Source organism: Meles meles, chromosome 9 (genome assembly GCF_922984935.1).
Source record: "Meles meles chromosome 9, mMelMel3.1 paternal haplotype, whole genome shotgun sequence".
NCBI classification, from domain to species: domain Eukaryota; kingdom Metazoa; phylum Chordata; class Mammalia; order Carnivora; family Mustelidae; genus Meles; species Meles meles.
Window position 1 is genome coordinate 41,063,863 of NC_060074.1, and position 272,760 is coordinate 41,336,622.

The following is a 272,760-nucleotide window of genomic DNA, read 5'->3' on the forward strand; positions in this document are numbered from 1 at the left end:
ATGCAGCAATGTGGATAATATCTCCTGGAACGTGGAACAGCAACAAAAGCCAGAAGCAGGAGTTCATATCCTATGATTCTGCTTATTTGAAGTTCAGGAGTAGACCAAACTCCTCCACGGTGACGAAAGACAGAATCGTGCTTTGGAGGTACTGATGGGAGGTGGGGGGCAGGAAGGATCCTGCTGCTGTGCTGGAAATGTTCCATATTGATTTGGGTGACGTTTGCCCTGCTGTACACATGCATAAAATCTCCTCAAGCTGTAAACCTAAGATTTGTGCTTTTCATGGTATAGATGTTATTCCTCAGAAAATTCACCTAAATAAATAAATAAATAAATGTGGACGAAATGAGAGTTTTATGTAAATGTAAGTGCTGAGCAGAAATTAAGTGATGTGTTGCGTAGATGGGAGGCTGACTGATCAGAGCTGAGACCTGAATGGTGATAAGGAGATAGCCACATAATGAGCTGAGGGACTCCTTTCTGGGAGATGGGACAGCAAGTGCAAAGGCCCTGCGACAGGGCCCTGTCTGGTGTGTTGGAGTAACCTAGTCAAGACCAGTGGACTGGAACACTGTGAGCAGGGCCAAGGCAAGCCTTTAAGGTGGCTTTTCTAAGAACAGGGGGAAAGCATGAAGGGTGTGAGGTAAGGGATGCTGGCAGCACTTTCTGAGAGATTAGACAAGAGTAAGGGAGAGAGAAACTTTTGATGACTTTTAATTATGTGGCCAGGACATCTGGAAGGTCGGCAGCTGGGGTTCCACTGACTGAGCAGGACTGCGGAGGCACTGGAGTCAAGGTCAGTTTGGACACATTAAAGTGGACATACTTTTTAGATACTTATGGAGCTGCTGGGGAGGCTGTGGGCGGTGGGGTGAAGTTCTGCCCCAGACAGGGCTGGACATAGAAGCCCGGAGCACAAAGGTGGTGGTTTGAGTCTCAGGCACCCGGGAGAACAGACAGCAAGAAGAAACAGGGCATCTAAAGACATGAGCTTTTCTGGAAAGAGACTAGAGCTGCCGAGGGTTTGGATTGAAACTGCTTTAGAAGTGCTTCTGTTGTTAAGAAGGTCTTGTCGAGTGCTGTCTTCCCACCAGGCATCGGGAGCCCAAAAGTGAGCAGACTGTGCAGTGCTGACCGCCTAGGCTTCAGTCTCTCAAGCCAAAGCCATAGGCACTAAACTGCAGATCCCTGGACACCGCCCCCCCACCCCATGACCCTCGGGAATAGAGTGCTGGAGGTATCTGTCTTTGCCAAGCTCCCTGGGTGAGTGTTTTTGCACACTGAAGTTTGAGGATCTTACTTCCAGTGGCTGAGGAGTATGTGTGTGTGGGTGTGAGAAAGAAATAGAGAGAGAGGGAGAGAGGGAGGACTGGTGGGAGGAAAAGAGGGAAAGAGAGCAATTTCCTCTTTCTTTCCCTCTCGGAGGGTGGGGCTACTTTGGAGTTCGGGAAAGCAGTCCGTTCTGTGAGCTCTGCTGTGTGTGTGTGTGCTTATGTGTGGGGGGCGGGCACGGTGTCCCAGGAGGACAGAGTTTGCATTGATGAAAACCCTTCCCAGCCCTTTGATACCTCTTTCCCGCCGCTGTGAAGTTAAGGAGCTCAGTCCTCGGTGTGCCCCGCTCTCCGGCCGCGCTCCCTCGCAGGCCAGGATGGCATTCTGTCTGGTCCTGCGCATGGCGCTGCTGCTGCTCTCCGGGGTCCTGGCCCCAGCAGTGCTCACAGGTAAGGGTGCTCCCTTGACTCTGCTGCCACCAGCCGCCCAGGGCCAAGAAGCACCACGGGCCAGATTCTCCGTTGCCCACTGGGCAGAAGCCCTTCCCGAGAGACAGGCCGCCTTTTGGGGTGATTCTGCAGAAGGCTTCTGTGAGATCGGCTGCCAGGAGCTGAGTCAATGTCCTGGGAATTGCTAGCCATGGACACGATGGCCCCTGAAGCAGGGGGTGATTTAGGGAACAAGGCCAGGGACTTCAGCAGACTGGGGGACATGGGGATTACCCCAGCATGCTAAAATCTGAAGGCTTCCAGATCTGGGAGAAAGGACAGGGCACCAGGCACAGGACAAGCAGCTGAGGGACTAGAGACCCTGGCTCCTAGGCAGAAAACCCCAGAACCCTGCTGGTTCACTTTTCAACCCTGCAAACCGCTCTTCTGATGGCTTTCTGAAACATCCTTCCAGAGTGAGGACTATTCCCAGCTCGGGGAAATTTTCAGAAAGAATACAGAGCCTGAGACTCCTTAGCAAAACCGTGCTGAGGACACTGGACTTTGGCTCAGTACTGAGATCGAAATGGCAGGGTCTGGGGTGCGGCGAGAAGGAAGGTCCCAGTAGACTCAGGGTGCTGGCTTCCCGGACCTCAGCCCCAATCCTGGGCATGGCTCTAGGGCCCTCTGCTGGGAGGGGCTGGCCCCGGCCAGCTTCAAGGCCTGAGAGAGAAAAAGCACAGACAGGTCCTGGATGGTCTTTCTTCGGAAGAAACCAGTCTCTGTTGACTGTGAGGTGGGCCAAAGGAAAAATACTTCAGGCCGCTGTGTGTATGTGTGTGTATGTGTGCGGTGGGGGGGGGGGGGTGTCCTGGGGCTGGAGAAAGGAGAGGGTGGGGAGAGCCCTGGAGACCTCTGCGGCATGGGCTTTGGGGGAATGTCTGTGCATCTACAGGGGTGGCACCTGGCTGCTGGCCACCTAAGTAAGCATGGCCCTGGGGAGAACTGCTGGGGGTGAGAGGCCTGAGGAGACAGCCACACACTCAGACACACACACCAGGAAGAAATGACGGTGAGTCCCCTGTGGGCACGCACGCCTCTAGATGCTCTAGGAAGAAGCCCGGCTTGGCTTCCGGCTCTGTCTACCAACCGTCCTGGGCCTTTCGGTACCCCGCCTCATCTGAAGCATGGGCGTAACCGCAGGCAGCAGCTCTGCTCCCGTGCGGGGGACGGTAGGCCTGCCCAGTTCAGACACTCGAGCTTTCAGGATGGGCCAAGCACCCTGTAGCACTCAGGAAGTGTTGGGGAATGTGAATCAATGTCCCCAGCATCCCCCTCTGGGTGCAGGGTGGCCTTGGGGCAGAACCACCTCTTCGAATAGGCTGGGAAAATGCCAGCCTCCCTTTATGTGGGAGATGTGCCGGCTGGGCAAGACAGGGGCCCGGTGTGACACCCCGGGAACTGGGAAAGTGACCTGAGTATCGGGTGGCATCTTCCATGGACTAGATCTTAGGACTGCGGTCCTTGCAGATCCCCCACACCCTACCCCACACCCCACTCCACTCCTGCCTGGTGGCCAAACTGGGTAGAGGCGAAGGTGTTGGCGCCGGCCTGCCCAGGTTCTGGGGCCACCAGGGGAGCTCCCGTCCAGTTTCTTGTTCCCTGAGTAGCCCAGCTCTTCCAGCCCAGGATGCTGGCCGGAGGCCCTGGATCAGACTGTGCATACACAGCCCGGGTGGGTGGGCTTTGTCCGCTGCCACAGGAATGTTTGGGGACGTGTTTGGCATCTCTAGGACCTCACCTGGCCTCACCTCCCTCCACGTGTCCTACCAGGAACAGGCGGGCCCACTCCACCCCGCAGTCTTTGGGGTTTGGGCTGGCTGTCGTTCTTCCTGCCAGTCTGGGAGGGAGGATGTTTGGGGGGCTCTCAGCCACCCCACTCTGGGCTGGAAGGTCCGAGCAGGTGTGTATAAGGCCTAGCAGGCCCCTGCCTTTGCTCGGTGGGCAGGGGTCCTGTACAGGCAGGCAGGGAAGGAGTGGCCCCATGGCTGAAATCCAGACCCAGCCTCATGCCCTCCCTGGTGGCTGCCCATACAGCTACTGGAGTGGGGGGAGCAGGCCAGGCTGAGCAGGCAGGAGGCCAGGGAAGGGATGAAAAGGCCCTTCATGGCGGGCACAAAGGCTGTCTGTGAGCACGGGTGCCTGGCCTCGAGGCCCTGCGGTCAGAGCGAGTGTTAAACAAACCTATTTACTGAAAGGCAGGGCGGCTGGAGGCGGTGAGGCTGGGGGAGAGCCCACCATGCCCGGGCCTGTGGCAGCGTCACGAGCCCCCTACTTCTCCAGGTTCCCTTGGTCATAATCGCAGGATGTTGCTGACTCTGGTCCTTGGCGTTTAGGTCTATCACAGGCCCCCCTCAGTCCTACCTGCCTCTCTGTCCTCCCCTAACATCCCCCTCGGGGCTCCCAGCTCAGCTTCCATGGCCGTGGGCTCCGTCCTCCCTGACTTTGCTTGTGCCGGTCCCTCTGCCTGGCTTTCTCTTCCTCATCTTCACGCCTCTTTGGATGGGCCCTCCTGCTGGCAAGCCCCCTGACAACAGCTTCCGCTTAGGGGTCCCCAAGATGGGTTTGGGGGGAAGGCAGATTATTGCCTTTAAACTTTGTTCTCCCCTTTTATTGCAGCAAAGTGAGAAAATACAGAGACATGTAGATGAGGATGGGCCTCTTCCTGGCCCCTGTGCCTCCTTGCCTGGAAGGGCGGCGGCTGCCCCCAGTCTGCAGTTCTGGGCTGCAGAAGCTGCAGGGAGCTGGCAGGCCTTTGGGGCCCCGGCTTCTTGGGTGCCGATGAGCCTCTGGGGTCTCCCATGATGGCCGGTGACAGCAAATGCAGAGCACACAGACCCGGCTGGCCCGAGTCCGGCCACGGAGGCCCTGGGGCCAAGGCAGCAGCGCAGGACGGCAGGATGGCATGGTTAGCTACTTGTGTGAGCTCAGAGAGACATGGTCCAACGCCCATTTCACAGGGTGGGAAGTGCAGTCGGGGAGGGGGGAGTGAAGTCAGTCTGCTGGGGTCCCAGGGTGGGTGACAGCACCACAGAGCCAGGCTGGGGACCCAGCCTTTTTGATCTGGAGGCCTGTGGTTTCAGCCCCTCAAGCTTTAGGGCCTGGGTGAGTGTTGCAGGGGTAGGAGCAGGGATGAGGCGGCCTGAGCCAGTGTGTCTGGCAGGGAAGATCCAGACTTCTGTGGGGAGCAGCCAAATTAGGCTGGCTCTTTGGAGGGGTGGAAGGGGAGAAGACCTGGGTGCGCCCCCAACTGCCCTGCTCAGAGGGAGGCCCCCTCTCCCCCAGAGCTGGTTCCTGGGCTCGGGCAAAGGGCAGAGGTAGAGGCTTACCTGGGCGCTGCTAGCTCCAGGCCGCTGCTTCCCCCATGGCTGCCCAGGTCGCTGGGCCTGGTACTCCGCAGCCCTGCCGTGGGGGCCAATGGTGTGTCCACTTAACTGGGAAGACAGGCAATCTGTCAGACCTCAGGGCCTAGCCATGGACATACTCGGACTCTTTCTTTGGCCCAGCCCCTGGGAGCCTGAGGTGAGTATGCCCGGAGCCTGGCACCTTCCATAGCGGCTACGAGGCTTGCAGACCCCTGCCCTCCCAGGCAGTGACGACGGAGGTCTGGCAGGGTTATTGCCCCCCTCCTCACAGGGTGGTCTTTGCGGTTGGTGGGGTGCCAGGGAGGACCCAGACACCGGCATTTGGGTTCGGCCTCAGGCCCTGCGAGCAGGAAGCTTCCCCCACATCTTGTGTCAGGGGCCTTTTGCCCCTGGGAGAACTCCTTGGCAGGGCTGTTTTCTGAAAAGGGATGCCGGCTTGGGGAACCCTTGAGGACTAGGACAGCGGTTCCTGCCCGCAAGCTGAGCCTCAGAACTGATCCAGCCCAGGCCTGGGAGAGGCTGCAGCGGCAGGGCCTGGGGAGTCCTGTACAGCTGGATTGGGAAGAGATTTTGAGTTTACCTCCAAGTGGCAAGAACAATCCAGGGAACTCCAGCAGACTTAGAATCACCTTCGCCACATTTGCTCTTCTTCTTGTCTCTGCCTACCCACTTGAGCTATCTGAATGCTGACCACTGAAGAGTAAACTGCAGACATCATGCCTTTTGTCCTCTCAATGCTTCTAAGAACAAGGATCTTTACATCACCAGTCAGTTATCTCAATGAGGACATGGACGTTGATATGGTACTGTTATCCAAGCTGCAAATTCCTACTTCCCCACTAAAGCCCGTAGCGCCCCCCCCTCCCCAGCCAGGAGTACATGCTGCATTCAACCTCCTGGGTCTCTAATCTGGAACAGTCCCTCAGCCTTCCTTTGTCTTTCTTGACCTGGATGTTTTTGAAAGCAGTTATTTTAAGACTGACCCTGAATTTGGGTTTCGCTGATGTTTCCTCGTGATTTGCCCCAGGTGGGCACTGTTAGCAGGAGAGACCCAAAAGTCCCTTTGTGTCCTCCCAGCACAGGCCCTCTCTGGAAGCTGGTGAGTTTGCAAGCAGCTTGGTTCGGGCTTCTCTGTGCCAGAGGGAGCTCTCGGCGGGTGAAGCCTGCGGAGGGAAAGGTGCCCCACGGACCTGCAGGCAGGCTGGCTGGGGCTTCAGGAATGACACAACTTCCCTGGTGGTTTCTGGGGGACTGACTGTATCCTGCTACTTCATCATCTGGGGGCTTCCGAGTCCCAGCAGCGCTCCTCCTAGGGCCCCCTCTAAGCCTTGGTTTTCTCAAAGAGAGTTCCTAGCAGCTAGAGTCAACGATATGGTTTTGTGATGCCTGCGGAGCCCTTTCTAGGGACTCTGTGGGGGCTGCTCATCCTCGGATCACAATTCAGATTAGGCACTGGGGAGCTCTGACCCTGCTAAAGCCAATGGCCAGAACTAGGAGGTGGTGGGAGCCTGGTCGTTCTGGTCTTGAACTTTAACTGGGGGGCTGGGGCCTCCTCTCTGGGAAGGATGGATGGGTCTGGGGTTGGGGTAGTGCTGTGGGGCCCCTCGGACCAGGATCTTTGGTAGGGAGGGGAGTGAAACTGGCATGGGCCGATACGGTGGAGGTGGGGATGTGGGGCTGGGGTTTTCACACAAGCCTCTCAGTGTCAGCCTGTCCCATTCCCTGAGGCCCCTGGGTACTCCAAACCTTGCCAACTCCCAACCCATGAGCAGAGAGAGGCCTCTGCACAAAAGCTGCACCGGGACTGATGGGCTGATTGAGCCCCAGCCTGTGTGTGTGTGGGGGGCATTGTTCCTTTCTTGGGGCTTCTCTTATACTGACCACACACCTCTGGCCGTCCCTCTGGCCCTGTCCTGTCTGGAGACAACAATATGCTGGCATCGCAGTTTCTTAGGATACAGAGTCTCCTTGGGGTTTAAGCTTCCAAACATGGGGTGTGTGTGGGCACCAGACCCCATGTCCTGTGGGCTGTGTGGCTCTGCCCAGGTCAGGGCAAAGGAGGGGAAGCAAAGGAGGGGTTTGCCTCTCCTCTCCACCTCCTGCAGCAGCAGACCCCTCATGGGGCTCTGGGTAGGCAGGGACCTGGTTCAAGGGAGAGTTGCCTCACCTTCCTGGCTTCTTCTCCAGCATGAAGGCTGCCCTGCCCTGCCAGGGCCTCTCTCAAGGGTCAGTCATCTCACCCAGGCCTACAGAGCCCAGCAGTTCAGATAGGGTCCGGGGGCTGTGCTGGGAGGGCTGAGTGACCTGCTCAGGCCTTCGGGAAGCTGGGCTGCCAGCTCGGGGCGGGTGCTCACCGCTGTTTACTAGGAGAACCTGTTGGGCCCCTCCCCCTCTCCCTTACTCCCCCCAAACCCCCATCAGTCTGTCTTCACTGGGCTCAGAAGAAGCCTGGCCCCAGCAGAGGTTCTGGAGACCCGGAGAAACGGAATGGTTGGTGCAGCGCTGACCCCAGAGTCCCACGCACAGCGCCACCTCCGCAGTCTGTTCCCCGCGGGGACCTCTTCCCTGTTGGCCCTGCCGCCCCCTCCCCAGCGCCTGTCCTTGGCCTTGCAGCCGAGGGTCCGCAGGAGCCCGCGCCCACCCTGTGGAACGAGCCCGCCGAGCTGCCGTCGGGAGAGGGCCCCGTGGAGAGCACCAGCCCCGCCCGGGAGCCCGCGGCCACCAGGCCCCCGGCCCCCACCGCCGCGCCGGGCCCCGAGGACAGCACGGCGCGGGAGCCACTGGACCCGGGCAGCGGTAGGCGCGGGCTGGGCGTGGGGGGGGCGGGGGCGCGGGGCGGGCGCGGGCGGCGGGGGCTGACCGGCCCTCCGTCCTCCGCAGGCTCGCTGGGGCCCGGCGCCATCGCCGCCATCGTCATCGCCGCCCTGCTGGCCACCTGCGTGGTGCTGGCGCTCGTCGTCGTTGCGCTGAGAAAGTTTTCCGCCTCCTGAAGCGAATAAAGGGGCCGCGCCCCCGCCGCACGGCGCGACTCGGCTGCAACCCCGGTGGCGCCCCCGTGTCTCGAGTGTGTCCGCGCGTGCGTGTAGGGGCGAGCGGGGCGGGCGACAACCCGCAACACGTGCGCGGTGCGGGGACCCCGCTCGGCTGCCCGCGCCCCTGGCTCCCGCCGCCCCGGCCTCGCTCCTGTCCCCGAAGTGCCCAGGGCCCGCCGCCTGCGCTCAGGCGCAGACTGACGCGGGGCCCGGAGCTCTGGACAGGCGGGCTGGGTGGGGATCCCAAGCAGAGCCTGCGTTGTTCGGAGGGTGGGGGCGTCTTCTGACCTGGTCATCAGGCCATCTGCGGCTCTGAGCGCCAGACCTCTCCCTCCGGCGCCCCTGGGAACCCCTCCACCCCTGGGACCCCAGGAGCAACCGACCACAGTCCCAGGCAGCCTCCCTCCAACTCCCTGTTTGGCCCTGGCTCTCCTTTCTTGGTCACATCCTTGGTTTTGCACACTTCCCGGGAAGCCTGGCTTTTGTGATTGAGAGAAGGGATTTAAAATAGTGGCTGAGCTGCCCAGCGCTTGGCAGGAAAGAAGCCTGAACTGGAAGAAAAGAAGACGGGAGGCTTGAAGGAGGGACCATCTGCACACTCCGTGATGGTTTGATCCTTGGGCGGAGGTGTAGGTGTTGGTGGAGGGAAGCTGTTCCTCCTCTACTTTCACTGTTTCTAGCAACGCTTTTGGCCTCCTTTGCTTCCCTGAGCTCCTGACCACTCCTGCTCCAGCTAAGACCAGTTTTCCCCTCCTGGATACTCCAGATGAGCACTCGCCCAAAACACATGGGCGAAGTTTCCATTTGTGAAAGACTGTTCTAAAACTGAGCAGTTCTCATGAAGCTGTTTAAATTACTTCATTCCACATAACCTCTGGTAACAAAAGCCCTAATTAAGGCAGATGATCCAAATCAGCATGCTCTTTACTAGCCTCAAAAACATAAGCTAGACAAGGGCCAAGACCAAAGGTCAACCCCTCCCCTTTGTCCTAGGTTTTCCCTCCCTGCATCCAAGAGCAGCATAGGGCTCAAAACTGGCTCCTCTCCCCCTGCCCCCACTGCTGGGGGGCTTAAGTGTGGGTAATCCCCCTGGGCGCATAGTCCAGAGGCCCCAAGAACATCAGCCCCTCACTGTTAAACCAGAGTGTTGCACATGTATGCATGTTCCAGAAATCCACCCAATTCTCACAGGCTCTCAGTCTCAAGAATGCCAGGAGCCATGTTGTGGCCTATGGGAAGATGCTACAAAGTCCCACTTGACCCAAATCCTGGGCTTTTTTTTTTTTCTTTTAAAGATTTTATTTATTTATTTGACAGAGAGAGATCACAAGTAGGCAGAGAGGCAGGCAGAGAGAGAGGAGGAACAGTCTCCCTGCGGAGCAGAGAGCCCGATGCGGGGCTCGATCCCAGGACCCTGAGATCATGACCTGAGCCGAAGGCAGCGGCTTAATCCACTGAGCCACCCAGGCGCCCCCCAAATCCTGGGCTTCTAAGGGAAGGCCTGTTTTGGCATGGAGGAAGGAGTGTCCTGGCAGAAAGAGTGTGGTCCTGGGCATGTAGGGCTGGGCAGGGTCAGATTCCAGGACCTCCACACTCTAGGACAGAATCAAGGATGGCGGTGGAGCACCTGTGAGGGTTACCTGGGCTGGGCGAGGAGCCGCGACCTTTGGGTAACTTGCTGGCACCAAAGTGGGAGGAAGTGCCCAAGGTGGGAAGTGACTGATCAGGTAGGAAGCCCCAGCCCCGTGCCTGGTGTTAGATCCCCTTTGGGATCACCAGCCACTGGTACCTCAGCTGCCCTGTACTCTTCCAAACCTGCATTCTCACTTCCACTGCAGCAGAAGGGCACCCCCGACTCCCTCAAATAGCATCTTCGGTTTCTGAAATCCTTCCACAAGTCGAGGCCCAAATCTTCCAACCTGAGGTCCTGACCCTGGTTGCTTCTTCCTGTCCTGGAAGCCACCTCAACCTCCTCCTTCAGGACATGCTACTCCATTGGCCTTAAAAGTTCTTCTTCTTTCCCTCCCCAGAACCGAACACCTCATTCCTGTGTGCAGCAGAGCAATAAAGAACAGCGCGTCACCTCCATTATTTTATACATGATGCTTCTTTTAATGCAGCCAGAAATGATATTTGCTTTTCTCGGAACCAAAATCGATACAGGATGCAGTGACCAATTCATTTCTTACAACACCTGGGCTCCTGAAGGGGCCGGAAGACACAAGTTACATCAGCTTGTCAGGGAGCCAGAGGTTGCATGGGCCCTCGGCCAAGCTCTGGTAGGCCTGCCATGAAGTGGGGCCTGGCCGTGCAGCCAGAGGCTGGCAGAGGCTTGGGGAGGGGAGGACAGAGGCATTTGGTCTCTCAATCCTTTGGATCGGAGACCACAGGCTGCTCATCAAGCTCAGGCAAGGGTGGTCCGTCTGCTCCCCTGGTGGCTTCTAATGGCTTCCAGGGTTGAGAAGGACATATGCAGGGGGTCATGACAATCCTTCCAGTCTGCCCTTAGCCAGGGACCCCCCGGTGTTGGGGGCCTCTCCCAGTGCCTGGGGAGCCCCTGGAGCTTGCCGGTCCACATCCACCCCCTCCAGGAGACAAGAGGGAGAGGTAGCAGAATACTGTTTAAAATACGCTTTCTTGTTTATAAATGCAGCAGAGGAAAGACGTGGCACCCTTTCTCCAGTTTGCAAGCGAGGGGGGCCGAGACAGGTGAGCACTCAGCCCGCGGCAGCAAGAGGGGTAAGGGGGCTCCTGCATGAGGCACCTGCCTGCCCCTGGAGCCCCTCCACCATCTGTTGGGCTTTGCCTGCCCGGCGCTGCTCCGGCCTGCCTGCGTCCTCCCGCCAGGCTAGAGACCCAGCCGGGGTCATTGCCGGTTTCGGCTGCCCAGCTTCCTGCGATCCTTATTCTGGCTGCGCTGTGGGTCATCCATCTTGTGGACTCGGAAACATTCCTTGAGGTTCTGGGACCGGATCTTAGGATTCAAGATCTCCTCAGTCATGGAGCTGGGGAACCAGCCTCTTTCCTGGTCATGCAGACGCTCGCCAAAGATCCACCCTGTGCAGGGACGGGTCGGGGAGGGTCAGGCTGTGGGGGTGAGGGCTAAGTCTCCTTCCCGGCCGGGGCTCCCTTCCTTTTGGGCAGCACCGGCGAGGGAGATGTGGGAGCCCTTTCTGAGAGCACCTGCTCTATGGCTGCCGCTGGAGACCCTCGGATTGGGTTTTCTCCCCAGGACCCTGGAAAGCACCGCCCTGACCCCCTCCGGGGGAAGGCGGTCCTGGGATGCCACGGTGTGTCTCAAACGTACTGACTCTGGATCCCATTCCTGAGCCCTCAGCAACTGTCTGCCGCTCAGCATGAAGTCAGGAGACCCTAAGGCCACCACCATCACCCTTGTCAGGCAGCCTGTCTCTGAGCCTCAGTCCTGTGACGTCTGCTTCTGCACACGGGGCTCAGACTACCCCCCATCCCTCGGACTGGTGCAGAGTCTGGGGCACCAGTGGGGCGGGGAGGGGGTGCATGCGTGGGGGGGCGTGCGGGCACCCGGCCTCACCGTCTTCGGTCTTCTCCAGGATGTTCAGAATGTCGGCCAGCTCCAGCGTCAGTTCGTCCGGCTGCTGGGCCACGTACGGGTGCACGCACTGCACCTGGGGGCAGTCTGAAGGCGGGAGGGAGGGAGGCGGCTCGTCCCCGTCACCATGCCTCTCATCCCACTCCGTACCCGGCAGACCCTGGAGCCCACCCCCCACCCAACCGGTTAACAGGGCAGGCGCGCCTAACAGAGCAGTGCAAACTCCCCCAGCAACCGGAGCGGGTCTGTCCGGGCGAGAGGAGGACTTGGCTCCAGAGAAAACACCATGAAAACGGCCAGGGGCTCTCACAGTCTGTGGATAAAGGGAGGAAGAGGCGGGGAGAGGGGCTTATTCTGGACTTTAGAAGGAGCTTCTCAGCCCTGGGATGTGGTGCTGGGAGCAGCTGTGGGAGGGGGCTGGGACTTGGAGAGCAGTCAGGGCTAGAAGTTTCTCTGGGAGGCAGGTGGGGGTCACTAAGTTTTCAGAGAGCTGGCAACTCCAATCACATTGGCGTTTGCCTTCTGGGCCCAGATTCCTCTTGGTTTCCCTGTGGGACCTGTCACCTAAGATCCAATGACTTAACGCATTATCAACCATCCACGTGTCTGTGAAGTCGGTTACACCAATGTCCTCCCTGGGGGTCGGTGCACAGGCCCCTCTGGCCGTGGAAGCCACGCAGCGTCTGGAACGGCGGGCTCGCAGGCACTGGCCCGTCCTGGCAGTGCAGACAGCACCTGCCCGCACCCGCCAGGGCCTCCTCCTCCCTCAGGGCACTTACCCAGCAGCCGGGAAGTGAAGGAAACAAACTTGGTTCTCCGGTTGGGGGCCAGGGAGGTCATCCAGCGCTTCATCTCACTCCTGGGACATGGAGGAGGACATGCCAAAACCACGGAGCAACGCCCCCCGCCACCCGGCACCAGGCCAGGCCCCCCACGAGCCCACAGCAGGATGGCGGGGGGGGTGCCCAGAATCCAGGGGAGAGGCGTGGGGAGCGCTACAGAATCTCCCTGACACGTGTGAAGGTCAGCAGGTGAGGGAGAGTCCCCCCCAGACACCCCAGACCTCCCTGACGCCACAGGCTCTCAGACACGGAATCAACAGGCTGCCGTTGGTCTGGGTGGTAGGAACTGGGCCAAGATGGGGGCTGTGCCCCGTGAGCTCCGTCTGGTGGGGACAAGTGCAGGGCAGCACACGGGGCTCACAGAAGAGTTTCCACCTGACCTTGGCTGTCCCTCCCAGAGCCTTGGGGCTGGAGGGCAGGTGGTCCGACTGGTCGGAGGGGTGAGAAGATAGCCCTGGGACCACCCAGTGACATGGGGTGCTGGTCAGCGAGGCCCCGAGGGTTCTACATTTCATCAGGAAAGAGAGGCCCTTCCAGAACCCGAGACCCAGAGGGGAGACACACACACACACGCCCGACGTACGGCAGCCGGGGGCCACCAAGCACACGCGGAGCCTCAGAGTCTTGCTCCACCTGGAAGGAGACTCGGAGGCCCCTCCGGCGTCCGGGGCAGGGCTGGCGGCGCGGGGCACTCACTGAGAGGTCGCTTTCAGCATGTAGGTGGCCTCGCGGTCATCCGCGTTCTCCAGCAGCCGCAGGATGAACACGTTGGCCAGCGTCTGGCCCTGGTCCTCCAGCTCTTCCACGCGGAGGAGGCCCCGCGGGGCCGAGTCAAACACTTGGTACTTGTCTCTGGGGACCCAGGATGACAGGGTGTGTGTGTTGGTCCCAACGAGGCCCCAAGGTCCCAGGGAACCCTCCATCCCCGGTCCTGCAGGCTCTACTGTTCTGACCACCCCTCACCTCATTCTGGAGGCCCCCCACCTGAACGCCGGTCCCCCTCTCCCCAGACTGCCGCCTCCCACGGCGACCAAGGGGGTAGGACCTGTTGCTGTTGGCCCAAGCTGGAGCTGTCCCTGCCCCACCCACGGCCCCCCGGGGTCAGGGGCCCCGCGGCTCACCCGGGTATCTGCCGGCAGATCACCAGCAGGTCATTGAAGAGGAAGAGGTATATTTCCCGGAAGAGTTTCTTGGTCCGCAGGGTTCGGGATGTCTTGGGGCCCGACATCTGCTGCAGCTCACCCTGCTTCAGCAGCCAGCGGGAGTGGGAGATGATGGGCACCGACTGGGCGGACGGGGGCATGGCATCAGGACGGCTGTGCCCCTCCAGCTGCCCCCAGGCTCCCCCCGCCTCACTGGAGTGCTAACCCGAGGAACAGCACAGGGGTGCTGTACAGGGAGGGTGGGGGATGGAGCAGTCCTGGGCAAATGCAGGAAGGGCAGTGTGTGTGTGTGTGTGTGTGTGTGCATGCGCGCACATGAGGGTGCACGCTCCCGTGTACACAGGCGTGTGTGCTGCTGTGCATTTATCTGCTGTGTATGTGCTTGTGTCTAAGTGTGTCTATGTGCACTTGCGTCTCTATGTGTGTGTCCATGTGGGCACCTGCAGAATCAAAGGGGAGCCCAGTTCACAGGGGAGAAGAGAGAACTGCATGTCAGGGCACAAGCAGGTCAGGTCTGCAGGCCCCCGCGGCACAGCCGGTGGGAGGCTCCCAGGACCCAGTGGTCAGCCCGGCAGGTAGAGACATGGGGGGAGCGCAGAAGGCCGTGTCTCCATCCTCAGCGGATGCTCAGTTCCTACACACAGGAGGAGCTCAGGGACCTCCTGTGGGCACGGTGTGCTCATGTGCCTATGTCACCGGAAACCAGTCCCCAGGGACCCTTTGGGCTCACTGACGCCTGAAGCCCGACACAGAGGCGGGGGAGTTTGGTAACTGCAGTCAGATTTTCAGTGTCGCCCCCACCCCGGCTCCCTAATATAAGAATCCCTGGAATGGTCCCTGTGACATGCTTCATGTCAACTAACTGTTCAAGGTCACACAGCCAAGAAATGAGGACAGGCAGCTCCCAGGCCCTGGCACGGCGTCTCTCAGAAGATAAGCACAGGCCAGTGCGATGGCACGGTCGCCGGGGGCAGGCAGGGGCAGCTGGGGGTGCCAAGGGAGATGTCCACGAAAGGTGCCACCGCACTGAGACGCAAGGGTGGCCTATCACTGAATCCGACTGGGGACAGATGTCCCAGGCCAGCCCAGCTGGGCTGGGGACACATGGCCTGGTGCAGGCTCACCTTGATCTTAAACTCCATCTTCTTCTGAATACTGATCATCTGCTCCGTGCGGCTCATTTTCCTGACACCCTCATTGCACGCTTTCACCACCTGGCATAAGAAGGGGGACACGTGAGGCAGGGGCAGCTGGCTATTTCCGGCCACTGCCCCTGTCCTCTCAGGTGCCGGAACGCACGCAGACACCACCTCCAGCTGAAACCGGCTGGTCCACGCCCCATTATGGCGTTAATTTATGCATAATTTTATATGCACTAAAATGGAGAGCAAAGCCAGCTTGGAATCCACAAGCCCCTTTAGCAAAGATTATAGCTGTATGAGGTTTGCAAGGGCAGCGCCCCACGTCAGCAGCCAGGGGCGGGATAACCGACCATTTTTACCCTCCTTCTACTTACGGGCATTTGTTCAATTTTTTTTTTTTTGTACTGAACATTAGTTACTTTTATAAATTAAAAAAAAACCACCTTTATTTTTATTTTATTTTCTATGGATTTTACTTTTTGAATTTTTTTTTTATTTTTAAAGAGTTCATTTATTTATTCAACAGAGAGAGAGACAGCGAGAGAGGGAACACAGCAGAGGGAGTGGGAGAGGGAGAAGCAGGCCTCCCGCAGAGCAGGGAGCCCAATGTGGGGCTCGATCCCAGGACCCCAGGATCATGACCCGAGCCAAAGGCAGACACCCAACGAATGAGCCACCGTAACCCTGGATTTTATTTTTTAAATAGTCTCTACACCCAAACAGGGGCTCGAACCCACAACCCCAAGATCAAGAATTGCATGCTCTACCGACTGAGCCGGCCAGGCGCCCCTAAAAACCCACCTGTAAGGAAAAGGTAAACTGTGGGAAGCACAAGTATAGTTTACGTTGGGTGAGAAAGAAAGGGATGTGACAACAGAGGAACGTAAGAAACAGAGAGCCTGGACCCCGGCACACGGGCCTCTCGTGGGTGCAGATGGTCACTGGACTCACCCTCCGGGGCCCAGTGGTGGCTGGGATGAACCCCCGCCTGACAGGTGTGTGAGTCCCGGTTGGGGGGGGGGGCAGGCAGAGGGCCCTGAAAGATGCCTCCCCGGCTCCCGGGTCACTCACCCTCCCAGACCAGCCCGCCAGGTGGCTAACTGGTAAGGGACAGGAGGAGGGGCCAGCCAGAGGAGAGGACGCCCGGCAGCCACCCATGCAAGGAGGGATATACGTGCTGAGCACCTCCTCCCAATGCCTCCTCTTATGAGGTCAACTCCCAGGAGGAACCACTTCTCCAAGGGTGAGGAATGCACGTGGTATCTTCCCTCCTGGGCAGGAAAAGCCCAGGGCTTGGCAAGACCCGAGTCCCCCGAGTAGACAGGAGGGGAGTGGCCTGGGGATGGGATGAGGCGTGCGGAGGAAGGGATGGGGCAGGGCTATGTCAGGGCACAAGGAGAGCCAGATCCTTGGAGCGGCACAGGAGGGAAGACACTGGAAGCCAGCAAGGACAGGTGTGGGGCCTGGGAGAGAGACGGCCGGTGGGGGGCAGTAGAGATCACCGCTGCTGCAGCCTGGATGTTCAGCTGGGGCCACACCTGTTTTGGGGACCTCAACGACGTTTCGTTCCCTCCCTCCCTCCCTCCTTCCTTTTTTTTAAAGTTATCTTTATGCCCAATGTGGGGCTTGAACTCATGACCCTGAGCTCAAGTCACTTGCTATCCCCCCACTGAACTAGCCAGGCAACCCTCAAACGACCTTTTTTGATTGCAAAAGCAGAGATTAAAATGAATTTGTGATTTCCAAAGACACAGTGACAGAGGCGGAAGAGGATCACAAGGCGGGGGTCCGGCCAAGGGAAATGTTTCACTGGGGACAAAAGGAGGAGGGAGCCCGGCTCACCATTTCCAGTTCTTTGTGGGCATCCAAGGCCGTGCACTCCCGCTCAGACCTTTCTTCCACTCTCTTCAGAATGTTCTGAGCACAGGAAAATCTGCATTAATTTGATTCCAGGTGGCCTTTCTTCCCTGCCCCACCCCCATGCAGCAGTGGCACAAGGAAGAGCCCAGTGGGGCGCAGGAGACCACGCAGCAGCCCCAGGCCCGAGCATTCTGACCCACGGGGGCCTCTGGCGAGGACCTTGAGTCAGGCTCCTGCCAGGGGTTAACCATGAAGGCCAAGCTGCAGCCCCAGATCCGCATCCCCGCGGACACCACCCCCCCCCCCCCCCCCCCCCCCCGCGGGCTGCTCAACAAGGACACCAAAGTAAAGGCAGTGACCTCCTGCTGGTGGGGTGGGCGGGGTAGTGAGGGGACGGCCATGCTCAGGCCAACCCTGGCCCCACACTGCCCACGATGCTCAGGGCAGGCATGGGGGACTTCCCTGCCCTGCCCCTAGGACCAGTTTGTGGCCGAGGCCCAGTGACCCTGAGACTTCGTTAACTCTGGTCTTACTGAAGAAAAGGCCTTTCTTCCAACTGTTTGATTTTCTTGGCTTAACAAAATGAGGCTCCCGTGGCCTTTGCCTCAGATGCGCTTCTGCGGAAGCTTCCTGAGGGCTCCAGGCCGCCATCGGTCTGCCCGCGCCCCTACGCTCCCTCCACACGTTAAGATAGGTCTTGATCTTACTTCTGTTGGTTTTCATCGTATAAAAATTAAAATTTTTGTATATCCATATATGCTCTTTCCCTATGATTTCTTAAATGTTCCCCCTCTATCTTCTGATTCAGTTTTCCCAAACTAAAAAAAAAAAAAATCTCACCTGTAACCATTTGTTGACCCGTGTCCTGTGACTCGGGTTCGTGTTCCCTGAGTTGTCACATGGCACTCTCTTGGGCCATCCTGGGGGTGGGGGCAGTTGCTTCCTCTGATACCCCCCCCTTGGTCCCAGGCTCCTGGGCCCTGTCCCCTCATGCTCCCCCCAACCCCGGCTGCAACCTCTCCTCCTTATTACTGCCCACCCCGCGATGTCTGACCTCTCAGCTACCCTAACTGTGGCTCACAGGTCACCCTCTCAGCTCATCGCCCTCTGAAGCCACTCCCCCTGCCAGCTGCACCAAACACCCCAGCAGCCCGAGGTAGGCATGGGGCTCCCTTTCAGGGACGGCCCCTCTCCAGGCTTCCCCGGCCCCATCTTCCTCCTATTCCTTCTAGGCTTCCTTCTTCCTCCTATTCATCCTTGAGCACTGTGTCCCAGGGCTGGGTCTTGGGACCCATCTCTCCTTCCTTGATGATGTCTTTCCCTAAAGTCCACCTTGATGCAGAGAGGCCCTGCACTGACTTCTCCCTTTAACTCTGCACTTGGAGATTCCCTGAAATCCTGACGCACCCCCCCGCACCACCCCCACCCCGTCTCCCCCCCTCAAGAAGGGCTGCACAATCACTCCTGTGGGTCCAGCTCTGACTCTTCCTTCCTCTTCCCTGGAGTAGCAAGTGGAAATCAATTCTGATTTCCCTCCAGGATCTCCCCCTCCTCCCCCAACCCTCGCCTCCCCGCCTGTCCTCCAGGCCAGGCTGCCTTTCTCCCATAACTTCCTGACCCCTTCTCATATTTGCATCCCTGCTCTCCTGCCCCTCACTCAGCATAGGCAGTGTTGTGGGCACTCAGTTGGATCAGGCAACTCTCTTGTCCTGTGGAAGCATGAAGCCAGCATCTTGCCTGGTCCCTTAGAGCCTCAACTGGCCTCACAACATCTCTGCCGTTACTCCTGTCAAATCCCCTCAGCTCATCACTGGCCTTCCCTCCTATGAGCCTCACTGCCCCAGGGCCTTTACATAAGCAGTTATCTGTCACTTGAATGGCTCCTCTCTGTCAGCCACGTCTCAGCGTAGATGTCACTTGTCTAAGAGTCTTTCTTGACATTCCCAACTGGCGGTGGCCAGGCAGTGACCCCCCAGTCATGTGCCCTCCGTTTCACTGTCCTCACAGCCATGACCACTTCCTGCTTGTGTGCGCCTGTTGATGACTGCGGCTCACTGGGAAGAGGGGCTGACTCCCCCAGTGCGTGGCACACAGTAGCAGTTTCATTAGGATTTGTGGAGCAAACGGACTTCCTAGAAAGCTAGCAGAGACCTGGAACGACTGAAGGAAACAGTCTGCAGTGGGAGAAGCACACGCAAGCCCGGTCTGCACGTAGGGGTGGGGGCCGGGGAGGGAGGCTGTTACCTGGACCAAGAGCTTGAGGCGTGTGATCCTCTGGAACGGCAGGATAAGGAAGGAGGACAGGGGCAGCCCCCGGCACTTGGGGTCCAGCTCCAGCTGCGCAATCAGCTCCCGAAAGGCTGCCTTCTCCTGGCTGGGGCACACAGACATGAGAGTCGGTCTCTGGCTCGCAGAAGGCGTGTGTCAGAAGTGCATCCACGGCCTTGGAGGAACCAGACGGCCCACGGGCACGGGACACACGCTGATTTCTTTTAACGGAAGATAAACTGCTCATGTACGAGCCAAATGACAACAATGGCTTCACATGCCTGGGCCGTGAAAACTTCTCAGGATGTGTTCCGTGTGGGAAGGTAAGAATTCCTCGTGTGGCGAAGTCCATGACTCAGACGCAGGATTTGGTGATTTACCCAGCAGGGAACTGTGGCAAGGTGAACCCACGTAGTGACAGGAACAGCAGCAGGCCGGGGACAACGGCCGCGGGGATGTCCTGTCTGCAGGTGGCTCGGCAGTGGGGAGCAGGGGGCTGCCCTGACGCGGGCTCCAGGGACCCTGGGTGGCACGTCAACAGGGACCCGGCTTGTAGCCTTCCCCTCGGGCCCAGACACTCTGTGCCTCCAGGGACGCACCGTGTACCTGCAGCCCTGCGAGGCCAGGACCCCGTTCTCCTGTCTGCTTATCACCTCCACGTCTGTCCCCGAACTAGCATCCTCATTCCCTCGAGTCCCAGTTTTCAACCCCCAAACGTCGAACACCAAACCCCGGAATGCTCAAGTTTGAAACCCTCCACAGTTAGCCTTGACCGCAAAGCCCAGGGGAGAGGAATGGCCAGAGGGGACCTCTCAGGGGGACCTCTGGTGCTCCCCAGTGGAGCTAAGAACACATCACGGGTTCAGGTGTCACCAAAGTGTGAGGGAGTCAAAAGAGGCAAATTGACTGGAAAAATCACCTCGTCATCCGAAATCCCAGGGAAGCTGAGAAGTGGGCAGATGAGTGACAAAGTCAAGGGCGTTGCTGGAAGGCCACAAAGGCGCCCCCTGCTGCCCCATCCCTGCCTTTGGCTCTAATTCAAACCATCTTCCCTACCTCCTGGGCCACAAGGGGCCCTTCCCTCCTCAAATCCCCTTTTCTTTTTTTTTTTTTTTTAAAGATTTTATTTATTTATTTGACAGAGAGAGATCACAAGCAGACAGAGAGGCAGGCAGAGAGAGAGAGAGGGAAGCAGGCTCGCCGCTGAGCAGAGAGCCCGATGCGGGATTTGATCCCAGGACCCTGAGATCATGACCTGAGCCAAAGGCAGCGGCTTAACCCACTGAGCCACCCAGGCGCCCTCAAATCCCCTTTTCTAAGCCTCGCAGAGCTCAGCCCAGCCATTCCAGACACGGGTCAGATGGGCGCCACAGCTGATGGTCTTGGGGTCAACACTTCTCCAGTGACCCTGCAGCCCCTGGAACGTGCCAGGCTTGGAAAGCGCCAGGCTTGGAAAGCAGGGGTCCTAGGGCCGTGGCTCGGTGTCCCGGTGGGAGGAGCGACAGCCTGCGGGGGCGGGGGGGGCAGGGAGAAGGGAGGGGAACACACACTCACAGCAGCTGCTTATAGGTCCTCTCCTGGTAGGTCTGGTTGCTGACGTAGGTGATGTACACCGAGAAGTGGTTGGCCGCGTAATGGTACACGATGTCGCACACGTCCGAGATGACAATGTTCTCCTCCATCCGTCGCTCCAGCTCCAGGAGAAACCTGCGGTGGGGGATGGGGCAGTGGGCAGCGGCTCAGGTGAAAGGCGCCTGCACCGGGACGCTCAGGACACATGCCTGCCACCGGGCCTGGCATGGGCAAGGCCACAGACACGGCAGGACGTGAGCCCCACACCAATGGCACCTTTGGTCCCACTAGGTAGTCAGTTGTCCCGTGTTTTTAGGTGCCTAATAGCATCAGGAGTGTTTTCAAAGAGAGAGAAAGAGGCCTTATGTTTAACAGACGTACTGATGTGCCCACAGACGAGGCAACGGCGGGGATTTGCCTCAGCAGGATCCCGTGGGTGGTGAGGAGGGCTGGGGACCCAGGCCAACCCAGTGCCGGGCTGGGGGGCTGGGCTCGTAGCACTGGTGTGTCTGTTTCTGCATGTTTGGAATTCTCCACAACAAAGTGTAAGTAAACACATAAAAAGACGCAGTGAAGCGGCAGAGGCCAACGGGTCTCTCAGCAGCGGTGCGTCCGAGCCCCCGGGGCGGGGGGCTGCCAGGAGGAGGTGGTGTCCAAGCAGGTGAGGAGGGAGTGCCTGGGGGGGTTCCGGGAGTGCGCCTCCGGCCACATGGCAGCTTGACATCTGAACACGCACGGTTGGACCCGAAAGCTGAGTTTTGCTCTTTGAGCTGTGGACTCCATGGCCCAGCGGGAAGTGGTCGGCAGATGTTCTCACCCAGCAATGAAACTGGCACCCTTTCCTTCTTTACCAGAATCAGTGAATGGCTGTTCATTCCCCTCCAGTTAAGCTCCTCCCATCCTTCCCAGGCAAAACAGAAGCGCAGTTCCAAATCAGCGCTAACACCATCTGACTGGAGGGAGGAGGTCCGGGACATGTCAAACCGGGTTTTAGGACACCAGTTCCCACGGACGCCCCTGGACCCGGTCATGGCACCTGCCGCACACCTGCCTGACAGCGGGGGACACGAGGAGCACGTGCGTGGAACGGGAAGGGATCTGGAGGCAGCAGGTCTGCTCAGGGGGGTGCGACCGGCCGTCCTGCTGGGGGGGGGGGGCAGGTGGTTGGGTTTATGTATTTATTTCTATCTCACTACAGATAATTCCAAACACACAAAAGCAGAGAAGCCGGTATAACGGGCACTCGCTGCCAGCTTTGGCCGCGCCCCAGGTGAGGGGAAGTTTTTGGAAGCCAGACCCCATGAGGCCCAGAGCAGGGGGCTCACCGCTCGCTGACGGCCATAACGTCCAGGACGTTGGAGAAGAGGATGTGAGCCTCCGACGGGTGCAGGATCTTCTTCAGACGCTCATTCTCCATGAAGTGAGACACGAGCAGGCTCAGGCTTTTGTAGTAGGAGGCCTCGGACGTGACCAGCTCAAACATGGCCTGTGTCGGGACAAACAGGCAAGAGGAGGGCCTGGGTCACCTCCCGGGCCTCACCTTGCAGGGGGCGTCCCAGTTAGAGATGCAGAGAGAGGCAGGTGTGTGCAGGAAGGGTGCTTCCACGGGCGGCAGAACCCCCCCACCCCACCCCGCACTAAAGGTAGTGAGACGGTGCTCTGGGCTCCCTGTGCTGAACACTGCAGACCACCTAACGCCTGAAACACGGAGTAGGCAAAAACCCAATAGGGCAGTCATCTACCAGCGCCCCAGCTATTGTCTGGGGAGAAGCATAGGGTCTCCTGGTGCAAAACAGGTGGGAAGGTCACTAGGGAGGAACTCCTGCCCTTACACGCCCCCAAGGAGGGAGGGAAGGGTCCAGGCCACAATGTCAACCACCAATACCAGCAGGGGGTGCAACTTACATCTTTAACTTGTCTGAAAATTGAAAAAATGAGCATCTATTATTTCTTTCATAGTCCAATTTTATAATGTAATCGATAAAGCAATGTTCATTTTAAAAAAGAAAAAGACATCCGGAATCTAATAAGGTTTTTGGAGACACCCTTATTCGTAACATGACTGTTACCTGATCGTTGAGACTTTGCCCGTGACAACATGAGGCTCTGAGCTCTCCAGCAAGGAGCTTCTCCTGAGTGAGGGCTCTCGCTCCCGGCTCAGCTTCCCCTCCCAACCAGCTCACAAGCCAACCGAGGACCCTTCCTGAGGGCAGGGTTAAGCCCCACAATGGCTGCCCAGAAGGGATGTGTAGTGGGGTGAACTGTGGACCCCCACAAGCTGTGTCCATGTCCTAAGCTCTGGCCTATGAATGCGAACTGAGTTGGGGACAAGTTCTGTACAGAAGGATGTCAAGGATGTCACCCTGGATCGAAAGTCTAAATCCAATGACAGGAGTCTTTATGAGAGAGGTATGGGACACAGGAGGGACGTCTGACACGAAGGCAAGGGAAGAGGCCGTATGAACACAGGCAGAGCTGGACAGGCTGCCCTGTGAGGCCGCAGGCAGAGTGGGGGTTAAAAGAAGGGACGTGTTGGGGCGCCTGGGTGGCTCAGTGGGTTAAGCCTCTGCCTTTGGCTCAGGTCATGATCTCAGGGTCCTGAGATCGAGCCCCGTATTAGACTCTCTGCTCAGTGGGGAGCCTGCTTCCCCTTCTCTCTCTGCCTGCTTCTCTGCCTACTTGTGATCTCTCTCTATAAAATAAACAAAACTCTAAAAAAAAAAAAAGAAGGGACGTGTTTTTAAGTTGGGGACACACAGTGGCATACACCTGCCCAACAGCAGGGACAAAGTTCATAAGGAAGTCACTCCAGGGGTCACCCCATCACAGAGCCTGGGCCACTGCAAGCAGAGAGCCCCCCAGGCACCCTGGGGTCTGCCCCTGACCCAGGCAGACCGGAGCCGGGCCGCAGCCTCTCTGGAATCATTCCCGAGTCATGGTGGCCTGTATTCAGTGGACGAAGCCACAGAAGGCACATTCCTCCCATCCCACCTCGCTGGCAGCCCCGACGGGATGCAGGGGGCTTCTCGGCCAAGGCCACTGACATGGAACCACATCCTGCTGCTAAGTCTAAGTTTCCTAAGAAAACGTCAGGCTGTCGAAGCTTGCGACTTGTAGGCAAATAGAACTAAAAACACCGGCAGCTGACACGGACGAGTGTTGCAGAGAGGAAACAACACCGTCCCCCACCTGCAGCCCCACAGAGAAAGGCGCGACTCCCAGAGGAACACACGTGAGGCCCGCTGGGGTCCCATCCACAGCCCCTGCGTCTAGTCTGCTGGGCTGGGGCCAGGGCCGGGGTCCTCCAGTGGCTGGGCCTGACTTGCTGGTCACGGACACCAGCTGTGCCCACCGACCACTCTGCCTCCTCCGCCGACAGGCCATTAGTCGCCCGTGAAGTCTGTGTTTCCCTTCATTTTATGTCACGTTATTTGCACATCAATATTGCTATTTTTCCTCATCGATACCGTTTTACTCTCATTCAAGTCGCATGGTGGCAGCGCGGGGTTGACAGGGATCTGGGCCCTGTCTGCTCCCCAGACCCCCTCGCTCGCTCACTCACTCATTCACTTACTCATTCACTTATTCACTCATTCGTTCACTTATTCTCACACTCGTTCACTCATTCATTCACTCAATAATTCACTCATTCACTCACCCCCTTGCTGGCTCTCCCATTTGCTCCCCTGTTTACTGAGCACCTGTCTAGGCCCCAGGCATTCAGGGGTGAGCACGGCCAACTCCCTGACACCATAGCGCTTGTGTCCCAGGGGGTGGGGACAGAGCAGACAGGAGTACAGCTGTCCCAGTCAGGCAGTGAGGAAGGCCACGGAGCAAACGGGGAGAGGTGTGTGTGTGTGTGAGAGACTGCATATACGACTGACGGTAAGAAAGCGTATGTGTATGTATGAGAGCATATACATATGAACGAGCGTGTGTATGAATGAGCATAAGAATGTGCACGTGCGTGTGAACGTGTGCAAGCATGTGCGTGTGTTGCTTCCCGCAGGGCACTCCTTCCTGAGAACACCACTGCTCCGCGGCCGGGATGTTGAGGCCTCCCCTTTCCCACCACCCAGCTGAGACCCTGGGCCTCGGGTTGGAACACTCAGGTAGACCGACCCGGATTTTCCGAATCGCGGCTCGTCTTTCAGTGGTGCTCTTAGTGTTCAGTTGGATTCGTATTTGGTTTGATTTCTGCCAATACTCATGCTCCAGTTTTTTCCAGCCCTGCCACTACCAAGCCCCTCCTAGCTGGGTTCTCTCCAAGGGGCAAGAGCCACTCAGCTCTGGACGCCACGTGGGAGGGGCCAGGGTAGGTGGTTTTGCAGTTGCGGGGATGGTGGTGGGCAGCTGAGCAGTGGAACAGTCAAGGCTTCTGCCTCGGAGTTAGCCAGACCTCGGCCATGAATGAAAATTGCTTTATCCACAGTCCTCCGCTCTACCAACTGAGCTATCGAAGGCTCCGCTGAAAATTGCTTTATCCAGCTAAGCCTGTTTGCAGGCGCACAAAATGGGAACAACAGTCCCTAGCGGACAGTCCACAGCCTGGAGCCCGCCCATTTCAAAGCTCCTGCTGGACGCCCAGGGTCATTACCAAGCCGGCATCAGGGCGCTGCCCTCACAGCACTGAGCTCCACGGGATGGAGCTCCGGCCAGAGGGGTCAGGAGGAGTTTGTACTAGAAGGTGACCCTGGACGTTACAGTGAGCCCACTCCCAGAGGCGCAAACGCTCATGTGGAGAAAGGACACGGGCGCCTGGTGGGACAGTGGGGGCTGGTGGCCAGGCTGTGAAAGAGGGCCACGGAGGGAACAGCAGGCTCCTGTTAGCATTTTTGAGTCTGTCCCCCTGCCCGCTGTGTGGGCCAGAACCATGCAGCCCTGTTTTCCAGAGTCTGAGACAGCTGCTCCTGACTTCGGAACGTGTTCACCTCATTTCCCATGCTGGCCTGTGGAGAAGCCATGTCCAGCTCCCTGCAGGGCCACCCCACTGGGCCTGGAAGGCGCTGGATCCTATCTCTCTCAGTAAATTTAGATTTTTCCCCAAAGAAAGGAAACAACAGAGAGAAATCACTGATTGGTGTCCCGTCTGGGACCATCACCACTCCATGTCCCACGAGCCAGCCCAGTTTAGCTTCAGCCCACGGCATCTCCCCCTCCCTGGGGCCGTCCAGACACATGAATGCGGACCCCGGACCAGCACTGCACCCCTCGAACACAAGATACTCCGGAGACACAGAGAGCCAGGACCCATCGTTCATGCAGTACGGGCCACAGGGGCTGCTTGGGGGGTTGCTGGGATGTGGCAAGTCATCTCCGCACGGGGTGCGGAGTGCCCAGAGTTAGGACCACCTGGCCACGCTGTTCGAGCAATGAATTTGAAGAAACAAATGAGGCTCCAGCAATTAGCAAGGCAGAGAAAAGAGGAGGCGGGAACACCAAGAAAATCTGGAGGCACCCACGATCCGCTTCCGAGCCCAGAAAACACTGCTTGTTAAGAACTCAAGTTTCCTGACCCACAGTTGGGGTGACTGCAGATGGTTCAGCCTGTGTCATCCTCCATTGTCCAGAGGGGTCCTCAGGGTCTTGCCACCTCCTCCGTTCCCCACACCCCACTCCCAGGGGGCTACGGACATCAGCCCTTCGTTCTTCCACCAGCAAACCTCAGGCTGGGTGATTCCCTACCCTGGTCTTCACCTGCGCCGGCTCCTTGTAACTCAGGGTGGCCTAGGGAAGCCCCTCCCAACCCTCCGTGAGGCGTTCTGTCTGGCTCTGGATTGTTTGCGGCTTCCCGGACCTCAGTGCTCGTGAATTACAGCTGTCTGATGCCCTCACCTTCCCTTTATTACGAAGTGGTCCTGGGGCCTGAGTCACCAGGGCGACCTCTGTGGGGGTTGGTGTGGCATTGGCACAGCCAGGAAGCAAAAGCACCCCCTCCCCCACAGTCCCAGGTTACGGGGGAGGGGCGCGCCTCTTCCCAAGTCCCAGGCTCTTCCCAGGACAGGCTGTCCACGTCTGAGCTCCCATTTGAGTGGATGAAAGGAGCAAAATGGATCTTCTTAGGTAGCCTGCGTTTTCCCACCTGTTATGGACTGAACTGTGTCCCCCAAAACTTGTATGCTGAAGTTCTAGTCCCTAGTATGATGTATTTGGAGATGGGGCCGAGGAAGAAGTCATTAAGGTTTACTGTAAGGACTGGTGTCCTTACAGCAGGCTCCCTGCTCCCCACACTCGGGGCAGCCTGCATCTGTTTACAAGAAGAGACAGACCCCAGGGATGCAAGCCGAGGACGGGGGTCCCACCAGACACCAACGCTGCTGGCATCTTGATCTCGGACTTACAGCCCCGGAGCTGTGCGCAATCCATGCCTGCTATCCAGCGACCTGGTCTGGGGCAGTCGGTGAGGGCAGCCTAAGCCGGCCAAGGCACCACCAATTTCCCATCCAGCTCCAGAAATTCTGGCACTCTCCATCCTCCCGGCCGCCCTCGTTTGCCAGCCGAGCCCACCTGAACTGGAGGCTGAGGCCACAAGCCCCCTCCAGATACCGGACACACACCTCTCAAGGGAGTCAGGGAAAGTCAGGCATTATTCCCAATCACTGGAGTGAGGCCCGAGACCACAGTCAAGAGAAAGGAGATGACCTCTGTGTCACCGGGGCCACTGAGACCCGACAGAGGACTCCTCACCGATTTTCTGTCAAACAGCATGTGCTGCTTCCCAAAAGTCACACCAAGGGGAGAAAGTTCATTTTGCAAGAACTCAGGATCTTCCTGTTGCCCCTCCCTTGCCAAAATGAGGCATCTTTCTCTCTAAATCCAGGAAATGCTTGGCCACGCTCCTCTCTTAGTGACTATGCTCCTGCTCAGACAGGCGGGAGCAGCCCTCACCTGATGGACGGAGGTCTCGAGTGTCCTTGTTCTCTCCACCTTGTCTGTGCAGGATTAGCACAGACAAATGGCCCCTGGGCGCTCGTCCAACACCCAACAGGTGACTAACCCCTCACTCAGTCCTTAATACAGCCCTGGAGGTCTCCCAGATTGTCCCCACCAGGCAGAGGTGGGCGCTAAGGTCACACGAAGGTTCTGCTCCCCAGGCTCCCTGCTCCCCACACTCGGGGCAGCCTGCATCTGTTTACAAGGACACACTGTTACAAGGACCATTAGCTGCGTCTTATGTTCATCCTTCTTTCTGTTGGCCTGGACAGCCAATATCCTGTCTCCTTTCCTGGATGGCTTCCTAAAGCAGCTCATACAGAAAACTCAATGCTCCAGAGGTTTCCTGCCCACCTGCTAAGAGCTGGGGACCACCAGACACTGGGGACCCCGAGATGACCAAGACCCACCCCCTACCCCTTGGAGACCCTCTGCTTAGGACACCTCAACCGCAGGGGAGCCCAGCACATTGGCTCACTGGTTCCACAAACATGTCCCAAGAACCACCTCCAGGACGTGACTGGGCTCCATGCTGGGGACACAGAGGGACAGAGGCATGCTGTCACCAAGAATGCAGCTTGGGCATGGCCGATGACAGTTCAGCAGTGAAGTGGGAGCGCAGGGGAGGGGGCTTCGCCTCGTCAGTAGCAAGGGTTCTGGAAGGGGCTGAGTCAGAGAACTAGAAGAGTGAGCTAAGCAAAAGTGGGGAAATACCGATGTTTTTCCACCTGGTTCCCTGACCACAGGCGTTTGTGAAAATGCAGATCCCCAGGCCTCGCCCCAAACCCACACACAACCTGTCTTTGAACAAGATGCCTAGGTCCTCACGAGGCATGGCAGGGACCGAGTACCTGGCCCCCGAAGCTTCCGCAAGTACCTTTCTTTCTTCCTTGTCCCTCAGAGTCCTAAGTGTTAGGGCACCTGCCCGATGCCTGTATTTCCTGTTAGTACGTTTGCTTTTAGCTGGAGGGTGGGAGGGGACAGAGGGAAAGTCGGGCCCTAAGGCCAGGGGCTTGGGGTGTCCTTCCTGGAGCACCAGACTGCCCCAGAGGCTGTGGGGACGCAACCCACAGACAGCTTGGTTCGGACCCCACGGTCCAGGGTGCACACCCCACACCATGCCAGAGGGAGTGATGGGACCTTGTTCTGCCGAAGGCGCGACCTCATGCTCCAGATGCTCGGTCCCTGTGCACAGATGGCCAAGCTTCTCTCTCCTCAGGGGGTGTCACAGAAACCAGGGAAGAGGTGACCAGGCCCTTCCATCAGAGGCCGCACCTGCTCTTGGCTTTGGGGCCTTCAGAGTAGCCCCTCCTCGTGGCAGATTCACGTCCACGCTCCTGGCTGGTCCCCCTCTCCTCGTAATGGCACAAGGCTGGGCTCACTTCTGTGCCTAGCACAATAATCCACATGTCACAGGCATTCAGGCAGCCGGAAGTGACTCGAAAAAGGCTCTTAGTAACGAACAAGTTCCTAAGAGTGCCTCTTTCTTTCACAAATGATGATGAAGTCAGATTCCAGAGCCCATGCCTTGATCAGCTGGTCAAGGTTGCTGCACGTCTGGTCCACGTGGGAAACGCAAGGGGGGGACAAGGCTGAGCGAGTTCGCAGGGCGGGAGCGTCACAGGGCGCGGTGACAATGACCCCACCTTGTTGAAGCAGGCCTAGAGCTCACATATGAAATTCGAGCTTGCCAGCAGCCCCTGGGAGCCCAGTGCCCCCCAAACCACCAGCAGTCCAAACCCAATCCTCTGCAAGGGTCACACACATCACAAACACCCACTGTTACGTTTCCTTCAGATGACCTGGTTTAGTAAGATGATTTATGAAGAAATTTACACTTCTGGACGCCTGGGTGGCTCAGTCGGTTAAGCAACTGCCTTCAGCTCAAGTCATGATCCCAGGGTCCTGGGACTGAGCCCCACATTGGGCTCCCTGTTCTGTGGGAAGCCTGCTTCTCCCTCTGCCTCCCTCTGTCTGTGTTCCCTCTCTCTCAAATAAATAAAATAAACAAAAAAAAAGAAAGAAAGAAAAAATTTACACTAAAGTGGGTTAAAATTTAAAACTATGTTCAGCCTCACTCATGGGTAAGAGAAATGCAAATTAAAACCACAACAAGATATCACTCATGATCTAGCTCATTGCTCAAGACAAAATGATTGGCTAACATACAACGGTGGTGCTGAGCCCACACCCTCCAACTGAAGTGTGAAGACGGTATCTTCACCAGATTTAGAAGAGCAGGTAACTTTTGGGGCGCCTGGGTGGCTCAGTGGGTTAAGCCTCTGCCTTCCGCTCAGGTCATGATCTCAGGGTCCTGGGATCGAGCCCCACATCGGGCTCTCTGCTCAGCAGGGAGCCTGCTTCCTCCTCTCTCTCTCTCTGCCTGCCTCTCTGCCTACTTGTGATCTCTGTCTGTCGAATGAATAAAATAAAATCTTTAAAAAAAAAAAAAAAAAAAAAAAAAAAAAAAAAAAAAAAAAGAAGAGCAGGTAACTTTTAACTCCACAGTTCCACTGGCAATTCCCATGGAACTCCACTGTGTGGGTTTCAGTCTTAAATAACACTGCACACAATGTCCTTGATCCACAACATTTTTTAAAAAAGTTTTTTAAAATTTATTTGAAGGAGAGAGATCACAAACAGGGGGAGAGGCAGAGGGAGGAAGCAGACTCCCTGCTGAGCAGAGAGCCAGATGTGGGGGTAAATCCCAGGACCCTGAGATCATGACCTGAGCCGAAGGCAGAGATTTAACTGACTGAGCCACCCAGGCACCCTGATCCACAATATTTCTAATTGCAAATGCCCATCAATGGGGGGTTGGTTAAATAAATTATGGAACATCAAAGACAAGAGAGATCTATAAAGCTAACAACAACAACAAAAAGAATGGGCGTTCATTTGGGCTGGTGCAGAAAGATTTTCAAAATGTTCCACCAAGTTAAAAAAGAAAGCAGGGGGCAGAACAATCTAATAGCAGGTTCACTGTGTGACATGCAGACGCTGGCCCTGGGGTGACAGGCACAGAGAGACTTTTTCACTGTAAACCCATTTACTCTCTTTTTGCACCTTGTATCAGGTACATAAATCATTTATCCAAAGGATTCCTTTTAAAAATGACAAATGTTGGGGCGCCTGGGTGGCTCAGTGGGTTAAGGCCTCTGCCTTCAGCTCAGATCATGATCTCAGGGTCCTGGGATTGAGCCCGGCATCAGGCTCTCTGCTCAGCGGGGAGCCTGCTTCTCCCTCTCTCTCTCTGCCTGCCTTTCTGCCTACTTGTGATCTCTGTCAAATAAATAAATAATCTTAAAAAAAAATAAAAATGACAAATGCTAACATCTCTTTGTTAGAAGGAGTTACAGGTGTCTGTCATAGGACAGGAGCTGCCTGGCGTTCTGTGTGATGGCTCCTGTCTGTGTTCAATCACAGGCAGAGTCCCTGCCCCTCCGACCAGAGACTCATTTGCAGAATGGTTAAGCTTTATCCTAAAGAGACAAGGACGTGGTTCCACGCAGGCTGGTGAGCTAAATAACAATCATGATTGAATTTCTTGATAAAAGTACATCATATGGGGTGGCCTGGGTGGCTCAGTGGGTTAAAGCCTCTGCCTTCGGCTTAGGTCATGATCCCAGGGTCCTGGGATTGAACCCTGAATTGAACCCCGCATCAGGCTCTCTGCTCAGCAGGGAGCCTGCTTTCTCCTCTCTCTCTGCCTGCCTTTCTGCCTACTTGTGATCTCTGTCAAACAAATAAAATCTTTAAAAAAAAAAAAAAGGAGTACATCATATGGAGGGCACCTGGGTGGCTGAGTCCTTAAGGGTCTGCCTTAGGCTCAGGTCACAATCCCAGGGTCCTGGGATCGGGCTGCATCAGACTCCCTGCTCAGCAGGGAGCATGCTTCTCCTTCTCCCACTCCCTCGCTTGTGTTCCCTCTCTCTGTCTCTCCCTGTCAAATAAATAAATAAATATCTTCAAAAAAATAAAAAAATTTAAGAAGTACATCATACTAAAAACCCATAATTTTCTTCTAAAATGGATAGTTTTCTTAAAAAAAAAAAAAAAGTACTGGGGTTCCTTGGTGGCTCAGTGGGTTAAGCCTCTACCTTGGGCTCAGGTCATGATCTCAGGGTCCTGGGATGGAGCCCCGCATCGGCCTCTCTGCTCAGCAGGGAGCCTGCTCCCTGCCCCCCCAAACCCCAGCTCTGCCTGCCTCTCTGCCTACTTGTAATCTCTATCTGTCAAATAAATAAATCTTTAAAAAAAAAAATTTGAAGTTGTGAAAACGGGTTGAAAAACAAACCAAAAACAAACAAACAAACAAACAAACCTGTCCCGTTCCGGGGGCTGAGCAGGCGCGAGTGTAGGAGATCCTGACAGATCCCCTAGCTGGCCTGCCCCAGATAACCATGGGGTCCCTGGCAGGACGAAGCTGGAGGTCCTGTCTGGGCACATCAGGGCTGTCCTGCTGCGGGTAAGGACCAGCCCACGCAGGCTGCCCCACAAGAGTGTCTGTGTGACCCTGTCTCCTTGGAGATGCTCAAACTAGCCTCCCCGCTCACTTTTCCAGCACACCCAGCTCACCAGGATCAGGGACCAGACAGAGCAAGTCTGTCTGTTCTATCTTGTTTGCCTCGACAGGTTCCAGGCGCTCTCTGGGACACAAGCCACGCCAGCCGCAGGAGTGACCACTCCTGGAGCCTGCTGGGGACGGCCCCTGCAGGTTCTCCATTATCTCTCAGAACCCCGGCATTAGCTGGTGAGAATCAAGTACTGTCTGATGCTTCTTCCAGGGAGATGCCTGACCCCTCCCCCAGTCCTGGTCCCTCCTCTTTGCTTTTCAGTCTCTTTTCAGGATCATTCCATGGTCCACCACTTTGGTGGGGGGAGGCCCTGCCCTCCCCACGCACCCCCCCCCCAGCCTCGTTGAATGCCCTACTCCCTCTACCACCGCTTCCCGCCCAACCTTGTCATTTGAATATACGTCTGGTTATTTCTCAAACTGTTGTGTTCTCAGACAGTAACTCCAACACCAATCCAAATAGGGGGGTAGGAACCAAGAGCTTCGGAGTAAGTTTAAAAACAAAAATGAAACCAAGAAAATCCTACCCGACATCTAAGACAACACGTTCCGATATTAGCTACCTAATTTTTACTTAGAAAAGGAGGGAAACGTACAATTTTATTCTTCAATCCTGATTCTTCAATGACTGAGTAAGACTTGGGCCTACCAAAAGGCCATCATTTGGGGGTATTTTCCTTGTGTGAACAGTAGTTCACTGCAACATGCTGCTTTTGTAGCTAAGGAGAAAGAGATGTTCCAACAACAGATTGAGCTTTGGGGAACAAGTTGCCTGACTTGCTTTGATAAATGAGATCTAATGCAAAAGTCAGATTTTTTGGAACAAAAAAATTTGAAGATCTCACTGTTGTGTCCCTTGCCAAATATTAGCAAAATAGACACTCACATTAAGCTTTTAGAAAAATAAACATGAAAATCAGACCAAGGGCGCCTGGGTGGCTCAGTGGGTTAAACGTCCGACTCCTGGTTTTAGCTCAGGTCATGATCTTAGGGTCCTGGGGTCCAGTCCTGTGACCAGGTCTGCACTCAGCAGAGAGTCTGTTTGAGATGCTCTCCCTCCCATTCTGCTCCTTCCCCCACCCCACCCCACCCAGCTCATGTGGGTGTTGGGGGTGGGGAGTGTGCATATGCGTACTCTCTCTCTCTCATAAATAAATAAAATCTTAAAAAAAAGAGAGACCATAAAGACTTAGAGCAAGAAACATGGAAACCTGTGTGTCCTTATGACTTGTTATTGCATATGACTCTATTTATTATTAGGTAACCCTAGTTATTGAAATTTCTCTATCAGATCCATTGGAAATGACAAAAACGTAATTTATTACATCTATTTCCCATGCCAGTTCTACTATAGATGGAATGTTCTAGCCTGTTTTTTTTTTTTTTTTTGACAGAGATCACAAGTAGGCAGAGAGGAAAGTAGAGAGAGGAGGAAGCAGGCTCCCTGCTGAGCAGAGAGCCCGATGCGGGTCTAGATTCCAGGACCCTGGGATCATGACCTGAGCTGAAGGCAGAGGCTTTAACCACTGAGCCACCCAGGCGCCCCTAGCCTGCCTTTTTTTTTTTTTTTTTTTAAGATTTATCTATTTGACAGATAGAGATTACAAGTAGGCAGAGAGGCAGGCAGAGAGAGAGAGAGGAGGAAGCAGGCTCCGCGCTAAGCAGAGAGCCCGATGCGGGGCTCGATCCCAGGACCCTGGGATCATGACCCGAGCCGAAGGCAGAGGCTTTAACCCGCTGAGCCACCCAGGCGCCCCTAGCCTGCCTTTAAAAAAAAAAAAAGATTTTATTTATTTATTTTATAGAGGGAGTAAGCACAAGCAGGGGGAGGGGCAGAGGAGGAGGGAGAGGGACAAAGTAGACTGTGTAGCCCAGAGCCGCCAGCCATCATAGAGCACAGCCTACTACCAACCCAGAGATCATGACCTGAGCGGAAACCAAGAGTCGGAAGTCCAACCAATCCCGCATCCAGGCGCCCCTCTAGCCTGCCTTTTAAAAACTCAATGTGTTGTACATATTCACCCATTTTATTCTTTGAAAACATGTTTGTTACATGTTTTGCCTTTGTACACTGTCCTACTAAATAATTCCCCTATCATTGCACATTTCAGGTTCTTCCTGCCATTTTCCCCCTGATTTCTGCTGGAATGAACATCCTAATAAATAAGTACTTGTGCACTTTTCTGATTATTTTTCAAAATTTATTTCTAGGAATAGTAACACTAGACAGTGGGCAAACATACCCTCGTAAGGGTTTGGTACAAATTTTGCTATTTTTTTTCCTATCAGCTGTTTGAGAATACTCATTGAAAAATCCCCCAATACCACGTTTTAAATATATTTACATTTAAGTCTCTGCCACCTGAAATGCTTGTACCTCGATGTTGTTTTAATTTGAACCTCTTTGATTAAACCAGTGAGTTTCATTTCCCCCCTCCTTTTAAAAAATTTAATCACTGGCCACTTGGAGTTTTCCTGAGAATTGTTTTGTCCATTTTTCTTTGGGATACTCATCTTTTCTTGTCGATAGAGCTCACTAATTGATCAAGACCTGGGTTTGCTGAAACCTGCTAAAACAACTAAGTTTTGCAAGTTTATCTTAGAATCAGCCATCTCCCCGAAATGCCTAATAAAGATCCAATACTTCTGACCCCCTCCAGATTTTTAAGTAGGCAGCCATCACTGGAAGGTAAGGATGTCTCTGACTGCCCTTCTTTACGGTTATCTCTTATTTCTTTTCTTGTTTTGCTGGACTGGCTAGAACTTCTAGGTCAACATCAGCATTTAGCAAGCTTCCCTGTCTTGCCTTTATTGTCAGCAACAATTCTTCATGAAATGTGATCTTGAGATACAGACCTAAGACACTCCTTTTAAATTTTAGAAAGTATCCTGAGTTTTGTTTAGATGGAAATAAATGTGCTACTTCCCTTTTCAAGGTCTTTGAGAAGGAGAAGCTCAGGGTGTTCTTCTCCTCTGGCCTATTGATATGATACATTTTGGCCCCAAACTTTATACCGTCTTTGCATTCATGCGTAGGTGCTCAAAGCATGTTATTCTTTTTTCTTTTTTAAAAGATTTTATTTATTTATTGGAGAGAGAGAGAGAGAGAGATTGGACGAGTGTGGGGGAGGAGGAGAAAAGGCAGAGGGAGAAGCAGACTCCATGATGGGCAGGGAGCCCAACACAGGGCTTGATCCCACGACACTGGGATCATGACCCGAGCTGAATGCAGCTTAACTGCTTAACCGCCTGAGTCACCTAGGAGCTTCTCAATGTACATTATTCTTCTAATGTACCTCCAGATTTGATTTTGTGTTTTATGTAAATTTTTGCCTGACGTCACAGTGAGACAGACCTTGGTTTTATTTTGGGGGATGTGTGGGAAAGAGTGCTTACTCCATTAGGTTGAACAGAATGAGGACCATCAACCTGTTTCTTTTCCTTCCCCCTCCCCGTTTATAATGTTTTAGTTTTTAAATTAAGATGCAGTAAAACTGACTTTTGGATGCACAGCTCTATGAATTTTAACACAGGTATAGATCATTATAATCACACTGTCACCAGGACGCATGAAGTAGGTCTATCACTCTAAAAAGTCCCCTGTGCTATCCTGTTCCGGGCACACCCTCCCCACTCTCCTCCCTGGTGACCCTGGATCTGGTCTCTGTCACTGTAACTTTGTCTTGTTCAGAACGTCCTACAGATGCGAACACATAGTGTGTAACCTTTCTGCTTTCTTTTGCTCAGCAACATGCCTTTGAAATTGACCTTAGCTGCGTACATCAATAGATCTTCTTTCTAGTACTAAGTCTCAGGCCATTGTACGGACATTCCAGAGTCTGGTTATCTGTCTGTTAGAGGATATTTGGGTTGTTCCCAGTTTGGGGCTATGATGAATACAGCTACTATAAACATTCCTGTCCAGGTTTCTGTATGAATTTTTATTTCTATAGGATAGCGTTTCTCCACCTATTTCTATAGGATAGCGTTTCTCTACTTTTGCTCCCCAGGGTACGGCCAGCTAGGTCTAGAGACATTTTCGGCTGTCACAACTAGGGGTAGGGTTCTACTGGAATCTATTAGCAGGGATGTTGCTAAACCTCTTACAATGCACGGGAGACCCCCTACCCACCCTACAACAAAGAATGATCCTGTCCCAGATGTCATAATGTTCTTGAGACGCTGCGCTAGGTTCTTTAAGAAGGGATGATCCCTGCTCTATTTCTTGACCAACATAGTAGCCACCTGTGGCTCCTGAAACGGAAGTTAGTTTAAATTACATAGAATTAAACGTTCAGTTCCTCAGCTGCACCAACCATATTTCAAACGCTCGACAGTCACATGTGGCTGGTGACTTTGGAGGCCGCAGATACAGAACATGCCCAATGTCGCTCTAGACTACTCCACGGGACAAGGGACTCCTCTGTGCTTTGACCGCTTGGCACAACTCAGTCATCTGGGTACAACATCTCTTTTGTAGATCTTTCTGGTTACCTGGTATATATTTTGGTGTTTAGAACATTTTTAGTTTTGAGTCAATTTTTGGTAGCTTTTATTTTCCTAGGAAGGCATGAATCTCATCAAGACACTTAACGTGGTGTCTTTTGATCTCCACCCTAACTGCTTTCCTTAGGACTTTGTTTGTGTGTGTATTTCCCCCCTGAATGTCTCAGAGCGGACCTCTGAGTTCAGTTAATTTTGTACTTATTCCTTATTTAGTAATTAAAGCACATAAGTCGGTCTGTCCTGCTCTTTATCTTCTTAACTCATTTATCTTTGTGACCCTGGGCTGCAGGTACTAGGATTATCCCAGTTTTACAGATAAGGAAACAAAAGCACAGAGAGGTTAAGTAACTCCCCCAAGGTCACACAGCTATGAAGTAGCAGAACTGGCATTAAAACCTTGCTACGTCACTTCTCCTATACTATTGGACGAAAGAAAACATTTTAAACATATTAAAAGAATGTAATAGCCAGAATTTATAAAAAGCTGCCATCCATCAAGAAGAGAAATATAAACAACCCAATAGAAAAAGGACAGATGATAAGAACAGGCAATTCATAGACAAAGGCTATGGACATTGGGGAGGGGAGGCGAACCATAAGAGACTATGGACTCTGAAAAACAACCTGAGGGTTTTGAAGGGTCAGGGGTGGGAGGTTGGGGGAACAGGTGGTGGGTAATGGGGAGGGCACGTTTTGCATGGAGCACTGGGTGTTGTGCAAAAAGAATGAATACTGTTACGCTGAAAAAATAAATAAAATGGAAAAAAAAAAAAAAAAAAAAAAAAAAAAAAAGAAGTGGAAACAGCCAATATACATATGAAAAGACACCCAATTTACAAGTCAACAAGGACCTGCAGGATAAAACGGGATAGGGTATTTTAGCCAACAGTTGGGCAGATGCGAATAAACGAATAAACGAACAAACGTGAAATCAACCAACTGGGCTGGGAGGCTTTGTTGTCGTATGAAATTTGTCCTGCCTTTTTGAATAGCAACTTGGCAGTGTCCATCACCATGCATTTATTTATTTTTTTTAAAGATTTATTTATTTATCTGAGAGAGAGGGAGAACACAGGCAGGACCTAGAGGGACAAAGGGAGAGAATCTCAAGCTGACTACACACTGAGCTTGGAGCCCTAAGTGGGGCTTGATCTTACGATCCTAATAAGATCATGACCTTAGCCCAACTGACTGCACCCCCCCAGGTGCCCCGTCCACCATTTAAACTGCACTTCCCTCTGGACCAGTCAGTTTCCCATGGGCACACCGAAGCTGTCCCTAATCAGGCTCCCCACATGGCCACTGGCTGAGTCAAGGGCACGGTTTCCCGGCAAAGCTGTGCGGGATCCGCTGAGCACCCTGGGCAGTGGCTACCCTCTAGGCAGCACCCACACACGTTCCTCTCCCCACGTGGGAGCTGCCTGTGTTGTCCTTGCTCTTACTCGAGGCCCTGCACTCAGGGTACACTAGTTCTCATGAAAACCAAGTTGAAGGCTCTACGGGGCTACAAACCAAAATCAAAATCAAAGGGTTGTTGAGCAGAACAAGTGTAAATACAGGGGGAAGCCTCGTAAAGATCTATAAGGATCTTGTATCTTAGAGTCTTCCTAAATGTCTGAACCCCAGAACCAGATTGTGCATTATAGCTATCCTTTCTCAGGAGAGGTAAGCCAGGCTTGGCGAGTCCTCTGGTCAGAAGCCAGGAGCCAAGAAAAGGCCAGCGGCACATGTTTGCACTGCATTTTTAATTTAATTTACTGCACTGCATTTAAATAATGAAAACCTATTAATGAGTAGCTTAATTTTAAAACATTTAAAACTAAAGTGATACCTTTATCAATGTAAAGGATACCTTTAATAACACTAAACAACCCGTTGCCTTCGTTAACTTATCCTGGATTCCCCCCACAATATAATGGGTCTAGATTTCCAATCAGTTGGAGGATTTCTATCTTCTCATGGAGGATTCAAGCAGTTTACACTCATTACAACTGATACATTTGCTACTGACTCTGCCACCTTATTTTATGCGATTTTTCAGGGGCTTTTTTACTGTTTGCTTTTATTACAAAGGCCCTGCTCTCTCTGCTTTTAGCCTTGTGTATGTCACAGAAGGCATATACCTTGTTTTAAGCTTAGGGTTTATCTCTAAGCTTTCCAAAGGATTTAAAACCTTTACGTCTCTAATTATCAAGGTAAAAAAGAAGTATTCCCCCAGAAACCAGTCTTTTTTCCTTGTTCTGGGGACCAAAAAAAAAAAAAAAAAAAGGCCCTGTGATGGTAATACTGTGTGAAGGAAGCCAAATACAGAAGAGTATTATCTAATTCCTATTACAGGAAACTCAAGGTTAGGGGTGGCTGTCCTGTCAGCAGCTGGGGGTTTCCCCAGGCAGGGGGACGGACGACTGCACGGGGACTTCTAAATCCATGCATTCTGGCACCTTCCAAACAGTTGGATTTCTCGGTTCAGCTCCCCCTGCCTCCGTGGAGATGTGCCCCACGTGCATCTTTCCTCTTGGGGGCAAGTGGATTCTTTGTGTCTCCCCCAGGATTTTTTTTTTATTAAGATTTTATTTATTTATTTATTTATTTGACAGAGATCATAAGTAGGCAGAGAGGCAGGCAGAGAGAAAAAGGAGGAAGCAGGCTCCCTGATGAGCAGAGAGCCCGACGTGGGACTCGATTCCAGGACTCTGGGATCATGACCTGAGCCAAAGGCAGAGGCTTTAACCCACTGAGCCACCCAGGTGCCCCTCCTCCAGGGTTTTTGTACAAAACTAGGAGAAGCCACATTGGGAACAGGTGACTACACGATATTCACTCCGATGTTTCATGAGAAACTCCTGATGCAGCCATTTACAAATCCCTGCTCCCGAGTCCCAGGGAAGTCAAGTCACCACGGATCCCTCCTGATCCTCCCAGATAGGATGCGGGCAGCTCTGCACAAATCCAGCCCCCACTCCCCCCAACCCCCCAAGCCTTCCCCAGCAGCCAGCAGGCGCACCCTGGTCAGCAGTAGCCTCAGTCCTGGTCATGAGCAGTGGGCTCCAGTTACTCTGACTTTTAAATACAGGAGAGGAGCAAATGTTCCTACAGATGGCAGTGCAGGAGGGATGGGGGCAGAGGGGTGTTTAAAGGAAGGCAGGACACCTGGGGCTAGAAGTTTGAGGACAGCTCTAAAGGGGTGTGTGAGTATGGGGGACAGGACACAGATGAGGACATGGCATTGAACCAAATCTCTTCATTTCCCCTCTACCTCCGCTTTTGGAATTTCACGGGGAACACGCATGTGCACAGTCACCATTCCTCCCCACCGTTCTCTCCCCTTCCCCTGGATCGGCAGCGCTCCGGCCGCTCTAGACCCAAGCAAACTATGCCCCATGGGAATGCGTACGCAGATTTCTGAGCTCCCCCTTTCCGTTACTGTAACCTTCTCGTGGATCATTCCTCCCACTAGCAATAAACCGTTGGGCAACCCAGCGCTCTTGCCTCAGCCTAGCTGATGGGCAGGGTCTACCGGGCCCATCGAGAGAAGCAGGGAAGTTTGGCACCATTTCTCTAGGTCACCGTGCCCAGGTTTTATGGGCCTCCGGAAGAAAGCGCTGAATGTGAACCTCGGGGGACTGACTTCCTTCACAGGCTCCGCGCGCCAGCGTCAGTCACCGAGGGCCCCAGGCTCACGTGTGCCCGCTGCAAACACTAGCAACTGGGCTGAGCTCCCTTACAAGGTAACAAGCTATTTTTTTGTCGCCTGTAAAATAATGTGAATTTCCCTGAGCGTTCTGGAAGGCTAAACCTTGCCAGGAATTCTGGTGAGCCAGCGGGGGGCACCTCCCCTCAAAGAGGAAGCCTCACCTCTGTTGGTTAGAACACCTGTGCCTTCTGAAGGGAGCTCCCACCCAGGGCGGCCCTTTACCTCCTGCAGTTTGATCTCCTCGGGCTGGAGGATTTCCAGCACCCCGCTGCTCTGGATCTCCGGGAGATCCTGCCAGAGGTTAAATCGTGAGTGGGGGTTACTGAGCAGGCAGATCTGGGGCAGAGCCTTCCTCTCGGGTGGGCTTGCTGGCTCGTCCTCCTCCTCCTCCTCCTCCTCGTCCTCCTCCTCCTCTGGAGTCTCCTCGCTGGCTGGGGAGCCATGAGCGTTGGTGTGTATCTCTGCGTCCAGCTGCCTCCTGGTTTCAATTTCTTGGAGTGTCGATTTATCTCGGTATTCCTGATACAGGAGCCCTGAAATCAGATAGAGTTGTGATGAAGAAAAGGGAAAGATTTCAGGGGAAGATCTTCCCCTGAAATCTTTCCCACTCTCTAGGTCAAGATTCCGTCCTCATCGCCGGTAGGTGCTGCACCTCTTAGAATGGAAAGCCAACCCCTCGCCTGGCCCAGTGAACTGCCACTGTCTTCATTTCTTGGCAATGATCAGCAGATGGAAGTTCTTTCCAACAAACAGAGAAATCCCTGAACGCATCCAGAATCCAGTCACACAAATATACGCTTTCCCCACACATACTTGGCAAACTTGTTAGCAAGAGTCTAGAACCTGATGTGTTAATAACCAGTGTGCACAGTTGACGGAAATGTCCTGATTATGTTTCGACATCCCAGCGGGATGTTTTCCCTAGCCTTAAATGCTTCAATATTAAAATCTGAGTATGTTCATTTGTGAAATGGGAGTAGTTGTAAATTCTCATTTTGAAGGAAAAACCAATAGTTCATCAGCCTTATGATTCAAAAGGGAAACATCCTTTTTTTGCTTTTACAGTTTCAAACTTACTTTCCTGACCAAATGTACTTAAAATAAATGCGTTCTAAGTCTCCAAGGAGACTTGGGGGTACATATGAATCAGCACAAAAGTAGCATCTCCGGAGGGAAAACCCATTTCAGACATCCTGGTTTTGGGGTGGAGGGACTGTCTTTTCACAACAAAGAAGCCTCAGGGGGAAGCAGGGGAGGGGGGGTGGATCCGGGCCCAGGCAGTTGGGGGAGGGGAGCGGGGGGGGGCCAGGTGGGAAGGGGGTCAGGCCCCTAAGGTCTTATCTGACGGCCATGCCACGGAGGTCGCAGTCTATCCCATGGGCAAGACGGAGGCCCCGAGAGATCTCAGACAAGCAGTTCTGGTCTCCGTCTTTGGGTGGGTGTGGACAGGAAGAGAGATCCTGTATTAATTCCCTAAGGGGTGATGATGGAGGGCTGAACTGCATGTGGGGGCAGGGGGGTGTGGAGGGATAGAGCCACGTCCCTGGTTCAGGGAACACGGTTATGGTAGAAGTCGGGTCCCGGGCACTGCCTGGTGCTGGGGGATGGGGGGAGCGGAGAGATCCAGGGTGCTCCCAAGGTGCCCCCAGCTGGAGAGGTCCAGCAGGCAGCTAGCTAAACATACTGGTTTGGACAGCAGTCGGGGTCCCTGGACATGTCTGCCTAAAAAAACAAAGATATTTTCCCAGGAAAATTCTAATTGGGATAAATGTACCCTTTGTAAAGCATGTTCGCAAACAATTTAGTCCAAACGTCAGCAACCCAACCGTTCCTTTCTTACCTCCTTGTTGAATATATCTAAACAGGAGACAAAGGGAGAACAGAAAAACAGACTAGGTTTGATGTCCTGAATGTGGCCAGATCGACTGTATTCATGAACAGGAGCCCCCTAAATCTGCCCTGGGGCACTTATTAGTGGGCTTCCTGTGCTCCATAAGCCAAAGCCTTTATGGTAAGCGCAGCATTTCCTTTAAAAAATTAAGATCCGGGGCGCCTGGGTGGCTCAGTGGGTTAAGCCGCTGCCTTCAGCTCAGGTCATGATCTCAGGGTCCTGGGATCGAGTCCCGCATCGGGCTCTCTGCTCAGCAGGGAGCCTGCTTCCCTCTCTCTCTCTCTCTCTCTGGCTGCCTCTCTATCTACTTGTGATCTCTCTCTGTCAAATAAATAAATTTAAAAAAAAAAAAAAAAAAAAAAAAAAAAAAAAAAAATTAAGATCCTGTGATTTTGCAATGTTCCAGTCCAGCAGAATACAACATGAAGGTAATCTGTTAAGTGCAATAATCCAGACTGAAGATCTATAAAGACAGAGCTTTAATACGTCACAACTGTTGAGCTGATCGTAAACCAACTGTTCTCCTGTGATTCTGACCTGGGTGTTTACAGAGGTTTAAAGAAACCAAGTTTCCCCACATCGACTTGGATTCACTTTACAGTGTGAATAAGCCTCCCCCCTAGCAGGTATGCAAATATTTGTTGAATTGAACCCCTTTTAAAAATGCAGCTTCAGGGCGCCTGGATAGCTCAGTGGGGAGAGCATCCCCCTCTTGATTTCAGGGTCGCATGTTCAAGCCCCACCTTGGGTGTGAAGCCTGCTTTAGGAAAAGATGCTGTTTCTAAAATTCACCAAAATGTCTAATTTGGCATCTTTTTGATGGTTCAAAAATATGTCTTTTTCTTTTTTTTAAGATTTTATTTATTTATTTGACACAGAGAGATCACAAGTAGGCAGAGAGGCAGACAGAGAGAGAGGGTGGAAGCAGGCTCCCTGCTGAGATCCCAGGACCCTGAGATCATGAACTGGGTAGTAGGCAGAGGCCCAATGACTGAGCCACCGGGGCACTCCTCAAAAATATGTCTTATACATGCTATCGTGGGCATATATCATGGGTAAATACTATCTCCAGCATCTCAATGTGATCCATATGGTGACAAGAGACAAAAATATCAGCATTGTGGGTAGCCGGCTTGAAAATATTAATTCTGAAATCACACTGTGGTAGACACTGTTGGCTGCCTCTCCTCTGTCCCCTCACACCCCGGGTTCCCAGCTTGCAGGGGAGGGGTTTTCTCTAGGCACTGACCCATTTGGTGCTCAGGGACGTGGGTGAACAATGACTGATCAAAAGCTACTGTGACACTGTATCATACACCAGAAGCTAACATTACATTGTAAGGTAACCACATGGAATTAAAATAAAAATACACAAAAAATAAACAAAAACTTTCTCCAAAGGGAAAACAGAAAACAAAAAACAAAACAAATGAACAAGAAAGAAACTGTTCTTTAGAGATATCGCCATTGTCTCAGTAGCATAATGGCTTAGCCTTAGGGACTCCCTTGACAAAAGAAAAATCACAGAAATTAGGCTCAAGGCTTAGAAAATAAATGTTCACATCCAATATAAATTTCCCTTAAATTCTGGCCTCCTCTGCCCTATAAGATTTACAGAGAGCACTCAGCCCTAATCTCTAGGTTCAAAATGTACAGGTTGCTCATGTATACGCTGAAAGCCAGGAAATAAATTTAACAAAAGTACTTGGAAAAAAACAACATACCGTGATACTTCCCTCCCTCTTGCCAATGGTGTGTTTAGACATGAGCATGATAAAACCCGGCCAAGGAGAGTAAGGGGACATTTTACATCTTTGAGAAGGGCTTCTCAGGGTGCCTGCGTGGCTCAGTTGGTTAAGCATCTGACTTAGCTCAGGTCTCAATCTCAGGGCTATAAGTTCAAGCCCCACATTGGGCTCCACGCTGGGTGTGGAGAGAGACAGAAGGGCTTCCCAAAAAGATGTCCCTCCTCAGTAGACACTTGAAGAAAAACTTTTCTTTTTTGCATTTACATGTGGCTGCTTGGGGGGATGCGATGCCTGGAGCTGTGGCAGCCATTTCGTGACATGAAGCACAAATGTGGAGAACGGTGAGGGGAAAGGAGCTGGGTCACTGCTTGACTGAATGAACCAATTCCAGAATTTTCTACCTCTAAATGAGAAAAAATACTGCCATTGTTTATAGTCAATTTTTGCTGGATATTCTGTTACTTTTAGCCAAAGATTCCCAATACCAGTAATTTTAGAATTTTCTTAAAACTCTATACTTCTTTCTGAAGTATTTAGAATATGAATTTAAATACCAGTTTTCCTGGCATGACTACAAAGAGTTATCTGACACACTGTATAACCATTTTTCATAGCCTGTTTATTTTTATTGGTCTTGAAATTCAGACTAATAGTGTAGCTCTACCGGAGGAACTACATGTTAGCTGATTAAAGTTCTGTACTCATTGTTTTCTTAATATGTTTTTCTACCTTATATTTTGTACGTTCGGCAAGCACAACTTTATATGAAAATGAACTTGACTGGTAAAGTCTTGGACCTGGTATAGTACCTTCAGGCAGATATATAAGATCGAGTTCCCATCTTTCCTACTTAAATGTTTTGTACCGGACTGGCTGAGATGCCCTGCAGAAGAGGGTAAGTTCCCCAGCTCCTCTGGCCAAAGCCCCCAGAGTCATTCAAAAATCTCACTTTCTAAGGAGAATCACTTTTTTCTTTGAATCCCTCAAATGCAAGCTTGTAAAGGGCGGGGGAGTCATTTATTTTTTAGTGAGCACCTTCTATGTGCCAAGCAGTTATTAGGTCAGAGACAATAAGAGCGTGCATGTGCACGTGAAACCCACAGCCGGGGCTCAGGGTCTGTGGTCTGTAATGACAGTTGTGTACTGTCCCGTCCCCGCCTCCGTGGGAGGGCCTGCACACTCGAATGCGGGGGTATGCAAACAGGCCTGTATGAGTTTTCTGCTTTCTTCTCGGCTTCGTTCTACTGTGGCTGTAGGAATTGGTCCTTTCCGGATAACCTGACAAAGAATTCACTTCCTAGAGCTAAAGCAGGGAGGGCTGTTGTGGGACTCTGGCACTGGCCCCAACTCGGTGACAAGGGAAGGGAGAAGGAGCGGACAGCTCTGGGCTATCATCCGCTTATCACAGCTACCCAGCAACTATTCCGGGTTGAACCCAGGAGCCCGGAAGAGATCTTCACCAATCACACCAGCAGATACTGGAAGGGGGCAGTGGGAGAAAAGACTCAGAAGGTCAGTCTCTACGCTTGGCCGCATGGGGGACATGACGGCTGGCATGAGTGCGGGTCGGAGCCCCGAGTCCCTGACTACCAGCGTCACTCCTGTGCTTGGAGCCTAACAAGACCAGCCGCCTCCAGGAGCCCTGTCTCCACACGCCCAACGCAGAGGGGAGCCTCCCTCTCTGTGAAGGGAGGCAGGGAGCTCTCCACCCACACTCCACAGCCTTCCCAGTTTACGACACAGACGTGAGCCACACAAGATCCCTTTCAACAGGTTGGAAGTCAAGATTTTCAGCATCTGCCAAGGCAGAGGTGGCTTTCCTCCCCACAAAGGACGGTGCGCCAGACAGGTGGGACAGAAAGGTTTTGAGGAGTCTCTGTCTTCAGCTCAGCCCCTCTCCGTTTCTCCAGCAAATAAAGGGCAAATCTGCCACCATCACCACTGCCAGCCAGCCTGACACCAACGAAATTCCTGGAGTCAGCACAGTGCTGTGTGCTCAGCCTGCTCGGCTGTGCAAGGGGCTCAGCTCCCCTCAGGGTTCTGTTCAGATAAACCCTTCCAGGAAAGAACGGGCTGGCCCCGAAGTCTCCCGAAGGCCGGATCCCCTGGGGCAACAGAAGCTCCACTTCCACTCAAGACACTTTCATCCACCCGAACGTCTAGGGTAGAGGACAACAGTGATGTATTCAGGGAAGGGAATTTCCAAACCCAGAGCTGCTCTGACAACACTGAAGAACAAAAATATTTTTTAAGCAGCCGGTACCATTTCCCAAAGAATGGAACCCATGTTACCCATTCGTGGCCACCTCTGGTGACTGTCATGGGAACGAGTTGGATGTCATCATTAGCAATTTTTGATTTTTAAATCCAAGTGCTCAGGTTCTTGGGACACCTTCTCAATCCGCTTTCTGCGTTCACACAGTCCTTTAGCCACAGCTGTGCGGAAGGGGCGCCACACAGGCTGGGCCCCACACCTCAGGCCCTGTTCCCGGAAGAGCAGGTGAAACTAAGCTTGCCTTCCTAACCTAGGGGCCTCTTGAACACTGGCCTCCTCTCTGCTTTACCCTTCCTTCCCCTGCGCCAAGTCCCCCAGGCCTCTTCCTGAGCCTGGGTCTCTGCCCAAGCCATTCTCAGACTTTGCTGTCTCTCCAGGTCTTCCCCAGGCCCCTCCCAGGAGGGCTCAGGCAGAACCCCCTCCTGCAGAGTCCAGCAGCACCTCACCCCTGGCCTTTTTGGCAAAAACGCCAAGGGGACAGAGGACCCTTCCCTAGGAAAGGGCTGGGCAGGTAGACCTCGAAGAGCAGGACAGAAACCCATCTGTTGAAGCCCAGTTATGCAGCACTAGTGAAATGTGACGGTTTTGCCTATAGAACCATTTACAGCCAAATATGTCAAAAACCTTCCTCAGCCACATCAGCTACCTTTGCTCACGGAAATGCAAGGACATCCCAAGAGCAGGGGGCTCCTCAGAGTTCACCAGGAGCCCGCATTTCCCCAGTGAGGGCCTGGGCTGCCAGGAACACCCACCTATTTGTTCGATGAGGTTTCTCCAGGAGTCGGCGGGAATGGGGTGGATCGTCTGCAGGGCCTCGGTGAGCGTGGTGGGGCTGTCGGCGAGCGCCGGGCACTCCTCGGGTGTGGCCCCATTTCCCGGGGTGGAGGACGACTCGCTGCCAGAAAGAAGGCGGGGCACGGCTGGTTATTTTTAAGCAACGACGCACCTTGGCCAGCTCGCTAGTGGCGTCCGCACAAGGGGCCCCGGCCAACTGGACCCTACCGGGGACGGTCCAGGCCGAGCGGCCGCCTCCCCTCCCGGCCAGGCGGGCCCCACAGGCTCCTTCTGTCACCGCACCAGGGCGCAACCGGGTGATTCATTCCCACGCCAGCCCGCCCCAAACCTTCATGTTTTCGGAGCTCGGGAGCAGGCGTCGGAAACTTGGCGCGCTCTGCCCGCTCCCGGCGCCGACCGGCCGCCCCGACGGGTCTGGCGGTCGGGATCCGAGCCGGCGCTGCTCAGCCCGCGCCGTTCGCTGTCACACGACCCCGCGGCCCCCGACGCCCTGCGGGCTCCGATCCTCGCGTCCCAGGGCCACGCGGCGCAGGGAGGGGGGCGCCGAGAAGGACGCGCGCGCCCAGGGCTCCTTGTGAGAGGGCGCGGGAGGAGCCTGGGGGCAGGGAGCCCGGCGTCGTCTGCCAGAGCCGGGGCGCACCCCCGACCCCCGGGCGCCGAGGCTGCACTATCCGCGCCTCGGTGGGAGTGGGGGGGGGGCGGCGGGGCTCGCGGAGACGGGGGCGGGCGCTAGGCCGCGGGGGTCGGCGTCCCCCGCCGTGGAAGGGGAGGGACGCAGAGGCGCGCGGGGGCGGCGCGCGGGGCCGCGACGGCCGCTCGTCCTCACCTGCCCGGCAGGTGTCCCGACGCCGAGTCGCGCGCGTCGCTCTCCGAGGTGGAGCTGTCGTGGTCCACGGCGCAGGCGGCACTGAAAGCTGCGGCCAGCAGCTCCATGGGGGCCGGCGGCCGGGAGGGCGCTGGGGCCGGGTCGCGGGCCGTGCCGGGGGCTCGGGGCCGGGCCGGGGGCGACGAGTGGGCTCCAGAACCGGGTCGCACCGCGCGCCGCTCGAGCCGGAGCTGCCGCCGCCGCCGCCGCTGCCGAGAGCTCCCGCAGGCGGGCGGACCGGCGGGCGCGCGCCTGGAGGCTCCGGGTTGCCACGGCAACAGGGGGAGGCGGGAAGGGTGCGCGCGCGGCGGGGGCGAGGCCGGGCGGCGGCGGGGCGGGGGAGCCCGGACTGGGCGCGACCTGGGCCCCGGGAGCGCCGACTGCAGACCGGACCTCCCTCCCCAGCCGCGGCCGCGCCCGGCCTTTGGAGAGGGGCAGGCAGGATGGGTGGGGGCCGGCGACCTGCGCCTTCACCTCCCGCCCCCTCCTCGTCCTCTGGCGCCCCCCACCCACCAGCTCGCACCGCGAACTTGGAAGGTACGGGCCACGTGACCCCTGCCCCACGCCGCCTCGAACCTCCGCCCCGCCCACGCAGCGCATCCTCTGCTGCCCCCACCGGCACTGGCCGGAGACCCCCGCCTCGGTGGAATACGTCCTCATTAGAGGTGCCGCTGTCTGAGGGCGCCCGAGGTAGAGACTGGCGTCTTAGAGAGACCCTGCACTCCTGCTCCTGACAGAAACTATGGAGAGGGGGCCCGCTGGGGGCCTCTTCCCTGCGGGTCTGGTCGCCCTCGGAGACCCCGAGGGCCTGGTGGCCGGGACTGGGTCTGGAGGAGCGAGAAGAGGAGAGACACAAAGTGCCCCCAAACGTCCACCCGGTTTCCCTGCCTAGTCACATTGACCCTTGCCGTCTGCACCTTCGAGTTAGCTAGTTCAGTCCACTTCTGGATACGCAAAACCAGCAAAAAGGGGTAACTGGAGTCGAGTGGAATGTGAGTGATCTGGTGTGACGGGGAAATCTAGAGGGATTTTCATCCAGCAGGACGACTGGCTTAGTCCTCGGTGTCCTTGTCTGAAGCCAGCCTCCCTGCTGCCCCAGATGGGCTCTCGGGAAGAGCGGCCACCTTCCGTAGGCCTGGGCGGTTGCTGAGGATGCAGGGGGCATGGGGAGTGGAGTGCCGAGCAAAGAGGAAAATCCTCCTTCTAAACAGTACTGGGCACCTTCCATCCACCCGGCATTTAAATTAAATTAAATTCTTCCTTTTGGGATGCAAATAACTCCTGGAGGGAGGGGCTTTAGTTACTGGGTGGTAGGTTGGCTCTTTTGGGTTCCTTAGCCAGCCATCTTGAACACCGAGGTTGTAGTAAAAGGGAGAGTTTGGGGCAGGAGGAAAGAAAGCAGCTGGAGGAGAGAGGCTTGTTGCCTGGAAGGGAACGTTCCTCCCCAGACACTAGCAGGAGAACCCCCGTGGACCCTCCCCCAGTTCTGACTCTGGGAAAAGGGGCTCAGGTTGAATCCCAATCCCTAAAGCATCTGCTTCGCCCTTGGTCCCCTCCAGGGGCCACAATGGACAGGTCTGATGTCTTGCTCCTAAGACCTCAGATTATTTGCATGACAACCACCTGGTCATTTTCCAAACCCAACTCTTTCCTTCCTTGACTCATTCCACAGATCCCAGACAACCCTTTCCTGAACTCCACATTTCATCTGCTCTCTGGCCATAGTTGCTGGGATGTGTCCTACACATTCCACTAGGGCACGCACATTTCCCCTGCTGCCCCCAACAGCCAAGCAGGAAACCAGGCAGAACCCCAGAGCTGGCCTCAACCTCCTTCCTATCATCCCCTACACCTCAGGGCCTCACTGAGCCCCCTGGATCCTTAAAGTCCTTCAAAGAAGTACCCTCCACCCCCACCCCTTGCATTTGGACCTCTCCCCAGTCCATCCTTTTCTCTGCCCCTTTTCTAAATTATGGGTCTGTGTTGGTCCCTTTCCTGCTTAATAACCTGCATGACAGTCCCATCACCACCAGCCCCTGGCACTGTACCAGGCTCTTCACCGGCAGGCCACTCCTTTTCTGTTTCCTCCGGGCTACTGCCTTTGTGGGCTCCTCTGGGGCTTTAGCTTCACCATGTACTTTCCCAGGCTCTGGGCTTTGCTGTTCCCTCTGCTAGATCTCAGCTCTCCTGGTCAAGTCCTCACTCCCGCAGGACAGGTTGTAGGTCAAGGCGCAGTGGGGTGGGGGGTAGCGTCCCCACCAGCCCCTTCCCCTGAATAACCAGCATTATCTGGCACTGTAATTCTCGGTGAACAGGGCCATCCTTACAATAAACCATGGGCCCCTCCAGGGTGGGCTCATCTTTCATCAGGGCCCAAGGACGAGCACTGTGTGGACAGTCTCTAGGACCTACCTCTTTGGATGGTTTCCCCAGCCCTTAAATTTGATGTAACACTAAGTTGGAAGCTGTTACTTTCACACTTTGCTTCACCAAGGGGAGAAGACTTTGTGTGTGTGTGTGTGTGTGTGTGTGTGTGTGTGTGTTTAATCAGAAAATACTCAAGTGAAATTACATATATTAAGATGAGCATAATAAAACCTTCCAATTGAAAAAGAAGCTAAAAATATCCTTCTAATTATAAAATCGGTTTAGAAAGTCACTGATTTCTGAAGGCCTATAACTTACACTAAATCCTGCACATTCTCTCTCCTGTCAGATTTAATGCTTATTGGGCTATTGCTAAAAATCTCCGTTTAACCAACATTTGTTCAAGATCATTCACAAAACAGATAGATCAATATTTCAAATATTTATACCTGATTAGCCCATGGTAGGTGCCCCATTCGATTTGCTAAGACATTAATGGTATATTTTGAAAAATATTCAGTTATTTTATATTATGTGACCTAAACATTCTTTATTACTTCCTTTGGGTCATAATAGGTAAATATTGGAAATATTGGAGGCAAAGGGGATTCTTATTTATGTAGCAATCTCTGCTTTGAGGAGCCCTCATTCAGATTTACAAAGTGGTACTTTATTCTGAAGAAGAATAGGGAGAACCAGAGGAAATTTAGAAACGATCTCATCCAATACTTTTGTTTTACAGAAAAAGCTGCTGAACCGGAGGGTTACAGGGACAAGCCCAAGATCACCCAGCTGGATAATGGCAGAGTTTTAAAGTGTAAGTAGCCTATATTGTGTGGGACAAAGGAACTGCAAAATTCTATTCACTTATGCTAAGTGTTTTTTAGGGTCACGTGGTCCATCACCGGGCTCTCAAATGTTAAGACACATTTGTATTTTTAAATCTAGTAGGAAATCTGGGGCGCCTGGGTGGCTCAGTGGATTAAGCTGCTGCCTTCGGCTCAGGTCATGATCTCAGGGTCCTGGGATTGAGCCCCGCATCGGGCTCTCTGCTCCGCGGGGAGCCTGCTTCCTCCTCTCTCTCTGCCTGCCTCTCTGCCTACTTGTGATCTCTCTCTCTCTGTCAAATAAATAAATAAAAATCTTTAAAAAAAAAATAAAAAAAAATCTAGTAGGAAATCAACTTGGATTTTTTTTTTTGGTAATAAAAGGATAATCCTTACGTATACCTTAGAAACTCTAAGATATCCTTACGTATACATTAGAAACAAGGGCTTGATTGCTTTTAATGAAATTACCTGTATCTTCTAAAACCATAAAGACAGTAGCTTATTTTTGTCCCTCTCCGAAGACTTTAGTTGCTTTGAAAATCAACACTTTTAAACCATGTAGGCAGGTCCAACAAGGGACTACAGCCGCAAGGTTAACTGAACCCCCGAAATTCAGGGAGAGAGTTAGGAAAAGGACAAGATGTACCTCTCTCACTGCAGAGCAGCTCCAAGAAACCAGGAAATCCATACCTGATGGGTAGAAATATTTCTTGGCAAGGAAACTTCCAGCAGTAGGTTATTCTGTTGGGCAACTGGAAGTATTTTACTGGTGAGGTGGAGGTGGAGTTCTTGGCCTTCCTTTTGATCATGAAGATAAATCGCAAATGTGGGGTTGTAAATGTTAAGGAAATAAGTTAAAAGCAATCAGGTTAGCTATCTGGAGTGAAGAATTAACCTTACCCAAAGAGAGGTTTAGGCTTTGCCTTGGGCTCCTGGGAGGTGATCTCAACGCCACTGGAATGGGTTATCTGATAAGAGTGTCTCTGTTTTTCTGGAGACCTGGGACCAGATAAGTAGGGCCAGGTGACAATAGCTCAACCTCCAGGGGGCCTGAAGACTGGTGACCAACCTGGTCTAGATGACTGAGCCCCAAGGAAAACTCTGGACACCAAGACTCCGGCGAGATTTCCTGGCTGTCACACATTGCTGCCAGGGGATGTGAGCTCTAGTCATAGCTCTGCTGGGGGAAGACAACTGGAATTCCAAGTAGAACTTTTCTGGACGTTTCTATCCTTTTCTGCTCATGCATCTCTTCCCTTGGATGATTGAAATCCATAGGCTTTTGTGGACGAAGCTATAACTGTACGTATTTCAGCTCTCAGTGAATTCTGAGTCCTTCCACCAAATTTAGGGGTGGGTTTGGGGACCCTCAAACTCTGCAGCTGGTGTCAGAAGTGAGGGTGGACTTGTAAGCTGTCCCCAAATGTCACCAGGCTCTACTTGGATTGAGAGGCCAATGGCCATGTTTTCTAAACAGCCTTCCTCTCCATGATGCCTACTTCTCTCCCTCGTGGCGGCCAGGTTAGTTTTCCTCAGACACATCTGAGATTTGAGTGGGGGGAGCTAGGAAGATGTCACTTATCTTCACGTCCTCAGCACCCAGCACCTCCAGGAGGCATCAGGGAATGGTTGATGAAGGAGTAACTGTGGGGAGGTTGGTGGGCGCTACATCGGTATGTCCTTGGTTCCAGGCCTTCTTCTAGAGTCATGGAGTGTAATGTTGGCATTCCCTTGGGGTTACATCTTGTCCTTCTTTGGCCAATGAAGATATTTCTCTAACTGACCTCTTTGGGAACTAGAGGGCTTCTGGGGTTGCTGCTTCAAGCTTGGGGGAGGTCATGGGGACCTGTTTCAGTGAGTCAAAAAACAAAAAAACAAAAAAAAAACCCCACTTAGGCTGGATTTACTGTTGGTAAAGTGACGAGTGTGTTTTGTGTTTTGTGTTTGTGCTTCTTTTTCTTTGCTATGGTTGCCATGGTGGACAGTTGTTATAGTGTTGGTGAAATAGGGAAAAGCTCAGAGGGACGAAGAGGTGTGCATGAACGCTGGGCTGGTTTAAGGAGCTAGGCCAACGCAGGCTTACTAGCCGCAGAATGCTATTGCTGGGCTCAGTTACATTTTCAGAATCCAAAATAGGTGGCCAAACTTTGCTCCATGTCCAGGTGTGGGAGATAGCCTAGGTGCTGTTGCCTGGCTCAAGAAATGTTGGAATTTCCAAAACATTCTGATGGTTGATGTGTCCTTATAGTGTCCTTAAAAGGCTGGGACAGATGCTGGCCCTGTCTTCAATGATGAGACACAGACAATCGTATGGCCTTGATAGAAATGTATTTCTCAAAGCTGGCTCCCTAAAATAACTCATGGAGAAGAAGCTGTAATGCTTGTGTCTTTATCTGGAACTGTGGGAAATGAGAGAAGACCCGTGCTGTGAATTTCTTTGGAATATTCCTAACCAAGGAGGCTGGGACGTATAGGGTCCAGGAATTTGGGCTCTGGGTGATGTCATGGACTTTTGACCAATAGGAGCATCCTGAATAAGGGGGGATCTAAGGAAAAATGCTGTTATTTTCAAGGTAAGTGGAGGCTGAAATTTAGAGTAAATAGGGAGCTGCCCCAGTACTCGTAATTTACATTTTAGGCTGTGGCCATGGGGGTCTATACACGCTTTGTTGAAACTCAAAGTGTAAAAGGATGACTAACCCACCTCCTTCCACTTCAGTTTATTCATTTTAAATTACCTTATAAACTATATAGTTGGATCTAATTTAGTCCTATATATAGTGAGTATAGCATACTATACAAATAGGAATTATTATTAATGTTATTAGCACTTAGGAAGCCTACATTTAGCACTAAGATACATTCGCTGCTGTAATGGAGAATTTATAGCCTTAACCATTAACCAAATGTAACAAAATCTTGTAGGTACAAAATGAGAAAGAAAAAGATGTCCATTATTCATAAACAAAGTAGCCTTGAAGGAATGGCACGTAATTAACAAAATTAATAATGAGAAATTGTTCACAGACTGTTTCTTGACAATTGTGCATAACAGGGTTTCAGAGAAGTATTTTCCATAACAAGAAATAAGGAGCAGGCAACTTTTCATTTTCTACTGAAATCAGTCATCTCACCCTTAACATCCAGGAGAGAGAATGTTCTTTGTTGTCTCCAGGAGTAAGCATAAGGATTTAGAGTCTCATGAAAAGGCCAATATGTGTTTGGTGGGGATCGATCACTTTGCAAAAGCTGTTTAAGGGATGAGAACAAGATATCCTATCGGACCAACTACCCAGTTCTCCACTGCCCATCCTCATGCTCACAGATAGCCCTATCCCTCCTGAAATTCAAAGGTTTTGACTACTTTGGATATTTCATTTTTTTTTATAATTTTTTAAAATTTATTTGACAGAGAGAGAGAGCACAAGTTGGCAGAGCAGCAGGCAGAGAGGAGAGGGAGAAGCAGGCTCTTTGCTGAGCAGGGAGCCTGATGTAGGGCTTGATCCCAGGACCCTAGGATCATGACCTGAGTCGAAGGCAGAGGCTTAACCGACTGAGCCACCCAGGCGCCCCTTTTGATATTTCTTTTTTGATATTTCTTTACTTTTCATATTTCTGTTTTGAGGACTCTAATAAGGTAACTGGTGACCACAGTGTACAAATTAGATCCAAACAAGAGGATGCTAGCATAAAGAGAAAGCAGATATTTCCAGAACCTATCTGATTCACAGCGATCAAATCGTTTTAAAAATGAACAGCCAGTGTTCGCTGAGGCTTGGAAACTGTCGTTTGCTTCTGGGGGTGGGAGTGTGAATGGGTACAACCTTTCTGGAGGACAACCCGGCAGCCCAGATCATAAACCCAAATGTTCATACTCTTTGGCGAAGAGATTCTATTTCTAGGAATATATCCTAATAAGCTATAAAAATCTGAGTGGGAAAAATGGCTATGAGAATGTTTATTGTTATTTTAATTTTTTTTAAGATTTTATTTATTTATCTGTCAGAGAGAGCACGAGCAGGGGAGCAGTGGGCAGAGGGAGAAGCAGGCTCCCTGCTGAACAAGGAGCCTGATGCGGGCTGGATCCCAGAACCCTGGGATCACAACCTGAGCCAAAGGACAACACTCAACCAACTGAGCCACCCAGGCATCCCTGTCATGTTACTTTAAATAGTGACACATTTTTAGGGGCGCCTGGGTGGCTCAGTGGGTTAAAGCCTCTGCCTTCGGCTCAGGTCATGATTCCAGGGTCCTGGGATCGAGCCCCGCATCGGGCTCTCTGCTCAGCAGGGGGCCTACTTCCTCCTCTCTCTCTGCCTGCCTCTCTGCCTACTTGTGATTTCTGTCTGTCAAATTAAAAAAAAAAAAAAATCTAAATAGTGACACATTTTTAGGGGCGTCTGGGAGGCTCAGTGGGTTAAGCCTCTGCCTTCGGCTCAGATCATGATCTCTGGGTCCTGGGATCAAGCCCCGCATCGGACTCTCTGCTCAGTGGGGAGCCTGCTTCCCCCCACCTCTCTCTCTCTCTCTCTCTCTCTGCCTCTCTACCTACTTGTGATCTCTGTCTGTCAAATAAATAAATAAAATCTTTAAAAAAATAGTGACACATTTTTAGCAACCTGAATGTCCAATGATAGGAGACTGACTATTTAAATTAGGACCTATCTCTAAAACGGAGTATCATGAAAAACAATTTAGAAAATACTTAACGATCTGGAAAGATGCCTGCAATATATTGAATGGAAAAGCAGATTCCCAAATTGGATGGTAGTGTGATCTTATTTTGTTTTTAAGTAGACTTCTGGACATGGAATTTTAGGCTTCCATAGACGTTTGAAAAAGGACTGGGAGAATGATCGCAAAGTCATTTCACAGCCCTTGTAGTTGGTTGGCTTCTCAGGGAATTTTCCTGTTTTTCTATTCTCGTTCTTGAAATTATTTCTACAATAAATGTGTCACTTATGTAACAAGGGGAAAAAAAGTTACTTTCAAAAACAACATCAGTCCCTTAATGTGCATAAATTTAGAGCATGGGTTTGAAGCTTTCACATAACTGTGGAGAATTCTGATGAACTTGAAAAAGAGGGCGGAGCCGTTGTGTATTCTCTAGATTTCCATGGTGGGGGGTGGGGAGAAACACCTCAATTCATTACATAGATCTTGTAAAAAGCTCTTGATTTCCAAGGAATCATGAATTCAGATTTTACAGTAGATCACCTCCTGCCGTCTCTAAAACTAAAGCACTTACCTGAGAGTCTAATCTACCTGGTTACAAAAATAGTCCCTTACCCAGAAATTTCCCTTCCCTTCTATAATCCCACATGTACGACTTCTAACCAGGATGCTTTTCTGCCTTTTCAGTTGAAGTCATAAAGAAGTCATCAAAGAAATCACTGCTTCTCATCAAAGACAGGTCTCCCTAACGCCCCAGGCCTTTCCCTTCCCCTGCTTTGTGGCTACATCTCACCTGTGCTAGTTCAAATGCCACCTCCTCCATGAAGCCCTCCCCCTCATCCCATCCCATAGCCGGCTGTATCCCCTCACTCTTAGGATCTCCTGTAGCACTTCACCAGAGCTTCTCTTAAAGCTTGATTACTTTCTTAAAGATTCTCTGTCCTATGGGGCCATGCAAGGAGACAAGAGTCCGCCTGATCGATGTCACCTCCCTTGTTGTGTGGGCAGAGACCTTGTATACATCCTGGAGGCCCTGGACATATTTGCTGAATGGAGCTGGGGTTGGGGGAGGCTGGAAAGCACACAGACAGGCTTTGTGGTCATCCCAGTGCATCTGAGTAAGTTACAGTCTTAGAAACCTCTCACGGACCCATGTCCTTTACCCACTAACTGCAGACCTTCCCTTGCTACTCCCTAGAAAGTTAAGTGCACTTTGAGTGGGAGGACCAATAAGACCTAGGGGGCGGGGAGGGGGGGACATCAGTTTAGCAACAAAGAAATGAAATTTCCCTTTTGTTTCTTTCCCTGTTTATTGTTTACCCTTCCCCTGGAGCTGACCAGCTGATGCTTCTTTTCTTAATTTTAAACCCATGTCTCATTTTTTCCATGCAGTGAAGATTGCATACTAAATTACTGCTGCTAAAATGTTGTTCAGCCCTTGGAGTGGTTTTTATTTGTCCCGGCAGCAGGGTCTCTCGCCTATTGCTCTGTTAGGCTCAGGTTAAAAAGACAGTCTTTAGGGTGCCTGGGTGGTTCAGTTGGCTAAGTGACTGCTTTCAGCTCAGGTCATGATCCTGGAGTCCCGGGATCAAGTCCTGCACTAAGCTCCCTGCTCAGTGGGGAGCCTGCTTCTCTCTCTCCCTCTGCTCCTTCTCATGCTCTCTCTCTCTCTCAAATAAATAAAATCCTTAAAAAAAGAAAAGACAGTCTTTAATAGTCTCTCTTTTCTTCTTAACCATGAAGGTCTTTTGTAGGGGTCTCAGAGGAGGGTCATAGGCTCGCCAGAAAGACATTCTTCCATTTGAAATTAGCATTTGTTCTTAAAAAAGAAAGACTCAAACCTGTCATCAGTTGAATGTTTTTTCTTAAAAGTGATGGATTCTTACCAGGAGCGAGGAAAGCCTCCTTGACACGGTGAGTCAGAGAAATGACAGAACAGAGTGGAAAAATTCCTTCCCCTTGAGAACACCTTCAAATACTAGATGTCCCTTCCTTAACCCAAGGCCCTCCTTTTCAGTACTCTACCTCCTGTGACTCTCCATCCATGGTGCACTTGTCTTAAAGACAGGGCACTCTGAGTTTTCTGGATTGAAATCCACTGTTATTATCAAACTGAACATCTTCAGGGGAAACAGGCATTCACATACGTTGCTGATGAGAGAACAAAATTGTCCAGCCTCATGGGGAAGGGAATTTGCCCGGAACTTACAGAAGCACACGTGGGCAGTGGACAGAATGTTTGTCGTCCCTCCAATTCAGAGGCTGAGATCCCAACCCTAAGGGGATGGCCTTTGGAGGTGGGGCCTTTGAGAGGTGATTAGGTCATAAGGATGGGGTCCTCAAAAATGGGATTGGTGTCTTTATAAAAGAAACCCAGAGAGATCGTTTGTTTTGGGTTTGGATTTCCCGGTTTCCAGAACTCTGGAAACAAAATGTTCTTTGGTCTTCTGTCATAGCAGCCTGATGGTGCCGAGACGATTTGCCCTTTACTCTAGCAATCGCATTTCTAAGAATTTACCCCGCACTATGAAGCGAGATAAGCACAGGGTCATTCACTGTGTCTTTTTTTTTTTTGTATAGAAAAATATTGGAAAGAACCTACACACCCAGAAGACTGGGTAAATGCGTTATGAGGAAGGCACACAGTGGAGTATAAGCAGCTGGAGACACGATCGTAGGGAGGCATTCCGGACCAGACAGTGGGTGATTTCCATTACACAGGTACACGCACAATTTTCTTTTTCTCATCTCAAGTGAGAAGTGCAAGAAGGAGAACAGAGAAACTGGTAAAGTTTGTTACTTCCTGAGGTGGGGCAGAGGGTAAGACTTTTCTGGGAGTACCTTTTTATCCAGTTTTGACTTATAAACCTTGTAGATGCTTTACCTATTCAATGAATAAAGAGAAATCTGCAAGTCTGGGGAAAAACCAGACTCTGGAATTGAAAATAAACCGACTTGGATGAACCTAAGTAATTATCAGATGGATAACATACCCACACAGAAAAAAAATTAATTCAAGGAATTTTTGAATTTCATCTTCTGTACCATTACTGAGATCTATCTATTCTGGGACTATAAAAAGCAAAGGAATTCTAAACTTTACTCAGTAGGCGGTGTGGGTTGAATTGTGTCCCCTGAAAAGATGTGCGGAAGTCCCAGCCTCTGGTATGAAGGGGACGTGACTTGTGAAGAGGGTCTTTGCAGATGTAATGAAGTTAAGATGATGTCATACTAGATTAGGGTGGGCCCTAATCCAATAACGGGTGTCTTAGTAATGAGAGAAATTTGGACACAGAGATGCAGAAACACACAGACAGGAGAACACCGTATGAATGCATTGGTGGAGATCAGAATGATGCATATATTAAGATAAGGAAAGTCAAGGGTTGCCAGTAGCCCGCAGACCCTAGGAAAGAGGCTTTCAGACCCTCCCCTACAGCCCTCTGAAGGAGCATGGCCTTGCCATTGCTTTGATTTTGGACTTCTGGTCTCCAGAACGGGGAGAGAGAACAAATGTCTATTGTTTTGAAGTCGCTCCCTTTGTTGTCAGTGATGGCGCAGAGTCATTGTGAAATTCTGTAATTGTGGAAAAGAAAAATATCCTACAGTGTACTGATGTTGTCAGCCAGGGTCCGCACTTTTAGCAAAGGGAGATGCCAACATAGAATGGGGCGATTAAAGAGGAAGGCCGTGTGTTGGATTGGAATGGAAGGCTTCCGTGTGAGCATGCGTGCACACACAGATTTCCTCGCTGTCGGTCCTGTGAAGGCCTCCGAGAGGCATTGACCGGCCAGTAGTAATGAGCACACAGAGTCCCCAGATGTTGGTTTCTAAGTACTGTTCCGCACTAACAGGAACCAGACCTCTTTGGAGAAGTAGCTGACCGCAGTTCTAGGCTATAGAAAAGTACAAAAAAGTATATAAGGTATTTTGCTGTGCCAGAAAGGAAAGAAATGCTCAAAGAGGGAACGGATATATCTAAAGAGACATAGTAGCCAACTTAAAGGGGCTCCTACTGGTCACATTTGTGACAGTCTGAGCATCAAGAGGAATAGGACAGTAATGGATTAAAGCACACTGAACTAAAACAAAACAAAAAACAGACCGAAAACAAACCCATCATGAATCCATACTGATACTCAAAAACCGAGCAAAACGAATCAAAAAAACAAAGGAGGAGTCTTCTTCATAGAAGAATATCACCTAATGTAAGCAGAAGGAACACTAGAACGTTCCCATTTTGCAATTCTAAGGTAATGGTTCATTCAGGAAGGATCATTAACAGAGGTAAAATGCCAGGTTATTAGAAAGAGGATGTTTACATGGTTTCACAGGTAACTTAACAGTTGCCAAAGGAAAAATGGTACTTTTCCTTCAGAACAATCTGGCAGCTCCCAAATTAACTAAACGATCAAACTCAGCGTCAGGAAGAGTGGGCCAGCTGACATTAGTGCCTCCCGATGCGATGCAGTTGGAAACACGCATCACCTGGATGGCATTCTTGCTAAAAATGGTTCAGCTGAATCCAATGAAGCGTCTAGCCCTGACTTCGCCTTGAAAGAACATGCAGGTGGAAAAGGAACAAGTTAAAACACCACAAAAGGAGGCAATCATCCAAATCCGGTGGGGGCCGTGCTGCCGTCAACAAGGCTGGATTCAGCCAAGGTCAGTCAGAAACACAAAGTGGGGAGATGTTTTAGATGACAGGAGTCTGAAGAGAGCAAAGTGACAAGGCAACTTCTTGGAACTTAGTGAAATCTTGATTCACAGATCCCAGCCGTGAAAGCCATTTTGGGGGACCATCAGGAGAAATGAGAACAGAGATTGGATTTTAGACAGATTATGGAGCAATTATGGATTTTCTTAGCTGTGATAATGGCATTCCGATGATGTAGAGGAACAGCCTTATTCTTAGAAGCTGTACTCCGGGCTTTTTAAATGTGAAGTGTTATGATGCCTGCAGTTTGCTTTCATATGGTTTTAGTAGAAATGGAGGGAGAGAGAAAGCACAGGTGTGCAGGATCTTAGGGTTTTTGAGTCTAGGCTGAGGATATATGGAAGTTCGTTGTACTAGTCTTTCATTTACTCTGGATGTTCAAATTTTTTCTTTATAAAAAGTTGGGGGAAAGGAAAAATATTTAGAGAAACAGCACATTTGGGTTAGAGAAACATGGGAATGATCAAGTTTAGATGTAGTCTGATGTGAGGTGTAGAATATTGAGTTTGGGGTGGTACAAGGGCCAAGGGAAAGAAGTGGCATTTGCGGTCACCTTGGCAAACTCGGGAGCTCCGTGGTGTGGGGACCCACTGGAATGTGAACCCCACAAAGGCAGAGTTTTTGGTCCCTTGTGTTCACTGCTAGACCCCCAGTTCCTAGAGCAAAGCTGGATCATGGTAAAGGCCCCCAAAACACCCACCTGCTGGAAATGAAATGTAAATAGCTCAGAGAGAAACATCTTTGTCTGATGTCTGAGGATTTTTTCAGGATAGACTCTTGGTCAAGGATTAAAGCATTTTTAGTGCCTTTCACATATATTGTGAAATTCTAAATGGTTATATTGGTTTACACCCAACTAGTGTCTCCCTCTGCATTCTTTCTAATAGCCAGTATTCGAATTTTAAGCAATTTGACAATCTGATACATGAAAAACAGCATATTGTTCTAGTTTCAATTTCTTTCTTTCCTAGAGAAGTTTTTGGTTTTTTTGTTTTTGTTTTTGTTTTTGTATTGTGATTGTTTTGCATTGTTCTTTTGTGAATAATCTTTTCATGTCTTTTGCTTGTTTGCATTTGAGGATGTATATGTTTTCCTAAGATTTAAATACAGTGTGCCCTGTGGTTTAAATGAACTTTAAAAAAAATGGCCCATTTTGTGGGAAAGCTCAAAGAATCAGTGAAAGCCGATGGAGGCTGAGTGGAGGGCGGTGGAGTCGGCCCTGCAGCCCCCCTCCCCCGCCCCCTGGGAATCCTTGCTCTACTCTCCCACTGAAGATGAGTGGGGGCGGGGGGGGGGGACAGAGAGGAGCCTCACAGGGTCTTCTAGTCCAGCCCCTGCCTTCAGGCCGGCTAGACAGTTGTATCATGATTTTATAAAAAGACACAGAAAAGACAACCAAGGGGGCACCGGGGCACCACCCCCCATAGGACACTGTGGGTGGGGTGGGGCTCAGGGGAGGCTCCTCAGTCCCAAACTGTTGCTGAGACTTCCCCCCCACCTCCCGTCACTGTCCCCCTAACTCTGTCTGAGGCACTTTGATCTGAAACCGTCACCAGCAAAACCAGACTTGCCTTGTCTGTCGGTTCATTCTTTTTCTCACTAACATATGATCGATTTCACCACATGCTTCTGAAAAAAATGCAAGGAAGAATAGCTGACAAATTTGTGTCAACTGCCAACTGTTCAGTAATTTATTTATTCCACAAGTCACTGTTGAGCAGCCACTATCTACAAAGCCCTAAAGACAGTCAGGCCTCAGCACCCACTGGGACACCCAGCATGTGTGTGGCTGGCTGTTACCGACTTTAACGATCGCTGTGTGAAATCCCAAAACATCACACAAGAAAATACTGAGAATGTGACCACCCTTCCAGGACACATGATTTCAACTTTATGGTCTCCAAAGGATTTATTTCATTGTCTTTCACAGAATAGAGGCCTTGTATGATTTTTGAAAAAATTGCTAGGTAGGGGCACCTGGGTGGCTCAGTGGGTTAAAACCTCTGCCTTCAGTTCAGGTCATGATCTCAAGGTCCTGGGATTGAGCCCCACATTGGGCTCTCTGCTCAGTGGGGAGCCTGCTTCCTCCTCTCTCTCTCTGCCTCCTTCCTCCTCTCTCTGCCTGCCTTTCTGCCTACTTGTGATCACTGTCTGTCAAATAAATAAATAAAATCTTTTAAAAAAATCGCTGGGTAAATGATATATTTAAAGCTGTAAACTTATAGTTTCTTTGTTTAAAAGTTAATGAATTATGGGCATGGAATAATGTCTCTTAGAGTCTGATCACTTTAAGGGGAAAGTTCAGTAAGAGGTGACGTCTTTAATTTTCTTTTTTCGAGGAGGCTAGGTTTTAACAAGGGGGATCTCAGGTCAGGTTTCCTGGAGGCAAAGACTGGTGCAGATGATTTCGTTAAGGAAGAGCTCCCCAGGGAGAGTATGCAGGACCAGGGAGGCAAGCCAGGGAGAGGAGAGTGCCTAGCAAGGATGTGCCTTCAGGCAGAGCCCGGGTCCCAGCTGCCCCACAGGGGCTCTGGATCATAAACTGCCCCTCGGTTTGTCTCCACTGTGACAAGGAAGCTGGAGTTTAATATTTTATATTTTGGCAGCAGTCATTGCCTAAGGGGTGTGTGTGTGTGTGTGTGTGTGTGTGTGTGTGCGCGTTGGGGGGGCAGGTAAACCATCAGGCATAGGGAACAGAAAAGTCAGGTGGGCTTAGAGGGACTGGATCCCAAGCATTTTGCCCAGCATCTGATATGTTTATGTAGAATTTACCTCCAATCCCAGTTTATAGAATGTTCCCAGTGAAGTAGTTATCTATTGCTGTGTAACAAACAGCCCCAAGACTTTGCAGCTTCCAACGATGTTTTTTCTCTCATGTGGCTTCTAAGTTTTGGGAAGTCCAGGGCTTGGACTCAGGGTCTCTTAGGAGGCTGCAGTCCAGCTGTTGGCCAGGCCAGGAGGCTCCCCTTCCAAGCTCATTCACATGCAGTTGGCAGGAAGCTTCTGTTTCTTCCCATGGGCTCTTCCCTGGATTGCCTGATGAGTGTCCTCACAACATGGAGTGAGCGATCCCTGAGAGGGAGAGACTGATGCTCACTGCCCTCTGTGACCTTGGCTTTGATTCACAACCATTATGTCCACCTGACAGTTAGAAATGGTCATTCAGTGGGAGGGTGTGAATACTGGGTGCTGGGGTTTGGGGGCTATCTTGGAGGCGGGCTCCTGCATGCTCCTTCAGCTTTTTGCCAGAAAAGTTCCAAGGACAACCATTGCTGCCACTCCATTTCATGTATTTGACACTTGCCAGAGCAGAAACTCCAAAGTGGATGGAGACTCGAGGTCCTTCCCAGGGCCAGCCGTGCAGAATGTCCACACATGCGTCAGCCCATCTACTTCCTGTGACCCTCGTCAGGTGGAGCAGGGTCTGTACAAGGAGTTACCTGGGATTTGTTCTTCTGCCTCGACCCCCCGCCCCCGCCCCCCGCCAATCCAGCCATCTCCTCTCTTTTGCCCGCACACAGGGTCTTAGTTCTCTGACCCCAGTCCGGGGGTGACGGGCCTTCTCTTGGCAGACACGTGACTTTGTAACCTGGGAAGTTCAGACTCCTGGCATGATAATTAAACTTGGCCCAAATCGAGCTTGCTTTTATTCCCGGTGCAGAGTCAAGATCTTAATTTGGAGGTTTTATAGTTGCCTGACAGGCAGTGTCAGGATTGAGGAGACCCACAGCGCCAATTACCCTTGTGGGAGAGAAGAAAGGCAGCAGATGTTGTAACGCTCCTGTTCAGGGTACGCTCGTGTACCCACAGGGTGCCGAAGGCCACATCCCTCACTCTTTGCTCTCTCTGTAGCCTGCAATCCCCCCCCCCCACCCCCCCGCATCCGATTCCCTGTGTGCAGAGGGAATCCCAGCAAATCACTTCTGGACAGAACAAGCCATCTCTCCCATGGATTCTCATGCTGTGTGAAGGACGGCATGCTTCGTGGTATTGCTCTAGTTCATGTAACAGGAAATTTTGAGCACCAGTTTTTTTTTTTTTAAAGCACCAGTTGTTGTTGTTGTTGTTGTTGTTGTTGTTTTTAACAGCATCACTTAAAGTGAGCCTGAGGCATGATTGGAGGTTTTGCTGCCAGAGCAGAAGGGTAGAAGGAAAGCACCCCAGAAGGGCTCTGCCGGAGACAGCGTAGGGCTCAAGCCGAGGATAGGGATCTGGGCTGTGTGTGTGCTCTGTGTGGTGATTAAAGCAGACCTTGAACAATAAAGCTGAGTTGATGTTCTGAAAACCGGAAATAGGAATGTGAAGTCCAAGGACAACACACAGGAATTGTGCTGTGTCAGAGTTGCCGAGGGGCCTCGAGCTCTTCAAACTCCCACAGGCATTTATTTGCCAAGCACCTACTGTGTGACAAGCACTGTTTTCAGTGTTATCTCTACGTTTCCCGTGTGTTTCGCACAATGCTGTGGACGTGGGTCATACGTCTAAATTTTGGAACCGTTTTAAAAATCAGTGGCATTCAGTGTGTTTTCTGGAACGCCGCTTTCTCTATCAGCAGGTATAAGTCCTAGAACTTTGCGAAGATGATCTGTCAGAGCATCTAGTACATTTTAATGGAGCTATTGATTTCTTTCACAGTGATCACTATGTTTTTCTAGTTGTAAATTACATGCAATAGTGTAATTTGCCAGATCACGTTTCAGGAGTTTGTGTTGTTTGTGTTTTCTTACTTTGGCATCTTTTTTTTTTTTTTTAAGATTTTATTTATTTATTTGACAGAGAGAGATCACAAGTAGGCAGAGAGGCAGACAGAGAGAGTGAGAGGGAAGCAGGCTCCCTGCCGAGCAGAGAGCCCGATGCGGGACTCGATCCCACGACCCTGAGATCATGACCTGAGCCGAAGGCAGCAGCTTAAACCACTGAGCCACCCAGGCGCCCCACTTTGGCATCTTTTTATTGGAAAATCTCGGAAACATGATGAGTGATGAATTGCTTTGATCAGTCTATCTTTGAAAAGGGATTAGTGTATTTGCTTTTTGATAATTGATAATTTAAATTTGAGACAGCTGCTCCTATACAACCAACATGCTTAAAATGAATGAAGAAACAAATGAATGACTAAATAAGTCCAGAGGATGGCTGACATAGACCCTTTCATGAAAATTAGGAAATGGGACAAAATTCTCAGTATTCCTGCCCTCTGCTGGGGATGATCTGCCCAGAGCCAGCATCTTCTCTAAAAGAGCAATTCTGAGTTTGCCCCAGGACATATGTGGTCAAGGCCACAGTCTCCTCTATGGAGCATGACTAAGGGGATTGGGGCCTGGAAGCTTTTCCAGGCAAGAATGCATTAGAACCACACAACTAAGGCCCAACAATGGGCTCCTGGACCATGGGTTTTAGGATGTTGGGACTTTCTGGGAAGTTGCCAGGGAAAATGGTTGCTAAATGTCCCCCTAACTCACCAAATAAGGAGTTTTCTGATAGAAATCAGCACTCAGAACAGTGAAGGTGCTCAATAAATATTCATTAAATGAATGTATAAATGAATGGGTTCCTGCACTTTGCATGGGTGAAACATCTACCAAAATGAATGATTTTTGTTTTAGAGCAGCTAACCACAAAAGCAATTCATTCTTCCTATTAATATATGGATAACAGAACAGATCATCTGTGATGGCAACTATGTTCATTTGTGGTCAGGACTGCTGTGTACAGTAGCTCAGGCCGTGCACTGCTCAATTCTAGCCTACCTTTTACAGAGATGGCAGTGGGAATGGTGTTTTCTCGAAGTGGGCCCTGGAATAACATCCACAACTTCAAAAGGGGTACCTCATTCTGTATTCTCTGAGCAGGGAGGCATAAATCCAAGTCATTCATTTATTTATTTTTTAACTGTCTTAGGCCTGGGGATATGGCAGTGAACAAAGGTATCAGCCCAGCTTTCAAGCTAGTCATCATCTAAAAGACTAGACTAGACAAATAAGTTGTGGGGAAATTATAAATTAGGACCTATGATGGGGATATTATATGGTGCTATGAGAGCTCAAGAGAGGAGTTTCTAATACAGCCTAAAGCAGGAAGTGTGAGGGAAGGTGTGGTGGATCAGAAGATGCTGAGACCTGAAGGATGAATAGAACTATCCAGGCAACATTGCAGAGAGTGGAGGGGAGGGGCTGGAGTGTAGCAGGTACAAATCATTAAGATATAATCACAGGTAATATGTGTGTTGGGTAGCAATCATTGTTCTTGGCACTTTATAGGTATTAACTTCACAGGTATTAAACTATAATGAGTTAAGCACTATTATCCCCAATATAAAGATGAGTAAACTGAGGGAAAGCAAGACTAAGTAACTTGCCTTGTAAATGATGGTGCTAGAGTCAAGCCTGGGTGTCTAGATGTAGAACCTGGGGATCTTTATTTTCCCTTAAGATATTTAAATTATTTTCTTTTTTATACTTTGAAAGAATCTCAGAAGTTACAAGCCCAGTGGACTCTTGAACAACATGGGATTGAACCCAAGTAGGTCTGCTTGCCTGTGGATATCTTTTATTACAATATAACAATGTGAATGTATTTTCTCTTTCTTATGATTTTCTTAGTAACATATTCTTTTTTCTAGCCTATTTGGTTGTAAGAATACAGTAGATAGTATGTATACAAAATATGTGATAATCAGCTATGTTATTGATAAGGCATCCAGCCAACGGTAGGCTATTTGTACTTAATTTGGGGGGAGTCAAAAGTTAGATGCGAATTTTTGACTGCATGGGGGTTGGTGTCCCTAACTCCTGTCTTTTTCCAGGGCCAACAGTACAGTACAAAGAACTTTTTTTGTACTTTTGGACCATTGGAGAGTCTGTTGCTGACCTAATGTGTCATTGTCCTTAAATGCTTCTTAGTGTGTGTTTTCCACAACCAAAGACTAGTTCCTCTGTAACCAAAATATAAACACCCAAATCAGGAAGTCAGCTTGGATACATTATTGGCAACTGATGTTCAGATTCCATTCAGATTTTGCCTGTTGTCCCAGTAATGTCCTTTATGGCAAGAAGATCCAATCTAGTGTTAGTCATTGCATTTTGGTGTCTGCCCTCCTTGGGTTCCATCAGTCTGGAAGTCTTGGCTCACTTTTTGTGTACCCTGACACAAAGATTTCAGGCCAGTTATTTTGTAGAATGTTTTCTTGATTTGGATTTCTCTGACATTTTCTGTGATTAGACTCAGGTTTTGCATTTTGGGCAGCTTACCTTGTTCAGTTTGGCAACTTCTGTATCTTACAAAAACAAAATCACATTGTCTGTATTCTTCTATGACCTTCTATGACCTGTCCCAGGTTCAGAGGGAGTTGGTCACGTGGTTGTATGCGCTTGGCCTGTCCTTGATTTTTCTCTTTGATGGTAGAAGGTGACTGAGGTGTGGGGAGGGGAAGGATTGATTTACCCAGCACCGCATGCTGGTATGAGGGTGACTCAGGACTCAAATTCTGCTCTGAGTTTCTCTGATCTTGCCTGTGTGGAGACCCTTTTGGGCCTCTGAAGGTTAGAGAGGTCGGGTCTTGAAACTCAAAGAAACAGCTTCCTGGGTCCTGATCCCCCCCCCTTCTGCATCTTCCCTAGAGTCTGCCGGCAAGGTGAAAAATTTTGCCTGGGTGGCTCAGTGGTTTAAGCCGCTGCCTTCGGCTCAGGTCATGATCTCAGGGTCCTGGGATCGAGTCCTGCATCGGGCTCTCTGCTCGGCAGGGAGCCTGCTTCCCTCTCACTCTCTCTGCCTGCCTCTCTGCCTACTTGTATCTCTCTCTGTCAAATAAAAAAAAAAAAAATCTTTAAAAAAGAATTCAAAAGAATTAGAAGAAAATCCACAACCAATAAGATACAGGATCATGACTAACAAAAGAAACAGAATAATTAACATTTATGCATGAAGGATAGATTGAACCAATAAGATAATTTAAGAACCAAAATTAGGTTACCGAAAAGTTGAGGTTATAATCAGTCAAGCAAACAAAAGGGCATATGAAGGATTATAGTTAAAATGAAATTGGAAATAAAACAATAAGTTAAAGCTAATAAACTCGCAGAGGCTTAGGGATTTAAATAGTAATATAAAAACAAAATGAAGGGGGAAAAAAGGATTTGGCGTTGAAGCAGATCCAGAAGCCTTGAATTTGAATAGTGGTTATAATTATAAAAGTAAAATGTCAAAGGAAAACATTTAAAGGTGATTAAAATAGGGGGAAATTAGAAGGAAGATAAAAGGGCAAAGTAAGGAAGTTTAAAAATTAAAAAAATGATAGCTACAATAAACCAGAATAATCAAAATAAAGCAAAATTAACTCAAGTGGGCAATTTAAGGAGGATGGGGTCTGCAGCTTAAAACACTAAAGATGTAATTATGAGTGGGTAAAACCCATGCTCCAAGCACAGCCCAAAGGCCATAATTATTATTGTTATTATTATTTTTAATGTTAAAGGAATCAGCAAGTCCAAAGGCTGCCCACTTGACCCCTTAAGAACTGAGCTCCTTACTGGATCCTGAGCCTGTCCGTCACCTCTGGGCGGGGCGGAAAGAGAGAGGTGGGGGCCACGCACATATCTAGCCCCGCCCCCACTACTTGCCCCGCAACCCACACCCGCAAGGTCTTATGGGGAGGTGGAGGAACCCGCCCCTTCAACTGCCCAATGGAGGAAAAAAGTTTAGAACAGCTGAGAATAAGATATAGCTGTCAGAAGTCTATGAAATTAGCTGCATAAACTGTGAAACATAAGCCACAGTTATATTTGTTCTGAGACAGCGTAAAAATAGAAACAATTTCAGAGATAAAAAATTCAAACCTCTTCAGTTGCCCCATCCAAGTGGCCTGAGATCTCTTCAAAGGCTCCCCTGTCCTTTGTTTATGCGCCACAGACCGGGTGGGCCACCCCGGGGCCAGTGCCCAGGTTGGGGAAAGCCAGAGAGGAAATTAATTATGAAGCTCTATTGTATTTTTTTAGTGCTGAGGGCACTGGGCCTCCTCTCTTACTGGGGGAGGTGCGAAAGTGGGTTATTTCCAAAAGGCAGCTGGGCAGGCAAACCCCTCTGTGCTGTGCAAGAGCCTTAGTCTGCACGTCCCTGGGCCCCTGCTGCACCAGTCTGCACAGATGTGCCTTCAAGCTCTGGGTAGAAACCTCTGCCCAGGACATCTGCATTCATTCGTTTATCAGTCTCATCAGTCCTCTGCAAATACTGAGTGCTTCTGGTGTGTCGGAGAAGGGCTAGGTACTCAGGAGGGAACAAAACTTGGCATCTCCCGCCAGCGAGGACCCTGCCGTTAATGCCCCCCAGGCCGCCGTGACCAGCGGTGAGCGCTGATGATTCTGCCCCACCTTCTGGAAGACAGGACGTTGGTAGAGGGTGGGGCGGGGCTGAAGGGTCTCTTTACTTCAGCTCTTGCCTTTTTATTTTTAAAAAAAATAAGCTTTCAAAAAATGAACATAATAAAAATTAAACTTTTTATTATGGGAAATTTCAAACACATACTAAAGTAGGCAGAAAGTAGAATGACCTCCCCCAAGTGGGGCTCCCTGCTCAGTGGGGGAATCTGCTTCTCCCTCTCCCTCTGCCCCTGTTCCTGTGCTCTCTCCTGGTCACTCTCTCTCTCAAATAAATAAAATCTTTAAAAAAAATCCAACCCCCCCAATACCATTAACACACCTTTCAAAATTAACAGTAATTTCTTAGCATCACCAAATATCTGATCCATGTTCAAATTTGCCTGATTGTTTTTGAAGCTTTCCTTCCCAGAGTGTTTGTTTGAAATGATTCCAATGAGGTCTGTACATTGCAGCTGGTTAATATCCCTTTCTTGTTTTCTCCTTGCGCTTTGTTGAGAAACTGGGTCATTTGTCCCATTTTCCTGTTTGGATTTTGCTGAATGTATGTGCATTGTGTTATTGTACCTGTTTCTCTTTCCTGTGTTTTTCATAGTTTGGTAGATCTAGAAGCTGGTTACAGTGAGGCTGCCTCTCTTCAGCGCCTGTATTGCCCCAAATGACTGACTAATGGCAATCCTCGAAAATAGTTTCCTTGAATAAAGGCAGCCCCAAACCTGCAGTGACTCAATATTTATGTCTTGCACTTACAGATTTTGTAAGGACTCTGAGACTCTCCTAGTAACAACCCAAACTAGCATTCATGAACATCCGACAAACTGCCCCCAGGGTTATGGTACGTGGGACTTATACATTTCCCTGGAAACAGGTACAGCTTCCGATACGGAAGTCGTTCCTTGCCCTATATCAGCGATCAAAGACTCACAGGGCCATGCCTGAGTCTTTGCGGTCAGTGAAGGGTTTCATGGCAATGACTATTCTGGAGAAGGATCCAGGATTGATAGTCACCATATTTAATGGTCAGGAGGGTCTGGCTGAACCAGCTGGAGCAGAGTTGTTTAACCAGTGAGGCTACCGGTGTCTGCTCCCTGAGTGTCAGCCCTCGGGTAATTCTAATGTTTAATGCATGTCGACCATCCATGGAATAAGGAGCCCTGCAATTCCCCAGCACTGGCAGGAAAAGCAAAGGTCTTTTCAGCTGGACGTTCAGTGGACAAATATTTTACGCATCAGCCTGCTCAGTTCATGCAGAAAAATTGTCTAACGTGAAATTTTATAATGTAGTTTAATTTTATTCAGAAATGTCCATTTATAAAAGCTCATGTTTGAGTTTTATCCTTTCTTTCATATATATACATATTTATCAATTTGGTTTTTTTTTTTTGAAAGATTTTATTTATTATTTGACAGAGAAAGAACAAGCAGGGGAGTGGCAGGCAGAGGGAGAGGGAGAAGCAGGCTCCCTGCTGAGCAAGGAGTCCTCTGCAGGACTCCATCCCAGGACCCTGGGATCATGACCTGAGCCAAAGGTAGACGCTTAACAGACTGAGCCGCCCAGGTGCCCCTCAATTTTGATTTTTATGATAAGGAATAATTTCTGGGACTAGAACCCTGACTTATGACATTGCATCTATAGTAAAGACCCAATGTGCAACACCTTGACTTGAGATGACCCCAAAGGGTCCGATCTGACAACAGACTGGGGTAGGAGGCTCCCTGTGCCTCCGGGCTCTGCCTCCTGTGAGCAGCTTAACAGGATCACTGTCCTTCTCACAGCCGAGTTTACTCTAGGAACACCTTCATCTTGGGCAGCCTGGGGAGTGATCATGGGGTGTGGAGTTGGAGCCCCTGGATTCATGGTCTAGTTGTCTCACTAGCTGTGCAAACTCAAGCAACCTAGTTACCAACTTTTGCCGAGTCTTAGTTTTCTTGTCTGTGAAATAGGGATAACCATAAGAGAATTTAAAGAGATAGCACACGTTAAGGTCCTCAACAGTTATAGTTCACTTTTTTGTACCCCTCTGTATAGCACATCTGTCTGTAGTAATTGTACTTCCCTCTTGTCCGGCAGCACTGTGACACCCCTGTTGCTGGCATATGGAAGAAGATTTTGCAGAACACCCTTGGGTGTGTTGTGGACAATTCTAGAATCTCTGGGGGTGGGCACTGACTACTAAGAAGATTACAAACTCCAAAGCAGCACCACTCAAGCTGCTTGTAAACTGGAGGACTGGTTCCTGGGTCATTCTGAGTTTGGGGAGACCTCAGTCTTTTAATCTACTCCAGTCCCTACAGCTTCTACTTGCATTCTGCTGCTTTTTACCTTACACGTGTCCCCTTTGGCATTTTCTTGTGCAGGAGACCCAGACTCTACCATACTAGATATGTTTTTGAGTGCCTGGCTATCCTTCGCACACATCTCACAGATAACCTGAAACATGGCTCCCACGAATGAAGTGGGAATGGCCCCATGAATCCTACCTTCTATTCTTTTAACCACTTGGCCCAGAGATAAACACCTGGCCAACCAGATTCTTTTCTTTAGAAATTCTTTCTCTGTTAGAGACCCAAAAGGAAGTATCCATTTGCTGTGGAAAACCAACCTGAAGGGTCATTCTATCCATGGCTGCCATTTTGGGTTATGCACAAGCTGAAAGGCAGTGAGAAGAAGCTGCTCTGAGGAGAGAGCAGGAGAATAAAACAGTCCACAGAGAGAAGTAGAGAGGAGTAGAGCCCACAGCCTTCAAGGAAATGAGAAAGTGGCTCTGGTTCCTGGTGATTTTTCCATCCCTGTCAAGCTGGGCTTCATCTCTTTTATTTGAATTCTTTGGGATTTCAGCATCCTTACAATATCCCTCTTTCACTTGAACAAGTTGAAGTAGGCTTCTGATCTTTGCCGTCAAAGTGTTCTTGACCAGGAACTAAAACAAGGATATCTACTCACAGCACTTCTATTCAGCCCTGTAATGGAAGTCTTTGCCAGTGCAATAAGGCAAGAAAAAAACAAGTAGAAGGCATGAAGATTGGGGAAAAAAAGAACTGAAACTATCATTATTCACAGATGGCAGGATTGTGTGCATAGAAAAAAATCAAAGAAATATATAAATAATTCGAACTAATAAGTGAATGTATCAACGTCATAGGATAAGAGGTGGCCATGCAAAAATTAATTGTGTTTAAACATACTACCAACAGACCATTGAAAAGTGAACTTACAAAACACTGGCATTTAAAATAGGATAAAAAGATGAAATACCTAGGCACAAATGTATTAAAATATATGTAAATCCTCTTTACTAAAAACTACAGGTCATTGCTAGGTTAATTTAAGGAATATCTAAATAAAAAGAAGGTTAGGACATGTTCATAGATGGAACAATGTATTTTTTTAAAATGTCCAAGCTTCTTTGTTTTTTTTTTTTTATTTTATTTTATTTATTTATTTGACACAGAGAGAGAGCGCGCACGTACGGGGAGCAGCAGAGAGAGGGGGAGCAGCAGAGAGAGAGGGAGAAGCAGGCTCTCTGCTGAGCAGGGAGCCTGATGTGGGGCTCGATCCCTGGGATCTTGACCTGAGTCAAAGGCAGATGCTTAACCAGCTGAGCCACCCATGTGCCCCTACATTGAGCAATTTAATGTGTTAATATTAAGCTGTCAGTGATATCCAAATTTACCTATAGAGATGATGAAATCTTAACCCAAATCCTAGCAGACATTTTTTTGGAGTCGAAATTGACAAACTAATTCTAAAATTTATATGGAAATGCAAAGGACTTAAAATAGCCAAGACAATCTTTAAAAAGAACAAAGTAGGAGAGCTTGCGTTACCAGATTTTAAGACTTAGCATAGAGCTACAGTATTTAAGTCAGTGTGATATTGGCATAAGGAAAGACACTTAGATCAATGAAACAGAATAAAAGTCCAGAAAAGACCCACATGTCTGCAGTCAGTGGATTATGGGGCGGGGGGGGGGGGGGGGGGGGGAAGCACCAAGGCAATTCACTGGGGGAAGAGAAGATCTTTTAATAAATGATGATAGAAAAAATGATAAGTGATGATAGAGCAACTGTATGTGTATAGACTCTAGACCTAAATGGGAAAGCTAAAAGTATAAAGTTCTTATAAGAAAAACATAGGAGACTATCTTTAGTACTAGTCTTCATCAAAATAAACATTTCTGATCATTAAAAGACAGGAAGGGGCGCCTGGGTGGCTCAGTGGGTTAAAGCCTCTGCCTTCAGCTCAGGTCATGATCTCAGGGTCCTGGGATGGAACCCCGCATCAGGCTCTGTGCTCCGCAGGGAGCCTGCTTCCTCCTCTCTCTCTGCCTGCCTCTCTGCCTACTTGTGATCTCTCTCTGTCAAATAAATAAAATATGAAAAAAAAAAAAAGACAGGAAGATTAAAAAAGAAGCCGCACTGGTAGGAGATATTTGCAATAGATATATTTGATCATGGACTTGTAGTCAAGATATGTAAAGAACTCCTACAAGTTAAAAAAAATGTTAAAAATAGGGAAAAGACTTGAACAGGAACTTCACAAGAGAAGAAACATGAAGGGCCAATAAATGTATGAAAAGGTGCTCAATATCATTAGTCATCAAGGAAGTACAAATGAAAACCACAGTGAGAAAACACAGTATGTTAGAACAGAGGCAGTACAAAGATTGACATTTCCCAACATTGGCCAGGACCTGGAGTGACTGGCACTTTGATATCTTGCTGGTAGGAGTGTGGAATAATACAACTGTTGTGAGAAATTATTTGGCCCTTCCTAATACTGTCAGGCATATACCTAATCATAAGACTCAGCCCTTCCATTCCTGGGTACACACTTGGAGAAAGAACAGGACACACCCACGGAAAGACTGTCTAAGAACGCTCATAGTGACTTTATTTATAATGGTTGAAAACTGGAAACAGTCCAAATATCCAACAGAAAGATAAACAAATTGTGGTACTTTTCCTAGCAATAAAAAGAGCAATCTGATATACATATATCAGAAATATTATGTTCAGAAAACTAAGCCAGATACCAGAGTGCACACTGTGGGGCTGATCCCACTTTACACATAGTTCAAGAACCAGTAACACTAACTAATGGTGACAGAAGCAGAGGATAGTGGTGTCTGAGAGGGTTTATACTGACCGAAAAAAAGGGGTCTCAGGGAGCCTTGTGGGGCAATGGGAATGTTTTGTTTCTTGGTCTGGTTGATAGTGTTAAAAAGAAAACCACAGGCCCAAGATGACCTCACTTAGGGTAAAGCACCAAGTCAATAAACCAGTTCTCAACACCTCACCTAAGTACCATTTCAACAGCCCAGGAAAATAAACTATACCCAGTGAGTCAGGAATTGTTTGGATCAGCACGGATAAGGTGATCTGTCACAGGGGCCCTCTTGGTCTCCTAATGGAAGACGAAGTCTTCCACCAACTAAAACCCTTGTGTCCCCAAATAAGGTGATCTCCTCTGAAATCAACCTTTTTTTTTTTTTTCCCTGTTTATGATATTATGTTGCCTTGGAAAACCTTTTCCCTTTGGGTCTCCCTTCGGAGCTCCCCTCTACCTGCTGGACGGGGTGCTACCTAATTCACGAATGGATGAATAAAACCAGTTAGATCTTTAAAATTATTCAGTTAAAATTTTTGTTATGTAACAATGCTGAGGTAGGTGTATATAGAGATCCAGATTTATTGCTGTGGACTGAATTATGCTCCTCCTGTTGACATGTCAGAGCCTCAACCCCACACGATGGTATTTGCGGCAGGACCTTCGGAAGAGAATGGGTTTAGTTAGATGAGGTTGTGAGAGTCGGGCCCCTGGGAGGAGGAAGACGTGGGTGCTTGCTTTCTCTCTTCATCTGAGGATGACTGAGAAGGAGGCTGTCTGCAAGCCAGACAGGGAGCCCTCCCAGCGCCTGACCGTGCTGGCATCCCGGTCACCAATGTCTAGTTTCCAGAATGAGGAGAAAATAAAGGTGTGCTGCTTGAGCACCCAGACTGTGGTATTTGTTATGGCTGCTGAGCTGACTAATACATTTGTCCTGCCCAAAATGTGTACGTTTTGTTGTCATGTAAAATTTTCTTCAGTGAGTCCTTTTCAAATGACCTTGATGAAAACTGACTATAGGGACAATGACAAGAAAGAGGGAGAGGTTCTTTGGGGCCTGCGTGAGAGGGACACTCTATGTCCTTCTCAGCTGCTCCCAGTCTTTGTACCATGGAGGGTCCTTTCCTTTCCTTTCCTTTCTTTTCCTTTCCTTTCCTTTCTTTCCTGTCTCTGTTCTGTTCCATTTGGATCATGGAGCCTGCTTTTCCACACACAAATCTAGCAGACAATTATTTTCCCTACTTAGAGCAAAAGGGGAATTTCCAACAGGAGAGGAGGGCTACGGGCCCTGGGAGAGTGACGACGGAAACTTAACAAGAGGTGCTAGTACTCAACTGCAGCCCTCTGAATGAGGGACAGAGCCCCCAAAGTTGGGGACACAGGATGGGGGCCAGAGCAGGTATTACATTTCTTTACACATATAGAGGTCTGAGCCTCCGAATGCTGAGGTGCTGATGATATGAAGCGTGAGCAGGGGAAGAGAGAGAATGGATGCGTCACGTGCATGGGACACACTAATGGTACCCCAGATGTGTCACGTCAAACACACCACGATGTACTGTGGCTCCTGCGTTCCCCAGAGAAATTAATATTTTGATTTTTACCTTTAAAAGCAGTAGCTCGAAGCCCTGGGAACCTGATGGGCCATTGGGAGGAGGCTTTTTTTCCTAGAAAACTTGTCCATAACAGGTGTGTTGCGACTTACCCCGCCATGGAAATCCAGTTCAGGAGATGTAATAGAAACCATGATCATAATGGGGATCCTGAGATTGACCTAAAGGAGTTTTCTAGAACCTCTCTCCTTGCTAGGTCACGAGACCAAAGTTAAGCCCAGGGCTGGCTGGCCTGGGGAGGGTGCAGACAGGAAGGGGCTCCAGCCGTCCTCTCCTCTCTCCACCTGCACCTGCCTGTAGCCGACGCCAGCTGCCGGGCCGTGCGTGGATCTCAGGATCTCAGGCAGACCACACACAGCACTTTTCTGGTGACTCTTAGTTACAAGCAGACAGTCTCTTTTGCTAGATTTTTAGAAAAGCACCCCAAACTTGCTGCACAGTACCAGCACCCCTCTTCTCCCAGCACAGGCCTGCCTCAGCTGGGAAGCCTCTACCTACCCCCTGCTCCATATCTCCTGCCCCCAAAGATTTTTGCACCCCAGAGTGGGGTACCTCTGGGGTTCTCTGACCAGAACTCTGTGGCATGTGCAAAGCTCTCAAGACACTTTATGACTCCCCAAGTTTCTCGGCCACTTTCTGCCAAGGTCCACCTGGCCCCCAGCAGGAAGCCATCTTGGGTGGTTCATAGCCAGTTCCCTTCCTTGAGGTCCACACTTGGCTCCAAGAGAACATGTGCCTCTGCCTTGCCTTTGGTGTGGTTGCCCCTCACCCCCGGCTCAGCCCTTACCCCTTCCCTCCCATGAAGCTGTCAGTCAGCTCATATCTAGATGTTTCCAGGAGCAAGCCAGGTTCTGGTCTGTGTGTCCCCCAAATTTCAGAGATTTCCAAGTGGATCTTTTGACCTCCCCCCCCCACTGGGGTGAAGATGGGGGATATGACGTTAATTTCAGATGTCAACTTGGTTGGCCATGATGCCTTGACATGTGGTCAAATATTATTCTGCTGTTTCTGTGAAGATGTTTTTTGAGACTATTTAATTGAAGGACTTTGAATACACTTTATCTGTGGGTGGGCCTCATCCAAACAGTTGAAGGTCTTGCTAGAGCAAAGTCTAAGCTCACCGAGCAGAACAGAATTATGCAACAATTCCTTGAGTGTCCAGCCACAAGCCCATCCAGAGGATTCTACACTCACCAAGCCACCACAGTTGTGAACCGGTTCCTTACAATGAGCTCCCCACACCTGTTCCCTGTCCTGCTGGTTTTGTCTTTCTGGGGAACACCCCTGGGAAGGAGTGAGCAGCTCACAGTTGGCCAGTCTCCATCCCCTTACCCTCTTTTTTATACGGAAACATTTGCATACTGGTGAGGAAATGACCACTGTCCTGAGTCCTTTTCCTTTCCCTGCTCCCAGGGTCCTTCCTCTGCCTCTCTGGGACCCTTAGTAGAATGTTGGGTCCTGCTTGTCAAATATTTGTCCTGTCACTCCTGCTGATCCCTGGACGTGAGGGGTGAGCTAAGGCTGACCTCTCACCCACTGTCTCTTGGAGCTCCCAGTGTAGGTGGGCAGATATTTACAGCGGTGATTTTTGGCTCCTAAGCCAGAATGGAGGCGACAGGAAGCAGCTGACTTTAATATATAATTCCATGTAAGTGAACAAGGGCATTGTTTATTTGTATATATAAATTCATTTTATTATTAAATTATATTATATTACATATTTAAATTATTAAATTCTATATGTAAGTATATCAGATGTATAAAAATTATATATATAAATATATAAAATCAATGGCCGATGGTCAAAGTAGTATCAGGAAGTAACAGGCTGCCTGTCACCTGGGTCTGGGACGAGATGCCTAGCCTGTACTTTCCCCGTACAAATACAGGAATGCTATTTCCCTGCAACCATCCAGGGATTTGAAGAAAGTATGAAGTCTGGGAACTTAAGGAAATAAAGAGAGATGGGTGTCCAGATTTTGCTACAGCGAGACTTCCTCATAGTGTGGCTTACAAACCAGCAAAAAATCGAAACTCCCTTGGGTCAGAGATTGCTCTTGCCTCCCTGTATCCATTCTCCTTTATTTCTTAGTATGGCACCCATTCACCAGGGGGTGGAAACAGACCTGGTTTGAAAGAGACCTACATTTCCTAACTTCTCTGCAAGTATAGGTGGCCACGTGACTCAGTTAATTTGGGCCAATGAGATATAAGCCCCAGTAATTGAGTGGGCTTCAGGAAACTCCTTAAAAGGAGAGCAGAATAGACTGGTATGTGCCCCCACCACCCTCTGCTTTCCTCCTTCCCACTACCTGAACCGTGGCCGTGATGGCCGGAGCTCTGGCAATCACCTTGACAGCTGGGTAGAAGGAGACTGGGTTCCTGGAGGTACGAAGGAGATACTGTCGCAACCCCCAAGCTTCTTTCACTCAAGACCCAAATAGATCTCGGTCTCATTAAGCTGTGTCATTTGGGTTTTTTGTTTACAAGCAGCTAAATTTAGTCCTAGCTGGTACAATACCCAAATGTCCAACAACAGTAGCATGATTAATGAATTATAATTCAATCATACTATATAGATTATTTTATAGCCATTGAACGATTGTGCAGAAAAATATTTGGTAACGTACAGAAGTGTTTGTGTGACATACTATTAAGTCTGAAGACAGGATATATAGTAAGATCCCATTTTATGAAGAGAAAATGGGCATAAACCATACAGGAAAAAAAAACTTTGCAATGGTTACATTAAAACCTTTCTGGTGGTGGTGCAATACAGAGATTTTCCTTTTCTACTTCTTGAAATCTGTAGTATCTACAATTTCCTAGTTTTGTGATGAAAGAGTAGCAATGGGTTATTATTATTATTTTTTTTTTTTAGAAAGGAGATGGTGGAGTTTTTTTTTTTTTCTTTTTAACATGGGCAACAAAAAGTGACTTTTTAAAAAGAACCATGAGACACGCTTGCAGCCCTGTCAAAACTTTGCCACAGTGATCCCTGCCACTTCTGGTGGTGAACCGCCCCTCTTGCCTGTTTGCTTTCTCTTACCTTGTTCTCTTGGCTTCTGGGTGTGGCTGTATTGGGATTTTCCACCGAGACCTTCTGTTCTGGGGGGAATTCAAGGTCAGGGGCTCATTTACAGACTGTCCATTTTCCAGTGAATCTGTGACATTTAAGAAAGGCAGAGAGTTAGAAAATGTGCATCTCCCCCCCTTTCAGGCAGTTCTCTTGGTGACAGGGACAGCAGCAAGTTTCCCCAGGAATGAAGAAGGATGCTTTTCCTGTCATGCCCCCTCAAGGGGAATTTGCCACGGCTTGCACGAATTTGGCTACATGGGATGCCATCTCTACAAAAGTTATGATTACGATGCAAGAAACTTCACTTGCTTAGACACAAACACACACACACACACACACACACACACACACACAGAGTGAGAAAAGAATATTAGAAATGAGATGGCAACTTAGACAAAAAACTGGTCAACGACTTAGAGGCCAATAAAAGCAGAATTACCAGTGTTATTGTTCCTACTGGACTAAAATCATTTGCAATGTATTGAAATTTTAACATCTAACTTGACAATGTCTGAGTCCTAAACACTGTTAAATAATAAGCCAAACTCCCTCCCCTGGGACGTCAATCCACGTTTTAGTGTGACTTTGAAAAGGCAGCCCTTTAGCAGAGAGAAGTCAGAGCATAAATCTCCTTTTGTTTGGGAGCGGGCCAAGGAAGCCACTGATCTGTTTTGTCTGCCCCTTCAGGGACAGAGCTGGGGGAGAGTTTTCTCCTTGGACTCTGGAGCAGGAAGCTTGGGGCTGTCGGGGAGTCACCTCCAGGGAAGTGAAACAGGGAGTCACTTTAAAAATAATACTCTGAGTCTGATAAAAATATTTATAGTCTGGACATCAATGGCATCTTTGAGGATGGCAAGAAGTGAAGTGACCCTTGTTCTAGTCTACACTGGCGTCAGCATTCTTGGCTTGGCTTGGGAAGCCACACACTCTTTCCCCTTTGACTCAGTTTCCCTCTCCAGGCTCATCTCCAACCAGTCCCACACCTGCCTTTGCTCCGGCTCAAAAAGACCCCCGACTCCTGACCCCTGGGCAGCTGTATCTCCTTTTCATTCTGCTTGCAATGCTCTAACCCTGAGAGATTCGATAGGGCCCTTCTAGCCACGTGCGGCTTAGTCCGCCCTTGAAATGCGGCTGGTGTGACTCAGGAAGTGAATTCTTCACTTCTTTTTAACTTACATTAATCTAAATTTAAATGTAAAAACCAATACTCAGTTTAGTTACCGGAAGACTTTTAAGGCTATATGGAACAGTCTGGGCATGCAAATCTGCTTTTCTGACTGCACATTTTATGAATCCTAAATCCAGATCAAATATTTCCAACAAAAATATTCCACAGCTTTCAAAGACATCCTGCAAAAAAAAAATTGCAAAATGTCTCATGACTAACTTTTTATATCAATTATTGACTGTATGATGGTATGATCATATTTTGGAGGCATTGTGCTCAATAACACATGTTGTTAGAATGAATTTTACCCATTTATTTTTACCTTTGTTAACGTGGCCGCTGGGAAATTTGAAACAACATAAGTGGCTTGTATTATATTTCTGTTAGAAAGAGCCTCCCTAACCCCCTTCTCCATCTGCCCAGGCTTTGAACTAGAAGGATTTGAACTCCAGGCCACTCACTAGCTGTGTGATTTAGGTAAGTGACTCAATCTCTCGTTGTTTCAGTTGTTGTTTTTGTTTTTAATCTGTAAAATGGGTATAGTAAGAATACCCATAACACTGAATACCTCTAAGTGCTCAGCCAAGTTAGCTCTTGTTCTCTCTCTGGCCATGTCCCCCTAAAAATGCCGCTAGAGCATCATCTCCTTTGGGGAATCTTTCCCAACCACACCTGAAGGGTCTTGTTCTTCACCTTTATCTTCCTTGTAAACTTCGAGGCATTGCTGGCCGTCGATGACATCATTACAATATTGCTGGGTCCCTCAAGGGCAGAGACTCCAACTTTCTCTGTGTCGGATTGTGTTTCTCACTTTTCATTTCATAAGATTTTCGAACATACTCAAAAGTTGAGAGGGTCCTATGATGGACATTCCTCCAGCTTCCACGAGTATAGCATTTCCATCATGTTTCTCTTGCTCTTAATTCGGTCCTTGATGCATAATTTTGGTAGTGTTTGTAGATAGCAAATACCCACAGATTGCCACCCCTCCCATCAAGCAGGGGGAGTCTTGACCTCTGGGTGCCCTGCTGCGATGGGAACAAGTCCGAGCCAGCCTACTGGAGGTTGAGCAGAGACTAACCCACCTTGGCCAACCAGCTCACTTGCCCCCAGTGAGCCCAGCGAGACTTCCTTGACCTTCCAAGCCCACATGAGCCACCAGCAGACTACAGAGGTGAGACAAAGCAGTCCAGACAAAACAACCACCCAATGAACCCCCAGAATCACGAGAAATAATAAATATTGTAGTTTTATCTTTATGTATTGAGGGCGATTTCCTATGTGGCAAAAGGCTCCCCAATACAGAGTTCGGTGAATGTCTTGAATGAATTCATGGGTTCATGCCACATCCAGCAAATGGAAGATTATAGACCATCTGGTGGCAGGTGCCATACCCCAGGGGCTAAGAAACTAGCACCTAGTCCATACCCCTAGCGTGCTGCCCACTCAGGCATGTGGGCAAGTCACAGAGAAAGGAATTTGCAGCTCTGACAGCCCTCTACCAATTGTAAAAGTTTCTGAATCATATTCTGCTCAGGAATATACTTTAAGCAGATAAGATGTGCTAGGGACTCACTGAAAAGATTAAGGGACCCAGCTCCAAAGCTCTTTTTGCCAAAGTATTCATCTCAGATATTTCCAGTGCAGCAGAAACTCTGCCCATCCCAGCAACCATGAGAGAGAACAAAGACAGGACCTCAGCGCTCAGGAAACTCATGTTCCCAGATATCCCCAAATGTGGACAGCTCCAAGCCTCCCTGCTAGAAGGCATGGACGTCTGGGGGTGTTTTGTTGAGTCTTGGAAAAAGATGTTTCTTTTGAATAGAAGCCAGTCCTATTGTACAGTTTGGGTCAACACTTTCTCCTGAAGTGCCCACGTCATATTGCAGGAATTGAATCCTTTAGACAACAGCTTCAAAGTGTTTCTTTTACTAGACCTGTCCTTGATAGTCTTCAAGGCCTTTTACTCTTCTTTTATTTAGTTGGGGCCCTTCAGTCCTGATGACTCCACCTAGCTAGCAGGGGACAGCGGTGCCAGCTGTCCCTGGTACTCACCTGCCTGGTGGGGGGTATTTTGTTCAGGAGCGTCTCTGGCTTGGCCTTTGCTTTTGCGTTTCACAGTGCGATTGAAGATGGAGTTTCTCTGAATTGGGATGCAGTGGCCAGGTTCTCTGTCTTGCGTCCCTCGGTTGGTGTGGCATGTTTTCTCATCTTCTGAGAGTAACTCGGGTCTCCCCTTGTCCCATGCATCATCAGTCTGGGAACCGCTCACCAATTGCTTCCAGGGCTTTCTCAGACCTTCAGATTCCCTGGTCTCCATGGAAATCGGTCCAGTTGTTTCTCAGCAGAGCGACTGGAGATGGGTAACCTCTCCAGCTTCACCAGCCTGAGTGATTTGGAATAGAAAGAGAACAATTTTCTGTTAGGGACATCAGGCTAACTGTGCCATTCAGAGTCTGGTCTTCCACTCCATTGAGATCTGATGACATTTGGAAGAGTCTGCACATCTGGGCGACTGCATCTTTCTCAATGTAAATTACAGTTTAACCACTGCAATTTGGATACATTCATGTATCATTTTATAATTGAAGTTTGTTTATTCTATTCATAGGACGCACTTTTGGGGAAAATGCTTAAAGTGGCTTGTATAACTAGCTTTCAAGTAAACATCTTCTGAGTCATTCAAGAGAAGGAGTAGCAAAAACAGTGAGTAGAATGCCGGGAAACCAAAGTAAAGAAAGGGAAGATATACAGACATACCCAAAAGTAAAGTCTTGGGGAGACTCAAAGGGGCTAGCAGCGAGGGACGGTCATACAACAGTAAATTCAGAAGTGGGAAGACTTGAATCCTCTCATCACCTACTGGTGGCTAGGTTGAGTTGGTAGTTTTGTGGCCTCTCTGATAGGGTGATGTTTTACGGGAGCTGTGGGAATGAGCCCTCCCCCACCCCACCACCTGGGGTAACAGAATGGTTGCCTCCCTCTGGGGTGACCATAGTGGATAGCATCAGAACCCTCTTCACAGGAAAAGGGGTGTAATCGAATTATACCAGGACTGTCCAGGCAAACCCCATTTCCTTCCCAACAAGAGCCTTCCAGTGTAGGGGCTCTTGGAGTGGTGAAGGACAAGATGGACCCGTGAGTGGAGTGTAAGCTGGGCGGGATGGCGTGCTAGACTGGAGAGCCATGCTAGGCTCTCCGTGGCTTCCCATCCATCTGAGGGTTGAGGACCTGGGCTCCCATGGACTCTATGTAAGGGGTACATACATTGTATGCAGAGGCTGTATCTATGTGAATATATCTTTCTTGATTACAGGTGCAGAACTTCCATTATGTTTTCAAAGAGTTTAGAGACTTAGGGAAGATTTTCTTTTCTGGTTCTGTTTTCTTCTGTTAAAAAAATGTGAAGAATGGTGCTGGATTTGAGGCACCCCTCCCCCTTTCCCACTGCACCTTCTGCTTACAGCAGGTGCCCTAGCGACCCCAGGTGCTGCCCTCAGGTTCTCATGGGTGAGTTCCCAACCCCCTCTTCTTCTCCTCACCCCCGTCCAAAAACATTTCAGGGCAGTTAGGCAGGTGACCTTAGAACATTCAGGAAGGGTGGCTTCCCTTGCTCCAGGCAGAGTTATCTTTGTTTATCTAAGGCAGGAATTCGGACTTTCTGGTCAAGGAGATTTGAGGACTGAGGACTGCTCTGGTTCCTGGAACTAGCTACCTAATGACACAGAAGCAGAAAGTTTATCCTGGGGTGTTGCCTCCGTTCCTACCTGCCTGCAGGTCTGGTGGTAGCCCATTGATGACCCTGCCTATAAATAATCAGCTAAGCAGAAACAAGTGTTAAAGTATTAGAGGTCAGGGAGCACTAAGACAAGGGCCTGCCTGGGGCAGCTGGGCCCAGCTTGTGAGGAACTGAGGAGCTCCTTCAGCACCATGGCCAGCTCTGGGACCCCCGCAAGTCCTGGTAGTCCCAGCGTCCATGTCCTGGTCCATAATGCTGGGGTGTGCCCTGTGGGATCTACTGGAGAGGCCCTGTCCTCCTGGCTAATGCTTTGCTTCAGAGAGTAAAGCTGTGATTTCAGGAGGCCAGGGAAGACCACATAGAGGCCAAGAGGTCACATTTGGGGGGAATCCCTCACAGGACTACCTGGCAGGGCAAAGTTTATTATAAACGTGGCAAGAAAAGCACAGCTTACAGGCAGGAGGGGTCGTTTCCATTCACACCAAATTGAACCCCAGTCAGCAAGGGGATGAGAACCAGAGAGAGAATGAGAGGTTTCTATCCCAGCCAGATGGAGGGGGGACCCTCTGCCCTGCACTCTGATTGGGAACAGGGAGGGAAGACCCAGGAGGGCCAAGGTCACGGTCATCATAAATCTTCCCTCTGGGGCCTGGGGCATGGAGTGGGTAGATTAAGACCATAGGCAAGGATAGATTTCAGCTTTGGGGTTCAGAGCTGGCCAAAGGCAGAGCAGCTGCTCTGGGAGGCAGTGAGTTCCCTGTCACTGACAGTGTCCAGACAGAGTCTCGATTATAAGAACCAGTGACTCTGGCCTACCTACCAACATTCCCTTCTCTCCTGTTTCACTTGCCTTTGTGCCTCCTAAGGGTATATCTTTGATCTGGGGGCAGAGGGCAGGTGGGCAGAGGTCCCGTGGGTGCAGGGTGGGGCAGGGAATGCAGGAGTTAATTGTGTGTTGGGATCAGTCTGCGGAGGTCTGTGAACTGGGTCCGAGAGTCCCAGCTGCATCCTTGATGACGGTGAGTGAGGAGGTGGCAGGATCCCAGAAGCTCTGGGAGGGCCACTGGGCTGGGGGCCCCAAGGCCAGAGGGCAGGTATCACCCAGGTGTGGCAGGTAGGGGCTGGGGCAGGGAAGATGTGCAAGTGGAATGACAGGATCAGCGACACTCGGTGGTTTGGGGTGGAGCAGGGAGGGGCTGTCCCCATCACAGGCCACAGGCCATGGTGACAGTCAGGCCATTGCCTGTCATTGCCTGTCAGGTAGTCTGCTCTGGGTTGGAACAGGCTGATTTGAGGACGTACACTTGAAGCACCTCCCAGGAGGAGTGTGTGCAGCTGGACGTCTTTGACTGAAGCTGACTCTTAGGAACAGGGCATCTCCCTGCTCTGACCAAGGGCATCTTGAAGGCCTCTGTGTTGTGGCCCTGAACACAGACTGGGTTTTGGCATTGAAGGTGATTATTATTATCATCACCATGGATTATTTTAGGTTGTTTTTTAAAAAATTAAGGTAATTTACATATAGTGCAATTTGCTCTTGTTGCCATGTGGTTCTGAGTTTTGGCAAACACAGTTTGACGTAACCACCACCCTAATCAACACACGGGCCACTCTAGCACCCCAGAAGTTCCCTGTGCCCCGCTGTCATCAGCCCCTCCCGCACCATCTGCTGACCACCACTCTGTGCACATTCCTTGTTTGCCTTTTCTGAGCCGTCCTACAGATGGGACGACACAACATCTGGTTCCCTTTGGTTGGTGGGATCCATGACGCTCAGCTGGGCTGGGTGAGTGCTGATCGCCAGCGTTGACGGTGCATTGTTGTGAGATCACGGAAGCCTGCGTGACGTATGGTGAAGGGCGCTCGGCTGGGAGGCAGGGGACTTGGGTTTGAATACCCACTTTCTGCTACCTGTAATCACCTACTCACGCTGGGCGAGTATGGGCCTCAGTGTCTCATGCAGAAACCATGGCGGTAGGTGGGTGTTCATGGGGTGCTTAATTAGCTCTCAAAATCTGAGATCTAGGGCAGTGGGAAGAGACCCTCAGAGGGAACCTCGTGGCCTGATGAGAGCCCTGAGGTTGCTCTCAAACCATCTCTATCATTTTCTTTACACGAAGTTTCTCTGAAACCTCGAGAAAATGCATTCCAACTTTAAGACAGCACGCACACACACAAAATTTGTGAAACACTCTGAACAACAACTCTAATTCCACCTCAATTATTGCCTATTTCAGGCAACTGTGCTCTACATCTGAAATATTTTATAATCACTTGAATTCTTCTATTCAAGTGATTAACTGTTGGAGAGCCCGGCAGCCCGCCTCCCATCTCCTCATGTTTTTCTTAAACTCTTCAGTAGCGTGAAGCCCACGTGACTCCATTCCATGCGGCTCTGGGGCAGAAAGGCACGGGGCACGTGTGCGGTTGGAAACTGCGTTTGCACGCCTTCCGTCCACTCACTCAGGGAGCACCGCCAGGGTGCTCTCCACGCCTGGCCCCTGTGGGTGCGGCGAATGCATTCTCTGCCACATCTGCCCCCAGTTCTCCCTCCAGACGCTTCGGAAGGGCAGGACTGGGTCTCTGTTTGGCACTCTCTCTGGTGCTGGGCACACGAAGGCCACTGGCTGTTTGGAACAATGGACGAATGGATGAATGGTTCCCTGAGGTCCGTGTGATAATCACCACTATTTTCTAGACAAAGAAGCTGCAAGTCAGAGAGCCCTGGCAGCTTGCCTGGGATCCCACAGCTGGTCAGTGGTTTGGTGAGGCTCACAGCCTACCTGTTGTATTTGTTTGTTGGGGAAAACCTGAAATCCCTGTGATGTGGTTGAAAGATGCCGTTGTAAAGACTGGTCAAAGGCTGGCAAGGATGAATCAGAGGCAGGAGTGGGGGGGCGGGGATTTAGGCTGTTCTCTGTGCTAGCTGTGTGGCTTCAGGCCTATGATCCAAGGGTGACTATTAAAGCTCCTGGCTTTTGGCTGAGACCCAGGGGACCTCCCTGCATGAGTCAGCAGCCTGGGAGATCAGGGCACATGGGAGAAGGTGGTGGGGAGGGGAGGAGGAAGCTGGCTGCAAGCCCAGCTGTGGCGACTCAAGCCAGCTGCTGGGGGAGGGGGGCTGATGGTGGGGTGGACATGGGGAGGTGTATCCCCTAGACCAGGGCCTTTCAGATGTGCGTGCGAGGAGTCACCTGGGGCTCTTATGAAGACACAGATTCTGACTTGAGACATCCAGGGTGAGGCCGGGGATGCCAACCCTGTGAGTCTGTGGACCAGCCTCGAGCAAGAGCCTTACGGAGCAGGATCACAGCACCTTTAGCAGTTGCGGGAACAGGAGCCTCCAGGGATCTCAGCCCCAGGCTGCCCCTTGCTTTGGCTAGGGTGGGTCATGTCTGCTGCTGGTCTGAGACAGTCGTGATGGAGAGGAGAGCTGGGGCAGGCAGCAGGAGGGGGTGTCAGGAGACAGGCAAGGGGGTGCTGAAGCAAGTGCTGGAGGGAAGAATCTTCCAGGGCATGTAGTGAATCTATGTGAGCCATCTGGGCACCTGCTCTGAAAGAGACTCCTGGGGGCACCGGGGACAGCCTGTAAGACCAGGCTTGGCCTTCACACGGCTAATAGGGGCCACAGGAGGAAGCCAGTACTGCAGAGCAGAGAGGCAAACGATGGACAGGGAGGACAGTGGAGGGTATGTGCAGGGAAGGGTTGGGGTGAGCAGCAGATCATGGGGAGCCCTGGGTGGGGAAGTTTCACTCCCTGGTCAGTCAGAACCTCCCAGAGGGAAGTTCAAGGTCACTGCCCAGAGCTGGGGGCAGAGCGTGGGTTATCCAGCGGAAGGTCCTAGTGACTCTAGACGGGAACCCTTGGGGAGGATTTGCCGCAGGACTGCACTGAAGTCTCCACCTTGTCTTCGGGGAGGAGCCCGGCACACTGGTGGCTGCGGGGCGTGTCAGCTGTCCAGACAGAGGGCAGGAAGATGTGGCCTCAAGGGAACAGTGAAGGGGCCTTAGCTGTGACCTGACGACAGGAAGGGCTTGGACTCTGTCACAGGGCGCAGGTGGCCCTCTGTGAAAAGGTGGGGCCCTGAGGAGGGAGGCAGGCCTGGCCTATCCCAAGTCACCCGTATCATTTCAGCTGTCATTCCCGGTCCTGGAACCGGTCCCTTAGACTCCCAGGTACCTAACGGTGTTTGCCTTGATCGATAATGCTCCCCAAGCCCTACCCCCATCCCTGCAAAGTGGGAAACCTAGAGAGGAAGGTTTTAGGTAGTAGAGAGAAAACGAGGACGTTTATGGTTTGGCAGGAAAGCCCCAGCAAGGGAAGAACCTTGTAAAGCTGCCCTAGAAGATGCTGCATGGTCGGCATGGTCTGAGGCCCCATGCTCCCCGGAGAAAATGTAGAAAAAGCAGATGAACACAAGGAAGACAGCTGTGGCCCTGCTCTGAACATTTTCATGTTCTCAGTGGGAACAAAGGACAAAGGAGAGGAAAGGAATGGAACAGCTGAATGGGAGAGAAGGATCCTAGCATGTTTTAAAGTGGAAATTCAGAAATTGGGGAGTACGAAGGGCGGGATCAGAAAGGTGACAGAAGGAGAATTCAGGGCAAGGCGCCGGTGCCAGCTGGCTCGGCACATGGTGAAGCCCTGGTGCCTCGTGGCCACAAGGGGCAGCACTAGCTCTATGATGTGGCTGGCTCAGAGTGGGAGTTCCCTGGGGAGGGGAGGGGACTGTGGTCCTTATGGAACCCAGACCATGGCTGAATAGGAAATATAACTGTATAAAAGTAACTGAGGGGGAAGGCATAGAAGCAACTGAGGGGGGAGGGAGATAAAGGGAGAGGGGTAGAAGTAACTGAGGGGGGAATAGAAGTGACTGAGGAGGGAGGGGATAGAAGTGACTGAGGGGGAAGGGGGTAGAAGCAACTGAGGGGGAAGGGGTAGAAGTAACTGAGGGAGGAGGGGGATAGAAATAACTGAAGGGAGAGGGGATAGAAGTAACTGAGGAGGAAACCAAAACAGTCTGGTACTGGCACAAAAACAGACACATAGATCAATGAAACAGAATAGAGAGTCCAGAAACAAACCCATGCTTTTATGGTAATTAATCCTCCACAAAGGAGGCAAGAATACACATGGGGAAAAGACAGTCTCTTCAACAAATGGTGCTGGGAAAACTGGACAGCTATGTGCAAAAGAATGAAACTGGACCACTTCCTTTCACCATACACAAAAATAAACTCAAAATGGATTAAGGATCTAACTATGAGACCTGAAACCCTAAAACTCCTAGAAGAAAACATAGGCAGCAATTTCTTTGATATTGGCCATAAGAACATTTTTCTAGATTTGTCTCTTGAGGCAAGGGAAATAAAAGAAAAAATAAACAATTGGGACTACACCAAAATAAAAAGCTTTTGCATAGCACAGTAAAATATCAACAAAAGGTCAAGACAATCTACTGAATGAGAGAAGATATTTGCAAATGATATACCTGGAAAAGGGTTAGTATCCAAAATACATAAAGAACTTATACACAGCTCAACACCAAAAAAAGCAAATAATCTGATTAGCAGGGGCAGAAGACAAACAGACATTTCTCTAAAGAAGACATCTGAATGGCCAACAGACACATGAAAAGATGCTCAACATGGCTTATCATCAGGGAAATGCAAATCAAAACCACAGTGTGATATCCCCTCACACCTGTCCAAAGAGCGAGAAACAAGCGTTGGCGACGACGTGGAGGAAAAGGCACCCTCGTGCCCCGCTGGCAGGAATGAGCACTGGGGCAGCCCCTGTGGAGAACACAATGGAGGGTCCTTAAAAAATGGAAACTAGAACTACCCTCTGGTCCAGTAATTCCGTGACTGGGTATTTACCCAAAGAAAATGAGAACACTGCTTTGTAAAGAGATAAGCACTTCTGTTTAGTGCCGTGTGATGTACGTCGGGGTTCTCTCTGAGAGGAAGGCCAGTGAGCAAGGCCCTGAGGCTGACAGGAGGGCAGAACTTCCAAACTGGACTTGTTGGCTTGCTTTTGGCTTAAGAGGGAGAAAAGTAAAGATGAACCTCGGTTATCCGCTAGGGCTGTTGAACTGATACAGTGGGAAAGGAAGCAGGACTGTGAGGGAGAAGTGGGGCCTGAGGTCAGAGACCGGGGGCGCATTTGGCCGGAGGCTGGATTTGAACACAGTCTGATGCAGCAGGGTCTGAAACTACCAGAACCTGGAAGGTTAACTCCTCGTTCCAGTAACGGCTCCCTGAGCATCAACCGACACTAAGTTTCTAATCCGATTGACATCTCTTCAGAGGCCAGAACATGGCGAGACAGGGAACGTTCTCTAGGGTGCACAGCTGCTGAGTGCCAGCCGGGCTCTGAGTCCTCTGGTGCCACCCTTAGAGGTACAGCCTGGTGGCCTGGGACACTCACGTGGAAGACAGGGAGGGGTTTAGACTCAGTGACAGAATTCATGTGCAAGACGGAGTCGACCGTGGTAGATCGAGTGTGAACAGCACCCCTTTCCTGAGGAGGCAACAGAAATGAGTGAAATTCATTGTCAACCTGGGAACTAGACAGTGATATAGCCGGCTTCCGCTTGTTCCCTTTTCACAGGAAAGTAAAATGCCAGAAAGTGTGGGATATAACTATCTCTCCATCTATCTACGCACCTGTGATCTGTCTGTCTGTCTGTCTATCTACATAATCCACAACATGAAGAAATCCCATAAAAGGAGAAGAAAGCCAGAGGCCAGCAGGACAAACTGGACATTCCTGTTGGCCAAAAACCAGTTCATGACAAGCACCAGGCAGGACCACGAGTGGAGCCCAGATGGCAGAGACCACAGCACGACTGAGCTCCGGCAGTGGGGGTGACAGAGGACAGGGAAGGTCGTCTGCAAGGACCCTAGATGAAGGAGGCTGCAGGTGATGGCAGGCACGAGGAAGGGCGGAAAAACCTCAGATATGGCAAATTTAAAAGCAATAAATAAAGCTTGGACTTTAGATTGCGGGAGAAGTTGTGAGTGATGGAATTTTTAAAGCAGCTCTTCAAGGAACCAGAGGGCTCCAAGAACAAGAGTAAGTGTTCAGTCATTTGGAGGGGCTCCCCATTTCTGCAGGCGGCAGGTGTTCGGTATGAGCAGGCAGCAAGGAATCAGGACGTGAGAGTCAGGGAGAGTAGGTGGGGAGGATTGAGAAGGCACCCGGTTCACCCAGCCTGGCCCCACTTGCTGGAGGGGAGGGGAGGGGAGCTTGCTGGGGTCACAGAATTTACATAGCTGGGGGGTCAGTCGGCAACCCCAAGGGATTACTGAGGGAGGTGTACCCCCTCCCTGCACCCCACCTGTATAAGAGGAAGTGGGGAGGGGCTTCGCTTTTAGGGGTGCCATGTTATGGGCAAAAAGGGCAGTGGTTCCCAGGGAGCCTTGGAGAAGCCCTGGGTTCCTGCAAGGATGGGAGGCTCCAAGCCAGGAGTCACAGTGCTGTGGAACCCGGAGGCCCACTCCCAAGTCTCCCAGAGAGAGTTCTGAGAGCAGAGGCTTACGGAGCCTCCTTTTTGTTGCTCCCTTCCCCTGTGCTTCCCGAGGCTCAGGGATACAAACATGGTGCCAGCTCTGGCTTCAGGTGGGAGGATTTCCGGAAGCAGGGGCCTGCTGGGGGACCTCGTGCTGTGGGGTTTGAAGGGCCTGTGGCCTGGTGGGCCCTAGAGGATGAGGCACACGTACCTTATCTTTGCTCTCTGTGGCCTTCAGAGCAGCCCTTGCCAAGAAGACCCTAGAATTCCCTGAGGTTCCCTGGGGCTCAGAGGTTTACAAGTGTTAGGGTTAGGGGGCTGCCCACGTGGCCATATAGTCAAGCTACGGGCTGCCCAAGCTGGAGAAAGGGTTGGGAGCCTGTACTTACCTCTAGGAGCAGAGGGAGCTGTGGTGCCCTCTCTGGGAGGGGTCGTCTGGGGCGGGGGTTAGAGTGAAAGGAGAAGAGGTACAGATGAACGCTAGCCCGGGACAACCTTAAACACCCATCAAAGAAGGCAGCCAAGCAAGGCAGGCTGAGCCAGAGGGATGCCTCCTACCATGGACACAGAGCCAGCCATGGAAGGACAGCTCAGCTTGCCGACCCCTGCTCCCTCCCCCACCCAGAGGAAGGGGAGAAGGGGGAGGCTTCTCCAGGCCAAGCTCCCCCCTCCCTGCCCAAATATTCTGTCCTGCACTAGAGGAAGAGAGGAAATTTGATTAGTGTGAGGTTGGACTTGGGAAGATTCAAACCTGACAAATGGGCAAAGGCTAAGAACATTTCACAGAAAATGACATACAGATCACTCTCAAACACCTGCGAAAGGTGTTCAACCTCATGTCTCAGGAGAGGACAGGAAATCCAAACCACACTGGGATCCTTTTTTTTTTTTTTTTTAACTTATTACGTTGGTAAAAATATCAGAAGTTTGGTAAGCGATCAGTGAAGTGGAGAGGCGAGCCCCCGTCATTGCTGGCAGTGTCTATCGAAGTAAAACGCAAATATGCTCTAGCTCAGCTGTCCCACCTGCAGGAATTTGGCCCGCAGATGTGCTTGCAGGTGTAAGGACCAGTCTGTGTGTCTGAGAACAAGAGGCTGAAGACACCACAGTGTCTCTCCATCAGGAACGGGTCATACCAACTAGAAACTCCCAAACATTTGGGGCCCCTGGGTGGCTCAGTCTGTTGGGCATCCAGCTGTTGCTTGCAGCTCAGGTCATGATCTCAGGATCATGAGCTCGAGCCCTTCTTTGGGCTGGGCACGGAGCATGGAGCCCGCTTGGGAGTCTCTCTCTCCCTCTCTCTCCCTCTGCCACCTCCCCACTAGCACGCATGGGTGTGTGTTCTCTCCCTCTTAAAAAAATGTCCTAAACATTTCCATCAGTGGAATAAGATCAGTGGCAAAAGCAAGAAAAAGTTCTAAATTCTGATCAAGAAAAGATCTTGGGGTAGCTCAAGAAAACAAAAAGAAGGTCAGAAGAGTATGCATTGAGTTTTCATCAGGGTAAAAGGAGGGAACAGATTCAAATTTATTTGGACGTGCCTAAAAACTTCTGGAAGAAATTATGAGAAATGAGCATCAATAATCAGTTAGAGGAGGGGCCCAGGGCAGGTGGAGAATGGGAGTGGGAGGGAAGGAGACTCTAGTGTACCTACCTTTCCATATTTATTCTTTTAAAGCTATGTCAATGTATTCACCTATTAAATAGATAAATCTTTAGAGAAAAAAAAGGGTAGATCTTAAATGTCGAAGAAAATCACTCTTAAAAATGAAGAAGGCAGAGAAGTTATGGGATTTGTCCAAGTGACTTCCAAGAGCCCTGCTATACGGTAGGGTAGTGAGTTTGGAGAGAGGTTACCCTGATGCAGAAGAAAAGGCTGTTTATGTTTATACCTTCAAAGCAATCCAGATTTTCCACCCAGTAAATTAAGTACAAAAGAAGAATGAATTGTTAAGTGAGATGTTTTAATTCTCTAATTAAAATGCTTGTAGTGATTTAGAAGCAATCTCATAATCAGTAAGGAATCTTAATACAATATAGCACATCAGTAAGTTTGTGACAAAATTAAATACCAATCTCCAGGAAAGACCTTTAAAAGTGCGATGAGAAGAAAAACTTATCATGATAAAGAGTGCTGTGCATATCAAAAATAGAGTGATGCTGGAAAATCAGGCAGAATCCTGTTCTCATCATTTTAACATGTTTTGTGGGTGTTGGCCAATATGAGACTTAAACGGTATCAGAAAGGAAAACTAAATAATCATAATTTGCAGGTGAACTGATTTGTGTGCCCAAAATCCCAAAAGAACCAATTGGAACTGTTGGAATTACAGAGAATTCAGCATAGGACCAGAACAAGATAGATTCACCACATGTCAACAATAACAAGAAAGTAGAGAGATTTCAATCATGGGAGTAACAAAACCAGAAAACAAAGGATAAATGTGAACAACTTATGTGAAAGAAAAACTTGAGCAATGAAAGGAACTCACATCTTTAGCGAACCATGGGTTTTTCTTGGATTGGAAAATTAAAAATATGTTAATTCCCACCAAGTTAATATATAGTTTTAGTGACACCCCAATTAAAAAATCCTATCAAAAAATTCATCTGAATGTTTTGGTAAAATGATTATGAGGTTCATCTGTAGGATAGATAGGGAAGATTATCTCAAACTTTTTGAGTAATATATGTAAAGACGAGTCTACTTTTCCTAAATATCATGAAATACAATAATATAAGGAATGTGGTACTACTCCAAGGCAGTCAATCTGTGAGATAGAATGGCCAGCCCAGAAATAGATTCTTATCTATAAAAATGTTATGTTCTGGAAGAGGCATCACAAACATAAAAAAATGGAGGGATAACAAAACCAGACAAAAACATCACAAGAAAACTGTTATGCTAATATCTCTTATTAATATAGATGAAAAAGACCTTAACAAAATACTAGGAAACTGATCTTCATTTTTATTTTTTTATTTTTAAAATTTATTTATTTGACAGAGAGAGAGATCACAAGTAGGTGGAGAGGCATTCAGAGAGAGAGGAGGAAGCAGGCTCCCTGCTGAGCAGAGAGCTTGATGCAGGCCTCGATCCCAGGACCCTGGGATCATGACCTGAGCCAAAGGCAGAGGCTTTAACCCACTGAGACACCCAGGCTCAGTGTATAAATCTATAAACAGAATTATACACCATGGCCAGGTAGATTTTTCTCAGGAATGCAAGGTTGGTTTAACATTCAAAAGTCAATTCATGTGGGGTGCCTGGGTGGCTCAGTCAGTTAAGTGTCCAACTCTTAATTTCAGCTCAGGTCATGATCTCAGGATCATGGGATTGAGCTCCAAGTCAGGCTCTGGGCTGCAAGGAGTCTGCTTGGAATTCTCTCTCTCCCTCTCCCTATGCCCCTCCCCACCCATCACTTCCTTGCATGCATGTGTTCTCTCTCTCTAAAAAAAAATTAATATAATGCACTATACCAATGAAATAAAGGAGAAAATTATGTGATCACCTCAATAGCATTTGACATTAACATTTGGCAAAATTCAACACTCCTTCATGATAAAAGTATTCAACAAGCCAGGTGTAGAAGAAAACTTCTCAAACTAAATAAAAGACAACTTTGAAAACTCCACAGCTAATATCATACTTAATTATGAGAGACTGGATATTTTCCTATAAAATCAGGAAGAAGGATGCCTACTCTCACTAGTACTATTCAACATTGTAATGGAGGTTCTAGCCAGGGCAATTAATAAAGAAAAAGAAATAAAAGATTGGAAAGGAAGGAGTTAAACTCTATTTGCAGATGACATGATCTCATATTTAGAAAATCCTAGGGAATCCCCTAAAAAAACTGTTGGAAATAAACGAGTTCAGTAAGGCTTCAGGATATAAGATCAATATACAAAAATCAATTGTATTTCTACATGGTAGGAATGAGCGTAGGAGAAGTGAAATTAAGAAAAGAATTCCATTTATAATGTCAAAAAATAGGAATATAATTTTAACCAAAAAAAGCACAAAACTTATATTCTGAAAACTATAAAATAGTATTGAAAGAAATTTAAGAAGACCTAAGTAAATAGAGAGATGTTCCATTTTCATGGGTCAGAAGAGTTAATATTGTTAAGATGGTGTTACTTCTCAAATTGATCTACATACTGAACACCATCCAAATCAAGATCCCAGCTGGCATCTTTGCAGAAATTAATAAACAGATCATAAAATTCATATGGAAATTCTAGGGACCCATGCCAAAACAACCCAAAAAAGAATAAAGTTAGACTCACATCTCCTGAATTCAAAACTCACTATAAAGCCACAGTAATCAAGACTGACACAAGGTCAGACATATAGGCCAAAGGGATAGAACTGAGAATCCGTAAATCAACCCATACATCTATGGTCAATTGATTTTTGACAATAGGTCCCAAGGGTGCCAAGGCTATTAAGATAAGAATAGTCTTTTCAACAAATGGTACTGGGGCAACTGAATATTCACATGTGAAAGAATGCATTTGGATCCCTACCTCACACCATACACAAAAATTAACACAGATCAAAGACCTAACTCTAAGAGCTAAAACTATAAAACTCATAGCAGAAAACATAGGTGTAAATGTTTTTGACATCAGACTAGAAGATGGTTTTTTAGATGACACCAAAATACGGCAAAGGATCTGAGTAGACATTTCTCTGAAGAAGTTATACAAATGGCACATGAAGATGTGCTCAACACCACTACTAATTAAAACAGCAGTGAGATTTGGTCTGATATCCACTAGGATGGTGGTAAGAATAAAGACAGATAATAACAAGTATTGGTAAAGACAGAGAAATTGGAACCCTCCTACATTGCTGATGGGAATGTAAAATGGTTCAGGTGTTTTAAAAAAGATTTTATTTATTTATTTGAGAGGGAGTGAGAGCAAGAGAGATCACAGAGGGAGAGGGAGAAGCAGTGAGTGGAGAGCCCAATGTGGCCTTGATCCCAGGACCCCGAGATCATGACCTGAGCCAAAGGCAGACCTTAACTGACTGAGCCACCCAGGCACCCGGTTGCAGGCATTTTGGAAAACAGTGTGGCAGTTCCTGAAAAGGCTAACCATGGAATTACCATATGACCTAGCAATTCCATTCCTGAGTGTATTCCCAAGAGAAATGCAAACATATGTCCTCACAAAAAGTTGTACACAAATGTTCACAGCAACATTACTCATAACTGGCAAAAGGTGGAAACAATCCAAATGTCTACCAACTGATGAATGGATAAATAAAACATGGTATATCCATACAATGGAATGTTGTTCAGCCCGAGAAAGAAATTAAATACTGACACATGCTCTAACATGAATGAACTATGAGATCATTTTGCTAAGTGAAAAAAGCCAGTCACGAAAGACCACATACTGTCTGATTTCATGCATAAGAACTATCCAGAACAGGCAAGTGCATAGAGGTGGGAAAAAGATCAGTGATTTCCTAAGGCTGGAAGGATTGAAGAATGGGGTGAGGAACCGCTAATGGGGACAGGATTTCTTTGGGGGAAAATGATGCAAATGTTCTAAAATTGGTTGGGGTGATGGTTGCACAACTCTGTGAGTATATTGAGAAGCATTGAATTGCATACTCTAAAAAAGGTGAATTGTGTGGAAGGCACAATTATATCTCAATAAAATTGTTATTAAAAAAGGAGGGGACATCAATAAAAGTTTGGAACGCTGGTAAGCAGCTTGGGAAAAATATTTGCTTTCAGAGCCTCAGAATAAATTCCCTCAATAAACAACAAAAGAATTAAAGCATTAAATATTTTCTTCAAACTATAGAACACTAAAAAAAACCACAAACCTTATGTATGGTTTTATTACTTTTTCCTGCCCTTAAAAAATGTGTTTTGGAAAATGTTGTATTTTGATGAAGTAGGCATATATACCCCACTTTAATATTTGCATAATATTCTCTAATACATAATTTATATTTCCTTTATTTTATTATTATTTAATTTGTTTTCATCATTTTCTTTTAACGTTTAAGTTAGGCTCTTTTTTCATTAGAGAAAGAGACATTCAGGTTACTTGAAGAAAAAGATACACAAGGCCGAAACTGGGCCAAGGCGTTGTGAGGATCTGCCCCTCCACCTCTTTCAGGGGTCAGAAAACAGAATATTTTGAAAAGGAATTCCATGGTTTAAAAGGTGTCCCCGCCTTTTTTGTTCTTTCTAGTGTCCTCTTTTTAAATTACCATGACAAAGACTTTCACTATGGATGTGGTCAAATTATGCCTGAGCTTCCTAGTAGCCAATGTGAAAAGGGGACACGTGTCAGTGACTCAATTCTACTGCAGTCAGGGATAAAAACTGACCAAGTGCTCAGGAGAATTTGCACTAGGACTAGGACTAGCTAAGTGCTTTCTCTTGAGGGCTTTTATGGAAGAAGGAGCTTTGGTGTGGTGATTTTTAAACTTTCAAGAGCTGGTTAAATATATGAATTCCCGGGTCCCATGCCCAGATTTTGGACTGAGTAAGGATGAAGTGGATCCCAAGAACATGCATGGTAGAGAGAGCTCCACGTGACGCATGGTCTCCAGTCTATCCAATCCAGCAGGGTGGCCTTTCTCCCGGACCCACAAAGCTTGTGCGTGTGCCCACATCCAAACACGCACGTGTGAACAGATTTCTTAAGCCTCATCCTCTGTGCCTCCTTCAATGTAGGCTGATGGCATCACACAAAAACACAACCAAACACCAGTCATTCTGCAGGGTGACGCAGTGCAGGCAGAAGCCTGATCTGGGGAGGTCCTAGAGGAGTTTTAGAAGGAGACATGCCTGTCCATTTTCTTCTCAGTGGAGAGTTTGGTGAAGTTTTGGTGGGATCATCTGGAGATGGGGCTCCATAGTTGTGGCTGGTCTGTGTTGGCTGTTAGCTACTATCCACTCGGAGTAAACTGGGGGTTGGGGAGAGTCGATGTACTTAAGGAAATGAGCCACTGTCTCCCTCCCGGCAGGCCAAGATGTTCCTCGTTGGGAACGTTGTTATGAATCTTCTCTAGCCCAGAGGAAGCTAGGCAAGTGGAGCCACAGGCTCCATTCTGTGGTGTCAAGGCCTTGAAACCTCTGGCCTGGAAAATTCCTTGGCAGGTGAGGTGCAATTCTTCCTTCGACTCCCTGCCCATCCCCAACACTGGAGTCAGACATCCACAGAATGTCTTCTCCTTGCACAACATGACTTCCTGGTATCCCCTCCAAGATCAACCCTTTGTGAAAGACCCACCAAGGTAATTAGAAGAGGTGGCTTGTTCTCTGGAAACATTCTCTCTAAACCCGAGACAAGGTGGGAGCAGTAGCATTTGCCAAAAATGGCAGCATCCGTTGGGATATGTTCTTTCTGGTTTTAATTAGCCTGCCTGTCCTGACATCTGTTGAATTCATAAAATATTTTTGGCCAAGGATCCAAGAATACCCGACTTTATACTCTCCAGAGCCAAGGGACAGACGTTCCGGCCATCCCCAAGTGATTCCAACCAAGTGTTAGGCTAGACACTGAGGAGGAAGGTGGCATTTCTATTTTGCCCTTGAATGGAGTTAAAACAAAATTTTTAATATAAGTATAGTAGAATGCAGATAGCGCCCATGTCTTCAGTGTACAGATTGCCAGATGTTTACACCTTGTGTGACCAGTGCCCGGATGCAGAAGGAGAAGGTCACCGCGGCTCTGGAGAGTCTCTCTGCCCCTTCCCGTGCCCTGCCCCTGAGGGTCACCTCTGACCTCACAGCATGGGTGACTCTTGGCCTATTTGGTGGCTTTGTGGAATAGTTCAGGATGTTCTCTTCTGTGTCTGACTTCTTCCCGTGACATCAGCTGGTGAGAGCTATCTACACTGTTCCACGTTGTTCTACGTGGTCGCTGGAGCGTTTGTTCTCATGTCTGTGAAGCATTGGTTCTCACCTGGGAGTGGGCCTCGGGGAGTTAAAGCACAGATTGCTGGGTCCCACCCTCAAAGTGCCTGTGGCAGGAGGGTGGGGGACAGTGCAAGAATTTGTATTTCTAGCAGGTTCTTAGCTGCTGCTGCTGCTCCTGGTGGTCTGGAGAGCAAGCCTTGAGAACCACCTCTTTGGCCCATTCCCTTTCCTCTGGAAAAGGAGTCTGGGCTTGTCATTATTGCGGCTTCCAGAAATCCGCTGAGGGGCAACACTGACCCACTGGCCAGGTGGGGGAAATGGGGCAGTGTGGAGGCCTGAGCTGGTTTCCAGGACCAGGGTGGAACCCAGGCCAGTGTCCTGAGCTGTTGCCGGCCTCCATGGTTAGTCAGTGGCCAGGGTCGGAGAGGAGTTATCTTCTTTGCTGTTCTGCTCCTGACAGGGGCTGCTGCGATTTTGGCCTTGTGGCCTGGCCAGGGCTTTCTGGCTCCCTCAGGAGTGGGCAGGAGATGGTGGGGATTTCCAGAACACACACTGGTCAGACACTGGCGTCCAGCACGCAGCTGCACATGGCACCAGGGGGCTCACTTTTCTCCGCCTTCTTTCCAATGTCTGACAACCTTCCAGCTTCAGACTCATGCAGGAGAGGCCCCCCAGCACCCCACATCTGTGTTGTCCCCCAGCCCCCGACCCACTGGTCTTTCAGCCTGGATCTTGCACTGGGCCTTCCCGCTCCCTCTCTCGGGGCCTCATCTGCTTCCAGGGTCTAACAGGTTGCCCCTCTTGGCCATGCCCTCCTCAGAGAAACTCGGTCACTTGCTCGGTCACTGAGATCATAAAGCTGGTAAGCAGCTGAGGCAGAATTCGAACCCAGGTCTTATAGGCCTCAGGGCCCTGCCCTGCTGCTGAGAGAAGAGAAAAGTCTTCAGTGGACACAGGGGAAGGCCAAGCACCTCCTTACAAAGCAGTGAGCAGAGATCAGACAGAGCACATAGCAGGGGACAAAACCAGTAGCAAGGCCAGACCAGCCCTGTTTTCTCTGGGGGCTGATCCTGTTCAGCAAGCCCCCCCCCCCCCCTTCATGGGTTCCCTGGGGCAGTTAGAGGAAAGGGGGTCAACCAGGGGCAGGAGTCCTCCCTCAAGTGGCTGTGGCCCTCAGTTACCCTGGTGAGAACGATGGCCAGGCCCAGGCATGTTAGTGAGAGGGGGTGGGTGGCCTCCTAGCAGCTCACTTCCCGGGCAGCCCAACAAATGCTGGGTGGCCTTCTCCCTTTCCTGAAGTCCAAGTCAGGCTGAAGCCATGGGACCTGGGAGCAGAGGGGACGACAGGGTGTGCTCTCCCAGCTTGCCCTGTCAGAGCTCTTGGGATAGGTCTCCGTGGGCCCTGGATACAGCCTGGGTCCTCAGCCTCCCATCTGCAGAGAGGAGGGCCATACCCAGCTGACGCAGGGTTGAACTGGTCGGTCCTGGCCTCGGTGGACCTTTTATTCACTCGTGGAGGGCGGCTCTGTCTGACTCTCAGCGGGGCCCAGGGTCCAGAGACAGACATGCCCCTTTGCTTGGAGTCCCAGCAGAGCAAGCAGGGTCCATTTCTGACATCTCCCATCATTCCAGCCATGAGAGCTTCTCTTTCCCTCTGAATCGTCTCTCGTTTGTGCAGTGCAAAGGCAAGAATTGAATGAGATCAGGTTGCCTGGCATCACTTGAGCACGTCAGGAGAGATCGTCCCTACTCATTTACTGTCTGCAAGTCAGTAAACGATCCACTTATTTAAATTGTTTCTACCTTTGATTTTTTATTTTAAAATTTTTTATTTATGGGGGGAGAGAGAGCGTAAGTGGGGAAGGAGCAGAGGGACAGGGACAAGCAGGCTCCCCACTGAGCAAAGGTCCTGTTCTACAACCCTGAGATCATGATCTGAGCCCAAATCAAGAGTCAAAGACTTAACTAACCCATCCAGGTGCCCCTGTTTTTACTCTTTAATGGAAAAAGAATCCAAGGTTGTAAAGTGTGTATAATGCTCAATATGAAAAAGTAGGTATAAGGTTTGAAACAGACCTGTACCCCTGGGGCTAATAATACATTATATGTTAATACAAAAATAATAATAAGGTTTGAAACAAAGGAATCAAGGGTTATCAGAGAGCCTTGGCTCCATCCTAGTGAGCGAAATCTATGCCTTGTCCTCGGGGACTGGCTGGTGGCAGTTCCTGAGCGCCCTGTCCCCTCTGGGCACATTGGTGACAGCCGTCACTCTAAGCTGGATGGGGGAGGAGAGGGCTCAACCTACTTTCTCCAAGTGAAGCCCAAGGTTCTGAGGTTCTGTCATTCAGAGAACTAATGAAAGCTGCCCTCTTTCAGGTTTTGCAAACGCAAGCACTAGCAGGCTGGGAGCGGTAGGAGGGAGTGAGCTGGGGACAAGGGCCACTCCTTCTGGGTGAGTGGCCTCAGCTGGCCACCGCCCTTGGCAAGCTCCCGCCTGCCTGTGGGCCAAGGTCTGCTGGACCCAGCCAGAAGGAGGCCGGCCAGGGCAGCCCGGGTCCCAGTCCCAGAGCAGAACAGACACTACCCAAAAGCCGGCACGTCGTTTCCAGAGCCAAATAGGGATATTTATACACAGGAAGTTGCACACTCAACACTGGGTCTTTGTGGAGTTCTAGCTGTGGGGCCATTTGCTGTCGGAGTTGCTGTGAACTCATCTATCAAGCCCACATTCTAGAGCGTTTATAAAAAGGCCTGCTAAAAATGACAAGACCAGTGCTGGCGTCTTAGTCAGCTCGGGCTGCCTTCACAAAATACCACAGAGCGGGTGGCTTCAGCCACCGAGATTTATTTTCCCACAGTTCTGGAGGCTGGAGGTGTGAGATCAGGGGGCAGCATGGTGGTGTTCTGGTGAGGGCCCTCTTCCTGGCCCGCAGACAGCCACCTTCCACGTGTGTCCTCGCACGGCCTTTCCTGGGGTGTGCACAGGAGAGCCAGCAGGAGGGGGGGAGGAGGGAGGGCGAGAGAGGATTTCCTCTTCTCACAAGGTCACTAATCCCCTCATGAGGACCCCAACCTCTTGACCTCATCTGCCCTTACTCCCCTCCCAGAGGCCCCATCTCCAAATGCCTTTACATTGGGGGTTTGACCTTTTACATATGAATTTAGGGGGGAACATGAATATTGCATTCATAACAACCGGTGAAGGAATGAAAGGATTCTTGCACTGCTGGTTGGGAATGTTCCAATCCCAGCCCGATTTCTCAAAATGGCTCTGGGGAACCAGTCCTTTTTTTTTTTTTTTTAAGATTTTATTTATTTATTTGACAGAGAGAGATCTCAAGTAGGCAGAGAGGCAGGCAGAGAGAGAGAGGAAGGGAAGCAGGCTCCCCGCTGAGCAGAGAGCCCAATGCAGGACTCGATCCCAGGACCCTGAGATCATGACCTGAGCCAAAGGCAGAGGCTTAACCCACTGAGCCACCCAGTGCCCGGAACCAGTCCTTTTGCCAGAAAGCAGCCATCCTTCCCTCCAGTTCCGGAGCCCCTTGCTAGGGACTTTGCTCCATCCTCAGCCCTGGAAGAGGAGGACCAGGAAGGCCCCCGACCCCAGCCCTGTGGCCACAGCTGGCTGGAAGAGAGTGGACCTTTGACCCAGGAGGAGTCAAGCTGGAGGCTGGGATGAGCCAGCCGGATTTACTCTCCCAGGGATGACTGAGGTGAGGACCAGGCCAGTTAGCAGGGGGATCTGGACTGGATGGCTGTGGGGGGAGGAGAAGTGTGGCTTTCCCTTCTCTCATTTCTGGTTCTCAGTCCTCTTCAGGATGTGTGTTAGTTTTGCCCTTCAGTTCCTTGTATTTTTCCAATAACATTTCTTAAAACCTTTTTCTTATTCTAGCTTGAAGGGGTTCTTGGGCATCACTTCTCAGTGGTCCAGTGCTGGCATCCCTTATTTGTGGTGTCTCTAGGCTGTCACCTCTCTGGGTTAGGACATGAGGCTGACCTGGTCAGTTCTGTCCTTGTGTTCTGGGTGGCTTCTGTCCACCCACACACTGAGCACAGATGCATCTGTTCTGTGCTAGGGCCCCGGGTCCCCCCAGAGCGGACAGGAGGGAATTCCCTGATGTGGCTCCTCATCCCAAACATGACTCCTCTGGCTTCTCTTATCCTTCTAGAAACTTCTCAAACCTGTGCAGTGTTAGAAGTATTCCAAGTGCCTCTGCATGCCTCCTGGTAAGATCCTGTGATCTTCCCAGGGGCCTGTGGGTGGAAGGGAGGTGACTCAGGCCCTGAGGAGGTTTACCAAGGAGGTTAGGTAACCTGGGGTTTATTGAGGCATGCAGTCAAGCTCAAGTGCCCTGCAGAGAGGGGACTAGAACAGCCAAGGAGAACAGAATGCTGGAGGACTATGGAAGATCATAGAGCTGTTAGCTAATGGGCAGAAAGACTAGGATTTCTGTGCTGCTTTTGGTGAGTGAGTTATTCAAAAGGAAGATTTTCTTTATTTTAAAAAAGATTTTATTTATTTGAGAGAGAGAATGCTTGCAAGCAGGGGGAGGGGCATAGGGAGAGGGAGAGAGAACCTCAAGCAGACTCCACACTGAGCACAGAGCTGGACACGGGGCTCAACACCATGACCCTGAGATCATGACCTGAGCTGAAATCAAGGGTCAGACACTTAACCAACTGAACCACCCAGGTGCCACAAGAGGGAGATTTTTTTCTTAAAAAGACAGCAATAATAGCAGAGAAGTTTAGGGGTATTGGTTTCTTTCAGATATCTCCCACCTAAAGTATCCAGATTGGGATGAATCTGGATAGTGCCCTGTTCTCCTTCCAGCGGCATGGGATTTGGACAGTCTGTGAACTGATTTTTTTTTAAATATTTTATTTATTTATTTGACACAGAGAAATCACCAGTAGGCAGAGAGGCAGGCAGAGGGAGAGAGAGAAAGCAGGAGAGTGAAAGCAGGCTCCCTGCTGAGCAGAGAGCCCAATTCCGGGCTCAATCCCAGGACGCTGAGATCATGACCTGATCTGAAGGCAGAGGCTTAACCCACTGAGCCACCAAGGTGCCCCTGTGAACTGATTTTTGGAAGCACATCAAACATCAAAAAAATTAATAGTTACATAGTTTATGGACTTCAGAAAAATTCCAATTAGCCCAGCAAACCTGCGATTTCGTAGGTATTAATGCTTAGGGTGAAAATAAGTGGAAATTTCATGTAATGCCAATTAGTAGCACCAGTGTACATGGAAATGTCAAAATTGTACATGATTGTACACCATCAGTGATCGACATTCCAGAAACGCTGAGTTGAAATTACCTGGGTGAACCAGATAATTCATTTCTCTTCTGCACTCAGGCTTTCTTCCCTCTCTATGTGCCAGGGGTTCCCAGACCGTGCCTCACTTAGAGCAGCAGCCATAGCTGGGGGCTTTTAAGAACTGCGGAATCTTGGGCTCCCCCCCAGAGCCACTCAGCCAGCAGCCCTGGGCAGCTTGGGGTGTGACCAGCCCTCCAAGTCTGACAAATCCAGCTCAGCCTTCTGAGACTGAACCCCGGGGAGGCTGAAAGTCTCCTGGAACCGTGTGCAGGGGGGTGGGCACATTTCTGGGGGGACGGCGCCATCCACAGCTTGTATCAGCCCCTAAGAGGGTGAAGGTCACTGCTCTCGGAGGCTCTTGCCACCCCGCTTCTTTGCCACTTGTCGCTGCGTTCGTGAATCCGTGGGCTTTAACCATAAATAACCCAAACCTTGCTGGGTCGTTGGCAGGGCATATCTAGTACATACGAAATGGCTGGTGGGTATCTGGGACCTTCCTGTACCGATGAGACCCTCGAAGACCCCCAAATCACAGCAGCACTGGGCGCTGTCTCCCCAGAGCCTGGATCTCTGCGTCTTTCTTTCTTTCTTTCTTTCTTTCTTTCTTTCTTTCTTTCTTTCTTTCTTTCTTTCTTTCTTTTTTTTTAAAAGATTTTATTTATTTGACAGAGAGAAATCACAAGAGAGGCAGGCAGAGAGAGAGGAAGGGAAGCAGGCTCTCCGCTGAGCAGAGAGCCCGATGCGGGACTCGATCCCAGGACCCTGAGATCATGACCTGAGCCGAAGGCAGCGGCTTAACCCACTGAGCCACCCAGGCACCCCAGCGTATTTCTTACCTTTCCTGAGTCTGGGCTCTCTGCCCAGCTTGGCTTCTCCTTTCATTTCTCCTGACAGCTGTGGCTTCTGGCTTAGAGTGACCCTTGGGTTTGTCCCGGTGTCCCACCTGGTGCCACCCCCCTGCTCCCTGGAGGGCTGGGCCCACTCAGTCCACAGTGAAGTCCACGGAGACTTCTGTTCATCCACTGACCCCTTCCTCTATCCAGCAAATACCAAGCACCCGCATGCCCTTGGCCCTGGGATGATTGACAAGTGGGTCTGATGGTCACAGCACCTGCCTATGTGACAAGCTGAGATGTCCTTGGGCAGCAGCTGGCCAGCCCCCACTCCAAGCCCCACCTGGTGGGGTTCTCTGATCCTGCAGAGCCTGGTGCTCACCACAGATGCTCAAATCACAAGGTCAGGCCAGGGGCTACTTTCTAACTTGGCCACTGCTTTGTGCCCACCCCGCCAATGCAATCACCAGGGTCCTTTTAAGAGGGAGTCAGGAGGGTCAGAGAGATCCGCAGGTGCTACCGTTGTTGGCTTTGAAGATGGAAGAGGAGACCAAAAGGCAAGGAATGTGGGTGGCCCCTGGAAGCTGGAATAGGCAAGGAAACATTCTCCCCCAGGGACTCCAGAAGAAAAGTGGCCCCAGCTAACACCTTAGCACAGTGAGACCCATTTTGGACTCTTGTCTTCCAGAACTGGGTGACGAGGCATCTGCGCAGTTTGAAGTCACTAAGCACGTGCTCGTTGGTTAGAGCAGCCACAAGAAGCTAATACACTCCCCTTACAGACGGAGCCCTGCGTCTGGCTCACCCTTCATTGATTTCCTCAGGTTCTTCCCATGCCAGCAGGGATCAGACTCGGTTTTAAAAACTGGGGCACTGTGGTTTTTCCAGGAAAAAAATGCCTTCACTTATCAAGAAATATTCACTGGAGGGACATAATCATTCCATCCTCTTGGGCGGGTGTGCAGTGTCCCCGGGCCTGGATGGCACCGTGCAGGGAAGGGAGTTTCCCCAAAATTGGCCGGGCTCAGAGCGCTTGGAGCCGGTTGGATGAATTGTTCTGCAGACGCCCGTTCTCTGTGCATTTGAGGCTTCTATGTACATGTTCATGCTTAGTGCTCAACTTTCGATGCGAGCTGCTAAATTTTCTATTGCTTAAAGTCAGCATTTATGGGGTGCCTGGGTGGCTCAGTGGGTTAAGCCTCTGCCTTCGGCTCAGGTCATGATCTCAGGGTCCTGGGATTGAGTCCCGCATCAGGCTCTCTGCTCAGCAGGGAGCCTGCTTCCCCCTCTCTCTCTGCCTGCTGCTCTGCTTACTTGTGATTTCTCTCTGTGTGTCAAATAAATAAATAAAATCTTAAAAAAAAAAATCTTTTTAAAAAAAGCCAGCATTTATACTGGAAAGGAACATCTTTTTTTTTTTTTTTTTTTTTTTTCCTCTCTAGCCCTGTTGAGATAATAATGGTGAAAGCCAAGCCCTTTTATATTCATCATCTCACGGAACACTCAGGGCAATCCTAATGATCATTACTGTCCTCGTTTGTATGATGGAGGACATAGGGGTTCAGAGAGATTAACTGACTCAGCTCAGGCCACACAGCAGCACGCAATGGAGGCAGCCTAGGCCTGGCAGAAGGGATGATCTCTAGACTTGTCCTTACCACCTTGAATTTAGGACATTTCTGACTGAAAGCCAACAGCCTCTCCTGAGAAAACAGCCTTAGAAGATCACAGAGAATTCAGAGAGAGAGAAAGAGTAGACAGTGACTGAGCCTGGGGCCTGCAGTTAGAAGATGCGTGCCCATCTTCCCAGGCTCCTTTATTTTGACAACTTCTGTGATATTTCTCCAGTGAAGACACAAATCAGCTGTAATAATATTTTCCCAACCATGACCTAGGTGGGTCTGTCTATCTTAGATTGAGCATCAAGATGGCTTCCTTGTGACCCCAAGCTAGAATCTCTTCATGTCTCACCCTTGACTTGGAACCCAAGTTTGCAAACTGCAAGTGACTTTGATCTTGACTCTGAATGGGTTCCAAAGAGGCCAGAACCCCGTGGAAAGCACGTTCCTGGGAGCGGCTCTGATATCTCAGGCACCAAGAAAAATTGTCTGTGTGCCAGATGCTTTTTCACTCCAGAAACAGAAAACCTTACAATTGTTTTAAAGTTCAAAGCTGACTTCCTAAAAAGGAACTTAGAGAAAAGAAGGCTTTCCTCCAGCATTCAAGAATCCACCAAGGAATGTTTTTTCACTCAGATGAGAGCAAAAAAGATATATGTATCTTTATAAATAGATATACTCATTTCCATGAGTGGACTTAGGTCTATAGAGCATCATGGAAAATAAAGCTCATTATGTCAGGGTTTTATAAAGTTAAAGAAGTTGGAAGTTTTTTGTCCCATTAGTGGGATTTCATGGGAATCTGTTTGGGTTCGTGGATGCCGAGTGAATCAGCTGTGAGTGAGAAATTGGGTTTTCCTAACCTTCCTATTTGGACAGTGATATGGGGGGGTGGGGGGAACCGGGGGCCTTGGAAAAGGGGCAGAAGTTTCTCCGTCTCATCACATCTTACCACTGCTGGCCCAGGGCAGGCGTGCAGCAAACACTGACTGGCTAGACAAGGTGCAAAGGAGTCGGCACGCCAGGAACTCAGCACTGTGATGGACTGAAACCCTGACACAAGAAGGTCGGATGAACTTGTACTTGGGATTGAGCAGTACTTCCCAAGTCAATGCCAGGGAAAAACCCTTGCCGCTTCCAGACAAGACCTGGTGGTCAAGGTCCTCAGGCCAGCTTTCCTTCCTCCCTTCTCCCTGCTGGTCCTGCCCCAGAGGCTCCCAAGCGTCTCTGAGCCTTGGAAGGCATCATCCAAGCTGCTTATTCTCTGGAGAGCCTGTTCTAGAGGGTTGGTCTCTGGAGGAAACATACTCATTAAATAATAATGAGTCAGCAGCCCATTTTTAAACTCATCAAAGATCTGGATAATAAATGGGTGGAGCTTCTAGCCATGGGAGCCGCTGGTGCTGGGGCATGAACCTCCAGCCCAAAGTGAAGGTAACCGGGGCAAAGCCAGCTAGTGCTGGAGTGCAGGAGTGTGGGATGAGTTCCCCAAGAGGCGGGTTGGCCATACAGACCCCTACTGGGATCTCCAGGAGGCTTTGGGGTCTAGGCATCACGGGCTGCAGGCCACCTCCCTCTCCCTTCCTCCTGCTCCAGCAAACCCATCCCATCAGCAGACTTTATACGCCTCATGCTTTGCCTGGTCCATGCCTCTGCCTCTTCTGTGCCCTGAGGGGCTCCTACCTGACCTGAGAATGCGCTCTCTGCCAAAGCGTGCTCTTCGAAGGACTTGGATCATTCAAATAGGGTAAGCGTGAAAATACTACCTTATTTTCAAGTTAGAGAGCCTTACTTTATAATACATTAAAGCCATACCCATTAGTTCTTCTCCTCTTGTAAACAATTAAGTGATGTAAAACCGCTTAATGATGCTCAGCTCAAAGGCCACTTCCTCCACGCAGGCCTCCTTGATACCCCCTTTGATGATCCCCGCCCCCCCCTTCATTCGAACACATGATTTTTTCCCCCATCCCAGAGGCAAGGCCAGTGGAGGTAGAAAGATTGTGAGATGGCCTGACTTAGGTTCCCAGACACCAAGGTTCTTATTTTGCTACCTGAGCTCTTCTCCCAAAGAAGCCCCCTAAGGAATGTTCCAGGTGCACACCCCCTCTTTAGTGCTCAGTCTTTTGCCCTGACCCAGTGGGGTCTTCCAGGGACACTCAAGCAAGGACTGCTGCCAGCCAGGAAAAGGGGTGCAGACTGCCAGTCTTCCTGTGGGTATTTCCTCTGCATCCAAAAGACCACAGCTGCAAACATGGGGGAAGGTGAACCCATGGGGAGGAGAAAAATAATTCCTCCTGAGGCCCAGGCTGCTCTGCCTCCGAAGCTCCCTGAGACGCCCTGGGGGAGCTCTGGAAAGCAGTGCGTGGGAGGCTCAGAGATAGAACCCTGTGGCTCAGCCCGCCAAAATGCCTCTTGGTCCACAGTCGGTAACCATCCTTGGACCAAGGAGGGGATTCTGTGCCCCCTCCCCCCACACCATGGAGGTGGAGAAAGGGCCCTGAAGTAGGCAATATTTGGAGTTGAGCTGGTAGGCTTGCAGTGGGCTGTTAGAACTCGCCTCCTCTGAGCCTCTGGGCTGGTCTGTCCACTGGTGGAAGGCCCCTGGGCTGCACCCCTGAGGCCAGAGGCGCCTCCCTTAGGAAAGGAGGAGTTCTTTAAGCAATTTAACAGTTCTTAAGCAGTTCTTTAAGGAGTTCTTTAAGGAAAGGAGGAGTTCTCCCTCCATCTCTGGCTCCTGCCTCCCACTGCCTTGCTGTCACTGTCCTCTCCTGTGGGGGTCTCTCTTAGGGAGGGATTGGCAAGACCCGACACTTTGGACTCCAGGAAGCTGTGGGGTTGAGAGTGGGGTTGGGGAGATTAACAGTTGTCTGATTTCCCAGAAGCTTAAGACAGCCACGGAGATGCTGGTTCCTACTGGCACCAGGCTGTGTGAGGCCAAGGGCACCGGAAAAGGTGCGGGAGTGAACACGGAAGAGAAACTCTGAGTAGGAGAGAGGACAGAGGTGTGACGGGCTTGGGACACTCCCACCAATGGTCTTACTGCCTTAACCTGAGCATTTTTCCAAAAGGCAAAACCGGGTGGGTCCTCGACAGAACATGACAGAATGGTCACAAACCCAGGAGTCCCAAGTCCTACTTCTGCTTTGCCGGTGACTGTGCGAACACTCCAAGTTTTAAATTAAGATAGAAAAGAAGAGCCTGCCCACCACATCCAAGAGTAGCACGTCCCCCATGTGTGAGTCACACCAGGCTTTGGCTTGATGCCAGGCAGGTGTACTCATCTGGAAGGTTCTGAGGGGGCAGGCCTTTTGTGCTTTTGAGATGGGACGCTGAGCCTCAGGGGCTGCAGGAGGGGGCAGCTCTGCGGTGGCCTGTTCCTCTAGGGCTGAGACATCCGGGCCTCTGGTGTGCTTCCTGACGCGGAGATTGGGACCGTGACACATAGTGATCACGGTTTGTTTGGCATGTCACAGTTTACACACACAGTTTTCATTACGGCTTGAGCCATGGGCAGGTGACCTATGTGGTCACCCAGGACGCCACACGCAGAAGGGCCCCTTGCTTGGTTTAACGCTCTGCTGTTCCATTCTTAATACTTTTGAAATTCTACATTCTTAAAATTCTTAACCAATTTCAAACAAAGGGCCTCACATGTTTAGTTTGCACGGGGCCCTGCCAATGACATAGCCAGTCCTGGGTGCTATCTCACTGGTCCCCATCGTTATGACAGGAGAAGGGCCTGGACGGGATCATTACGCCACTTCAGAGATGGGGAAACTGAGTCCTGGCAGGGAATGGTGAAGCCACAACTGGACTCAGGTCTCCACAGTGAAATTCTCTCCTGGGACTCTTTCTCAATGTGTGGATTGCATGGTGGCCTCCTTCCCCGCCACACACCTGCCTGGAGTCTTTCCAATCCGGCTGCAACCCCCGTTTCATCTCTTATTTCATTTCGTTTCATGAAGAATACCAAAACTGCTCACCTGCCAGTGAGGTGCTCCTGGGAGTTGGGCTGCCCCGGACGATGGCTCTTCTCCTGTCCTTTGTCCCGTCCAGGGCCCCCCGAGCAGGTCGCTGTGTCCCCAGCAAGATCTGCGCACCCTCCACTCCGTCCCAGGGAGCCTTCAGCCAGCGCTTTGTCCTCTCCCAGAAAAGGCTCCCGGGGAAGCTTTCCTGACCTTCAGACCCGTCTCAGCCCAGAGCTGGCCGCATGCCCATGACAATCACTTCCTGCCTGGGTGTTTACCTTCCTGGGCCCCGTGGGCCAGCCCGGGAGGAAGCTGCACACACCTGACCCAGAGGCCACGCAGGAGTGAAGGAGCCACCCACGGTCAAGGCCAGAAACAACTGTTACCAAGTCCTGGGACAAGGTAGCCCCAGTGTTCCCTCGGCACATCTGACCTCTCGCCCCTCGGCACCAGCCAGGCTGCTGCACAGCACCTGATTCTGAGACTTAGGAACGGGCTTGAGCTCCTCTAGGGCTCCATTCACTCCTCACACCTTGCCATCATGCCTCAACTTGGTCACTTGCAGGTGTGGGACCCCAGCTGCTTTGTGAGGGAGTCTGCTCTGTTACTATGATCATCATTATTGTTAAAAGCCACCTTCTATTTGGTGGCAGGTACTGGGCTAAGTACTTTATCTAAGCACTGTATGTAATCCTGTGTAATCTCTATGAGCAGAGGATTATACCCATTTTAAGAATACAGGAACAGAGGCTCAGAGAAGTTGACTCTCTTGCCCAAGGTCACACAGCTAGTGTATTGGGGATCCAGGATTCAAATTAGGCCAATGGGTATCAGAACCTGGGTTCTTAACCACTACCACTATTTGCCAAGTTTAATTACAAGAATGTTCCCATTTTTATAAACTCAAACCAGCCATTGTATTGGCTCTCTCTCTTGCTGGCCACAAATTAAGACCAGACGTGGTAAATTGAAAGAGCATGCATTTACCATCTCACAGTTTTTGTGGGTCAGGAATCGGGGCATGGCTTCGATGGGTTCTCTGTTCAGGGTCTCACATGGGCTGTAATCCAGGGTCTCTTTCCATACTTATGAGGTTGTTGACATCATTCAGTTCCTTGTGGGCTGTTGGACTGAGGGCCTTACCCCCTGTCTGACTGTTGGCCACCACATGGGCCTCTCTACTGTGACACCTTGTCACCAGGAAGATGGAAGTCATCGTCTTTTGTAGTCAATTCACAAAAGTAACAGCCCATCATTTTTGTTCCTTCAACTTGCTAGGAGAAAGTCATCAGGTATGGCCTATACTCAAAGCTAGGGGATTACATAAAGGCATGGATGCCAGGAGGTAGGGATTGCTGAGGGCCATCTCTGAAGAACTATATACCACCGCCACCTGATTGCCACAAAACAGTCGTTTCAGTTTGGCCTCTGAAAGCCAGGTGGAAGTAGTCTTTTATTCATCTGTCATCCATCCATCCAACCAACCATCCATCCATCCATCCATCTGTCCATCCATCCAACCAACCATCCATCCATCCATCCATCTGTCCATCCATCCATCCATCCATCCATCCATCCATCCAACCAGCCATCCTTCCTGTCATCCATCGAAACATCCCTTCATTCATTTAACAAACATTTGAGCAGGACATTATAAGCCAGACCCCATATCAGGCTCAGAAGATACCAAAATAAATACAGTTATTCCCACTTGCCCTCCTTGTCCCCCATCACCAAAGGCTCCCCATTGAGCTTCCATAGATACAGGTGTTGCAGGGAGGGTCTGCCGAATGAGCGGCTCTTCAGGAGCACCTTCCCTTCAACTAGTCCTCATACGTTATGCTTTTGCAACTCCTTTTCCTCCTGCTCACTCTCCTTTCTTTGTTGCACTTGTGTAAAACCCATATTTTAAGCAAGCCCTGAGTGCAAAATGTCATGGTAGCTGGGGCATGCATGTGTGTGTGTGTGTGCATGAATGCGTGTGTGTAGGGTTATAGCTGATTTTCTTGGCATGCATTCCCCCTTCCTCTTTAGCAATTTTCTTGTCTTGCCTTAGTTCCCAAGGAAAGTGAACTAGAAGCTTTTTGGAGACACCTCTTCAGCCACATACACCCAGTGCCCAGCTCAGAGCTGTGCCTGTGGTAAAGGAGACTGCTGGTGGAGTGCCTGGTGGAGTGGGAGCAGGGGCAGAGCAGAACAGGTTCCATGCTCCTGGATGGGCAGGGCCAGAGGAAAACAAGGGAAATGTGGGCCCCAGGCTTACCTGCCTATAGACCCCCTCTCCTGACCCCAGGACCGAGTGAGTGAGCTCTGAAAAGAGTTGACGAGGTCTATGGGATTTACACCTTGAGGTGGCCAGTGGCTATCTTGGGAGAGGAATGGTCAAATCTTCCATATGGGAGACCATTTATTTCATAGCTTTGGTAAGCACCTCGTAGGTATAGATACTGTGCTAGGCCCCAGGGGTGCCATTGGGGGCATCTCAAAGGTGAATCTAATTTCTTTTTTTCTCCTCCACGCTGTCCCACTGCTTTGGAATAGCCTTCCAGCAGCTCTTACTCTGACTAGTGCAACGGCCTCTGAACAGGTCTCCTGGCTCAATTGCTTCCAGTACTTCCCACTCCATCCCACTCAGTACGCCATGTGAGTCTGCTAACAGCCTTGATCTTGTCACTTTCTTGCTCAAAAACATTTTATATAACCTCTCTGAACAGTTTCATGAGTATTGGTCTAGAAATGTTCTCTCTGTACCTAACCTCTCTCTCTCTCTTTCTCACACACACATGGCTGCACACACACCCATACACACATTCACACCCCTGTATTTCCTCAGATGGGGTCACAGCATGTATTCACTGTTCTATGTTGTTTTGATGGTTTTCCAATTCTGCACACGTTGGAGTCCTGCACTCTTTAATGACCATCTACTGCTCTGCTGTGAGAACATTCTGGGATGATACTGACGGCCATGGACTGGATGTTTGTATCCCTTAAAATTCGTATGTTGAAAACTAACCCCTAAAATGATGGTATTAGGAGGAGGGGAACTGTGGAAGATGATTAGGTCATGAGCATTCTGCCTGTGAGGGACCTATAGAGTCTTATGTAAAGAGACTTGCCCTTCCACTATGGCCGTCAACGAACCAGGTAGAGAGCTCTCCCCAGTGAATCTGCCAGTGCCATGATCTTGAAGTTCCCAGCCTCCCCAACTGTGAGAAAAATATTTCTGTTGTTTATAAGCCTGCCAGCCTATGATATTTTGTTATAGGAGTGCAAATGGATTAAGACACAGAGAAATCGGGGTGCCTGGGTGGCTTAGTGGGGTAAGCCTCTGCCTTCGGCTCAGGTCATGATCTCAGAGTCCTGGGATTGAGCCCCACATCGGGCTCTCTGCTCAGCAGGGAGTCTGCTTCCCTTCCTCTCTCTCTGCCTGCCTCTCTGCCAACTTGTGATCTCTGTCTGTCAGATAAATAAATAAAATCTTTAAAAAAAAAGAAAAAAAAAAGACACAAAGAAATCCCTTTCAAGACCTGGGATGTCCTTGACCAGAAGCTTTTGTGATGTTTTCTGATGATCATTTTTGATAGTTCACTAATGGACTTAATAATAATACAAGCAATTTAAAGTGACAATTATAAATGTGCATTGGAATTGAATATTAAAGTGTAGTAAGTTTAACTCCTTACAAGAGAATTTCTTTTGAGATTATCTGATAACTTCCTATGTTAAGCTTGTTATTGGGAGTGGGGAGAGGAGAAGAATTTCAATGTTTTAAATTTAAGAAAAATTATAGTGGTTATTTTAAAAATACATTTGATTTTTTTTTTTAAGTTGGCTCCATGCACAGCATGGATCTCGATGTGGGGGTTGAACTCATGACCCTGAGATCAAGACCTGAGGTGAGATAAAGAGTTGGACACTTAACCAAGTGAGCCACCCTGGTGCCCCCCCCCAAAACATTTGAAATATATAAAGGTCTGATCAAGAAGAAGAACTGAGTGGAAGCATAAATAATTACCGTGATATTTATGGTATCTATCTGTCTATATCTATGGCCTACCTCTGGGCCAGGATTAGTTCTAAGCACTTTACACGAATTAGCTTGTTTAATTATTACTATGGTCTTATGATGAGAGAACAAGATATAGAGAGGTTCAGTAGCTTGCCCAAGGTACTTGAAATTTCCTGAACACACAGAAATGCTGAAAAAATATGTTACATATATCACCTAATATATACATATTTGATCTTAAAAGAAGACAGGAAAATCTCTAGGGTGCCATAATTCTATATCTACCCTGGTTAGCTAGTTTATTAGGGATTATACACACATGGCCAGAGGATAAGTTTGTTTTAAGTTCACAGCAATGGGGCAACAAGAATAAAAACTTTGGACCTGAACACAGCAGGAAGTTTGGAGAGGAATTAAAAGGCTCAGAAGTAAAACAAGTGTCCCAGGCAATGGGTAGAAGCAGAATCACCAGTAAGAAAATTAGAGAACAAGCTGGGTTTGTAGATGGCTCCAAAATTTGCTGCTCATGAAGCACAGAAACTCTAAGATAGAAATTGAAGGAAAAAGTTGAGAAACTGTGGACTTCTAAGATTGAGGTAGAAACAACTATGGGGAGGTGTCCACCATCTGGGGCACTACTCAGGGCAACTCCACCACCAGACCCTAAAGGTTATTCCAATAAGGATGAGCTCACACACAAAAATTATAAAACATTTGGGGAAGACAAATATGAAGGATATACATGAATGTAAATGATTAAAACGTTAGTATTACAAATCAAAACACTTGAGGAAGTCCAACATGAAGAAAAGCATCCCACAAAAATGGGAGAGTTGACATATGAGAAGATAGAAACAATAGGATAATATGGAAAGGCATTTAAAAAATAATCTGTTTCCAGTGCTTACAGAGGCAAAGTAGTAAAATATAGGAAACTAAGTTTTTTTTTTTTTTAAGATTTTATTTATTTGACAGACAGAGAGATCACAGGTAGGCAGAGAGGCAGCCAGAGAGAGAGGAAGGGAAGTAGTCTCCCTGCTGAGCAGAGAGCCTGATGTGAGGCTCGATCCAGGACCCTGGGATCATGACCTGAGCTGAAGGCAGAGCCTTTAACCCACTGAGCCACCCAGGCACCCCAGGAAGCTAAGTTTTAAAATTAACACTTTTTTTTTTTAGAGCAGTTTTAGATTCATAACAAAACTGAGAGGAAGGTACAGAAGTTTATCATTTACTCCCTGCCCCAACCCATGCACAGCCTCCCCCACTATCAACATCTCCCACCAGAGTGTGATGCCTGTTACCAAAAAAAACCCTACATCAATAGATCATTATCATCCAAAGTCCATAATTTACATGGGAGGGTCACTCCTTGTGGGTTTGGGTAAAGATATAATGATATATCCATTATTATGGTATATTACAGAGTATTTTCACTGTATTAAAAATCACTTGTGTTTCCCCTTCTCGCTCACCCCACCTCTATAACCCCGGCAACTGCTGATCTTTGTACTGTTCTCCATTGTTCTGCCTTTTCCAGAATGTCATAGAATTGGAATCATAGAGTATGGAACCTTTTCAGGTTGGTTCCTTTCGCTTAGTAATATGCACCATGTCTTTTCATGGCTTGATAGCTCATTTGTTTTTAGGGCCGAGGAAAATAATTTTTTAAAAATGTAGTTTTGAAGAAGAACTAAATAGAAACTGTGGAAATAAAAAAATGTTGCATTAAAAAAAGCTTAGCTACAGGGGTGCCTGGCTGGCTGTCAGTAGAGTGTGCAATTCTTGGTCTTCAGGTCGTGAGTTTGAGCCCCATGTTGGGTGTAGAGATTACTTAAAAATAAAATCTTTCAAAAAGAATGCTTAACTAGACACAATTTTAAATTTGGTCATTTGGACAATATGTCTGCCTTCTCTGGCCTCTGTAGCTCATGTGCTTATCTTCTCCCCAACCTAACACCATGGAAATAATCAGCTCTTGGAGTTCTGGGAACTCATCTATGATCTCTCTCCATCTCCTCCCCAAGTTAGTATGGATATTCAATGAGTACTTCTGAAGAGTTAACCAATGGATCCCTTGGAGTCAAATATAAGTTAAATTTGCATGCTGACTCAAGACCATTTCTATAAGCTTTTTAGGCCCTATTGAAACCATATTTCCCTGTATTTCAGTGGTCTGGCCAGGATGGAGTTAATAGGTACTCTTAAGCCACATTTTAAAGCCTTTCATTGTATTACTTACCATTATTTTAAAAATAATACCTTTTAAACTAATAATATTCATGTGCACCTAGAAGAATACAAAGAAGTCAGTAAATATCACTTGTAATCACACTAGTTAAAATTAATTAAAATTGGGGAATCTGAGTGGTACAGTCTGTGGTTAAGCTTCTGACTCTTGGTTTCAGATCAGGTGGTGATCTCAGGGACATGAGGCTGAGCCCAACGCTGGGCTCTGCAATCAGTGTGGAGTCTGCTTAAGATTCTCTCTCCCTAAAAAAAAAAAAAAAAAAAAAGATTCTCTCTCCCTGGGGCACCTGGGTGGCTTAGTTGGCTGAGCCTCTGCCTCTTGGTTTCCACTCAGGTCCTAATCTCAGGGTGGTGGGATAGAGCCCCTGAGTCAGGCTTCTCGCTCAGCACTGAGTCTGCTTGGGACTCTCTCTCTCTGCCCTCCCTCCCCCGAATAAGTAAATAAACATTAAAATTTTTTTCTGTCTCCTGAGGCACTTGGGTGACTCAGTTGGTTAAGTGTTGGACTCTTGGTTTCAGCTCAGGTCAGTTGCAGGGTTGTGAGATTGAGTCCTGCACAGGTCTCTGCACTGAGCATGGAATCTGCCTGGGATTTTCTTTCTCCCTCTCCCTCTGCCCAACCCCCACCTTGCATGCTCTCTCTCTAAAAAAGAATAATAAAATTAAATTAATTTAAATTAATTAATTTTGTTCCATACACTGTGCTAAGTTTTGGGGGTGTAGCAATGCATATTTTGATATAATTTTTATTTTTTAATTTTTAATTTTAATTTTAATTTTTTTATTTTAAAAAAAGATTTTATTTATTTATTTGACAGAGAGAGAGAGAACACAAAAAGGGGGAGGGGCAGGCAGAGGGAGAGGGAGAGGCAGGCTCCACAAGGAGCAGGGAGCCTGATGGGGGGCCCGACCCCAGGACCTCAGGATCATGACCTGAGCCGAATGCAGTTGTTTAACCAACTGAACCAACCACGTGCTCCTAATTTTTGTTCATTTTTATATAGGTTTTTTTTTTTTTTATTTGAGAGAGAGAGACAGTGAAAGAGAGTATGAGAGAGGAGAAGCAGACTCCCCGTGGAGCTGGGAGCCGGATGCGGGACTCAGTCCTGGTACTCCAGGATCATGACCTAAGCTGAAGGCAGCCGCTCAACAACTGAACCACCCAGGTCCCCGATTTTTATATAGATTTTTGAGTGTATAATATACACATTTACAAAAATAGGATCCTACCTTGTGTGCCATCATGTATCCTGCTTTCTAAACTTCAAACCATCCCAGCATTTTTTTGCATATTATCTAATCTTTGAAACATGATTTTCATTAATTGGTGCTCAATATCCCATTTTATGGATGGGTCACAATTTCTTTAACCAGCCACTACAGCTACACTTAACCCACTTTATTTTTAAAAAGGATTTATTTATTTGAGAGAGAGAGAGCGAGTGTGCGCAAGAGCTGAGGGATGGGGACAGAGGGAGAGGGAGAGTCTTAAGCAAACTTCACACGGAGTTTGGAGCCTGATGCGGGACTCAGTCTCATGACCCTGAGATCCCCACCCCCCCCCCCCCCCCAGGAGCCAACAACGAGATTTGGACACCTAACCAACTGCACCACCCTGGGGGCCCTATAGGACCCTCTTTTGGTAACCTTTTCTGTGACCCAGTGAGTGAGCTAGAAGACCGGTAGAGTTTAGTCAAGGTTATCAACTTCAAGGTAATTCCCAAACCTCCCACCAGGGGGTGTGGGTCAGAGCTGGGGGGCGGGGTTAACTCGGCCTTTCGTGTGGGCTGGCCTTCCAATGGGACTTTCAGAGAAAAGTCTGTCAAGGGCTGACTGTGACTGTCTCTCTGAGAACAGTGAGAGGGCTCTAGACCAGAGCAGGACAGGGAACCTAGAACCAACCATCCAGGGGACACTCCACTGGGAGGCAGCCAGAGAGACCCTGGGGACAGAGGTGCCAAGGCACATCTATACCTGCCTCTTAGCTACCAGATCTGATCAGTCTGGAGCTGAAGGTCCTTTGAAAGGACTTTGTCCAGCGGAGGGAAAGGGAACAAATGAGGAAGGCCTCCATCACTCCGTGGTCTTGGATGATGACCGGAAGGGCACTTTCAGCTGAATCGGACTGCCTTTTGATCTTTTCAGCTCATTCAGCTTTACCCACACTGTCTGGTGGTGGGCTGCGGTGATGTGGGGGGGTCCCCAATTTACCATGGTTCAACTTGGGATTTTTCAGCATGAAGAGGGTGTGAGAGCAATACACATTCAGTAAGAACGATCTGCAGACTTGGGAATTTGGATCTTGTCCCAGGCTAGCACTGCTCAGTCTGTCCTCTCTTGGGATCAGCAGCAGCTCCCAGGGTCAACACCTGATACACAGGCAACCCTTCCGTGTCCCAACGGCCATTCTGTCATTCACTTTCAGCACAGTATTCGGTTCATTCCATGAGATAATCAACCATTTATTATAAAATAGGCTTTGTGTTAGATGATTAGCCCAACCTGAAGGCTAATGCCAGTGTTAGGAATACATACAAGGTGGGCTAGGCCCAGCCACAATGATCAGTAGGTTAGAGGTATTAAATGCCTTTTCAACTTATGATATTTTCACCTTATGATGTGTTTGTCAGGATACAACCCCACCAAAAGTCAAGGAAGCTCTGTATTTTCTGGCTGTGTGCCAGCCAGTATCTTTTCCTCCTGGGAATGAACTCTGGTCTAATGGAGACTTAGGTCTGGTTCTGGTAGATGCAGAAGAAAAGGGCTCTTTTTCAGGTACGAACATCTAGTGAGTCCCTGCCACGTGCCAGAGGCTGAGTTGAGAGATTTCGATGGGATTATCTTGTGTGATCTTCACGGCATGGCCTCTGCCTGAAAAGGCAGCCTTACCCATTCAGTCAATTGTTGAGCATTGATGGAGCACCAGTGAGGCACCAGAAACCGCTCTTGATACTGGTTGTAGGAGCAGATGAGACGGAGGGTCTCTGCTCTCTTGCAGCTTGGAGTCTACTATGACATTTTTTCAGAGAAGGAAACTGGGGTCTAAGAGATCAAGAGAGTGGCCCTCCTTTCCCAGCTGGTCCCAGCAGAACCAGGAAAGGAGCTGAGTCTGGCATGGCTCTCGCCCTTGCCCTCCCTCCCTCCCTCCATTTCCGGATTGTCCCAGGCCCCCAGAATCCTGTTCCCTGCCCTGCACATCTTTTGCTCGCTGCATCCATTTGAGAAGCAGGCTTGACTCAGGCTGCCCATGGCTCATTCTGATTCACTATGACTGTACAGAGAGCTGGACAGACTTCCTCCCAGTTAATGAGTACCAGCATCCTAACCGAGCCAAGGCTGGGCTTGTACGCTGGCCTCGCCCTGGAGCACGTTGGCAGATGAGTGGGTGGTGGAATTCAGGGCCTCCTTGAGAGTTATTTAGGTGCTGGAGTGATGGAGGAGGACCCTGAGACCCAAGGCTAGCCCAGAGGAATGCAGGAGCCCCACTGTTCTTCCAGAAGCTGGGTTCCTGTAACTGTCCCTCAGAACAATGTATTACTTAAAATATAATCCATGGGAAATTTTACTAGTTACCAAGCACATTTAGATATAACCTCAAGAAAAACACAGACTGGTAACAGGCCTCTGGGGGAGAGGACGATATACGGCCTTGAAGCTGAGCAGCTGGGGATGCCCGGCTAGCTCAGGGCAGAACCCCGCCTGCTTCATTTTTCCATAATCTCCACCCCCCCAAGAGCACCTGTGGCTAATTAGATAAGTCCTTTGAATGTGCTTTCTCAACTATAAACTTCATACTGCTTGACCAGACGTATTTTGCCTTCCTTCTTGTTTATCTACACGCGCATGATTCATGCTCAGCCTTCTTCAGCTCTTCTGTTGATTACTGTCTAATATCTAATTAAAGCGGGACTGAGGAGTTGTTCGGGGCAGCAGCCTCTTGCAGCTGACTTGTTTGTGCCTCATTCTTCTCCCGTGCGCCGTCAGGAAGTGGCAGGTTCCCACTGCCTCTGCCACGCACCCTGACTCCCTACCCTCTGCCCTGGGTGCCAGGATCCCACGGGGAAGACTCTCCGTGACGAACTTCTTCTCCTGGAATTGACCAGCTTGTCCCTTTGTTAATAGGAACAAGAGCTCTTCTGTACAAGGTAATTGTGAAGTGATGGGGCGATATTGGGAATGTCTTAGACCTCGGGGTTCTAAAAAGGGTGACAGGGCACCCAGTCTTTTCTTGGGGTGCCTAGAGTACCTGCCGGATGGGGAGAAATGTGGAGAAGGTTCCGGTCGGTCAGCTCAGGGAAAATGCTCATTCTGCTCTCACATTCTTGCTGGTCTGAACTTCCCAGAGGCAGGTCTGTGGTCCTGTACTGGTAGGGGGATCAAGATAGCTCCTCTCACCCTGGGGTAGCAATCCCCACAAAGCGCTGGCCACAAACTGAGTGATTGAGCCCATTGGAAATAGGGTTTTCCTGGGAAAAGAAGCTGGCTAAGCTTCAGACTTGCATGCTTGCTTGGCTGCTCTTTGGAGAGGTGGCATTTCAACATAGTACCCCACAGGCCAGTGTTCCACCTAAAACTAACCCCAAGAGCAAGGAATAGTTCTCTCAGAAAAGCTGCCAAGCTTGCCTCTTCCCCTCCTTTCTGATCTGAGTCTCAGCTGTGGGTCCTGCAACAGGAGAGCCCAGTGGTGAGGGGTGGGGTTTCTGGAATCTGGCAACTCCGGGCTCACACCAACCCACTTCCACCATTCACTCAAGGTGGTCACCTCCTGCCTCCCTGACCTACTTCTCAGTTTCCATACATCTGAGATGGCAGCACACCAGCAAGCCTCATGCACTGGGGCGGGAGAAGTGAGCTTCCTCGTGGAAAACACTTCGCTCTGGGCCTGGGCCCTACAAGACTAGCTGCTGGTCACCTGAGGGGGACTGTCTGAAACTGTGGCTATTCAGCCATTTTTGACCTACATAAGGGTGACCTCTCATGGTTCAACCTGACAGCATCACCCCAGAGACAGCCTGGATGCTGGCGCCCAAGGTGGGCTTGCACTGAGGCCCCTGCCTACCCCTCCCCCAAGGGGTCACCCCGCACTGGAGACAGGTGCCTGCATGGTCACCCCCTACAGCTCCCTGCTTGCTTGGTGGGAAGAGGGAAACCAGGGCTGTGGGTTCCTGCCTAAAGATACATAAAGAGGGGACCTGGGACTAGAATCCGATTTTTGGACTCCTAATTCAGTTTTCTTCCTCCTGTGTTGGTCCCAAGCCACTGCCATGGTGGGAGGCGGGCCTGGGTGCAGACAGAGCAGTCACCTGCACGAGGTGCTCAAGGGCTACCAGAAATGTAACAAGGTGCGGGAAGATGGCATTTCCCAGAACTCGTCCCAGAGGCAGTACTGCAGGGAGATAGAAGGTGCCTTGAATCCCAGCTCTGATACATAAGGGTTCGTGAACTCAGTTTCCTCATCGGTACCATGGGCAAAAACAGTGTCTGTTTCGTGGGGGTGTCGTGGATATTAAATGAATGTGTATTTGTAATTTTTATTATAAACATCAAAATGTATGAATGCAATTTACAAAAACCCTTTAGAGATATAGTGGAAGAGGTCTGGACTTTCATAAAAGCCATGTAAGTGTTGGTTGTGATGATCACGAAGACAGTCAGGGACAGTGTTGTCACCTGGTGGCCCAGTCTGGGCTGGTTCTAAGTTGCTGAGATTAGAGAGGAGCCCTCGAGCGCACATAGGGGTTCCTCTTCCTCCACACCTGCCCTCCTGGGCCCGTGTTCGCTCTGCATACACGTGTGACAAATACTTAGACAAGCAGTCCATGTGGAACTGGGTTAGCACGTCTCCACGGCCTCCCCCTGCGTGCCGGCCTCTCTTCCCGGGCCCCAGCTCTCGGCCCCAGCTCTCAGCCCCACGGGTTTTCAGAGGGCAGGGCATTTGCGAGGTCAAATAAGGCCGTCCCTGTCAAGCGCTCAACAGGTCCGGGTCCTAGTGAGCACTGTTTGGTATGCGACCATAAACTTAACTAGAACACAAACTCCCCAAGTTCAGGGATCTTTCATTTATTTACAAGGCATCCCAACTATCTAGAACAAGGCAGGGCACAAGGGAGGAACGTAATAAACATTTGCTGTATGAATGACCATGTTTGCCCGCACCCAGAGGAGAGCAGCGTCTCAGGAGAGAATCTGGAGACCAGCCACAGACGCTCTGGAAATCAGTTCAGAAAGAATCCTTTAAACTGGGCATTCCCAGCTCCTCCTTAATTTGCCCTCCACATTCAATTAATTTTGCTGTTTCCCCATTTCATTTTTTTTTTAAGATTTTATTTATTTATTTGACAAACAGAGATCACAATTAGGCAGAGAGGCAGGCAGATAGAGAGGAGGAAGCAGGCTCCCTGGGGAGCAGAGAGCCCAATGCGGGGCTTGATACCAGGTGCCAGGCTCGATCTCAGGACGCTGGGATCATGACCTGAGCCGAAGGCATAGGCTTAAACCACTGAGCCACCCAGGCTCCCCTGTTTTCCCATTGCTTGCTTGCTTGCTTTTTTTCTTTTTTTAAGATTTTATTTATTTATTTGACACGGAGAGAGAGAGAGACCACAAGTAGGCAAAGAGGCAGGCAGAGAGGGGGGGGAAGCAGGCTCCCCGCTGAGAAGAGAGCCGGACCACGACCATGGGGGGCTCGATCCCAGGACCCTCCCAGGACCCTCCCAGGACCCTCCCAGGACCCTGGGATCATGACAGAGGCAGAGGCTTTAACTCACTGAGCCACCCAGGCGCCCCCTCTTTTCCCCATTTCTAAGAGCCTGGGTCCTTTTCCAATTATTCTGTCTTTGCTCCCCTCCTGGCCCCCCACTACTTCCCTGGAGCCAGAAGAGGGACTTCCTAAAAAAATAAATCAGGTTAGATCACTCCATTGCCTAAACAAATGTGAAACCTTCCCATTGCCTCCAGGCTAACATCCTCCTCCAAGGGTCAATGAGCACAGGCTGCCAGTGTTAGTCATCTGGAAATGCAAGTCAAAACCCCACTGAGATAGCACTTGACACCTGGTAGGAAGGCTGTTATCAAAAAGACAACAGGGGCGGCTGGGTGGCTCAGTGGTTTAAGCCGCTGCCTTCAGCTCAGGTCATGATCTCAGGGTCCTGGGATCGAGTCCCACATCGGGCTCTCTGCTCAGCAGGGAGCCTGCTTCCCTCTCACTCTCTCTGCCTACTTGTGATCTCTCTCTGTCAAATAAATAAATAAAAATTTAAAAAAAAATTAAAAAAAAAAAAGACACAACAGTCAGTGCTGTCGCCAAGAGATTGGAACCTTTCTACTACGGGGCTGGCAAGAATGTAACATGTTGCCACTGATGGAGAAAACAAGTCTGGCAGCAGCTCAAAAAGTTTAACTTGGAAGTACCATGTGACCCAGCAACTCCGCTCCTGGATAAATACCCAAGAGCTTAAATAAACCCCCGATCCGTTTTCTAGGAACACTTAAAGGGCCTCTTCCCCCATTTCATTTTTAGTTTTAGTCATACTTGATTCTTTCTCATCTCCATTTCATAACAAAATTTCAACCTCGCTGCCCTATGTCCGCTAACCTCTGCGTTCTTGGAGTCCAGCTAGTGGGTCCAGATCTTGCCACGAAGACTTAGTTCCTCCACTCACATTGAGGCAATGACACATTTTTACCCTGTGCAGCCCTTCTTAGGTGTATTTTGTCAGACTGGCCTAACAATAATACTCATTATGGATTGCATAGAATACTGATAGATTGTACAATGTCTCCAAAATGTTAAATTAAGTTTTAAATAGGTAATACATATCCGTGGTAGGAAGAGATGCAAGAAGGAGGAAGGGGATACAGAGGAGAGGTGCGCTTCTTACTGCTCACTCTACTTCCCACTTCCTCTCCCTGAAAGCGTGCTGCAGGCGGGGATCCCCAGGAACCGGGGTTGGGAACCAGGACAGGAGATTGATGGTGGTGTCCCCTGGGCTCAGCTCCATGGAAGGGAGCAGAGGCTGGTAGGAGTGGGCAGAGGGGGTCTCCGGGAAGCCTCAGCTGAGCCCACAGGAGCTCTGGAGCTGGGCCAGCCCTGGAGAGTGTCCCAGGTAGGACAAGAGAGCCAGGTCTTGGTGCTTTTCAGATGGCAGTCCTGTCCCTCCTCGTGTGCAGCTAGCACTCCCTACAGTGGGAACCAGGTGGCCCAGCACAGAGACCACTGTCATCCACAGTTCCCAAGTCTTCTCCAGTTATCCCCACCCTTGTTGGTCAAATATTTATTTTTTATTTTTCTTTCCTTTTTTTGTTTTTAAAGATTTTATTTATTTATTTGAGAGAGAGGCAGTGAGAGAGAGCATGAGAGGCGAGAAGGTCAGAGGGAGAAGCAGACTCCCCGTGGAGCCGGGAGCCCGAAGCAGGACTTGATCCCGGGACTCTGGGGTCGTGACCTGAGCTGAAGGCAGTTGCTTAACCAGCTGAGCCACCCAGGTGCCCTTATTTTTATTTTCTTACACATCCGGAAGACCCAGTCCGCATGAGCTGCCAGGAGTCCCTCTCTTCCATCCCCAATGTCCCCTCACTGCCCCAGGGGTGGAGCCCACAGGGTGGGTACAGCTGGGCCTTAGCTCCAGGCAGCCTTGAGAATCAAGGGTTCCCCCCCCCCCGCCAACCTTTTGTTCTTTTTTCTAAGGCAATTTTCTAGGGCTCTGCAGTTATTTAAAACAAACAAACAAACAAAACAACCCTCTTGTGTCATTTTCTGGCAGCTGGACAACTGCAGAGCACTGCTTGGCAAGCACTCCTTTCCTACCCAAGTTTAAGCATTTGATTGATGACTTGGGTTGGGAAAAAGCAGTTGAAGGTTATCGCAAATCTGTTGTAAGAAGTTTTGTTAATTTATAATAAGAATACAGCACAAAATACTCTTTTCCAAATACCTTTTCTCTGATGTCTCATGGACAGATTTCTGCCAGAATCCCTGGGAGGTGTGCACACAATTGGTAGACAGGCTCTTGGAATATAATCACAGGGGGTGAACACCATGTGGTGAGAAGACAGGCCACCCCAACACTGGGTGGCTTGCCCATGGTGTGAGCAGCACCTGCCTGGGAGGATGGCTGTGGCCCCATCGCAGGATGTGACTGCAAGAGACTCATGTTCTTATCCTGTGCCCACCCCCAAGCCCCATGGCATCCTTCCCTGTCCTGCAGAAAGAGACAATGTTCCAGTCCGGAACCCATGCCTACAGAATTCCCGCTCTGCTCTACCTGCCTCAGCACAAGACACTGCTGGCCTTTGTGGAAAAGCGGATGAGCAAGAAGGATGAGCACGCGGAGCTGATTGTCTTGCGAAGAGGAAGCTATGATGCATCCACCCACCATGTCCAGGTAAGGTAGGGTGAGGCTACAAGTGCTCCTGGGAGTAGTACAGGGACCCTTCCATCCTTAGATGGCCGAGGCCTGGAGAACAGAGGAATGAGATACACTGAATCCCAAGAAGGACCAAGAGACCTATCAGGGATCATGCAGAGAAAGTGTCCCCAGGTGATCACCTAGATTTCACATGGGATCACTGTGAACAAGTCCAGTTGTCATGGCGACATTTTCTTTATTGCATGAAGGGACAAGTCAACCAGGAAACTAATGTTTGGAAAACTTCCTATATCCCTGAAGACCTAAGGGAGGGGAGTTTAGTATTACCTAACTGGGGATGGGGGGATCATATCCTTTTAGTAAAATTAACCTGGGGAGCAGGGTGAAGGTCAGAGTGATTGTGTCTTGAGTTTCCAGCATGCAGACCAAGTAGTTAATTTTGATGAAGACATCAAAGGCTGGCTTATCACATTTGAAGGGCTTAATGTTATTATTATCATTACCTTGTGGTCATTATTATACAGTAGCTATCCAGAGCATGGGGTTTGAAGCAGATGGACTTGGGGTCAAGTCCTTGTTCCAGCACTTACCAGGGTAGAGTGTTGGGCAATTTATCGACCCCATCTAAGCCTCTCATTCTCCAGGCGTGAGATGAAGTTAGTAACACCTGTCCCCCAGGAGTTAGGGGTTAGCATTAGATGAGACAACAGACATCATGCGCTCAGCACAGTTATCTACCCCTAGGATCATCCATCGGTAGAGAGCTGTTAATGGATGGGGATAGACTACAGAGCCTCAGTGTATATGACTCAGACTCAGGGAATGTGTGAGTCCCTTCCCTGGCTGCATTAATAGACTCTGCTGTGTAGAAGCGAGAGGTGATTGTCTTCTTCTGTCCTGCACTGGTGAACAGTTGTAATTACTCCAGGGCTTTATTTGTCAAGAATGCGAAGCTGGACTGGGCTGGTAGGTCGAGGGATGAAGCTGAGAATGGCTCATGTCTGAATCATCTTTGCACACTGGGGTCTAGCCCATGGCAGGTGCCTTGTAATGTGTATTGCTCTTCAAATGAAGAGGGCACTGCCATAGAGGGAATGAGGGGGGCTCTGGCTCCTGCTGCTCAGTGGAGGCGTTGTGCAGATGAATGAGTGCTGTCCAGAGAGCTCTTTTCAGTGACCTTTGACTTTTACCCTCTGAGATACACCACCTTCCCCTACACTGCAGTTCCTGGCCATGGCACTGGCATTGGCCATTTCAAAGTAGTTCTCCTCCTTTCTGTCCCCTCACATTCAGTGGCACGCTCAGGAGGTGGTGGCTCAAGCCCAGCTGGAGGGCCACCGGTCCATGAACCCGAGTCCCTTGTATGATGAGAAGACAGGAACCCTCTTCCTCTTCTTCATTGCCATCCCCGGGCAGGTGTCCGAGCACCACCAGCTCCACACCGGGGTCAACATGACACGGCTGTGCCAGGTCACCAGCATGGACCACGGGCAGTCCTGGAGCCCTGCCAGAGACCTCACTGACCCCGCCATCGGTGCAGCCCACAAGGAATGGGCCACTTTTGCAGTGGGTCCAGGGCACTGTCTGCAGTTGCAGAATGACACCCAGAGTCTGGTGGTGCCCGCCTATGCTTACCGGATCCTTCACTCCCTCCAGAGGCCTTCCCCATTTGCCTTCTGCTTCATCAGCCACGACCATGGGCACACATGGATGAGAGGGAACTTTGTGGCCCAGGACACCCTGGAGTGCCAAGTGGCTGAAGTTGGGGGCGCAAAGCAGAGGATGGTGTATCTGAATGCCAGGAGCCCACTTGGAGCCAGGGTCCAGGCCGAGAGCACCAATGAGGGGCTCGACTTCAAGGAGGCCCAACCCGTGAAGAAGCTTGTGGAGCCTCCCCATGGCTGCCATGGGAGCATCGTCAGTTTTCCCAACCCCCACGCAGGCTCAGGAGCCTCAGACAAATGGCTGCTCTACACTCACCCGACCAACCCGCAGCAGAGAGCTGACCTGGGTGTGTACCTCCACAAGGGACTCCCAGGCCCCGACACCTGGTCAGAGCCCGCTCTCCTGGCAAAGGGCAGCTGTGCTTACTCAGACCTCCAGAGCATGGGTAGTGGCCCCGATGGGTCACCCCAGTTTGGGTGTCTGTATGAATCAGCTAATTACGAAGAGGTCGTCTTCCTCATGTTCACCTTGAAACAAACCTTCCCGGGGGAATTTTTGTCTCAGTGAGCCAGTTGGGGTGCAGTCCAGGAAGTGGTCCAGATGGAGAGGCCCATGGTGGCCCCTCTGGGCTCTGGAGACCAGCTCTCTGTTCTCTTCATGGAGAGTGTGCAGACGCTGCCTGCTGGCCCTTTTCCTCCTTTGATGTTTCAGTCCTTCGAAGGGATTCAGTTCTCATCCCGGAAGCTGAAGGAGCCTGGCTTCCCACAGTCCCTCGACGGGGAAGGTGAGGACAGCAGTCACCCTGCAGGGCTCGGACTGCCTGCTGCCAGCCCCAGCTCTGTGCGGATCTTGATAAATGATGGAGTCCAGCCCATTTCTAGATGCTCATCAGGTTCCTGGGGAAAGGCTGAGACAAATATATAAATTAGCAGAGGTGTGTGTGTGTGTGCACGCGCGCACGTGCATGCACACATGCACATGTTTTCTCAAGGATGCGTCAGAGGAGATAGCATGGGGCACAGCTTTGCGGGGAGGTAAGGCAGGTTGAGGAAAACAGCTAATCTAAGTCGTTGCGTTAGTTTCCCAGAGCTGCCGTAATAAATCAATACCAACTTGGTGGCTTAAAACAACAGAAATTTATTCTCCAACAGTTCTGGAGGCTGGAAGTCCAAAATCAAGGTGTCAGCAGGGCTGTACTCCCTCCAAAGGTCCTAGGGGAGACCCCTTCCTTGCCTTTCCAGCGTCTGGTGATCCCAGGCATTCCTCAGCTCATGGTTAGCTACTTCCCTTTAATGCCTCTGTCTTTGGGTGGCTGTCTCCCCTTCTCCTGTGTTTTCTCTTCTGTCTCTTACAAGATACCTGTCGTTGGATTTCTGGCACACCCAGATAACCCAGGATAATCCTGCACTCAATGATATTTGCAAAGCCTCCTTTCTCAATCATGTCACATTCACTGATTCTGAGGGTTAGGATGTAGATTTATCCTTCAGAGCCACCAATCAATCCACTAAAGGCATCAGAAATGATTCTGGTACAGGTGATGTGGCCAAAGGTAGGAATGAAATTCAGATTTCAGAAGAATGAAGGGGATAGGAGGGGCTGGGCTGTTGGAGTGTGTCTGTGGCACAGAGCTGCTCTGGGGCATCCAGTCTTTGTGATGACAGGGATGCCACCACGTGGAGGTGAAGAAAGAGTGATGAGCATCCTGTGCCTGTGTAGTCCTTGCCATATAGAAAGAGCAGGGAGAAGGCCACTCCCCAGTTGTTATGAGGGTGATAACCTGAGGGGGGAGTCCTGGGCAGAGGGGGCTGACATATCTCTGATCTCTGGGGTCTTCAGGGCTCTTTGTCATATGTCCCTGTGGAAGAATGGACTTACCCCCTACCCCCATCAAGCCCCTCTTACCAATTAGATCAATTTAATAGTTGGGTGGCAGTGATCAGTGACAGTAGTCATGGGTTCTTGCAGTTGAGCTATATCTCCAGGTGGCCAAGCAGTGATTAAATGGAATTGTCACAGTGTGGGGAGCTGGAGATGTGACTTCTGTTCTGGGTGTGTTTCCTGGCACTGGCCTCCTATCTGGGTGCTACCTCTCTGTGTGGGGGGGTTATTAAATCCAGCAGGAAGGATAAGGAAATAGGGCCTGGTTATTGCTGGGGTGGAAAGTAAGCCCCTGCTGGGGTGGAAAGACAGTCACCTGCTGTCTTCTAAACCCTGCAGATTAGCTATGCAGAGGGTCAGAGGCCTAGCCAAGAGATTGAGGACAAGGGCATGTCAGCCAGCGGGAGCACAACATCAAGAGGTTTAGAGGTATGGAGGCCTGATAGTGTATGATCCAAATGAGAACACTTTTGAGAGTGAAAGGAGGATGTTATTAATAATTACACCAAGACGATGGACATCAGCCAGGACTGCCCCAGGCAAACTGAGAGCTTTAAGAAAGACCCATTGAAGATTGTATCAGGAACTGGTCTCTGCTAACTACCTTGGGAGAGTCAATCAATTAAGGGTCTTGATGTGAGTTGGGAAAAGGATAGGACATCAGAACACTGCCAAGCTCCAAACATTATTCTCATAGACTCTGTCCGTTCACAGAGGTCAGTGGGTCTCAGTTCCAGTGGGTCTCAATTCTAACTGCTCATTAGAATTCCCTGGGGAACTTTTACACCATGATGATGCCTGGGCTCCACCCCTGACCAACTGATTCAGAATCTCTGGTGGTGGCACCCAGAGATGAGTATTGTTTTTTCAAAAACTCCTCAAGTTATTCTAGTGAGCATAAGGATCAAGAACTGCTGGCACAGATGGTCTCTAAAGTTCCTTCTACTTCTAATGTATACAAACATACAAGTCGTCTGATTTGAATGAAAAAAATAACAGTTGATTTGGTTAAAGCTGAACTGATCTACTCATTGAAAAATGCCACTGAGAGTGAAAAGAAAAGCCATAGATGGTAGGAAGATATTTACAATACTTACATCTGACAAAGGACTTGCTTCCAGAATATATAAAGAACGCCTACAAACCAATTAAAAAAAGGCTTTCTAATTAAAATGGGCAAAAGGCCTAAACAGGCACTTCATGAAAGAGGGTGCCATAAAGCCTGCTAAACACATGGTCGTCAGAGAAAAACAAATTAAAACTATGAGATACCCACCAGAATGATCACAATGAAAAAGACTGGCAGCAGCAAGTATTGGCAAGAATGGGAAGCAACCAGAACGCTCATGCAGGTCTGGAGGAAGTGTGACTGCTATGACCACTTTGGAAAGCTGTTTGATAGTATCTATTAAATGAACATGTAAATACTCTATGACCCCGCTCTTCCACTCCACAGTGCGCACCTGAGAGAAATGAATGTGTTTGATTACCAAAGACACCTATAAGAATGTTCCTGGTAGGAAGACAACTATCATATGATCTGCCTGATATGAGGAAGTGGAGATGCAACGTAGGGGCTTGGGGGGTAGGAAAAGAATAAATGAAACAAGATGGGATCGGGAGGGAGATAAAGCATAAGAGGCTTAATCTCACAAAACAAACTGAGGGTTGCTGGGGGTAGGGGGGTAGGGGGAGGGAGGTGTGGTTATGGACATTGGGGAGGGTATGTGCTATGGTGAGTGCTGTGAAGTGTGTAAACCTGGCGATTCACAGACCTGTACCCCTGGGGCTAATAATACATTGTATGTTCATGAAAAAATAAAAAATTTAAAAAAAAAAAAAGGATGTTCCTGGTAACTTCATTCCTAAGAGTCCCAGAGAGGAAACTACCCAAATGTCAGTCAAAAATGGAATGGGTATCTGAACTGGGCAATATTCACACAATGTAATATTTCAGAATAGTAAAAGAATGAACCACTACTGCACACAATAACATGAATGGTTTTCCAGACATTGTATATTGAATGAAAGAAACCAGAGTCAAAAGACTACCTTCTTGATGACTCTGTTTACATGAGTTCCAAAAACAGGCAAAACAAATCTATGGTAAGTCAGGAAAGGGGCTATTTCTGGTGGAGGAGAGCTGTTCACGGAGAGCTAGAAGGAATCTTCTGGGTGCTGGAAACCTTCTGTTGTTTGATCTGGTGCTAGTAGGAAGCTGAACCCATACATGAAAATTCAATAGGTTGTGCATATAAGATTTGTGTACCTTACCATACCATAGGCTATACCATGATGAAAAATAAGAGTTGAACTAGATTTGCTAGTTAAATGTCCAAATCAGTATATTATATTGGGTTGGGTTGTAAAACTCTGGAACTAAATTTTTATAATAAACTTTTTGGGGGGGATCATTTTGGATTTACAGAAAAGTTACAAAGATAGTATGGAGTGTTCCCATATACCCTATGCCCAGCTTCCCCTAATGTTAACACCGTATATAACTCTGGTGCATTTGTCAAAACCGGGAGGTTAATACTGGCGCACTACTGTTAACTAGACTCTACAGATTTCACCAGTGTTTCTACTAATGTCCTTTTCCTGTTCTAGGATCCAATCCAGGATATATTTAGTACATTTAGTGAAACTAAATTTTTACTATAATTTGTGTCCATGGAGACACACGCATACTCACAGACTGACACACAGTTCCAGGAGCCCCTCCGCTCACCTCGTGAGGTCTGGGAGGGGAGAGGGCATGGGCACGTCCCAGGTGGTTGCCTTGGAAGGACCAGAGCCTGGCCCTGCAGAGAGGGCAGGCAGGGTGGTCTGCTAAACCCAGGAGTGCTGATAGAGAAGATCCGCCCCTCTCAGGAGAGACCCTCTCCCCGCACAGTGAGATTAACATGGTGGCCACATAGAGTAACTGGAACTTGTCCATTCTTAAAAGTAAACCCGCACGTCACGAGATATAATACGTTAGCCTGTAGAGATGGTGGTGAACTTGAAGTCTGTTAAGTCCAACCTCCTCATATGAAAGGGAGATGAAAGCAGGTCCCATGAGTTCCAAGATTTCCTCAAGGCCACAAGGTCAGTGGCAGGGCAAGGAGAGCAACTTGGTTTCTGAGCCTTCACCACTGCCCCCACATCTGTTCTCGGTTGTCTCCTCTGTCCCCATCTGACCACCCGAGAAGTACAAAGAGGTCTGTCCGATGAGGTTCTGGGACATGGAGTTCTGCTTGGCCAGTCTCTAGAGTTTGTGCCCTTCGTCCTAGGTGCCAGGTCTCCCTGCCTGGCATGGCCTCCCCAGGGAGGGTGGGAAGAAGGCAGCTCTGGTCTGCGGACTTGGCAGCTGGCACCTTCTAAGAAGGCAGAGACTCATGCAGAGCCAAGAGGAGTCAGGACAGCTCAGCAGTCCACACCCTTTCTCTGCGTTGTGAGATTTCTGCGCTGGGACCACACTGCCGCCCGCACAAATCCCCATCCCGTGAAGAAGAAAGGAAGAAATTCAGTACTTAAATGTGGTGCTTTAATCACACTGCCCAAAAGGTGAGAAAGCTGACTGTACTTTTGGCAAGGTGTCTCTTTTTCAAGTTCCATTTTTGTACTGTTTTTAGGGGAGGGTTTCAGCGGAATAGATGCCAAACATTTGGAAGTATGAAGAGGCAAGGAAAAAACCACCCGTAATCCCACTAACCAGAGGCACATTTTCTTCTGGTCTTTTATCTGTGAAATTTGCTGAGATCATACTGCAGAATCAAGGCAGGATGGGGCTTCTTCTCCCCACTTGACATTATAGCTCAAGTATTGACTCTACGTTATATTCTTTTTTTTAAATCAGCAATCTGTATTTTTTAAAAATATTTTATTTATTTGACAGAGAGAGATCACAAGTAGGCAGAGAGGCAGGCAGAGAGAGAGGAGGAAGCAGGCTCCCTGCGGAGCAGAGAGCCCCATGTGGGGCTCGATCCCAGGACCCTGGGATCATGACCTGAGCCGAAGGCAGAGGCTTTAACCCACTGAGCCACCCACGCGCCCCTCCACGTTATATTCTTGCAAAAGATAATATGTCAAAGAAACATACCGTGAATTATGTAATCATTTCTGAGTATTAGAAAATGAAGTTACTTTTGCTTTTTTTCTGTTACACAAACACTGAGATGAACATCTTTGTGAGTAAATCTTGGCCCTCCTCTGTGACTACTCTGTAAACTGAATCCCCTGAAAGGAATTACTGATCGAAGATGAACATTTGAAATCTCTTGGAAGGTGTTGTTTGCAAATATAAAGTACAACCCTCCGTTGTGAATCAAAATGTCTTGAAATGGCTTTCTTCTTTTATAATGTTTAAACACCTGAGCTCCTAGAACAATTGATGAAGTCATGCGTTTGTTCCTTAATTCATAAGCCATGATTCCTGCTTTCTCACTATATGGTTTATAATCTAGGTTAAAGACCGGGGGTAGACACACATACGAAAATTCTAGAATCACAGAGGTCAGAAGGGCCCTCCATGAATATTCTCTGGTCTAACGTTGTTCATCTGATGAGGGTAGAGCAGGAGCCTGGGGAGGTCAGGTGACTTGCCCACAGGCCCCTGTTTGCCTGCTCACCTCCCACCCACTGCCCTGGATCAGAAGCTCAAGGATCCCTGCAAAAGCAGGTAGAATCCACACCACTGTCAGTCCCTTTCCTTTTTCTTCAGGCCCAAAGGGTAACTGGTTGAGCACACAGGCCCTCCTTTCTGTCCAAGGAGGCCCTGGGTCAGTGAGTGCTCAGTCTTGTTACCGACTCGTGTTATTTCCCCCGTGAGTGGCACTCTTCTTTCTAGATCTTTTTCTCCTTCCTTCCTTTTTTCTTCCTTCTCTTTCTTTCTTTCTTTCTTTCTTTTTTCCTTCCTTCCCTCCTTCCTTCCTTTCTTTCTCCTAAGATTTCATTTATTTATTTGACAGAGAGAGACAGCAAGAGAGGGAACACAAGCAGAGGGAGTGGGAGATAGAGAAGCAGGCTTCCCACTGAGCAGAGAGCCAGATGTGGGGCTTGATCCCAGGACCCTGGGATCAGGACCTGAGCTGAAGGCAGATACTTAATGACTGAGCCACCCAGGCACCCCCTTTCTAGATCTTTCAGTGAGAGTGTGGTTTTGGAACACTGGGCCTCTTGGTTTCCAATGAGAACCAAACTTCCAACGTGCTAACTACTTACAGTTTTTCTTCTTTAACCCAATCAGGGTTATTGTATGCTTGTTATGAGTTAGGCACCGAGCTGAAGGCATAAAACAAAAATAAATGTCTCCTGGGGCCTGGCTGTGCCCCAGGCATTATTCTACGCCCTTTGCGGGTGTTCATGGATAATCCTCTCCACAATCCTAGGAGGCAAGTTACTACTATCATCCTCATTGTGCAGAGGAAGAAACTGAGGCAGCGGTAGATGAAGCCACTCGAGGAATCTCTTACAAGCTGGTGAGAGGTCAAGCTAGGAGGTCAGGTTCCTGAGTCTGCCCTTTTCCCACCTGGCCGAAGGAGAATGAGGGCTGGGGAGGAGTTTAGCCAAGAACAAGTGTCATAACACAGGGTGAGAAGTCCCCACCCAGAGTACAAGCCCGGGAGGGGGGGTGTGCTGTGTTCCCTGCTACATCCCTGGGGTCTAGGACAGTGTCTATGTACATGGTAGGCTCTCGGTCAATATTTGTTGAAGGGATGAATGAATGAATGAATGAACACATCAAGGTACTGATTTGGTCATTCTGGAGCCCAGAGTGAGGGAGACAGGGAGGAGATGATCGGCAAGGCAGGTGAGGCACGAGTCTGGAATGGCTTGAATGCTGGGGACCTTGCCTTTCATCCTATGATAGAGTGAAGACATCAGGGGATCTGACCTGGAGGAGAGGCAGACTCAGATTTGCATCTCAGAATGAGAGCGTGGTAGAAATTTGGAGGACAGACAGAGTGAAGTGTGTGTGTGTGTGTGTGTGTGTGTGTGTGTGTGTGTGTGTCTGTTGCTAGGGGTAGGGGGAGCATGAAGGAGGACAGGTTGGTGACAGTCTTCTTGAACAGGGGGCAAATGAGGCAAGGGTGAATGAAGCCAGGGCCAGAGAGGCTGCATGGAGCAGAATGGATTCTGGAGGGTTCTGCAGCTGGGTGACTCATCAAAAGTGCGTGGTGAGAGGGCGTGGGAATGAAGCTGTCACCTGGATGCTGGCGTGGGAGACTGGGTGGTTTGGTTGGTTGGGGGACAGTTGTCCCAATAGGTGACCACATGGAAGACAGGCTTTCAGTGTGAAACCGGAAAATTCCGGTGAGGTCGGGCTTAAGTATCCATAGGATAACTATGTAGGCAGCAGGAATATGGAGGGGACTCAGGAAGGAGGTCGGGCTAGGAAGGCAGATTTGGAAGCCACAGTGGGGACAGTGCCTCAGGAGAGCACGGGATAGAAAAAAGAGAAGGCCAGGAACAAAAGTGGGGGTAGCAGCCATGTATCGGAGGGGGGGATGAGACAGGGTGGGAGGGAGGAAAGCTGAGAACTTGGGGGAGCAGTCAGAATTCCAGAAAGGTGGCATGCCACAGCAAGAATGTTGGGAGAAGGGAGTCTTGAGGGAAGTTTGAGTGGGAAGTGGTGACGTTGTCACAGTGAGGACATTTTGTTCAAAAGACCATCCATTGAGGCAAAGAGACAGGGCAATGCCCAGCCAAGAAGGAGGTGGGTGGGGGCCCGGTTCTCAGGTTTGGCTGCCTGCTGGACCAGCTAGGGGGTGTCCAGACCCTCTGGAAAGATTTCCTTTAAAAAAAAAAAAAAAGATTATTTATTTGGAGAGAGCACAAGCAGGGGAGGGGCAGAGAGAGAATCTCAAACAGTTTGCACGCAAGTGGAGTGGATGTGGGGCTCAGTCTCAGGACCCTGAACTCATGACCCGAACTGCAATCAAGAGTTGAAGTCTTAACTGATTGAGCCACCCAGACGTCCAGAGAGATTTCCTTTTAGTTGGCCTGATGTGGGGCCTTTCACAGGCACAGCCAAGGCTGGGAAACCTTGGCAGGAAGCGTAGGTGTTGATTTTATTTTTAAGATGGAAAAATCTTAAGCTTCCTTGTGGAGTGAGGGGGAGGAGAGGAAGAAAATCCAGGTGGGTCGGGGTGGTTTCAGGAGCCGTACCAGCCAGTTGATTCGGGAACCCAGAAGAGCAGAGGGGTTAGAGGCCGACATAGATGCATTTGAGCATGACCTAGGAGGCCCGACTACTGTTAGTGGGCAGAAAAGGGAGGGGTTTATCTTTTGATGGCTTCTGGCTTCTGGGTGAGCTGCTATGAGGAGCTTGGGGAGGTGAAGAAGGCCCACGGGGCCAGTGCAGCCGGCGCGGTGAGATGGAGGGCGCGTCTACAAGAGCCTGGCCGCCGTGCGGGTTGGGAGCAGTAGGCCTGCCCAGCCTCAGCGGCCTGGTGGGGGTTTCTCTGGGGAAGGTCAGCACCTCCTCCCCAAAGGAGGAGCCTGGCTGGAGGTTTACAGGGGGCGGGGGTAGGAGTCAAGGGTGGAGAGAGCCTGTGATGGGGGCTGTGAGTGTGACGGTGGGGAGGGGAAGGAGGGGCTGCTTCGGACTGAAGGAAAGGAGGGAGGTGGTGGTCCGAGGGACAGAGCAAGATCCAGAGGTCAAGATTTGGGGTATGCACATTCCGAGAGGGGCCACTCCAGTGGGCAGATGTGGGAGTAGATGCCCCTCCAGATGTGGAGAAAGGAACGCTCCTGCCAAGGGACGAAGAAAGGCAGCAGGCTCATCTGGTGACCAGATTAGAGTCTTTGCAAGTACATGATCTGGGGCTTTGTCCTAGGGGCAGCCAAGAGCCATTTGAAGATTTTCGGTAAGGAAGTGGCAAAGCCAAAAACCAAACCAAGGCTTTAAGAAGATGAACCTGGCCGTTCTTTGCAGTCTAGATCGCAAACCAGAGCTTGAAATGGCAGATTTGGGAGATCAACCAGGTCACCGCTGCAAGAAGAAAGAGGACCTCCTGGTGGGAAGGGATTTGCAGGGTGACAGCTTTAACAAGCAGCAGAGGTCCCCGCACGGCATCCAAGTGGTCATACACCCTCCTTGATTTTACAACAGGAAACACGGAGGGTCAGTTAAGAACCATCCTCTGTTCCACCAGCAACTGGGTCGAATTCTGAAACTCTTGTGGGCAGGGGACCAGCACCCATGCCTGGAACCCAGCTACTCCTTCATCTGTGCCACTCCCAACAATGGGGGCCCAAAACGCTTCCAGAGAGAAGCAGGGGAGCAATCCAGAGAACGGGGCAGAGACTCTGGCCTGAGAATGTCAGAGACCAGCGCAGAATTCTGGTCTCATCTAACTCAAAGTGTGTCGCATGCTCAGCGGTTCTGGGGTCAAGCGGAGATGAGCCGCCGTCTCAGATCTGCCTCTAACTTGAAGATGAGTTCTTTCTTGAACATCTCTCATTCTCGATCTCTCTGCCAGTAAGATGGAGATAGTAATAAGATGCCCTTATGGGGCCTTGTGAGGATTGAATGAGGGGATTCATGCCACTGGGTTAGCCAGTGTCTCACACAGACCAGCTAAGAGGTGGATGTGAGCTTCTGCTATGACTCAGCAACATTTAGCACGGACTGCTATGGACGGCACTGCTTCCCCTCCAGGGTCACCTGTTGAAGCCCTAACTCCCAGTGACTGTATTTGGAGATAGTTGTTTTTTTTTTTAATATTTTATTTATTTGACAGAGAGAAATCACAACTAGGCAGAGAGGTAGGCAGAAAGCCCCATATGGGGCTTGATCCCAGGACCCTGGGACCATGACCTGAGCCGAAGGCAGAGGCTTTAACCCACTGAGCCACCCAGGTACCCCTGGAGATAGGTTTTTTAGGAGGTAATTAAGGTTAAGTGAGTTCCTAAGGATGGGGTTCTAATCCTCTAGGCTTGATGGCCTTATAAGAAGAGGAAGAGGGAGAAAAAGCTCTCCCCCACCATCTGCCTTCTGCACTGCCTACAGGTAAGAAGAAGAACCACAAAGGAGGCAGCAAAAAGGCAGCCATCGGCGAGCCAGGGAGAAGGTCCTCGGTAGAACTGGACACTCTGACCCCCTGATCTTGGGCTTCCGACCTGCAAAGCTGTGAGAAAATGTCTATTGTCGAAGCCCCTAAGTCTGTGCTATTTTGTTGTGTCAGCTGAGCGACCCAGGGGGCCAGAAGCTGCATCCCAGACGGTGCAGGGAGGTGATACTCGAATGAGTGGATAGAAGAGGGGCTGGTTGTGATGGGAAAACACTCTGAGCAAAGAGCAGGCAAAACTGTGCCTCCCAAGGGGGGGCCAACGCCAAGAGGAGGGATGACACTGGGCAGGAGGGTCAGAAAAAGACCGTGCTTCCAGCAGCGTGGAGGCTGGCTCAGTCCCGCAGAGAGGGGAGGCCACGAGGGAGGGCAATGTCGGGGTGGGGGACATTTCAGAGGTGACCTTCACGCAGCCTGGGGAGTCCATTGGCCAGCAGGGATGCAGTCAGCAAAACTCACAGCTTCCTGGCACCCAGGGACGGCCACACAGGAGGAAGTCCACAAGAGGACAGCAGGCAGAAGATCCTGATGGGGTTGCAGCTGGAACCAACAGCGTGTTTGTTCTGGAGTGTTCGTTAAGAGAACTAGGGGCTGTGGAAGCAAAGAGGAAGAGGAACAGAGCAGAGGCTGGGAAGGAATTGACGTGTAATTGCCGCAGAGAGCTGGTGGCTGTTGGCAGAAAATGCACTTAGGAAATGAAAGCAGTAACAGGCCCAGCCAAGGGAGGGTTGGGAAGTGTGCGGGGTCAGCGCAGAGGCTGGAGATGGCCCAGCGGCGGCAGCAGCCGAGTGGCCCCAGCAGGCTGACCGGGGCTGGCCCATGTCTTGGCACAGAGCCCCAGAGTTGCTGGCTCCAGAGTCTGGCAGGTCTGTCTCTGGGGGCAGAGAACCAGAAAGGGGTGTTTGCCACGGCCACGCGGTTACCTGAATGAGATCACTGGGGTACTTCGCTTTACACACAAGGTGTGGCTTGGTGCCACAAAGATGCAAAGCCACAGGGGCCTCCAAGGCGGTGGGCCAGCCCTTCACACGGTCATGTTCATTGCAGGAAACACACCCAGGCAGCTTTCTGGGAAAGGGAGCATACGAGTTTCTAAAAATTCCAATTGTATTGTAAATGCAAAGGGATAGTTCATTTTTAAATGAACCCTGTGATGAAAATCAAGAAGCCTTTTGAAACACAAGTCACCAAGGACTGTTGTTAAAAAGCGATTTCCTAAGTAGGACCCATGTCACTTTCTTAAAATGGGACATCAGAATTGCCCCTCTGGGCTGGAGGAAATATAAGACCCAATTCCCAGGCACCGTAGGTATGCCAATTGGTGCGACCTCTTTAGAAGACAGTATGGCATCATGAACCCAAACAAAAAATGTGCACAGTCTTTGGACCCTAGTCGCTCTTCTAGGGACCTGTCTGGCAGATACTCTGACTCTGCTTTGTAGGAGCAAACATGGGAAACAATCTCAGGGTCCACTAGTAGGAGATTGGTACAATGCATGATACTTTAATGGGATGTAATAGTATTCTGGCTTTTAAAAGAATGCGGTAGATACAAAGCTCCATGAGATGTTCAGAAATACTGTGAAGCAAAAATTGTAAGCTGCACAACAGGGTTTTTTTTAAAAAAAAAGAGGCCTTGCAAAATTATGCTTGCACAAGCATAGATAGTGTTGCAAGAATATGAAGTTGCTGGCCATGGGGCATTGGGGCTGGGGGTCTGGGCTGGTAGGAACACTTACTTTCCCGTGAATTTTTACTATGGGCGTGTATTATTTTTTTTTTCACTTAAAAAGAAAGGATTAAAGAAAAAAAAAAAGTCCGACTCTTCCTTATGAATCCGGAGGGCTGTATGTTGGAGGAGGTTATCTCCTGGGAGGCCACGAGCTCGCCGCATAAAGCAAAGCCTTCCCGAAGGATTTCACCCACGCCTTCTGGAACCCAAGTTGTCTTTTTATTTATTTAATTCTTATTACGGAAAAGTAGTATGTGGTCGCAAAGGAAATCTGGGAAAGTGGAAGGAGGAAAAAGATTGCTCATGGATATGCTACCTAACTCACTAGCGTTCATATGCGGTGATTTCCCAAGATAACATTTTTTGGTTTTGGTTTTGTTTTTGGTTTTTTCTGTAGTTGAATTCATACTGTAGCCTCAAATTGGTTTCCTGGTGTTTTTATTTTGAATATGTTCCTGTGTCCTTAACAATCTTGACGAAAGACACAAGTTATTTTTGTGGATGTGATTTTCTCCCTTACCCAATTTTTCCCCAAATCAAGCCCCATTCTCCCAGTGGCAGTTCAGGTCTATTTGATTTCCTGGCAAGGGGAGAGCTGCAGCTGCCAGGCCTTTGGTATCTGAAGGAAATCCTTGAGCACAATTATGGACTCGGTCAGCCCAGGTGGGGGGGGCGGGGGTAGGGGAAGCTTTGGGAAATCGCTCCCATCCCTGATGGCCTTGTTACGATGGGAACAGGAGAGGCTGGGCTCTTGGAAATTGACAGCCGCTGCGCAGGGTCACCCAGAAACTCAGGGCCGGAGGCAAGAGTTGGAGGCTCCCCCTGGTGGTGGGGAGTCACAGGCTCTGAATCTGACCCATTTTAGGTTATTTTTAGTTGTAGGTGAAGAGCACTTTTATAGAATCCTGTCCTCTTTGAGACCAGGGTTGTTAAACCAATGGCCAGGGTCACTGACAGTGGCTGCTGGCTGGAGTCCCACCCAGGCTCTGTCGTCCAGGCATCAGTCAGGAGGGCCACCATGGCCCTCCTCATCCTTCTCCTCCGAGAGCCCCCACGTTACACCAGACACTTAGGAACCTCACAGACACTCTTCAGCAGAGATATTACTACCCCCTTCCCAGAGACACAAACGAGGTTTGGATGCTGGATCTTGGGTCCCAACTGGGGCTCGGATGGGGTCTCACTCCCCTGTGTGTGACTCAGGGTCTGAACTCCAGCTCTGAAACCAGGGATTGCAGGGGAAAGAGTGTGTGGGTGCTGCGAACAGGGACCCTGCCTTCCCACCCTTCACAGCGCTCCAGGCTCCAGGAGGCTTACGCCCAGGGTGAGAAACCTGGCGCAGCACTCAGGACTGCAGAGCCGAATTCGTGTCTGCAGGGGTCTGGAGAGAGGATCTAGAAAGGCAACCTGAAGCTACCGCGGCAGAAGGGAAGCAGGGACTCACTGTGAGAAGGCAGGCAGGTGCAACCAGGCATCCTGACAGCCCGTGAAAATTATGGGGATGAGGCTGGGAGAGAGAGGACTGAAGCAGGAGGGACAGGACCCTTCCTTCCCGGTGGAGGGTCAGGGGTACGATGATCCTCGCTATGTCTGGAGGTGTTCCAGATCTCAGGAGATCTCCACTGGCTGGGCTACTTACACTTTGGTCAAGGAGTGAGCCCTTTCCCCCATCTCAGTAACATTATTGAGGTCCTTGACCTTTGATTTGGGAGGGGTCAATGAGGCCAGGGTAAATTGTCAGGACAGAGGAGATGGGGGAGCAACCCACCTGCCCTGGGCCCCCTGACATTGGGAGCAGTGCTGCTTGATGACAGGAAGCTCAAGGCTCCTGGTCCTAGCCCGGTCCTCTGTGAGTGGGCACTCCCTCCCCTTCTTCAGCCCAAGATGCCTTTTTATCAGGGTTGGGGGTGGGATGGGGGACATTTACTTCTGATGACACCAGCTAGTGAGCAGATTTCAAACATTTCCTTCTGTGTTAGTAAGGGTTCTCCAGAGCTACAGTGCTGACAGGATGTGTGTACGTGAGTGTGTACATAAATGAGACAGATTTATTTTGTAAGGAATTGTCTCGTATGATTATGGAAACTGACAAGTCCAAAATCTGCAGGGTGGACAGGCAGGCTGGAGGCCCAGGGAGGAGTTGAGGCTGCAGTTCAAGCTGAAGGCAGTCTGCTGACAGAATTCCCTCCTCTTGGGACACTTCGGTCTTTTCTAGTAAGTCCTTCAAATGATTATATGAGGCCCACTGGCAATATGGAGAGTAATCTGCTTTACTCAGAGTTTACTGATTTAAATTTTTTTTTAAGATTTTTATTTATTTATTTGAGAGAGAGAGCACAAGCAGGGGGAGCAGGAGAGGGAGAAGCAAGCTTCTCTCTGAGCAAGGAGCCCAATGCAGGGCTCTATCCCAGGACCCTGACAGCATGGCCTGAGCCGAAAGCAGATGCTTAACTGACTAAGCCACCCAGGCACCCCCAGAGTTACTGATTTAAATACTAATCTCAGGGGGGTGGGGGGATGGGTAAGCCTGGTGATGGGTATTAAGGAGGGCTTGTATTGCAATGAACACTGGGTGTTACACACAAACAATGAATCATGGAGCACTATATCAAAAACGAATGAAGTACTGTATGGTGACTAGTGCAACATAAAAAAATATAAAAAATAAAAATAAGTAAATACTCATCTCATCTAAAAATATCTTCACAGAGACAACTAGAATAATGTTTGGCCAAATATCTATGTACTGTGGCCTCACCAAGTTGCACCTAAAATTGACTATCACAACTCCCTTTGCCTTTGGTGACTCTGTGCGCAAACACTTGCTCTCCCTCATTCTCCAGCAGGAGTCAGTGGGTGGCACCTCTCTACTGACCCAGGCTGGTGGGCTGTGGGGAACCCTGGGGTCCAGCAAAGGGCTTCCATGAACACAAGACAATAAAAAATCGGATGTGGACAGGAAGCAAGAGCCCAGGCAGCACAGAGACTCTTCCAGTGCCCTGACTGGATACAAAACGTATACAAAATCACCACTTCTCTAGCCACTATTCTCAATCTTCATTGATAAATCACTATACCCCACATGGGTCCATGATTTTATAACACAAATTTTTAGTACATGGTGTATATAGACATGGTCCCTGCAAAAAATATTTACACAGGCCCCACCACCCACCATAAGGGCAGTCCTGATCCAAATGTTGCCGTTTTCCAAGCCCCCCCCCAACCGGGGGGCTCAGTCAGTTAAGCATTCCCACTCTTGATTTCCGCTTGCATCTTGATCTCAGGGTTGTGACATGATGGAGCCCCTTGGAGGGCTCTGTGCTCAGTGTGGAGTCTGCTTAGGACTCTCTCTCCCTTTCCTTCTGCCCCATGTGTTCTCTCTCTTAAAGAAATAAAATCTTTTTAAAAATTTATTGCAGTTTTTTGAACATGGGGAGCAGAAGGATGGGGGACCAGGAAGCTGACCATGTCAGATGGCTCAGGCAACTGGGTTGGGTGGAAGTAGAGATGGGATGGGCCCTAAAAATTAGGGAAACATGTGTGTTGTGTGTATATGTCATGTGTGTCCAAGGGAAATCACAGTGGTGTCGAAGGACAAGGGCAGTCCCAGTGGTCACCCAGTTCTGCTGAGAGGCAGGACTTGGTGGGGCTAGAGGGCTGAGAGAGGGAAATCCGGAAGCTGGAGAGTATGGCAAGAACATAGTTATAAATGGAAGAGTCAGTCTTCAATTTGTGATGGATGAATTGTCGAAGTCCTGAGGGGCCAGGATTGCAGATGGGTCCTCCTGATGGGCCCTAGAGAGACCAGGGGGCTTCAAGACTGAGACCAATGAGGAGGCTGGCGGAGGTTAGCAGGGAGGCAAGACGGGTGCTAAGTGGGTGATGAGAGGATCCATCTGCTGGCTTCTGGAAGGCCGGAGAGTGGAGGCTAGCTCTTGTCCCCATCATTTCCCCAAGACTAGCTCAGGGCCTGCCCAGAGGACCCTCGCTTCCTACACTTCCTATGTTGTGAGGGTTTGGGAGTTGAGTCACTGGTCCAGTGGAAGGAGCGGGGGAGGGGCAGTGGTTAGGGGAGAGGAAGCTCAGAGTGACTTGGGGAGGTGGGAGAGAGGACCGGGGAGGTCACTGGGCTGGAGTTTCCAGAAGGAACTTCACCTGGAGCCCAGGGGCCACACTCTGGGCCTCAGAATCAAGGTGTGCTTGTTCAGAATCACCTGCTATGCGGGAGTATGTCTGTGCAAGGGGAGGTGCTGGGGGCGCTGCAGCGCAGGTGAGCTCCCTTAGAAGCTACTTTCCTCAAGGTAGAAAAGAGGAAACCGGCTGACAGAGAGAAGTCTGGCAGCTCCTGCAGCTCAGATGCGGATGTAGAGCTATGGGTTTCGGATGGAGGCTCCCTGAGCTCGGGCCTGTGGAGGGAGGTCTCCTGTCAGACCTTGGTGGGGGGAGGGGGGCTGTCGGGGCAAGGTCTGGGTGTGGGATTGAGGGGCAGCACACCTTGTGCAATAGGTCACAGTGACCCTTCACCCTGGTGGGCTTGACCCAAGAACTGAGTGCACCCCAGTTACTGGGTGTCCGCTTTGGAGCCCCCAGAACGTGCTGGTCTAGGGTGGCGACCCCTGGGAGTGAGCTCTCCTTTGAGCCACCAGCACGTGCAGTCACGCCCAGACTGGGAGGAGCCACAGCCTTGCTGGCCACGCCCACTCCGCTGAGGTAAAGGACCCTAGAAGACCCGTTGCTTATCCTTGACCAGCCCGTAGGGAAGTGTGGTTTCCCCGGCATGTTGGAAAGACCCAGAGGTGAAAGCCCAGCCTGTGTTCGCCCTGTGCAAGTCCACGTTTCGGGCCCTCTACACCCTTCTTGTGTCACTAAGCAGGGCGGCCCTGGAGAACAGGGCTCCTTCACACTCACAGCCCCCTAGGGACGAGGGTTAAGGTTGTCACAGAGCTGTCACCTGGGCCCTTGGAGCCCTTCGGTGGTGTCATCGAAGGTCCTCCCAGCACCCAGGGCTGCGCGGTGCCCTGAGTCTCTCACGTGGGGCTGGGGCTCCACCGTGCTCCCACCCCTCAGTTGTGCCGGGTTCCAGGTGCGCAGGCCGGGATCGGAGAAGCAGCTCTGGGGCAGTGCAGGCCCGAAGGCGGAGGGATCTAGCCCGGGCGTGGCCCATCCACGTGAACAGCAGGCCAGGCCGCTGGTGGCCACTGCTTTGGCCGGTCCACACCTGGTAGGCCAGGCTTCTTCAGAAGCCAGCCGTGGGCCTCCCCACCCCAGAGCAGCTGCCCCCCCAGCCAGGCCTCGGTGGGGAGGGGCGGCAGGCGGGTGGGCGGGCTGGGAAGGAGCAGCGCGGCCTCCCCGGCTGGTCTCCGCAAGGAGGAAGTTCTCGGCGGCCGCTGGCTTCCTTTCCCCCGCCGAGCTCCTGAAACAGGAAGTCAGTCAGGGAGCTGGTGGCAGCAGCGGGGCAGCCGAGAGGGGACAGACAGACGGCGGCTCCGGCTCTCAGTGCAGGGGCCTCGGTGACCCTCAGTGGCGCGTCGGTCCTGCGGTGGCCGCCGGCCCGGCCCCGGGAGGCCCGTGCCCGCCATGGTCCCCTGCTGGAACCACGGTAACATCACCCGCTCCAAGGCCGAGGAGCTGCTGTCCAGGACGGGCAAGGACGGGAGCTTCCTCGTGCGCGCCAGCGAGTCCATCTCCCGGGCCTACGCGCTGTGTGTGCTGTAAGTGCGCGGCGCCCGCCCTGGCCGGGGAGGGGATGCCGGCTGGGGCCTCGCGCCCACGCGGGGGCAAGTTGTCTTCATGGCATGGGATGCGTGTACCTGCCTTGCCTGTTGCCCAGATTTGTTGGTAGGTCCAGCCGAGGCCCACTGTGGGCCCTGCTGGGCCTTGGAGCTCAGGTTTTTTGCCCCAGGAACTCCCTAGGACCACCGGGGATGTGGTCACCCTTGCCCGCTGTCCGGGGGTGGTGGTGCCAGGGGCCTGACGGGGGTCTCCAGGTTCTGGGAGGCAGGCCAAAGCTCAGGGATCCGAAGCGGGTGCCAGTGTTCGAAAGCGGCTTGGTCAGCTCAGGTGTTGGTCTAAGATGCCCAGCCTGGAAACCCTCGTGGAAGAACAGATGTGGCAAGAGAGGACCTTTCTGGAGCCTAGGCTTTGGGTCCCTGGAGGAGGTTGTTGTCGAGGAGTCAGAATATGGGGTGAGTTCACTCCAGAAAGAGCTCTCAGTTCGCCCAAAACTTGCGTTCGGGGCCCTGAGAGCAGAGGAAGTCACCATCACTGACAGAGAGAGCCTCTTCTCTCCACCCCCCAGCCCTGGGCTGTGTCCTCAGCCCTGGGCTGTGTCCCCAGCCAATTCTGGCCTCTCGGCCACCATCAACTCCCCCCCCCCCCCACACCCCCACTTCTCCCCATTTCCAGCTCTGGGATATTGCTGAAACCTCCAGTTGTCTTAACAACGGAGGAAACAGCCACTTGCTGAAGGTTCCTTTTTAAAACACCCTCGTTTGACCCATGTCTGGAAAAGGCCCTTACGCTTGCAGGCCTGTCATCTCACCACCCCTGTGAGGCACTGTTGGGGATAGGTTGTCCCCCTGCTCCTCTCAGGTAGCATCCATGGACTTGCAGAAAGTTCCCCCAGAACAGGCAGGATGGGAAGTAAGTCACTGATCGCAGACCTGTTTTGAGCATTGAGTGTAAGCATTTGTCTTGGTGTTACCCCATTTCATCCTCGTGGCAACCTGAACTGCAGGCCTCCTGTCAGTCCCCTTTACAGATGAGGAAACTGAGGCTCCGATGGGTTCAGAGACTGATGACAGTCAAAGCCAGGGCCATCTGGCCCCAGAGGCTGCACCCAGGTAACTGGACCCTTGCTGCCCTGCTCCTAATGCTGTCAGGCCGAGTGTGAGCATAGGGTTCCAGGGGACAGCAAGAGAAGCCAGGGTGCTGACAAGGATGCAGCTAGTTTCAAGCGCTGACTGCACCAGAGGCCCACCTCCCAAGGCCAACTTCCCCTACCACCCCCCACTTTTGCACTCAGGGGAAGGGACTCAGGACTTCCCTGCAGGCACTGCCTCTGTGGGCACCTGCCAGCGGGGTCTTGGAAAGGATGGGAACACTCCACACTGACTCCACTGGGCCCCCATGGCTCTCTTGCCCTGTGGACCTTCGTGGAAGGCTCATGCTATTGGGTGTTGGCTGTGGGCTGAGCCTCCCACTGAGAGCTTCCAGGACCCTACCAGAGGCCCTTTGGGCAGGGTGCTCTGGCAGGGTGCTCGGGCTTTGCACAGGTTATAGACACAGTCTCTGACTCCGAGCTGGCAGCCAGAGCTAGGGCTGAGCCTAGAGACCCCTGGGAACCTCTTGTCCCATGGCCCCAGTCTGCAAGTGAGTGGAAGGAGCTCTGAAAAGCGAGGCCTTTGGCTCCATTGCCCTGCTGGCTGGTGGCAGGCTGGGGTCCGGGCCTAGTTTTCTGTATTCTTTCCTTCCTCTCTCCTCCCCTCTACCCATCTGCACCAGATTACTCTCAGAGCTGCAGCAAAGATACAGGGTCTGTTTCTTAGGGACAGTGCCCGTGGTACCCACAGATGTCTGCTCTTCTCATCAGGCTCCCGTCCTCAAAGCCCTTTTAGGTCCAGACCCCAGCGCTTGGATTCCTCCTAGTGCTGGGAACCCTGACGGGGTGAAAAGCAGCTGGGCTTTCCTATGTTTCCCAAGTGCTGTCTGTCTGGAAGTCAGCTAGGAGTGCAGGGACCTTGGGGGGCCAGGCCTGCAGAAGGAAGCCACCAGGAGCTTGCCCTCCCTCTCTAGAAACATCCAGGGGAAAAGGCCTCCTGGCCAGGCATGCCAAGACCTCCTTTTGCCTGTGCCCAGGGGCCGGAGCCTCTCCCCAGTGCCCGCCAGTGAGTGAGGGGACAGCAGGGAAGCTAAGCTGCTGTGTCGGGAGCACCAGGAACTGCGTACACCTTCTCCCCAGTGGCCTTGGTGCCCAGGAAAGAGAACAGGATTTGACTATTTAAATGAAATGAGGGAGGGGGGAGGGAGACGCCAAAAGACAAGGCTGCAATTCAGGGCCTCCCACGTGACAAGACGAACCATCACCCCAGGCCTCGCAAACCCACATTTCCTCCCCAGAGGTCAGCCCAACCACCTGCCCCTGGGCAGGAAAGCTCAGCCCTTTCCCCTGCAGCTCAGAGAGCCCGGCTGGAGGGAGATCCCAGAGGCCCTTCTTGGGCACAGAGAGCTGGAGGGGGAAGACCCCCGGGCAGCTGGCCCTGTGGTTTGAGGCTAGCTCTGCTGTCTTGCGACAAGGGGCTGGAAAACATGAGGGACAGCGGGCTTGTCCAGGTGGGGCCCGTGTCGACCTCCCCTGACCCGACTCAGAGCCACCACGGGGCACCTGGAGGGGGTGTCCGACCCATCTGGGATGGGGACATGAAGAGGGTATCAAGCTCACGCCCTCCTCTCCTGCCAGGATTGCCCATCCGCATAGTGCCAGTGTACCTTCAGGTGCTTATGCTGCAGAAAAGAGATATACCTTTGGGGATGCAGCGGTGGTGGTGGGGGGGCGTCCCTCCATGGAAGGGGCCTGGGCCAGCAGGGTCAGCTTCTTCTTGCTCAGAACGATGGCCCAGCCTCATTGGGAACACAACAAGCCCAGTTGGGTGGCTTTCCCACCACAGTGCTCTAGAGAGGGTTGGTTTTCCTCCTGGGGGAGGAGCAGGCGTGCATAGACTTTGGGTCAGGAACCAGCGTCCCGTCCAGGCAGCCGGGACAGGGAAGTGGTCTTGGTTTCCTTAGGACACAACCCCCTGCCCCCCTGAGGTGCCCAGGCACAGCCACAGTTGCCTTCCCAGGGACAGTGTCCCTGGCAGCCTTGACTGAGGCCTCATCAGCACAGCCCCAAGGATGAAGAAGCACTAGAAGGACAATGAGCCACCAAAAGTTCCCTCAGAGAAGGCATTCTTCTTGTTGGGACACCAGAATGTGATAGGGCCACTGAGGTAGAGTAAGCCTTAAGCCTTATTCCCCTAACAGAAGGGGTTTGCTAACCTCTTCTGTCTAAAAATAACCCAAAAGACTCCTGAAAGCTTACTGCATGCCTGGCTCCCTATTCTAGGTTCTTTACGTGGATTAACTCACTGTCCCTGATGGCCTTTGGAGGAAGGACTCCCATCACCCCCACTTTACAGATGAGGAAGCTGAGACCCAGAGAGGTTAGGTGGCCTGCCATGTTTATAGGACTGATAGGGCAGGGTCAGGACTTGAACTCAGGCTGTACTCAGGAGGGAGAAAAGGAGGGGAGCCAGCCAGCCTGGGTGTGTATGGGGTCAGGGAGGCCTGGAAAGGGGAGGCACAGAGAAGGGTTGTGGGAAGGCAGTGATGTCCAGGAGAGGCGTAAAGCCATATCGTGTGGTGAGAATGCATGACCCCCCTTCCTCCACTCTCCTTCCAAAGTTTGAGTCAGGTTTGTACTGCTCATTGATTATTTTTGTGCAATGCAAAGAACTATTGGTTTTCATACCTAGTGTTGACAGAAAGTGAGGACAAATGCTGGCCTGGACAGTCGCCAGCAGCCAGAGCTAAAGGATCATGAGCTCTTGAAATCCCCTCTACATAAGAGCTTGTCCAAGGGCAACTCTTTTCAGTCTTCTCTCCAGCGGGTGGGAGGGATGTGCCTGTGAAGGCCTGTGTGTTGAATGGGTCACTGGCATCTTCTATGCAAAGTGACTCAGAAGAACCTAGTACAGTCGAGTGTCTCCAGGCTTTCTGGGCCCATACCCAGCATTCTGGAACAACCCTTCCAGAACCAAAACAGGCTCTAGCTTTCACGTGTTTTGCAAGCTGGTCTACCTGACAGGTTACAGTCACGTGAGCACAGACCCTGGTGCTTCTTCGTTGAGCAGTCCCCGCTCCTGAAGTATGAGCCCAAGCATGGTGGAGAAATGGCACTGGTGCCCCTGACCAGGCCTTCCTCCTTGCCCCAGCGGTGGAGTGAGGGGAGGCCCGCCCTTCTTGCCCGAATCCCTGCCCTGGGACACCATCCTTAGGGGGAGGCCCTCTGTGGTTGGCCATATCTGGTGTGAGTTCTGTTAATGAGACACTAACCTCCCTGTCCCCACCCCGCATTGTTGCTGGTGACGTGCCCAGTCCTTGGGTTATAAACAGAATCATATATAATATGTGGCCCCCTCTGTCCGGCTGTTTTCACCCAGCACGATGCATTTAATTACACCTGTGAGGCAGCCTGAGTGTTCCTTTTTATGGCTAAATAATTGTTGTGTGGATAGACCACACTGTACGTGTCCATTCATCAGTTGATGGACGTGTGGGTTGTTTCCATTTTGGGGGCTGTTGTGAACAATGATGCTGTGAACATTCGTGTGCAAGTTTTTGCGTGAATATGTGTTTTCGGTGGTCTCAGGCGGAATTGCTGGGTCCTATGGTAATTCTAGCTTTTTGTGGGATAATCACCCTGCTTTCATGGAAGCAGCTCCGTTTTCTGTCCCCGTCAGCTGTGTGTGAGGGTTCTGATTCTCCCACATCTTTACCCAGCTTTGTCGTTGTCTTTTTGGTAATAACCATCCCAGGGTGAGTATGAAGTGGCCTCTTGTTGTGACTTTTGAGTTGTGTTTCCGTAATGACCAATGATGTTGAGTTTCTTTTCCTGTTGTTTGGCTATTTCTCCATCTTATTTGGAGAAATATGTATTCAGGTCCTCTGCCCATTTAAAAAGATCGGGTTATCTGTCTATCTGTTGTTGTCGTTGGATTATTGGGAGGGAAAAACGGGAGAATGTGCGCAACGCATGTGACCCAAGGCCAGGCACGCGATAAGCATCCACTGGCTATTATTTTGTACAAGTGATAGAGTGACCACCACATGTCAGATGCAGGGGAGAATGGGCCGTCTGTGAAGAAAATTCCACAGCAGAAGGAAAGAGGAGAGCTCGGGCCTGAGTGTCACTTCAGGAACTTCCTGGAGGCCTGTAAGAGCCTCCGGGAGACAGTGAGCTGTCATGTGGGGCCTCCTCAGAGGAAGTGCTCTAAGAGATAAGGCAGGAAGAACACTTGAATGGTGCATGAGTGTCCAGTGGCCGCTGGGGCAGGGTTGAGAGCCCAGAAGCCTGAGGGAGAGAGGGGTAAGGGGCACGGATGCCAGGAAGAAGCACCAGGTAGACTGAAGAGAAAGTCAGGAAGGAATGGTGGCCATCTTAAGAGTGATTAACTAGTTTCCATTTAGGAGGGAGATCCTGAGGGGACAGAAGTCCCAAGGCTCTGAAGAGGGAGCCCAGCTTGTGGACAAGGTGGAGATCAGTGCTGGTAGCCGCAGCAGGCCTTGTCCCGGGGGAAGTGGGGAGAACAAGCCCGCAGTTCTGGGGACCAGATCTTTCCTTTCTCCCATGCTCACGTCACACCCCCTTTGTCCATTAATTAGAAAAACATCATATTGGGGCGCCTGGGTGACTCAGTTGTTAAGATCTGCCTTCAGCTCAGGTCATAATCCCAGGGTCCTGGGATCAAGCCCCACATCTGCTCAGCGGGAGGCCCGCTTCTCCCTCTCCACTCCCCCTGCTTGTGTTCCCTCTCTCCCTGTGTCACTCTCTGTCAAATAAACAAAAATCTTTAAAAAAAAATAAAATAAAAATTTAACAACAACAACAACAATAACATTATTTTAACAAGTACCAGCACCCAAACAATTTGGGTTCAGCCACTTTTTAAAAATAACCCCAGGCAGGGCTGGCTCCGAAAGGGTCCACTGGTCCAGCCTCCTCACTTGCCAGCCAGGAACCTGGCCTCCGGAGAGGAGACAGCTTGTGAGGCCGTTGCTGGCGTCAGGGGCCACATAGAACTAGATCGGCTGATAAGCACTGCCGTGTCCCTTTCAAGTAATTTTAAAAAATACAGCAGTAAGTATAATGTATGAAGAGTACAAAGTGTAAAGAAGGAAAATAATCCCCCAATTGCCGAGAGACCAATATAAATACTGTTAATTTGTGGGTGTATATTCTCACCCTCTCTGCATTCCTCTTTCTCCAGAGAGAGATAAATCTCTGTACTATATATTTAGCTATAACCGTGTCATTTTGGTTTGTGTTTTTTAGCAACGCTAACATTTCCTGGTTAGTTAAAATTCTTTTCCCTAAATATCATATTTAACGGGTGCCAAAATTCTATTACACGATGTGCTGCAATTTCTGAAGCAAGTCTTGTATTGTCAGACATTTAAGTTACCAGCAGCGTTTTGTTGTTATTAAACATGATGGTGATGAAGGTCTCGGTGCAGACATGACATTTCTGGTTATAGATTCCCAGCGGTGGAATTACTGGATCAAAGGGCTGAAAACTTTTTAGTCCCTTGATACAGAAGGACAAATCACTTTCCAAAAATTTTGTTCCATTTTACGTTCTGGCTGGCTGTATGAGGGGTGCTCACCTCATTCCAGTCTCCTGGACTGAATATTTGCACTTAAAAATATCTGCACTTAAAAAAAAAAATTATTAAGTTGCAAGGCGAAAGGTGTTTAATTTCTATTCCTTTTTCTTTGCATTTCTTGATGGCAGTCCCAGTACACTTGTTCGGTAGGACTGTTGACCTTCATAATTCGTCTTTGGTGAATGAGCTGTGCATTCTGTTTGCCATTTTTCTTATGAAGCTGTGGTTTTTCTGGTATCTGTTTGCATGAAGACCTTAGATCACTTTTTTTTTTTTTTAAGATTTCATTTATTTATTTGACAGAGAGAGAGACAACCAGAGAGGGAACACAAGCAGGGGGAGTGGGAGAGGGAGAAGCAGGCTGAACAGGGAGCTGGACGTGTGGGGCTCCATCCCAGGACCCAGATCATGACCTGAGCCGAAGGCAGAAGCTTAACAATAGAGCCACCCAGCTGCCCCTTAGATCACTTTTGTTGCAAATATTTGCACTGTGGTTTGCCTTTAAACTTTATGATTTTTTTGACATTCAGAGATTGTAAATTTTAATGAAGTCTATCAGTCTTTTTCCTTTGTGATTTTTTTCTCCTTTGCTTTTCAATGTGAAGAGTCTGTGCACGGATATTTTGTTTTGTTTGCTTGGTTTTTTGGTCCCCATTGGGAGGTGGGAGGGTTAGGACAGGGTCTGTGGAACTTGATAGACTCGGGCTAAGGACGACTGTGCCTGTCCAGCCTCCAGCAATTCTATGGGGCCTTGGTTTCCTCATCTGAAAAGCAGGGCTGAGAATGGCTACGTAGTAGTGGCAGCGGGTAGATTGAAGAAATGTGTTTATCACATGCAAGGTATTTGGCAAAAACAGATGGAGGAATGATAGGCTTTTTTTGGATTTTATTTCCTTTTTTTTTTTTTAACATTGAACACTTTAATCTCTCTGGAATTAAATCAGTGATTCAATGAATGGTGTAAGACAAAGGTGTATGTGTATTTTTTCAGTAACCAATCATCTTTCACAGAAACGTTGACTGAATGATTTATGCCTTTTCTGAGTCCTGTTTCCTTGTATATTAAGTCTTATATATCTCTCTCTTGCCTGTTTACCCTTTCCCACGTATGTCTGGTTTTCTTATGCCAAATGCATCACCGCAATTTTATAAGTTATTTTATTTTGGGATTTTCTTATCTGTTGTTTTTGAGTATTTTTCTAGGTGAACCAGCTAGGAATTTTGTCAAGTTGGAAAAAATACAGTTGGTACTTCAACTCCAATGGCAGGAAATCCATAATATGACTTGTGGAAAGGAACATTCTAGTATTAGTCCTTTATTTATTTATTTATTAGAGAGAGAGAGAGAGAGCACAAGCAGGGGGAGCAGCAGAGGGAGAAGCAGGCTCCCTGCTGAGTAAGGAGCCCGATTCGGGACTCGATCCCGGGATCCTGGGATCATGAGTTCAGCCAAAGGCAGACGCTTAACCAACTGAGCCACCCAGATATCCCAGGAACGTTTTAGTATTAGTCTTTTTTTTTTTTTTTAAGATTTTATTTATTTATTTGACAGAGAGAAATCACAAGAGAGGCAGGCAGAGAGAGAGGAAGGGAAGCAGGCTCTCCGCTGAGCAGAGAGCCCGATGTGGGACTCGAGCCCAGGACCCTGAGATCATGACCTGAGCTGAAAGCAGCGGCTTAACCCACTGAGCCACCCAGGTGCCCTAGTATTAGTCTTAATGATAAATATACCTCCCCTTCTTTAAAATCTTGTAGTTTTCTTTCTATAGATCCTTTCTATTCCTTGTTAGGATTACCTCTGATTACTTTATAATTTTGTTATAAAGGGCAAATGAAACCTTTCTCCTCCAGTTACCCTTTTGTGGTAACTGATAACATACAGGGAATTTATAGGTTTTTATAAATTTAACTTTTGTTCTGTCATTTTACTTACTCCTCATTATTTCACTGTTTTTCATTTCCTTCTCTTGGATTTTCTTGAGAGACCATCATGTTATATATAAATTGTGATCATTTTGTGGTCTACTTTCGAGATACTTATAACTCTGATTAAGGTTTCATAGTTTATTACATTGGCCAGTATTTCTAAAACACTGTAGTGGAAGATATTGGGAAGAGAATAGATGTACCTCAGGAGGTTCTGGGGGAGTCAAACATGACACTGTCTGGGAAGGAGTTGATATAATATCCACATGAAGTTAGTGCTTAATAAAAGTGAGTTTTCGCTCTTTGTTCTGTCAAACAAGGACCCATCTTTTCCTAGTTTTATAAAGTTTTGATGACTAAGTATTTAATTTGATCAAATGCCTTTTTAATATCTGTTGAGATGATTATGTTGTTTCCCTTATTTCATTTACTGGCATAATAGCTTAAATTTATAAACTCCCTAACATTAACCTCTTTTGCAGAATTAAAGTGAACTGTTCTGTTCTTGACTATATTAATTTTTTTGGTATTCTGAATTGTATTTAGAATTTTTGTATATATGCTCATAAGTGAGATTGATTTATATGATTTTGGTCAAGTTAAGGTTTAAGAGCCATGGAAATGATAAAATATGGAGACATTTATATGGCATCATTATTATCTGATTTTTTTTTGAAATATTAAAAAATGTTTGGCAGAGGTGCTTTTCCTCAGAGCCACTTACAGAGACCATTTTTATTTATTTAAATTTTTTTAACTTAATTTTTAAGCAATCTCTACACCCAACATGGGGCTCTAACTCACAACCCCAAGATCAAGAGTTGCATGGTCCACCGACTAAGCCAGCCAGACATCCCCAGAGATAATTTTCAAATATTTGCTTCAGTTTCTTCTTTGGTGTTGATTGATTCTTGTTTTCTATCTCTTGTTTCACTTTCAGTAAGTTATCTTTATTTTTCAGAAAACAGTCCGTTTGTTGAACTTTTTGTATTTTCTAATACACAGATGTGCATAGTTTTCTGTAATTTTCAGATTTCTCTTTTATTACTGTTCTTTCTTCTTTTTCTCTTTTTGATTTTGTTTCCTCTTTGTGTTGGCTGGGCTCCTCGCAGGGAAGAGATGGCTTAATCCAAAGGGTTGACAGGCATAGGGAAGGCAGCACAGCCTGGAGCTAGCAACCTTGGGAACTCATTCTCATACCTAAAGAGCCAGGGGACAGGCTGTCACCAAGCCTTCTGCTGGAGGCAGGGTGGGGTCAGGGAACCAAATGCCTCCCCCAGGTGTTCCTCTCACTCTACCTGCGCCAGACCTGCATGACAGCCCACACGGGTCCATCTCCCAGGGCAGGTGGAGAAGGATGGACCCAGTCTAGATGGCGGGTAGGAAAAAGGTGAAGCATTTTTTTCTTTCCTTTATTCAATTTGCCCCAGGGTTGGCCACTTAATTTTCTGCTTTTCAAGTCATACGCTCTTAGATTTAGTACCTGTTTTGCTTTTTATTTTTATTTTAAAAAATTATCTGTGGGGCATCTGGGTGGCTCAGTGGGTTAAGCCTCTGCCTTCAGCTCAGGTCATGATCCCAGAGTCCTGGGATCGAGCCCCGCATCAGGCTCTCTGCTCAGCGGGGAGCCTGCTTCCCCCTCTCTCTCTCTCTGCCTGCTTCTCTGCCTGCTTGTTATCTCTGTCTGTCGAATAAATAAATAAAATCTTTTAAAAAAATTATCTGTGCTTTCAGAAACCCCTGCTTATGTTATGTTTGAGGACAGAGCTCTGTCTTCTGTATTTCTCATGTTCCCTCCCTGTCTTTTCTTTCACTACTGACTTTCTCGAGTTTTTCTTCTTTGTTAGCATTCTCCAGGACATGAGCTGCTGTTTATTGCCTCTGTTGTGGTGTTTTGTGCTGACTCGTGAACTCCTGGGTTTTCCCATCTGATCGCTTTTCCTTGTCTCACGCTGCTCAGACTTTACCATCGATCTTCCTGAGCAGGAGATGCAATGGTGGATTGAGTTCTCAAGTCAGATTTTGCCAAAATATCTTCTATTCTTTGTGCAGTGATTCTATGAAACATGGAAGGAACCTGGAAGGAAAATGATGCCCTTCTTTCAAATGGTGCCATGTTTTCACAGGTCTGGCGATTTTTCTTTTCTGACAAAGAACTGTTGGGAAAAGTTGGAACAGATTCTTTTGGAGAGCAGAGTAGGTTTCTGCCCAAACCCTCTTCCCAGACATAAAAGGACCAGCAGGGATGGGGGGTGGGAGCCCCAACCTGAGAGCCAGCTGATGGGAGTAAGTGATGAGGGGTGGCGTGGCTCACGGGTAGGTGGGCTTCCTCCCAGGGGTCTCATACAAGGAACAATGTGCTGGACTCCCAGCTGCTGGGGCAGGGTGCTCAACAGACCCCCAGCAGCACTCTGGCTGCCTCCCCTCCAACTTTGACTTGGCCACCTGGCCTCCTCTCTTCTGAACTAATGGCCTCTTGTAATTCATCCATTTTCTGACTCTCTTTGGCTGGATTCTTTGAGGTTTTGGTGGTGAGTAGTGAACACCCTTGGTTCCTAGGACTGACATACATTTTCCCTTGTCTTTTTATCAGTCCAAGTAACTTTTTGAATGCAAGGTTTCCACCCCTTGTTCTACCACCCCATCTTGTCCAGAAGTCTACAACATTTAAGCTAGAAAAAAATTGTACAAACAACACTAGAAATTAGAACTGATATATAATAAGAATTACAAACAGGCTTAAAAACAATTATAGAGCACACTAAGGCAATTGACAGAGTGAGACAGAGACGCTAATGAGGTTCTTGAATTTTATTTTTTAAATTTTTAAAAAAGATTTTATTTATTTATTTGACAGAGAAAGATCACAAGTAGGCAGAGAGGCAGACAGAGAGAGTGGGGGTGGGGGGAAGCAGGCTCCCTGCTGAGCAGAAAGCCCGATGTGGGGTTCAATCCCAGGACCCTGGGATCATGACCTGAGCTGAAGGCCGAGGTTTAACCCACTGAGCCACCCAGGCACCCCAGGTTCTTGAATTTTAGAGTTTAATTTCTCTGTCCCCTCCTACCCCCACCCCCCATGGGGCTCACCATGGTAGAAGATGTTTCTGGGCCTGCTTGTCAGCGTTCACTTGGCCCGGAGTAGTCATGTAGAAATAGTCATAGGTATCCAAGAGAATAAAAATGCCACAGTGTTTCTTTCTGCTTCCATTGGCTTGCCCTCTGGTGCTCAAGTAGACCTTCCCAAACCATATTAGGATTGCTCTAGAAATGTGCTGCTCAGAGGAAGCATCTTCCCACTTAGGACAGGGTGGGCACCTGTTGTCAGGGACAGCAGCTGTTCAGTCATGTGGGAAATTTGCTCTCAGCCCCACTTCACCTGAGAATGGAACAACGTCCCACGTACCTGGGTCTCCCAGGGGGGCTCTTCCTGACACAATTGCCCTGAAAGGCAACCCAGTCCCTGGAAGGAGTAGCAACCGAGGACCTAAGGGGTTAGCCCCCTAAATTGTTACTAAATCCCCACAAAGAGCTGGGAAGGGCTGGATGAGACCGTCCTCGTGCGCCGTCTGGATTACGTTGCAGGGCAGCTGCTGTCAAAGAGGACCTCGTCATGGACCCTTCACTAAGCACGCCACGTGTAAGATTGTGCGCCTGTGTGTATACATGTGGTCATGCATCTGTGTGTACGCACCGTATGTGCATGTATACATGCGTGTTCTCTGTCTGTATGTGCGTGTATTTGTACATGTTTATGCGTCTGGGACCAGAGCGAAGTGCCACTGCTGAGAAGTGGTGGGGAAGGGCTGGGGAGCCCCCCACCTGCCTGCAGAGCCCCCTTTCTCCCTCATGCAGTCTGGAACAGCCCATCTCCCGTGGGCGGGGCCGGGCAGGTGTGGTGACGTTGTACCTTTTCCCTCCCAGACTGTGAACTGACCCAGCTGCAGGGACCGCGTGTCCAGCCCCATGTGTGGTTGCTGCTGAGATGTCACTGTCTAAGGGGGAGTGTCCTCTCTTCCTATTGTACTCGCTTTTGAGTTCTGATCTGTCTGAGTCACATGGAACTGGAACCCCTTCGCATTTCAGTGTTCCTAGAACTTCTCTGAAAAAGCCAGAAGGGCTTGTCTGCCACACTTGATTACCTAAAGGGCCTTCCTGTCGTGTGCAGCTGTCTCTGCCCCTCTCCTGGTGACCCTCTTCTTTTTGTTGAAAGGCTAATGTTTGGGGCCTGCTCCCCTTCTTTGCCCTCAGCCAACAAAGACTGCTCTGGGCCTGGTCTCATTTGCATATCTACCAGCGGAAGTGTCATGAGAACTAGCAGTGAAAGATAAGGGCCTGGCAGGGTGGGGCTACCCCAGGGCTCTGCAAAGGGGATTGAGGCTGGTGGGGAAGGAGGAGATGGGGGTCCTCGGGTAGTTCACCATTTCTGGGACATCTCCCGGAGGTGAGGTGACAGTGCCTAGAGAATCATCCTTGCGGACTCTGAAATAAGCCAGTAGTGGCTTCCGCTCGGGCTCTGGACACAGGACAGGGTACACAGTGATGAGCATTCAGAGACGAGACAAAGACAGAAAAAGAAACTTCCCTGTGAGAAATGAAGAGCAGGGTGGAAGTGAAATTACCCAAAATATTCTCCAAAACTTTCTTGAAATATCCATTGATTCAAAAGCCAAAAAAAGATTGTAAAACTTGACCACATAAAATCATTAAATCTCTACACAGCCTAAAAAAAAAAAAAAAAATCCATAAACACCGTCGACAATAAATAACTCCAAAATATATTGCGGCATGTATCGAAGTCTCACAGATAAATAAGAAAAAGATGATTTAAAAAAAAAAAAAAGAGTTGGGGTGCCTGGGTGGCTCAGTGGGTTAAGCCTCTGCCTTCGGCTCTGGTCATGATCCCAGGGTCCTGGGATCAAGCCCCACATCAGGCTCTCTGCTCAGTGGGGAGCCTGCTTCCCCCTCTCTCTCTGCCTGCCTCTCTGCCTACTTGTGATCTCTGTGTGTGTGTGTGTGTGTCAAATAAATAAATAAACAAAATCTTAAAAAAAAAAAAAAGAGTAAGCCAAACACATGAAAAGAAATTCTCAGAAAAAGAAAGACGAATAGTGAAACATGGGAACACAGTCAACCTTTCTCATAAAGAAAGGCAGATTAAAGTGAGTACTCATTTTTCTTTAACCTCTCAGATTTGCAAAGATTAACATGTCTGATAGCAGCCTGTTGGCAGGGCGTGGGGAAACAGACATATCCGGTTAGTGGGAGAGAAAAGTGACACAGACAGACTCGCGGGGCGGCGATCGTCAGTCCCGTCAGTCTCTCTCAAAACACAAAGCCCAAGTCTTTCGTGCGGCTCTTCTCCTGGTGGCGATCTCCCCACAGCCACTAGTAAATGTCAGCATGTGCAGGGTCCGGCCGTGTTCCAGGCACTATTCTAAATGCTCCTCCCACGTTAACTCACTCAGTGGCCGCAGCGACAGATGGCCAGGGTTGTTAGGGTCCCCATCGCACTGATGGGGAGGCTGAATCCGTGACTTCAGCCATCCCCCGAGATGTAGGCGCTAATAGGCTTACTGAAAGACCATTTAGGAGAGTAAAAAGCTAAAAGTAATTACCCAGCCATCATCATGGGCCGGCCAAATAAATGATCGTACAACCACATGGTGGGATGTGAGTTGGAGAGACCTGTAAAATGTTTTTGGTGGGAAAAGCAAATGTCAGAACAACATATATACGGTGATATTATGTATACTTAAAAAGATATGTATATATATAAGTTTGAGTGTACATTTAAGAGTTCTGGGATGATTTACAAAAAGGAGTAGTAAATCGAAGAAGCAGGGCTCAACAGAAGGGGGAGGAGACATTTCTTTTTCTTTTCTCTCTCTTTTTAAAAAAGATTTATTTATTTATTTGACAGAGAGAGATCACAAGTAGGCAGAGAAGCAGGCAGGGGGGAGGGGGAAGCAGGCCCCCTGCTGAGCAGAGAGCCTGATGTGGGGTTCGAACCCAGGACCCTGACATCATGACCTGAGCCGAAGGCAGAGGCTTAACCCACTGAGCCACCCAGGCGCCCCAGACTTTTCATCTTTATCTTTCTTTATGGTTTTACATTGTTTAAACTAGCGTATGATTTTGTTTTTTTTAATTTTTAAGAAGATTTTATTTGCGAGAGAGAGAGGGAAAGAGAGAGTGCAAACGTGAGCTGGGGGGAGAGGCAGAAGGAGGAGAGAAGCAGATTCACCCCTGAGCAGGGAGCCCAATGTGGGGCTGGATCTCAGGACCCTGGGATCATGACTTGAGATGAAGACAGATGCTTCAACGACTGAGCCACCCAGGTGCCCCTAAACTAATGTATAATTTTAAATACTAGTTAAAGAGGAACGCCTGGGTAGCTTAGTTGGTTAAGCAGCTGACTCTTGATCTCAGTTCAGCTCTTGATCTCAGGGTCATGAGTTCAAGCCCCACATTGAAAAATAATAATAATAAAATTAAATAAAATCTAGTTAAAGAACACATACACATGTTGAGTCAAGCGCCAGACACCCTGGAGGGGCTAAATACTCTTGAAGTTATGTCTTGAGGGTCGATTCCTTTAAATCAGACCACACAGCTGTCAAGTGCCCATGTAAATCATGCCCAGAAGACCCCACATGGCTTTTCCTGGAGCTCCTTGAGTGGTGGGCAGGGGGCAGAGGGAAGGGTCCTCAGACTGGGACTGCTTGATGTCACAGCTTATCTCCACCTCGGAATGGTCAGCTCCAAAGTTCAGAGTCATGCCCAGCTTCTTCGAGCCATGTCAGGGATTCCTGTCTTTTCAGTTCCCAGAGAAATGAATTTCCTCGCATGGGTTCTAACTAAGCCTTTGGTCTATTTCAGATACCGGAATTGTGTTTACACGTACAGGATTCTGCCTAATGAAGATGATAAATTCACTGTCCAGGTAAGCACTTTGTCAACCTGGACATCTAGCCCTAAGTAGAGCTGGTATTGGCAGAGAAAGGGACAGAGACGAAGAGGACAGTAAAGAAAGGATGTGCCCCAAACACATGGACATGAGGGCAAGAGGCTAAGCCTCTTTCTCCCCAGAAGTCTGTGGGGGGGGGCTTGGTGGGTAAGCGGAGACCCCACTCCATTGGGGAAGGGCGCCTGGAGACAATGGAAAGGGACTGTAGCTTGTTGCTTATTTTCTTCAGTGAGCTCAACTGAGTAAGGGGCGGTGGTCCAGGAGGGAGAGGAGAGGAGCTTCTAGGAGAACAGACCAGTTTTGTCTGAGGGCCTAGATGATCGCCCAACGGGTCAACACAAAACCGTGCTTTCCATTTGTAGACACCTGTTCTGCCAAAGGCTGACTGATGCTCATGGCACCTGCTGGCACGGTGTAGAGGCCAAGTGTGTAAAACTTGCCATTAAATGTTAACAAAGAATCAGCTGCAGCAAGTCTTTCCAAGTCTTGAGTCTGAAAAGCCCACCCCCACCCCCCATAGTTTGCATGACAAACAGAGGCTCTGTGTGACCACAGTGCATGAAGACCAAGTGGTGTGGAGGCCCAGGGAGCTATTTTTATCTGACTGCATTAAGGGTGTGGGGGGGAGGGTGTCAGAACAAAGGAGATGTCTTCAGGGTGGGGGCAGAGGAGTCATGCTCCTTTCTCCAGACCGTGGTCAGAGGTACCAAAAAAAGGCACGCACCCACGTGCCCAGCAAAGAGCAGGGATGGACCAGGGTTCAGATGGCCTGTCATGGATAACAGCCATAGGGCCTGTGGGGTTTAGCTGAAAAGAAAGTCCAAGTGGAGGAGAGGTGGGGCATGGTCACAGATTCCAAAATGTGAAGGGAACTACGCATTTTGGCCAGAGCTAGGATGCCGTTGAGGGCAGGACAACAGAAAGGCGTTGGGGACACTTGTCACTGGAAATGCATCAAGGAGGAGAAGGCTTGTGGAGTAGAACACCTCTGGGAAGACGACAGGGGCCAAAGGAATTGCTTCAGTGAGCCACTAAGTCAGAGAATGAGACCTTAAGGGGGTGCTTAAACCAACCCCGGGGCTCTCAAAGCTGCCTGCTCAGGCAGCTGGGGCTCTTTGAGGTAGGGGCTTCTGGGAGATGCCAGTTTGGGCTCATTTGGTGTCGCCCCACCCGATAGAGGTCAGGCTGAGTCACTCTGGGCTGCTTCATCCTTCCCTGTGGGTGTCTGCACCAGGATCTGAAGAATATCCATTTGGATGTTTCTAACACGTCTGGGGCATCCACATGTCTCAGCCCTGTCACCAGGAATGAATGGCGGCACCCCAAGCATCAGACTGTCCTTTAGGTCCTTGGCAGCTGCTTGTCGTGGGCATGGTGGTCTCTCCGGAGGGGAGTCCTGTGTGGGGCAGTCCTGTGGGGGAGCCCCCACAGCCTCTGCGGTGTTTTGTGAGTCTAGGACACTGTGAGCTTTCCTGGCCGGGTTAGCACCCTTGACAGGCGGTTTGCTGAAAGGAGTCTCAACTCTCTTAAGTTAAAAGTTGGTCAACGCTTTTGATCTTTTTTCCCCTTGTGGTTTCTTCTATTCCTTCAAAGTGAAGACGACTTCAAGTATGACTAGGCCTTGAGCTGGAAAAGACATAACTCTGTGGCTTCTTGTGCACATGGCTGTACTCACGGCCTGCAAACAGGCACTGACTGAGTCTGGCATGTCCCCCTTTCACCTTCACGTTCTTGTCACCGTGTCTATGCGTTCCTGGGAGTTGCTCCCTATTCTGCGGTGGTTTCAGATTCTGGGGCCTCATCAGGCTTTCAGGGTATCAAAGAACGAAGACTTGCTTTGGCTGACCCCTGTAAGGAGTGGGCAGCCTGTGAGGGAGAAGGCCTGGCCTGGGACCAGAGTCCCCCCAAGTGCGCCCCACCATGCCTCAGCCCCTCTTTGCCCGTCCGTTCTTCTCCCCCAGACAGGTGTCCTCAGTTACCAGTCCCCAGAGGGGATCTGGGTGGCTCAGCCACCAACAGCTTTCTCTGCACGGGCCACTCAGGGGCCACGGGCTGGCGTGTCAGCCAGGTGCCCGAGCAGCTGCCCGCCCCCACAGTCAGAGCAGGAGGACAAAGCTGGTGACCTGAGGCCATGCTCAACCAGGGCGATGGGCAGGCAGTCTTCGTAGAAGAGCTGGGAACCTGCTGGATCAGTGGGCTCTGGACCCCAGCCCTGGGCCTGTGACCTCTTGGGTGACCCACAGCAGGGAACCAGGGTGCAGGGATCTGTGGGGCCCGGGCAGTCTGTGGAAGCTTCCTCTCCGAAGGATATACCTCCCGTAAAAATGCGCCACCTTCCTGAGATCACAGAATAGAAGGCTCCCGAGGAGCACGCTGAGGCTCATGTGCAAGGAGGTGAAGTCAGAGATCCAACCGGCTCTCAGTCCTGACCCACTCTTGCTTATTTTTAACCCTGGTTCCTCTTTTCATGTCAAGGCAAAACCTCATACTCTTTTCTGAGCCGAGCCACAGTTTCTAAATAACTCATTCCTTACACCTGAGCCGCCTTACTGCCACCAGTGTGGGGCCCCTAAAATAAGAATCTGGCTTGAAAAACTTGTCCAAAGAAAGCACTGGAGGCTTGACTCGCTTTCTTACTTGAGTTCCCTCTGCTCTTCTTGCTGGGGCTTCTGTCTTTTTGGACAAAACCAAAGGACCCCCCCACCTCTGATCGTCGCAGAAGGACCTCAGGCAGTGGGTCTGTGTGTCGTGGCGCACGACCGCCCCATTTGGGTCCGGAAGAGGAGCGATCCTGACCGTCCAGGGCCTTGCTCTCTCTCCACCTTTCTCAGACTTCACGGAAATCAGAGAGGGGGAGGGAAGGCTGTAGCTCCATTCCCCTCCCCTGCTGTGAGTATGGAGGTAGCTGAGGCCTGCAGAAGGCGGAGCTCACCCCCAGGTCTCCACTCCAGAAAGTGTGTCCAGACCTGGCTGGGTGTTGGACCCCTGGGAAGGGTGGCCCCTACCCTAGGAGGGTACAGAAGCAGGGAGGTGTTACCTCTCAGGGAGAGAGGCCTCCTTTCCTTACCACGGCTGTCAACGGCCTCTGACCAAAAGTGACCTCTGGCCTTTGCGGTCCATCACTGAGGTACCTGGAACAAAGGCAGGAAGCCTACGACGTATAAAACACTCACCCGGGTAAGTGACTAGCAGGGGGGACCCACCACCGCCTCCACCACTGCTGTCTTTCTTCACTGGGAGGAAACAGATGTCAAATAAAACAACCACATCTGCTGACCCACATAAGTCAGTCCTACCTCCTGCTCAGGTGAGGGAGGGAAGGACAAATGGAGGACAAAGAGATGGAGGGAGCTGGAGGAAGACAATGGAGAGACAGGAAAGAAGGAAAGAGAAATGAATGAGAAGAGAAAGAGGAAGGAGAGAAGAGGGAGGGTAGAGGTGGGTGATGGTGGGGGCAGTATTCTTTCTTTTTTTTTTTTTTTTAATTTTATTTATTTATTTGACAGACAGAGATCACAAGTAGGCAGAGAGGCAGGCAGAGAGGGAGAGGGGGAAGCAGGCTTCCTGCCGAGCAGAGAGCCCAATGTGGGGCTCAATCCCAGGACTCTGAGATCGTGACCTGAGCCGAAGGCAAGGCACAACCCACCGAGCCACCCAGGCGCCGGGGGAAGTATTCTAAAAGGTTCTAGGCAGTGCTTAGGGGTGGCGAGAAGGGGCAGGTGCTGTGGTCATTAGTCTCTCTCAGCTCTGCCCCTTGAGCTGTGGATTTCTCTGCCTCAGTTACCTCAGGAGCCTGCAGAATTATCATGGGGCTGGTGGGTCAACAGCTTTTCTGGCCCCTCGATCCTGAGAACCTTCTGGTCCTCGGGGGTGGGCAGCCAGGGGCAGACAGGTCCACTCCACTCCTCTGGCCTGAGTTTCCCAGGCTCAGAGTTGCGTTTCTTGTAAACTCCTTTTCTGACTTAGAAAGGGAAGTGACCCTCCTCCGGAGTCCGTTAGGCTTCTGGGCCTTTCAAAATGGCCCTCCTCCCTGGAGGAGTAAGGACCAGTGCGAAGGGTAAGAGCCCCGGTGGGCCAGCCCCGGTGGGCAAGAAGAGGCAGGAGGCTCGCGAGCAGCAGCCTTCAGACACATCACAGAAGGAAGGGACTGCCCCCAAACCCGTGTCAATAGGGCCCTTCGGCTTTATTCCTACAACCCCTCAACCCTTGCTCTCTTTCTGACATCCTTCCTACCAAGAAGAACAAAGCCAAAAATAAAAGCTGCCCCTGGTCCCCATCACGTCAGGGCTCGCCGTGAACTTCCTGTCTTTTTCTCATGGTTGAGACTGCGTCCAGGATACTGAGTGTTTAAGACAGGAACACGCACAAGCTTTCCAGCACGTTGAGGTGGAGAGAGAGTTCGAAACCACCTCACAGACTCTTTTGGTCTTTTTTCCCCATTTAGAGGAAAGGCCCAGAGGCTCTAGCCGCCTGGGCGAGAGGCTCATGACTCAGTTCCTGGTCCCTGACAGTGGCCGTCGCTGTGTCACCAGGGCAAGTGTGGCTTTTGGAGACAGAAAAAAAAACAACTTTCTAAAAGCCGTTGTCATAAGGGTCCTGGAGGGTAAAGGGCTGAGCCATTGTTATTAAGTTCAGGAAGAGGGTGGCAGCTGTTATTGTTCTGAGTGGTCACCCAGTGAAGTAAAGATTCCGACGGAGCCGCCCGGGCGAAGGATGTGGCTCTCACACACACTTCCTGGCATTGCGCAACGGGACAGAGCCGCGAAGGTGCAGGCGACGGGAGACACGCAGGGCCACCCGCCCTGCACGACCGGCTCAGCCATGGCCATGTGGAGGGTGCTGGGCTGGGCAGGGACCACGGGGACCCAGCAGTCCCTTCATGCCTGATGGCCATGGTCTAGAAGCCTGCATATTTTTAAAATTAATTTTATTTTTTTATTTGTATCTGCTGTTGAACATGGGCAGCTCCAAACATCCCCAGTTGCCTTTGCCTTCAAAAGGGAATTTGGTGGAGATAAAAATTGTTGAGGACCAAGTTTTTTGTTGTTGTTGTTTCCCCCAAATTCTCCAGAGGCATCTCTCTGCTGCCTTCAGAACCGCGCTATCACAATCAGCCCCAAATACAAAATCCAAGGCCAGCCTGGTGCTGGTTCTCATATACGGAACCAGGTTTTTTTTTTTCTTTTCCTGCTTTGAAGCTGGTGGGAGTTTTTTTCCTACCCTTGTCATTTTCCTTTTGTCGGTAGTTCCTGAAAACGTGTTCGGCCCGTTCCGTCTCCAAATGTGGGTCTTTCTTTGACTCAGACTGCTCTTCTGTTTGGTCCTGGAGTACATTTTTAATCCAACTTTTATTTGTCGTTATTTTATTTATTTGACAATGGAACCTCCAGATGACTGTCTCTGCTTTCTCCACCAGCCCCCTCCGTACCCGGTCCCCGCGCATCCTGTCTCTGCCACTCCTTGAGTCAAGCCTGCCGGTCTGCCTAACCCCTTGCCCCCACCCCCCCTGCCACCAATGGACCCCTTTCCTCTCAGCTACCAAAGCAGAGCTCACATGGGGCCCACACCAGCTGTGGGGGGTGGGCTCGGGCACGAGACTAGGATGTAATTATAACCAAGGAGATGTGAAGGGAAGCTCCGTGTGGGGCTTCTGGGAAACGTTTGTCTTAGAAAGAGATACAAGGATGAAATGGTCCCTTTTCTACCTTCGGAAGCTGTCATAGTGTGGGACAGCTGGGGCTACCGCTCCCGTCTCACCAGCCAAAGGGGAGGCAGCTGGGGAGGGAGGCCATTGTGAGGAGGGCCGAGCAGACAGGTGCCACGAACCCGCGTCCCCAAGGATGCCTCTGAATGAACTGGACAGAATCAGCCCTGGTGATCGCCACCCTGCTTCTTGTCTTCCTGTTTGTGAGAGCATTCGTTTTTGTTCAAGTAACTGAATCGGGGTTTTCTGTCACTTGCAGCTAAAAGTGTCCCAACATGCAGAGGTTTGGGCTGTCCTAGGGGAATTTCAAAGCAGAAAATGAAAACTTTAAATTGAACGTCAAGTTTCACTGCCTCCATCGCCCCCAAGCCATGATCAGACCCCTGTGGTCTCTGACTCTTCCTTCTCCGAAACTGCGGCCTGCGCCGTGTTGCTGGACCCACTCGCTCCCCTCCCTTCCTCGCCCCTCAGCGTTCCTCGTGCTGCATCTCTGTGCCAGACATCCTGGAGTTCAGTGTCCCTTTGTCCCGCTGTAACCACAGAAAGTCCAAACACCAGTCATTCCTGCCTGGGAAGGCACCTCCATTACTTGCTTCCTATCGATGGTTTAACCTCTTTGCTCGGTATTGCCTTTCAAGGTGAAGTTCTGGGTCTAGCTTTCACATACGCAAAAGGCCACTTAAAGTCACCCAACAGAAGGGATTCTTTCCTCTAAGAAAATATGCCTCCCCCGAGAGGCCTTCCCTGAAGACTCCATAAAAATGTCTCCCCGCCCCCATCCCATATCCTGCTGTTTCTTCCCTGTGACGCTTGTAACTGCCTGCTTTCCTTTATTTATTTATTGTCTGTCCTAGAATGGTCCCTGGCATGGGGGGGCCACTTGGTAACTATTTCTCAAACGGCTGGTGTCTGCTGCCACTCGTAAGCATGTAGAAAGAGCTGCACGTTTCTGCGACAAGCGGTGACTTGTTTATCTCTTGCCACACTTAGCAGCCCTCCCCTGGGTGTCCATGGGACGTGCCTGATCGGTTTGTTGACTCCTCACCCTTGCTGTTCATGCCTTGGCCAGTTTCCTCCACATTCCAGGCAGGGTCCCCTGCTGCCTGGTCTCTGCTTTGCTCTCACCCCCTCCCATGTGGATTTGAATTTCACCGCTGAGTTTTTCATTCTGCTCCAAGCCTGCCTGACCTGGCTGGTCTCCCTCTTTCACTGGCCCTGTTGTCTGTTGGTCTTTTCCGTTCTCTTCTCGCGGGTTTTCACTCCTGGCTCTTACAGGCCTTGCCTTCTTTATGCTTGCAAGGACCTGAGGTGCTTCTCTCGGTGTTTTCCTACTTCCTGCAGCAGCGGCTTCCTCCAGGTCCTATTCTGACGACCCTCCGTTTCCTCTTCTGAAATATTGGGGTAAAGGCAGTCCTTCTCTCGTAGGTGTGTTTCCAGGATGGAAGGAGATGGTTTCTGTGGAGCACATGGCTCAGTGTTGGACATGCATGTGGCTTAGTAAATGACCGTTTTTGCAATGACATGGAACAGGGAAGAGAAGTGCGGAGGTCAATTGGCTCAGCAACACCCAGGCAGAAGCCGAGGCCTGCCAAGGGTTGGGGGTGCCAGGTGCAGGGGAGGCCGAAAGTCCACACACTTGGAGGCACAAAACAGACTCAGGAGTCCTGGGATTGCAACAAGATAGTCTAGGGGGCTGGGAAAGGAGAATGAGCGGCCAGGCATCCTGAATAGCCAGATTACGGCCCAGGAGCAGAGAGGAGAAGGAGATGCCGAGTCAGGGCTTCTCTGTCCTCTCTGGATGGGGAACTGATTCGAGAACTGTGATGGTCCTGTGTCTGCTCATCGGGCTTATGTCAACGCAGCTTTGGAGAAGTGGGAAGACAGAGGGAGGGGGTCAGGGCAGGGTCTAGTGCCTGGGGTCCCATGAGGCAGCTGGAAGAGAGAGCCTTGGGGATACGGGATGGATCCAAGGGAAGGTCCCTTACTCCCCTTGGGCCCTACCTTCTCGTCCTTTCTCACCATTGCCCCTATTTCTTGAGCCCTTCCTGGAGCCAGCCACTTGATCTATGTCCTTTAACTGAATCCTAGAAAGGAGTATCATTACTATTATTCCCATCCGAAATACAAGGAAACTAAGGGGCTAACATTGTTTGCTGGGTTCATACAACTAGTCAGCGATGGGATAGGGACGTTATTTGATCTGCCATGCTTTGGCTTAAGGGCCAGGCCACCCTACCTCTCCTTGGCTTGGCTCTTAGTCACCAAGGTGCCCTGCAACCTGGACATCTGCCTGGAAGGCCAGATTGAGCCTGCTGCTGCCGCCATGTTTGGCTACTGACTTTGGCTTTCCTGGCCACCTAAGGTTGACTCTCGCAATGTAAACGGCTGTGAGTGGTATGGCGTTTGAATCTATAACCTTCTTGAATGAAGCTCAGGATGACCCTACTCTCAAGCCAAGTCCAGTCAGCACTAGAGCCCTATCTCCTGACCATAGTCTCTAATGACTTGTCGTTCTAGAAGGACTTAGCTCAGAGATTCCCCACTTGTTCATCTGCTTGTTCATTCAGTGTGTTTTGGTTAGGGCAATAGTTAGTCAACCTTGTACTGTGTCCTTGCCCTTACAGGATAGATGTTCGGTTTAGAGACTGATGGCAAGCAATTGTCAAGATTGTCTCCTGGGCCCCGGTTTGTATCTCTAGAAGTAGAGGTGTTTCAGGTATTTCCATAGCAAAAGGAGCTCCCCTCAAGTGGGAGGAAATGAATGACCCAACCAATCCCTCCCAAAAAATCATCACCCCCTCTTCTGTGCTCCCCTAGCACTTCCCCTCTTCCCCCTACCATGCCCTTCCCATGTGGGTGACCCTTAGCTCTGTGTCTGTCTCCCCCTACCTCTCCACCCCCATGAGCTGTGGGTGCCTTGGGAACACGAATGAAGACTTGTTTGCTTCTGTCTCTCCTCTAGAGCATGACATAGGACAGAGAATTCATAACCATTCATTGAACAATTGGACTTGGCTTGAGATAGAAAAATCCTAATTTCTTCGTTAGTCATTTTTTTAAGTTTTATTTTTAAAAGATTTTATTTATTTACTTGGCAGAAGGAGATAGAGAGCACAAGTAGGCAGAGAGGCAGGCAGAGGGAGAGGGAGAAGAAACAGGCTCTCTGCTGAGCAGCGAGCCCAATGTGGGGCTCGATCCCAGGACCCAGGGATTATGACCTGAGCCGAAGGAAGCTGCTTTACAGACTGAGCCACCCAGGTGCCCCACCGCTAGTCATTTTTACAAAGAGATTCACCATTAGAGAGTAGGAAGTTCTCAGAGCCCCTTCGTTACAGCTGCTCTTGATGGTCCAAGTCAAGAGTCCCTAGGGGGCAGATGGCCATCGGAGCGCCTGCCCGTCTCTCTACCATATTTATTCTCTTTCGTGACTTGGAGGGGGAATGTTCTGAAGTTTTGAAATGAAAAACTGTGTTTTCCACAATCCAATATCTCTGGTAAATACATACTCTCTTTTTTTTTTTTTTGCTCTTGTTAAAGATTTTATTTATTTATTTGACACAGAGAGAGAGATCACAAGTAGGCAGAGAGGCAGGCAGAGAGAGAGGGGGAAGCAGGCTACCTGCTGAGCAGAGAGCCTGATGTGGGGCTTGATCTCAGGACCCTGAGACCATGACCTGAGTCAAAGGCAGAGGCTTAACCCACTGAGCCACCCAGGCACCCCTAAATATACACTCTTAAGATCCTGGAAAGAGGCCATAGTACCTCATACTGGGACAAGGACAGGACACAAGGACATAGTCCCAGGCTTTAAAGAGGGAAACCGGACGGACATTTACAACAAGTAGATTTCAAGGTTACTCAGAAGTCTGCAAGAAAAACTGTCGACTGCTCTGGAAACCAGACAGAATGGCTCTCCCTTTGTGGGAAGGCATCAAGGAGATAGTCACTTCTACCAACACCAAACTCCTCCCTGCCCCGGGATATTTGCACTTGCCCTGCCCTCTGCCTGGGACTCTAACCCCTAGATTACCACATAGCTAACTGCCCCAAAGTTACTCCAGGTCTCCATATCTAAAGCCTTCCGCTGCCCTGACAGTCATTCTGCTATGACCCTGTTTTATTTATTATTTTTATTCATTCTTCATAGTTCTTACCACTGTCAGCAATATATTAGTTTTCTTTTGCTGCTGTAACAAATTACTGCAAATGTAGTGATTTAAAAATCACACAGATATGAGGCGACTGGCTAACTCAGTTGGTTGAGCATGTGACTCTTGATCTCAGCGTCGAACGTTTGAGCCCCACATTGGGGGTAGAGATGAGTTTAAAATAAAATCTTTTTAAAAGCCCACAAATGTATTATCTTACAGTTTGAGGAGTCGGCGATCTGAAACGAGTCTCACTGGGCTAACATCAAGGTGGTTGGCAGGACTGTGGTCCTTTCTGGAGACTTGGAGGGAAATCTGTCTTTGCCTTTTGGCTCATAGCCCGTTTTTCCATCTTGAGAGCCAGGAATGGTTTTCTCCCCTTTCCACATCTCTGGTTCTGACTCTCTTCTTTCCCTTATGAGGACCCTCGGGATTTGATTAGGCCCACCTGAATAATTCAGAACACTATCCCTATTTCAAGGTCAGTACATCGGTGATCTTAATTTCTTCTACATCTTAACCACCCCCACCCCATGCCGTAAACATATCTCTGGGATTCAGGGATCAGGCTGTAGACTTCTTGGAGGGGGTTCTGCCCACGACAGTGACTATCTGTTATTTATTAACTTGCTCATTTGTCATCTGTGTCCACTGTGAGGATGTGAAACCCAGGGGAGCTAAGACCTCGCCCTTCTTGCTCACGGCTGCATCTGCGGCTCTTAGACAAGCACGTGGCCCATGGGAGCTTCTCAATAAACATTTGCTAAATGTTTGAACGAAGGGGTAAATTTGTAATATGAGTGAGGGAGGAAAGGCCTCCATTTCTTTATCTCTGCAAGGAGGGGAGTGCAATGGGGACCTTCAGAGGCCTCTGTGCTCTAAAATTTTACGATGCCTTCCATGACAATGACGTTGACCAAGGTTTAGGAGAGGGGAGCAGCCATTTCGGACTCTGCAGCAAGAGCAGCAGGAACTCGGTCTGAGGCTAAGGGAAGGTGGCAGGGGAGTGTGGGGGCGAGCATCAGAGTCAACCAGGGAGCTGCCCCAGGCTGCTCCCCTCCCCGAGGCAGCTCCTCTCCAGGCTGAGGATGTGGAACTTGTCTGCCAGCTGTCATTTCTGTCTCCCAACAAGTACCTCGAGAGTTTCACAAGGAGAAATGAAGCAACTAGAAAGAAGATCATCTCAGGACTGTGTAATTAAGGATAAAAATATCCCTCCCAAGCTCCCAGCAAAGGGAAGGTAGAGAATGCCCCTGATCTGGGGACCAGCGAAGCCATGAAGGGTTTTGATAATGATTGGTACAGGATAAGGTATGGATAAGCTTGCACAATTAGGGACAGCGTCTATCTCCAAAGAGCACCAAAAAACACACAGTTACATTCTTCCTGGGGAGGAGTTCCAAGTGTGCTTTGTTAAATACAGAACCTTTGCTTGGGGCGAGAGAAAAAGGGGAAACGGACATAGAGAAGGAGAAGATGGGCTTCCTTCTTTGCATGTAGCAGAAGGAAATGATGATTCTGGAGGCAACTGCTGAATCCTGGAGGTGGAGGAGGACTTAGGGACTCCCAGCAGCAACCCACTGCCCCCCATCTCCCCTCCCTTCCGTCTTGAGCCAGATGGAGCCAGGATTCAGAGCGCATGCCCGTCTCACCACCCTGCCCCCGTGTCCCCTTGCCCACTCCCTCCCTCTGCATCCCTCAGCCCAATCCCATGCTTCCCACCTAAAGGATGTATTCCTGCTGGGAGGCGTGAACACACTCGCACCCCAATGGTGCAAATGGTCACGAAGGAAGGAGCAGAAAGATAAATCACAGGGCCTGAGAGAGATGAGAAAATAAGCGGCCTCTCCATCTGAGAGCAGCAAGCGTGAGGCCCGACAGCTCACACAGCCCAGCCGTGCCTACTCCCTCCCTCACTCATCTGGCTAACTCTTCTTTTCTTTCTTTTCTTTTCCTCTCTCTCTCTCTCTCTCTTTTTTTTTTTTTTTTTTTTTTTTTTTGCCTTAAGAGGGTTTCTTGCAGGTCAGTATTTATTATCTCTGCTTTTTCTCTTAACAAAATAGTAAGTGGGGGTGAGGAAGTTCAAACCGAAAATACTCAGCAGAGATAAAATCCCTAGCCACCAATCACAGCCTTGCTTCTGGGGAAACTGTCCATGTAAATAGGTTTCTCTAAAATTTAACTTTAGAACCCGTACCGTATGCCAGTTCAAAAATAGTCTTAAAGACTTTGTGGGAAGTCCTTGGAGCGCTCACGAAAGCATTCTTTTGAAAGTCGACTCTGATATCCGGGGGAGAGGTTTGCAAAAATTTGACAGCGGGCGGCATCAAGTCCAGTCAGCTTAGGACAAATGGCACGATTTTCAGCGCGCTGTGGTTCCCTTTAAAAGTGAAAGTGGTCGGAAGGTACAGACATCCACTTAGAAAATCAGTAAGTCCTGGGCGTGTAATGTACAACACGCTAGCTGTAATTTATGATTGGGTGTTGTATATTTGAAAGTTGCTCAAAGAGTGGGTAGATGGCAAAAAGCTCTGATTGCAAGAAAAAATACTTTGTAACTGCGTGTTGATGAAGTTAACGACAGGTTGTGGTGCTCGTTTTGCAATATATACCTAACTCAAGTCATTATGTTGTACCCGGGAAGCTAATATGATGTTATGTCAGTTATAGCTCAATTATTTTCATGTGAAAAATGAATTTTATTGGAAATGTTGCCTGGGAACAGAGAGGAATGATAATATTAATAATAACATCGTGGCTCGGAGTCCTCGCACCATCCGGATCTCTCTACTGCTACCCATCCTGAGAGGGCTTCAGACTGCACCCTCTTTGGCCAAAGAATGGTCCCATGGGTGCTTCTTCTGCCTCTCCCCTGTTTGCCCTGTGCTGCTCCCTGGGCTCTCTAGAAACAGGTGGTGTGCTGGTGCCCTCGCTGGTAGAGCCCAAGAGATTCTCTAGCCCTGGGGATGAGGTGGCCACTGGCCACACGTGGACAAGTACTTGGGTTGAAGCTAGTCTAAGTGTTTTTAATTGTTTTAACCATGGCTGAGGTGTCACTTCCGTAATAATTATTTTCCTCTTAAATATTTCACTTCTTGCCTTTATTTTAAAATTATTGTAATGGGAAATGGGATCATCTCCGAAAATCTGGGGCTCAGAAATGCGATAGCTGCGGGTCTCCCACAGGAGCCCCCACAGAGACTGGAGAAAGGAAGCCTGAGACCTGACTGAGGAAGGGCTAGGTGCTGGGCTGGGGAATTCGGAGACTGTTCTGCAGGCATCGGGGAGCCATGGCGGGTTGTGTGTAACACAAAATGAACCATTACCACTATCTCTGTGGAGTTTCCAGACATTGTGATCATCCCAATATAAAACCCCAGACACATAGAATAATAATTTTGAAGTTAGTTGTTGGTTTTTTGTTTGTTTGTTTGTTTTTTTAAATTACCTTTAGTTTCTTATGCCCCTTTCCCTGGGCATCAAGCATCAAGACCCATGTAGAAAGTTGTTCCTGTTCTCTCCCCACTTCCCTTTCTTTCTTATTTTCCTGTCTTTTTCTTTTCTGTTCTTCTTCTGTTTTTTTTTTTTTGTTGTTGTTGTTTTGTTTTTTTTACAAATATTTTATGTCTTTATTTGAGAGAGAAAAAGAGAGAAACAGAGAACACCAGCAGGGAGGAAAAGGAAAAGCAGGCTCCCCACGGAGCAGGACCCGGGGATCATGACCTGAGCCTAAGGTGTCTGCCTTAGCACAAAAAACCAACACTGCAATCAGGGGGCTCATGCAGGCCTCTGTGACACATGCTGCAAGTTCTCTTCAAGACGGTATTAGTAGGGTGAAGGAACACATGTTCTCATCCTACATACAGCCTCTTCATCCAGAAACCCCTTCCAAGTGGCCCTCCCACCCGATATCACTTGCGGCCCACCAACCATGTCCCCACATCCTCTCAATACTAGACATTGTCAGGGTCTCGGATTTTCACCACGCAGTGGGCAAACATGCAATCTCAGCATTTGATTTTACATTGCCTTCATGATAAACATTTTTTCCTATGTTCACTGGCCTTTTGTATTTCTTTTCCTGTGACTTGCCTATTTACAGTCTTTGCTAGTTTTTTCCCCTTTAAAAAAAATCTTTCTGGCTTAAAAAAAAAAGCTCTTTATGTGTTTTGCATGTTAATTTGGGGGGATTAGTTAGTTATGATGTAAATATTTTCTCCTGACCTGTCATGTTTTAAAGCTTTGTGTATGGTTCGTTTGTCATGTGGAATTTTAACAGTGTTTATGTAGTCAAATATTTTCATTTTTGGATTCTGGGTTTTAGGAATTATTCTCAATATTATTTATCCAGGAAAGATGTTATTTTTTTCCCTAACACTTTCATGGTAAGCTTTTATCTCTTTATGTTTTACATTTGTTATAAAATAGGAACTATACGCCCGTCCTCCCAATGGAAAGCCACACCGTATGTTAAAACATCCTTCACAACGACCACCTTATCACACACTAAATTCACACTAAATCCTTACTACCTGGCTTTGTCGTGTGTGTTCCATCTGATGGACTAAGTTCCTATTGCTCACTCTTCTCTTCATTCCTTGGGGGTTTTCATGCATTTTCTTTCCCAGGCGCATTTTGTAATCAGCTTGCAAAGTTCTTTTAAAAAATCTGTTGGAGCTTGTATGTAATTACACTGAATATATGGATTCATTAGAAAATGAATTAGAAAATGCCCTATCAGGTCCTTCCATTTGGGAGCATAGCATCCCTTTTGTTTGCTCAGATTTGCTTTATATATATATATTTTTCAAGATTTTATTTATATATTTGTTAGAGCATATGCACAAGCGGGGGAGTGGCAGGTAAGGCTGAGCAGGGAGCCGGAAGTGGGACTCGATCCCAAGACCCCAAGATCATGACCTGAGCTGAAGACAGATGCTTAACTGCCTGAGCCACCCAGGCATCTCTTAGATTTCCTTTGATGTCTGTTTTATGCTGTCTTTTATATTTTCTCAGTATGGTTCTTATATCTTACATTCTTACATGTGATGGAGGTTATTAACCTTGGCAGGAAGAATCTGTCTTTTCCAGGGCATTTTCTGATTGGGCTCTGTTGATGTCTGGGGAAGTCGTGGTGCTTAGGGACTGTTCTCATCTCTGTTTCTGAATTATCTCGTGAGTTTTCACTGTTTCTTTAATGTATTCTTTGGCCTTTCGAGAGGCCACATGATTGGAGTACACTGTCTTGTCTGCAAGTAACATAGATGCGTCTCTTCTTTTCGAGAGGACCGATTGAGGGGGATGGGAGCCATTTCGGGTGTCCCCTGCTGGCGGGGACCCACAGGGATGTCCATGGTGGGGCCATGGTGCTTGCTGCTGTCTTGCTTCTGATTTCTGAGCATGCAAATCAAAGACAAGGAATACAGTGGGAATGCCGGGAGAAGGGTATCCACCAAACAGGACCAAAACTGGAGTGGCAGAGTAGATGGGCAGTTGGGTAAAACCAGGTGGCCAGTGCCCAGTGGACCTTCCACCTGACTCACCCACTGCCCCACCTCACCGACCTCTGCTTCCACCCACTTGCGTCCAGCACCCAGCATAACTGAGCCAGACTCCTGCTAGCTTAGTGGTAGCCACACATGGGTGAGATCACCTCCTGGGTCCTAATTTGAATCACTGGTGTGATTGGGAGAGGGAGAGCCCAGCAGCACCAGAGGCCACACCCAGGTTGACCATCGGTGGCCTACTCCCCTCCTCGCCCATATTCCTCCGTGCAGATCTCGACCAAAAAAAAATCATGGATGAATATAAGAAAATGCTTTATTGAAACTATATATATTATAGCAAAGATCACAAACTGGTACACACCCCCACCCCGTGTTGGATTTTGTGTTCTTTTTGGCTGACATAAGTTTTTAAAAAAGATGAACCAGCTAAGAGCATTTTTAGAAACTCCTAGACTTTATAAAGCGTTTTGAATTTCTTAGTGTCCCTTGAAAAATTTAAAGACCTGATCAGCTTAGACCTGCATCACCCCAGGGTAAGTGTCCCCCCTTCGGAAGATGTGGTATTTCCCTTTGATGGGACGAAGCCCCACCTCTTCCTCCGGCCTCAGTCCCAGCCTGTTCCACTTGCTCACACCACCCAGCTGGCCTCCGCGGACAGCAGAGCTGTGATCGATCACTATCAGATGCAAGTGATCTAATTCATTAGGCTAGCAACCATATTAGGCCTTCTGTGTACATAAAATAAGAAAACCAGGTTCACCTGACTTGGTCTTTTCCGGGTGAACTCTGCTAGTTCCCAGGATCGCCACTTGCTTTGGTACCTCTTACAAACCATGCTATGAGTCATCTGATCTAGGAGCTTGCCTGGAATGGACACAAAGCTCACTAAAGTGTCAATGACAGAAGAAGCCACCTGACCCACTGTGAAAATCACAGCCTGCCTGGCCTGCCTGCAGGCATCTGGCTGTCCCCTCTGCTCTGCCCTCCCATGGTCAAGTCCCCACACAGAGTGTGCTTCCTCCCCTGGGGAAGGCTCGGATTCTGTTGAAACAGGTACGGCTGCATTCCCCTTTTTTGTCTGAGGCTTCGGACCATGGTGTAGGGGTGCTTCCGTTAGTTCCTTAGAGCAGCAGGAGCCTGCAAATGGTGACTTTCAGTTCCTCTACAGAGCAGGGTGTTTACCCCGGACTGCCCATCCCCTACTGTCTACTGCACTAAGCCTCTCACCCCCAGAAAGGGGGCACCACAGGGCTCATTCTTCGCTGCATCTCACTGTGCAGTGGGAAAGGCAAGCGTGTACATGAGGCCTCTCAGAATGAAAGGGAGGATTTTGCCAAAGTTATAAGTGTTGCTGCACCCCATGCAGTGGCAAACATTGATGCTGAGTTCTCCAGAGGAGAAAGCAACGCCCTAGTTTGCAGTGTTTGCCAATTCCTGTGGTGTAAATACCTCTCACCAGGACTCCCACCACAGTGGCCACATTTAATAACCAGCTCCTGGGGTTCCGGAAGAACTGGGTTTTGAGCCAGGATGAGTTAGCACAGCTGTCATGAGCCAGCAGCAGCACGCCCCTGGCCTGTGTATTACCAATACGCACCTGTTACTGCTCTGTGAGGTCTGAGTGCCTCGGTGCCAGTGGACGTCCTTATTAGAGACTCCTATGGTTTGAAAGAGGTCAGCCAGATTACTAAGCACTTCTGCTTTACGTAGAGCCCTTTTAATCCCCAAAACCTTATTTATCAGTTTTACCCATTCCTTTTTTTCAAATTACATTTGGGGAAGAATTTTTTTTTTTTCCCTACCTGACTCTTCTACTTAATTTTCTACTCCTCTGAGCTTCAGTTTACCCACCTGGAAAATAGGAGCTGATAATATATTAGCGTATTCAACACAACAGGTTTTCCGTGATGATAAGGGCTCTTACTGACAGAGCCATGCCCTGGGCTTGGCTCATTTCAATGCCTGGCCGAGGAGATCTTAGAATCTTCATTTATGGCCAAGGAAATTGGCTTAGATTGGAAAGTTAAATATCATATCCCAGGCCATACAACTATTTGGTGGTGGAGCTAAGATTTGAATTTGTAGCTGATGCAGGGTGTTTTTAAAAATGAGTTGCAAGCACTAAAAAATCAGATTTCATCCAAGAGTCTGGATTTTTACCTTCCCTTGAATATTCTGAAGTTCTGGCAACTTTAAGCCTGTGTTACCCCATGGGGACAGAATTGGATATAAGTGAAGCTGATCCCTTCAAAAGGACATTTTTCCAATGTGCCACAGCCCCCACCTCTCCCTAGTGGCTCCCATCCTGTCTGCTTCACTTGCATCAGGCTCCAGATTTTGTGCTTTTTACTTACAGGCCCCTTTGCTTTCTAACTAACAGTTACTTCCCCGCGACGCAGGGGATTTGGGTAATAATTCAGGTCAAATCAGAAAGGCCACAACGCAGGGAAGAACCCATCTTTTGCTATCAGGCTCCATGATCAAAACCACAGTACATTCTCACTATACAGTAGTGTCTTACCCACTGCTTTGGTCCCTTCTTGCTCTTTATGCACTCACATACCCTTCCTTGAATAGGACAACCCCTGGGTGGGTGTCTTTTTATTTGAATGCGTTCTTACCAAATGTACATCGTTGTTCTTGTGCAATTTTAATTCGCCGAAATAATGTCATAGCTCTCTATGTACTTTCTACTTTCTTTCTTTCTTTTTTTTATTTATACATATTTAATTAAGATGAAATAGGCATAAACCATAAAGAAAAAAATCAGGATAAAGTGTCACTTCCATTTTGTAGGGAGGGGTCAGGAAATGGAACAGATTCCCTGGGAAACATCCTAAGACCATCCCAAAGTAGTGAGGATACAGAATGTTAAAGACAAAATTAGGTATTATTCCACTTAATCTACAAATGAATAAAGGGAGTCAGAACTTTATCCTATTTGGTATAAGAATTTTTACACTTAATATATAGTGAATCATTTCTCAGAAAGTAATACCAGTAAGTTTTAGAAGAAAGAAATTTCCATTACACAATTGACTAGAAAATCTCAAATGCAACTAAGCAGCTATGCTATAGCTCATTATGTACCATTACATTGTTCTGGGCTAGTGTACATTTCAGTTTAACACAGAACTGCATTTTGGGTTTTAGAAAGGCAGCAATAGTTATATTTTGGCTTTTATTCTAGATGCTTAACACAGTTAAGGCGACAGTTGAAGCGTATTAAGTAAAGGTAGTTACAATTAAATGATGATCAACACAATCTCAAGCAACCTACATACACTGTATAATGCTTACATGGAATGAAACCAGTGTACTTAATTGGTATTTTACACGCACACACACACAGAGAACTAAAAAAACATCCAAAGCAGTCATTCTACATGTACTATGGTTACACATTAAAAATGCAATTATACCACAGAACTAAAGTAATATGAACAGCACTACTTGATATGTAAAGTAAAGGTGATTGATTCTAACACAGAGCTAAGCCTGTATCAGTCATTCTAATCATAATGGCTTGTAAAAGCATCAGGTTTCCAGTAGAGAAACTACTCTATGAAAATCAGTTAAAATCTGTCCACAGTTTCACATCAGTAAAACCAAGATAAGGCTACGATCTTGAAGTGTGAACAAGATATCCAATCAAAACAGTAAGATTCCCAGCCATAATGTAAGATAGAAAGGTCTTCATGCAGCATATGCTCTCTGGCTCCTAGAAAGCTTCATGTGCATAATATAAAGTTAAGTTGCGGGGCGCCTGGGTGGCTCAGTGGGTTAAAGCCTCTGCCTTCGGCTCAGGTCATGATCCCAGGGTCCTGGGATCGAGCCCCACATCGGGCTTTCTGCTCCGCAGGGAGCCTGCTTCCTCCTCTCTCTCTGCCTGCCTCTCTGCCTAGTTGGATTTCTCTCTGTCGAATAAATAAAATATTAAAAAAAAAAAAAGTTGGGGCGCCTGGGTGGCTCAGTGGATTAAGCCGCTGCCTTCGGCTCAGGTCATGATCTCAGGGTCCTGGGATCGAGTCCCACATCGGGCTCTCTGCTCAGCGGGGAGCCTGCTTCCCTCTCTCTCTGCCTGCCTCTTTGCCTACTTGTGATCTCTCTCTGTCAAATAAATAAATAAAATCTTTAAAAAAAAAAAAAAGTTAAGTTGCTCAAAAAGTAAACTGGAGTTCAGTGAAGTTTCCATTGTGCCATGACTTTTAAACTTCAGGAATGGTGTGATCCATCAGGCTTTTCATAATGCTTGGTGCCATCCGTTTAATAATATGTTCAAAGATAAAAGCAGGCATGATTGTAATAGTAACTACAGTCTCAGATGTTGACAGTATGTCTGCAATTTGAGAATCCTTCAGCCCAATGACATTCTGCCCATTGACTTCACAGATGTTATGTTCTGTGAGAAGACCATTTCTGGCTGCAGAACTATCTTTCACTATGGATGTTATCTTTCCATTTTTAAAGATAAAGCCAACATGTCCAGTACTATCCTTATGCATGGTAACTGTCCGTTCAAAGGGCCTGTCACGAACAGTCATAGTAATCTTCTCTCCAAAAGCCTGTTTGAGTACCTTGTGCGCTTTATCAGAGCTCCAGCCTGCACAGTTTTCCCCATTGATCTGGAGTACTTGGTCCCCAAATCTCAGACCAACCAATGAGGCTGGAGAATTTGCCTGGACCAGCTGAACAAATATGCCATTATCTATTGATTTAAGCCTGAGCCCAATTTTTCCATCTTGATCCTTACACAAAATGACTTCACGAATCCCTTGCTTAATTTCTGCTCTACGAATTCCAACATCATTACCAGTTACAGGAGCCACCATATAGTTCATACTGGAAGGTCTTGCACCTGAACTGGTGCTCCAGGGACCACGGCCATATTTGCACGGATTTCTTCTTCATTTAAACTCAGGCCCATGTACTGGGAGAGCTCCGGATACAATTTAGGATAGAGAATTCCATCTTGAGAGATGGGAGCAGAAGCTTCAGACAAAATTGCTGGGTTGCCAGGGTTTGCGGAAAAGGCAGTTTGAGCCTGAATAACTTTGTCTACCTTCAGGTCTTCAAGAGATGGGTACAGAGACATTTTTGCAGGATTTTTCTAGGCCACAATGACCCGCTCACTGCCGTTGCCGCCCCGCCGCCTCCGGTAACTGGCACAGACTTCCGAGACCCGAAGAGAGAAGCACTCTACTTTCTTTTTAAGGATCTTTTAAAGATCCTTCTGTGTTGCATCTTACACATGAAGTCTTTGCTTCTGGTTGCTGTGTGACACCCCATGTGTACCTTGATTGCGCTTTGCCTCTCCACTCTCCCAGTGATGGGCACACCCAGATCTCCACCACCTCGAAGCCGTGATGGCCATGCGAATAGGTGGCCCCGTGTGAGCCTGAGGGCATATGTGCGGATGTGAAAATTCTGGCTCATAGACACACATATACACTTCGCCTGAATTGTGTCTGATGTTCTCCAGAATGGCAACATGGTCTCCTTGATTCTTTATATAACACAGATGTTGAAGGAGGAGTAGAGGGAGAGAGGGCTTGTAGATATATAATATCCACTAGTAAATAAGGTCTTTTGGATGGAGTTCAAAACAGACTTGCCTCCTACCAAAGGTCCCAGAACACACAGGCAGAAAAATCGGAGGACAGTCCCCTTTCAGAGTCCAAGAGCCTAAAACCTCATGTAAGGGACCCGAGACATGGCTCAGGTCCTGTGGTGCCACTTATAGGGCAAGGCATTTGGCCCTTTTGAGCCTCAGTTTCTTCCTCTGTAAAATTGGAAGACCAACAGAAGCTCAAGGAAAGTTGTTTGGGTGCTCGAAACATATTTGTCCCTTCCTGCCTTCATTCTCAGCGCTCAGATAATATGCGATGCATTTTGTCACCAGAATGCTGAGTTTCTGAGTATGCTCAGTCTTGTTCGGGCATTTTGTCTAGCTGGCTCAGGGACGCACAGGACCAGAGGCCCAGCTTCCTGAGTGGGTTTTGGACTTCTCTGTGCAGAAAGTGGAGCAGCTTTTGCACGGAGAGTGTGCTGAGCCCGAGAGAAGAGAGGAGGGAGGAAGCAGAGACAGGTGTGGTGGTCCTCATGGGTGGCGGTGTTTGTGGGAGGAAGAGGAAGCTAAGGGCTTCCAGTCTGATCAGCTCCTCCATTAAGTGGGGGAGGGGGGAGAGAGGTCCAAATTCTTTGCTGTTGCTAAGGGACTTGGGTAGAGGGCTTGAGGGAGAATTCTTGGATCAGCTGTTGAGGGAAGGCTCAAGATGAATGAGGATCGGTTTAGGGCAGTTGAGCATCACAGGTCAAGATCTTCCAGAAGCAGAGCTTGACCTTGAGTACCAGCAACTTGCTCAAGAAAAACTCGCAGGAGAAACCTGTACGGGGCTGGGAGATGCAGGCCAGAGATGGGCCAGCCAAGCAGAGGTGCCGGCCAGGCGAATTCTTAGACCCAGCCTGATCCTCTGAGGAGCTCTGGAGCATGAGTTACACCTCACGGTTTGTCCCACATGGAGGCAAAGAGTTGGGCTTTTGCACACACACTCCAGGCACACATTGGCACCTCTGGTGGGCACGGGAATGTAGAGCTCTCCCCGTCTCTCCTGAATCTCTGTAGAGGGAGGCAGCTCCAGGGCTTGAGGAGAATCAGGTGAGGTTGCAGGGTCAAGCCTTCAGCAGTAAAGCTCATGGCAAATTGCAGGACCCAAGAGGGGCGAGCAGAACACCACATTGTCCATTAAGCCCTGAGCTTTAGAACCGGCACTTTTGCCCCCGTTGCATTGGCCAAAGCAAGTTGTGTGGCCAAACCCAACGTCAATGGGCAAAGAAGTAAATTCTTCACACGCTAGTGCAGCATGTCGTGAGGTGCGTGGCTATGAACCCGAGAGCAGGGAGCAGTCCTCCTCCCCACCGCCCCAAGTCTGAAACCCAGGCTTCTATTTATGTGAGCTCTCGGAGAAAGCGGGAAAGCTTTCCCTGACAACCTCACTGAGATGTCGGGTATGGTGTCGTTTGTCTAGCTGTCAGCTGTGACTGCCAACAAGGGACCCATCCTGTCCCAGGGCCTTCACTGCGGGCTTGCGGTCCCCAGATGGGGATGCCACGATCCGAACACCCAGACAATGAGCCGGCGGATGGAGCACTCTCACTGCCCGCGCCCTGGCTTCTGCGGTGGTGGCACCAGGAGAGACCTCAGAGGTTGCATCTAGAGCTGTCATTTCAGTACCAGCTTGAGGTGTCAGTTTCTCTGCCCTCTAGCCTGCAGCTGCTTTGATGTGAGAGGTTCAAAGCACTCTCTAAGCCGTTCAAGTCTGTGAGGAGGGCTCGGGGCGTGCTCCCACTGCACAGATAGCTGAGAGTGAAAGGCAGAGATTTGCGACCTCACGATCTCAGATCCCAGTGGGGATCCTAGCTCACAAGCGATAAAGCGTGGGGGTGAGGGCGTAGGGGGTTGGGATGTTGATCTGGCATCTGAGTTTTCCCCAGCTGGAGACAGCAGGATGCAGGAGGAGCCAGGGAACTGGATGGGTAGAAGGGTACAAGCCCAGGGAAGGGGCATGGGTTGAGAAACGGAGAGGTTGGCTCCAAGCATCAGGGATTTAGAAGTAAGTGCAGACTGGCGGTGAACAGAATCCATGCCAAGTCGTTCTGGGAAGTCTGCCCAAAACAAGGCAAGAGAAAAGCCAAAGAACCCAGCTTCAAGAAAGGGGGACTGGTTAGAACAAGGTAGATGGGAGATCCCAGCGGGCCAGCTGGGAGTAAGACAGAGCGCCGCCCCGCGCCCCCCAAAACCTGTTCCAGGCCAACCTGACCCAGTGGGCAGCCTGGTGTTTGCCGGGGAGCTGGGGGTGAGGCATGGCACGAGCACGCGAGCTGGGAGCACTGACGTCCCGCTGGCTACAGCTGGTGGGTGTGGGGCTGGGGCAGGCTTGGCAATCCCCACTTTTCTTCCTTGGAGCTTCATGCCACCTCTCGTAGACGCCACATTATTGCCTTCTGCACATGTGAGACCCCGAACGAGCCTAGTGTTGGCTTTCATGCTTCCTGCACCCTCAAACATGTGATTTGGGGGACCCTGTGGAGGGGGGGCAGGCCAGTGGAGACAGGACTGTGGCCACAGATAACTGATGCCAGCCTCCCCACCCCCATCCCCGCCCACGGCAGCTCGGAGGGCAGGCCTGCTGCCACTGGGATTCGAGCTCCTCCCGCGCGCCGGGTTTCACACCACCCATCCCACCCACCGAGCCTCTGGAGGCTGAAGCCTGCCCGAGATTCGGAGAATCGCTAACCACCTGGTTCCACCCTAAGCTGGCAGCTCCCTGTGTCTGGTGTCCTCCTTCCTGTCTAGCTAGAAAGTCCGTGGGTCCCCACCCACCACCTCCTATCCTTGAGCTTTCCCGTGGGTGCTGCTCTTCCGACCGTGTCGCTCGCCACCTGAGACTGTTTTCTCAGCTGTAAAATGGAGCAGTAGCACCCACCTGTGATGTTCGATCTACTGTACATGGGACAACAGACCCAACATACCTGGCCCAGTTCAGTGTCTTCCATTTGGGGGGTGGGGCATCACCTAGGAAGAGCCAGAGAGGTTCCAGAAGCCCCCTCCTCAGAGGGACCCCACGCCTGCCCCTGGCACAGGGTGCCCCGTGGGGAGCTGTGTCCTCACCACCTCGAGCCAATCTTCCCCGCCCCTGCCTCCTCCATCCACTTGTGCCGCGTGACCCTCTGTGGTTTTCTATTCTTGGTCCGTTAGTATCATTACAGTTATCTGAGCATCAAAGATGCTTCCAAGATGTAGTCTTTGTACAGAAACCAACAGAAGCATAGAGACCAGGAACTTTTTTTTTTTAAGTTTATTTATTTATTTGTCAGAGAGAGAGCAAGAGAGCACAAGCAGAGGGAACAGCAGGCAGAGGGAGAAGCCGGCTCCCCGCTGAGCAAGGAGCCTGATGCAGAACTTGGTCCCAGGACCCTGGATCAAGAGCTGAGCTGAAGGCAGTGGCTTAACTGACTGAGCCACCCAGGCGTCTCTAGAGCAGGAACATTTCTATACTACTTTGATAAAAAACCCTGACACTCTTAGGCAAGATGCCTTGGAAGCCCCTCTCCTTGGAGTGTGTACGCTTGTGTGTCTGTGTGTGTGTTAATTCAATGGGCTACGTTGTATAAACTAATGTTTGAAACTTTTTAATTATTGGGGATAGCTCAAAGAAGTGTTTCCGTGTAGCCACCGTGTAGATGAGGGTAAGTTAAACTGAGGTTGCATAGTTCCTATCTTTGCCTTTAAAATGACTGTTTTGTGGGGGGACATTTTGAGATGCATAGACACCCCGCTTCTCCACGTTGCTCCCGCTGGTGTCTGCATCTTTAGCAGCTGTCCATACTTGCCTGAGTCCCTCGTTACTGTGACGCTGGGCGGCCGGCGATGACGTCCATCATCCCTTTGATGGTTGTCAATAGGCGTTCTCCTGTGAGCGTTCCCTTCTCATGTGTTCACATCAGGATGGACTCATCAGCTGCTCATTTACTCTGTGAATTATAATTATTGTTATTATTCATCTTGGTGCTCAAATGGTGCTCACATAATCGTCATCATTTTCTGAGCATTTCCTTTCTTCCCGGGCCAATGGATGTTCTAGGCAGACCAGATCCCTTTCTTGCCAGGTCTCAGAATCAGCCTTCTCTCCCAGGAACCTGGGTCTTTTCAGCTAAGTGACATTTAGCAACCGAGACCTGAGCTCTGACTGTGCTTGTGGCAGCCCGGGCATCTGTTTTGGCTCCCAGGTTCCTGTCAGTGGACAGAGCAAGGACACGTGTGGGGAACAGACATGCACGCTCACACATGCATCCATATTTACCTGGGTACAGGTGAATGTACCTCGAGTGCCCCTGATCTGTTCCCTTCCAATAGGACACTATGGACAGTTCATTCTAGCCTGACTGCATTCCCAGGACGAAGCCTGGCTCCCATTTCTCCTTATTTCTCTGCATTTGCACGTTTTCCTGGATCTAGCCAGTCTCCCTCTCTGCTGCCCCTGGGCCCCTGGGTTAGGCCTCCTTCTAAGTTCCCGCCTGCATCTTCTGCCTGCTGATCACCTCCTTGGCCCCTGCCCCCGGAGCCCCATGACCTTCAGAGGATGAGCAGGGAAAGGAAGCGAGCCAATAAACAGGTTTTGAAGAGAAGGGTGGGGGGAGAACAAGGGCAGACTGATCGGCTTTTATGCAGACACATCCTGGGGTCCCTCCTAGGCCATATATTTGAAGAAGGATTTCTAGATCTCAAGCTAGCCTCCAAAGAACTTTCCAAACCTGCCTGTCCCCTACTGTTCTCTCATTAACCAAGTGGCTAAAACCAAAGATCTGGGATGTCCTCCTTGGCCTCTCCCCGACTGTTCAGTCCAGCTCTGGCCCCTCTCCCTCCACAGCACCTCCCCAGTGCAGAGTCGGGTTGCCAGCAACCCCCACTTCTGTCCTGACCTGCACAACAGCCAAAGTGATATTTCCAAAAATACATGTCTGATTAAGTCACACACACACACACACACACACACACACACGCGCGCGCGCGCGCCGCACACACATACGCACTTTGAAATGCTTTCAGTGGCTCCAAGTCACCCTTAGAGCAAAATCCCAACTCTGCAAGTCCCCAGAAGCCCAAGAGACCCATGAGCTGGCCTCTCCCCTTCTCCTTTCTTCGTCCAAGTCAAGGTCTACAATTCTTAGAAAGAGGTTTTGAGGGAGAAGGTGGAAAGGATTGAGAACCACCTGAGGGCAGAAGGGGAGCCGAGGAAAGCATTTCAAGGGCTGGCAGGGAGAGGGGAGGGCCGAGGCAGGGCCGGAAGGAGGTGAGTCCCCACGGCAGTGTGCAGAGGACAGGACAGGACAGCGGGCATCAGTGCTGGACCTCAGGAGCTCCCAAGCCTCTGGGGCTGGGAGGTGAGGTTCTAGAACACAGAGCCTGGGCCTGGACATCACCCCTGACCCTGTTCCATCAACACGGTGCCTCGGTGGTTATATGGGAGTCCCGGGTCTGGGGGGCTCAGAGGCCTGGGCTGAATCCCTCTCTGCCCCCACCCCTACTTCTAAGCTCTCAGATACCCCTCCACCCTCCCCAGGAAAGTGGAAACAGTGACACCGGCCACCCTAAGGCCCTCCTGGCCATTTCTTCATTGTAGCCAAATGCCGTGTTCACCCTGCTTCAAACCTTCTAGTGACTTCCTCATCGAACTTACTTGAAATGCTTTGCCGCAGTGGTATAATGAGCATGGTTTAGTTTTTGTTTTTGTTTTCCACTGTTTAATACTTTTTCATCATTTGTAAAATGTCCACCATGATTGTATATACTTGTTCATTTCAAACACAGGCTGGCAGAGGCTTGAGGACAGGGTTGCCTTACAGCAGTGGCTTCCTGCCTAAACCTCCTCAGCTCCTGCTCAGCTCTCCCTCGCCACCCCCCCACCCCCGCTGACCTCCTGTGCCTCAACCTCTTTCGGTTCCCCATTTAGATCCCAGACAGTGCTGAAGTTAGAGCAGCCCCCTGGGAAAGTTGAGTCTGTCCAGTGCTCTAGCCTCCCTGCCCTGCTTGCCCTTCCTCTGCAGGGTGTCTGAGAGTCACAGCTATTTCTGGAAACACCCCATCTCTCAGAGTAAACAGCCCTGAGCCTCTAACAGACCAGACGCTCAGCTGCCCTTTGTTGTGAAGACCTTGGTGGTGGCATCTTCCGGAGCCCTGAGGCTGGGACTGGGGACAGCCGTCTTCCCTTGCTCTGACCTTCCACAGGAGTTCTGTACCTGGGTGAACGCAGGTGCCACACCATAGAGTGAAGGGGCCCTTCCTTCAATTCTTCTGATGTGAGGCCTGTCGTATGCAAGGTCCACGTCTCCCAGAACGGTGGTGGGGCAAGTCACTGCCCTTGAAGGGGCTTCAAGGACGTATGAGGCAAAGCCAAGCAGGATCCCTTTCCTTCTGGGACTTGGAAACTTGTGGGAAGGCAGGCACCTCTGGGAGTGTTGGGGAAAGGCTTTGTGGAAATGCTAGTGCTGGAAAGCGCCTGAGCCTTTCCATACACCTGGAGACCTTGATGGAGACAGGAAAAGAGAAACGTCTCTTGTTTCACAATCTGAACTAAGCCCTACCATGTTTTTTTCTCTGTGACTTTTGGTGACGAACCTAATTTCATGTCGATTCCACAAATCCCAAAAGGCCAGTTGTTCTGGGCCCATGTATCTAAGTCGACAGGCAGACTTAACAGAGGAAATGCTGCTCCTTGCTTTTTTAAAATCGAGCTGTCTGTGATGTGCTCTAGGTCTCCGCTAAAGGGAGAAGGAGCTCATTCCTGATGGTCGGAGAGTAGCCGCAGAGCAGAAATCCAGCTGTCCACAGGCACTACCGTGGGGAGGGTCTCTAAGTGCACGGGGCTCAAGTTCACGGTGCAAGTGTAACGTGGGGCTGCAGGGTTTCTCTGTTTCAAAATGACTTGATAAATCTCTTCAGGAAGGTAGTGGCCACAGAATGAGGAACAAAGTCTGGAGGCCCCAACTGTTAAGGATGGAGGGCAGCCCCCCTTCCCCGGAAGCGTGTCCAGTTCCCCCTCCCAGCAGCCACAGAAGGCCCCAGCTCCTGCCAGACAGCCCTCCTGGGGTTCCAGGGTCTGCCCCTCCGCTGTGCTGCTCCCAGACTGGTAACTCTCTCCCGCTGCTGGCTCTGGAACACTGCTCCCCTCTTACTGGTATCCCCACACCCTGTCCATGATGTGATCCCCAGATCCCCTGGTGTAACATGGCATCTGTTTCCTGCCAGGACCTGACTGATATGTACAATAATCTTCTCGTCAACACTTTGTATTTGGAAGTTGTTGAAAAGGCACCATGAGGGCTGGGGTCCAGGGTCATGGGGAGGGTGGTCCCCGACTGCCAGCACCCATCCACACCATTTCTTTGCATCACCCATCCCAGACCTACATAGGGTCCTCTCTGACCATCTCTCCCAGCTCCCATCCTGACTCCTCACGAGTCCATCCAGCCACTCTTGCTGAGACCCTCCAATTGTCAGGCTCTGCAGCCCCATTCGGGGGTAAAGCACTAAGCAGAGCTGGCCCCTGACCACAGGGTACATAGTAATGTGGACATGGGCTTGACCAGACACCTACCCCAAAGGCCCTCGGGGTTCCTGCTGGCCACGGTCAAGGCCCCATTTCCTTGGAAGCCCCGACACCCAAACCCTATTCCTGGCATTGACTTGGCCGGGTTTGTGAGGTCTCCGCCAAGTGTGGCTGCCCTTTGAGCAGCTCTGCACCCTTGCTGGCCCCCCACCCTGCCCCTTTGGCCACCCCACCTTAACAGAGAGCCTTTCTTGGTCTAGCTTAGGAATGAGAACACCACCGCTGGGCTTCTCCTTTCTCTCCTTGGCCGGGTGGGACCTCTCCCTGCCCGTCCAAACACTGCTTACCCCATCACCCTCTCACTCCTTTACCCCCTCACCCCCTCACTCCACCCCAAGCCTGGGCCACCTCAAGAACTTATATAACGCTGAGCACCCTGACCTTTTTCTCTTCCTGTTTCTATTCTAGAATGTGCTTTGAACATAAGCTCTTAAAGGCATCTCTGCAAACCCCTTCAAATCTTAGTTCCAGGACCAAATTCTGATGAGAAGAGCTCCTAAAGTTAGGGTCAAAGAGACCCTAAGTTTTTCTAATTGGCACCCTGCCTTCCCCCTTTCCTCTGCATCTGTACATGCTGCCTGTTGACCCCCATGTGTACAGTGAGTCCTCACTCCAGGTGGGACCTACATACGTAGACCCTGCCTTCTGGAGAGTGGCCCATCATTTCATGGGTGCGTCCCTCTTGTGAGCGGTGGGAAAGGTGCAGGAAGACACTCCTCCCCAGGCAGTGCCTTTTCGCTGGCCATGGCACTGGCTTGCCCTCCTGTCCCCCCAAGACAGGCTGCCCCACCGTTCTTGAGGTTTGGACTCAACCTTCACCATCTACCTTCCTGGGACCCGGGGACCCTAGAAGCAGCCTTGGTTGTCCAGGCCCTGACTCCCTGGCCTCTGTGAACAGTCCAAGCACAAACAGGGTCCAGCAGCTTTGTCTCGCCAACGGCGACCAGCACCTGCTGCCGGCTCCCAGGTCCCCCCCCACCCAACTCCTAGCTTGCTGGATCTGTAGGGATTAGATTCATGGTCAAGGGTCCTGTTCCTCGGCAAGCTTAAGACACCGCGTATTTCATCAAGTCCAAGATGCTGCTTTTTTCACACTTAAAATCTCCGAAATAAAAGGTGTCCACACCGAATGACACATCCTAGTTCTGTTTTAGCTTTTCAGGTCTACATGTAATAACGTGGGTCTTAGTTTCAGTGTATCTTAAATTCCCACGTCTGATGGGCTGCCTCAAACACACATTCCCGGCTGGGAACCCTCTTTCAGACCCACACATGAGCTGTTTCACTTTGACTTTCTTTGATGGTTTCATATCCTTTTCCCATATGCCTAATGGCTTGTCATCCATGAGCTGTAAATTCGCTGACAAGGTGATACTTACCACGGCTGCTTTAATGGAATTGAATTCATCGATCATGGTGACATGGGTCATGTCAAATTATTTTTGTTATTCTCCTCACTTTTGGGTTTGAACCTATTCTGGTTACTTTTTAAAAGGCCTGGCTGCTGCTGCTCGAATATTTCTGGTTCAATAATACTTGAAAGAGATTGCTTAACCTGGGACTTTGTGACAACAGGGAATTTATTGGAAAGAATTTTTTTTTAAAGTTGTTAAACTCTATACATTTACCTAACGGCTTAAACCACAGAGTCAAACACACATATGTAGCCTCATGTAGAGATTTACATGTGTGCTGTGCGTATGCACACACAAACACACTTGGAGAGACAAAGAGGCCAAGTGGAGAGCCCTGTGTCAAGGTGAAAGTCAGGTGGATTCTCTAAAGGCAAATGCATCCTCGCTACAACTTGGGGTTAAGCACCAAGAACAGGAGCTCAGGGGCAGGTCTGAGTCCTGGTCCTTTCGCACATGTCTGGGTCTATCCCAGCCTGGGTCATCCTGCCTCTTTTGCAGTCCCAGTCCCACTTACCTGGAGCCCTGAAGACCCCCAGACCAAGGCACTATCCCAGCCTCTCACATCAGTCCTAACCACGCTGGAGCAACAGGTGTCTGACTTGAAGGTGGGCAAGTCAGGACGGTGCAGCCACACTAAGCCCAGACCCTGTGTGTTCACCGACCTGGTGGACTGTCCAACCCCCATCCTCTTTGCCTGTTGGCCTTCTTTCCCACATGTGATCGCCCTAGCCCCTCCAGCTCCAATGATGGTACCTTCTCAACTCGTTTTAAAATTACATGACCACCAGGGCGCCTAGCTGGCTTAGTCGGTAGAGCATGAGATTGTTGATCTTGGCGTTGTGAGTTCGAGTCCCAAGTGGGGTGTAAATATCCCTTTAAAAAAACCAAGAAAAATAAAACTGTACAACTGTCATTGATGAGATGGCTGTGATGATAATGCAGGTGAATCACGCATTTAGTGGAAGGACCAGGACCGCTGGCCTCGGAGACCAGGGAAGCCCTACCCAGAAGGGGGGGTCCTTTTGTCCCATCCCTGTACCCACCAACAACCTGATCCTTTTCTCCTATCCAGCTGCCCCAGGCTCACTGCTCCTCCCTGGAGCCCAGCTACAACTTTCCCCTCCACCCAGGGCTGCCACCCCACTCAGCCTCTTCTGTGAGGCAGAATACCTGCCACACTGTCCACTTTGTCCTCTGTGCCAGAGGGATACCTGCAAGGGGATCCAAGATGCTCCTTGGTTTCTGCGAAGGCCAGTAGGGAGACGATGGTACCATTCCTTGAGACAGGGAACACAAGGAGAAGCCGACGAGGTACTAGACAGGGAGGATGGACAGGGCTCTGGGGCATATTGGGTTAGGAGCTGGAGGGTACATCATCCGTGAGGGGAGTCGTGCCTTACAGTTCTCCTGTCCTGCCCTGCAGCTTGATACCCCCTTGGTGTGGGCGGGGCCTCAGTGGGTGGAGCCTCAGTGAGGTGGGGCTGGCTACTAGGACCCACCTTGAATTTCTTGCTGGAGGGGAGCCTGGGTGGCTTAGTCAGTTAGGCGTCTGAAGTGTCTGCCTTTAGCTCAGTTCAGGGCCCTGGGATGGAGTCCCACATCACACTGGGCTCCCTGCTCAGCAGGGAATCTGCTTTTCGCTCTCCCTCTTCCCCTCCCCACTGCTTGTGTGCTCTTTCTCTCTCAAGTAAATAAATAAAATCTTAAAAAAAAAAAAAGAGGGGGTGCCTGGGTGGCTCAGTGGGTTAAAGCCTCTGCCTTCTGCTCTTCTCAGGGTCCTGGCATCAAGCCCGGCATCAGACTCTGCTCAGCAGGGAGTCCGCTTTTCCCTCTCCCTCTACTGCTCCCCTGCCTGTGCTTGCATGCACTCTCTTGCTCTATCTCAAAGAAACAATAAAAATCCTTTAAATAAGTAAAAATAAAATAAGAATTTTTTTAAAAAGCAAGGGAAAGAATCTTTAAAACTGTTTGTGCCTTTTGCAGCCTGGCCTTGGGCTGCGGGCTAGAGGATGGGAGGGTGTGGGTGTGGTGGACAGACACTGCGTAGGAGCCCAGGGCTTTTTCTGGATCGAGGTCACTCCCTCAGCCTTGTTGGTCTCTGCTGCAGATGGCCTCTGTGGTTAGGTGATGTCCCAGCCAGTCGAAATGTACTTCAGTCTGGGGTTCTGTCCTCAGGCATCTGAAGGGGTCCCCATGAGGTTCTTCACCAAGCTGGACCAGCTCATCGAGTTCTACAAGAAAGAAAACATGGGGCTGGTGACCCACCTGCAGTACCCCGTGCCCCTGGAGGAGGAGGAAGCTGGTGATGAGCCAGAGGAGGAGACGGGTAGGAAGAGATGGAAGGGAAGGGGGGGGAGGGGCGTCCTGCGGTGTTTCAGCACAAGTGCTTGTAGATTAAGTGAGTCTGATTATCAGATCTGCTTATCAGAGGGAGAGAGGGTGACATGGTGACCAAGAAAGCCAGCTCTGGGGTCAGACAGACCTGGGTCAAGCTTCCTGTTCCCCAGCTTCTTAGCTGTGTGACCTTAGGTAAATTGCTTCACCCTTCTGAATGACAGACTTCTCTTAAAGAGACACTAAACACAGTACCTACCTCTCAAGATTTCGTCCCAGGAGGCGCCGAATGTAGAGCCCAGAGCCTCGCACACAAGAAGCGCTCAATACATGCGGCTATGTCCTCACCAAAGTCATCAGCTGCGTTTCGCTGTAAAGAGAATGAAGGAGGAAATGCTTGTACCTAACTGGAAGGGGAAGAGAGGCCCCTAGAAAGTATGTGAGAGTCAAGCCTCTCCTCAAAACAGTGGGGGCCAGAGAGCAACTAAACAAGAGGCCAGCAGAAGAGAGCACAGTAGCCGGACCCCCCTGGATGGCGGCCTTCTCCCCTCAGAAGTTCCCTTCCTAACAGAAACCCTGAGATATGTAACTGAGCCCCTCACCTGGTCAGGACTCCTCCTAAATCCCAGGGCCTGGAAACAGTTAGGTCCCCCCCCCCCAGGGTCGCCCCCAGACACACTGAGGTCCTCGTGGGCTGGTGCTTGCCCTTCCCTTCCTTGTGGGCCTCTCCAGCCCCGTGTACCTTCCTCCTGCCTTCCCAGCGACCCCTTCTGAGCAGATGCGAAGCCCAGCGGCTGCTTGGGCAGAGGGCGAACGCTGAGGGCCCGACTTCTGTGTGGAGGGCATGAGGGCCAGGCAGAGAGTTTCAAAAGGACCACAGCTCTGTGGAGGCTGAGAGGGACCTAGGCAGCCCCTGCCTCTTCTCTTCCCTGTTCCAAAATAGCCAGAGCTGATGTGTGGACGTGGGGGCCTGGGTCGCCGCTCACTGGCTCTGTGCTGTGGCCACCTGTCCCCCAGCTGTCCCCAGGTGCCCAAGCCTTTGTCTTGGTGCCGAGAAGCCGTCCTGCAGAGATGCCCTCCTCTCCCTCACCCCTGCTGGCCTGGCTATGCTGCCTTCCTGGAAGGCATCTGGAGAAAGCCCCCGAACATTCCCTAAGGGCCGGGAAGAGAAGCCCAGTCTTGTGACTACTTGCTCCACTTCCCCAAAGGAGGCACCGCTGTCGGCTTTAACTCGACCAGTGTGACTGTCACCCCAACCCTTCCCCTTGGTCCAAGGGGTCTGATTTGGCTCATGTCTTCTCAAGGCACTGCCGGCCCCCACAGGGCTCAAAACACACTCCATCGCAAGAACCTCAGGCCGGGGTGGGGGACGTGAAGAGCTTGTCCTCTAAAGAGGACGTCCCCAGGTGGCCCTGTGGCGGGGGCCCTGGCGTGGCCATTTGGGGTGGCAAGAGGCTGGGGCAGGAGGCCGTGGACCCAAGAGGCTTAGCACCCTTGCCCACTGGTCATGTGTGCAGGACAGAAGTCTGAAGGCAAGCGGGCAGGAGTCCCTTCTCCAGGGCCGAATTCAAGTTGTTTGTTTTCTATTTCAGTTCTCTACATGAAGGGGGGCCCCTCACTTTCCTTTATTTGTCTCCTAGGGTCTGGCAGGGAGAGGAGGAACAGCAGAGGCTGGAGGGAAAGCAGAGGAAAGGGAGGCCAGGGTGGCAGAGAGGGGAGCAGCATGGCTGCAGCCTGCCTGCTCCCCCGTCTCAGGAACTAGGCCTCTGCCTCCTCCAGGGCCCCTGCGCCAGCCCTGAAAGCTGGACATCCTTCTGGGGCCACTGGCTCCACCTGTCCAAGGCCAACAGCCCAGTTGGCCCGTGTTTTCCAAGCACCTCCATTGGACAAACAAAACCCCAGGGCCAAAGACCACTAAGACGAGGTTCCTGCCATCAGCCGGCTTCCCATCTGGTCAAGGAGAGCAGGCGTGAGGGACAGCGCAGGCACAGACGGGGTCTGTGACTGGGCACAGTGGCCTGGATGGACCTCGCAGGTCAGGGAGGGGTCCCTCCACCAGGGAGCCCTTGGTAGGTGGGGGATTCTGAGAGAAACTTGTGCTTGGACCAAATAGCATCATTGCTCTTCCCTTGCGTAGAAGGTGTCCTGTCTCCACCCGAGCTGCCACCAAGGAACATCCCTTTATCTGCCGGGCCGTGTGAGGCCAAGGATGTCCCTCTCTCCAGCGAGAATGTGAGAGCCACCGAGGTCAGCAAGCCAAGCCTTTCGGAAACACTGTTCCAGCGGCTGCAGAGCATGGACACCAGTGGGTGAGTTCCCACCTGGCGGCCTCTCCAAGGCCGACCTTCGGTGCCACGACCCCCCGGGCAGCTACCTCTGTGCTCGCTCCTGAGGTTCCACCTCCTTGCTAGGACAACTTGTTCTGGAGCGCCTGCTCACCCACCCCCGGACTCCCAACGTTACCTCTGAGGAGGCCCAGGTCACCCCTCTGCTGCCTGGGCACAGGGTGCTTGGCTCAGGTGCTCTGCCTGGCAGGAGCTGGTTCTGGAATGACCTAGAATTACTGGCTGCAGGGATGTGGCCCTGCTCCCAGGCTTAGGGGCTCTGCTGGGATCCCCTTCCTGGGGCTTGCTGAGAACACCATGTATCATCCTTCCTCATTACGGATAGCTCTACTGCCATGGGGTCTACTGAGGCAGATGGCCCGAGGCCAGGAGGGGCCTACACTGTAGCCTGGACCTGCCACTCAGCCCTGTCCTGCTCTGGGATCTCTGCTGGGGAGGGGCCACCTTCCTTGTCACCAGAAATAGGCCAGAGCGGTATTTCCGTGTGTGGTATAGACTATGGTCTACACCACACGGCGCTCCTTTTTTCGTGGGAGACTCAGTCATCCTGCTACTTTAGGTTTTCCTCGCTCTGATCCCAAACTCTCCGGATCTCCTTCCGTAGGTAGGCCCACCCTGGCTCCTGCTGGTCCATGCCCGGGGGGTCTGGCAGCTTCTTGCTGTGTACTTCTGTTTCTCTCCAAGCAGGTCTGAGAGGGGTACATGGGACTGTCACCCAGAAGGGGTGTTAGTTGTCTTGCAAACCACAGGCCCTGAAAACGAGATGGGGCAGGGGGATGGCTGCAACCGGAAGGGAGCTCCATGAGCAGGGCTGTGTCCCCATGCCCTGCACGTCGCCTGGCAGAGTAGGCCCCCTCCAGATGTGTGTTGCATGACTTAATAAGTTAGTATGCAGTAACTTCCGTGCATTAAAAATTTAAAAAGTTTTGGGGCGCCTGGGTGGCTCAGTGGATTAAGCTGTTGCCTTCGGCTCAGGTCATGATCTCAGGGTCCTGGAATCGAGCCCCGTGTTGGGCTCTCTGCTCCGCAGGGAGCCTGCTTCCTCCTCCCTCTCTGCCTACCTCTCTGCCTACTTGTGATCTCTCTCTCTGTCAAATAAATAAAATAAAAATCTTAAAAAAAAATTTAAAAAGTTTTTTTTGTTGTTTCTTTGTGAGAAAAAGCACCACCCGCCCCCCCCGCCAGCCCAAGAATATCCTAACGGGTTAGGGGCATGGTTAATGCAACATCTCCAGCTTAGGGCTTCTCTCCTACCATCCAGTTTGGCGAAATACAAAGGAAATGCCTGAAAGTGCACACAAGCCAGCTGGTTGCTAAGATACCTGGTGTTTTTATAATTCTGCTTTGAATATCCTTTGATTCTTCTCTAGGCCCACCAGGTCCTTTTCTATGCGCATTCCTTGCAATACTTGGGTTATTTATCAAATAGCTAAGTAGCCAATATTTTGAAGACATGGGTGTGTTGCCATGATTACCCTATAGACATATGTAAATAACAAACCCTTATTCAACTCTTCCCATTGTTGAGTTCCCTTGAGTTTCCACCTCTCTCCAGGGGTAGGTGCTCTAGAGTGTGAGCAAAGGAAACAAGCAAGAACGCTCAGTTGGTGCCCCAGTCTGCCCCATTCTTCTGCCTCCCTGCCATCCCTCCTTTCTAGGGATGGGAGTTCTCTGGGGCCTCCAGGCCCAGTGGGCAGGACGAGGTAGGCAGCCAAGCCTCGGTGCAGCCTCATGAGAGGGACAGGGGCAGGTGGGGGCTTGTGTGCTCTCCCTGTTCAGGCTCCTCAGCTCATAAACAGCAGTGGAAACTTCCTAAAACCTCTGGCCAGAGCTTGGCATAAGTAAATGGAGCACGGTGACAGGGATAAGGGTAGCAGCGATGCAGTGCTTGTCCTCCATGCTCCTCTGGGTCCTGGCAAACCCAGATTCTGCTTTGTGTTTGGAGAGAGAGAGTGAGCAAGCAAGAGAGGGAGAGAAAGAGAGAGAGAGAGAGAATTTGCGCGCACTTGCACAAGTGGGGGACTCCCCACTGAGCAGGAAGCTTGGGGGGGGGCAGGGCGGGGTGGGGGGGAGGGATTGTCCATCCCAGGACCCTGGGATCATGATCTGAGCTGAAGGCAAATGCTTAACTGACTGAGCTACCCAGGGGCCCCTAGATGATTCTTCTTAATTGTAAGATAACCTTCCTGTCTTTTGTGCAAGTTGATTACATCTAATCAGTTAGATCGTAGTTAATAGTTATTGCAAGACTGCTGGAGGAAATCAAGCTTCTCTGATGAACAGAGGTCACATCTTGATGTCACCGCTCTCCTACAATGAACGTCTTAACAAAGACAGCTTCCTGCAGCAAGCACTCGTGGTCTCAGAGTTAAGAGTCAATAGTCATTAGAACTGTTAAAATACGTAGGTTAATACCATGGGAGCAACTTTGTCGTTTTCAGAAACAGACTTGGGCAGAAACTGGATTTTTAGAATGTCAAGATCCAGAATGAATGTAGATTAACGTTCAGTGTTAGGAAGGTGATGGGCATGTAAATCGTTTTCAGTCTAAAGAAGTCAAAATGGCCAATGGCCCTTCCAGTCTGGAGAGCAGGAGCTTTTCATTCTTTCAGAGATCCTCTGGGGGGGAAACCTGTGTCCTCCAGCTCCAACTTGATTAAATGTCAAGGCTAGAGCAAAGATTTTTAAAGCTTGTAATAGTTTTTTCACCCAGGTAGATCCACAACCTTCTGACTCAGTTTGCTTCTCTGTAAAATGGGAAGGATCATAACAACTGTGTCCTAATGTTGGTTTGGGAACCAAAGGGGAAATGGGCATGAGGTGCTTAGCAGAGTAAGTGTAGGGTTATGCCCAGGAAATAGTTGCTGTGACTCTGATTGCAGTCACTACAGGAAAAAAGACTCACTCACAGTTACCTGGAACAAAAAAATGGTGCTGGGCAAGAGAACATAGAGGGACCATTAGATCTCTGAGACAGCCCTGGTGCCCTCCAGCTTGGGCTCTGCCTCCCCAGGGGCCACAGTGTGCACTGAGCTTGCCCTGCCTGCGTGTGCCTTGCCCACCCAGGAACTGAAGGGGCTGGGCCAGAGCCCCGAGAGCAAGGGCCAGGCACCTGGGCCCACTACCATATTCTGAGCCCATCACTCACCACACAGACTTCCTCATGGACCCCAGGACAGCTCAGAACGTTCTCAGCACAGAGCTCCAGGTGGCCTTCAGCCATGACTTTGGAGTTGGTATGTGACCTAGAGCCATTTGCCATCTCTCCACTAAGCATTCCTTAGCCCCCAGATGCTGTCTTTAGAAGTAAATGAGGTAGGGAAACAAGTCTGCTGACCGTTTCTCAAGGTGCTTTGTCTCCTTCATAAAGAATAAGCGTTTCTAGCCGGTATCCCTTCCTTCCAAGTATGGGCTTGGGAAAAAGCCTTTATGGGTGGGTGAAGAGGCATCCTCCCTCCCCCATCCTTTATTTAATCTTGCTCGGACCACTTCTGTAGCCTTCGGTGAGACCAGGGGCACCATCCGGGAGCGTGCCCATGTTCTCTTGAAGGACAGTGTCTCAGCCGGAGACACTGACAATGAAAATTTCTTCTTTCACGGTTGGTGTTTGTGGCCAAAGGCACAGAAGAGGCATGTGTCTCTTTCTTTTATTTTCAGACTTCCAGAGGAGCATCTTAAAGCCATCCAAGATTATTTAAGCACTCAGCTCGCCCTGGATTCTGACTTTGTGAAGACGGGCTCCAGCAGCCTCCCTCATCTGAAGAAACTGACCACGCTCCTGTGCAAGGAGCTCTATGGGTAATGGCTCTGTGGGTCAGGCGGCTCCCAGGGTGTGGGGGGTTGGGAGCCAGTCCCCAGCGAGAGAAGCAGCTCATTAGAGTGACCCCTGCTCTCTGCCTGGCTCTCCAGATGCCTCTGATGTCCTCAGAATAATTGGGCAGTGGGCAGGGCTTAGAAATCTTTGTGGTTGTTGCAAGGTTTTGTTATCATGGTATTCGAGCTATGGCTTTCTTTCTTTTTTTTTTTTTTAAACTAAAGTTAATTTGAGGCCAGTTGCTGTGGGAGGGGGTGAGTAGGAGGACACGGCTGGCCCTTTTATGCTTGCTCAAGATCCAGCAGTAAGTCTGCCTTCTTGCTGCAGCTGGCACATTGGACAAGTCCATGAGGGCTCCAAGAGGAAATAAATTGAAGGCAGCCGACTTTCTGCCCGGGAGGCTGATGCCAGTGATGGCAGTTTGGTAGAGCGAGCTAATGCACCAAAACTTTCATTTTCCGACACTGAATTCACTGCATGACCAGTTGGTAGAAAGTCCGATGTCTTTTAGATTTTTAGAATTTTTCGTTTTACCTTATGGAAAGCTAAGATTAACTTCAAGTTTATTTACATTTTAATTGTGAAAAGGGCAAAAATAAGGCTGCAGTGCTATCTGAAGAACTGACAAAAGGCTATTGTAAGTGCTTGAAAAATGGGTGCCTGGGTGGCTCAGTTGGTTAAGTGTCTGCCTTCGGCTTAGGTCAGGATCTTAGGATTGAGCCCAGCATCAAGCTGCCTGCTCAGTGGGAGTCTGCCTCTCCCTCTCTCAGTTCCCCTGTTTGTGTTTCCTTTCTCACTGTTTCTCTCTTTCTCTTTCTCGCTGTGTCTCTCTCTTTCTCAAATAAATAAAATCTTTAAAAATATAAATAAATAAATAAATAAATAAAGGGTATTTTTAAAAAAATGCTTGAAAATAGAAAACCCCATTCAAAAGGCATCTGAGAGAAATCCTAAGGAGCCAAAAGAATCCCATCATAAATGAAGGGTCAACATTTTGGTTGGAAAAATAGCATTTTCTGTGGGTGAGACTCTCTCAGACTATATAAAGTTTGGGTATTTTATTATAAATGTACAGCAGCCTCAGAACTCTCTTGTCAGTTTCTCTGTGGCCGTATCCATCTTGGCTTAGTTAATATGCAAAAACAAATCTTTCATCATCAGTAATCCAATTGAACTTTCCTCCTTCAAAAGCACAATCCATACGTTTGGTAAATGTAACAAATAATTTCCTTGGTAAATGGAACACTCATTGAATTGGCCAGTCAGGTCTCATTTCAATAAATTGGCTTTCAGCTCACACCGTCTCAGCCAATTGGACCTGGAGCCATCATTTTTAGAGATTTCCTTGGAGAGCTATTTTCCCATTTGATGCTGTTGTTATAAATCATGCATCACGAGGGAAAACACACACACACGGCACTTTCTTTTTAAGAGACACAGTTTCATGAAGACATAACAAGCTGTTTGTGTTCTGATGGACATCCTGTTTTTGCTGCTTCCTTATTTGGGAGGAAATATCCCTCTTGTTCTCTCCACTGGCCTCCCCCACTCACGGGGTACTTCTGTAGCCCCCCACCTGTGCTACTGGATCGAGACACCTTATTTTATGGACACAGCAGCCTCCCCAGTGGCCTACTTCTCTGTGCCCCTGGGAAAAGCTTCCTTTGGCTTGCTGCTCTCCCACATCTCTATTTATGGGAGAGTTAACTTCTAGCTAGAATTAGGGACACTGTAATGTCCCCTGCACACCTGTCTGTCCTCACCCTTATAGGCAAAAGCATAGCCAGGCTTGGAGACTCGGTTAGGGGGCTGGAATTTTAGAAAATCTGACATAGAAGCAATTCTGTCTCCCAATCCCTAACCATGAACTTGTCATTTTCAAACTACTTTGTTTGGAACAGGGGTTCAGTTCATTCACTCATTCCTTCAGTTATTTACTGAACAAATAGGTATAGAGGGCGTCCTCTGAACTCTGTGCTGGGTACGAGGATATAGTCGTGAACACAATGCACAAGATTTCTGTTCTTTTAGACCTTGTCAGAGCAGATGTCTTAGTGAAGGGCACAACAGTAGATTGCCTGTAAATAAAGATAATTTTAATAAGCATTATGACAAAATAAAACAGGCTCAAGTGACAGACATATTGGGTGGGAGGGTCCCAGTGTCCTCTGTGGGTTAAGGAGGCCTCTCTGAGGTGGTATTGGAGCTGGAACCCTGGGGATAAGGGGGAGCTAGCCATCTAGCACTGTAGCAGACAGATGTCAAGAAGTAAGGTCCTGAAGCAGGAATGAGGCCAGCCGGCAAAGAAGAGAAAGTCTATGTGGCTGGAGCATAATGAGGGAAGGAAAGTGTTAGGAGCAGAGGCTGGGGAGAGGCAGGCATAGGGTGGGCCAGACCCAGGGTGAATTTTAGTTCAGTCTGAGTTTTAGATAAATCACAAAAAGTTTTTTTTTTTAGGATAAGTATATCCCATGTGCAGCTGGGATATACTTACACTAGTAGATGATCCATCTTTATCTGAAATTCCAATTCAGCTGGGTGTCCCATGTTTTATCTGGCAATGTGAGGCAGGAGCCACCACATGTATACCTCACAAGACTCTAGAGATTTTAGACAATTGTGCCATGATCCAAGCTGGCGGTGGAGCATGGATTTCAGGAGGCTGACCCAATTCAGGGAGAGCAGTTCCGAACTTGGGAGTTGTGACATGTAGGCAGCTTGTGAGCAGGGAAGGCAGGGATCTGTGTCTGTTCTGCTTCCTGCTGAGTCCCGGGGTTGAGGACAATGCCTGGCACAGGAGAGTGGCTGATAGATCTTAGTTAAATGTGATGACCCAAGGGCGTGTGGGCGTGCAGGCGCTGAGAGTGGTGTGACCTGGCATATGTGTGGATGGTAGAGTGGCCATACTTGCTGCCTGTGTGGATACAGGGTCCGGGGAAGAGGAATGAAGGGTGACCCCTGGGTTTTGGTGAAAGCAACTGAGTGGGTGATGATGCCAGTTACTAAGAAACAAGAGGGCGAGGAGGAGGGCGTGGAGCTGGGGGAGATCTTCCTCTGAGCTCTGAAGCAACCCAGCAGCTGAACCGCCAACCGCGAAGTTATGCTAGAACTTTTGAGCCCCCAAGACCTCAGGCCTGGGTCTCCATTTGGGACTCATCAGCCTGCAGTTGGCACTTCAAGCCGAGAGACAAGTGGGGTGAGGTCACCACAGGGGGAAAGCGAAAGGAGATGGGGCCCAGGCTGGACGTTTCGACATGGGGTGCAGGAGGAGGAGCTGGAAGAGGTGACTGGGCCCATCCACTCAGACCACCTGGCCCAACAAGAACGTCCCCAGTTGGGAAGGTCACAGAGAACCGAGGACTGAGAAACAGTAAAGAACCTGCCCTGTCAGATGTCACGCCAATTGTGTGTGTCTGAACGCCCGCAGCACAAAGGCTTAACCAAGATTTGGGACCTGAGTTACATTTTCTAGAACCGGACAGAGAATTTTCCAGAGAAAAAAGAAGAGAGAACAAAGTCCCCAGAGTCTGGAAGCATTTGGTAACCCTTGAAATGGAGAAATGAGAAGAACCCCAGGTGGAATTCTAAAGTAAAATGTCCAAGTGTGGAAGACAGTACTTTATCTATTAATGAGAGTGGGGTTAAGATTATTTTTTTCCTGACAGCGCTCTTGCATGCAACAGGGATGGGGGGGCCGAGGGAGAGAAAGAATCCCAAACAGGCTTCCCACCCAGCACAGAGGCAATGCGGGGCCCTATTTCATGGCCCCTGAGATCATGACCTGAGCTGAAGCCAAAAGTCAGATGCTTAACTGACTGAGCCACCCAGGCGCCCTTTGGTTAAGATTTTAATAGGTGAATAAACTCAAAACAAAAATACTTCACTGGTATTATAACTGCTTCATTGGAGGCCATAAAAACCAACCCATAGCTTTCAAATCAAATCTGAAAATTAAATCACAAAACAGAGCACAATGTCAGAGAGGTATCTATAGAAGACACCGGAGAGCTAACTAAGCACAGGTGAAGAATGCGTATCAGTAAAAAAAAAAAAAAAAAAAAGGATAGTTTTTGGAAAGAGGGCATAGAGATTCAGCTAAGATCTGGCAGGAGGGCTCTCAAGAAAGCAGGGGAAAAAATGATGCATAATTGTTGGGAAATATAGAAAAGAAAACAGTTCCCCGGACTTGTAAAGGACCTAAATCCAGGTACTGAGAAGTCTTATAAAGATCCAATTAGCAGAATAACCAAATAGCACCATCTAAATCTCTTCCGATAAAGTTTCCAAAACACAAGAGAAGAGGACTTCAGAAAGTAAATAATTACAAACAGCACCATTTCTTTTAAAATTACAATACTTAATGTTATCCCCACGGCCTGATGATATAAATTCCAAAGGAGGTATCTCCAAGGAGAAGACAACAGACCTGGGATTAACTGAACCTGGGTGTCACTCACGAGCACATCAAGTCTTTGCAGATTTAAAAAAAAAATTGTGGAAGTGTTCTAATCACAGGGGTTTACTTGAATGAGGATCCGAGAATTTTTTTCCCCTGAAATCTTAGAGTGCTGGTGATTTTCAAAAGAAGAAACCAGCAGGTTCCCCAGCAGCTGGATATGAATACACTCAAATTGAAAGTGTTCATTTCTGTGTGCCCAGAACATGATGTGATGAAAATAGATACAAATAAGAACACTAGCCACAACCACCCGACCACCTGGATGCTTTTAGATCGCCTCCTAAATAGCAGCTGAATTAAAAAGGAACTGACACAAGGAGAGCCTACGTGGGTAGATTGGGAGGGCAGGGAGGGGGCACAGAGTAATCAAACCTCTGTCAGAACTCTGTAATGCAGCCAAAGCATGATTTGGAGGAAAAGCCATAGCCGGAGATGCTCCAAGATGGAAAAGGGAGGACAATAATGAGTCAAACACACAACCTAAATCCAGACTGTGAGTCTCTTGAAGGTATCGTGGGTTGTGTCCTCATTGCCTTGATAGTTCCCACATCCAGCACAGTATCCGAAACATTTTGTTTATTCCATATTCATGCACCAAGATCGTGCACTGGATTCATGCCACCCCATGCTATTCCAGGGGCTGGAGATACAACAGTGAACAGAACAGAGTCTTTAAGAAATTTCTGTTGAGCAAATAAAAAATAACAACAACTGGCAAGGAAAAGAGCCGGGGAGGGAGGGTTGGGATGGTAAAAATAAAACCAGAAATAGGAAAAAAAGTCAATTACAATTTTAGTTTACTTATTTATTTTTAAGATTTTATTTATTTATTTGACAGACACAGGCTGGAGCAGTGGGAGAAGGGGAAAAGTCTTCCTGCTGAGCAGGGAGCCCTGTTCGGGGCTGGATCTCAGGACCGCAGGATCATGACCTGATCCAAAGACAGACACTTAACCCACTTAACCAGCCCATGGTTCCATAAGTATCTGACTCTTTTTTTTTTTTAAGAATTTTTATTTATTTATTTGACAGACAGAGATCACAAGTAGGCAGAGAGGCAGGCAGAGAGAGAGGAGGAAGCAGGCTCCCCGCCCAGCAGAGAGCTGAATGCGGGGCTCGATACCAGGACCCTGAGATCATGACCTGAGCCAAAGGCAGAGGCTTTAACCCACTGAGCCACCCAGGCATCCTCCATAAGTGTCTGACTCTTCATCTTAGCTCAGGGCTTGATCTCAGGGTCGTGAGTTGAAGCCTCGTGTTGGGCTCCACCCTGGGAATGGAGCATTCTTAAAAAAGAAAGAAAAATAGTGGCTGTATCTAAGAACTCACTTCAAAGAAGAGTCAATATAAAGAAAACACCATAATTTAGTAGATTAAAAGATGAAAGAATTGGGGAGCCTGTGTGGCTCAGTGGGTTAAAGCCTCTACTTTCGTCTCAGGTCTTGATCTCAGGGTCCTGAGATCAAGTCCCGCATCGAGCTCTCTACTCAGCGGGGAGCCTGCTTCCTCCTCTCTCTCTCTCTCTGCCTACTTGTGATCTCTGTCTGTCAAATAAATAAATAAATAAAATCTTAAAAAAAAAAAAGATGAAAGATGGGGCGCCTGGGTGGCTCAGTGGTTTAAAGCCTCTGCCTTCAGCTCAGGTTATGATCCCAGGGTCCTGGGATCGAGCCCCACATCGGGCTCTCTGCTTGCAGGGAGCCCGCTTCCCCCCCTCTCTTTCTGCCTGCCACTCTGCCTACTTGTGATCTCTGTCAAATAAATAAATAAAATCTTTAAAAAAAAAAAAGATGAAAGAATCATTTGCATAGGCATCCTAACAGATATGTGATTTAAAAAGAAAATGAAGCCATTTTTGGTTTTTTTAGAGAAGGGAGGAAGGGGAAGAGGGAGAGGGAGAATCTCCAGCAGACTCCCCACTGAGTGTAGAGCCTGACCCGGGCTCTATCCCACCACCCTGAGATCATGACTTGAGTCAAGATCAAGATCAAGAGTCAGACGCTTAACTGACCGAGTCACCCATGGGCCTCCCAAAAAAAGTCTTTTCTAATTAAAAAAAAAAAAAAAGATAAAAGGGTACCTTCTTACTAATGTCATAGATGTCAATGTAAAACCAGTATCACCTGGTAGGGAAACAATACAATCATTCATTAAACATTTGAACAAAAGAAAAAGAGATGCCCTTTATCACCTAATTTCATGCTGTGTGGGAATTTTTTGCCAAAGAAAGATGAGAAAAGGAAGCAAAGAATAGAGAAGGCAAAAGTTAAGAAAACCACATCTAGTCAGAGCAGTCCTTCTGAGTCTGGAGTTCTGGGTTGGGGCACGCTGGATGTTCTGGCTGGATACTGAATGGGAAGCTTGGGGAAATGAGCCAACTTGCTGAGAGTAGGGCAGAGACAGGATGCTCACTCTGGGAAGGCTGGGACAGTGGGTCTGAGCCCCTAATGAGCTGTGTCTGGGGTGTGACCTGCCCCAGGACCACAGCTTTCTCATTCTTGGTCCCCTGGCTTCCTTTGAGCCGATGACCATGATACTGGACAAGTTTTCCAGGGACGCTGCTCATGGTTTTCATGTTCCCAGACAAATCCTTTCTGTATGACAAGGCCAGTTCTTCTGAAGCCTTCCAGCTGAAGTCACAATGTGTCACTTGTCATTCTGACCCTAACCAACACCCCTAGACACATCCGGGAGCCAGTCAGTTTTCTCAAACGTTTACAAAGCTTAAAAATACAAGGAGAGCCAGCGTCACTGTTAGAAAGCCCTAAGGATTCAGCTTCTGTATGTCTGTTTGTGTTTTTAGGATAACATTTTGAAAAAGGAGAACAGTGAGGGAGAACTATTTGATGTTAAAGTATATTCTGAATTAGTGCCTTGGAATTTTTTGGTTTTTTGTTTTTAACCCAGAATTCTTTCCTGACAATGACAGTTTAAAGGGAGTGTCACTGTGCAATAATGCTGGAGCTCTGTCAGAGGGGGTGGGGAGACCCAGAACCCAGTCTGCCCCACACTTCCCCTGCCCTGCAAGTCAGCTCCCTGCCCCCCATCCTTGGTCCCCAAAGGAAAGCCACGTGTGACCTCCTTCAAAGTCGGAAGGCTATAACACCATCCCCCCACCCCCCAAGCTGTGAGACATCCTAAATCTGAAATCAGTGACATTGCTTGGGGCATGCTGGGAGCTCTGGATTTTTCATTAAATGAATGGTATGGAGCCTAATAACAAATTCTTCCATATTCAAGAAGAGCTTATGCAATGGACTAGCCCAAGGGAATGATGGAAAAAAGAGTGAGCACTGTTGAGTGGGATTGAATAGCAATACAGAGAAAGATGAATTAATTCCACTACATATATATATGTATATATATATACATATATATATATACACATATATATATAAATTCTAGATGAGAAATTAAGAATGAATGTATAATATCAACAAGAAAAACCCATATATAACTCTAAAAGCACAAGTGAGAAACCAACTTAAAATGAGCAATAATTGTTGATGATACACTCTTAACAAAGGTAAGCAAAGAATTACCAAGGAAAAGATGAAAAATTGAACAGTAAATAGGTACCAGGTATTTTACAATGAGATCCAGCCTGCCTAGGATGACCATAACAGAATGGGGAAAAAAAATCCTTACAACATCTAGATTAAATATAAAGTGGTGTGCCGAGTTTATACCAATGTCTAAAAATTCTAATAAAATTTCCAGCAGGACAGTGACAAAGGACACAAGCAGTTTATACAAAGAGAAATATAGTAGGAACAACCATGTAGAAAAATGTTTAAAGACAATAAATTAAAGACATTCTGTCAATGTATCAATACGGAAATACACTTTTACACCCACTAAAAGAGAGAGGAGAAGATCATAGAAAGAAGACAGACATTACCTCGAATGAGCAGGCTCAAACAGTACCTGAGGCCCGTGATTGGGCACCATCACTCATCATAAAATTGTAATTGAAAATAAGAAAAGCTGTAGGGACAATCTGTTCAGAGCAGTCTTTATTTGTAATCACCAAGATCTCAAAATAACCCAGATATCTAGCAATTCATTTTGGCACATTTTCTCAATAGAATATTTGGAAACCGACAGAATGTTAAACAGGTAAAGACATGAAGTTTTGGGTGAAATCCTAAGTGAGAAATAGAACTCAAAATTGTCTGCTGCCGAGCATAAACCAATGTGAAAACAATAGAGAAAGACTGAAGGGAACAAAGAATGGGTAGCTCTGGTGTAGGAGTCGTGGATGAATTAGACATTGAAAAATCTCTCCAGGTGTCCACCTCAGTAGCGAGCAGGGGATTTGAACCAGAATGCTCAGACCACCCTCACAGGAAGCCCCTGGGGCACGCATTTAAAATGTAGATTCCAGACCAAATCTGGTTGGGGCCCAGAAATTTGCATTTTTAACACTCCGGTGTGTTTGCGATTCACCGAAGGTCGGGAAGCGTGGCTTACTCAGTGATTTCAAAGTAGTTTTGTGACTCTAGATTCCAATTACCTGCAGGCTCCGAGTCTGGCTAACCAGAGGTAAATCAGGTCTACGCATCACGACTCCAGTTCGGTCTCGGGTGGGGGACGGGAAGAAGTGGGGGGCTGGGGTGGGGGGCTGGGGCAGGGGTGGGCCAGCACTGGCAGGCCTGGGATCTTTGCCTGGGCTTGTCCTTCTGGGGAGGATCTCTGCCTTTGCCAGATCGGGTGTGACCGTGCCTCCAGCTAAAGCCTGCGATGCCTCAACTGGGTCCTGACTAATCCTTGACCTTCACCTTTTCCCCTGCTCCCAGTGAAGTCCTCCGGACCCTCCCCTCCTTGGAGTCTCTGCAAAGGTTGTTTGACCAGCAGCTCTCCCCTGGCCTCCGTCCACGGCCTCAGGTAAAGGCTTTGGGGTTGGAAAGACGAGACTGATAAACCCGGGGTGGGGGTGACGGGTGGGGGATTAAGTAGCAGGGGTCCCGAGGGCTCAGAAGGGAGACCCCCCCCCACCCCTGCTGTGCACTCCTGCCCGGAGTTGACTAAACCACCAGAACATGGGAGGGGGCTGGGAGTCTTAAAACTCTGTTCCTCCAGTAAGGCATTTCCCCGCTACTTGATTTTGATTTAAGGGAAAAAAATTTTCAAATTACGCACCCATCAGCAGAAACTAGTAGGTGCTAAATATGGAAGCCGGGAAGGGCCTTTTTAAAAAAATCACTGCTCATGGGAAACTATTGGGAAAGAAGAACGTGAGGTGCCTAAATGCTTGATCCCACCTCTTGCCCCAAAAAGAGCAGGGCGAAAGTGCTCCCTGCCCCTCCCCCAACAGGCTCACAGTCTGGCAGGGGCCAAGGCCAAGTCATCCACTGAGCAAAGCTGTGTGTATCCAAAGGTTGTCACCAGGAGAGGTTAAAAAAAAGCAAAAGCAGTGTCTCCAGAGAAAGTACATGCAAAATATATAAGGGACAAAGGATTAAGATGTTAACAACAACAAAACCTCCTCCAAATAATGAAGGAAAAACCCAAGTTTTAAAATGGGGAGAGGTTGTAAAGAAAGGCTGTGCTACTGAAAAGGGATAGGAATGACCTATATATATATATATATATATATATATATATACATGAAAAGAAGTTCAACCTATGACTCGGGTTCTGGGGTCAGGGACTCACATAGGGTCACTGCTCTGCTCTGTGGCGGGGAGTGGATTAAAAAAGGGGGGTTTTCTGAAAGGCCTTTTGTCCCCCTGCAGTGGCAATGTTAAACACACACATCCTTCAAGAAGCAGTTCTATATGTAGGCAGCAGCTGTCTACCGGGCAGAGATGTTTATTGTGGCTCTATCTCTAAAAACACAAAAAACCTTGGAAACCACCCAAATGTGGAGTTGGGTAAAGTATGCCATAGAATTCTGTTCTAAGGTGGGCACACTGATGTGGACACATTCCCCAAGGCATACGGGGGGGCAGGAAAAAGCAAATGGCAGAACAGTCGGTAAATGATACATGTGTGGAAATCGGACCAGAAAAATTGGAACCCAAAGGGCTCCTCTGGTCACCACGTGGAGGGATAGGATGAGGGAGAAGAGGCTAGGCCGAGAGGGACTTCAGGCTTGACCAGATTGTTTGCTAGAGGTTTTTTAACTGAGAAAAGGTCTATGTGCTATTTGTACAACTTAAAAATTCATCCAGAAATTGGAAAGGTAATTTTGCTTTCCTTGAAGTGAACGATGAGCTGTTAATTTCTGGGAAAGTAAAAGCAAATCTAGGCAAATCAGGGGCCCTGCCAGACACTAACATTTAAATAGTTTGAACAGAAGACCACACACCCACGTCTTTGAAACAGATCAGAAGAGGGTGAGGCCCCCAGAGAGTTAAGCCAACCCGCCAGCTGGTGTTTACTTTCAGTGACAAGACCAAGCAGGGACGAGATGGAGAGTGGCATCAGACATGGATGGAGAGAAAGGGTTCTCGTTCCCACTCTCCCTTATGAGACCCTGACTCATAAAGAAAATGCAGAGAGGTTGTTCTTGATGCCTTCAGAAATTCACAGATAGAGGAGGAAGTGGGAAGGCTGCTTGAGGTCGAGGAAGGAACACTGTCCCGAGATGAGAAACAGCTGAGTGCAGTAATGACCCTACCCCCCAATGGTGCTTGTTTTCCGCATCTGTAGAATGGGCAGAGCGTGTCTGCCACCGAAGGGTTCTGTAAAAGAGTGAGTGAAATCGCTTGTATGAGACAATTGACTGGGGACCCCAGGCCACCGCATGGAATTTGAGAACTGATGGGAGGGGCAAATGCAACGTTATCAACCATGACTGCGGACCTCAAGGGCTAGGAGACATGGCTCTGCCCCGTGTGAGAAAGAGTCGTTAACCTTGGAACCCACATCCTCCCTTTCAAAGGGCAACTAAAAACCGAAGTAAAATGACTGGACCGGTTATGGGAACTCACAGATACCATACATTCAGGCCAGTTCGCTCATTTCTTGGCTAAGCTGTGAATTATGTCCTCAGCCTTGACCTGAGTGACACTTGGGGCCAGATTATTCTTGGCTGTGGGGGACTATCCGGTGCATGATAGCATGTTAACACCTCCTTGTCTCTACTGGCTAGATGCCACTAGCGTCCCCTCAGCTGTGACAATCTGAAATGTCTCCAGACATTGTCAAATGCCCTTTGGTGGGCAAAACTGCTATCAGCTGAGAACCACGGGGCTACATCTACATTCAGGTCTCAGGTCTACAGTAGCTGTGTGACCTTGGACATGTTGATGCACCACTCTGACTCAGTTTCCCCTCTGAAAAGCAAGGGTTAGAAGAATCCGTTCCCCCGAGGATTAGATGAATGGATGCATTTAAAACGTGCTTGGCGTCATGGAAGAATACATCCTGTTCTGTATGTTCTTCCCACCGGGAGACAGACCAGCAGGCAAAGCTTCACCATCATGCTAATAACTTTGTTTCAAGAACAGGCTCCCTGTTTGTCAATAACTTCATTTACACTTGGTTAATAATAAGACACAGACTCAGAGGAGAGGGCAAGATACCAGCCTCGAACTGTAGGGTGACTACCCCAGGTGGCAAGTGGGTCACTAATTCCATGTGTCTGAGAGGGAAAAGAAGAGGTTGAATCTGTGATCTCTTCAATTCTTTCTGAGAAAAACCACCCAAAGCAAAGGGATCCTGAATTGCCCCACCCACCCCCCAACCCGTGTCTCTCCCTCCGTTCCATATCTCCTTCCTTTCCATACCTCAAGGCTTTTCACTCATGGATGATAAGCGATGATAATAAGCACAGGCTGATTGTGAGCTTGGTTGAGCAGCGGGGCAAAACCAAAATAATCGGAGAAAGTGTTGGCAATTCTGATACGTTTGAAGTGTTGAAGAAGCTAGGACAGTTGCGAGGGGTGATGGGTGGTGGCTGGGGAGGTTGTAGCCGGTGGGGCTGGTACTTGTAGTACTTTGAAGTGGTGGGGGAAGGCGTGGAAATTTGAGATCAGAAGCAAGTGTAGCCTGGCTGACTTACTAAGCAAGGGCTGGGGCAAAGGGACTTCATGGGGTTGGCGAGAACCCTCTTTCTGTTCCACACACGTGTCTGATTTTATCCTCCAACTTCTGAAAGGCAGGGATGGTGTCCTTAATTCCACATGTGTGACCACTCACCTGGCACAGAGTAGATGCTTTGTAAATATTGGTTCTGGGAGTAAATGCTTGAGACTGTGGACCGGGTCTCCAGACGGTCACGGATTCAAGTCCTGCTCTGCCGTTCACCAGCTATGTGTCCTCAGACGAGTAACTTTGGCTCTCTGGGACTCCTGTATGGGTTGAACTTGACTGAGCACCTTCTTGGCCAGGCGCTGTTCCGAGCACCCAGGTCACAGCACTGAACACCATCCTCACAGTCCCACTTCTCACAGGGCTCATGTTCTAGCAGGGAAGACACAATGAACAAATATGTGACCAAGGTGACTGATAAGAAACAAAGCAGGATGGTTTGATAGAGATGCCCTCATGGCTACTTTTGCTAGTGTGGTTTCCCCTGGTGACTTCCGCGTCTCTGGGAATTCCTCAGGGAGTGTAAGGTCAAGGCCACAGGCAGGTCAGAGGTGAGGATGGGAGTGGCTGGGGATGATGGGTTATCATAGAGTCTTAGAGGGCAGAGCAAGGAGTCTGGATAATTTTCTCCCAGTGGTAGGTTCCGGCAGTGAGACGGCTGTATTTTAGAAGTAGAGGAGAAGCAGCACTGGAATTGAGGTAAGGGGGAGCAAAGGCCATGATCAAGGCCAATCCTAGAATTTTGTTTAAGCACCTGAGTGGATGAGGTATGAAGCAGTTGGAGAAGCAGGTTTAAGAGCAGAGATGAAATGAAGACTTGCTTTTTCGCCATTATAATCTTGAGGTGATTATAGATAGCTCTGATTTCCTTATCTGCAAAGGGGAATTATCATAGTACGCCATAGAGAGGGCAAAATGAGCTGGAGTGTGGAAAGTGCCCAGGTAGTGCCTGTCCGTGGCTGACACTCTGTGACTGCTGTCCTTACTTGTCCTTTTCCCCAGGTGCCTGGTGAGGCCAATCCAGTCAACATGGTGGCCAAGCTCAGCCAACTGACAAGTCTACTGTCCTCCATTGAAGATAAGGTACTGGGGGACCCTGCAGCTTCTCTTGGCTTCTTTTTGGCCTTCTCTTTGCTTAGACAATGCCCAAGTGTGCAGGCTGTAGGCTCCCTTTGACCCTGTCCTCCAAGGAATCTGCCTTCCCTGCCCCTCCCCGCCTGAAGGGCCCTGTGTGTTTACATCCACAGGTCAAGGCCTTGCTGCACGAAGGAGCCGAGTCTCCCCACCGGCGCTCCCTCATCCCTCCGGTCACTTTTGAGGTAAGTGGCTGTGCCCTTGTGTTCCACAGTTGGAGGCTGGGGACTATTCTTGTCCCTGTGGAAGGACAGATTTTGGCTCAGCTGCCCACTAGCAAGGAGCCCAACACTGAGGGTGGTGGCTGGCAGAGCCGCCTGTGGAGAATGGGCACCCAGACAGGTCTGTGGAACCTTTAGGAGAGGCTCCCCAGAGAAGGGCTTCTCAGCCCAGGATGCTGCACACTGTATCCTTCTCCAAGTGGGCCCAGTGAGTGACATCAGGTGGCACCCCCTCACCCCCCCGCACTGAAACTGGCTGCAAAGTAGTGCCTCAAGGGAGAAGTAGGAAAAATATATAATTCCCATGAATTCCCCAAGAGACTGAGTTAGAACCTCCTAGCTCAGGCCCAGAAATTTGTTTTTCTTAATAATCCACAGAGATCCTGGGGTAGGTAGGCAGCCCAGCCCTGGTCCCACATTCAGAAACACGGGACAAGATGTCCCCCACCCAAAGGCCTTTCTGGCCTTGATAATTCCATATTTATGTCTCCGGCTCCTGAATGCGCCTGCTAGACAATTGTCTCTTTCCTAATTATTATCAGTAAACATTCAATTGTTAGCTGTAACAATGCCCAGGAGCTGAAATGTTACTAACATCCTTGCTGGGAAGTCGATGGCACATCAGATGAGTGAATGTTGTCACATGGAGGCGAGACTGACTTATTCTCCAGTAGTTCACCTGCTCCCTGCACCAAACCTGTTGGCAGAACAGGCGATGGGCGTACTAGGCATAGCCGGGGTCTTTCGCACAGTTTCGTGGTTCTCGGGGGGCTGCCCGTAGAAACGTGGACTTGGGCTCTGGGGCGAGGGACGCTCGGAGGTTGAAGTCCGATGGCACCACCTGGGATGCCAGGGCTGGACTGGCCAGGGGCCGCCCGGCCACATAGGCAGGGGACTCCCAGGCCGGCCCCCGGAGCCCGCCCAGAGCGAGGATGACCATGTCTCCCCTCCCCACTCTTCCTTGCAGGTCAAGTCGGAGTCCCTGGGGATCCCTCAGAAACTGCAGCTTAAAGTCGATGTTGAGTCTGGGAAGCTGATAATGAAGAAGGGCAAGGACGGTTCCGAGGACAAGTTCTACCCCCACAACAAGAGTAAGACCCCTGCCACCATGGCGCTCTTGTCTTGCTGTACTGCTTCTCGTGGACTGGCTCATCTCAGAACAGCCGGAGGAGGAGTCCTGCCAGCTACATCCACCCCTGCGCTAGGCTCTCACCGCCTCCCCTCACCCTGTCTATGGAACCCCGAGCCAGTTCTGAGGCCCACCTCACGCACCCCTCCTTCTTGAGGCCTTCCCGTAGGTTTCTCCTCCTTCCACCAGACCCTGGGGAAGTGAGCTTAAAGGCTTGGCCCTGGGGGGCTGTTCTCTGTGACTATACACCTCCCCACTAGGAGCCCCCCTACAGTCACTGGATTCACATGCCCCAGCCTCAGTCTGTCAGGAACACTGGATCTGGGCTGTCTGTTGAGATGGCAGTTACTGGCTTGACAGCCGAGGCCTACAAATGGCTGGACCTCCAGAGGGGCGGGAAGGGAGACCAGATACTCAGTGCCAGCTTTGGGCCTCACAAGACAGGGATAAGCGTGCAGGTAGCCCTCATAGCTGGGTTGCCCGGTTCAGACGTAGGCTCTGCCACTGGCTTGCAGGATCATGTTGGCCCAGTTACTTAAGCTCTCCGGGCCTCATTTTCCTCATCTGTGAAATGGGAATCATCATCATAATGGATTTCTCCTAGGCTTGTCGTGAGAAGTAGATGAGCTAGTGCATATGAGAGCACCCCCTCTGTGTCCTGCGCCAGCACTGACCCCTGGCAGAGTGCCAGGCAGAGAGCAGCGGCTGGAGGTCTACCACCACAGGGGCCTGGCCCATCTTGCAGCCTCTTGCTGCCAAGTCCCATCTGTGCGGTGGCCCCAGAGTCTGAGGGATGCTCTCAGGGCAGCAGGTGGAGAGGGAGTCTGGGGACTAGCCCCATGCAGGAGGTGGGGTGCAGGGAGAGGAAGAGTGTAGATAGCACAGGGAGGCAGTTAAGAGTCTAGTCTCATATCCCAGCTTGGCCGCTTATGACCCTGGTCTAGAGCCCAGATGTCTCTGATGCTCAGTGTACTCTTGTCAAAAGGGTGTTGACGACTCTTGTCATGGCAGCCCTGAGTCTTAAATAGATAAACTTCACAGTAGGTGGTAGGTGCTCAATTAAACACCATCATTGCTGTAATGATCCTTCCAAGCTAAGGCAGCACAGAACAGTGAGGAGAGACCAGGAAATGAAGTCCGTAGACCCTGGAGAGTGACCAGCTGTCCTGTTGATGCATAGTTGAGGTCAGTGTTGAGACGGCTGCCTCATCCACTGCCACATCGTGCCAAGAGATGGTGTGTTGAGAGTGATCCACTTAGAGCCATGCTTTCCTCTCACCCGTCACACACAGAATGAGTTATAGCCGAAAGGGGTGGAAGAGGAAACCAAAGCCGAGGATGAGGAGAGAGAGTGCTCAAGGTTTCTGAACTGCAAGAAATCCTTCCCGGGTACTGGGAAGCACTGTGAACCCTTGCCAGTTTAATTCAATGGACGTTTTCTCTTTGGAGTATTTTCCACAGACCAACCCTAAGTTAGAGCCCTCCAGAGATGTAGTGTTGTAGAAGGAAGAGTCAACCTATGAGCATGTATTAGACTGTGTGTCAGATGGGAGGTTGGCCCAGAAGGAGGATTGATTAGCTCTGTTGTGGGGTGTGTAGGGAGGCTTTATACCACAGATGGCTCTGTCTAGGGCTTTGAAGGATGAATAGGAGTTCACCAAGCATAAAATAGGGGAGGGCCCTGGGACTGAGAATGGCCTGTGCTGGAGCAGAGTTGTTAGGGAAATCCCATGTCCCTTGTGGCTCTAAAGGGAGGAGCAGCGGAGCATGGGGTCCCAGATGTGGACAGGGCCCTGAATGCCAAAGTAAAAGTTGGAGATGTTCTATGGAATGGACAACAATGATGATGGGTTGACTGCCTGGAGGGTGAATTCTGGACGGTGTGAAAGTTGCCATCAGATCAGGGACGGGTGAAAGAGCCAAGCTGGAGAAGAGGTGCCCTGAGAGATCCCAGCTTGAGTCGAGATACACTGACACTGTACAGTGAGGGTTCACGAGCCCCTAAAAAGAGAAGTGTGGATGCCCAGATCCTGCCAACCCAGACTCTGCAGGCGACACCCACCTGCTTCCTGTCCTCCCTCCAGGCTGTGGAGCCCAGCTCACCCTCTGCCATGGCCTCGGTCACATCAGGAGACAATTACTTGTCCCCAAGTCCCCTCCCTCACGAGGTCTGGGTTTTGATCTCACATGCTCTGCAATCTGTAGACCTAGCACGGGACCTAGTATTCAGCAGGTGCATACTCAAGGACTGCCGATGGACTAAGGCGCTTGCAATGTTGCTCATAAATCCCCAGCTCTCCCCACCAAAAACATGGGGCCTCCACAGAGGCCAGGAAGTGGATCTTTTTTGTTATCTGCTAAATCAGTCCCCAGAGTCTAGAACAGCACTTGGGTACAGTATGTGACTGGTCAGTACATACCGAGTGAATCCATGAATGAATGAATGAACAAATGAATTCAAGGCCAATGCAGAAACATAGTCCAAGTGGCCGTATGTTTGGGTGCCCTCTTTTTTTTTTTTTAAGATTTTATTTATTTATTTGAGAGAATGCGAGAGAGAGAGAACGTGAGAAGGAAGAGGGTCAGAGGGAGAAGCAGACTCCCCACGGAGCAGGACTTGATCGCAGGACTCCAGGATCATGACCTGAGCCAAAGGCAGTCGCCTAACCAACTGAGCAGGGTGCCCTCTTTATAGCCATTCTTGGAGGCAGTGTGCTTCTGCAGCAAGGGGCTCTGGGTAAACTGGATTCCCACACTGCCTTCACAGCTTGATCATGGTGTGACCTTAAATTAGTGACTTAACTATTCAGAGCCCCTGTGTCCACATCCATCAGATGGATTTCTATAGGGTCCTCATGAGCACTGGTGACATAGGCATGCCGTTAGCCCGTCCTGGCACAATCAGTTTCCAATCATGGTTACTGTAAGTGCTGATCATCTGGAGGAAATCTTTGATAGCAGGTGTTGGGAGTTCCTTTCCCTGCTCCTGTCCCCATGTTCTTGAATAGCTTGGCATTGAGGTCTTCTATGCGGAAGAAAAGCCAGTGGCTGTATGAGGAAATCATAACATATTCACTCACTGAGCGGTTACGACGTGCCAGGCCCTGGGGATGCAAAGACCAACGAGCCAGGAGGGGTCCTGGCTCTCGGGGAGGTTCCGTGCAAGTAAGAGTCAAGGAGAAAATAACCAAGTACACAGATAACGTGAGCCAGGAAAGTGTCAGGGAGTGAGGAGCTCTAGGCTGGGAATGTAGAGAGGATGTTAGGACAGTGATGGAGGACTGCCATTGGAGCCGGCATCTGCCTATTGGGAAGATGCTAGCCACGCAAAACCACAGAAAAACCCTTGGGCAGAGGTTCTGAGATTGGGGCAGGCTTCTCATGGGAGTGAGCCTCGAGTGGCTGGAGCATAGATGTAGAGATTGGGCACCTGCCCTGGGCTTGGTGAGCCCTGAGGATGTTCTAAGTGCAGTGAACCACTGTTAGGAGATTTTAAACAAGGCAGTGGTATGATCCCACTTTAAAATGAACTCTGGCCACTGTGCTGAGAAAAAATTATGGCAGGGAGTGGGGAGACAGATCAATTAGGAGGCCTTTGCAGTCACCAGGCAAGAGGTGGTAGTGGCTTGAGGTGGGGAAAGATGGGTATTGGGAACGTTTTGAAGGTTTGACGGCTCATACCCGCTCATGGGTGAGATGGAGAGTCACAAGGAAAAGAGCCACAGAGCTTCTAGTTTTATTTAGCTGGGTGTGGGGGCCAGGGGGCCCTACCCAGCCCTGAAAGAATACTAATCCTGATCAAGCACGATATCACATCTTGGAAGCAGCCTCACAATCCTACAAATGCGGGTCAAGGGAAAAACAGAAGTTCAGAAGGAAGGAGACATGGCCTCATAGTAGCAGACTGGGGAGAGTCTCAGGGCATCCGGGTGGGCAGCAGTAGGAATCACACCATGGGTTATTTACTGCTGCTGACAAGGCTGATGGGATTACTGAGCACAGAGGACATCCGCAATTTCCCTTGGGTAAGATTTCCAGTCAAGATGGCGGTTGAACATACACGCTTATCAGTTCCCCTCCTAAAACCAAAACTCACAGGAACCAAGAGAGTGAGAGGGCAGCAAAATTCTAAGTGCTGAAAAGCAGATGGATAATGATAACCAACTTAAAGGAACCCAAAAGGCTCAATGTTAAGCATTGTAGTAGGAAAAATTGAGACACCTGACTCATACTGCAGAACCCACAAGGGGTACAGGAATTGATACTGTCAGGGGCCCCTAGAAGTGGCGAAGGTGAGATTATAAACATCAGGATTGGACGAAAATCTGTTTTAAAAGAGACCCACCAGATCTTTCTCACTCCTCTCAACCTGCCCTCTACTTCCCCTCACTCATTAGACTCAAGGATGTTAGTTTTCTGGAGAAGGTAAAGGGCTGGGGGGACACCAGGCCTGGTAAGGACAGAGGAACCCACTGGAAACAGGACTAAATAATGGTTACTTCTGAAGGTTCATACCATAACCTTCATCACTGCCCAGCCAGGATGCTGCCAGCCAGGCCTACACCCTGCAGGCGAGAGGTTGGAAAAGTCTTCTCTGGAGCACGTGACCAGCCCGGGGGTTTCCCTGTGAGTCAGCCCATGAGACCACCCATCACAGAAGCGTCGCTTGACAGATCCCCACTGTCACTGTTGGAACACATAGCCAAGAATCACCAGACATTGAAGGGAAGCCTGGGAGGGGTAGTGAGGCTCAAGACAAAAAAAGAAACAGACAAAAAAAAATGGAAGGAGCAAATTATGCAGGTTAAAAGAAATTGGACCATGAAACAAGAACAGAATGCTATTTTAAAAGGAGCATTCAGAGAACAAAATAAAAATGAAGAAGGAGGAAGGAAGAAAGGCAAGAAGAAGAAGGTAGGGAAGGGGAAATTAAAACATTGCTGCAGAAATTTTTTAAAAACAAAAACAGAAGGGAAGGGTGACAAGATAAAGTTGAGGAAAGGTTCCAGATGGTACAACAAAAGGATAAAGAGAGGGAGAATAGGAGAGAAGAGATTATTTAAAATTAGACCAGTCTAAGACATCCAATACCAAAATAAGGCAGTAAGAGAAAATGGAAACAATGAGAGAAACTCAGAACCAAACACCAGTTTCCAAGTTGAAACTGGCCCACAAAGTGCCCAGCAAAACAGAAGAAAATTGTTCCACTGTGAGGCACACACAACACTGGAAAGTCTTAACAACACTGGAGTCAAAGAAAAGATCCTAAGATCTTCAAAAGATAGATTACAGACTGTGTCAGGGCTCCCCAAGACTATCTCAGCGATTCACCAAGAACTCCCAGGACTCGGCATAAAGTCGTGCAGCTATGATGTATTACAGTGAAAGGATGTGAAGCAAAATCAGCAAAAAGAAAGGCCCATGGGGAAATCAAGCACAGGCTTCCAGGAGACCTCTCCCAGTGCAGTCACACGGGGCATGCCTAATTGCTCCCTCAATGAGTTGTGAGAGCACATGCGAAATGTTGTCGACCAGGGAAGCTCATTAGAGAGTCAGCACCCAGCGTTCTTCACGGGGACTGGTCACATTGGCACCCTCTGCATGGCACATACTGAAATTCCAGACTTCCAGGAGGAAAGCAGGTGTTCAACATAAACCACACTGTTTATATAGACAGTTTTAGGGATAATCAGCTGCTCTTATCAGTTCAGGAGACGCTGGGGACCCTCCCCAAATCCAAATTCCCAGATGCTAACCAACAACCACCTGATAAGCATCTTTTCCAAGGATGACAGTCAGGCTTTCCAGGTTAACTCTTATGCAGACAGGTAGATTAAAATGGCATTGAGTTTCTTAGTGGCAGTGCCAAAAAGTAGAGATGGGGCAAGTTTTCCTAAGGAAGGATCCTGAGGAAAATTATTTCAAACTGTCAGTGAGGTGTGTGGATAGGGTTTTCAGGCCTGCAAGGCCTCCAGAATCTGTTATCCATTTCCCTTTCTTGGAAAACTACTAGAGATGTTGCTTTACCAAAATGTGGGCATTAAACAAGAAAGAAGAAGACATGATATCTGAGAAATTGGATCCAGTACGAGAGGTGAATTCCTGAATGATGAAGAGGGAAGTCCTTAAGGTAATGGCTGTGCATGAGACTTAAGGGTCACCAGTCCAGAGAAGAGAGGACCCAGAGGCTCTGGGAGAGGCTTCCTCAGGATGGTAAAACTGATGAAAGTGCTAGATTACACAGAAAAAAGAGTTATAAGCTAAGATAGGACCAATGTAAAAGCATGGCAATTACTAACTCCAGGAAAAAACGAAAGTTGTGTAGGAAAGGAGAAGCAATTGAGGCTTATCTGTCAGTGGCATTTCCATAATCATAGCACACTGAATAATTACCTGACCAAAATGATGATATTATTACTGGAAGATGATGGGGAGACTGAAATTATATATTGGTAGGAGGAGCGGGTGATGAGAGGGGAGACGAGTTAAACATAATTGCCTATAGGTAGAAGGACATTGGAGAGAGGTGGAACTGGGGTGATACTATTGTTTGTAAAAAAAAATCTTGTAGACTAGCTTGAGCCCTGAGTGTTGATAGAAGTAAACAATTTTGATTTAGATATGAACTAAAAGCAAAGCAAAAGAAGGAAGGAAGAAAAAGGAAGGAATGGAGGTAGGGGGGAGGAGGAGAGAAAGAAAGCGAGGGAGAGAGACAGGAAAATGAAATTCTTGCTGCTCTGGCCAGGCTACCTCTTGCTTTTTCCAGGCACCACCCTTCCCAAGCATGAGCCCTTCTCTGGAAATACAGCCAGGAGCAAAGGGATCTAGGATACCAGGCACAAATTGGGTCCTCTCCTGGGGGTGGGAAGTCAGGATTGTTGATGATCAAGTGCCAGAATATAGCATAGACTACATATTGGGTGATAAGTCAATGAATGAGTAAATGAACTTTCATTGCTCTTAAGTCCTACAGCTCATCAAGTCTCAGAAGTTCCTGAACAAGTTGGTGATTTTGGTGGAAACAGAGAAGGAGAAGACCCTGCGGAAAGAATATGTTTTTGCTGACTCCAAAGTAAGTGAGGAAAACTACTTAAATGGGCCAGGAGAGGAGTGAGGGACACATGTCTTTGGAGGCTTGCTTGTGCCTAGAAATTTGTACCATTGTCTTGTTCAATTCTCGCCATCCATTTCCCACCTGGGAAAACCAGTCTCAGGGAAGTTGAGGGACACGTTCTGGGTCAGTGGGGATTTGAACAGCTGCGGTTCCATCCTCCACCGCCTCTGCCACATTGTCTGCCCCCGAGAAGGTCCATCCTTTATATTGTGTCTTATCCAGCCCTGATCCCCACCGGAAGACTTTTTAGCCTCTCTGGACTGGGCACAAGCCCTCTGGGGCACCTCAAATTTAAATCTGAATACCAGCCAGCACTCCTTCCATGGGTACCTTTTGCCCCACTCTGCAGGAGTGAGATGCCTCACCAGGAGTGGCTCTTGGAGCAGGAGGTGGTGTGGACCAATGGAAATACTCAGGGTCTTTGGACATTGCACTGGGTCTCAGTATAGCCAGAGGCCGTGTTCTCTGTGATCTGATCACTCCCCTCTGACATGCCAACCAGGGCCCGAGACCCTCCATCTTGGCCTTACTCTTTATCCTTTAATAAATGGCTCACACCAGGAAGGGCACAAGGGGCTCTCATCACATCAGGTGTTGGCTGACCAGGCATTAGCTCCATGGTAAGCTCCAAGGTAACAAGGGCTCCCAGCTTAGACTTACAGGGACAGCTCCCAAGTGCCAGAACCTTCCTTCGTTCACCTGTACCATGGATGATGTGGCAGGGGTGGGGGAATGGAGGCTGTTGGGAGGCCAGCAGGAGGCCAGGCGGTGCCCAGAACTGGCCGGGGGTGGGGGTGAGCAGGACTCGGAGGAATGACAGAGAAGGGGCTGGGAGAAACAAAGATGCTGGGGCCAGACAGGTGGTGGGGGAGGTGGAGAAAAGGAACCTCTGGCCAGACATCATTCTGGGTACATGGACATAGATCGAAACACCAACTCTGCCCATTGCTACCAGCTCAGAAAGATTGAGACACGGCAGTAAACTGAGGCACTGCATTTTGAGCCATCCAGGTGTCGGTGTTGACAGTCATTGTAACATCTTTGTGAGCAGGTTTCTTCAGAGGGGATTGATTAACTGAGGTTTTCAATTTTTAGGTTGAAGTGTATGAAATTGCCATCTCTGTAGGCGCAAAACTTTGTTAATTTCATATGGTACACCTAAAATGTGTGGGTGCTTGTTCAGTCAGCCTGCCCTTGACTGTCATCTCAGAGAGGGCTGCTCTGCTTCAGCCCCCCATCCCCCCACCCCGTATGCCTGGGTAGCCAGGACAACCCAGTGAAGACCATTCAGGAGACTGACAGCCTTCATGTATTCTCTTCCCTTTTTTTTAATTTTAAGATTTTATTTTTTATTTATTTGACAGAGAGAGAGTACACAAGTAGACAGAGAGGAAGGCAGAGGGAGGGGGGGAAGCAGGCTCCCTGCTGAACAGAGAGCCTGATGTGGGGCTCGATCCCAGGACCCTGAGATCATGACCTGAGCCGAAGGCAGAGGCTTAACCCCCTGAGCCACCCAGGCGCCCCCCTGTATTCTCTTCTCTTTGGTTTCTTTGATCTAAATTTTCTTTAGTTAAATAAGTAATCTAGTCTCATTGGTGAAAAAGTAATAAATACAAATAAGCAAAAAGGTTTTTTTTTTAGGATTTTATTTAGTTGAGAGAGAGCGAGGGAGCATGAGTGGAGGAGAGGGGTAGAGGGAGAGGAGGAAGCAGACTCCATGCTGAGCAGGGCGCCCAACATGGGGCTCAATCCCAGGACCCCAAGATCATGACCTGAGCCAAAGTCAGACACTTAACCAATTGAGCCACCCAGGTGCGCCCCTTGTTTGTATTTTTAATAAAAAAGCAATAATGCTATTTACACTGTTTGTGAGCTGGCTTTCTACTCCTAACAATATAGTTTGGGCATCTGTCCTTGTTGAGAAGGTATTTCTGAATCAAAACTTGTGAACCCTGCAATATTCTGGCATGTGGATGATCTGTGCTACGATTATTAACTTGCTTCCTAGGACTGGACATTAAGGTTGTTTCTAGTTTTTTCGGTATTGAAGTGCATGCGACAGTCCCCATGAAAATGGTTGGGCCTTTGTGTGGTTTCTGGTGGTTCTTAGCCTCAGATCCTCAGAGGAGTGTCAAGGTCAAAGAGAAGCCACTTCCTTAAGACTTCGGACCCTCTTTCCAGATTGCGCTCCTGCAAGTTCGTACTGATTTGCGCTGCTCTCAGTTTTCTTGAAGCTGACCAAGCCCTTTGAAAGTGTAATGTGCAGGGAGGCAGAGGCCTTTCTGAGTCTGTCTGCCCTTCAATCCCTAGAAGAGAGAAGGCTTCTGCCAGCTTCTCCAGCAGATGAAGAATAAACATTCGGAGCAGCCGGAGCCAGACATGATCACCATCTTCATTGGCACCTGGAACATGGGTAGGTCCATATGTGCCCCACCCCCCACTCCCTCCCACCACTGCCTCTTGGGTTCTGCTTTGCTGCCTCTGACATCTGCAAATGGGTGGGTGGGGGCGTCTGTCTTCCTCCCAATACCCCCCTCCCAGCGTATCTACACAGCCTCCTTTCTAGGGAATTCTATACTTTTGCTGAGACAATGATTAAGAAAAGTGAGCTCTGGGATTCTCATACTGCAGTAGCAGCTGGGCTGGGTTACTTTGCCTGTCTAAACTGGAAAGCTCTAGGTACAGTCTGGATTTTTAGGTGAAGAGGCTCTTGGGTACCTTCCAGCCTTAGGCAGGTCTCCAAGGGGCCTCAGGCCTGGAAGAAAGAACTCACTCCCTGGGTTCAGTTGCCAGATGTACTGAGAGAGAAAGAGAGAGATGATGCCCAATTACATTTGAATTTCATGTAAACAGCAAAGTTTTTTGAGGATTGGTATCTAGCTAGAAATGATAATGCTAAATATATATACTACATGTATTTATATACTGATCTGTATTATGCTAATAAATGTACTGAATATAAGTTGTAGCAAATAGTGTAACAATTCAGCTAGAAATAAGTGCTAAATATACACCAAATATATATTGGACCAACATATACTGAATACTTATATACTAATATATATTTACATACCAGTATATCACACTAAATATAAATTATACTAAATAATTATTTCATGGAAGTATTCAACTAGAAAAAATAAGTAGATACAGGATGTCTAGTTCATTTGAATTTTAGTTCAATGGCTACTGCACAGGACATACCTTTTCTAATAGTTGTGTGTTGTTTATCCAAAACTTGACTTTAACTGGGTGTCCCTCTGACCCCACATTGTCCAGAGCAGAGTCAGGCCCCCCTACCCTCTCACAGAGCAGATAGCCAGCCAGCAGCAAGGCAGAGGGTGAGCAGCAGCCCTTCGGGGGGGCAAGGAGTGGTCTGGAAGTGAGAACGTAATTTGCTACTTGGGGAGAGTGAATCAGAGCACCTGAGCCCGATTCTGCAAGCCACCAATCTCCCCAGGCACTCATGCCCAGGTGTTCCTGGGGTCCCCTGTCCTGTTCTGTCCTCTCCTGTTTCTTGCTGGCCACCTGATTTCATCAGCTGTCACTCTCTGGGGTTCGTGCGCAGGGGTACACTGCCCTTGTTTTTCCCTCTGTGAGCATGGGGGTCTTAGAGTTGGCTGGACCTAGTGAAGTCCATCCTGGAGGGGGCGGCCTTCACACAGAAGACAGCGCGGAAGGAGCTGTCTGGGTGTCTGGGAGGGTCTCCCCAAGCAGAAACCACCAGCCCCTAGGGCGTTCGCTCCCACTATGAACCATAGTGGGGAGCAGAGCAGCCGCCGTCAGGTTACTTGGGTTCATGGCCAAGGTGGTTTTCTCTCTGGGGGAGAGGTTTACTCAACCTTGAAGGGGTGTTCTGAGGAGAAGTAAATCCTTCACTATATCTTCATTAAGTTGCTTTGACTCATTTTTCGAAATGAGAATGGAGGAGGTGTCCACACTCTTCCTGTCTCTTCGGCTCTCAGTTTGCGGCTGAGATCTCTGTTTTGCAAGGAAACCCCGTTGTTTCCCAAACCTGTCGGCCTGCTGGGCCGTCCTTGCCAACGGGCTGTAAACTCCTGGAGGAGGGTCTCAGTTACTCAGTCAGCCTCAAAGGCTAGGACGGTGTTTGACGTCTCATAGTCTCACGCAGCTAGTTCAAGTCACCGCATGGAATCTTCGGGTACTTCAAGTCTGAAACTTCACGTTCTCTTTAAAGAGAAACTTAACTGTGCTCTGACCCTTCCTGACATCCTGGGAATCATAGTACCTAATTATCCATCTCTGGCATTTCGTGGGGTGGCCTGAATGATTTTCCGTGACGGGGTGGCCCTCCTGCCCCACACACTTTACCCCCACTTGTGTTTTGAATTCTCCTGATGTACCTTTGACTCACTTGGTGTTGGGTTTTGCTGTTGAAGGTAACGCCCCCCCTCCCAAGAAGATCACGTCCTGGTTTCTCTCCAAGGGGCAGGGAAAGACACGGGATGACTCCGCGGATTACATCCCCCATGACATCTATGTGATCGGCACCCAGGAGGATCCCCTGGGAGAGAAGGAGTGGCTGGAGATACTCAAACACTCCCTGCAGGAAATCACCAGCATGACTTTTAAAACAGTGAGCAGCTGGCCAGGGCACTGGGTGGGACCCCAGGGCAGTGGGCTCTGTGAGGCCGGCCAGGAGCATCTCAGGGCAAGGGTGGGCTCAGCCTGTGAGCTCTCACCTTCCAGAGAGGCCTGCGGCACTCTGTGGTCACTCCCCAGCACCACTACTACTACCTTCCAGGGCTGGAGGGGAGTGCCTGCGGCTTCTGAAATTAATGGGGGTCTGTGGGCGTTGCTGAAAATCACTGGGCCCCTCCCTCGTCCTTGCCCCTGCTTGTAGATCACCCTTACTTCATTGAAATGTGGCCTATCCTGGCTCTCATCTTTAAGATACTTTGTTTCATCTGCGGGGTATCCTTAGAAGCTCCCCTGAAGTTTAGGGATTACAAATGGGGTCCCCATCTTGGGGGTCAGCGTTGGGGGGGGAATCTCTTGCCCTGTGGTCAAGCACTGTGCCCTGGCCAAGGGTGACTGTGTTGTCAACCCCTCCAGATTGCCATCCACACCCTCTGGAATATCCGAATTGTGGTGCTGGCCAAGCCCGAGCATGAGAACCGTATCAGTCACATCTGCACTGACAACGTGAAGACGGGCATCGCCAACACGCTGGGTGAGCAGCGAGGGGGCTACACTCCTGTGGACTGCGACGTCCCTGGGTTTCACTTCCTGGGCTCCCCTCAGTCCTGGGTGACCCAGATGGTGGGCTCCCCCAGCCTCAACCCACCCAGGGTCCACACCAGCACTGCTGGCCCGCAGGCCCCCACCGGGAGAATCAAGGACCTAGGACACGAGTTGACAGACACTCTGTAAAGGGCTACAGAGTAAATATTTTAGGCTTGTGGGCCATGTGCCATGACACAAAAGGAACTTCAGAGAGCATGAACAGGAATGCGAGTGGCTGTGTTCCAGAAAGCTTTGCTTACAGACACAGGTGGGGGCTCCATCTGGCCCGTGGGAACCCTGGTGTAGATCCAGAGCGACTCAGGTTGGATGCGGAAATCCTGGCATTAGCAGGGAGCTGGGGGACCCATCATGGCACCTCCGAGAATTGAACTCAGAGCAGAGGATGGCAGGAGTGCCTTGAGTGTGAGCATGTGTGGGTGTGGGTGGAAATGCTTTTGTGTCTTTATGTGTCACTCTGTGAGTGTGTGTGTGTGAGTCTACATATGCAAATCCAAGTACGTGTGTCTGTGTACATGCAGGTCTCTGTGTAAGCCTGTCTGGGTGTAAGTGCACGTGTGGCTTTGCGTCTGAGTGTACATGCGAGTCTGTGTGAGTCCGTGTTCAGATCTGTCTGAGCCCATGTGTGGGTCTGTATGTGAGTGTGTGTACAGGTCTGTCTGAGGGCATGTGTGAGTGTGAGTGCGTGTGCAGATCTCTGAGCGTATATGTGAGTCTGAGTGCATGTGCAGATGTCTGTGAGCATATATGTGAGTGGGTCCATGTGCAGGTCTGAGCGTATATGTGAGTCTGAGTGCGTGTGCAGGTCTCTGAGCATATATGTGAGTGTGAGTATGTGTGCAGGTCTGAGCGTATATGTGAGTCTGAGTGTGTGTGCAGGTCTCTGAGCATATATGTGAGTGTGAGTATGTGTGCAGGTCTGAGCGTATATGTGAGTCTGAGTGCGTGTGCAGGTGTCTGTGAGCACATATGTGAGTGTGTGAGTCCATGTGCAGGTCTGTGAGCACATGTGTGAGTCTGTGAGCGCGTGTGCGAGGCTGTGAGTGTGTGTGGGCAGGTGCACCACGCAGGCCATGGGCGGGGTTGACGGCGAGGCCAGTGGTTTCTGGTGGTTGGAGTCAGGGACAGGACAGAGTCCCCAAGACAACAGGAAACAGAAGAATTGCTACAGTCAAATGTGAAGAACTCTCTCAGCTTTTCTGCTGACAAACCGCAAACTGCCCGCGTCCACACCCACTTGCCCTCTTCCTTCCTGTCTCGGGAGCTGCCCTGCCAAAGCCCACACCCTTCTGCTGCCCAGGAACCTCTGTCTGTCCTTGCTGCAGCCTGCCTGGGCTGCCCGCCTGCTTGCCACCAGCCCCTTTCCAACAGCATGGAAGGTACTCAGGCCTCCCGGTACAAGACAAAACCACCCCACAGCCAGACCTCACCTCCGGCTGCTCCCCCAGCTCTTATTCATCGTGACATTGTGACCGAGCTGACCGTGTGTCCCCCGCCGCCCCTGCATGGTGCTAGGCACTGGACAAGTGACTATGCAGACAGCAGCCCGCTCACATCCCATGTACCTGCTCCTCCCTTCGCCCCATCCTGGGGCTGCCCTCTTCCTCTCTTCTCCCTCCAAATGGCTCCCAGCCATGGTTAACATGGGACAGAGCCCAGTGAACGCTGGTTGGCTTATGCTGGTGGACATCATCCCTAGAAAAGCCAAGACCTTGAGAACATACATGTGTACCACTGAGAGCTAAATGCTCTGTGAGATTATCCCATTTACTAGAAATGCCCCATGGGGGTGGGAGGGCAAGGACCATTGTTGGCCCCACTCACAGACAAGATGCTGGAGGCATCAGCGATGTTCCTTAACTTGTCCCAGGCCCAGTGGCAAAGTGGTGGGCAGGGATTTATACTGAAGTCATATTGTAGGGTGTGGAGAAAGCCAAAAGGTGAGGCCCCTTCCCCCCGCCCCAGGACAGGGGAGCAGGACCACCCATCATGGGTAGGGGCCCCAGTCCCAAGGAGGGAGCTTGGATGACCGAGGAGGGAAAATGGATGATTTTTGAGGTCCTTTCCTAACATTTAATCAAACATCATTTATTCAAGATTACAGTTTCAGTAGGTGTTCAGTATAAAAATTATTAACTATTTTACATTCTGTTTTTCTTACTGAGGCATAACTCTGGTGCATTTGTATGCTTAGAGCCCTCCTCTGTTTGGACCGGCCACATTTCAAGTGCCCAGTGCATATGCTCAAGCTGTTGACCAGAGCAGGCTCTCAGACTTCTGTGTGTGTCAGAATGTCCTCGAGCAGGGGCTGCCAAATTTTGTCTCTAGAAGGCCAGCCAGGAAATAGTTCAGGCTCTATAGGTCATGCAGCCTCTCTTGCAACCACTTAACTCTGTGGGCGTAACTGATCCAATAAAATGTTATTTATGGGCTCTTATTTGAATTTCATACCGTTGTAATGTGTCACAAAACCTTCTTTTGATTTTTCCCCCCAACTATTTAAAAATGTAAAAATCATCTTCACCTGGCATCGGGCCAGCGTTTGCCTACCCCTGACCTGGAGGGCTTGTTTCACCCACATTCCTGGGCCCCACCTCCATAATTTCTGATTCGGCAGGTCCAGGGTAGGGCCTGAGAACTTGCCCTCCCAACCGTTCCCAGGTGCTGCTGTGGCTGTTTGGGGAACACACTTGGAGAGCCACTAGTCTAGAATAGGTTGAAACTCAGAATCTGAGAGGTGGTCTCAGTGGGGGGTTTTGGTCCCACCAGGAGCCTGGTTAGCTGGAGGGACTTTAGCCCACCCAGCCCTGGGCTCCCTTGTCTAAGTCTTCCCCACGCTTCTGGCTGCTTTCAGTGGTCTTGCCTGCTTGGCCTGTGGGGTAACTGATGAGACCTCAAGAGGGGGACAACAGGATGACTTAGACCAGCAGCCTCCATCCTTCCCCCGTGGAGGACTCCCAAGGATGCAGGCCATTTACCCCATTCTCTTCTGGTCCTGGAGGAATGTCCCCCACCCCCTGAGTCCCTGCCACTGCTGAGTCTCGCTCCAGATGAAGCTGTTGCGCTTCTCTCGATCTCCTCTTAAGGAATAACCGTGCTCCACCTTGATTTCGCGCCCCTGGCCAGGGTTGCCTATTGTGCTCACTTCTTGCTTCTCCTTTCCCTTTAGGGAACAAGGGAGCCGTGGGGGTGTCGTTTATGTTCAACGGAACCTCCTTGGGATTTGTCAACAGCCACTTGACTTCCGGAAGCGAGAAGAAACTCAGGTAATGGAGCCCCCTGCCCGAGAGCACGTAACAGGTTCATCTGCCCAGAGATACCTCACCTCCCCAAATGCCACAGCCATGTGCAGCCCCGGCTTTACCCGCACCGATGGCACAAGAGCCACCGCTCATGTGGGTGAATCCTGTTGGGAGGACAGGACACACGCTTTCTTATGTCATCGATCTGCTGGATGGTTTCTAAAGGGAAAGACCTCTTCCAGGCACCCTTACAGATGAAAGCCCCTTGGGCCTGGTCACGAAGACCTCTTTCTAGAATAATCGTGATGCCAGTTCCCTGCTGAGTGGAAGCTCTGGGGGCCCCTGTCCCGTGCCCTCATTTCCACCTGAAAGTCCCTTTGCACCACCTGCACATGGAAGGAGTCTGCTGCAGCCAGGGGCCCAGAGTCACATCTCCACCATCCCCTCTCCCCGCCGCCGGCTCCCTTCGCCGTCCCACCACGGTGGCGAAGTAGGGAACAAGCCACCCCATGCTAGGCGGCTACTTCTTCATTGAAATAGGCGAAACCAGAACTACATGAGCATTCTCCGGTTTCTGGCTCTGGGGGACAAGAAGCTGAGCCCATTCAACATCACTCACCGCTTCACCCACCTCTTCTGGCTCGGGGACCTGAACTACCGCGTGGAGCTGCCCACCTGGGTAAGGGGCTGCCCGCCCAGGACAAGGGCTGCACGGGACAGAGGCTCCCTCAAGTTAGCTCGGGACATGGGGACATGGGGCCCAAACCAAGCCAGACTGAGGCCACTATGCCTCCTCTGGGACCTGATGCTGCTCTGTTGTAGAACCCCTGCCTTTAGAGTTAACCTCTGCTCACACTTGGTCCCCATGTACTCGAGGAGACCAGCCCAATTTTCTGTCTTGATGGCAGGTCCCTGGGCAGCTAAGGAAGACGTTGCTTTTTTCAGGTGCCCAGGCATGGTCCGCCGAGCAGCAGTCCGAAGGCCCATGTGACAGACTCGGCCTTGCTCTCTCGGGGAGAGCAGAGGGTTCCCAGGAAGGGAGGGTGGACAGGCCTGGGAGGAGAGCCGTGCAGTCTATGCAGAGACCTTGGTCATAGATTGTACATCCCCAACCGCGGTATAGAACCTTCACTCTGCATCCTGTGTGGGGAGAAAGGAGGACGGCAGAAACCGAGGGGCGAGAACCCTGGGACACAGACAGCCTAAGGAATGGCCTGGGGTTGGCTGCCGATCACAGACAGTTGGGCTGGAACCCAGACCTTCTCATTTCCCTTCCCTCCTGTTTCCCTGAGCAGCCTGCCGCTCACTCCTGCTGCCTCAGCTGCTATGCAGAGACCAAGGAAGAAGAGCTTAGGGCCATTGGTGCCCCTCCTGCCTCCCCACCACTCCCTCCCTCGCTAGAGGCTCCCTGCAGTGTATGTGAGAGAGCTGGACAGGGACCCCACAAATCCCAACCTTTCACGGTCTGTGGGGCTGTGGGGGCTGTTCCCTCAGCAGGAGGTCTGCTAAGGGCGTTTACCAGAGCAGAGGGCAGACCGCGGGGTCCAGGGCACCAGTGTCCCCTGCCGATGCCCACAGATTGAGGGGGCTGGGATTTCAGATCCTTCCCTGGCCTCACAGCAAGCTGCCTCAGTTCCCACAGAGAGCAATAGAAATAGCTACCTGCTCGTGGGGTGTTCATAAGAATAGTACTAGAGGTCAGAGCAAAAGTAAAAGGTTCCTCTGCAAATCTAGACCAGCCAAAACTTGTACTATCAGGTACAAGTTTGATGTTTGATGACTTTTGCAGGGTTTTCCTTATAAAACAGTTGAGTGCTAAGACGCCCCAGCCGGGCAGCCCCGGGACCAGGGTCTGGTGCAGCCTCTGGGGCTCTGGGTCCCAGGCAATGGGCCTCTTGAATGTCGGCGGGGGTGGGGGGGTCTCACTGGGGGTCTGGCCGTGTCCTTGCTCCAGGAGGCGGAAGCCATCGTCCAGAAGATCAAGCAGCAGCAGTACACAGACCTCCTGTCACACGACCAGCTACTCATGGAGAGGAAGGAGCAGAAGGTCTTCCTGCATTTTGGTAAGAACTGTGTGTCCCTCTGCTCCTGGGCCCCTTCCAGCCATTGCTGTCTCCTTTTTTTCCCTGAATATCCTCAGTGGGGAGGGGAAGGACTATGCCTGAAGAAGACAGAAATGTCACCTATGTGAGACTTGGGGAGTCAAAGCAGAAACCAGGGTTTTGTTTGGTTTTCAGAGGAGGAAGAAATCACGTTCGCCCCCACCTACCGTTTTGAAAGACTGACTCGGGACAAGTACGCCTACACTAAGCAGAAGGCCACAGGGGTGAGTTCTCACAGGCATCACCTTGGGCCTCCGTCTCCAGCCCCCTGCACATCACCCCTCTTGCGTCCATTCCCATGATGGTGAACGGGATGTGAAGGGCATCTTCATCCACTAGGCCACAGGAAAAAAAGAAGGGGAATTAGAGCTCACGTGTTGATTTGCATCACTGAGCAAAAAACCTCTTCTAAGGAGAGGGTAGGCAACCACACTTACCCACTACAAGACTCTAGACTCTGATACAGGATTTCCCTTCTGTCCAGAGAGTCTAAGAGTCTGAGAGAATTTAAAGTATTTCTTTAACTGGGTTCTGAAGCTTTTTTTTTTTTTTTTTAAAGTTCTGTGATGAAATCTATTTGCTAATCTGCCAAGTAAATCATCATTAAACAAGCTCTCTGACTGCAGGACTTATCAGAGCCTTTACAGGTTTATGAGCATTATGGTTCTCCACAAGGAAATTTCTGTGCCAAACTCAGTTAGTCATGGAGCACTAATTATTACCTTATGAAGTTCCTCAGGTTCCAAGGAACAGTGTTTGGAGGGAAGCTGCAATAAAGCTTTCATTCATTCTTGTTCAACAGGTACTTACTGATGACCTGTGATGAGCTAGATATTCTCCTAGGTGGTAGGAGATCAAAGATGAGCCCCAAGGAGTTTATAGAAGGAAAGATGAGACAAACACACAGCTAACTAATCAGAGATGGAATATGAGGTCTCCAGATGCACTGAGGAGCCTAATGAGGATATGACTATCAGGGCAAGGAAAGATGAGGAGAGTCTTCTCAAAGAGGGCCCACTTGTGGTGCTGTGAGGGACACCTTGGCTGTCAATAAGAGAACAGGATGAGGGCTGAGGGGGGCTGATCCATTTCCAGTTGGAAGAATTGCTGGAACAGATACGGAGGTAGGAAATTCTAGGGGACTCTCAGGAAGCCCTGAGGCTTAGAGGTGTGGAATGGTGAGCTTCTGGGGCTGCTGGAGGCCTAAGGAAATGGAAAACAGTTCTGAACATTGCCTGAGGTCTCAGGGCAAGTGGAGAAGTGCAGGAGGGAGGGTCAGGCCACACGAGGGGGTGATGTCAGAACAAGGCAGGGACTAACAGAGAAAACCAGACAGAGGAGGAGAGAAGATACAGGTCTGCTGTAGAGGAAGGAGACTGAGAGACCTTCAGGGCAAGACACCTGCTTGGGGGGCGTCCACAGGCTGCTGTGTGGCTACGGTCCTCTGGCACCATCTGGGCAGGTCCATGGAGATATGTGGGGACACTGAGAGCATGTCCAGGTTGACTTGAGTATCAGGGGACATAGAGGCTGAGCTGAGGGGAGGGAGGCCCTAGATGCCAGGTAAGGTTTTGACCTGTTGGCTAGAAAACAGGGAAGCCACTGAAAGTTCTACTGGGGGCTGGTAGCACAGCAGTGATAGGCAGAGAAGGCGGATCTGCGTATGTGGAGAGGGTGAGGAGGGTGCCAGGGACCTCTGAGGAGGCCATGTGCTGGGTCCTGCTGAGAAACTGGAGCCTGAGTCAGAACTAGGAACAAACAAAGCAGAAGCAAAGGAAAGCAGGATGTGTTGATAGATCTGATTGCCGTAGACAAAAGCGTAAATCGGAACGTAGAGTTTGTCTTCAGACTTAGTGTATAATATTGGTGGAAGACCTCAGAGGAAACATCCAGAAGGCAATTGAAAATATTAGGTGATGCTAGAGAAAGACACCAGGGCTGGGTCATAGATTTGAGGGTCGTGTGTGCCGAGAACACGGACATCTCCCGGCGTAGGTGACGTTGGCAGGAAGTGAGTGGAAGAGGCAAAGGGAAGGGCTGTGTGCAGATTTGGGAGCCATTCCCGTACAGAGGTGAGAGGAGGAGGCAGGCCATGAATGCTATCGTGGGTGGGTGGGCAGACCAACCAGGCAGCTGGGCATCCCAGAAGCCGGGGGTGAGAGACCGTCAGGATTAGCAGTCGCCCATGTGGAATGTGAGTCTAGGAGAACATGTTCCCTGTCCGTGAGCCCTGCACGAGGAGCTGGATATGTGGTCCAGAAGGTTGGGTGGACTTTAAAAGAGCAGTTTGCGGGGCGCCTGGGTGGCTGAGTGGGTTAAAGCCTCTGCCTTCGGCTCAGGTCATGATCCCAGGGTCCTGGGATCGAGCCCCACGTCCGGCTCTCTGCTCCACAGGGAGCCTGCTTCCTCCTCTCTCTCTGCCTGCCTCTCTGCCTAGTTGTGATTTCTCTCTGTCAAATAAATAAAATATTTAAAAATAAATAAATAAATAAATAAATAAGCAGTTTGCATAGTCTTGGGTGAAATCCAGCCTGGGGGTGGATGAGAGTGGCTCTTTATCAAGCGTGTGCAGGTGAGCCAGGAGAAGCTTCCCAGAAATACGGATGTCCAGGCCTCATCTCCCAAGGCTGATGCAAGAGACCCAGGGGTGGGCTGTGGTTTCCGTATCTGCAAAGCTCCGCCCGTAATTTCCTGGGGCAGCCAGTGCTGAGAACTGCAGTGTTAAGAGAAACAGGCTGGCAACAGTGTGTGCTTACCCTGGAACCCAGGAATTCCACTTTGGGGGAGACCCAGAGGCATTAGTACTTGTGTTCACCAAAAGGGAGATATGAGTATGTTTATTGCTGCTTCGTGCACAACGTCCAAAAACTGGGAAGAGCCCTACTAACTTCCACAGTAGACTAGGTAAATGCGGTGTGTACGTCCAGTGGAATACAACCACACCCAGATGGCAAGTGAATTTCAGGGAACAACGTGGGTGAAAGAAGCCAGACCTCAAACAATGTATACCAAGCGAGTCCATTTGTAAGTTCAAGGTTAGACAGAATGCGTCAGGAGAGGCATTAGGCATGATCGTGTTCACCTCTGCAAGGTGGTAGTATGGACACAGGCACATGAGGGAACCTTTGAGGTTAGGGAGATTTTTCTCTCTCTCTGTTGGGGTTAAATGAGTATGTACAAATATCAAAACTCGAGCTATATACTTAAAATGAGTACTCTTTATATAAGTTGCACCTCAAGTTTAAAAAACGAAATGGGGGGGCACCTGGGTGACTCAGTGGGTTAAAGCCTCTGCCTTCGGCTCAGGTCATGATCTCAGGGTCCTAGGATCGAGCCCCGTGTCGGGCTCTCTGCTCAGCAGGGAGCCTGCTTCCCTTCCTCTCTGCCTGCCTCTCTGCCTACTTGTGATCTCTGTCTGTCAAATAAATAAATAAAATCTTTAAAAAAATAAATAAAATAAAATCTTAAAAAAAAAAACCAAAAACGAAATGGGTGGTCCCAAAGTAGAGGCAATGAAAGTAGAACATTCTGGAAAGAAAATTGGGAAAAAGAGAAAAGTAACTGCAAGAGATCGGAGGGGTAGGCTCTGTTAGAATGAATACCTTTATATTTATAGGCAGAAGAGAAAGAGCTAGAACTTAAAGGGATAAAGGATATTGTCAGTTTGCCTTGTCTATCAATCCCTCAATGAGCATCTTGCTCTCCATTGTAGCCTGGAGAGGGCTTGTCTTTTTTTTTTTTTTAAGATTTTATTTATTTATTTGACAGAGATCACAAGTAGGCAGAGAAGCGGTGGGAAAGCAGGCGAGCAGAGAGCCCGATGCAGGGCTCCATCCCAGGACCCTGAGATCATGACCTGGGCTGAAGGCAGAGGCTTTAACCCACTGAGCCACCCAGGTGCCCCTGGAGAGGTCTTGTCTTAATACATACTGTTTGAGTGGTTGGATGGGTATAGGTGGATATGCAGATGGGTGGATGAATGGTGGTTGGATGGATGGATGGTGGATGGGCAAGTAGGTGGATGTATGGATGGATGGATGGACGGTGGATTGGCAGGTAGGTGGGTGGATGATGGATGGGCAGGTAGGTGGATGGATGATAGATGGATGGATGGGTGGTGGATGGGCAGGTAGGTGGATGGATGATGGATGGATGGATGGATGGTGGATCGGCAGGTAGGTGCGTGGGTGGGCAGACTGACCCAGGTGAAGCCCACAACTTGCACTTTCAACCCAATCTCTCAGGACTGAGGACTTAAGGTAAATGAAATGGGTTGAAGGCCACCTATGGGGCAAATCTCTCATGACCCAACAGCACATGAATTCAAGGATTACAGAGTTTACAAGTCAACCTCTTCTTACACTGATTTCTAGATACAGAGAATTAACAGGCATTTACAAAGCTCGTGACTTTGATTTCCAGATGAAGTACAACCTGCCTTCCTGGTGTGACCGTGTCCTCTGGAAATCTTACCCGCTGGTGCACGTGGTGTGTCAGTCCTACGGTGAGGAGCAGTTTGGGAGGTCTGGGTGCCCGGAACTAACAGGCTCCAGTCTGTCTGTCTGTAAAATGGGAGAAGTCCCAGTGACCCCAATCAGGTGATTTGGAGGTGACCATTGTCCCACCAGGTTGAACTGATGTCCATTCCTTTTCTCGTGTGCATGCCTCCTGCTGCTCAGAAGGGACCGGAGTGAGAGCCCTGGGAAGGCATGCATGTGCACTCTCCTAGCACCTGAGCTCTATCTCCCAGGAGTGACTTCCCAAGACAAATGTCACACCTTTAGATAGGCGGAAAGGTATCCCAAACCCTTAGCCACAGCCTTCAGGACCTACAAAGGCCCATATCCCTCCCACCGTTAACCATCCCATTTCTCAGTGATGCTTTTCTTTCCCACATCCTGCAACTCCATGAGTCCTGCCAGTTCTCATCTCTGGAAGATTCCACCAGATGCCTTATGGAACAGGAATTCTGCAGAGATTCAGGGGGAAATGGCTGGCTTGTACCATTACTGCCTTTCGAACCTAAACTTGGCATTCACAAAAGCTCCCCAGTGGAGGTTTTTAGGAAAACAGAGGGAGATTGCTCTGGAAGTGGCATTGAGGAGCAGGGAGGACACACATTTCCACTCTGGACACACCTAGGAGGGAGGGACCCGAAAATCAGTCCTTCCTTGAGAGGCTACAATATCTTCCAGGAAGGACTGGGTATAGAACATGAAGGCAAAGTTGAAAATGTAGGGAATTTTGCCAGTGATATTTCCCTGAATGCTAGAGGATGCAGTGGATGGGTTTAATGAGTTGGGGGTGAGCAAGAAATTGGGAAAGAAGGGAATGAATGTCCAAAGCTCAGGAAGCGGGGTAAACCATGAGCTTGGGTCTTAACGGTGATTGGCATAAATAGGATGTATCAGTTACCTATGGCTACGTAACAAATAATCTTGAAACTTGACATCTTGCAGTTCTCTGGGTCGACCTTGGGTCTGTTCATTTCCGTTCTGCTTGGTGTTGGCTGGGCACACTCAGGCCAGGAGCCCCCACCCCCGCCCCCGAGATGATGGGCTGGCCGGCTAGTTGGCTGGCTGTCAGCAAGGTGATGGTAGTAACTTGGCCATGTTGTTCATCATCCAGCAGTCTAGTCCAGGCTTCTTCCGGGTCCCAGGGATCCCACATCTGCAGGTCCCAGATGTGGAAGCACTTCTTGAGTCTCTGCTTGCCTCACATTTGCTAATGTCCTATTGACCAAAGGAAGTCACATAGCTAGGCCCAGACTCACTATGGGAGGGGTCATACAAGCTGTGGTTACAGAGGTTACATCAAGGTCCCTATCGCCCTCCTAGTTTTTAGGGCACAGGCACTGTAGTGCTAATGCTTTATGTTTGACATAAAATATAGTAAAGAACATTTTTCAAACCCTGCCTGTCCACCTGTTAACTTCTCTCTGGAACTCCCCCTTCCATTGCCACATCGTGCTCAGTAGACTCCCGCCACTCCAATCCTCTCCTGTTTCAGGCACCACTGGACCCTCCCTGACTTCTTCCTGCCCACATCCAAACGTGACGTGGGCTGGTGCCTCTCCTACCTTTTGCCCTCCTGTCTCAGAGAAGGGATGTCCTCCCCCTCTTCTCCCGGCTAACCTTGTTCTACCCTCTGGAGTGAGGGCCCTCTTCTCCAGCCCCAGCTCCTCCCCCACTTTTCTCCTTCTCCTTCATTCTGACTCGATGTTTCAGTTGTCTCTCTGATGGTCATGAGCCAGTGAGCATTTTTCCCCATGTTTCTTAGCCATCTGTATTCCTTTTAGAATTTTCTGCCTATCTCCTTTGGTTGGTTGAGGCTAGGATGTTGTTTATCTTTTTCTTGATGATCAATAGGAGGTTTATAGAAAATGATCTTATTTGTCTTACTGCCTTCTTGGTCTCCTCTGCTGTTTCTCTTTGGCCCTTATTGGTTAGTGTGGCCTGGCCATCCATCCCGTGTGCCTCCCTTTGGGAGCCCAGACATCCTTGTGGCTTCTGCTTCCATCTAACATCATGACTCCAAACACAAAGAGAAATCTCCAGCCCTGACATCTTCACATGGCTCCATCATAAGCTCTATTATAGGAACTCAGTATCTCTAGAACGTTCTTTCCCATACACCCTCCAAACATGCCCTGCTGCCTTCTCTCCAAGCCCCATGTTCCTTAAAAGAGGTATCTACACTTCATGTCTACCCTTTCTTGCCTTCTACTCTCTCCCAGTCCTAGGAGGCATTGTGGTGACCTAAATCTCTATCCTGCTTTGGGCCATGAGCTTATCAGTGCAACAAAGTGCCAAGACCAGAAAAGTCTCCACGGTTCACACCCCATGATCTATTTAAAAACTCGTGTCTCTAGGAAAAACTAGCTCAGGCACATTTTTGCTGTGGAAGAGAAAGTGCCACACATTTCCACTGAGACTTTTTAAGCAGGGTTGTGGAAGGTCAGGGGAACGTGCAAAACCGTGAAACTTCTGGAAGCTTCCATCAATAGAGGTTGATTTCTGCCATGAGTTTGCCATCCGTGGTTTGACCAGAAGGGTTTCTCCTTCCCTGCTTAGAAATGCCTTCCCTCCCCTGCAGGTAGCACCAGTGACATCATGACCAGTGACCACAGCCCTGTTTTTGCCACATTTGAGGCAGGAGTCACCTCCCAGTTTGTCTCCAAGAATGGTAAGTGGCAGGCAGCATCTGTCCCTTGGTTCTCCATGAAGACAGGAGGCCTTGGGCTCCCGCCTTCTTGTTGCAGCAGGCCATTGTCTCCGGTAGATGGAGACTCATCATTCCAGGCACGTCCACACTCCATCCAGGGGCCCTCCTTGCCTCTAAGCTCTATCACGATTTCAGAGCAGAGCGTGTTCTTGGGCTCTTCAGCAAATATGTCAGCATTTAAGCCTCAGTTTTAATTCAGTCTTCAAAATTGAGTAAATGAGTATTTGTCCAGGGTGTGGCATGTCTGCCAACAAAGACAGTTCTGGGTGGGACATGGATGAACCTTGATCGGTAATGCATTTATTGGTAATACGTTTCACATTTGTCTCTTCTGTGTAAGGCGAGCAGGGCTGGTTTTCCACTTAGTCTTGTGATGTACTTTCTTATTTAAATATGTTTACCTAAGTTCAAGAAGTCTATTTAAAGAAAATATTAAGTCAGTATTAGTGTGGGTGCATGGTATGTGGAGACAGTAAACATTGTAAGGATGGGATGGGATGACTGAATCTGGGAAATGCTGGAATAAATAATACTTAGATTTGTAGGTATGTTTTCAAATAACCTAGCTCAGCCCTGCTCACCAGGCCCTGTTTGTCCCAGCAAGGGCCTGGTGTTCTCTGTGGCATGCCCAGCCTGGGTCTAGGTGACTGGGGAGCCATGTTGTCACCGCCTCTGATCACCCCCCACTTCTGTGCTCAGCAGACAGTCCAGGCTAATTGAGGAAGGTTGAGGGGTGGGGGAGGGGGGTGGACAATGGAGGCAGGAAAAGCCTGTATTGCTGTTTCTTTCATGCCCTGGGGTTAGAGGGGAGACTAGAATACTGTCTTCTAGCACACTCTTCCCCATGCTATTGGGCCTAATGTCTGCTCTGGCAGTGTGACCTCTCCTCTCCACATAACCCCTAGTCCACCACCTGTGCTAGCTCTGGGCACTGTCTTTCTAGAACCTTCCATCTCTCCCTGGGCTCCCATCCATCTCCCCTTTCTCTGAGCTCCTGCGGCATGAATGGGGTGGCTCATGTCATCAACCCTCAGTGAGGACCTTCAGCACATCAGGCTTGCCCTCCCTCCACTGGGACTCACCGCCAGACGGTGCTCACAAACACCCATTACCTGGATCGAGCATCCTAAGTGGAACCCGGCCTAGGTGCTGTGGGGTTTAAGGAAATGGAGGAAAGCTGAATGAAGTAAGCCAGACAGAAAACATACCATAGGTGTATGGTATATCACTTATGTGGGAAATCTTGGGGAAAAAACCGCCAATTTCATAGAAACAAGAGAGAATGGCGGTTGCCAAGGGCTGAGGGGGGCCGGAAATGGGGACATGTAGGTCCAAGGGTACAGACTTTCAGTTCTAAGATGAATCAGTTCTGGAGAGCTAATAGTCCACATGATGACCCTGGGTAATAATAATAGTAACACAATATCATACACTTGAGATTTGCTGGGAGCAGATCTTAAGCATTCCACCACACCAAAAAAAAAAAAAAAAAAAGGCAAAAAAAAACCCAGTTAATTATGTGGGTGACGGATGTGTTAATTATCTTGATCTTGGTAAGCATTTCACAGTGTACATGTGTGTCTAATCATCACATTGTACACTTTAAATATGTACAATTACATTTGCCAGCTCCTCCTCAAGAACGCTGGGAAAAAGGAGAAGAAAGGAAAGAAGGAAAGGCTGGGTGGGAGAGAGGACGGGAACGTCTGTCTTGGCTGTCGCGTGGCTCGGGGTTTACCTGGAAGGCAGGACTTGCTCAAGGCTAGCCTGAGCACGCTTGCCGATGCATCCTGTCAGCGAATGCCACGACGGGCCAGACGCAAGGGTGGGAACGGGGGTAAAGGAGCAGTGGAGGGAAGTCGGCCTGAGGAAGGAAGAGTTGGTATCCCTTACTACCTGAACTTAGAAACGAGACAGATTTGGGTATCGAGGCATTGAGACTTTATACAAGCTCTCTCAGGCAGAACAGATGGGGACACTGAGGCACAGAGGCTAAGGGCATTGCCAGGGCCCCCGCTGTTCAGCGGCAAAGCTGAGAGTCGGGTTCCTGGCTCCCTGAACACTTTGCTCTCTCCACCCAGCTCTCCGCGGCCTGGATGTTCCCATCATCAGGGATGCTCAGGGTGGGTAGTAGGATTCAGGGGAAACCTCGCCTTAACCCAGACCTCGCCCCTGGAGCCTGGTGTTGGGGCCTGATTGGAAATGCTCTATGTCTGGGCACATTGTGGAGCCAAATCCCTTTGTCACCCACTCCAGGCCCCGGCACTGTCGACAGCCAAGGGCAGATTGAGTTTCTCAGGTGCTTCGCCACACTGAAGACCAAGTCCCAGACCAAATTCTACCTGGAGTTCCACTCGAGCTGCTTAGAGAGTAAGTGGGCCTTGAGCTGCCTTTGGCCAGGCAGACAGGACTCTTGTAAGTGCCTTTTCATCGACGGTGCATTGCACCACATCTCTCTTTCTGGGAAGGATTTACAGATGGGCTTGTGGGGGGCCTGGGAGGGGAGTGCTCAGGGGTTCAGTTACCAGGGGGCAACCCCCTTGGCCTGTGATGCTGCCCTTGCAGCCTCAGAGACAGGGACAGCCACTGTCATGTGGACCTGTCTAGGTGACCGAGCCACTGGATCCTCTCCTTGCCCCTCAGGGCAGAGTGTAACCCACTTGGGGATCCCCCCACAACTGGGGCTCTGAACCAACCAGAGGATCCTGGGCGAAGGTCCAGAGCTCGAGGAGGCCAGTGGGGGGCCTGTTCTTCCCCTGGGGTCCTCTGCTCTTTCCTGCGGGACGGGGCAGCTTTCTCAGCTTGTCTGGGGTGTCCCCAAATGAGCTCGAGATGGGCAGCCTCCTCCCAGCCAGCAGTAGTTAGCACAAACTGTGTTTAGCAAACACGCTTTCTGGGTGACATTTGTAGGCATATTGTCTAAAGCTGTTCCGTGGCGAGATCTGTGTGGTTTCCAGCTCCCTTTGCTGAGATGGTCTGGAGGTGGGGGTGCAGGGCCAAATCAACGCCAACCAAGGAGGCATCTTGTGATGGGATGACGACTGCTTCCAGAAATCCAGATGTACTGCCCCCCCCTCCCCTCCCCTGGCTCCTCCCACCCAGCCTGGGCTCAGTCTTGGCGACAGACCCACCTTTTCCATGAAGTTTCTAGGGTCCCGGTCACCAAGCAGGGGCAAGGCACTTCCAAAAATGATGGATTTTCATGCGGGTGTTTTTAATAAACTATCAAGACATTTGCATACATTTCTATGGAAACAGCATATTAGGAAGCTCAAATTAGCATTTCAAAAGGCTGCTATCTTGAGTGGCGTGGGACGAGCTGTCATGTTTCCTAATCTCTTTGCCTGTGATGTGATGATTTCTTTGTTGCCTGGTTTGTTGCAAAAAAAAGAGCTGAAAAGGAGGGGAATCTCTTAGATTTTCCTAAAAATAATTCAACCATATTGGCAAATGACCATCCCCTGCACCAAAACAGAGTCCCCCGCAAGCCTGACTCCCAAACAGGAGTGGCCCCTACAGATAGAAGAGGGAGAACTATCTCCACTGGTCTGGATGGGGCAACCCCAGGAGGCTTTTCTGTCTGGCTCTTGTTCTGTTTTCTGAAAACCAGCCTTATTGTCCTCTGACAGGTTTCGTCAAGAGTCAGGAAGGAGAAAATGAAGAAGGAAGTGAAGGGGAGTTGGTGGTGAAGTTTGGCGAGACCCTTCCAAAGGTAAATCAAGAACAGGACGTAGCCAGGCAGAGCTTGGCCCCAGGGGCCCCAATATTCCTAAATGGATTTCGGTTCCCATAATGGATCACGGAAGAGATCTAGAGATGGGCTTGTCCGAACATGTGACTTTTCAAAGAAGGAAACTAAAGCAGATCCCAGAGAGGCTGGTTCACCATCACACAGCTGCAGTGACAGACACAGGCCCTGGGCTCTGTGACCCTGACCCCTCCCCACTCTTGCAGTGTCCTTTTACCTGCTCAGCCCCAGCTTGGAGGATCAAGTGAAGGGGCAGAGCGGGGAGTCCACTGGCTCCTATCCAAACACTGGACTCAGAAAGAACTTGACATGTCCATGACCCCATGAGGGTAGGGGGTGGAATCGAAAACACATAGACAGACCTTAGTGGGAGCACATTGATCTTTCTTGCCGAAAAGAAAAAATGGTTTCCCCCCTGGGATCCCAAACAGCTTTTGAGATGTTGAATTGATGGTGGGCCTTCCCGAGTGTTCTTGCTCAGTGCGCAGTGGAGTAGGACCTTGTTTCTCGGTCACACAGCGAGGGAAGGGTACGCAGATGAAAGGACACAGCCAGGCAGATCTGTCACGTATCCAGAGGCTCTCCTGGAAGGTTCCCTCAGAGGGGAACTGCAAGGGATGCTTTAAAAATGGCCTTAAACAGGTAAAAGGACCCATCCTCTCCTAAGGCTGGAGTGGGACATGGGCAGTTTAGGGGGCTGGGCTACCCACAGTGGCACTGTTGATTGGAACCCAGGCTTGGGCCGCACATGAGAAGGCAGATACCCACATCGCAGAGTCTCCTAATATGGGAGCACTTCTAATTCGGGTCTTCCACAAGGCCAGGACCTAGGTCAGAAGTTCCCATACTTGAGCTGTTTTTAGGTTACCTGCAACCTGGCAACTTTGGGCTCCAAAGTGACCTCCCGCCTCACCCACCCACCTACCCACCCACTCAACCCTTCTGTTCCTCCTCTCTCGGCAGCCCCACGCAGCAACCAAATGGCTTATTTGCTCCTTGGGTCAACTTGGGAAAGACGGCAGTCCCCCTGTCCACATCGCGCATGTATCCCACTCTGGTTCAGGGGACTCTGAGGAACCTCTGACCCACAGCCTCACTGCTGCCTACACCTGCTACTCCTCTTGCCTCTGTCCCTCCTCTCCACCCCAGTGCTTTCTCCGAGGGGGTCTCCATCCCACCCGCCTTCTTGCTGAGGCATCCCAAAGCCTGATGGATCTTTCTAGAATGCCCGTCTGATCCCGGCATCCCCCTCTTTATCTGGTCTACTCCCAGCTGTTAACCTGAAACAAGCCCAGGCTCCTCAGCATCCAGGCCCCCTCCTCACTCTCGCTTCATGTGCTGTGAGGTCCTCACCCCCTCCTGCTCCCTGATCCTCCACACGTCCCTCTCCTGATGGCGCCCTCTCTGTGCCTTCTCTAGTCCCACCAAGGCTCCCTTCCCTCTACCCTCACCCCCACTATGGTGACTGCGTCCCTCACAGACCTTCTCTGGTCAGATATCCGCCAGCCTGCTCCTGTTGCTGCCTGACAGGGCGGCCTTTCCTGCCTCTGCAGCTTCCAGCCCGGGTCTAACTTTGAGCCAGTCATTAGTACAAGTCAGTGAACAGAGCGTTTGCTGTGGCTCAGGAGCCCGAGAGTGCCTGCAAGCGCCCACAGTGATTTCCAGTCATTTGTTCTGGAAATTTTCGGAATGGAGATAGAGTCCGTCCTGTCCGGCAACAGGGCCCCCAGAGGCTGGCACAAGGGGTCTCTCGGCATCTGGATGGGAAGGAAGGGCCAGCCTGGAGCAGTGTATGACCTCTTCATCAGACTCCTCAGCGTCCCTGTCAGTGAGAGGACCAGGGCGCGCACATGAAGCTCCTCCCTGTGCTTGCACGGGTGCGGCCCTACACTGCTGAGGTTCGGGTTCTCCCCTGGGCAAAACCTGACACAAATGTGCCCTGAGCCAGACCGGCAGGGCAACTGGGAGCCAGCTGTCCCTCGCTGCCACAGGAGGAGGGGGACAAGGTTGGAACCCGGGATCTGTGCCTGCCGTTTGCTGAGCCACCCTCCAGCAGCCTGCAGAACACCCCGGGGGCTCCCCTGCAGTCCAGATGGAGGGCAGGCCTTGTGTACCGCCTACAGTGCCACCTGGGGTGGGGAGTGCATTTGAACCCACTTGCTGGTCCCATTACCTCTTTCTTGTCAGCCTGGCCCCCGCCCCCATGATGCTGGGGTATGCAAGGGGGGGGAAGGAGGAGAGGAAAGTAGTGGGGTGGGGCACACTTGGGGTCCAGCTCTCTCCTGGGGTGCAGTATGATCGGAGGGAGACAGGGAAGAAGTGAACCCTGCATCCTGGGAGGGTGGATGTGTGGTTCCTTCCTACTATCTTGGACATGGAAAGCAGAAATTCAAATTTGATTCAAATAAGCACACCAGCAGTCCTGTTTGCTCAGGCGCGCCCCTCGTCTGGGCTGGCAGCCTCTCCCTTCCCGTCCCCCAGCGAGCAGCTCTAACCCTGCGGCCTTCCCTGTGCAGCTGAAACCCATCATCTCTGACCCCGAGTACCTGCTGGACCAGCATATCCTGATTAGCATTAAGTCTTCCGACAGCGACGAATCCTACGGTAAGGGTCCCCAGACGGGCGCTGTCGGCGCCACACCTGCTCTCAGCTGGTGGCCTGTGAGGTAGGGAGGCGGTGGCATCTCCATCGCGGGAAGCCCACCGTCCTACTCTCATGCCTCTCCTCTCCCGCTGCCAGAGGGACAGATACTGGTCAGTCACCCTTCCTGCCCCTCGGGCTTCTGGGAGGAAGAGCCAGCAGCCACGACACCTCTTGTTTATTGGGTCATTCCTGTGTCAGATTCTCAGCCAGGTGCTTTACTGAGGATTATTTGATCCTGACAAGGTCTTGTAAAGCAGATACTAGTCTCCCAATCAGTAGGTGGGTAAGCTGAGGCTCAGAGAGGTTAAGGGACTTGCTCAAGGCCACAGGGAGTAATTGGCTGAGCCCTAGTTTGAACCTAGGTCTGTCTGCCATTGCTTAGGGCCCCTACTGGGCAGACACCAGCCATCCTACTAGAGAGACATCATCTTCTGTGACATTGTCTTCAGCCGGTCCCTGGCTCCAGCCCAGTGTCTGGTTCACCCTGGAACGTGGTACATTCAGTGTGACTAGAACACAAGGGTGAGAGGAGCAGGTGGCCAGAGAGTGGCTGGAGGTAGGTGCCAGGTGGAGCAGCTCCTTGCATAAGACAGGCAAGAATGTGAATCTGGGTCCGGGGAGGGTGTTCATTTTCGGTGGAAGAATTTGAAGGAGCTTAATGCTGATTCAGGGAAGGCAGGACATGGGAAGAGGCTGTAGACACAAAGGTGCCCGTGTGTGTTGGCTGCCCACTGTTCAGGCTCTGCCAAAAGCCCTGGGATATAAGTACGGTTGCTATACTCATTGCACAGGTGAGGAAATGAAGTGACTTGGTCAAGGTCATATGGCCACTGAGGTGGCCTTGGACTGGAACCCAGGCAACCCAGCTCCAGAATCCTGCCCTCCACCCTCCTGGTCAGCACTGGGAACAGGGTCTCTGAGCCTGGGCGGGGGGAGGCCAGAACCTAGGGATTGCACTGGCCTTAGCTGGGGAGGGTCTGTCCGTTGTGCCCGGGCAGAGAAGGGATCTGTTCAGAGTCAAGGTCTTTAAACCTCTGGTGGCAGGCCACAGGCACACAGGAAGGATGGTTCCGTTTTCTTGTTCAAAAACTCTCTTCTTCCTCTGTTTTTTTTGTCCTGGTGTTCATATAAACAGCATATCCTAATAATAACAGAAAAAAAATCAACCCACAGTCTCATCCCCTACTTAGAGCCACCATTTTTATTTTGGTCTAATACTTCCTCATACAAAGGCATACATAGATTTCTATATTTATAACCATCTTAGGGATTCCGTTTTCTATTCTGCTTCCCTCACCCAGTGAGAGACAGGTTGGGTGAGACACATTTTCCAGGATCTTCCTCCCACACAGCCTCCATGATGGCGGCATTTAATGGCTCCCTAATATTTCATGGGCTTCCTTCCGGCTGTTTCTGTTCGTGTTATCAGTAAAGCTGAGATGGATCTTTGTGAGTGTTTGTTATCCTCCTTCAGCTATAGCTTTGGTTCTTTTGGAGCGTTTCTTGAGGATAAGTTCCCATGTGTGCTGGGTCCAAGGGTATAAAGAGGCTGGTGATTCTTGACACTCAATATCCAACTGATTGCCTTAAAGGCTGTGTCCTGCCATGGTGACCTTGCTATGTCCAAGTGACCAGGGGTCCCCAGATCCTTGCTGGCACTGGGCATCTTCCTTCCACTTTTTGCTAATTTCCCATCCGTGAGAGAGTCCCTTAGTGCTGCCTTCATTTGCATTTTGGATGGCTGGGAAGACTGAATTCATTTCCATGTATTTAAATCAACCTAGAGTTGTTTTTATGTGAAATACCTACTTGGGTTACGTGCCCAGTTATCTGCTGGGATTTGATTTAGAGACGTTCCTCATGGGCTTCAGGTAAAACACCCTCTTTGTGAAGCTGTCAGTCTCTCCCATTTTCCTTTTTTCCTCTGTGCAGAAGTTTTAAGCTTTTGTATCTTCTTATCTGTCAGTCTGTTTTGCCATTTCTTACACTGCTTCAAACCCTGGGAAGTTATCATTCCCCTCCCGCAATCAGATTAGTAGTTAAGTCTGCTTTTCTGCTGGATTTTCTATGATTATTTATTTATTTATTTATTTTTTACATCAACTAATCCACATGTAGTTCATTTCACTGTAAGGTTTGAAATGTTTTACCAAGTTGCTCCAAGAGGTTAATTTGATAATCCCTGCCTTGGCCATTGTTTCAAAGGGGTGAGGGAGTTAAATTTACAGGCTGAATACAGGTTCTCCTGTGAAAAGGCAGGCTCTTGACGTGACCCTTGTGCCCACCTCCCCAGGTGAGGGCTGCATCGCTCTACGGTTAGAGGCCACGGAAACTCAGCTCCCCATCTACACACCCCTCACCCACCATGGAGAGATGACGGGCCACTTCCGGGGGGAGATTAAGCTGCAGACCTCCCAAGGCAAGATGAGGGAGAAGCTGTACGGTAAGTAGGCACGACCACTCCCCAGCTCCCTCTTCAGTGCTGCTGGGGTGAAATGAGTTGTCTCTCAGCCCAGCCATTGACTGTTCTCTCTGCTGTGGCCTCAGAACAGAAATCTACCATTGGAAGGGGTATGAGAGGCGATTTGGCCCAATTCTGGGTTGATTCCAGAATTTCCCTGTAGAACCACACCACCCCACAATCTGCACATCATCCTTCCTGGACCCCAGTCACCTTCCATCTGTTAGGATGTGAAGTTTGTGAATTTCCAGGGGCTCTCTCTTGTCTTCGATTAGGCTCTTAGGCCTTGTCGTTCCCTGTTAGCGCCTCCACCGAAGGATAAGATGACACAGGAAACCTGCCCAATCCCGAATAGCTCTTTCTAGGCGATAGGCGAAGGCACTGGCTACAGCTGAGATTGAGAATTTCCAGAATTTCCCGTGTGGCCCCTGTTCTTCCTCGTGCCCATGTGCTGTGCAGCTCACACACGGGGACACACTTGTGCACACCCTGCCCTCATGGTGCTTCCCAGGGCTTCTGGGCCTTCTAGGCTGTTTCACACATCAAACACACCAACCAGCCCCCCAGCACCTCTTCCGACTTGACCTCAAATCTCTGTGTCCTGTAAAACGACACCTGCTTCCTTCTGCTAGCCATTGGGAGGAGGTGTCTGTTGTGGCTCTCAGAAATGACACCCGTGCAGCCACACTCGGGAATAAATACTCATTGGAGATGTTGTCTTACCCCCTGTGGAATCCCAGCCTTGGGGAAGCAGCTCCTGTCTGTCCCCAGGGGAGACCCTGCTGATTCCCAGTAGGCCGGTGTAGATGCCTCATCTCTTAGATGAGAGCCATTACGGATCCTCTGGGGAATCTTGAAACGGCCCAGAGACCCTACTAATAGGGAACATGAGGAAGTGTTTAGACTCAAATTTAATTTTCTCAGCATCCTGCCTAAAATTTTAAGACTTGGAAATGAACATGCTGTCTGTAGTCGTATCTGTGAATTAAAACCTCTTTGCTTGAGGGGCGCCTGGGGGGGCACAGTTGGTTAAGCAGCTTAGGTCACGATCTCAGGGTTGTCATTAGATCAAGCCTCACATTGGGCTTCATGCTCTGTAAGGAGTCTGCTCCAGATTCCTTGCCTTCCCTTTAAACTGGGTGGACTTTGGTATCAAATGCTCTCCTGGAGCCCCTGCTTCTCTTGGTTTTATTCGGATCCACCAAGAAATATTTGCCTATCCCTTGTGACATCAACAAGCTGAAAATGTCCCATAAAATGATAACTCTGGGTCACACATGCCAGCTCTCCTCCCTCCTCTCCTCCCTCTGCAGCCATGGCAGACATAACAAGTCAATCACCGAATGAGCGTGAGGCCCACTGCCCTGCCAGCCGTTTGTCACTGTCCCGCTTCGGCTGCCATCCTGCCCAAACTAGGCACCGGGCCTCACGGGCTCTTAATTGGCTCTTTCTTTGCAGACTTTGTGAAGACTGAGCGAGATGAATCCAGTGGGCCCAAGTCCCTGAAGAGCCTCACCAGCCACGACCCCATGAAGCAGTGGGAACCTGCCAACAGGTAGAGCAGGGGGAGCGGCCAGAGTTTCCCTACAGACTAGCATGGTTTTGCAGACCCAGGACCCAGTAGAGGACGAATGGAGTGCAGAGAAACCAAGAACGAAGAGGGAACGGCAGCTCAGGCCCAGGACACCCAGCTCCAGGGATGCGGGTGTGCCTGTGCGAGGCGTGGGAGATGCTTCCATGTCAGAAAGGAGTTCGGGGGGTGCCCGCGTGGCATGGCTCAGTCAGTTGAGTGTCTGACTCTTGATTTCAGCTCAGGTCATGATCCCGAGGTCAGGAGATGGAGCCCCACGTCAGGCTTTGCGCTGGGCGTTGTATCTGCTTAAGATTCTCTCTCTCCCTCTGCCCCTCCCCTGCTCTCGCTGTCTCTTAAAAAAAAAAGAACAGTTCACTGACATTGGCTGAACCCTTGGTGTGTGTCAGATTCTGGAGAAACCAAGGCAAAATTGGTGCAGCCCTGACTTAGGCACCCTCAGCCTAGCAGAGAGACACTGAAGGGAGGGAATGGCTCCCGTGTCTCCTGGGAGCCAGGGACAGCAGCAGGCATGGCTCTGTGGTCAAGGAGCCCCATCCTGTTACAATGAAAAAAATCATTGAGGAAAATACACCCAAGTTGCTCTTGACAGAGCCTGCACTGGAAATAATGCAGACATTGAAGTCTCTATGCCTAGAGGACAGCAGTCCCCAACAGCAGCGTCACCTCGGCTCACCGATGTGGTCCCAAGCCCTAGAATCAAGCCAGATGGCGGGGTCACAGGCTCCATGGCAATTTGCCTGCTGAGGGGACACCAGGGGCAACTGGTGCCAGTTGGCCGAAGCGAAATCCCTAACACTGGTGTAGAGCCCAACTTCATCCCCTCCTTTGGGTCCCCAGACCACCTGTCCCTCCAGCCCTCTCCCTCATGCCTGCCCCACCCCTTCCACACGAACTCCTGTCACCTCTGCCAGGGCTGGGCCATCCCCTCCACGGCGTTAGGCTGAACCACCCCCTCCCACATTTGAGGTTTAAGCCTTGACTTCTGTGACCTCCCACTCGCCTCCAAATGCCTGCGTGGCCATCTCCATTCTGATGCTCACACAGATGTGCAAGCTGACATATCCCAGATGGAGCCCTTCATTTACCCCCCAGCCCTCCCCTGCCCTCCCCGCTTCCCCTCAGCCTGGCCTCGCCAGCCTCTATCCATCAAGCATCCCATGAGAACAGAGACCAGGCCTGCCATGGTAACGCCCATATTCCCTTCCGGCCTGAGGCCTGCTGCTTACTAGACACTCAGTAACTATTCTGTTGTATGAATCAATCAGTTCATTGTCCAAAAAGTGAAGGAGTAGCAGAGGGCCTGGGGGGCCCCAAGGGACCTCAGAGGACACTGTCCTCATGGTCCTGAGCTGGAGGAGGGAAGGGATCTTCAGGGTGTGACTTCAGGTGTCTCTCCCCACCAGGGTCCCTCTGAGTGGTAGCTCCAGCGTCACTGAAATCATCAACCCCAACTACATTGGGGTGGTACCCTTTGGGCACATGAAGCAGTCCCTGTCCCCTGACCAGCAGCCCACAGCCTGGAGCTATGACCAGCCGCTCAAGGACTCCTCCCTGGGGCCCGGGAAGGGAGACAGCCCCCCAACGCCACCCTCCCAGCCACCCGTATCCCCGAAGAAGTTTTCATCCTCGACAGCAACGCGGGTCCCTTGCCCCAGGACACAGGAGTCAAGGTAAGTGTCCTCTTCCTCAAGCCCTCTCCCTTCTCTGGGTTTTCACCACCAGGGAACCCAACTCTAGACTAGAAGCTACATGAGGGTAGTAGGGTTGTGTGTCCACTGTGACCATCGACTCCTCTTCAGGGCCTAGAACACAGCAGGCATTCGAAAAACGCCTGGGGAATCTCCATGTCCTACCCTATTGGTATAAGTTTGAAAGACTTTTTTAAAATTATAAAATTGGGGGCGCCTGTGCGGCTCAGTGGGTTAAGCCGCTGCCTTCGGCTCAGGTCATGATCTCGGGGTCCTGGGATCGAGTCCCGCATCAGGATCTCTGCTCAGCAGGGAGCCTGCTTCCCTCTCTCTCTCTCTCTCTGCCTGCCTCTCTCTAAAAAAATAAAATAAAATAAAATAATAATATTGTAAAGATATTGCCCCCCCCCCCCCCACAAAACAGCTTCCCATAAAAACTCTATTTATTGGAAATACATTTCTGTAACTAGTGAAACTTCATGCAGTCTCTCAGGGAACAGGTGGGGATTTCCTCCTTCCTCTGCCTTTTCAGCTACAAGGTTCCTGTTCCCATCCACAATCTTTCCATCCCTCCTTGTGGGGCCAATCAGAAAACACAGCCGCCATGGGGGAGTGCAAAGGGCAAGAGAGCAGCTGGCCTGCAGGAGAAGGGGTTTGGCTGAGAAACGTGGGGAAAGGCCAGGAACCCAGAGAAAGTCAACCTGTATCTAGAACCAGTCAGGGCAGCGTGGGCTAGCAGGACGGACCCAGTGGGGGGTAGGGGAGTAGGCCGTGCAGCCAAAGCCACAGCCCCTTCTCACAGGGGCCACATCCCAAGTGAACCCATCTGTGAGCACCTCATGGAAATGCCAGATAGGGAGCCCTGTGAGTTTTCCAGTAAGCACTGGGTAACTGGGAAATTAAAAGTGCAGATCCCAATGAATAGTGATGGGAGATGGACCAGGTATCACTAGCTTCGTCATTCCTTGGTCTCTGTCTTTGGAATGACTGAAGGGGGACTGCTCCAGACCTTGCTTCCTGTGAGGTCACTGTGTTCCTCAGTGCTGGTGTCTGTCTTGTCTGAGGAGCCAGGGAAGGAAGCATTGTCAAACATCATTCTTTTTTTTTAAGGTTTTTAAATTTATTCATTTGAGGGGCGCCTGGGTGGCTCAGTGGTTTAAGCTGCTGCCTTCGGCTCAGGTCATGATCTCGGGGTCCTGGGATCGAGTCCCGCATCGGGCTCTCTGCTCAGCGGTGAGCCTGCTTCCCTCTCACTCTCTCTGTCTGCCTCTCTGCCTACTTATGATCTCTCTCTGTCAAATAAATAAATAAAATCTTTAAATTTATTCATTTGAGAGAGTGTGTATGCAAGAGCACCTTTTTTTTCTTTTCTTTTTTTAAGATTTTATTTATTTATTTGAAAGAGAGAGAGACAGAGCACAAGCAGAGGGAACAGCAGGCAGAGGGAGAAGTAGCTTCTCGCTGAGCAAGGAGCCGGATGTGGGACTCCATCCCAGGACTCTGGGATCATGATCTGAGCTGAAGGCAGACACTTAACCCACTGAGCCACCCAGGCATCTCAGAACAAGGAGATTCCTGAAGTGAAATGTTTGTAACTTCCCAAAGTCAGCATATCTTTGTGCTGAATGACTTGCACACGGCAAGCACATGGCGTGGAACTGGGTGGAAATGTGTCCCCTCTGGTTCCACAGGTGACAGCTTCAGAACGGGGACATTCTTATGCAAGAGGCCCCAGAGTGGGGTTAGAAGCTTTAGAAAGGAAGACTCTGGAATCTGAGAAGTGGGGCTATTTTACCAGAAAAATTAACTCTGTCCTGGATATTGGTGCACTCATTCCCCAGCCATGGCCGCTTATGGGACTTGGTTTCTCGTTACCTGTGGTCAGAGACTTTTTAAATTTTGTGTGGTTCCCCCCACCCAGTCTCCCCCACCCCCAACAAGACTTCCCCTCTCTAGGAGTGGCAGAAGTTCCCCTCTCAGACAGAAGAGATAACTTTCTTCCATCTCCCTGCTCTCTTTCTCAGAGAAGGAGCTTGGGAATCACCAAAATGCTTATACCGCGGGGCCTCTTCCTGGCGCTGCCCCTAATCCTCTGGTCTCATTCACTGGGCTGTCAGGAATCAGGCCATGATTTTCCTTTCCTAGTTCTTGCCTCTTCATCAGAAACTTCTGATCAGTGCTACTTGGACTTTCTTGCACTTTCCTCCCTACACTAATTCATAGCAAAGGTCTCTGAGGATCAAGATAGGGACGCAGAGGGTGGCCTGAGGTGCAGGGACAGCTTTCCAAAGTCTTCTTTCAAAGGCCCCAACATTTCTGGTTATATAGCTACTTCTAGGTCTTTCCAAAGAGTAATGAGCAAAAACACCAAGTCTACAGTCAAGCTCCCTTTGGCATGTCCCTGAGGCTCGCCTCCCCCACACCCACGTCCTCTCGTCTCACTGGCACCTGGTTGAGGATGACATCACGCCTCTGTCCCCTGAGCCCACGCCTAGTCCCTGAAGAGTCTATTAGCCTTGGCTGGTCAGCAACTTGCAACAGTGTTTCAGCGCACATTCCATCAGTAAGAGGCGTCACTGCCCCAACACTGCGGTGGGTCCCCAGGGACCTGCTTCCCTTTTTTTCTGCAGAAAGCAGAACCCAGAACACTCCCCCAGGAGACTGTGCTGTTGGTCAGAAAGTAAAATGTGTTCCCATTCCTGGTTATAATCCGCTCAGCAGGAAATCACCTTGCATCAGAGCAGCAGTAATTCCGGAACCACATAAACAAAGCAGCTCTTACCTCCTCTGAGCTGCAGCCTGGAAATCCTGCGCAGCCAGCGTCAGGCAGGCCTGCTGGCTCCCTGCGGGCTTCTCTTCCTGGTGCTGGCTCATTTCTCTCCAGGCTCCCTCCGATTTTCAGCACGACCACCATTTTTTCTTTCCCAGGTCTCTGTGAGGACAGGAAGGAAAGCACAGTCCCCAGGAGCTCTCCAGGGAGAGGACTGTGTGAAGAACACCATGTGAATTGGGAGCACGGGACCCCTGAGCACAGATATTGTCTGTTTCGTGACCCCCTCCTGTGCCTGGGGCAACAGCTCACACATAGGGGGGCTCTGACATATCTGTTAAGTGGGGCTCCTTGAGCTGGGGCCCTCACAGAGCACAGATGGTCACTGAGGGGGTCTGGTCCCCTGCAGGCTTCTGTTCTCCTGGGAGTCAGGATAGAATTTGCTAGAGACAACATAGAGGCTGCGGATTGCTTCCGCAGGGAGGGGGGACTCCAGTAGAGGAGGTCTTTTGGCGGCGATGAGGGGCAGGGACTGTGGAGGGCAGGCTTCTCTGACAAGGACAGAAGAGGTGGTTTTGGTATTGGGCACGTTAGTGAGCTCCTTTGCCCCTTTCTCCTGCGAAATCTTCAGTGACGTCCCCCTTGCTTACTAGTGCTCTGGTGTCAACAGCTTTTACGGTTGCGACGGTCAAGGCAAGAAGTAGGCTTACCTGTGAGATCAACATTTCAGTCCACAGTACCTGCTCCTCTCATTTTTTATTTTTGTTTAGTTGAAGTGAAATTCCCGTAAATTGAAAGAAGTCTTTTGTATGAAACTCCAAGAAAATCACTATTGATGCTTTTTTTTCTTCAAAATTTTTTATTTAAATTCTAGTTAGTTGACAGTGTAATTGGTTTCAGGCAGTCGCATTTAGTGATTCATCCCTTACCTGTAACACCCCGTGCTCAACACAAGTGCCTTCCTTAATACCCGTCACCCATCTGGCCCATCCCCCACCCCAAGAGGAACCATTTTAAAGTGAACAGTTCGGTGGCACTCAGTACAGTCACAAAGTTGGGCAACCCCCACCTCCCTCTGGCTCCACACGTTCTGATCACCCCAAAAGAAAACCCCCTCTGGATGAAGCAGCCGTTCGTCAAATGTGCTGCTTCTCCGTGTCTCCCCTCTGCCACCCTCAGGTCCTGCGACGTGGGCAAGAACTCCGCGGAACCTTCCCCTCAAGAGGACGCACAGCTGACCAAGCCGGAGATGTTTGAGAACCCGCTGTATGGGTCCGTGAGTTCTTTCCCTAAGCCGCTTCCCAGGAAAGAGCAGGAATCGCCCAAAATGCTGAGGAAGGAGGCCCTGCCCTGCCCAGACCCAGGAATCGTGTCGCCCAGCATCCTGCTCCCCAAAGCCCAGGAGGCCGAGGGCACCAAGGGGACAGGCAAGCCAACGTCCACGCCCTTCCTCAGCCCCACGCCCCGGCTCCGCTCCTTCACCTGCTCGTCCTCTGCCGAGGGCCGGCCAGCGGGCGGGGACAAGAGCCAGGGGAAAGCCAAGGCCCCAGCCAGCCTCCACGCCCAGGTGCCCGCCAAGAGGCCCATCAAGCCGTCCAGATCGGAACTGAGCCCGCAGGCCCCGCCCCCGCCCCCGTTGGCGCAGCGGCCGCCCCTCCCGGTCAAGAGCCCCGCGGTCCTGCACTTGCAGCACTCCAAGAGCCGGGACTACCGCGAGAACGCAGAGCTGCCCCACCACGGCAAGCACCGGCCCGAGGACGCCCCTCTCAGCCGGGCGGCCATGCAGGTACACTGGGAGCACGTGCATGTGAGCGCGTGCGCGGGAGACCCCTGCGGGCCCAGGGGCTTGCACTGGGCGTGTGCATGAGTGTGATATGATAGCCAGGTCCCTGTTCAGATCCCAGGATTTGAACCAACGCCTGTCTGTCCCCGAAGGCCCTGCTCTTACACTGAAAGACTTAAATGAGGCGCTGGGGTAAACTCTCTGAGCCCTCTGGGGTCTGCCCTATAGGAACTCGGGGCTCCCTAAGTAAAGAGCCCAGATCATTTACCTTGCATTATCATCATTACCATTAAAATTTAAATTACCATTACCATTAAAATTTTCCCAATATTTTAGAGACTCCAGATGCACCATCCCATTCCTTCCTATAAAATGGGTTTCTTTTTGAGCAAAACTAAGAGTGCTTACAAACTCCCAATGGAGCCTGACTGTCTTGGGTTTGAATCCCAGCTCTCCCATCTCCTGGCTCTGTGCCTTGAGCCTCGGTTTACTTATCTGTAAAAAGGGGGTTATTCATGGAATCTGCCTCATAGGTCTATAGGGAGGATGAAATTTCATTATATATTATTACTACGTTATAACCTACATATAAACTATTATGTTTTACATTGCATATTTTATTTCTCCCATGTACTTTAATTACCACATATGCATATGATGTATGTGCATATGTACTGAAATATATGGAAAGCACTTAGAACAGTGTGTTGGCTCTTCTCGCCACCATGTGGAAGGAAGCCTGATCTAGTCCACAGCATGTAGGGACGTGGGCACCTTTAGTTCAGTCTGGCCTGGTGGAGAATTTGGCACTGACGGTCTTATGTTCTTGTCCCACAGTAAAGACCCTGGTGAGCTGCCACTAAGACCGGAGCCCAGAGGAACAGCGTGAAGCCACTCGGACCTTCTCCTAGGACCCCCTGTTGGCTCCTCCTACCTAGCTTCTGGTGCAGGGCTTCCTAATTTTCAGGAGAGGGCCTAGCTTCTTTGTGGCCAACAGAGTGTCCTGACTGCGAAACTTGGCACCAAGTGCTAAGGGTGGAAGGGAAAGTGGACCTGGGCCCCCAGCTTGATCTTGGTACTTGGGACCCATGAGCCTTGTTCCGGTCATCATTTTGAAGAACGGAACTAAAGCTCTGATTCGCAGGTGGAGATATAAAACAATAATAATAATATTAATAATAATAACTGCTGTGTGTCTGGAACGCTGACCACGTGCCAGGTACTGTGTTAAGTGCGTTACAAACACGAGCTGGATCTTCTTCAGCTGACCAAAACCACTTTCCGGACGCCCAGTTCAGAACGTGTGTGTCCTGAGTGGTTTGGACAAAGCATTAAAAATGAAGGCCAGTGCCTTCTGGAGTGAAACAGGGCTCGGGCTCTAGGGAGCTGAGTGAGTGGTTAACTTAGGGTACAACAAACCTGGCCCTGTCTAGCTTCAGTGACGCCAACTGCTTTAGCTAAAGCCCCAGGGCTGTAGGAGAGCTGGTGCAGAGAGAAGGGCTCTCTCTCCGCCTTCTCAGTTCTTTAGTCGGAAGGAGAAGGAAAATCAGCTCCTGCTCCAGGGGAGACATCCGGCTTTGACTCGTGCTAGAGGCTCCCGGGCCCTCCTCGAGGTGGGCAGCCATCACCAGGCCACGGTTGGAGCCAAACCCCCCAACACTTACTGTGCTCGTAGAAAAGTCTCTGCTGGCGCTCCTGAAAGCCGAACTCTCCCATGGGGCTGCCAGGGAGGTAGGCCTCTCAGTTCCAGCTCTCAGAACAGTGCAGGCATTTCTCTCCAAACTCCGTGGCTTTTGGCCCTGCTTCCTTGGTTACTAGGAGAGTAGATTGGCGATGTCTTTTCTCATGTTGCTTTTTGACATACAGAATTAGCATAGGAAATCAAATCCAGAAGTGTGAGTGCAGGAAAATGGGTACGCACCCCACATCCCCGTGTGTGTCTGTCTGCGTGACCAATAAATGTGCCTTTCTCACTCAGCTCCCAGCTGTGTGGCATTTTTTCCTGACATTCAGCCACAGACGCTTAGGCTGTTGGGCCTGCAGAGGCAGGCAGGGGAGGAAAAGCTTGTTGGGGTTTGTGGTGGTGATGGGATGATTGGCCCCCTGACTAGAGGGGACTTCGTGGGGCCAGTTAGAAGTTGGCATAGGGGGTGCCTGGGTATCTCAGTCGTTAAGCGTTTGTCCTGGGCTTGGGTCATGATCCCAGGGTCCTAGGATCAAGCCCCGAGTCGGGCTCCCTGCTCAGTGGGAGGTCTGCTTCTCCCTCTACCACTCCCCTTGCTATGTTCCCTCTCTTGCTGTCTCTCTCTCTGTCAAATATATAAAATCTTTTTCTTTTTTTAAAGATTCCACTCATTTATTTGACAGAGAGTGAGATCACAAGCAGGCAGGCAGGCTCCCTGCTGAGCAGAGAGCCCGATGCAGGGCTCGATCCCAGGACCCCAGGATCATGACCTGAGCCGAAGGCAGAGGCTTAACCCACTAAGCCACCCAGGTGCCCCAAATAAATATAATCTTAAAAAAAAAAAAAAAGGAGTTGGCATAGACGAGGAACAGCAGTAAAGGCCACACAGCTTCGTGGACGCTAAGGCACCGTGTGGCCAGCCAACTTCCGCTGATGTCATCACGCCCCTCCCACGCACACGCCGCCATCACCACCTGCTGTCCTCAGCGCACGTTCCTCCTGGCGTTTATAACCTGTTCGCTGCTTTGCTCTGGAAACAATAAACACATGTAAGCAACACCCACGTTGTGGGTCTCCAGCTCCCAGCCTTCAGGAGTGACTGGTACTGCCTGTGGGCCCAGGACCAGCCCGCACTTAGAGGGCCAGTGTGGGGGCTGCTGGGCCCCACCTCCAGGGCGCTTTGGCCGGGGCTGCTGTCCCCACCACCTCAGCCCGCTCAGTTTCCGCTCGGCTTCACCGACACCAGGCCTGGAGTTAAGGCAAAGCTCAAGGGAGCGGTGTTCTTAGCAGCCACGGAACCAGCTATTTGCCGCCCTGCAGCAGGGGCCCCGCTGCGACTGCAGCTCCTCACCGCCCTTAGGTGGGACCCCCTCACCCCACAGGCACACTTCCTGCTCCTCACAGAAACACCAGCTACCAGCCTGCTGACTCGCTAGGCCAGGGGCTGGGGTGGAAGGACAGTTGGAGACACCCAGACAGCCTTTTGGTCGAAGCCCCCACCCTGTAACCATCACCCTGTGGCTGAAGACCTGGGCATGAAACCTGGGGCTCCTGGGGAACCCACTGGCTGCCAGGATGGCGTGGGGGTGGGAGCGGCCCGCTCCCAGGAAGAGTATAAAGAGTATAAAGCTGGAGCTAAGGCCCCCACCTGGAATGGACGTCCGGACCCTCCCCACCATTTCGGAGGATTCCCAGGAGTGAGGTGAGGACCAGCACTGTGAGGTGCACCTTGGACTCCCCATCATCTTTTGCTCTGAGTTCTAGTGGCCTGAGCAAGTGTGGTGCCCCTCATGGGTTTCCCGCAGACCGTCCTTTCAGTGGCTCAGGCCTGCACCCCCTTCCCCACCTCGAGGTCCTTGACCACCTTCTCCCTGGGCTCTGGCCTGCCAGCCCTCTTGGGGACCACTCCAGCCAGCTTTCTCCCCTGCGTCTGCTTTGCTCGCAGTCCTGTGCTCGCAGTCCTGGCCTGCCAAACAGCTGCCCCACCCCATGGAGGGACGACATGGGGACCCAGAAACCCCCACCTCTTTATCACTTAGGTAATTTTCCTCTGTTTTGTTTTGACTAGTCCGCGCAGGCTCCCTAACCAAGGAGGAGGCGCGGATTGATTAACACGCTTTCCTAGAAAAGTGCCCCCTGCCCCAAAGGGGAATTCCCTCACCCTCTGAGCCGTTTTTTTCCTTAATTTTTTCCTTCTTTGCATGGTTATAGGAACACGGACTAAAACAGCAGATGTTAAGCTGACGGGAAGGTGTAATCCTGGATGGGATGTTCCCTAATGGCCATTCATCCCCAGCAGCTTCCCCTACCGCCCAGCGGGGGGGACCCCAAGGGCGGGGACACCTGCTCCCATAGTTCCATTCCCCCAGGGAAAGGGCCAGCCCTGCCGCTCCTTCTTTTTCCTGGGTTTCCGGGTTTTTTGCCATGCCATTTTCCCCCCCATCTCTATCGGAGGGAAGTTAGTGAGTCATTCAGAAAAGCTCTCTCCCACAGCTACCTTCCCTAACCCTAGCCCACAGGTTCTCATCTTCGCTTGTCCTCAAAATAGCTCCTTTCTCTCTGCAAACGAATTTCCATGGAGATCCAGCCATCTGAGGGCCTTGAAGCTTCCTGCAAGGCAGCAAACAGCAGCTCCCAGCCTGCACTCCAGTGGAAAGAGACCTTTATAATGCAAATGCCTGGTCTCACTCCCACAGACGCCCCCACCCACCGTCCAAGAAGGACATCTCCCACCCAAAAAGGTCCCATTTTGGGAAATCCACGCTGCTCCAGAACAGAGCTGACAGGTTGCTTCCTGTTCTTTGCTGATTCGGTGGCTGGTCTGCACTGACCCCTTCTCCCAGGTCACCGCAGACCAGTCCCGGGGGGCTTGGCTGAGTGCTTGTGCCCCAGGTGTGCCCAGCTCAGTCCTTCCCTCAGCCACACAGCTGTTGATGGCATGTGCCGGGCCTTGGGGACCAGCATGCTTGTTAAGGGGGACCTCAAGGGGAAGGGTTGGCCTATCCTGTGTTATGGGGTCGGACAGAACGGAGGTTAAACATCTTGTCTGTCATGTCCTAAAAATATAATCTCATACTGGGCACTCAGCTTTTCTGAACCTCGGTCTCCTGGTCTCTAAAATGGGGAGAAGGATGCCTTCCGTGTGGTGGTGTGGTTGAGCAGGTTCATGAGCTCAGCTCGCAGAGACTCGGCCTGGCCTGGTGTAGGCTTCCCTGAACATTGGCAGGAGCCTCCCCCCTTCTGCGGGAGGCCAGAGGGTGTGGGAGGGCCCTGGGGAGATCACCTTGAGGAAGCTGGAGGGAAAGGGTCCAGGCCTGGATGAAGGAGGGTGCTGAGTTGAGCCTTCCAGGACTGTAGGAATGTCCTAGAAGGTGGTGGATAAAAAGCGCCCCTCTCCCCCAACCCCCCAACCGTTGGCCAGAAAACGACTGAACAAGGCCAGGAACAAGGGGCAGGTGTGGATGGGAAAGCCTTGCCAACAGGGATCTGGCTGAGGCCAGTTGGGCTAGGTGAAGCCAATGAATGTCTAGTTGAGGCCAGGGGGCTTGTGGGATTTGGGAGGAGGCGGGACTAGTTGAGGCCAGAGGAACTAGGTGAGGCTGGGGGTAATTAGCCGAGGCCAGGGACCTAGCTGGATTGCTGTAGCTACACGGACCTGAGCTACTCAGACTGCCTAAGCCGGTGGAGCAGGGCTCAGGGACAGGAGGAAGTCCTTGCGCAGACAGCTGGCCACAGCTCCCAGGGCAGCCCTGGCCAGCCCTCCTTTCCATCCGGGACCTCTCGGCCGTCCTGGTCACCACCCAGCAGCCTGGGCCCCAAGGAAGTTCTGGATCACCCTGTCCAAAGTAAGACTCAGCTCCAGCACTTCTGTTTCTTCCCCAGTTGGCTTCTTCCTCCTTTCCTAACCAGGAAAATGACTCACAGCCCCTGCTTCCTTCTGCAGGCACTGGGCAGCGGGGAGGGGGGCGGTGAGGGGGCAGGGACTCAAGCAGACAGTGACATATGCTGCTCTTGTGTTTAGGCAGGTCAAGAATACAGTAGGGCAAGTGAGGTGCCTGGAGCAAAAGGTAAGGGGCAGGGGCGCCTGGGTGGCTCAGTGGATTAAGCCGCTGCCTTCGGCTCGGGTCATGATCTCAGGGTCCTGGGATGGAGCCCCGCATCGGGCTCTCTGCTCTGCAGGGAGACTGCTTCCTCCTCTCTCTCTGCCTGCCTCTCTGCCTACTTGTGATCTCTCTCTCTGTCAAATAAATAAATAAAATCTTTAAAAAAAAAAAAAGGTAAGGGGCATTCGCTCTCAGGAGCTCATCTGAACTTGCAACCTTGAACGTAACCCCCCCATGCCCCTCCCTCTGTGCCTCCCTTGCCTCTCCCTGGCCCCAGCCTGCAGCGGGGTCGGGTGCAGTGAGCACTGCCACTAGATGCCAGGAGTGACAGCCATGCTCCCAATGGTAGCGCTGGTGGGGACCCTGGGAAGGAGAGGGAGGGGGTGGAGGGGCAAGCAGGAGAGGGTGTCCTTGGGATTATGTGGAGTCATATTTTAGTTCACAGGATGTCAACAGAATTTTCCTGTCTAGTTTTGAGCATATCCTCAAAAAGAGTTTGTTTTGCTTCGGTTATTTTAAAATAGCATTCAGTATGGGTAGCAGCTCAGAGCCCATAGGGCCAAAATGGGGCCAAAAGGGGCCAGGCTCTGTACCAGGATGTGAGGCCCCCTGAAGAATAAGGTAATACTCCTGGATTCAAGAAGAGGCATACACGGGGTGCCTGGGTGGCTCAGTGGGTTAAAGCCTCCGCCTTCAGCTCGGGTCATGATCCTAGGGTCCTGGGATCAAGCCCTGCCTCCGGCTCTCTGTTCAGCAGGGAGCCTGCTTCCTCCTCTCTCTGTCTGCCTCTCTGCCTACTTGTGATCTCTGTCTTTCAAATAAATAAGTAAAATCTTTAAAAAAAAAAAAAAAAGGCATACACGCTGGGCTAACAGCTATGTTGCTGTGGGGTAAGAGGTGCATGGACCACAGGCCTGTATCATGAATCTCCTTTAGGAGTTAGCTGGGGAAACATTTTATGACAGCATCTAGTAAGTCCATAACCGTGGCATTGTGGATCTTGAGGTCTGGGGTCAGACCGCTTGGGTTTAGCCCCCAGTCACCCCGTTGACCCACCATATGACTTTGGCCAAGCACTTCACCTGGCTTTGCCTCAGTTTCCCCATCTATAAAAAGAGTAGAATATTGGCATGAGCCTTAGGGGTCCTTGAGGGACTGGAAGACCCACAGGGGATATAAAACCTTAGCCATGAACACACCCTCAACAAACGTCAGTGGGAGCCACGGTGAGGATCCGAAAAAAAATACACAGTTGATGTTTCCATTTCAACTTCCGCAGCTGGAGAGTCTACTTGTGTGGAAGCTGCCGAGTCCTTGCCACTCACGACAACTTCTCCCAGGTGACTCCTTCCTTCCCAGGGTCCTGGGGACTGTCTTGGCTCCAGATCTGACAACCTGCACGACTTTGGCCTCGTGGGTCCCACGGGCCACACCCATGACACCCAGGACAGGAGAACAGTGGCCTGAAACTGTCAGGAGTGGCAGGGGGCCATCCACACCAGACCCTCAAGTTCTCTCCCCCCCGTCCTCCTCCGCTCTCCCCAGCCCCCTTCGGCCATGGATAAAGCAGACAAAGCAAGAACAGCCCTGGCCCGAACCAGCCCCCACTTGCAGGTAACCTCTTGGGGGAACTGAGGCATCTGGAACCAGAAAGAAACAAAGGCTCCTTACCCAGAGGGCAGTTTGGGGCTCATTTGGAGCCCTTCTTTGTTGTGGGGCCATCCTGTGCCACAACCCTGACCTCTGTCCACTGGATGCTGGGACTCCCCGCCCCCTAATCCTAACCCCCCAACCCGCCATAAGTGGGGGGGAGGGGCGAAATCAACCCCAGAAGTGAAAAACTGTCATCGCACACTTCCCCTGAGAAAGCGTCATTCGTTTTGAAGAAGATAAGGATGCTGATTGTGACACCTACCAACAACAGCCAGAAGCAGGAAACCAGGAAGGAGGCTCCCCCCGCAAATCTGTAAAAATATCACCAGGCCAGTCAGGCTCCTTCCATTTCAAGGGACAAAGAGGTGGGGGTCACCTCAGGGGATGGGGTCTGTCACCAAGCTGCTTGGGAAGGGAGGAAGTTTCACAGCTGTTCCTTGGGGAACGGGAAGCGAGCCCCTCAGCAGTTGGGGAACAAGCCCCATGTGCGTCCAGGTTCAGCCCAGGGGCCCCATGAGAGGGCAGCCCCCACACTCACCACCCCGCTGCTTCTCGTCTCTTCTTGGTCCACAGTCCTAGCCCTGGCTCGGGATGGCTTACGTTTAAAACTCCCAGGGAGCTCAATTTGGAGCCAGCTAATCTCCACTGTCTTATTAGTTGGACTCCCCAGAAACGGGCTCCGTGACAAAGTCGGGAATTGAGAAGAGAAGGGAAGGAAACCAATGAAGGATGCTCCAAGAGCAGGTAGCCACCGGTGCCAACTGGGGCTTAACCTGTCTCCGACAAAGAGGGAGCTGGGGGTTGACACACCAGCTTGCCCAAACACAGGCATGTTAATTCCTCGGCTCTTCTGGCCCATCAGCAAAGACAACTCCAGCAGCCGGAGAGAGCATGACATGACGGGGACTGGCACCAACGTGCCCGCTCCACCAGCCCGTAGGGTCACCACAGGGCAAAGTGCCAGAATCCAGCCCCCCCGGCGGCCGCTAGTCTCTCCCGTTTTTACTCTGCGCTTTTGGCCTGACATTCCTGGGTGCTTAGAGAAACATCTCTGAAGAGACACTTAGTGTAAGTATGTCCCAAGTTATAAAATGAGAGACTGAAGATCCAGACAGCGGTCAGGCCATATATAGAAGGAGAAGTCTGACCCGTAGCCTGCCAGGAAACCAAGCCCTCATCCACAGCAACCGGCCCAGGAAGGCACCCTGTTGTTTCCTCCAACCGTCCAGGCAGCCAGATGCCAACCACTCTAAGAACTAGCCCCAAATATTCAGGATTTAACTAATACCTGAGAGCTTCCCCAATTTTTTTTTTTAAGATTTTATTCATTTATTTGACAGAGAGACACAGCAAGAGAGGCAACACAAGCAGGAGGAGTAGGAGAGGGAGAAGCAGACTTCTTGCCAAGCAAGGAGACTCATGTGGGGCTCGATCCCAGGACCCTGGGGTCATGACCTGGGCCGAAGGCAAACGCTTAATGATTGAGCCACCCAGGTGCCCCAGCTTCCCTAATTTTTGTCCCTGCTTCCAACTTAGGACCAACGAGGAAGAGCCAGATATGTCCCCCCACAGAGTCATATGGACACCCCACTTCTAGTTAATCCGCCTCATGCTTCCCCAGGCTCCCATCAAGGCACCCCTGAAGCCCACCCCCCCACCCCCATGTTCCCCCTAAGCTCCCCCACTCCTCCGCCTGCCTCGGAGGGTTTGCTAAAATGCAAGTGACGCTATCAGCTCTGCAAAGATAGCACTGCCTTTTCTCATTCACTCTGTCTTCACTTATGTCTGCAGTGAGTCTGTCTCAAATAACTTACACTAGAAAGGCATGGGTTTTTTAAATCTGATGTTAAAATTTAACAGGGTGTCCTGAATTTTATCTGGCAATGGTAAGGCTGCTCCGTCTATTCAGGGACCCCGGTGAGGACTCCACCAGGAGCAGGACTACCGCGCTCCCACAGCTGGTAGAAGGCATCTCAAATCTGTAAGGTACAAGCCTGTAGCAAGCAAAAAGTAGTAATAACGAATAACACTCATTGTGGACCCGTCATAAGTTCTGGTTTCCCGTCAAAAACAAACAAACAAACAAAAACAAAACAAACAAACCAAATTGAAGCTAAGGGAATGCTTGTTTCAGGGTAGAAGTTTTAAGCTTAGGTGAAAATTTACCGAAGTGGGACGCCTGGGTAGCTGAGTCAGTTAAGTGTCCGCCTTTGGCTCAGGTTATGATCCCAAGGTCCTGGGATAGAGTCCTGCATTGGGCTTGTTTGGTGGGGAGCCTGCTGCTCCCCCTGCTTATGCTCTCTCTCTGTCTCTCATAAATAAATAAAATCTTAAAAATTTAGAGAAGTAAATATTCCCTGTCAGAGCTATATTTCACTCTTAAGGTACCTAAAGGCAGTATCTGTTAGCTGCATTACCTTGGGCAAGCTGTTCAACACCTCAGGAGGGACCAGATTTGCTGTGTGAGTTTACCCATACCACCTGCCCCCCCCAAACAAACTAGCTAGCCCAGACAGTCCTACTCCTCAGAGAAACAGAACAGATTTCTGAGAGGCCACAATTTTTCACTCACAATAGCCAGGATACATCATTCACAATGTTCAGGACCCTTTTTAAAATTGCTTTATATAAAGGAATCTGCAACTTGTGGCCATTTCGGAAGAAAAGGTAAGCAACAGAGACCAATCCCATTCCATATGTTAGAATTAGCATAGATGTTAAAGTAGCTAGGAAACCATACCCCAGAACCTTAAGAAAAATACCCTTGGGGCGCCTGGGTGGCTCAGTCAGTTAACCGGCTGCCTTCGGCTCAGGTCATGATCCCAGGGTCCTGGGATCCAGGCCCCCATCAGGCTCCCTGCTCAGCGGGAAGCCTGCTTCCCCCTCTCCTGCTCCCCCTGCTTGTGTTCCCTCTCTCACTGTCTCTCTCTCTCTGTCAAATAAATAAATAAAATCTTTAAAAAAAAAAAAGGAAAAATACTCTTAGTGTATAGATATAGATATATAATACCCTTAAAATGTGTGTGTGTATATATATAAAAACTTTAGAATATATATCTTTATATATTATATATTTTCATCTAGTATCTTTATAAAATACATATATACTTAATATATATGTAATATATATATTTAGGAGTATTATATATCTCTATTATCTATCTATCTATCTATAATCTCAACAGAGAAATAGACATTTTTAAAAAGTCAACCCCAGGGCGCCTGGGTGGCTCAGTGGGTTAAGCCGCTGCCTTAGGCTCAGGTCATGATCTCAGGGTCCTGGGATCGAGTCCCGCATCGGGCTCTCTGCTCAGCATGGAGCCTGCTTCCCTCTCTCTCTCTCTCTCTCTGCCTGCCTCTCTGTCTACTTGTGATCTCTCTCTCTGTCAAATAAATGAATAAAAAATAAAAAATCTTAAAAAAAAGTCAACCCCAGAATTCTAGTCTGGGTCAAAAGATACTTCAAAAATTAAGGTGAAGGGCACCTGGGTGGCTCAGCTGGTTAAGCGACTGCCTTCAGCTCAGGTCCTGGTCCTGGAGTCCCACATCAGTTTCCCTGGTCAGCAGGGAGTCTGCTTCTCCCTCTGACCCTCCCCTTTCTCATGTTCTCTCTCTCTCATTCTCTCTCTTTCTCAAATAAGTAAATAAAGTCTTTAAAAAAATTAAGGTGAAATAAAGGCATGCAAAAAAATGCTAAGGGAATGTCTTGAGGCTGATGGATTATGACAGAAAGTAGAAACTCAAATCTTCAGGAAACAATGAAAAGCATTGAAAGTGGAGAAGTAGGAAAGACCCTTCTTTTCTCTTAATTTCGTTAAAATATGACTGTGTTGGCCTGTACCCCTGAAACAAATAATACATTATATGTTAAGATAAAGCCCGGCAGGGACAAAAACAAGCAAGCAGAGGTCACAAGTAGGCAGAGATGTAGGCAGAGAGGGGGCGGGGAAGCAGGCTTCCTGCTGAGCAGAGAGCCCAATGCAGGACTCGATCCCAGGACCCTGAGCTGAAGGCAGAGGCTTTAACCCACTGACCCACCCAGGCGCTCCTTTGACCCTTTTCTGTCCCGTGCCGGACCTTGCCCTGATCTTTTCACTCCATCAAACAGCACCAAGGCAAGTCCGCATGTAAGACAGACTTCAGGGAAAATGTGGGGCAATGAATGATTTCTCCAACACAGAACATCACAGCTAAAACTTACAAATAACTATTCAACATGTTTGTTCTTGGAATTCTTCAGTCACCTAGCCAATTCTTCTCTGAGCTACTTTCTCTGGGACCTCCCTGACCCCCACACTTGCTCTCACTCTCCGCAATCTTCTTGCTTTGTCCTACTAGGCAGAACGTGGTTCTGTGTCTCCTTGAAAGCCCATCCTGCCCATGCGTTGGGGGTCAGCTCCTCATAATAACCATGATCCTCCAAGATGTTCTGCTACAAAAAGATAGTTTTCTCTCTGAAAAATTCCACTACTAGCTTTTAAACCCATTTTCCCTCCTTCCTACATATAGATAACACCGTGGAGACATCTCCTGGCTTCCTTCTCAGGTATACCGAGCAAATGAGCTCCAATGCAAATTTGCGTTTATCCACTCATCCAGGTTCTGAGCCAAACAAGTGCGTTTGAAGCATCAAAACCCACCTTTAATGGCTATGGTTACTGAAGTGTCCCCCTAGGATCCCACTCCCCATCTGGCTTATTTGCTCATCCAAAATATAAATTTCTGAAGCACCTCCTACATGCTAGGCTCCCAGGGCTTGTCATGTTACGTATACAACTCTTCTTAAGAAGGGTTTTTCAAAAGCTCCTGGAGGATTAAGAAAAAAGAAAATTCTAGTATCTGGTACCTCTGGGTACCTTCTCCTTGTCCCTGATAAATGCAGGGCCACTCAAAGGCCAGCTTAAACCATACAAGTCTAACCATAAACGCTCTGTGCCTCCGGGTGCTGGAGTGGCTCAGTTGGTTAAGCGTCTGACTCTTGGTTTGGCTAAGGTCATGATGTTGGAGTTGTGAACTCGAGCTCCTCGTTGAGTTCTGTGCTCAGGGTGGACTCTGCTTAAAACTATCTCTCCTTCTGCCCCTCACCACTCCTGAAAACAAAGAGATAAATCCTTTTTTAAAAACCCAAAAAAACAAAACAAAACAACTTTCGAGCAAGCCATCTATTGCCGCATAACAAACCACCCCAAAACTGAGTGGCTTTAAACAACAATACTCATTCAGCTCGCAGAGCTGCAATTTGGGGAGGGCTTGTTGGAAACAGCTTGTCCCAGCTTCCATCACCATTATTGGCTGAGCTTGAAGACCAGGCTGGGGGCTGGGACTGTTGCAGTAGCATCCGTTCATAGACCTGGTGGCAGATGCTGGCTGTCAGCTGGGACTTCAGTGGTGGCAGGAACACCTATGACCAAGCCTCTGGAGTCCTGCAGAATCACTGTGCTATGTTCCGTTTGAAATAAGTCCACATTCCAGGAGAAGACAATTAGACTCCACCTTTTGATGGGAAAGTATCAAAAAACTCACAGACATGTTTTAAAACCCCGTGGCCTTAAAGAGAAATGTTGCTCATAACTGGGCCGTGTAAGCCCCAGGAAGCTTTCTCAACATCCTCCTTGCCAGTTTTCTCCAAAGATCAGGGTATCCTGCTGCTTATCTCTCCCTCCCGCTCCTCTTCTCCCTCCTCCTTTCCTCAACCCCATCCCCCTCCTCTTTCTCCTTCCTCCCCCTCCTTCTTCCCCTCTACCCTCCCTCTCCCTCCGCCCAGACAGATGCCCAGTCATCCTCATTCTGTTCTCTTGGTTTTAGCACCTCCAGTCCCTTTTTTTTTTTTTTTTTAAGATTTTATTTATTTATTTGACAGAGATCACAAGTAGGGAGAGAGGCAGGCAGAGAGAGAGAGAGAGGAGGAAGCAGGCTCCCTGCCAAGCAGAGAGCCCGATGCGGGGCTGGATCCCAGGACCCTGAGATCATGACCTGAGCCGAAGGCAGAGGCTTAACCCACTGAGCCACCCAGGCGCCCCCCCCTTTTTTTTAAACATTTTGTTTTATTTGTTTGTCAGAGAGAGAGAACGCACCAGCAGGGGGAGCGGCAGGTAGAGGAAGAAACAGGCTCCCCACTGAGCAAGGAGCCCAGTGCAGGACTCGATCCCAGGACCGTGGGATCATGACCTGAGCTGAAGGCAGACACCCAACCAACTGAGCCATCCAAGCACCCCACCTGTAGTCCTTTTTACATCAAGTTACACTTAGATGCTCATGTGTTCCCTTTCCCTGGGCTCCATCCATTGTCGGTTTCCTCAATGGAACCAACAAAGTCTTCGTGCCCAGGGAAGGTGGGAGGGGGTCAGTTGTGATTCTTTACTATTTCTCATGCTGACCCTTGAACTGCGTGTGTCCGCTTAAACACAGATTTTCTTTTTATAAATACAATGGAGTACTATAAACGTATTTTCTGTTTCTTACGATTTGTTAATATTTTCTTCTCTCTAGCTGACTTTACTGTAGGAAGATAGTATGTAATACATGTAACATGCAAAATAGGTGTTAATTGATTGTTTATGTTGTTGGTAGGGCTTCCACTCAACACTAGGCTATTTGAGTTTGGGGGAGCAAAAAGTTACCAGTGGTTTTTCTTTTTCAAGATTTTATGTATTTATTTATTTGAGAGAGAGAGAGAATGAGTGGAGGACGAGGGACAGGGGAGAAGGAGAAGCAGGCTCCCCACTGAGCAAGAAGCCTGATGTGGGACTCGATCCCAGGACCCTGGGATCATGACCTGAGCTGAAGGCAGACGCTTAACTGACTGAGCCACCCAGGCGCTCTTACGTGTGGAATTCTGACTGCGTGAGGAGGTTTGGCAGCTCCAACCCCATGTTGGTCAAGGATTAGCTGTATATATATGTGTGTGTGTATATGTGGTATGTTTATATATTTGAAAATAAATCCAAGAGTTCACACAGTAATTATATTTGCGAGTTGAGCCAGTATTCTGGATAGACTTGACATCTTTGCATGCACATAACCTATGAATGTAAATGAAAGCATGGAATGTATGAATTCAGTGAATGAATGAATCCCTGAATGTATAGGGAGAGGGCACACCCAGGGGAGAGCTTAATGAAGACCCTGTTTACAGAGGCACAGGCAGACTGCAGAGAACCAGGGAAGGATGTTGAGACACCCACGGACCAGTCACAGCAAGAAGCCACTACCTTCCCGAGGTTCCTTGTTATCCAAGACAGTGAGATTTGGCGCCAGAAGGAGGGGCCCCTGCTAGACACAGTGGCCATAAAAGGG

The 272,760-nt window shown here is 50.0% G+C and overlaps 4 protein-coding genes and 1 pseudogene across 9 annotated transcripts; 3 read left to right on the forward strand and 2 right to left on the reverse strand.

Moving 5' to 3' along the window:
• Positions 1-1,651: 1,651 nt before the first annotated feature.
• On the forward strand, positions 1,652-8,118 carry SNORC (secondary ossification center associated regulator of chondrocyte maturation). The gene is made up of 3 exons (XM_046018230.1): positions 1,652-1,724; positions 7,742-7,924; positions 8,009-8,118. The coding sequence occupies exons 1-3, from the start codon at positions 1,652-1,654 to the stop codon at positions 8,116-8,118; spliced, it is 366 nt and encodes a 121-aa protein (XP_045874186.1).
• Positions 8,119-10,248: 2,130 nt separating this feature from the next.
• Positions 10,249-111,884, reverse strand: NGEF (neuronal guanine nucleotide exchange factor). 3 transcript variants are annotated; one of them, XM_046019449.1, is made up of 15 exons: positions 111,707-111,882; positions 82,846-83,176; positions 79,593-79,707; positions 46,954-47,096; positions 40,510-40,820; positions 21,904-22,064; positions 20,561-20,713; positions 18,983-19,112; positions 16,721-16,795; positions 14,861-14,950; positions 13,695-13,858; positions 13,270-13,425; positions 12,511-12,590; positions 11,714-11,818; positions 10,249-11,217 (listed from the first exon to the last, which is right to left on the reverse strand). In XM_046019449.1, exons 2-15 carry the CDS (start codon positions 83,108-83,110, stop codon positions 11,027-11,029), a joined length of 2,139 nt encoding a protein of 712 aa, XP_045875405.1. In that variant the 5' UTR covers positions 83,111-83,176; positions 111,707-111,882; the 3' UTR covers positions 10,249-11,026. The 3 variants fall into 3 exon arrangements, with proteins under 3 accessions (XP_045875405.1, XP_045875407.1, XP_045875406.1); XM_046019450.1 differs by lacking the exons at positions 10,249-11,217; positions 11,714-11,818 and adding an exon at positions 11,844-12,044 and having other exon boundaries at positions 111,707-111,884; XM_046019451.1 differs by lacking the exons at positions 79,593-79,707; positions 82,846-83,176; positions 111,707-111,882 and adding an exon at positions 47,823-48,203.
• Positions 48,327-132,434, forward strand: NEU2 (neuraminidase 2). Of its 3 annotated transcripts, none has more exons than XM_046019452.1 (4): positions 48,327-51,045; positions 58,313-58,453; positions 127,157-127,333; positions 128,612-132,434. In XM_046019452.1, exons 2-4 carry the CDS (start codon positions 58,355-58,357, stop codon positions 129,548-129,550), a joined length of 1,215 nt encoding a protein of 404 aa, XP_045875408.1. In that variant the 5' UTR covers positions 48,327-51,045; positions 58,313-58,354; the 3' UTR covers positions 129,551-132,434. The 3 variants fall into 3 exon arrangements, with proteins under 3 accessions (XP_045875408.1, XP_045875409.1, XP_045875410.1); XM_046019453.1 differs by lacking the exon at positions 48,327-51,045 and adding an exon at positions 52,918-53,631; XM_046019454.1 differs by lacking the exons at positions 48,327-51,045; positions 58,313-58,453 and adding an exon at positions 121,956-122,095 and having other exon boundaries at positions 127,129-127,333.
• Positions 132,435-146,864: 14,430 nt separating this feature from the next.
• On the forward strand, positions 146,865-260,001 carry INPP5D (inositol polyphosphate-5-phosphatase D). 2 transcript variants are annotated; one of them, XM_046018780.1, is made up of 27 exons: positions 146,865-147,366; positions 162,884-162,947; positions 195,090-195,240; positions 197,386-197,557; positions 201,251-201,391; positions 210,666-210,753; positions 214,909-214,989; positions 215,154-215,225; positions 216,229-216,352; positions 223,356-223,462; positions 225,815-225,917; positions 227,905-228,101; positions 228,581-228,698; positions 231,939-232,035; positions 232,552-232,690; positions 233,966-234,074; positions 234,249-234,337; positions 238,536-238,617; positions 241,209-241,298; positions 243,594-243,707; positions 244,967-245,049; positions 247,602-247,689; positions 250,022-250,171; positions 251,648-251,744; positions 253,187-253,453; positions 257,421-258,027; positions 258,862-260,001. In XM_046018780.1, exons 1-27 carry the CDS (start codon positions 147,233-147,235, stop codon positions 258,862-258,864), a joined length of 3,567 nt encoding a protein of 1,188 aa, XP_045874736.1. In that variant the 5' UTR covers positions 146,865-147,232; the 3' UTR covers positions 258,865-260,001. The 2 variants fall into 2 exon arrangements, with proteins under 2 accessions (XP_045874736.1, XP_045874737.1); XM_046018781.1 differs by lacking the exons at positions 146,865-147,366; positions 195,090-195,240.
• Positions 181,033-183,520, reverse strand: LOC123950638 (annotated as a pseudogene).
• Positions 260,002-272,760: the final 12,759 nt, after the last annotated feature.

What these genes read in the sequence shown, in the direction of transcription:
- INPP5D (XM_046018780.1), top strand. Translation starts at nt 147,233, where the DNA reads ATGGTCCCCTGCTGGAACCACGGTAACATCACCCGCTCCAAGGCCGAG. An exon ending in GCCTCCGTCCACGGCCTCAG is followed by an intron (nt 210,754 to 214,908) that starts GTAAAGGCTTTG and finishes CCTTTTCCCCAG; the next exon opens with GTGCCTGGTGAGGCCAATCC. An exon ending in GCGTGGAGCTGCCCACCTGG is followed by an intron (nt 232,691 to 233,965) that starts GTAAGGGGCTGC and finishes TCCTTGCTCCAG; the next exon opens with GAGGCGGAAGCCATCGTCCA.
- NEU2 (XM_046019452.1), top strand. Translation starts at nt 58,355, where the DNA reads ATGCGTTATGAGGAAGGCACACAGTGGAGTATAAGCAGCTGGAGACAC. An exon ending in GGGTGATTTCCATTACACAG is followed by an intron (nt 58,454 to 127,156) that starts GTACACGCACAA and finishes CCTGTCCTGCAG; the next exon opens with AAAGAGACAATGTTCCAGTC. An exon ending in CATCCACCCACCATGTCCAG is followed by an intron (nt 127,334 to 128,611) that starts GTAAGGTAGGGT and finishes CCTCACATTCAG; the next exon opens with TGGCACGCTCAGGAGGTGGT.
- SNORC (XM_046018230.1), top strand. Translation starts at nt 1,652, where the DNA reads ATGGCATTCTGTCTGGTCCTGCGCATGGCGCTGCTGCTGCTCTCCGGG. An exon ending in GGCCCCAGCAGTGCTCACAG is followed by an intron (nt 1,725 to 7,741) that starts GTAAGGGTGCTC and finishes TTGGCCTTGCAG; the next exon opens with CCGAGGGTCCGCAGGAGCCC. An exon ending in GCCACTGGACCCGGGCAGCG is followed by an intron (nt 7,925 to 8,008) that starts GTAGGCGCGGGC and finishes CGTCCTCCGCAG; the next exon opens with GCTCGCTGGGGCCCGGCGCC.
- NGEF (XM_046019449.1), bottom strand. Translation starts at nt 83,110, where the DNA reads ATGGAGACCAGGGAATCTGAAGGTCTGAGAAAGCCCTGGAAGCAATTG. An exon ending in CCAGAAGCCAAGAGAACAAG is followed by an intron (nt 47,097 to 79,592) that starts GTAAGAGAAAGC and finishes TCTTTCTGGCAG; the next exon opens with CGAGTCGTCCTCCACCCCGG. An exon ending in CCCACAAAGAACTGGAAATG is followed by an intron (nt 14,951 to 16,720) that starts GTGAGCCGGGCT and finishes TTCTTATGCCAG; the next exon opens with GTGGTGAAAGCGTGCAATGA.